This window comes from Amphiura filiformis, chromosome 5, assembly GCF_039555335.1.
Source record: "Amphiura filiformis chromosome 5, Afil_fr2py, whole genome shotgun sequence".
NCBI lineage: Eukaryota > Metazoa > Echinodermata > Ophiuroidea > Amphilepidida > Amphiuridae > Amphiura > Amphiura filiformis.
In genome coordinates, this window is record NC_092632.1 from 10,566,034 (window position 1) to 10,802,887 (window position 236,854).

At 36.9% G+C, this 236,854-nt stretch overlaps 4 protein-coding genes and 1 long non-coding RNA gene across 5 annotated transcripts; 4 read left to right on the plus strand and 1 right to left on the minus strand.

Annotated features, from left to right (window-relative positions):
- The first annotated feature begins 18,001 nt into the window (after positions 1-18,001).
- On the plus strand, positions 18,002-101,243 carry LOC140152607 (cyclin-dependent kinase-like 1). Its single transcript, XM_072175021.1, is given in 13 exon segments — positions 18,002-18,197; positions 20,478-20,920; positions 31,528-31,649; positions 32,152-32,224; positions 38,357-38,447; positions 87,546-87,655; positions 87,657-87,696; positions 87,699-87,746; positions 90,221-90,303; positions 91,913-91,969; positions 92,737-92,883; positions 93,834-93,899; positions 95,799-101,243. Coding segments are annotated over 12 exon segments (1,209 nt in total). The 5' UTR covers positions 18,002-18,197; positions 20,478-20,752; the 3' UTR covers positions 96,003-101,243.
- A 9,391-nt stretch (positions 101,244-110,634) lies between these two features.
- LOC140152609 (uncharacterized) lies at positions 110,635-111,941 on the plus strand. The gene is made up of 2 exons (XR_011859035.1): positions 110,635-110,746; positions 111,821-111,941. It is a non-coding gene; the product is annotated as an uncharacterized lncRNA (long non-coding RNA).
- A 2,915-nt stretch (positions 111,942-114,856) lies between these two features.
- On the minus strand, positions 114,857-172,884 carry LOC140152608 (ciliated left-right organizer metallopeptidase-like). Its single transcript, XM_072175022.1, has 17 exons — positions 172,478-172,884; positions 171,664-171,742; positions 170,432-170,486; positions 169,637-169,795; positions 168,276-168,398; positions 165,089-165,167; positions 164,335-164,474; positions 163,813-163,890; positions 160,911-161,083; positions 159,843-159,939; positions 157,430-157,528; positions 156,863-156,988; positions 154,033-154,171; positions 153,270-153,408; positions 140,113-140,207; positions 129,015-129,120; positions 114,857-118,234 (listed from the first exon to the last, which is right to left on the minus strand). The coding sequence occupies exons 1-17, from the start codon at positions 172,800-172,802 to the stop codon at positions 117,985-117,987; spliced, it is 2,262 nt and encodes a 753-aa protein (XP_072031123.1). The 5' UTR covers positions 172,803-172,884; the 3' UTR covers positions 114,857-117,984.
- Positions 172,885-185,798: 12,914 nt separating this feature from the next.
- Positions 185,799-199,440, plus strand: LOC140152610 (uncharacterized). Its single transcript, XM_072175023.1, has 3 exons — positions 185,799-185,860; positions 193,011-193,104; positions 198,320-199,440. Exon 3 carries the CDS (start codon positions 198,333-198,335, stop codon positions 199,218-199,220), a length of 888 nt encoding a protein of 295 aa, XP_072031124.1. The 5' UTR covers positions 185,799-185,860; positions 193,011-193,104; positions 198,320-198,332; the 3' UTR covers positions 199,221-199,440.
- A 10,112-nt stretch (positions 199,441-209,552) lies between these two features.
- Positions 209,553-226,731, plus strand: LOC140152611 (actin-related protein 10-like). The gene is made up of 9 exons (XM_072175024.1): positions 209,553-209,714; positions 214,058-214,319; positions 217,032-217,139; positions 217,453-217,520; positions 217,986-218,101; positions 220,584-220,660; positions 221,493-221,648; positions 222,661-222,862; positions 224,415-226,731. The coding sequence occupies exons 1-9, from the start codon at positions 209,656-209,658 to the stop codon at positions 224,615-224,617; spliced, it is 1,251 nt and encodes a 416-aa protein (XP_072031125.1). The 5' UTR covers positions 209,553-209,655; the 3' UTR covers positions 224,618-226,731.
- The last annotated feature ends 10,123 nt before the right edge of the window (positions 226,732-236,854 follow it).

Genomic DNA, 236,854 nt, shown 5'->3' on the forward strand with positions numbered 1-236,854 from the left:
AACGTTAATATAAAACCTTAAAAGAAGTTTGTGCTTTTATGTTTGCATTTCTCAACTTACGGTATTTTTACATAAATTATACCCCTGTAAGTCGCGCAGGGGTGAACAGAGCAAAGAAAAACCGCTAGAAGTAGGCAATGCCTACTCGTGGTGTCGTGTATCGTTAGGCCCCGTAAAGGCAGTGTTTAAGGGGAGGAGAGAGAAAGAGAAAGAAACGTTATAACATCAAATCAAATACATTCAAAGAAATCTTGAACAATATAACCATTTCATACATTAAGCAATTTACAAGATCAAATATACTTCAGCTTAAGGCTGCATTACATACCAAACTATTTTCAAGAAACTAAGTACTCAACGACATATATGCTACATTTAGTGAAACATAAAAAGTTATCATCATATCCATACAAAGAATTGAAATACATGAAAAATGAAAGATATTGACGAGGTTTTTAACTTAAATTTATAAACCTACTTTCGACCAATTTAATACCACTAAACATATCTTAAATTAAGTGAAATATACAAAGTCAATAATCATTAAAACTACTGATATGAGATCATATTCGTTGAAATTGAATAACATTGCATTAACAATTTGAAAACACCATTCTTAACAGATATACAAAGAATTTGCATGACATAAAATATGAAGTATATACTAATGATTATCATATTTACATTGATCATGGATATTATACATTTTTACTTTCTAAATGAAAGAGAAATATCACACAGTTGCGCAAAGTCTAATGTTTTTCTAGAGAGGTCTTCATTTAACCTCAGAGCCAACATACTGGGTGCAAACTCGTCCTAAAGCGGACTTTAGACTACACCCAAAAGTTAGCACCCTAAAATGGATTTCTCCTGGAAACATTACATTTCGCTCATATTACTGATTTAAAAACAACAATTATCTTGTAACAAATTGATACAAAGTGTCATTTTACATAACAAATTACGAAAATATCTTGAGCTGAGATTAACGTGGTTCTTAATAAGCACAGTGGTGTTTATTTGATTAAATCAATTGTACTAAGTGCTTTCAAATGTACAAGAACTCAATTGATGTAACACAAAATTTCGGATCTTTTACTTTTAGTAGCGTTATAATTTTCTCCTTCTGGTACCAGTAATGTTTGCTACTTGTATTTTTAGCCAATTTTGAACGTTAATATAAAAAATTAAAAGAAGTTTGTGCTTTTGTGTTTGCATTTCTCAACTCACGGTATTTTTACATAATTATACCCCTGCAATTCGCGCAGGGGTGAACAGAACAAAGAAAAACTGCTAGAAGTAGGCAATGCCTACTCGTGGTGTCGTGTATCATTAGGCCCCGTAAAGGCAGTGTTTAAGGGAGGAGAGAAAAGAGAAAGAAACGTTATAACATCAAATCAAATACATTCAAAGAAATCTTGAACGATATAACTATTTCATACAATAAGCAATTTACAAGATCAAATATACTTCAGCTTAAGGCTGCATTACATACCAAACTATTTTCAAGAAACTAAGTACTCAACGACATGTATGCTACATTTAGTGAAACATAAAAATTGATCATCATATTCATACAAAGAATTGAAATACATGAAAAATGAAAGATACTGACGAGGTTTTTAACTTCAATTTATAAAACTACTTTCGACCAATTTAATACCACTAAACATATCTTAAATTAAGTGAAATATACAAAGTCAATAATCATTAAAACTACTGATATGAGATCATATTCGTTGAAATTGAATAACATTGCATTAACAATTTGAAAACACCATTCTTAACAGATATACAAAGAATTTGCATGACATAAAATATGCAGTATATACTAATGATTATTATATTTACATTTATCATGGATATTATACATTTTTTACTTTCTAAATGAAAGAGAAATATGACACAGTTGAGCAAAGTCTAATGTTTTCCTAGAGAGGTCTTCATTTAACCTCGGAGCCAACATACTGTGTGCCAACTCGTCCTAAAGCGGACTTTAGACTACACCCAAAGGTTAGCACCCTAAAATGGATTTCTCCTGGAAACATTACATTTTGCTCATATTACTGATTTAAAAACAACAATTATCTTGTAACAAATTGATACAAAGTGTCATTTTACATAACAAATTACGAAAATATCTTGAGCTGAGATTAACGTGGTTCTTAATAAGCACAGTGGTGTTTATTTGATTAAATCAATTGTACTAAGTGCTTTCAAATGTACAAGAACTCAATTGATGTAACACAAAATTTCGGATCTTTTTCGTTTAGTAGCGTTATTATTTTCTCCTTCTGGTACCAGTACTGTTTGCTACTTGTATTTTTAGCCAATTTTGAACGTTAATATAAAACCTTAAAAGAAGTTTGTGCTTTTATGTTTGCATTTCTCAACTTACGGTATTTTTACATAAATTATACCCCTGTAAGTCGCGCAGGGGTGAACAGAGCAAAGAAAAACCGCTAGAAGTAGGCAATGCCTACTCGAGGTGTCGTGTATCATTAGGCCCCGTAAAGGCAGTGTTTAAGGGAGGAGAGAAAAGAGAAAGAAACGTTATAACATCAAATCAAATACATTCAAAGAAATCTTGAACAATATAACCATTTCATACATTAAGCAATTTACAAGATCAAATATACTTCAGCTTAAGGCTGCATTACATACCAAACTATTTTCAAGAAACTAAGTACTCAACGACATATATGCTACATTTAGTGAAACATAAAAAGTTATCATCATATCCATACAAAGAATTGAAATACATGAAAAATGAAAGATATTGACGAGGGTTTTAACTTAAATTTATAAACCTACTTTCGACCAATTTAATACCACTAAACATATCTTAAATTAAGTGAAATATACAAAGTCAATAATCATTAAAACTACTGATATGAGATCATATTTGTTGAAATTGAATAACATTGCATTAACAATTTGAAAACACCATTCTTAACAGATATACAAAGAATTTGCATGACATAAAATATGAAGTATATACTAATGATTATCATATTTACATTTATCATGGATATTATACATTTTTACTTTCTAAATGAAAGAGAAATATCACACAGTTGCGCAAAGTCTAATGTTTTTTCTAGAGAGGTCTTCATTTAACCTCAGAGCCAACATACTGGGTGCCAACTCGTCCTTAAGCGGACTTTAGACTACACCCAAAAGTTAGCACCCTAAAATGGATTTCTCCTGGAAACATTACATTTCGCTCATATTACTGATTTAAAAACAACAATTATCTTGTAACAAATTGATACAAAGTGTCATTTTACATAACAAATTACGAAAATATCTTGAGCTGAGATTAACGTGGTTCTAAATAAGCACAGTGGTGTTTATTTGATTAAATCAATTGTACTAAGTGCTTTCAAATGTACAAGAACTCAATTGATGTAACACAAAATTTCGGATCTTTTTCGTTTGGTAGCGTTATTATTTTTTCCTTCTGGTACCAGTAATGTTTGCTACTTGTATTTTTAGCCAATTTAGAACGTTAATATAAAAAATTAAAAAAAGTTTGTGCTTTTATGTTTGCATTTCTCAACTCACGGTATTTTTACATAATTATACCCCTGCAACTCGCGCAGGGGTGAACAGAGCAAAGAAAAACTGCTAGAAGTAGGCAATGCCTACTCGTGGTGTCGTGTATCATTAGGCCCCGTAAAGGCAGTGTTTAAGGAGGAGAGAAAAGAGAAAGAAACGTTATAACATCAAATCAAATACATTCAAAGAAATCTTGAACAATATAACTATTTCATACAATAAGCAATTTACAAGATCAAATATACTTCAGCTTAAGGCTGCATTACATACCAAACTATTTTCAAGAAACTAAGTACTCAACGACATGTATGCTACATTTAGTGAAACATAAAAATTGATCATCATATTCATACAAAGAATTGAAATACATGAAAAATGAAAGATACTGACGAGGTTTTTAACTTAAATTTATAAAACTACTTTCGACCAATTTAATACCACTAAACATATCTTAAATTAAGTGAAATATACAAAGTCAATAATCATTAAAACTACTGATATGAGATCATATTCGTTGAAATTGAATAACATTGCATTAACAATTTGAAAACACCATTCTTAACAGATATACAAAGACTTTGCATGACATAAAATATGCAGTATATACTAATGATTATCATATTTACATTTATCATGGATATTATACATTTTTACTTTCTAAATGAAAGAGAAATATCACACAGGTGAGCAAAGTCTAATGTTTTCCTAGAGAGGTCTTCATTTAACCTCAGAGCCAACATACTGGGTGCCAACTTGTCCTAAAGCGGACTTTAGACTACACCCAAAAGTGAGCACCCTAAAATGGATTTCTCCTGGAAACATTACATTTCGCTCATATTACTGATTTAAAAACAACAATTATCTTGTAACAAATTGATACAAAGTGTCATTTTACATAACAAATTACGAAAATATCTTGAGCTGAGATTAACGTGGTTCTTAATAAGCACAGTGGTGTTTATTTGATTAAATCAATTGTACTAAGTGCTTTCAAATGTACAAGAACTCAATTGATGTAACACAAAATTTCGGATCTTTTTCGTTTAGTAGCGTTATTATTTTCTCCTTCTGGTACCAGTACTGTTTGCTACTTGTATTTTTAGCCAATTTTGAACGTTAATATAAAACCTTAAAAGAAGTTTGTGCTTTTATGTTTGCATTTCTCAACTTACGGTATTTTTACATAAATTATACCCCCTGTAAGTCGCGCAGGGGGTGAACAGAGCAAAGAAAAACCGCTAGAAGTAGGCAATGCCTACTCGTGGTGTCGTGTATCATTAGGCCCCGTAAAGGCAGTGTTTAAGGGGAGGAGAGAAAAAGAGAAAGAAACGTTATAACATCAAATCAAATACATTCAAAGAAATCTTGAACAATATAACCATTTCATACATTAAGCAATTTACAAGATCAAATATACTTCAGCTTAAGGCTGCATTACATACCAAACTATTTTCAAGAAACTAAGTACTCAACGACATATATGCTACATTTAGTGAAACATAAAAAGTTATCATCATATCCATACAAAGAATTGAAATACATGAAAAATGAAAGATATTGACGAGGTTTTTAACTTAAATTTATAAACCTACTTTCGACCAATTTAATACCACTAAACATATCTTAAATTAAGTGAAATATACAAAGTCAATAATCATTAAAACTACTGATATGAGATCATATTCGTTGAAATTGAATAACATTGCATTAACAATTTGAAAACACCATTCTTAACAGATATACAAAGAATTTGCATGACATAAAATATGAAGTATATACTAATGATTATCATATTTACATTGATCATGGATATTATACATTTTTACTTTCTAAATGAAAGAGAAATATCACACAGTTGCGCAAAGTCTAATGTTTTTTCTAGAGAGGTCTTCATTTAACCTCAGAGCCAACATACTGGGTGCAAACTCGTCCTAAAGCGGACTTTAGACTACACCCAAAAGTTAGCACCCTAAAATGGATTTCTCCTGGAAACATTACATTTCGCTCATATTACTGATTTAAAAACAACAATTATCTTGTAACAAATTGATACAAAGTGTCATTTTACATAACAAATTACGAAAATATCTTGAGCTGAGATTAACGTGGTTCTTAATAAGCACAGTGGTGTTTATTTGATTAAATCAATTGTACTAAGTGCTTTCAAATGTACAAGAACTCAATTGATGTAACACAAAATTTCGGATCTTTTACTTTTAGTAGCGTTATAATTTTCTCCTTCTGGTACCAGTAATGTTTGCTACTTGTATTTTTAGCCAATTTTGAACGTTAATATAAAAATTAAAAGAAGTTTGTGCTTTTGTGTTTGCATTTCTCAACTCACGGTATTTTTACATAAATTATACCCCCTGCAATTCGCGCAGGGGGTGAACAGAACAAAGAAAAACCGCTAGAAGTAGGCAATGCCTACTCGTGGTGTCGTGTATCATTAGGCCCCGTAAAGGCAGTGTTTAAGGGGAGGAGAGAAAAAGAGAAAGAAACGTTATAACATCAAATCAAATACATTCAAAGAAATCTTGAACGATATAACTATTTCATACAATAAGCAATTTACAAGATCAAATATACTTCAGCTTAAGGCTGCATTACATACCAAACTATTTTCAAGAAACTAAGTACTCAACGACATGTATGCTACATTTAGTGAAACATAAAAATTGATCATCATATTCATACAAAGAATTGAAATACATGAAAAATGAAAGATACTGACGAGGTTTTTAACTTAAATTTATAAAACTACTTTCGACCAATTTAATACCACTAAACATATCTTAAATTAAGTGAAATATACAAAGTCAATAATCATTAAAACTACTGATATGAGATCATATTTGTTGAAATTGAATAACATTGCATTAACAATTTGAAAACACCATTCTTAACAGATATACAAAGAATTTGCATGACATAAAATATGAAGTATATACTAATGATTATCATATTTACATTTATCATGGATATTATACATTTTTACTTTCTAAATGAAAGAGAAATATCACACAGTTGCGCAAAGTCTAATGTTTTTTCTAGAGAGGTCTTCATTTAACCTCAGAGCCAACATACTGGGTGCCAACTCGTCCTAAAGCGGACTTTAGACTACACCCAAAAGTTAGCACCCTAAAATGGATTTCTCCTGGAAACATTACATTTCGCTCATATTACTGATTTAAAAACAACAATTATCTTGTAACAAATTGATACAAAGTGTCATTTTACATAACAAATTACGAAAATATCTTGCGCTGAGATTAACGTGGTTCTAAATAAGCACAGTGGTGTTTATTTGATTAAATCAATTGTACTAAGTGCTTTCAAATGTACAAGAACTCAATTGATGTAACACAAAATTTCGGATCTTTTTCGTTTAGTAGCGTTATTATTTTTTCCTTCTGGTACCAGTAATGTTTGCTACTTGTATTTTTAGCCAATTTAGAACGTTAATATAAAAAATTAAAAGAAGTTTGTGCTTTTATGTTTGCATTTCTCAACTCACGGTATTTTTACATAAATTATACCCCCTGCAACTCGCGCAGGGGGTGAACAGAGCAAAGAAAAACCGCTAGAAGTAGGCAATGCCTACTCGTGGTGTCGTGTATCATTAGGCCCCGTAAAGGCAGTGTTTAAGAAAAAAAAAAAAAAAGAGAAAGAAACGTTATAACATCAAATCAAATACATTCAAAGAAATCTTGAACAATATAACTATTTCATACAATAAGCAATTTATAAGATCAAATATACTTCAGCTTAAGGCTGCATTACATACCAAACTATTTTCAAGAAACTAAGTACTCAACGACATGTATGCTACATTTAGTGAAACATAAAAATTGATCATCATATTCATACAAAGAATTGAAATACATGAAAATGAAAGATACTGACGAGGTTTTTAACTTAAATTTATAAAACTACTTTCGACCAATTTAATACCACTAAACATATCTTAAATTAAGTGAAATATACAAAGTCAATAATCATTAAAACTACTGATATGAGATCATATTCGTTGAAATTGAATAACATTGCATTAACAATTTGAAAACACCATTCTTAACAGATATACAAAGAATTTGCATGACATAAAATATGAAGTATATACTAATGATTATTATATTTACATTTATCATGGATATTATACATTTTTATTTTTTTATTTGAGAGAGAAATATCACACAGTTGAGCAAAGTCTAATGTTTTCCTAGAGAGGTCTTCATTTAACCTCAGAGCCAACATACTGGGTGCCAACTCGTCCTAAATCGGACTTTAGACTACACCCAAAAGTTAGCACCCTAAAATGTATTTCTCCTGGAAACATTACATTTCGCTCATATTACTGATTTAAAAACAACAATTATCTTGTAACAAATTGATACAAAGTGTCATTTTACATAACAAATTACGAACATATCTTGAGCTGAGATTAACGTGGTTCTTAATAAGCACAGTGGTGTTTATTTGATTAAATCAAATGTACAAGAACTCAATTGATGTAACACAAAATTTCGGATCTTTAATTTTAGTAGCGTTATAATTTTCTCCTTCTGGTACAAGTAATGTTTGCTACTTGTATTTTTAGCCAATTTTGAACGTTAATATAAAGAAGTTGGTGCTTTTGTGTTTGCATTTCTCACCTCACGGTATTTTTACATAAATTATACCCCCTGCAAGTCGCGCAGGGGGTGAACAGAGCAAAGAAAACCGCTAGAAGTAGGCAATGCCTACTCGTGGTGTCGTGTATCATTAGGCCCCGTAAAGGCAGTGTTTAAGGGGAGGAGAGAAAAAGAGAAAGAAACGTTATAACATCAAATCAAATACATTCAAAGAAATCTTGAACAATATAACTATTTCATACAATAAGCAATTTACAAGATCAAATATACTTCAGCTTAAGGCTGCATTACATACCAAACTATTTTCAAGAAACTAAGTACTCAACGACATGTATGCTACATTTAGTGAAACATAAAAATTGATCATCATATTCATACAAAGAATTGAAATACATGAAAAATGAAAGATACTGACGAGGTTTTTAACTTAAATTTATAAAACTACTTTCGACCAATTTAATACCACTAAACATATCTTAAATTAAGTGAAATATACAAAGTCAATAATCATTAAAACTACTGATATGAGATCATATTCGTTGAAATTGAATAACATTGCATTAACAATTTGAAAACACCATTCTTAACAGATATACAAAGACTTTGCATGACATAAAATATGCAGTATATATTAATGATTATTATATTTACATTTATCATGGATATTATACATTTTTTACTTTCTAAATGAAAGAGAAATATCACACAGTTGAGCAAAGTCTAATGTTTTCCTAGAGAGGTCTTCATTTAACCTCAGAGCCAACATACTGTGTGCCAACTCGTCCTAAAGCGGACTTTAGACTACACCCAAAAGTTAGCACCCTAAAATGGATTTCTCCTGGAAACATTACATTTTGCTCATATTACTGATTTAAAAACAACAATTATCTTGTAACAAATTGATACAAAGTGTCATTTTACATAACAAATTACGAAAATATCTTGAGCTGAGATTAACGTGGTTCTTAATAAGCACAGTGGTGTTTATGTAAGTGCTTTCAAATGTACAAGAACTCAATTGATGTAACACAAAATTGCGGATCTTTTTCGTTTAGTAGCGTTATTATTTTCTCCTTCTGGTACCAGTAATGTCTGCTACTTGTATTTTTAGCCAATTTTGAACGTTAATATCAAACCTTAAAAGACGTTTGTGCTTTTATGTTTGCATTTCTCAACTCACGGTATTTTTACATAAATTATACCCCCTGTAAGTCGCGCAGGGGGTGAACAGAGCAAAGAAAAACCGCTAGATGCAATGCCTACTCGTGGTGTCGTGTATCGTTAGGCCCCGTAAAGGCAGTGTTTAAGGGAGGAGAGAAAAAGAGAAAGAAACGTTATAACATCAAATCAAATACATTCAAAGAAATCTTGAACAATATAACTATTTCATACATTAAGCAATTTACAAGATCAAATATACTTCAGCTTAAGGCTGCATTACATACCAAACTATTTTCAAGAAACTAAGTACTCAACGACATGTATGCTACATTTAGTGAAACATAAATATTGATCATCATATTCATACAAAGAATTGAAATACATGAAAAATGAAAGATACTGTCGAGGTTTTTAACTTAAATTTATAAAACTACTTTCGACCAATTTAATACCACTAAACATATCTTAAATTAAGTGAAATATACAAAGTCAATAATCATTAAAACTACTGATATGAGATCATATTCGTTGAAATTGAATAACATTGCATTAACAATTTGAAAACACCATTTTTAACAGATATACAAAGACTTTGCATGACATAAAATATGCAGTATATACTAATGATTATTATATTTACATTTATCATGGATATTATACATTTTTTACTTTCTAAATGAAAGAGAAATATCACACAGTTGAGCAAAGTCTAATGTTTTCCTAGAGAGGTCTTCATTTAACCTCAGAGCCAACATACTGTGTGCCAACTCGTCCTAAAGCGGACTTTAGACTACACCCAAAAGTTAGCACCCTAAAATGTATTTCTCCTGGAAACATTACATTTTGCTCATATTACTGATTTAAAAACAACAATTATCTTGTAACAAATTGATACAAAGTGTCATTTTACATAACAAATTACGAAAATATCTTGAGCTGAGATTAACGTGGTTCTTAATAAGCACAGTGGTGTTTATGTGATTAAATCAATAAGTCCTTTCAAATGTACAAGAACTCAATTGATGTAACACAAAATTTCGGATCTTTTTCGTTTAGTAGCGTTATTATTTTCTCCTTCTGGTACCAGTAATGTTTGCTACTTGTATTTTAGCCAATTTTGAACGTTAATATAAAACCTTAAAAGAAGTTTGTGCTTTTATGTTTGCATTTCTCAACTCACGGTATTTTTACATAAATTATACCCCTGTAAGTCGCGCAGGGGTGAACAGAGCAAAGAAAAACCGCTAGAACCGCAATGCCTACTCGTGGTGTCGTGTATCGTTAGGCCCCGTAAAGGCAGTGTTTAAGGGGAGGAGAGAAAAAGAGAAAAAAACGTTATAACATCAAATCAAATACATTCAAAGAAATCTTGAACAATATAACTATTTCATACAATAAGCAATTTACATGATCAAATATACTTCAGCTTAAGGCTGCATTACATACCAAACTATTTTCAAGAAACTAAGTACTCAACGACATGTATGCTACATTTAGTGAAACATAAAAATTGATCATCATATTCATACAAAGAATTGAAATACATGAAAAATGAAAGATACTGACGAGGTTTTTAACTTAAATTTATAAAACTACTTTCGACCAATTTAATACCACTAAACATATCTTATATTAAGTGAAATATACAAAGTCAATAATCATTAAAACTACTGATATGAGATCATATTCGTTGAAATTGAATAACATTGCATTAACAATTTGAAAACACCATTCTTAACAGATATACAAAGACTTTGCATGACATAAAATATGCAGTATATACTAATGATTATTATATTTACATTTATCATGGATATTATACATTTTTTACTTTCTAAATGAAAGAGAAATATCACACAGTTGAGCAAAGTCTAATGTTTTCCTAGAGAGGTCTTTATTTAACCTCAGAGCCAACATACTGTGTGCCAACTCGTCCTAAAGCGGACTTTAGACTACACCCAAAAGTTAGCACCCTAAAATGGATTTCTCCTGGAAACATTACATTTCGCTCATATTACTGATTTAAAAACAACAATTATCTTGTAACAAATTGATACAAAGTGTCATTTTACATAACAAATTACGAAAATATCTTGAGCTGAGATTAACGTGGTTCTTAATAAGCACAGTGGTGTTTATTTGATTAAATCAATTGTAGCGTTATTATTTTCTCCTTCTGGTACCAGTAATGTTTGCTACTTGTATTTTTAGCCAATTTTGAACGTTAATATCAAACCTTAAAAGAAGTTTGTGCTTTTATGTTTGCATTTCTCAACTCACGGTATTTTTACATAAATTATACCCCCTGTAAGTCGCGCAGGGGGTGAACAGATCAAAGAAAAACCGCTAGAAGTAGGCAATGCCTACTCGTGGTGTCGTGTATCGTTAGGCCCCGTAAAGGCAGTGTTTAAGGAGGAGAGAAAAGAGAAAGAAACGTTATAACATCAAATCAAATACATTCAAAGAAATCTTGAACAATATAACTATTTCATACATTAAGCAATTTACAAGATCAAATATACTTCAGCTTAAGGCTGCATTACATACCAAACTATTTTCAAGAAACTAAGTACTCAACGACATATATGCTACATTTAGTGAAACATAAAAAGTTATCATCATATTCATACAAAGAATTGAAATACTAGATAAATGAAAGATACTGACGAGGTTTTTAACTTAAATTTATAAACCTACCTTCGACCAATTTAATACCACTAAACATATCTTAAATTAAGTGAAATATACAAAGTCAATAATCATTAAAACTACTGATATGAGATCATATTCGTTGAAATTGAATAACATTGCATTAACAATTTGAAAACACCATTCTTAACAGATATACAAAGAATTTGCATGACATAAAATATGAAGTATATACTAATGATTTTTATATTTTCATTTATCATGGATATTATACATTTTTACTTTCTAAATGAAAGAGAAATATCAAACAGTTGAACAAAGTCTAATGTTTTCCTAGAGAGGTCTTCATTTAACCTCAGAGCCAACATACTGGGTGCCAACTCGTCCTAAATCGGACTTTAGACTGCACCCAAAAGTTAGCACCCTAAAATGGATTTCTCCTGGAAACATTACATTTCGCTCATATTACTGATTTAAAAACAACAATTATCTTGTAACAAATTGATACAAAGTGTCATTTTACATAACAAATTACGAAAATATCTTGAGCTGAGATTAACGTGGTTCTTAATAAGCACAGTGGTGTTTATTTGATTAAATCAATTGTACTAAGTCCTTTCAAATGTACAAGAACTCAATTGATGTAACACAAATTTTCGGATCTTTTTCGTTTAGTAGCGTTATTATTTTATCCATTCTGGTACCATTAATGTTTGCTACTTGTATTTTTAGCCAATTTTGAACGTTAATATAAAACCTTAAAAGAAGTTTGTGCTTTTATGTTTGCATTTCTCAACTCACGGTATTTTTACATAAATTATACCCCCTGTAAGTCGCGCAGGGGGTGAACAGAGCAAAGAAAAACCGCTAGAAGTAGGCAATGCCTACTCGTGGTGTCGTGTATCGTTAGGCCCCGTAAAGGCAGTGTTTAAGGGAGGAGAGAAAAGAGAAAGAAACGTTATAACATCAAATCAAATACATTCAAAGAAATCTTGAACAATATAACTATTTCATACATTAAGCAATTTACAAGATCAAATATACTTCAGCTTAAGGCTGCATTACATACCAAACTATTTTCAAGAAACTAAGTACTCAACGACATATATGCTACATTTAGTGAAACATAAAAAGTTATCATCATATTCATACAAAGAATTGAAATACTAGATAAATGAAAGATACTGACGAGGTTTTTTAACTTAAATTTATAAAACTACCTTCGACCAATTTAATACCACTAAACATATCTTAAATTAAGTGAAATATACAAAGTCAATAATCATTAAAACTACAGATATGAGATCATATTCGTTGAAATTGAATAACATTGCATTAACAATTTGAAAACACCATTCTTAACAGATATACAAAGAATTTGCATGACATAAAATATGAAGTATATACTAATGATTATTATATTTACATTTATCATGGATATTATACATTTTACTTTCTAAATGAAAGAGAAATATCACACAGTTGAGCAAAGTCTAATGTTTTCCTAGAGAGGTCTTCATTTAACCTCAGAGCCAACATACTGGGTGCCAACTCGTCCTAAATCGGACTTTAGACTGCACCCAAAAGTTAGCACCCTAAAATGGATTTCTCCTGGAAACATTACATTTCGCTCATATTACTGATTTAAAAACAACAATTATCTTGTAACAAATTGATACAAAGTGTCATTTTACATAACAAATTACGAAAATATCTTGAGCTGAGATTAACGTGGTTCTTAATAAGCACAGTGGTGTTTATTTGATTAAATCAATTGTACTAAGTCCTTTCAAATGTACAAGAACTCAATTGATGTAGCACAAAATTTCGGATCTTTTTCGTTTAGTAGCGTTGTTATTTTCTCCTTCTGGTACCAGTAATGTTTGCTACTTGTATTTTTAGCCAATTTTGAATGTTAATATCAAACCTTAAAAAGAAGTTTGTGCTTTTATGTTTGCATTTCTCAACTCACGGTATTTTTACATAAATGATACCCCTGTAAGTCGCGCAGGGGGTGAACAGAGCAAAGAAAAACCGCTAGGTGTGTAAATGGGATGGAGCGTTCACTAAAACAGGAGAAATTAGGCCTACTGAACAGGTAGAATCATTGATAAGGTAAATTTTATTTTGCTGCTAAGCTTGCGATTTTCCGTTACCATGTTTTTTTTTTTTTTTTTCCCGTTCCCGTTATTTTCTAAATCTGTCCTTTCTTACATTTCCCTTTTAGCTTCTTTTTTATTTGCTGCATAGCTTGTGATTTCCCGTTTCTTGACCGTTTTCAACCAAATTAATAACAGGACATTTGGCGACCGCGACGTTTGAATCGAAACTAACGGAGCCTTTTCGTTCCCATACACACATAGTCAGTCAGTCAGTCACAACATTCCCCTATTGATAGTAAGATGTTAACCGAATTATGTCCTTCTATTAGCTTAGATCATGTCTTTTTAAAGATATTTGAAAGAAAAAACACAACAATTTTTAATCGAAGTCATCAAAGAAAAGTGTTAGCACATGATTTATACTTTTAAAATTCCAAAGTTAAATTTGAAATCCCATTTTCTGTGTATGTAATGTATGCAATCATAGATTAAATACAAAACCGCTCTTTTCGAAGACCCTAATCGTACATGTTCAAATGAAACGTAAGGTCTTGAAACTACATTGCATGCAAAGTTTACATCATGTTACAATAATTATGACTTCGTATTACACAATCTACATTACATCACACATCACATCATTATCATAAAAATTCCTCTGAAATATGATTATCAATATCAATTTATTTATTTAATGATTTGCAATAACTAGAAAAAGTTTTATATAAATTATTATATCCTGATTGCAGTGTTGATTTTATTTTCAGGAAATCGATTATGCTTGACTCTTATGCTTAGTAATTAGTAACGAAAAAGCTTGAAAATTGTATAGACCTAATGAAAAGCAAAGTGGTTTAATAGATTTTAAAGAAAGAGATATTAGTTTTCATGTTTCAAGTAGGCCTAAACCAGAGCCTAACCCATGAACTAACTGCACTGGTTGGAGCAATGAAGCGAATAATTTTCGGTACTTACCTTGGCTTGGATGGACGCACTATTCGAGAAAAAAAACCCGTTGTCAACATCCTCGCAAACAGCCCAAAAAGTTCATGAAGTACGTTTTCTTTGCATTCAAGTGGAAACATCTCTGGTAATGGCATCCAATACTGTAATGTCTGGATCCACGATTTGGGAACAGAGCAGGATTCTTCCAATCTGCTTGTACGAAAGCTCAAAACACGATTTAGTAGTAAATAAAAGGTATATCGATCCACGAAGTTGGGCAGACAACGATCATAAATGCACTGTTCTGGCGCTGTCCTACGAGAGGAATGATGAAACATCTTTGACAAATGTATTTGTTTATTTACGGTTGTTATGCCTCCTGACACCCAGACAACGATCAATGAAACGCGTAAATGCGTGCCTGCGTAATTACCGAGCTGCGTGGACTTTTTTCGCACATTTTCTACACGCCTATTTTTGCGCCTTATCTTGCTTGACTACGTCGCGTCACGTGCTTGGCGTGTGAAACTTTTTACCGGACTTTTTACCAACGGGCACACACCATGGTTTGCAAAGAAATGCGATCAAAATATTTAAATGACATTTTCTGCTTACACGCAAGCCTTTGATAATTTTATGATCCTCTATTGAATTAAAAGTTAGGACTCCGAGCCCCCTTCCATATTTGGGACCCTCCAAATGACAGCTTCCAAGCGCGACGGATCTTTCGATCCGGTCTTTGACTTGGGATGTTGGCTTTTGGCGACGGTCGGACGGACCTTCTTTTGGATGGACTTGTCTTGTCTTGTCTTGTAGTTTACTACTGCAACGCTCCAGTTGAATAAATCCAAGTTGGAGCCACACGAGTAGGTTGGTGGACATGCTTGCGAATGATGCTTTTAGTGGAGGTAGTGGTTGGTTACTGCTTGAGTTTTGGATATCTGTTAGATGCTCTGGTAACTGGTTCCAGTCACAGACTGTTAGCTACAGTTAGTGGTATGAGTGCAGATAACAGTTTTTATTGGTGATGAAACAATTTTTGTTGGAATGACGAGAGTTACGACGAACCGGGACTTACCGGGTGCAACAGTTTTTGCACCGGGACCGCCAGGAGACCCCCTTCTTGCCTTGTGGAAGTTAGTGAGTCTTGCGATTTTTCTACGATAAGGGTTCGATACCAATTCAGACATCATGTCCGAAATACTTGAAAAAACGACCGTAATCGTTCATGATGACTCTGACAGCCCTCCTCTGAACACATTCCAGTTTGTCTATATGAGATTTTGAGTAAATGGATCCCAGACAGAAGCTCGGTTATTAACTTGTTTAAGTCCTGTTGAAGATTTTCTGCATCAACAGAGTTCTTGATGGGACAATACAATACACAATCGTCAACAATGAGCCGGATTCTAGAGGAGATGTTAGCTGGGAGATCGTTTATAAAAATCAAAAACCAGAGAGGGCCGGTCACATTTGCCCAATCTGAACACTCAGCATTGATCCTGACTCTTTGCTGGCGATTTGTGAGGAATGATTTCACCCATTCAAATTACAGGCCTAACCCTAAAAAAATCCCCCAGGCCTAAGTCATAATGTACGATCTTCAAATTTTAGTTACCTATTTCTTTATGAGATCCCCGCGGGCCCCGTACATTGTAGTTTAAAACACTTCTCGTGTGGCTGATTTTACATGACCCGGTTTGTGGACATTTTCCCAGAATAATTTCATGCAAAAAGTAACTTTCACGAGCTAATTTGAACGATTAACTGTTTAACATGAACAATGCGCCAGGCACCTTGAGGAAGAGTCCAATGGACAGATAAAATGAACGTCCGTTGGAGACACCATTTGACTATTAATGTTCATTTCTTTTCAAATTAAAAAAATCCTGAAGATCTGTTCTTTTACAAACAGAGCTGGAGTAGAGAAAAGAAAAATCACAGACTGTGGGCAAATGAACGCCCTTAAAAAGTAATTGTGTACCGTAAAATGGGGGTAACTTCGGTCAGCGGGGTAACTTTGGTCGGTCAAATATATTTTTTTAAATGGTCATATTTTCGTACAGCAATATTGTTTTTAGTCATATTTGGTGTCAATTTGTTAAGAAATATATTTGGAAGAAATAATAGCCGTTCATGTCCAATTTCCTCGAAATTTACGAAAAAATCAGGATTTTTGACCAAAAGGGAGCATATTTTTACATTTTTTCAGTAAAAATAAAATCGATATTTGTGAGCAAGGATGTGTGCTTGACTAATTTTGCATGGGGTCAAATGTCACAAAAAACAACACCTTTCCCATATAGGCCTACAGCGAAGATCAATTTTTATGATTTTTTTTTTCTTCATGGAATGTAATATTCTGACCAAGTTGCCCCAAATGTGGGGTAAATTTGGTCAGGTTAATTTTAACCCCTAGGGCACCCTTACAAAATTATTAAAAATCTTGCTCAACTTCAACATGTTCAAGGTGTAGATGGGATGGGACCCCTAATGTCATAAAAAAAGAGTTAATTAGAAATATATTATTGGTTCTGTTCAGAAGCAGTGGTTTAAAAACTCTGAAAAGTGCCCAAAGTTACCCTACCCCCATTTTACGGTATTTTAGAAAGATCCTGAAAATAGATAGGCCTATCTTTGATTTTAAAGGAACCGCTGCCTGGTTCTGTCGGTTTGCAGTGCTGCTGCCACCAGAATCAGAATGCTGGATGCTGCGGTGGCGATGTTATTGTGTCAGCTGATAGAGCGGTCGCCAAGGGAACAAATTTGCATTTCAATGCAACTGGTCCTTGCATCTACTCTACATACATATGCGCACACCCAAAATAGTACCTAAGTAATTGTTTTAATTTGAGAAATGATATACATATAAATACTTAAGAGTTTCCTGACAGATGATTCAGTACAATTTTGATGAGCTATGCGTTAAATTGTGATGTTTGGCAGCATTTATTTATGCTGCGGATGAATAAATTCATCAATTTATTATGCTAATTAGGATGAGGATTCTCACGATCCGTGTGCTTCGTCCATCTACTGCGAAAAAAATGACGGATCGAATTGATCACTGACATGACTGAGTGAGAACAAGCAATACCGAGGAGTGTATGAAAAATCAATGTGACATTGTAATGCTGGATTTGAGGTAAGAAATTAAGAATATGAAGAATATAATTGTCATGATTGTACTTGTAGAAATATGTTGTTCAAATCACATTGTCAAAGTTTGAAGTAAGCTTAACTTAATTTCATTGAGATGGATGCGTACTTCATGTACTTGTGCATGTGTGTTGTGACTGTGAGTTGTGTATGTGTTTTTATATTTTACCATGCATGAAACGTCATGTACGAGAACATAGTCCGTATCAGTAAACATGGTGAATGGATCCCGGGCCACATACATGATGTACACTAAACTAGCCAATGGATGGCATGTAGCTCATAGTCATATTATTATCGTGATTATAGAAAAATTATTAAATTTGTGTACATCGTGGAACATTCAAGTCTACGGCTACGCTTGTTACTCTGCGACTAATCATGCTACACGAGTGTACAACGAGCCTACTCTACGCGTCCATATTGCGAGGTTATCTGCGTACAACAGCTTACTACGCACAGCCACACAAAGAGTATGTTCCACTTAAGTAACTTTTCTATTAAAGCCATATTATAACATTTTCAAACAAAATAGATTAGCATTTCTTTGCCATAAAATGTTAGCTTTTACTGTCAGATATATCCCCTTTTATTTTTGAGCCGAACAACTACGGCAAAGCAAAGAAAATTGGAATTTACTACCAGCGCACATGTCGCAATACGTACCACTCCTTCGGTCATGTTATAGTACGACCTTTTGTTGTGTATATCACCGTCCCGCACGCCGTGTACGTACTGTGTGGTATGAACATCGTGTATACATGCGTTCGACTAATAATTCCATCGTTTAAATAATAAAGCGCCAAATCCGGCGTTTTATTCAAAATCTCGGATTTTGACAAAACTACAGCACCTAGAGTCTTGATTTTTGCAGGCTATATTGGTTTAATAAAGTACAATTTAATCGTGTAAAAAAAATGAATTAAAAAAATTCAGTGAGGTGTCCTCCTCAGCAAATGTTATAATATGGCTTTAATATGGGCTACATGCCATCCATGCCATCAAAATCTAGTTTGGTAAAAAATGTTTAATTTCTGGAACATACTCTTTGCGTGGCTGTGCGTAGTAAGCTGTTGTACGCAGATAACCTCGCTGATATGGACGGGTAGAGTAGCGTTGTAAAGTTTGATTCAGATTTCTTTTTACAAATCAAGCGTACTGGTAGCCGTCCAGTGTGTATTTATTTAGACAAGGTTCAAATCATGCACACGCTTGACGTCTCGCATGTATACGCGATGGTTAAGCTGTCAAAGGAACCTTGGAAAATATTATACGCTTGTGTATTAGCACCATCAGTATAAATCAGTATGAATATCACAAAGTACATTTTAATTTTTTTTTATGCCTGAAATATTTTTGGTTTAAATTAAATAGTCTGAATAAAAACTTAGTTATTTGTGGTAACCGCACCAGAAGATACACATTGTTCTACACGTTTTTGCTTCATATCAAAACCACTGTGAGCAATCCCGGGGAGCAATACAACTCAAAATAATTTAGAAACATTGTTTTAATGGTTGGCCTCAATCTAAGATAGAAAACATACCATGACAAATTGGAACACGCCTCTTTAATCTACATTGTAAATGCCAAAATAGTCTTGAATAATTTGTTTTACATCATGTCTTAAAAATGCAATTAGTGAACAATCAGGGTCAGAATTTCGTTTCACAGTGCGAAAATCAATCTTGATTCTTGCGGAAACTTCTGTGTAAACTACAAACGTTTGCGGGAATCAACGCAAATCTGTTTACAAGAATCTTTGCGAGAATCGATTATCTGATTCACCCCGAAATTCTGACCCTGAACAATGCAGTACCTTGTGGTTGTTGACCTAATTTGTGTTACCCCCAGTAACATTGTAAACCTATTTTGATGACAAACATGGTGATTGGCAGTGTTCGAAATAAGCACTTATCCTCTTGTCCTCTTGTCCAAAAATCACTGGGGACAACCATATTGAGATGTACTTATCCTCTTGACAACCACTATATTTTACCTCTTAAATATGACACATCTTGGGGACAACCAAAATGTTTTGAGGACCAGCAGAATTTATGCTTTAGTTATCCTCGGGACAACCTCCATATTTTCCTTATTTCGGACACTGGTGATTGGTGACACAAAGATGCTGTTCAAAATTTGTTTAATTAGTGATTGCTTGCTTAAAAATCACTGAACTAGTTGCAAATAATACAACTTACTACTAATTATAATTACTGAATATACTCATTATACACTCACCTTTTAAATTGATTATTTTCAGATTTGTTTGCATCCAATGTGACTCATACCCATTCAAAGCAAGATGTTACCGTCATAGCAGAAAGTGAGAGGATTATTCAAAGTAAATATCTTTTCTCCGATGGAACTTCATTTATGGTGGATACACATAAGTGGACGATACATTTCCTGATGGAGCAGAGCTTTTGAATGCTCAAAGACATCACATCCTGCCTGTATTGTAATTTAAACAATTGCCAAAATTTGTGCAATTAAATCAACTTCCAACAGCTCAACAAACTCCTCACCATCACCACGATGGAGAAATATGAGAAAATAAGCAAAATAGGAGAAGGTTCATATGGAGTGGTGTTCAAATGTAAGAACAAAGACACTGGACAAATTGTAGCTATAAAAAGATTTGTGGAATCGGAGGATGATCCACTCATCAAGAAAATTGCTCTAAGAGAAATTAGAATGTTAAAGGTAAGTCTTTTGTACTTTGTGTTTGTTTGTTTGTTTTGTCTTAATTACCGTACCGTATTTGTTCCAATAAGTGCCCATACCCCAATAAGCGCCCACCCAGGGTATTTCAATTTGCTAAAGGGTACCATTAATGTTGAAGTGACAGATAGATGTCGATACAGTGAAATAGCTGGAGGACTGCAAGTCCTGTGTAAACTTGCAATAACTTGATTGGCGTAACATAAACAAATAGGGTAGATTGTGTTTGATAAAGACCTTGGAACTGTTTTTCTTTCCTTTTAAAAAAAATTAATCTTAAATTTTTTAATTAATTAATTTTTTTTGCAACAAAAAAACAACAATACTAAAGTTTGTGAGTTGGGACTTTATTGACGTGCGCAGTAAAAATAACAAAAGCCGAATAATTTCCGCCTTATATAATCCGAACAAACTTTAGGGTAGGGCCTAATTTTAGGGTCTGTCGGGTTACGCCAATCAAACAATTTTTTTTAAGCCTGCCTTAGGTATAATTACAATAAAAAACTGCAAGTTGTATCATTTGTACAATGTATGTAACTTTATAGGCTAGAGATAATACTTTTAGACAGTCTTTTCTGGATAATCAGAAATACTGAATAGGCCTACATGTACTATCATGACACACACACACACATCCCTGCCCACACACCCAATTGTATTGAGCAAGCACACCCCTGGAATCAAAGACTAAAATAAACAGAGATGCTTAAGACAAAGAAACACATCATTTTTGCTCATGTAGTGTGATTCAGTCTGACTACATCTATAGCTGCTGGCGACAGCCTGACACATAATGAAGGTATTCAAGGTAAAGCAGGTGATTAGACTGAAAAACATCGGAGAAAAACACCTCATCTCAAATTCACCTGCGATCTAGCTTTTAGGGTTCTTTTTACGCTACAGATGATCTGCTAAGTGTCATTGATAATGCTCCAATGTGAAGTTCCTTGGTTACCTACACTATTAGTCAGGTGGTGTGATTTCATGTGGGTGGGTTTGACAATAGATTAATTTCATTCAGATTGGATCACAATAATTGAACAGTCTTGAATACTTGTTTTTGAAAAACAAACAAACAGAAACAATTTAGAGTTAAAATTCAACCCCAAATGCATTATGTTTGTTTATTCATAATTGGCATTTTGGTATTTTTTTTTTTTTTTAAAGTTTAAAACCGAAAAAATAAAAAACTTAAAAAAAAAAAAATTAGGGTACCTGGGCAGGGTATTTCCTGCCCAGGTAATGTAATCTCGGGCGGGTACCGAAAATGCCAGCCTTATTCATGGTGCATGATCATGGCCAATGAAGTTACCATCATTCCTGGTTGTCATTACTGTTGTAGCTTGGTTTTTTTTCTCTCAGATAATTATAATCAAGTCAAACTTTCTCAAATTTTTGTCGGCACTGGTTGTAATTGTAGGCCTACTGTATGTATTGTAGCCTTGTAGGCCCAGGGATGGTAGGCCTAAATCTGCATTGAATGTCTGAAGTGCTTAAGGGGGTACTACACCCCTGGTCAATTTTGTGCCTATTTTGCATTTTTCTCAAAAATTATAGCACATTGGTGACAAGTAAGATATATTATAGGGGCAATGACTACAACCACTGTACTGAAAATTCAGCAACTCAAAGCAAGTAGTTATTGATTTATTGATCAAATATTGGTTTTCCCTCATTTTTGACTGTAACTCCACAACTGTTGTCTGTGCTGAAATAAATTTCCAGTGCAGTAGTTGTATAGTCCTTGCCCCTAAATATACATATTTTACTTGCCCCCAATGCGCTATAATTTTTGAGAAAAATGCAAAAAATAGGCACAAAATTGGGCAGGGGTGTAGTACCCCCTTAAAACAAAAATGTTACTCAAAGTGGGCTAAAACACTAAAAGATGGTATTGGAGTGATGTAATTAATGTATACCACATTATGTCCTTCTAAAATTTGGCTTCAGTGTATGAAATACTACGTGAAGATCTGTGTCTGGATAACAGAATCTGTGGGATATTGAGGCTGGACTTTATGTGCACCAGCAAGAGTCGCTTTATGTTCATTTAGTTTAAATTATTTTTACACAAGTATACAATGTATATTGTACAATGCACATTAATATTGTCTCACCAGGAGTGTGGAAAAGGTCTGTGAACTTGAATGCATTTGGCCCATTTCACGGTTACATGTAGGCGCCACTTTTGGTGAAAAAAACTTGAAATTTTCAAAATGGATTAAATTTCATTTAATTGGGGTTTTTTTCCACATAAGACCAGATTTTCATAAAAATATCATTTCCCAGCTTAAATCTTTCTACTTCTTGAAGAAAATTATAATTTATTATCTCATGTTATGTAATTTTTAACAAATTTGATAAATATTGAGTAGTGAATATTTATACTTTTACTGTCCAATACATATATAATAGATATTTAAAATAAACAAGTATGTCATAGGCTCTCTTCTGACCAAATTTGGGCAAATTTTGTTGTGTAATGACAAATTTATGGCCACTTACATGTAATTTTTGTGGTAAAAAAGGGAAATTGACATGAAAAGGTTTACTCAACAATTTTAATAATCAATGAATGACTCTGATATTTCACAGCTTTGATGGTCATAGTATGGGTAATGTTCACAAATAATATCAGCCAGTTTGAAAGCACAGGTCAAATTCAAGATTCTTATGTTTGTGCAATTTTGGATGTGACTGATGTCAATGTGAACGGAAACCACACATTGTAAAGCAGAGTATGTTTCAGAAAATAATGATTCAAAGAGTTTTCACACACTCAGTAAATTAAATGGGATATATTGAAACATATTAACCTGTGTTAGTGTTCATTTTAAAACATTGTTTACAATTTATAGAGGTGGATGTGACATTTTAATTGTGAACAGAATATTTCATTATTATAAACAGTTTGCTTGTCAAAATATAAGCTTTAAAGCACTTCTAACACATATATTTTGATAGATTCTATTGAATTGAGCAATGCTAAAATGTTTTTCCTGACCCTTTATATTTTTGCCAAGCAAAATGTTTACAATACTGAAATATTCCGTTCACAATTGAAAATGTCACATCCGCTTCTGTAAATTGTATACAAAACTGTCCCCTAAAAGACAACAACAAAGCCATGAAATAATCATATGTGACATGTATGAAATAATAAACGTATTTTAGAAAGTCAAATATCATGTTGTTTAAGTATTTTTGCCTAAAAACTACTAATTTTGAGGATGTGACATGTGAACGGAAATTGAAGCTTTTTGAATCTCCTGTCACAATTAAAGAAGGCATGCTGAATTAAAAACTTATTGTGCCTTTTGATCCCCACAAACTTGTAATGAAATAACTTCAAACTGGCATCCTAGTCCCATTCCTGTCTTAGTTCTTTGAAGAAACTATTTTGGATGTGACAGGTACCATGGATGTGACACATGTGAACGGAAACTTTGAAATGACATCTGCAAGCTAAGTTGATGAAGGAGTTTTCATTAAATGGTGTCATTAGATAGCTCATAACAGGAGATTTTAAAAATCAAGGAGAACAAATTCTGCCACTTATTTGTTAATAAATTATACTATTTGGAAAATTAATCGGATGTGACAAAATTGTGAACGGAATTTGTTGGCAAAATTCAAAATATCGCTGTATCTACGTATTAAGAGCAACAAGTGTAATTTGTTCAACAAATAGTAACAAGACTCTGAACTTTACTAAAACACACTAGTTTGCCATTCATGTAAAGTATTAGTCGATCTATTCCACATTGAATAAGGTACATAGATGTGAACGGAAAATGTCACATCCGAATTCAGAAATTTAAATGGTTCTCATGCTAGTTTAACTGACAACTACTACTTTGTTCATGTATGGCTGTATAGTGCAACTTGTTCATTACATAAAAACAACAAAAGCAGCTGGTAGGCTCAACATAGTTAAAAGTGGCAGCATTGGAAAATAAATGTCTGTTTTTAGGTTGCTAGTAAAATGTGGTTTTTGACCACTTCTGACCCCTGTGCGCCCTGAAAGATAAAAGCAGAAAGGCCGATTAAGCTAGTGGAGGTAGGCTATACAGAGACAATGAAAAATCACCAACAGTCAATTCTGTAACCCCATTATTTTTTACACACCAGGCCAGATACGTTGAAAATCAAAAAGTGGCGCCTAACCGTGAAATGGGCCATTTCACAAATTCATCCAACTCTGCTGATTAAATTTTGGTCAGTGTGTAGCAGGTACTTGGTATCAGTTTACAAACCAAGGGGTCAGATGCCAACCTTAACTTTCAGAAGTGACACATGAAGTTGCCCTTGTGTAGTTTGCTGCTCCTGGTTGCCATGGAAATGTAGACATTATTGTACAGCTGTAAAAATTTGGTGACAGATTTATATGACATAAAGATGGGGTGAATTATTTGTATGATGTTGCCATGTATAGGATTGGTTGTTCAACCTGAGCTGATCATGGAGCTACAAAATGTACATGAAATGTATTTTTAATGTACATGTGAGTGACTATATAATATGTGACCCATCCCTTCAAAACCTGACAGTTGTCAAAAATGAAATTAAGATTTCTTCAGTGGCATAGCCAAGGGGTGGGGGGGGCAAGGGGGCACTTTCTTCTGTAACATATTTCGCCAGTTTAGCTTGAAAAGCAGACACTTTTGGGCAGGATCGTAAATGGAGAAATGATTTTTTCACAATTTGGGTTTGTTGCGAATTTGTGATGTTATTAATGTTAAAAATATTGTCTGATACTAGTAGCTTCAGACCGGAATATAACTGGCATGTGGCATCTTGTATTTTTTGAGACATTTTTCAAGGTAATTCCTACTCTCAACATTGTCAATAATATTTTTAAAGGCCAATATCTCAATTTCCAATTTTATATTACCATAACTTACAAACTCATTATCTTCGCTTAGGAATGTCCGATTTCATTGGGGAAAATGGCATTATGGAGCAAAATATCTAAAACCTCAAAATTTATAACCTGCCCAAAAGTGTCTGATTTTGACATGGGCATCGCCAGTGTTTTCCATATCGCGTATCGTGGCCAAAAACATATCACAATATCGGCTGTATCGCGATGTTGTTTTAGTTTCCTTAAGGTTATTAATTATTTTAAACTGTTGTGATTTGGTAGTTCACAGCATCTTACGAATGGTAGTGAGCTTTGGCAAAAACTGCATTGCTCAATTCATAGCGAAGCGTGTAGAAGAATATAAATATCACAGATACACTTTTATAGGTGCTGCGGTTCTTGAGTTACGTTGTTAAGGGAGCTGAAACAACAACACGTTTGTAAAACGTACATAACTCATTAACAACAATATATTAAGCAAGTTTGCAAAGTATATGATTTGTAGAATGAACTTTTGCAAAACATCAAGGCGTTAATTTTCAATAATATATTGATATATAGATAATGAAAATCGATTTTTAATGTTGCTTCGACCAACAATACCTCGTCTACCCTTAAGTTTCAAAACAACTTGAGCACGTAAAATTTGACCTTCGAAAATCGCTCAATTTTGAGACTATCGCAATGAAATTACTTGCAGTAGGACATGAAAGTATGCTTTACACAAATATTATTTTCAAACAAATTTACTTCAGTCAAATAAAAATATTCAGTCAAGTAACATTTTTGCTTCAAAACTTGCGATCAAATGGTATTTATGTAAGTCGGCATGTTGAATTCGTCACTTCGGTGTCGCGCAATGCATTTATACTGCCATGTTGAATGCGAAATATCGTAGGCACATCATTGAAAGCTTTAAAAATATTACATTGTGATATTGAAAATTATATCCCGATATTATCGTACAGTGCGATATCGTCCATGCTTAGGAGTGGTGCAATAATTATGTGTACCCCTGCCTGGGGTGGTGAATTCTCAAAATGGTCTGCCAAAAATCGCTCCCCTCCCCACCTCTTTGGCCGTGCCAAAAATCTTTGCCCTCTTTTCGATGTGCCAAAAACCATTTCCCCTCCTTCGATGTGCCAAAAATCTTTGCCCCCTTACACATTCAAGATTTTTGGGAACCTGAATTTAAAACACTCAATTGTCTTATCATATATTTGCGAGTGCAGCGAGCAGGAAATTTCGCATATATCTGAACTGCATTTTCTCAAGATCCCCCTTCCTCCTCTGCCAAACAACTCCCAGGGCATTCTTTGCCATCGCTCTACTTGTTTTTGAAGCAGTAAGTTTTCAATAGAAACAGATTAATCAATGAGTTACTAAAGACCCAAGATCAATACGAGGGTGTGACATACACAATTGACAAATTATGGACACAACAAGTTTTTCTATTTGCCTAATGTTATACAATACATCTATCTGTAAAATGGGGGCCACATACAGTTTGTTGACATTGTTCCCTCTCTGAGCTTCTCTGGTGGTAACCCACATACCTTTTAAAATACACATTCTTGCAATTAGGCCTACATGTACACATCTGTATGAAAATGGAGAATAGATTATTCCACCAAGGATCATTCACAGTTTGCCTTTAGTTTATAATAAATTGGAATATTTCCCCCCAAATCAGAATATTTCCCTGTTTTTTGTCCATTTGACTCTATACTCCACAGGTTTCATCTGCACATGAACATTTTGGTATTTAGGAGTTCTTGAAGCTCCCTACTCCAGGGTTTCATGTGTAGGCCTAGGGTGGTGAATTATAGGGAGGGGCAAAGATTTTTGGCAGGCCAAAAGGGGACAAGCATTTTTGGCAGGTCGAAGGGGGGGTCAAGCGATTTTGGCAGGTCGAAAGGGGGGGCAAGTGATTTTTGGCACATATATTTTGGGTAACGTTTCCATATTTCGCCCTAAAAAGGTGTAGGAAAATGTTAGGAACACATTCAATGTAATCAATTTGTGATCGTGGAAGAAAGACTATTAAATGTTGGTTGGTCTTTCTTGCATGATCAGATCAGGATCAGATTGGTCTGTGACTATAAGTTAATTTGAGAAGAAAAAAGTCGAGTCCTACTCGTTGGAAAATGTGACTAACAAAAAAATGGAGGTCCTACTCGTTGGAAAATGTGACTAAGAAAAAGTCAGGTCTTACTTGTTGTAAAATGTGACTAAGAAAAACTGGAGGTCCTACTCCTTGGAAAATGTGACTAAGAAAAAGTCAGGTCCTACTTGTTGGAAAATGTGACTAAGAAAAAGTCAGGTCCTACTCGTTGGAAAATGTGACTAAGAAAAAGTCGGGTTCTACTTGTTGGAAAATGTGACTAAGAAAAAAGTTGGGTCCTACTCGTTGGAAAATGTGACTAAGAAAAAATGGAGGCCCTACTCGTTGGAAAATGTGACCAAGAAAAAATGTGGGGGAGGTCTGATTACCCTAGCCCGACACATAGCCCTATTGGCTCCTTCCTTGCCATAGGGCCATGACTTCCGTAGTATTGGAAAAAACGGGGCACACGGAGGCAGCCGAACTGTGAACTCCTGGCGCAGTTTCAAAGGTTCACCCTGCATTCATAAAAGTACTCACATGCAGGGATGTAGCTGCAGTGGGCGGTAGAGCCCACCACTCAGTTTTGGAGCCCACCACTTAGCTCCATCTGAGCACTGGGCCTACCACTCAGAGGCCAAATTTGTACCATTTTATTTAAAGATGATCCATTTTGGCAAACAATTTCCAAATAATTTTCATCAAATGCCACCCAGCACTAAAAATATCCTAGCTACAACCCTGCTTACATGTTCAGTTTTGTGATATAATCTTTACAAAGAACACTATGAAGACTTCCTGCATCTCTTTCCTTCATTAAACCTGCATTTCACAGCAAAAATATGAAATTTATTCGCCACCATGGCCACCATGTTATCTCTATGAGACATTAATTTTTGTTATGGTGACGATCGCTACGGTCACAAATTTGGTCATTTTACAGTCTTTAAATGTAGGCCTATACCCAAAATTTTCAAACATGCACTAAATATGTTTTGTTTAAGTCTTATTTTCATGTGAGGAACAGTAAGAAGTGATATTTTGTTAATGAAATTTGATACTGTGTACCCTGGACCAGATAGGCTCAGGAGCCTCAGACCTTTGTTTCAGAGTCTATGGTTACGGAGAAGGCCAGTGGAAATCGTAGTGACAGAGGTGTGAGTACCTCGGGCTATGATTACCCACCCTCCCTAATACTGTATGGTACATGTTACATGTATGCCTGCTCAAATTATTGTTATTTTGTTTCTTTGATTTTTGGAAGCCCATTTTTACTTGTTGTTTTATATAGGCCTATTTTGATATTGATTTATTTTTCAAAAACCATGATCGGTTTATTGGACTTAACCTGAATTGTGCAAGAGAAATCTATCCTTGCCACTTACGTTGAAATGAATTCAAGTACTGTCATACTCATTGGTATCTTAAGTGTGTAGATATTTGTGAACACAATTTGCTGGTCTATCACGTCAATAATATCAGTATTGATTTATTACAACTTTTGTCTTTTTGCAGTTACTACGAAGTAACGAAAGCAATGTCATAATTATAATTATATTAGCGTTAGTGTTTATGTGGAGAGCATATACTGGGCTTACCTCCTAAAAAACACAATTTTTTATTTATTTTCAATTAATATTTTTAATCAACCATACATGTAAATGACGGTAAATGACCATAATCATATGATAATGTTGTTGGTGGCATGGAGAGAAAGCCAGAAATAAGCATTTATTTATAACAAACATAATCAATGCACTACTAAGAATCAATTTTGGGAATAACACAGGTGTTGGCAACCAAATACCATCTTATACTGAGAAGAATATTTAGAATAATGGTATGTCATGAACAAATGTTAGCAAAAATGTTATTCAAGATATTTTAAATAGCTATAAGTTCAGTTTTAAGTGCTTCAAGACTGTTCCATTAATGAAAATAGTTACATATACGTCATGTGTAACTATGTAGACACTGTCACACAATTGCTTGCAAAAGTAAGCAAAATTGATCATTAGCACAAAAAATAATAAAATGAAATAATATATTTCCACATTTAGGCCTATCTGAAAAAAGAAAGAAAAAAAAACTCACCTATTTTTGTGAATTTGGGCCAAGCATGGTTAATGGGGACCCTAGGGAAGCAAATTATGTAGCAAATCTCACCAACTTCGTTGTCCATGGGTATCTACAAAATGTAATAGTAATCATGTTGTCTGCCAAAGATTTAGGAAGCAGTTCAAGTGGCTTCTTTACAACAACAAAAAAGAAGAAATCATTAAGTTTTATCCACTTTTCCAACTTATGGCTCTTCCATGATTTTAATATATTCTTTGCTGAAAGCTTTTCCAAGGTTTGCTCAGGTTGTACCAGCTTTTGGAATTGTAAGAAGTTGACAAGTTTGCTCTTTGATTTCTGTGCACATAGCAACAGATAAACAGGTTATTTTTAACTGTTGACATTCTCAGATTGTTGTCATTGTCTTCATTAGTGCTTGCTTGGTCAAGTCATTTAGCTAGAGAATAGTTCAAAACAGCTAACTTGAACCCAGGTCTATTAAGACACCTAGGTCAAATATTTGCTGTTGTGATGTAAGAGCAAGGATGTTATTACATTTTAAATTGTCACAATGACTGGCACTTGTAATATTGACACATTTATGGTCCCGACCATCCACCATCCACGACAGATATCAAGTTTGAATTGGAATGTCCTAATGAGGAGCTTGTCCTACTGTTGATGATCATACTGACAGAATTGGGTCATCCTGATTTATCAGTTTCCTAATTGCCAAACACCTTTCAGAAACCAAAGCATTGTACTTTGTTTTGAATATAGCATGATTTTTTAAAATAATTTATAGTGATCAAATATATTGCAGTTCTTTCATTGTGAACTCAATCATCCTGTTTATAATGAAAAGCTTGCACCACAGCATTTTAATATTTTCAATATTTTTGATGTTTGCCTTTGAGAATTTGAAAGTGGACCTATCATCTATACCAAAAGTCATAATTTTTGGCTAAATCCCCCCAATTTTTGGGAAATTAAAAAATTGTAACTAGTACAGTGAGCCAAAATTGGGCTATTTTCCAAAGTAAAAAAAGAGAAAAGTTTGAAAAAAGGACCCATCCATACCAAAATTGACGTAGAAAAATGGTAATTGATATACAAAAAAGCTGAAAATGTTTGCGGTACATCCTCTATGGTACCGAGTTCCCCCTGGCTCAGTAGAAAAAGCAAATAATCATCACTAGGGATGAGGTGTATAGCTATGCCCTGTTGCCAGCATAGAACATCTAGCTCCATAATGTGGGAATGATTTGCACCACAAATTTGCTCTCATTGTTAAAAAGTTCTCCTTAGAAATCTTCAGAGGATATTTTACTGCTCTCTTCCCACAAGTTTGAAAGAAAGAAAACTTGTTCAAAAGTCATGTTTTAGTTTTAAGGACTCAATAGCAACGCAACATTTGTATAGTATTGTGGGACCTGAGAGCACATCAAACATATTGAATTGCATTCTGAATGAGGAATGTCCTTCTTATACCAATTTATTTTGAAATTTGTGATAAGATAAATAATCCATAAACCTTACATTATGTTTTCTGTTTCTTTGCAGCAACTGAAACACAATAACCTAGTTAACTTATTGGAAGTATTTAGAAGAAAGCGAAAATTACATCTAGTATTTGAGTACTGCGACCACACAGTATTGACTGAACTTGAAGAGCATCCGACAGGGTAAGAAAGGAGTGACAAAATTGATATCAATATGCCTTTTGTTTGAAGTGAATCAGACATACGGATTTCATAATATATTAATTTATATTTGTATCACATATTGTTTTTATCAATAATCAATAACATTGACGAGCTAAAATGACTGGAAAGGCTCATTCTAAAGTATGTAATATTTGCCAATATTTTGCTAAAAATCCATGCATAAATGTTCAGGATACTTTTATTTTTCATACTTTGCCTTGAAACTTGATCAAAATGTTTCTAATATGTTCTAATGTATTTTATTCTCTAGCTGCCCTCTAATTTGCATATTTGCATAATTATTTGGCATTTATGTAAATTAGCTCATTAGTTATACAATTATGCAAATTAGGGCTGGCTAGACAATATAATACATTAGAACATATGAGAAACACTTTGACCATCTAATTTTTCAATGCTGTGGCATTTTTAGAGGTATTTATTATCAATTAACAGCATATCTTCCTTTCTGTTATTTCAGATGTGACAATGAAGCAATTGAGAGAATAGTCTATCAAACAATTCTAGCTGTTAATTTCTGCCATCAACATAATGTAAGTATCACCATATTCAGTAGTTTGTTCCGCTGACATTGCATTTCTCACAAGGTATCATTTGTGCTTTTCTATTCCATGCAAGTATGCAAACTGGCAAAAGGGAATGGAATAGGAAAGACAATCTATGTACAAGTAGCTTTACAGGTAATATTGTAGGGTATTCTCAGCAGGTCATTGTGTGAATGTCCTCCGATGGGCCATCTTTTCGCTTCATATTACCTCATGTAAAACAGCTGAAAATATGGATGACTGTGGAAGTGCCAGCTAAGAGGCTGATATGACATTTGTGATATAGGAAATCTCACACTGCCTCAGGAATGCATTTGATTACGGTACCCTGCTAGTACTACATAGAAAAGAAGAGGGAGAGTAGATTCCTAATTTTTTTCTTGCAAAATTTAAGGCTCTGCTACAATACCAATATCTATTTTTGCAAATAAGATTTTCAAGAGTGTAAATTCCTATACAAGCTGTTAGCACAAAGATTGATTATTGACAAGACAGCCACATCCAAATGCAACATAAGATCCACCCAATTTGCAGATTGATGTCCAAGGCATCCCGGGAGGTGTCCTAAATATTTTAAGGTGACTCAATGTTGTGTTTGGAAGAAGCTTGCTTTTCAATAAACATCAAAACTGATGGATACCATCATACAGCCTGTACATGATAAAGTATGAGGAGACAAGGTGGCTTGGTTTAGCTACATACATTTGAAGCTTTAACTGTGTTGCATCCTTGAAATGCAAACAGCAGTCAATGAATGAATGCATAATTGCATATACATGTAGATGGAAATCAATACAACTGGCTTAATTAAAGTCCTCTCCATCCAAAATGAAGATGCAAAATATTAATTTTGTTGATACATGTTTGTATGTAGATTTGGTGTCATATTTATTTGTGAACTTAGTTATAGATCCGAACCACATTTTCGGTATCATTACTAAAATTGTGTGTAGAGTGTTTCTACTGAGGGTAGCCGTGTATTGGCGAGTAACCCCGGCGAGTAACAAGCCCAGTAGAAATGGTAGTGGGTAATCATGCTGTACATTTATATTTTGGCCCAGGACCATTGGCCCGACATTGGCTGTAAATTAATTACCATAATAGCCAATTACTAGATCCACTGGTAAAGTAATGCAATTTTCGTCGATCATGGATTAAATGTTATTTACACCATGAGCTGCCAGATTAGGACATTCAAATTTAGGATATGACCGTGATACCCTGCGCAGGTGCTCTCTCGCCAAAATATTTTTGCCATACTTGCGCTTTAGCCAAAAAATGCTGTGCATCGTGCAAGACACATGTTTCTTGTCCCAGTAGAAACAAGCTTGGTAATGGTGAATCGGATCATGATCCGTATTTTGTACCCAGAAAATACCGGGTCAAAAAATCCATTCCCCTACCTAGTAAAAATATATTGTCAGAGGACACCAGGGCACTACAAAATATAGAGTAGCAGGAAGCGAATATGTAAATGGGTCACTCCATATCAAATCAAGGAGGCGCCCCACCTGACCCCCTCAGATTTGCTTTATATTTTAGTCATATGTTGTACCTGTAACAATATTAAAAACCTGCAAATTTGAGGTCTGTAGCTCTTACGGATTTTCTGTGGCAGCCATTTAAAGTTGGAGTAGGGGGGTCTAAATTTGGACCCAAAAGTTGCCCTTTAAATAAATTTCATCTTTGGGCGTTTGTGCCTTCTTTATAAAAAAGAAAGAGAGGTCTGAAACTTTGCATACACACTAACTGCATGCCCAATTTGTCAAAAAAAAAAAATAAAAAATTCTGTAATTATGCGTTGTGTCACGGGCTCATTAAATATGCAAGAAAAATGTAATGTTTTGTAAACTGGCAAGTTTAGCCCCCTAAATTCACATTTTTGTCAGATTAATTATTTTTTGTTGTCACCGATGCTATATATAGGATAAATACAATGCATACCCAAAAAATTGGAGTCACAACTCATTTACATTTCGAACAGCGCCCTCACGAAGATGGAATTTATTGCACATTCAACATTTTCAGGGGCCCAAAGTCGATGTGGTCCACCTTCAAAGTTTATAAAACTTCACTTTTATAATAACTACAAGTCTTAAATTACAACTTTGCTAAGTCCCAGTAATTGTATAGGTTGACTTCATATAAAATGACAAGCCCAAAGTTAACCATTTTCTTATGATTGCATGTAGTGCAAAAAGGGTGCAAATGTGCGAATTCGGAAGGTTGAAAGTCAAATTGACCCCAATATTGAAAATAAAATGGAAATAAAAGTAAATAGGGCCAATAACTATGCATCTAGTCATTTATTTTCAATATTGTGGCCATTTTGACTTTTAAACCTTCCGAATTCGCACATTTGCAGTACATGCAATCATAAGAAAACGGTCAACTTTAGGCTTGGAGTTTTATATGAAGTCAATCTATAAAATTAATGGGATTGAGCAAAGTTGCAATTTAAGACTAGTAGTCATATAAAAGTGTTGTTTTATAAATTTTGAAGGTTGACCACATCGACTTTGGGCCCCATGAAAATGTTGAATTTGCAATAAATTTCATCTTCGTTAGGGCGCTGTTCAAATGTAAATGAGTTGTGACCCCAATTTTTGGGTATGCATTGTATTTATCCTATATATAGCATCGGTGACAACAAAAAAATAATTAATCTGACAAAAATGTGAATTTAGGGGGCTAAACTTGCCAGTTTACAAAACATCTTTGTGAGGGCGCTGCACTCCAACTTTAAATGGCTACCATAGAAAATCTGTATATATTGAAAACGAAATGGAAATACAAGTAAATAGGGCCAATAACTACTCATCTAATCATTTATTTTTAATATTGTGGCCAATTTGACTTTCAAGCCTTCGATTCGGCACATTTGCACTACATGCAATCATAAGAAAATGGTCAACTTTGGGCTTGTCATTTTATATGAAGTCAACCTATACAATTACTGGGACTTAGCAAAGTTGTAATTTAAGACTAGTAGTTGTATAAAAGTGATGTTTTATAAATTTTGAAGGTGGACCACATCGACTTTGGGCCCCTGAAAATGTTGAATTTGCAATAAATTTCATCTTCGTGAGGGCGCTGTTCGAAATGTAAATGAGTTGTGACCCCAATTTGTTGGGTATGCATTGTATTTATCCTATATATAGCATCGGTGAAAACAAAAAATAATTAATCTGACAAAAAAAAATGTGAATTTAGGGGAGCTAAACTTGCCAGTTTACAAAACATTACATTTTTTCTTGCATATTTAATGACCCCGTGACACAACGCAGCAATTACAGAATTTTATATTTTTATTTTTTGACAAATTGGGCATGCAGTTAGTATGTACACAAAGTTTCAGACCTCTCTCTCTTTTTATAAAGAAGGCACAGCCTCCCAAAGATGAAATTTATTTAAAGGGCAACTTTTGGGTCCAAATTTAGACCCCCCTACTCTAACTTCAAATGGCTGCCACAGAAAATCCGAAGAGATACAGACCTCAAATTTGCAGGTTTTAATATTTTACAGGTACAACATATGACTTAAATATAAAGCAAATCTGAGGGGGTCAGGTGGGGCGCCTCCTTGATTTCATATGGAGTGACCCAAATGTGTACAAGGATAAATATTATGAACTAAACATTGCCATCACTAGGACACTAATATTTGTTTAGAATGATAGCAACAGATTAATTCAGTGGACCAAAAGAATGCATTCCACGAAGATGAAAGGTGTGCCATCTCATACTTGTATGCTATTAGATTGCTTTTCACAGTACAAAAGTAATTTGTGTAAAAGCTATGTCACTATAAACAGACCTAAATATTATTGGTAACTAAACAGATCTGTCACCAATGTTCGGATCAGATTGTTACTGACACAAATGATCTGATTCAGGTATTTGTAACTCTGGTGTTACAATGTACATTATGGATATGTGAACTGTGATATTTGACTGGGGCACATTCTTTTTTGACAGCTCAATAATTAGTTTTGTTAAAAGTAATACCAGGTACATGTAAACAGGATTAAATTTATTTCTGGAAAACAATTCTATTTCTACAGTCTATTGCCACCCTTGCTAATCGCCCATTAAAAAATAAGCTGCCAACTAATGCTCCTGAAGTTCTATACTCCGCCAAGAGATTAGGCAAAATTACAGACTATTTCTGATGCAACTCTCGTTTAAGTATACATTCATGTGACCTCTAGACTGTTTACTCATACGACTTTTTTCCATTTTCTATACACCCCCATCTAAAACAAACCAATTATTTTGAAACTTAAGTGAGCATTATGTAAAGCTATATGTGCAAAGTAATGTTAGCTTATCAGATGATTTAGGATTAATATAAGCATTCAAGGCAACTTACAAACAGTTTTCAAACAATGCTTTCAGAGTAAATTACTTAATATTAGTGTGCCATATGCATTCATAAGCTTGATTAAGGTTACCAGGGCTGCTCTTAACTACAGCAATCAAAACATTGGTAGCAATATCTCAATATTAGCAAATCCATCATAACAGTTGAAGATGTTGCTAGGTAATGTAGCTGTAAGCGATTACACATTCGCTGTTGGCATTAAATGAACTTGATATCTGTATGTATTCCATTCTTGCACATTTTTGTGTGTGTTAATTTTCTTGTCCTACACCAAGTTTCATGTCATATGTCCAGTTGTACCAATGAAAATGAGCTCGCATATTTTTATCTCAAGAATAAGAATAACCTGTTCTTGCAATTCATTAAATTTTTGAATTACCGTAATATTATTGAAATAATATGCTTAGTAAAATGGTAATAGTAGTGACAGTGTGAAAATATCATGTCACTAAATGCTCAGAGCATCTTGCTACCTCAGCTGCCGTTATTATTGGCTATGGTATGGATTGAGCTTCTTCATGCTCTGTTAGATATATGAGCTGAGTGATACACTGCAAAATAGCAGTGCAGTGCTTCATTCAGACTATTAATTGAAAGCCGTAAATTGAAGCATGGTTAAGTGTATTTATGAGCACAGTTGCTTGTTGCTAAGATAGGAAAACAACATAATAGCAACAACACCTCGGTCAACAACATCACATTCAATTTGATCAACAATAATGTTGTAGCGTAGACATTATTAAAAAATAATGTGGTGATGATTATTGATAGAAATTCCAATTGGAAATAGAAGGAAGGTTGCAGGGTATTGCAGTAATGGAGTATAAATAAATTTCGGTGTTTTATGTAGAAGAAGGCTGTATAAGTAATTTGAAATGTAGGAAATTTATTTTTAAAAATAAGATGCTAAAATAATTGTAACCTGATCTCAGCTACCAATCTATAATTGTTGCCAAAATGAAAATGAAAACCATGCATATGCGTAATTAAAAACAATGGAAAATGTGAGAAAATACTTAACTTTGCAATCAAAAATGTCAATGAGACTAAATGTGTTTACAACATTCAGAAGTAAATGATTATTATCAGATCTGGTCACATTCTATCTGACCAAATCTGGAGACCTAAATCTGGCTATTATGTTCAACTGAAAATAGCAATGTCTTAACAAATTGGATGAATGTTCTTGTTGTAGATGTCAGGATAATTTTATTTATTTATAAGTGAAAATATGAATTGAATGTGGTTTGTCATATTGGTTCATATTATTGTGTTTTGTACCTCACAGTACCAAATACTCTGAAGTATTGAGTTAAATCAGTTAATGCACTAGCAAGCAGTTTACATGTAGCTATTAGAATCAAAAATGTATTTGACAAGGGCCCATAGAACAGTATGGGTGGTAACCACCATGGGGATGAAGATATATCACTTTTTCATTCATAACATCTAAATGCACGAGGCTGTCAATCTGGTCACATCCCTTTATCAAATCAAATAAACAATGTAAAAGAAAATGCTGCTCAACATAATGTTTTTAAAAGGTAGTTCTATACATGTTATTGCAAAAAGAAAGTTAACATTTTGTCACTGAGAAGTGAATGGCAATGAAAGGAAATCCAGTAATATTTGTGTAATATTGTGATAGCCAATATTTTTACATGACAAATCCCAAATACATGTATGTCATTATACTGTATAATATTTGATGTCATTATTATTTGTTCTTTTATATAGTGTATACACAGAGATGTTAAGCCAGAGAACATCTTGATTACAAAGTCAGGTCAAGTCAAACTCTGTGACTTTGGGTTCGCAAGAATACTAAGTAAGTATTGATTTGACTAAATGTGTTGTGCAGTTGTAGTTCTTGTAGCATCTTTTCAACAATTGGAGAAAAGGAAAGAAGTAGATCCTACCATTTCACCTTGGTAAGTCCCATAAGCCTAATTACCCCTGATATTGTCACATCTGATATTGTCATCATGCTAATGCGCACTTCATGGCGGTGAATGTACAGTAACTACATAAGTGAACATAGTTACCATGCATTTCACTGCCGTGACGACATTAGGGTTTCAAATGCAAAGGCTTATGGGATAATGATGATGATGACGACAACGACAACAATATTTATTTGAATTACCAATAAACAAACAATATAATTAATACAAGCAAGTAAATGGTAATTTAGGAAAGAAAAATAGACTTGTAAGTCCAAACACAGATTGCTCCCCTTTCCTGTTACACAACATAATTCATAATATAAAAGAAAACACAAAAATAAATACAAAATTAAATACATACATTCATAAAAGTAGAAGAGAATTTGCAGAGCAGACAGACAGATATGGAGTTTGTTCCACAAACGAGGAAAGGATACAAAGACAGAATACAGAAATGCATTTGTGTGAGAGGTCCAATAAAGATACCTATCCTTGTTTACCACAGAGGGATGGAAGGGCCCAATTGGTTAACAAGTTTGAAACAGAATATTAAAGACATCAACTGAAACAAGTCTTTTATCAACCCAAATTCAGTCAATCTTGGGATTTAAATATAGGAAGATGATTTGCACTTTCACTATGATCCAAAATGGTGTCATTTACAATGACATAATTTAATGACCTCCATTCAATAATCATAGCTCCAAAATGACCAAAATGTTATGGAATATGAGTTTTTGTGCCAATCATATTGTACGATCATTGTATCAGTGTAGAGGTACAGTAAGAAGCAAAATCCCTTTTAGGATCCATGCTAGGTGCTTATCATTAGCATTTGCGATCTAAGAGGGACTTAGTACTGTTGATAACTATTGGCGGATCGAGTGATCAACCAGTCGGCGGCACTGGGTAATTATGCGCTGGGCACTTAAAGTACATACATTTTGTAGTAAAAGGGACTCTGCTTCGGATTTGTGCTGCTAGTACTGTTGATGACTATTGGCGGATCGAGTGATCAACCAGTCGGCGGCACTGGGTAATTATGCGCTGGGCACTTAAAGTACATACATTTTGTAGTAAAAGGGACTCTGCTTCGGATTTGTGCCTTTATCCCTTATGAGTCTTCATACTAGAAAGTTGATTTTCAACCATAATATTATTTTGAGTTGGATTGAGGTGAATAGAAGCAGCTCAAAAGAGACTCGAGCCAATCCGGTTATGTATAATCAGCAATATGAGGAAAACCACAAATTGGTTTAGGTGAAAATTATTAGGGACAGGGCATTGAGAAATATACTAGGTGCTTCGGTGTTGTGTGTGTGGAGTGAGTTAATGAAAGGAAGTAAGAAGTTTCAAGTAGTTTTTAGAGCAAATACAGGTAAGGTGGTGTTTGGTTGTTTTTGAAAGCGTGCAAACGTAAATTGCCATTCGCTCTTCTCAAGAAAAGCTTGAAGTTGATCCAAAGTACACAATGGTGAAAGCTGAACAGATTTGATAAGTGGTCATTTCACCTGAGGACACGCCTGGCAGGTTGTAAGGAGCAAACTTAACTCATAGTGCCTAAACTGAGGCATCCTCTTCAAATTTGAGCATTTATAATAGACAAGTGCCTGAACAGAAAGTGACAATATAATGTAACAGGCTTTATGCATATTTTGGTGTAAAATTGTGTATTATAGGACATGTACATTGTATAGTTATGTACTTTTCGTCTCTAGGTAAGAAAGTGAAACATAGTGTTCTAGAACAACCAGTGTCAGCAGGCCAGTGCACAGGATTTTTGTTTTGGAGTGCTGGACTTTTAAAAAGTGGACCTTTTTCTAATGAAAAGTGAGCTTGTGCAGAATGTCAGTGTAATCAAGCACACAAATTTACCCTTATTATTAATAAACACAAGTGTATGATATTGCCAAAATCAGATGTATAAAAAGTCTCCCACCTCGTAGTTTACCCATAGTCGTGACAGTATGATATTTGTGGTACATTTTGACATGAACATGATCACATAATTATATGCACACAAACGTTAATATTGTTGAACCCACAGAAAGATCAAGTGAATCTGGACCCTCTGTACAATTGTGCATTAGATTTAATGATAAATATGCAATCATGTCACCTCTTCAATGCAATTGGTCCATGAAAACGGTTCAAATTATCCCTAATCTGGGCGTGTTGTGCACAAGCAGTTCCAAATGAATTCCTGGCAAAACACATACCCAAAATTGCCCTCCATGCCTGAACAAAGATTCTCCGATATCTACTTATGTGATTGAACTACACAAAGATGTCAGTATAGTAATTTGCTGTAAATCTTTGATGAAAGCGTACTTCGCAATGTTGACAAGGCGTATGACGCGTATATGGTGTAATTTACAATACATACAATACTTAACATACTATGCATTTTTAAGTGCCTAACTGTAAAACTTGAGAAGTTTTGGAATCAATATTTCATAATTCAGTGATAAGACCACCCAACCTTCAAACTACTGATGAGCAGACTCCTTAAAACCAAATTATGCCTTGGAGAACAGCAATTCAGTCTGTGCCCCATGTTAGCAGATGATATCTGCAGGCAAAGAAAAATATTTTCAAAATTTATAAATGTTCTTGAATTATATAGGAAGAAGAGACCCAAGACGTTGTTGTTATGTGCCCTTTGCATGTATGTAATTTGTTTTGCTTTGAGCTATTGGTTGGGATTGCTAAGAAAAATATTTTCTAACTAGGACAATGTTCTTGAATTGAATTTGGGCAATGCATAGAGATAGGCAGACAAGTTGTTATCAAGCAATTTCTTCTTATGTACATTGTACCATGCATAGATCTAAAGTGGATATAAAAAAAACATTTTACAGATTGGTTAACAGAATAAGAAAACAATGTTGTGATGCCGCCTATGTGTCCTTGTACACCTACTTTGTTTCCACTGTATCTAGACAGTATTACTAGCAGAAGCAGTAAATTGACACACATTCATAAATGTTAAATCAATTTAATGTTACCAATTGGAATAACAAGTTGGTATTGATTTTATTGTGGAATGGCTATCTACTGATGTTGAGAAATAATGGTTCAACCTTGAAAGGCGGGACAGGGATAATGTACCAGTTGTTCAAAAGGCTTTTTTAGCAGACTGCTTCATGGAACTACATGTACTGCATCTGACTTATAACCTAGTTGACTATATTTTGCATTTTCCAGACTAATAAATCAAGGGTCTCTGTTAGATGATTGTAAAGTAAATCAAACAATAATTGTTTATAATGTTCACCATTGTATTAATTTTCTCTATCTAGGTTGAAAGGAAAATTGACTTATTCCTTCATTGGAAGGCTTGAAACCAGAATTGGTGACTAGTGCATGTCCAAAATTGGTGTCTTGAGTTTCAAATCTAAAAATATATGGTGGAGTAAATCCAAACACCCTTAAAGCAGGCATAAATTATGGTTCTGGCTCTAAACCCTTGATATTGGGCAAATGTAATAAATATGAAATTGGGTAAATACGCTCATCTTTTGCAAGGTTAGTTGCATCATTGGCTTTTTCATCGCTGTATTATTTTCATATCCTCATTTTGTATTACAGTATACTTTGCTTTTTGAGTTTTTAATTATTGTCCGATTATAAATTTATAGTATCTGATCTGGACCTCTTGGGAGGTCAGTACTTATGTATTGAAACTTAAGATGAGTTTACCAGAATAAAGGTAGATTCAGGGATGCTTGATTTCCTTCAATTGTAGGATTTCTTACTTATTGTTACTCCAAATTTCCGCACATATATTTTCAGTCCGTTTTGAGGTTTTACATTGTATAACCCTGCACACTTCTTCAGGCTTTACTGCAGAGTCACCTCAGGCCACTGGCATCCCTCAGTGTAGTTTGAATGAATAGAATATCTTGTTAATGGTGTCATGAAAGAGTAATACTTTTATACATTGATAAAGCAATACTAACAGGTACTGTGGGACAGCAAAAGCAGAGTTTGATTGTCAACATTGTTGTCAACACAGAAAAAAATGGCCACTATATAAGGTTTGTCTTCCGGTGGGAGAAATATTGATGCTTTACGTAAAGTCTCTGCCATATCATATCTTGTTGTTTTCACATGGTGACTTCATATGTAGCATACTTGACCCCGTATGAAAATCTGCTTGTTAAGTACTTCATTGGATGAGATAGGCTTGTACATGCAACAAGCAAATAGCAAGCAAAACAAAGACACTTTCTTGTTTACTAATTTATTGTCATTGTCAGGGAACAAGGTTGATCCGATCTTGTCCTAAGTAGAAATAATTCTTATCAGTTTTATTATGAAAGGAATTCAGATATTGATTTAGGTACGGTCAGACCAGTATGGTAGTAAATAGGATAAATGCAGGTGATGCTTGCAGGTCAGGACGATGCATCTAATGACCTCAATCTGTACAGTTCTTTGATCAATACTATAATTATGATGAACCTACCAAAAAAGGTCCATGTGTGATAGGTTGAAAAAAAACCCATTGCAATAGATTGGTCTTACAAATATATATGTTTGTACAGCCGCCTTTATCAGTAATATATATAGTTGTTCAAACTCCAAATAACGTTTTTGTTGAGAGTGTCTGCCTCTTGTGTCAAAAAAACCTCGTTTAGAGGCATATATATGCTTGTAGACGGAATTTTACGGTAGTTGGATAAAACATTGACAATTTTAATTTCATGGTGGTAAAACTACTGTATGGTATATAAAATGTAAAATTAGTGGCATAATATTCCATGGATAAGCCTTTTGAAATGAAAAGTCAAACGCTGGCCTTGAAGTTTCAATCTTGATAGCTTTATCCTGTACGAAATCATAAAAGATCAGTAGTTGTATAAAATTTAATAAAATTGTATCTGTCAGGTGGATTTGGGCAGATATTGCTTGATACAAAAATAGAAACTCTTGGCAGTTTGATTGTTTGCATCAGTTATTAATAGAACAAATGTGTTTTCATAGCATCGCATTGTGAAGATCTACACCTTTCAATGGAGAACTATCAGTGGTATTTTAAAAAGCAGTTATATATTCAATACTCAACATTTTTGGAAGGCTTACCCAGCAATGTAGCTAGCCGTTTAGTGTGAGGGGGCAAAGATCAATTTTTGTCCCCATTTGTCAAGTTTTTGTCCCGTTTTTAATTTTAATGACATTTTACTCTTTTGCCATCCCCATTTTACCTCTAAAAAATTTTCCGTGTGGGGCAGTGTCCCTGGCTATGCCAGTGGGCTTATCACTGTTTGTACACTATATTCCCAAGATATACAATAGGCCTAGGATTTTTTTTTCATGTTTGGACAGTTGTAATAAAAGGGAGTAAGATATTGGATTAATAATTAAAAATTTAAATCATTCTGAACATCAACTGTCAAACTGAGCATAGCCTCATGAACAAATGTCAAACATGCACTTCCAAGCATTAATAACCATTTCTTTCGGCTGTCATGGTTTTCGTTCTTGGTTGTCAGTTTCTCTTACACAATTAATAACTTTTAACGTGACTTGGCAACAAAGATGATTTTTCTCCTCAATTGCTATTTAGAAATGCCAAGGTTAGAAGAAATCTATCTGTTTTATTGACCTGTTATCTTCTAAAACTGAATAACTAAACTGGTAAAATAGTGCCAGTTTGGGTTTGTTCTACAGGGTGTATAGGGGCAATTCCAAGCAAAAGTGGACATGACTCAAAAAAATGAAATTGCCAATATATATTTCTTTTAACTTTTATATTATTCCAAACAGATGTAAGGTTCAAGTTATAAACTTTTTTCGCATTTTTCTAACATTTTGGGTTTTTTTTTAAAGTTTCTTTGGAGAGTGTATTTTAAGTGAAAAACTCATGTTCAACTTAGATATTTTCCAAGTGGGCCTATTTTATTAAACATGGGCACTTTTCTTTTAAATTTGATACATTTTATATCTCTGAAATATGGTCTTCAAGAAACATCCAACACATTTTAAATAATCCCCCACTAATTTGTTTCTTTCATTGCGTTTTCATAGCACTAAATATGGCGTAGCACGAGTTACCGAAAGATGCATTTTTTTATGTATTTTCAAAATGTTGGCAATGTAATTGATGCCACTTATTATTTTCCTTCTACTAGTTAGTGCCTTGAGTAAAAAATAAGAAATTAATATACAAAACACTATCCATCACATAATAATGACCCATTAAAAACTGTAGCACGAGTTACCAGTAGCACGAAGTTACCGATGTAGCACAAGTTACCATAGCCCACTTCCCCCTGTACCAGCAAAGGTAATGCAAAATCTACCACTTGGCAGCAATAGAGGATCTCCCAACTACATGAATATGCATTTATATGTGACCATGGTATTGGTAACTATTTTTTTCTTTCATTGCGTTTTCATAGCACTAAATATGGCGTAGCACGAGTTACCGAAAGATGCATTTTTTTAAATATATTTTCAAAATGTTAGCAATTTAATTGAAGCCACTTATTATTTTCCTTCTACTAGTAGTGCCTTGAGTAAAAATAAGAAATTAATATACAAAACACTATCCATCACATAATAATGACCCATTTAAAACTGTAGCACGAGTTACCAGTAGCACGAGTTACCGATGTAGCACGAGTTACCATAGCCCACTTCCCCCTGTACCAGCAAAGGTAATGCAAAATCTACCACTTGGCAGCAATAGAGGATCTCCCAACTACATGAATATGCATTTATATGTGACCATGATATTGGTAACAGCTTTCTAGCAGCAGTGTGGCCAGTGTGGGGGGGGGGGGGAAGGGGGCAGCCTGCCCCATGACAAACTAGAATTATGCAGTTCGTAATTAAGGTGCCCATACACACACACAAAGTGTGTAAATAACAAAGGTTTGTAAATAAAAGATAATATGCAATATGCAAATAAGCTCATATTCAAAATTAAAGTAAAAATATGGAAGGCAAAGATAGAGATAAGATTCAAGGAGCCAGTTTCCACCCCGATCATGTGCCAAAATAGTGTAAATTTATTTATACCAAATTTTTGCACACACCAATAAAAAGCTCAAAGACTTTACATTGTACAGTCTCTCTAAAAAAACATGCTATTTAGCATATATCCCACTATCAATACCTGGTCAAAATGATGCAACCAAAATTTTTAGCCCTCCACCCCTAGGATCTAGCCTAAGAACCAATCAATTAATATGGGCCTCATGGAAGAACAGAGGATACCTTAAAACATCCACTGAATGAGTAACCGAGGCAAAAGAAGAAATAAAACAAACAAAATAGATACTGGAAATCCTGAGATTAACAGCCACAGTGACATTGTTGATACTGAGATTTGTATAGTTCTGAGATTTGTATTGGAAATTGGTTTGTTGTTGAGTGTAATGATCGAGGCTCATTTTCCAGCTTAGTGAAGTGATTGAAATCGGGCAAACTAGAGTATTTGCACCAAGCAGGAAATGGTCTCAACCAAAAGATGACCAAACATTCTATAACTCAGAAAGCAATTTTTAAAACTTACAGAGCAAATAACCATGAACATTACAAGTTTTGTGTCAAATAACATGGAAGTAAAAGTTTTATCAATTGTTGACTGTTCAATTTAACTGTTTAAATTTAAGCCCTAGAATAAAATATCCAAACAGGATCAAGCAAGGCGTATGTAAGGCTGGGATGTTTGTATGTAATGTGTGTGGTACATTGTATGCTGGTACATACACTGAATAGTGTTATTTGTACATAGATGGGTTATTTGGGGGGGTTATTTGTACATAGATTGAGTTATTTGATCATTACACCAGTTGTTGAGGAATTGTTATCAAAAAAAAATTGACATTTAGATGAACAATACCATTTTATATATGGCCGGACAAACTGTAGCACGAGTTACCGTAGTACGAAGTTACCATGTTTTTGCCAGTCAATGTAAAACTATGAGGGGCACAACTTTTTAAGGTATACCAAAACAAACCTTATTATAGCAATTACTTATCATATAATCAATAAGGCTTTAGTGTTTTTTGTTTTAGCACACCATCAAAATAAAATGAGTGATTTTTAAGCATGTCCTCTGCTCGTAGTACGAAGTTACCGATTTTACAGCTGTCCCATACATACAAAAGTTGATATCCTGAGTTAGCAATACTATGAGGATCTAGCCTTGAATGTTGGGTATTAAAATACAAAAAATACAGATTCCAATCAAATCAATTTAAAAGCTGGAGCACAAAGTATGTAAAAGGATGCCATAAAGTGTAGCACGAGTTACCGTGGAATTGCCCATAGACGTTTACATTTAATGCAGTTTAATTCATATCATTATATGCATGTCTGAGACTTTCTGAAGGTTTTTGATGGTTTTATAAAGGATTAAGTAGTTCTGGTTCTATGTATAATGTTTGCTCCCTTTGCATTTTTTTGGCGTGATTGGGGTTATCATGGGGACTTAAGTTGAGATTGCCCGAGTACCGACTGTGAACTCAGGTAGTACAGTGGTAAAGCTCTGGACCGGTAATCCAGCGACCGGGGTTCAATCCCCGCTGAGTCCTGGTTTTTTCTCTCTCAGTATTTTCATATGCCCGTTTGCTCGAGCCCCAATCACGCCATTTAAATTATAATTTCTCGGGCTTGCATCGTTTATTTCCGATCCTCGCATATGGTCATTTTCACGGTAAAGGGTGTAACTTTGGATTTTTAACATTTTAATCCGTAGTGTTCTAATAAAGCCACAGAATTCCATAATTTTTGGCCACATAAGTCATCTAGTTAGCAGCTACCTTGGGTAGCATAATCAGCTTTGGGAGTTACTGCGCTCAGTTTTAGCAGGCTTAAATGTACTTAATATTGCCATTTTGAAAAACTATAAAAAACAGTAACATTTTTGTAAAACCCTGTGTTTTCTTCAGTTAGTTCATGGATAATTTTTCTTATCCTGAAAGTACAGTCATATGTTCAGTAAACACTGCCACATTAGATTTAATTGTGAACGGCCCTGTATTTTTGAGAACCGGACTTCGATATTTGTCGTTTCGGAGGCTACATTTTCCGTTAACAATTGTTAACAAACTTTGTGGGTGTAGCTTTGGTTCATAATTCTTGGTTATTTCTTCACTTCTTCTTGATTTATAACAGTTGTTATCTTAACTTGAAATGGGTAACAAAAATTAGCCGATTTGCAAGCTTTTAAAATTTTTATAAAATCTTGACTTCAAATAGCCATTTTTCCGTTAACTTTTTGAAGCCTCCAAACAAACTGTTCAGCAAGCTTGTGCAAATATAAATAAAAGAGCTCATCCAATCTATTTATCAAAATGTAGCAAAGTAGATCCTCAAGTCACATGTTTTTAAATCGTGGAGATATATATCACCGTTTGAAAATGGGACCCAATACAAACTTTCCGTTAACAATTGAAGCCTCCGAAACAAATGAAGTCTCCGAAACAACAGTAAACTTAATTATCATCTATGCATATCTAAATTGGTGTGTTTCATACTGATATCTGCATTGTAATTATTACTTGATATGTGCAGAATGTCATAAATTTTTAAAAAAATTGACATTATGGTTAATGTTTGAAAAATATACTGATACCTTAAAAAGCCTGTTTCGGAGGCTTCACATGCAAAAAACACCATACTTAACAAATGGGTGAAAAAATTAATGTGTGATAAATCTACAATATCTGCCGCATAGAATCATTGATTCAATACACACAAGAAAATAACAGCTTAGATGATCCCAACACTGTTGTTTTCAAAAAACTACTTCTGCAATGTTTAACAATTGTTAACATGAAGCCTCCGAAACAAAAAAAATGACTTGCTGTGATAATTTAATTTTTGTCACAACTGAAATTCAATACTTAGAAGCAAAGCATGAAAATTGGTAATTGTGATATTTTTTACCTTTTTTTATGTAAACTTATAGTACTTAGCTAAATATTTTACTTTTATGATCACCTGTGTTGTTAACTGAAGCCTCCGAAACACAAATCACTTGAATTGCCAATTCTAAAAAATAACTCCAATTTCTGTGAAACTTGGATGGGAGGTTCCTTTCATCAAGTAGTATTTGTACATGAAGTTAGACATTCAAATTATTTTAGGAACCCAATAAAAACTTAAAAATATGTTTAAGGTTTGGAAATTTCCATTGTAAATGACACTTGATGTTAAAAATTTTCAAAACTGCAATTACAAACATAGCAAAACATGGTATAAAATTTAACTTATATCTGTTGACTTACTTTGGAATGGAATTTCACATGTATTCCAGCTTTCATGTCAAAATTTTCTGAGGTTATGTAAAATACATTTTTTCTTAGATTTTAACCAAAATGTTATGCAAATGTCAACTTTTTTATTAGAAATCAAAAGGTTTAAGCCTTGAAACATTATTTTACTTGAATTTAAGTTGCTTCTATGCATGATTTCAGTAAACAGAAACATATTTAAGTGGTTTGAAATTTTGACCCTAAAAATCAAAAGTTACACCCTTTACCGTGAAAATGACCATATATTAATTTGTGTTTTGCACTCACTTTTGCATTGTCTTACGCCCTGCTAGGGTGAAGCATATAGGCCGCCTCCTTCTTCATTATTTGCATTTTTTTGTAAGAACACCCAAGAATTATGCAGAATCATATTTCTCACAAATAGTTGCTTTTTTATTGCTGCTGTTGTATTATTTGCAACCATTTGCATCTGATTTTTTTCTGTTGTGTCCTATCATATCATCCTTTGCTAGTATGCAAGGTTTCAAAAAAGTGCCCCAATTTGAATATGATTTCAGCCCCCCCCCCACTCTTAAGCATCAGCAACATGTAAGTGCTGCCAAATGCCCCCGTTTGCACACACAAATGTACCTCTCTGAATATTTTTATATTTTTTTGCAATTTTATATTAAAATATCTGGTAAATTTTAATATCTAAGATTTCTTTAATATTGCCATTCCCAAAATATCTCCTCACACAGCTGGTTGCTGGGTGCCAACCCTGTGTCATTGCTCCTGATGTCTTCATTCATTTTCATATGCATGGTAGCTACCATGTTTATTGCTCTCTGGCCTGCTGCTGATGTTTGTACCTGGGTGTTTTGGTGTTGTCATGGTTACACCAGGGCATTTTCATATCAAGGCATATGGCCTTGCTCAAGTATAGTCACACTGGGAGCTACAAGCAATCACCTGGATCTGAAAATTATTTTAGTCAAATTATTTTGTGGGTTTGAAATATTTACTATAATCATTTTCATTAAAAGGTGTGACCTTTTTGTTTGAAATCATTGTAAATCCTCACTATTTAACCAAAAATGTCATGTATTTTTTATTTTAAAAAGTTGGATGGCAATTAAATGCAATGTTTTTTGAGAAATACTGATAAAAACATCTTGGATAAATTCTTAGTAAGCAACCTTTAAAAATAAAAAGATGTTTATGATTGACGTCATTGATAGTAAATTGCACCTGTAATCCATCTCTAAATTGAAAAAGAAATTTCTAAAATGGTCTTTGAAACAAGTGCCTGTGTGTGATATTATATTTTGTCATCTACTGAAGATGGCAGATTTAACACATGTAGAAATTGGCATTGGCAACTTGATCATAATGCACAAAATATAAGGTGGTTATTTGTAAAAAACAAATTAATAAAAAAAATTGCTGGAATAATTTAATATGTGGAATTTGATCTTTAACATTTGGGTCAATCAATGCAGACATAGTGGTCAATGACGCTGATCAGCATGTGTTCATTTGCAATGTTATTTCTAGTGTGACATGCCGCAAGCTTTGTCAACATGGTCAACAGTCGCCATCGCAAACAATGTTGGGCTGAACCAAAATGTCCGACCTGGTAAATGAGATGAATAGTATCCCTTGCTAATCACACTCTTGATTAGTGTATTCAGGACAAATAATGGTACAACAACCAAGTAGAAATAATTGCCTTGCTTGTTCTATGCTGAACAAAATTAGAAACCTTATGTTTACAAGAATCAGGTTTCATCCTATATTTGGCGACAGCTTAACTAGCTATGTGTAAAATTAAAGAATACAAATCCAAGGTGTTTGGCTTAATGTTGAATATATTATGCCTGCTGACTAAATTTTTCTGCACTTTTGTGTGAGATAGAGAAGACTTATATGCACTGATAGTCGACAAACTTTTAGAACAGGAATTTCATTAACCTTAGCTCACCATGCCTATTTTGACAAGAGGAAAGGAAAGAATAATAATGAATAATAATAATGTACACTTACTAAAGCGCCGGTATCCGTCGAGAGAGACGCTCATGGTGCTTTGCAAAAACAACCAATGTACAATGATACAAACATAACAATTAATGGCAAAAAACAGTTCATCAGTGTTGTACAGTTCATGATATATGCATAGAGTCAATTAAAAGCATTTTGGAACAAATGTGTTTTCAAGTTTGTTTTGAAACTACACAAGCTCTTGGCAGAGCGAACTTAAAGTGGCAGATTGTGCCAAATGTTTGCAGCTGAAACATGAAATGATCTGCTGCCCCACTGGTTTCTGGCAACTGTTTTTTTGTAGCAGAACGAAGGTTACGAGCTGGTGAATACAGTTCTACAAGTTAATTTAAATATGCTGGAGCTGATATATACAAGATCTTGTAGACAAACAAGGCTATTTTAAATGTGATTCTTTGTTCAACTGGTAGCCAATGCAGTAACAAAGAAGAACAAAACTTTTTTTCTTGAGTGCTACCGCTCTGGTCCAAGCTATCCAAACAAAATTGTAATTGTCATTTGGAGAAAAAGACACAATAAGTATTTTTCTGTGAATTTTGAAATGATAAAATCAACACATGGAGACTGCACCAGTTGACACAATTCAGGATTACTCAAGTTTACACAAGAAAAATCCTAATTTATTTCAATTTTATTTATTGAGAATCTAAATGAGAGTAAACGTCCACAATAGATACCAACCCAATGTTAGCATTGTGTCTGTGTAAGCTTAGTCTACTCTGTCCAAAACCATAAATTGGTATCCAGGAATATGTAACTTATAAGAAGCTCTATGTAAACTCACTTTTCTTTCATTGTCCAAAGCATTATAATTTCAAATTGTTTTTATCTTAATATTTAGTTTAATTTAGAAAAATCAATGTTCTGGAATCAGAAATTATGGTAAATGCTAAAATGCACCTAAACCTGCCAAGGTTATGTACGTCAGAAGTGTAGATACAATAGGAATGAGCACTACAATGTAGGTCATGGTAATTATGAATGCAGTATTCATCAGGCAAATATTCACTGCAAATTGAAAAGACAGTTTATTTTTGTGTGGAGTTATGAAGTGATGTTGAGATGTGCATTTCTGAGAAATGCATACATTTACTGTGCAAACACTTGATGGTTGACTGTTAGCACAGATCATTATTCATTAATCATGTATCATGTTTCTTGCTATGAATGTTGATATGGCTTGGTTTAAAGTTCCTGTTTTCCAAAAATGTCCATCATCATAATTGTTTTTCTAAAATCTATGACTGAAATCATATCAATAAAATGTGAAGCAGTAGGAATTGGTTAGTATTTTATTGATAGAAGTAAGTTGTTCATGCTTTCAAATGTCTATTTAAAAGGTTAAATTTATTGAAAAATGAAAACAACAGCAGTAATATTATATATAATTACACAGGGTTATTTCCCGGTTAGGGACGCACCATTTGATTCTCAGGGGGGTAGGAAGTTGGGGTCAGCCAAGTTTTTTTTTTTTTTTTTTCCTCTTTGAGTCAAGTTTTTTTTTTTTTCATCCCAATGAGTCAAGTTTTTTTTTTTTTTTATAAACCTATTGAGTCAAGTTTTTTTTTTTTAATAAACCTATTGAGTCAAGTTTTTTTTTTTAATAAACCTATTGAGTCAAGTTTTTTTTTTAATAAACCTTGTTTTTTTTCTTGCCTTGAAAATAAACTACTTTAAATAAAACACACTTTTAACACAAGGTTGAAATTGAACCCTTTATTCTGATGATTTATGGTAATTTATAAGTAAACAAGCTTGCACTTCATATTTGGCCTTAAAAATTGAATACCTGAGTGGAAGAAGGGCCCAACTCCAATTTTTACAAAAGTGAGTCCAGCAATTCATTAGTGGTTGTCTTTCTCGTGTGTGAAAGATGAGCCAAAATCCACTTTCTAAATAGTCTTCCACATACACTTAATCATGGTTTTCATGGAAGAAAGGCTCAGCTCCATGGAGTTAGGTCCCCTGAAGATGAAAACATTCTGTCTATAAAACTTTTCCCAATATTAGGTTTTATATCTCAAAAACACTCAGGTATTCAATTGGTTAACATGGTTACATCAAAGGTAAATCCAACAACTGACTGTATTTTAAGATCTCAGCACAAGATTTCAAAATGGCTATACACTTTTGAAAAAATAAAATATGATGACAATGTGATTAAATGTTGTAATGATTGTGGTAGAAGTAGAAGCACTGGAACTCACATGATTTTTAGAGCTTCATCAGCACAACTTTTATAAGCCCTAATGCAAAACAACTATAAATGATTACAATATGTCACAGATAACAGATTTGATATTTAGAGTTTACTTTTCTTTGCAGTTCTTGGGTGGGATAATTACACAGACATAATTATTCCAAATCCACACTATATTTGAGAAAGGCTTCCAACTTCAATACAATTACCTACAATTTATTTATTTAGTATTGAAAACATTAAAATTTAATGTTTTCAATACTAAATAAATATTTAATAAATACAGCAACAATGGTAAAGTTGCTATTTTCTAGTGAATAAAGAAGTGTATTAAGCAAATGAAACAAGTTCATATTAACAGTTGCAGATCTCTGATGTTATTTATGACATCTTTATATTGTTTTAAATTTATCAAATAAACTTCATATAATATTAAATTAGTTGTTATATAATGTACAAGGCGTCTCGGAATCACCTATACTTTGCTTGAATTACATATTCTTTTTGGAAGCAAGAAAAATTACCTTTTAATAGAATAAAAAATATTGTTTGAGGGTAGCATGTTTCCTACTATAAATATGCCATGTTATTATGTGACATGACACAGTAAATAAAAGTCATTTGGCTAGTGCTTAATGTTATAAGTCATCCTGAGACACCCTGCATCTCTTAATTCTCGATTTATCATCAACTTCAAGAATACAATAATTATACTCGGGAAAAACTCTACATAATCCATATCATATGGCATAGGCAACTGATTGAGAGTGGTTGCCACAAAATAATGTAGTTGAGGCATTTTTACACATGTTTGAACAAAGCTTTCCTTTAGCTTTAGTTTAAGGCCTCTACATAAAAGTGCAAAAACTAAATGTAAAATATATAAATCTTAAAAGTTCAGTATACAAGTGATAACATTAATGTTTTATGAGTATAACATAACATAATTTAGTTTATTTCCACATACTGTGTTAAAATAGTTATACTCATTTAACAAGGTAATGTCACATTCAACTGAAAAAAACCCAACATTTTGGAGGAGAACCAGGAAATAAGCCAATGGCCACTGGCCAGTCAAGTCCTGGTCTCTGTTTCAGAGAAAACAATTTATAGCAAGGAAAAAATAAGGCTTTAATACCTTCCTCCCTGACAACAATTCGATAGCCAAAGAGTGGAGAGAAAGGAAGGCATGTTACTGAATAAAATATTTCTTCATGTTATCACAAGCATTATAAGCCAAGAGCCTGTCAGTTCACTCCATAAAATATATACAAATTATCAAGCAAAAACCCTAATAAAATACAGGAAGACATGTTCAACAATTATTACTTATTATTTGCTCATTCTTGTATTTCGAAATAAGAGCAGTTTTATATTGGGTGTAATGGTACATGTATACAAACAAGAGTGTAATGGCATACAAATATTTCATGTGAAATACTGATGCGCGTGGTCATTTAACAGAACACGATTGTGTACATCCATATCAAAACGATGCACTTGTTGGCTGCTACACGTGTCTCTTTTTACATGTTACATAATAAATACCAGAATCATCCCAAGTGGAGGTAACTTCAAATTATACCCCAAGTCACATGGTTTAGGAATACATAGAACATTTATTTAACCATTTGACTGGGGGATGATTTGAAGTGAAGTTGAGATGAGTCTGGTATTTATTCCTAGCTACATTGTATAGATGTGAAATGAAACACATGTAGCAGCCGACAATTGTACATACAATATCATTATCTTTGAATTCAAAACAAATCAGAACTTGACATGCTGGAAATATTCTTTTTGAGAAACCCAAATGACAGGGGTTGCAGGTTTCTTCAGCACGTCGGCCTATAGGTTTCTTGCCGTTTCTTCCACCAAAAGCAACTCAAAATACTTGCTTTTACAGAATTTTAATAGGCCTACATATTTCTTTGCCAAAGTTATCCCCAGGGTGGGGTGGGGTGTAATTACATAATAAGGTATACTGGGGTGTGCCGCTTTAAAATGGGTTAGTTTTCCTCAAAAAATCCATAAACATGGGATTCATTTTTTGCCCTCAATGTCCCTATAAAGCATGGGTCACATTTTCAAAAAATGTTCAAAATAATGGTCAAAATTTCTGGGCTCTGAAAATTTAGAAAACTAGGACTGCATTTTGCAAAAATCCCATTTTCGGAAAACCGCCCCTATTAAAGATGGGGTTCTGAAGCTCAAGCCGCACACCCCGTCCAAACCAAGTCAAGTACACCACCCCCACCCAGTTTCATGGGGGAGATTTCATAACTCTGAAATCTCAAAGCTACTCACATAAAAAGAGTTCTGGTTTATACATCAGTGTCCACATAATTTGAACCAAAATGTCAACCTCCATGATTTGAACATTAATCACAATGTAAGTTTGCACTTGTCAGTATGACCATAATATTGCCTGCCATATTGTTGGTTTGGACTTTGGAGAGTTTCCTCCTCTGAATAGGAGCACTCAAATTCTTGTATGAAAATCTACAAATGCAGCAATAATTAAAAAGTCATAAATTGGCATGCATAATTATTACAATTGGTATAAGATAATTTGGTGTGTCATAATTTAGTTGGTAAGAGTCCATATCTAAACAGGGTGAATGACACATAGTTGGCATATTAAATCTAAACATCTTGGTGTGGAAATCAACACCTTTTAATAAAGATACCATCAATATGAGAGCTACTTATGCACTTCACTTAAAGGAGCTGGTCTTCATGGTCTAAAAATGGGCTAAACCATATAGACTATATAATCGTTAGTACCTCAAGACTAGATTGAATTATGACATTTGATTTAATACTGTAAACTTCTTATACACATCAAATATTTGAGTTTTAATCAACACTAGAATCATCCCTTGTATTGATACACGACAAGACAATGTGAACTCATGATGCTGCTTAATACTAACTATTATACCTAATAGCATTATCAATAATACATGTACAATGTTGCAAAATATCAACAACATATACAAACAAATTCTACTTATATAGTACAGCCTTTAATACAGGTATTTTGTCTTGATGTACGTGCACAAAAAAAGTACACGTCATGTTCAAGGAACAAGTTTTACACAAATTATTTTGATGGATAACATGATTCATTGCATTGACTAACTGACACATCCTCCAGTGACATCACGCAACGGCAACATCATGTTTCTTTATACAAAAATGCACGGCTATGTCAAGCATAAATATATACCAATTACCATATTTGTAATTTGCGCTATCCAAATGCAGTGTCAACCAACCAAATCACAAGAATATTTTCATGTGTTGTATAAAATCTACCATGCACTCAGTCATGGAATATCAATATAAACACATGTATTGCAACATGCTAAAATAAAATACATGTTTCTGAATTAATTGTTGATAATTCCAAGTAAAAATTAAACCTGTTTGATTCACTATACACTTTGAACATAAAACATTTACAGGTTTGGTACACATTTATCGGCTATATATAATTATATAATTTCACTGTCCTATCAGCCAACAACATGTATTGTATCTCCAACATCATGATCAACATTTATAGGCACAATAAAATTGCAGCACCTTCAGAACTACTTCAGTTCTACTTAATTTAACATGTAACATTTGTACAGCTACATGACTTCAATATCAAATTAAAAATTCCAAAATGTTGAAATCATCCAAAGAATCCAGAGAATCTTTAAAAAGAAACAGGTCATGGACTTTCTAACTTTTTGGACCATGTGACTCTTGTTGAGCAATAGATATAATAATAGTCCATACACATAAAAACTAGCAGCAATTAATGCTAGCTGACCTTTTACTTGAATCTTTATAAATAAAAACGAGCAATTACTTTAGTACTTCTTTTCCAAGCAAATGCTAATTATCCTAGTATTAAGAGCTCTAAAATGCTAGACGAATTAGCAATTGCTCAAGTTGTTAGCAATTGCTTGTTTTTATGTATACAGACTATTACTGAAGTGCTCAGTATATGTATAACCGTAAATATGGTATGATATTTGCTTGTAACAATGATGTACCACAATCGGTAGTTTGAACGTTGGTTCTTCAAAAACGTAATGATATCAATTATCATGCAGTGGCTGCCTTCCACTAAAATACCTCTACAATTCAAATGATCCAGTACGATTACCAGTCATATGGAATATCACTATTACACTTGTATTTATGCTCATGTACATATCCATTTAAATAATCATGTACATAGTTTTACTTTCTTTTAAAAAGAATATCCTTTATTTGGTAAATTATTATTGGACACTTTTACCATTATAGACATGTAGGCCTATAATACTGATTAATGGTATGCACTTAGCTATACATGCAAATACCCAAATTGTCACCCTCATAACAAAAAAGTCATTTTTACATGTTTCTCATGTAAAATTGCCAAAGTCATTCTTACAATTGAGTAACATACCCATAATTTATCAAATTTCTAGCCGCATTCTTCGTTAACTTGTGGAATACATCTCTTTTGATGTTATACTTCATTGTATTAAGAAACACATGCAAGGTGAACTATTTATTGGTTTATTACTCAACAGAGTCAAAATTGCAAACAAGTAACATGGAAAATGACTTCGGCAATTTTGTTATGAGGCTGACAAAATGATGTTTCAGATCGTTTAGTTGAATTTAACGACTGCAAATCAGGTGTAGTAATCATGTGTAAATATCATTCACAATTACGATAAGTTTGAGCAATAATTATTGTAAACTTGGCCATTTTGTTTTCCAGGCCATAAATCCACAGTGGAATACTTTGATGTACATTGTAATATTTGCATATTTTCTATAGCACTTGAATACAGTGGTTGATTTGTTTTCATAAAATGCAGGCGTGCCCTGCTTGCTCTCTGCATTTGTGATTTTATTTCCAAGTCTCACAATCGCCATCGTCATCTTTTATTTCCTTGCTGACCACCCAGTGTATACCAGCTGCTGTCCTATATATCTGGATTTTTGTAATTTTTCTCATATTTTGAGGCTGTTTTCCATCTTGACTGCCAGCACAGTGTGGACTAGTGAACTGGTAGCTGAATTCGGAAGACATCCAAGTTACTTTAAACAGGAGCCACGCAAGTAGAATTTTGAAGTTTGATTTACCCATCCATCTTCAATCCTGTCACAGTTCAATTACATTATTGCTGATCAACCTATGTACTCATATATCCCAAGAAAATATTGGTCCTGTCGATCGTAAACCGGAGCTGTTTATTCCATCAATATCTAGTGATGACACAGGCGGCCATCTTGAAACCTTTGTTTTGATCATGGCTCCCATGACAACCAACAGTGATAGAACCATTGTTTACTCATCTTTAGTCAAGTTGTATTATTATCCTCATTATGCCATATAAACCCAAGTACCCTTGTGGTGAATGCAGCCATGCTGTTCGTTGGAGAACCCCTGCTGTAGCCTGTGATGATTGTGATACATGGTTTCACAAAGACTGCCTCCAAATTTGCACTCCAGTATTCCATTACCTTAGTGAACTGGATTTGTCTTGGCACTGTCCCTCATGTGGTATCCGGCACTTCACATCAAGCCTCTTTGAATCTACTGTAAACTCAGATTCACTTCAATCAGATAGTGAATTAAATTTTGCCAATGAACGGGCAACAATGAAACTGGCAACAACCAGCATGTCTCAAGCCCTATTGGCAGTCCATTTGCATGTTCCTCTCCAAACGAGGCCACTACTCCAAGTGTAAATATACCCAGCCTAGCCAATAGGCGTCTTAGTCATAAACTGTCAGAGCATCGGTAACAAACTTGCTGAGTTCTGGACCATCCTTGAGTCTGTTAAAGCAGGCATTGTCATCCTCACCGAACCCTGGTTTACATCCTGAAATTTCAAACCATGAAATTTTTACCCCTGAATTTGACTATGAAGTCTACAAAAGAGACCGTCCAGATGGTTGGGGTGGTGTGGCAATTGGCCTAGGCCCTGGCCTTGACGGTTAACTTCTCAAGACGGCAACAGATTGTGAAGCTATCTTTGTTCAAATAGAGCTCGCAAATAAACGTGAGTCGCTCATTATAGGCGCAGCATACAGGCCGACAAATAATAATGAGAAATACATGGAAAGTCTATGTAACGTCATCAGAGACATCTCAAATAAGCACAAGAAATCTATCATGTGGCTAGGAGACTTCAACCTTCCTGATATTGAATGGAAGAGTTAAACTGATATTGGTCATCAATACATGTACCTGCAAGCTAAAGTAACAGCTTTCTTAATGTCATGATGGATACAGGCCTCGATTAAGTGGTGACATTTCCAACAAGACTTGATTACACCTTCAACCTTTTCCTGACCAACCGTCCATCATGCATCAACAAGTGTCAACTTATGCCAGGTATTGGCGACCATGAGATTGTCTTCATCGATACAGGTTGGCAAGCAGATCCACTGTGAAGCTACCCAGATGATGAATGAATTCATATTGGAGTATGAAACTTCCTCCCCTGTCAATGAGATGTGGGCAACTATCGAGTTCAAGCTGGGTCAAATCCTTGACCTTGTTCCATCAAAGATGACCACTTCTCCGATCAGCCAGCCATGGGTGAATAGAAAGGTCAAGCAGGTTGGCAAGAAGAAGCAGCGTGCATACAACAAAGCCCACTCTTGCCGCCCTCAACACAATGTCCTTAAGAAACGCATGTAGAAAACCTGTAAAGAAGCATGTATACGACAGTTATGTCAACTCCATCATATGTGCTGACTTCCAGCATGGATTCCAGAGGGCCCACTCCTGCGGATCCCAGCTGATCACCACCATCGACGACATTGCTCGCAACCTTGACGCTGGGCTCCAAACAGATCTCATCCTGTTAGATTTCTCTAAGACTTTTGACAAAGTCCCTCATCAACGCCTCTTACACAAACTCCCATCATTATGGAATTCGAGGCAGTCTCCTTGACTGGATTGGAAACTTCTTGAAAGGAAGAGATCAGAAAGTCATCCTTGAAGGATCAACATCTGTCCAAACTGCTGTATCATCTGGAGTACCACAAGGAACGGTGTTAGGACCACTCTTATTTCTGGCATTCATCAATGACCTCCCTGAATGCATCTGCAACAAGTCATCAGTTAGGTTGTTTGCAGATGACAGTGTGATTACTGGGTCATCAGGAATGCTGACGATGCCATTCAACTACAGCAAGATTTTGACAAACTCCAAGAGTGGGAAAAGACCTGGTTGATGGAGTTTCACCCAGACAAGTGCCAGGTTCTGCATATAACCAAACGTCACAATCCTGTGAAGCATACATACAACATCCGTGGCCATCCTCTCCAAGCTATTACCTGCTATTATAAAGTACCTTGGTGTTGAAGTATCCGATAACCTGTCCTGGAATAAGCAAGTAGACAATATCAACAAGAAAGCCTTGTGTGCCATTGGATTCCTGCGTCGTAACCAGCGTAACTGCCCTGTGAGATTAAAGGGAAGTGATACAACGCTTTCGTCAGACCAATAGCATACTATACCAGCTGTGTTTGGGATCCACACACTCAGCGCAACATCAAGGTTGAATCCATCCAACGTCAAGCAGCTCGCTTCGTCATGAATGACTACAGTATAGAGAGCAGTGTCTCCGCCATGCTGGATGAGCTCAACTGGGATTCCCTCCAACATCGACATGCTGTGTCTTAAGTCACCATGATGCACAGAATCACAAATGGGCTGATCGGCATCTCTCAAACCCAGCTGAAACCGTTAGACACACCTACTAGAGGCAACAGCAGATGCTTCCACATCCCAAACTGCTATGATGAAGGGCTCATTCTTTCCAGACACATTCCGTCTATGGAACTTACTCCCTCAACAAGAAGTGGACTCTCCATCTACAGACGTCTTCAAGGCCAGAGCTGGAGACGTCTCCTTCCGTTAGATCATCCACAACATTGTTTTTAATCCTGTATATAATTGTCACTGCACCTACCAGCTCCATGCTCTTCCACATAAAATCTTTTTATCCTGTATGCTGCTCGAGTGGAGCATGTTGTGCATCTGTATGTCTACAAATCAACCAATGTCCATCTATACTCTTTTGAGGTTCTGCACAGTACCGGAAGAAGAAGAGTGTACTTTGTGATGAGTATATGACATACTTTTCCAATCATGCATCTGCGTGATAGTTATATTTTGGTGTTTGCAATAACCTATCAAGCTTATATTAAAGTGACCTACAGCAGACTCTTTACCCAAAAGTTAAATTCAATGTGTTATCAACTTCTTTTGTGAAAATATTTCCTTTGCAAGTGTAAAAGTGTGCAGTTACATCCATGACTTTGTCCTTTTTCAAGTATCCAGCTTTTCGAACTTGTGCAGCTGATTTCCCTACTATATCCATCAGATATAGGTCTAGTTGAGCCACTCTCAATGAGTTCAATGATCCACTTGTTATCAATTTCTCCCAGTCTATATCTTCCACTACCTTTGCATCCTCTTCTTGTCGTAACTGCAGATTTTCTTTCTTTCTGATGGCCATTTTTACTTTCTTCACATACTCATTCTCCATATAGTCATACACCTCATCTTTTAGATCTTCACCAACGTACTTTTGAATAAAATCCGGTAGCTGCTCCTTTATCTTTGCCACTGTATTGTTTTCATCAACTGTACGATAGGAAATACTTCCATCAGCATTAACATGTTCTGTAACCTCTAACTTTGGATCACCACATTCCTTTATCAACAAATTGAGTTGGCTTCTTGGGCAAAAGTCATTTGGTTGCCTGTTATTGCCAGTAATGGTGTCCACATCTATACCAAATGCTGCTGTGATGTTCCCAGCTTTGACATCAACGGGGTTAAGATATGAGAATTTATCAATGTTGGAATAGTCTGGCACAGGAGCTGGTATTCTCTCAATTCCATTGGTGCTGAAATCACATCCTCTATCTGTATGATACTGGCAAGGGCTCTCCTTACATGCATCCCTTATCCCTTCCATTCCATTGTCATAAAGGATGTAATGAACTGAAATAAAGCTGGACACCATTCGGAAATAGTGACTGCCAGGAATGGATTCCAGAGAAGTTGGGGAGGCAGCAGAGCATTCTTTCATGTATTTCTCATCAAAGAAAAATGGCATATATGGGATGTAGCTTGGAGTTGATGCATGCAAAAATGTACCCCTACATTTTACACCTTGATACTTTTGTGCAACTTTATCTGCACACTCTTTAGAAATGCGTTCATTTCTCTCTACCTCAAACTGCTTGAAGTCATTTACAGACATCTGTAAGAGTTGCTCGTCTCCTATTTCCTGGTATAGAGTTGGTCTCTTTACATCTATTGATGTTCCATCCCCTGCAGCCTCATTTAAGGTACTCATGATCTTCTCTACTGAGTGCATTTTTGAATCACGTGGTGCATAGTGCATCCTACACTGCAAGTCCAAATCATTTATCATGAAATACTCTGCATTCCTTATCTTCACCATCCTTTCGCCTGTCCCAACTCCTGGTCCTGCATCGGACGACTGAATATCCACTGGCCTATGGCGAGGTAGGTTCTCTTCACGCAACTCCTGAAGAAAATTGTTGATGTCTATACTTATTGTTGAAAAAGTCGCATCAATATCTTCAGGTAGTTCAAGGGAAGGGAGCTCCTCAAGGAACTCTTCAAGGGATGCACACAATTCTCTCATCCTTGTAATGTAATGCAGGTATTGTTCCATTTCTTCCAGTTCTCCAATTATGGACTGAACCCTGTGGAGTACCACCTTGTGCCGTAGGAGCTCTCTCTCTAAAAACTCTCTCCCTTCAGTGATCTTCATGTAGTCATCTGCTATATCCATTAGAGTATACTGCAGTAAGGTATCTTGCAGGTATATGAGACGGCAGAGTGCAGTTCTCTCCATACTTCCCACTGGTGGTTCTTTCCCTGTATTTATCTCATGTTGATCGGGGAATCTCATTCGGTTAGCATAAAGATCATTCATCCAGTTTGTGGCTGAGCTGGGGTATACAAGTTTTGGCTTGGTAGTAATTGATATGCTGTTGGATGCTATGGAGTATTTATCATCTGTCTCGATCATGTCCTCTATCATTTGTATAACTCCTGGAGCTACATAACCAGCTTCAGTGGGAAAGTCATATGCTGGCAGATGTTTCTGGAGGTCTGGATTTGTTAGCGTCACCGGTTTATGTAATGGTCTGCTAAAACCTTCGGAAGTGCCACAACGAAGGTAGGCTTTGTCGTCAATGGCTCTTCTTATTACTTTGTTCTTAAAATCTTCTCCATTTGACTTTGAAAAGCAGATCCTGGTGTAATTCTTCACAGCTGCTCTGTTATAGTGAATATTAATATGTCTATCTGCATATTTCTTCTCAGACCTGCGGCTAAACTTCCACAATCCTTCACCTCTGTGGTCTTGAGCACTTCTGTATCTTTTATTGCGTGGAGCTGCCCAAGATCGTATAGTTGATGCCGATTTGATAAGTTTTTTGCCATTCTGTGCAAGCCATTGGTTGGCAATGACTTGCAGGTCTTTGCTATGTTTCCGTTGGTCAACATACTCAGTATCTCCTCTCCTCCTATCATGGGCTGCCAATTCTTCACATAAAGCATGGTATACCACCTTTTCAGCACCTCGGTCAATTCTGTGTTTGCCCTTACCCTTTCCTTTCTGACTCAACAGCGTCTCTTTCCACTTCTTTACCTCTTTCTTGGCAGCTTTTTGGGCCATTTGCTGATACTTCTTCTTGATCCTGTCTATCCGCTCTTTCTTGTTTTTCAACTGAAATTTGGCGTATTCCACTTCCTTGGCAGCTTGTGGTACATGAATTTCATCAATTCTTTCTTCTTCATCTTCAGCTTCCTTTTCTAGCTTGTCAACCAATTTAGTTAGTTTTTTCATGTTGGCGTTTGTAGCTTCCTCTGTTCTATCTTGTATTTTTTCACTTATGTCCAAAACTGTCTTCTTCATTTCCATGACAACATTTTCATTTAAACCCAGATTATTACGCAAAGAGTTTGTCGAAAATGACAATGCAAGCATGGATATTGCTGCAGCTCTTTCTCTCCTAGAATTGAATATCTCCATTACATTTTTAAAATGATCAGGAAGTTCACCTAACATGTTTGTTTCTTTACATTCTGACATTACATTATTTAGACCTTGTATAAATGAAATGTTGGACTTTGGACAGTCCATAAGTACAACATGAGGTGTTGGATTGGACACATTAAGAGTAACAATTATTACAGGTAAGCCCCTGCGCTCTTGTAGCAAAGACTCGCGAAATGACTGCCTTCTTGCATTGTCACGTTTTGCTTTTGGGTGGTACTCTTCAGGCAGCTTTGCAAGGTAGTCATCATAGCACATATCCAACGGCATTTCGTTGATATACATCAGTTCGTTCAGCAAACTCAGCATAGATGATAAAATAGTCTTCTCTCTATGTGTTGCAGCATTAGTTATTTTCTGCTGCAGCTCTTCAACACGATCTGCAGCTGAACAATTAACTTGAGAAAACTGAATGTGTTCACCTGCACTTCTGGTCTGCTGCCTAAACAAGGCTCGATTGTCATTAGTACCATCCATAATGTAAATGTATCTGTAAACATCAAAATAACATAAAAAAACAGTGTGCATTTGAGCATAACACGATAAACAGGATTGGTTTGGCACATACAAGAATTTGAATACAGTCGGTGAAATGTTCAATTCAAAACAAGCGCAACAATGGTGCTGTGATTGGTGGTGTGACTCAACATCTTTGTGTACAGATAATGATATTATTACTGTTGATAAATTTTTTGTTCTGTGGAAAATGAAGAAATTGAGGGTTGACTACCAAAAAGGCTTAACTCAAGTTTGAGTATGGGTACGTACAAGTCTTTCGGACCACAACCACCCTGTTGCTGTAATCACAATTAAATTTAACAATAACTGCCCTTAAAAAAGACAACACAGTTTATATTAAAATAAATTCTAATCTTATACTAAAATATTCAATGAAACAGGCATGAAAATATCCAGGTTACAACCTAAATTCTTGTGTTTCTTTTTGTTATTCATCATGTCAAAAGGAGACAATTTTGGGCAGAATCGTAAATGGTTGACCATGTGGACAGTTGAAAAATGAATTGAAATTTACAGCCATGAAACATACTTATGAGACCTGCCTAGAAACAAAAATTCAGCTTTAGTACTCAACTCCATCATAGTTAGATGGCTCTTGAAAATATGGAGAAAACCCTGTTATTTCTTGTCTAAGGGTGTTGAATTCGGCAGCCATGGTAACAAAATATGCCAAATTTTACTAAGTATAAGTGCATATTTTTGGGTCGTACATTACAGACCACTCTAGATGTGTTAATTAGCCACCCACCCAGCACACGATTCATATGACACTTGCGGTAACTTGTGAAAAAACTTTTTGCTGATTTTATTGTCATGGTTGCTGAATTCAACACCCTTAGTAGACAAGAAATAGCAGGTTTCCACCCTATTTTCAAGCTGCCATCTAACTATGATGGATGGAGTTGAGTTCCAAAGCAAGTTTCTACATGTAGGTAGGTCTCATAAGTATGTTTCATGGCTGTAAATTTCAATTCATGTTTCAAATGTCCACAGAAAGAGGGGGGGGTCGCCAGCATATTTTCACCCGAACCCAACTTCGGATGCTGCCCATTCCTACATTTAATGGTTTGATTTGCTCAAACTTGCTTGTGGGCTCAGATATGTACCCACAATGTATCTATGACATTTGAGTCATATGATCACATATTTTTGGCACCAGGGGACCCCAAAATTGACAAAATCACACTTGTCGTTGAATAAATGACCAACTTGAGGTGCTCATAACTTAAAAAGGAAAGCAGATATCTGAAATTTAGAGCCAGATTCTGACAATTTGACATAAGGTTAGGCAGAATGCAACCTTGCAACTTTTTATTTGTTCAGAACAAGTTATGAGCTGCCAAAGTTAGTAAAAATCACCAATGACACTTGCGAGTGCCAAAAAAAAAGGGGGGGGGTCCAGGCCAAACTTCAAACAGCCATTTCTCAAAAACGATGTGGCCTATGAGGCCAAATTTTTGTATCAATCTGAGACAGTCACCTGGGAACTTTTCAGAAAATTGGTTGATTTGACATGGACTGACCCTTTTGTCCAATACACCTCTGGATGCAATTGGAATTATTAAATCAATGCATTTTGTTGCAAAGTGCTTCTAATACACAGTAAACTGCGAAAAAAAAAAATTAAAATTAAATACCTGGAACAATCAGAGAGTATGAAACCGAACTTTCATGAAATCCATGGCAATGGCCGTCTATTGTAAGTCTGTGCATTTACATGTATGTAGGGCGGTACCATCTGACCATTGATGCTGTCAAACTATAAGGCAAGAGAAAGCAGAATCATATATATAGTAAGTTCAAGAGATATCTCGGCAGATTTTGTGCATTCAGGTGGAGCATTTAAATGAAAGACAGTGGCGTATGTAGCCAGACTGTCAATATTGGTGGTGCACATGTTTTGATTTTAACCAACAACAAATTCATGAGCCTCAAAAGGTACATGGATACCCATTTCTTAAATGAAGCTTCAAAAACAGACAAGCAAGGAAAAAGAAAAAGTCCCTGGTAGTTTTTGTGTCTTTCATATCATGATTTTTCTTTTAAATTGTAACTAAACTACATTAATTTACCTATTTTAACAAATTTTCTAAAGATATTAACACCATTTTGTGTACTTATACCAATGTAATTGGTAGGCCCCTACAACTTTACTGACAGTGGTGGCAGGGCACCGTAAACACATCGAACAACTTGCCACAAGGCTAAAAGTGATCACGGCATTCATAGGAGCTTACCAAGGACCTCCAGGTTGATTGAGCTTCTCAGAATGAAAGGTGTGACCATAAATTGTAGTAATAAAATACATGTATGAAAGCATTTGAAATACAGCAAATTATAGGCACAACTTACCTGAAATAACTAGAGAGTATGAAATAGGGCTAGATATTCCATAGGCATGTCTGTCCGCTGAATGCAGCTTGTAGTGAACCAGTTGACCAAAATGTTGACACTGTAGAGCAAAGCAGAGTTATACCGATCCGTCTCAAACAACATAATCCATGGCAATGGCCGTCTATTGTAAGTCTGTGCATTTACATGTACATGTAGGGCGGTACCATCTGACCATTGATGCTGTCAAACTATAAGGCAAGAGAAAGCAGAATCATATATATAGTAAGTTCAAGAGATATCTCGGCAGATTTTGTGCATTCAGGTGGAGCATTTAAATGAAAGACAGTGGCGTATGTAGCCAGACTGTCAATATTGGTGGTGCACATGTTTTGATTTTAACCAACAACAGATTCATGAGACTCAAAAGGTACATGGATACCCATTTCTTAAATCAAGCTTCAAGAAACAGACAAGCAAGGAAAAAGAAAAAGTCCCTGGTAGTTTTTGTGTCTTTCATATCATGATTTTTCTTTTAAATTGTAACTAAATAACTACATCAATTTACCTATTTTAATAAATTTTCTAAAGATATTAACACCATCTTGTGTACTTGTACCAATGTAATTGGTAGGCCCCTGGGCCTCAAGGAAGAACAGATGATTAATTGTGTTTCAACTGATTGAGTGTCCCAGGTTAAAGAAGAAATAAAACAAAACAAAACAAACAAAACTTTACTGACAGTGGTGGCGGGGCACCGTAAACACATCGAACAACTTGCCACAAGGCTAAAAGTGATCACGGCATTCATAGGAGCTCATCGAGGACCTCCAGGTTGATTGAGCTTCTCAGAATGAAAGGTGTGACCATAAATTGTAGTAATAAAATACATGTATGAAAGCATTTGAAATACGACAAATTATACAAATTATAGGCACAACTTACCTGAAATAACTAGAGAGTATGAAATAGGGCTAGATATTCCATAGGCATGTCTGTCCGCTGAATGCAGCTTATAGTGAACCAGTTGACCAAAATGTTGACACTGTAGAGCAAAGCAGAGTTATACCGATCCGTCTCAAACAACATAATCCATGGCAATGGCCGTCTATTGTAAGTCTGTGCATTTACATGTATGTAGGGCGGTACCATCTGACCATTGATGCTGTCAAACTATAAGGCAAGAGAAAGCAGAATCATATATATAGTAAGTTCAAGAGATATCTCGGCAGATTTTGTGCATTCAGGTGGAGCATTTAAATGAAAGACAGTGGCGTATGTAGCCAGACTGTCAATATTGGTGGTGCACATGTTTTGATTTTATTCACAACTGATTCATGAGACTCAAAAGGTACATGGATACCCATTTCTTAAATCAAGCTTCAAAAACAGACAAAAAGAAAAAGTTAATGGGAGTTTTTGTGTCTTTCATATTATGATTTTTCTTTTAAATTGTAACTAAATAACTACATTAATTTACCTATTTTAACAAATTTTCTAAAGATATTAACACCATTTTGTGTACTTGTACCAATGTAATTGGTAGGCCCCTACAACTTTACTGACAGTGGTGGCAGGGCACCGTAAACACATCAAACAACTTGCAACAAGGCTAAAAGTGATCACGGCATTCATACATGTACATGTAGGAGCTTATCGAGGACCTCCAGAGTGATTGAGCTTCTCAGAATGAAAGGTTCGACCATCAAGTGTAGTAATAAAATACATGTATGAAAGCATTTGAAATACGACAAATTATACAAATTATAGGCACAACTTACCTGAAATAACTAGAGAGTATGAAATAGGGCTAGATATTCCATAGGCATGTCTGTCCGCTGAATGCAGCTTGTAGTGAACCAGTTGACCAAAATGTTGACACTGTAGAGCAAAGCAGAGTTTCATTGTATACCGATCCGTCTCAGAGAAATAATCTACATTGTACATGTACAGTACCTATATGGTACACGTTTAGGTCATATTTAATATCAGGATAGCTTGGGTGCATATATATTTTTTAATATTCCTCAATGTAAACATTACTAAACTAAAGATAAAGGAATATTCGAGATGCAAATAGTTTTGTCTTTCAACATAAATTTTTGTAAAGAAATGATTGCAAGTCGCATACTATTCAATAATGCTTATTTCATGTGCCTACCTGTATGACTAATGATATATATTTTCGTTATATGCGTTTCATTCTATTGCATGGCTGGTGCTTTTGAATAGCACATAATAGACACACACAAGCCTCAAAATAAGCAGGCACCCAGGACGCATTTACTCATTGGTCATAACATTTTGGCTCCTGGTCCAAAAATCAAGTGAACCAGGCTCTACATTTAAACAAAAATTAGGCAAAAAAAAAAAAAGTGTTTGTTTGCCCAGACACGACCGACCCAAAAATTCAAAAAACATCATACACTTTTTTTTTAATTTTTTTTTACAATGATATAAAAATAAAGAAAATGATGTTTTTTCCCCATAAAAATGCCAAATGACACTTGAAAGTTAATATTCCTGGCAATCACAGCATTCATTTTTCCCATTTAGCCCTCCCCAACCATGCCAACAATATTTTACCATCAATCAACATCAATATAGAGAACCAAGCACAACAAGTGCAAGTACATGTACAGGTATGATAGTCTGGGATTTTGTACTCCAGCCCGATTTTGTTACCAAAGAGGTTAAACTTTATATGGTAAGGTTGAAATACATTCATATATCAAAGCAGCCAATCAGAAAAGCGGTTAGAAAAGTATGCGGAGTACATTGATTGTATATAATGTGCAATCCAGCATTACAACGCAGTGCTTTCGCATGCTTTTTGGGCAGGTTGATGCATTTATATTTGGTTCTATTTTCCAACATTTTTAGTGATAGTTTTGTTATAAAAACATCAAAAATCACATGTTTTTTTCTTCTTGTGTAGGAAATACTATTCAAATAGGTTAATGAACGCGTATTTAATACTTGTTGCACTTGCGCTACGCATCAACATCACGCGCATGCATTATTTTTGTCTAATTTCTCTCCCAACAAGTATACACGTTCATTAACCTATAATTAAAGTTTGACACAAGTACAAAATGTAAGGCTGAATGTCGTATTTTCTCTTACACCACTTGCTGCAACACATGTACACATCTAAAAAAAAAAAAAAAAAAAAAAAAAAGGAAATCGACCTACCGACCCACTCCTTTCTACCCCTTGTCTGGGCAAACAAACACTTTTTTTTTTTGGCCTTAGAGCCTGGTACAACGTAGTTAAACCGGTTTTTGTATTTAATGTGTACAATTAAAATCTAAATGACTCCTAGCTCTTTAAAAATGGCTCCTGGTTTAGTAGATAATCACAGGACCAGGAGCCGCTTTTCCAAATACATGTATGTGGCTCCCGGTCCAGATCTGCTTATTTTGAGGCTTGGACACGCGATAACTGCACAGCACCATGAGCATTTGGTTATACGTTTAAAAAAACAATAGGCCTCCTTTTTACTAAATTTTAATGATTTCAAGTGATCTACTTAGATGTTACATGTATAACAAATAATGAATGTTTTTCATTCGTGCAATGGAAAGAATTAATTAGGTGAAAGATGAAATGTGTACATTCAACTCGGCATGATGCCCCCCCCCCCAGTTTGAACATAAGTACCGGTAATGTTTTCTTTTTTTCTTTTCTCAAAAAAAGTAATAAATTTTGACCCCTACATGTATGAGTGAAATTTGTCATCAAATTCATAGAATTGTAAACATGCCCTCAGTTAAATGTTTAAAAAGTTCAGTTCATTAAGTACATGTACCTTACTTTTACACGCAAAAAATCAGTTCTTTAGACCCCACATTTTGGTGCTCTGTGCTGAATATACGGCTATACACAAATAACACAACTAGTGACAAACAGATCGATGATATTCAGTCATGTATTCCGATATACATTGTACAAATTGTAACATGCCTCTTGCATACATGGATGCAAATATAAACTACAATTTGATATAATGCTAGGCCCAAAATGTGTCTGGCTGATCATCTACATAATTCATATACAGCGTTTTTCTATTGAACGTACAGTGTAATAAAGAATCATTCCGGTTAGAGATTAAACCGGAATATTCCTGCTCACCGTGATTTTCTACTGTGCTAAATATTGGGTAAATATACCCAATGCCGCTGATGTCATTTGCATATTTCCGGTTGTCATCCCCCCCCCCAAAGCTTTGGTACTCCACTGCACTGGCGAACCGGAATACAGAGGCTGTGGTTTTCTATTGACAAAATTAAGCCTGCTCTTCTCTCCGGAAAAAAACCCTTGATTTAGAAGGATAAATGCCGGTGAAATATAGCGGAGAATTTTTAGCTGGCATTCATGGCCAAATACCGGAGAACATTTTACTGGTATTTTTTAATCCCAGATCCAAGATTGTGGATCTTGTAACTTGCGGTTCTCATTGTGTACGTATATATAGGCCTACATGCAATTTCTCATTTTTATATGAAATGTGAAACCCTATTACATGTACACTAGTGATTGAGATTTGCATTAAAAAAGTGAAATTTCAAGATAAAATAGTAACTTCCAGAGATTCATTATGATGAAACCCCATTACAGTTCTCAGGATATGGGCAGAGATGGGCATGTTTTTAGTGTTGCTCAAAACAGGAACCAGGCCTCGAAGTAAGCCAGAATTTCTGATGTCCACTTGGGCCCTCGATCTCAAAACTGAGGGCCCCTCTTATTAAGGCTGGTCTGAAGTTCTGAACCCTGGAATTATGGAAACTTTCGGGCCTCATAAAACTGCTAAATTGTTGGTGTAAAGTATGATAACATATTTAGAATGGCAAAGACTTAATGCGTTCATCTGTGAGGTCAAATTTGAAATTTGGGCCAAAATGCCATTTTTGGCCCAAAATCCCAAAAATAATGGTTTTTGGCACACTTCTTTTTCGTGCAACGTAACAAAAAAATTCTTAGGAGGCCAACATTTTTTTTTAAATTAATTTTCAAAAACTAGATAAAAATATCTAGGAGCAGTTTTTTATTTTTTTGAATTTTGACCAACTTCCCCCAAAATATTCGAAATTTGGGCGAAAATCAAGACTTTTTTATGATATTTTTTTTAATTCAGCATTTTTTGACCATTTTTAATGCAAAACGGAGCCTAGATATTTTTATCTAGTTTTTAAAATTAATTTAAAAAACCCGTTATTTTTAGATTTTGGGCCAAAAATGATATTTTGGCCCAAATTTGACCTCACAGATGAACTTATCAAGTCTTTGCCATTCTAATTTCTATAAAATATGTATACTTTTATATACTTTACACCACTGATTTAGCAGTTATGAGGCTCGAAAGTTTCCATAATTCCAGGGTTCAGATCAAGTCTTTGCCATTCTAAATATGTATTCACTCGGTCGGACATCCGGGAACATTGTCCCCTTCGTCCCCTTTGCACAAGCGCGCATAGCAACCAGCTCGAGAAAGGGGAACTGCACATGCGCACACTGGTTTTACAAGGCTATTTCCCCTTTGTGACGTCAGCCCGACCAAGAGAATACTTTTATATACTTTAGACCAACAATTTAGCGGTTATGAGGCCTGAAAGTTTCCATAATTCCCATATAGGGTATAATCTTCTTCCACGGTAAACCAAACAGCTTCCGTGGTAAACCTTATAGCGCCATCGCTTGATGAAAGTACGTTATTAATAGGCGTGAGTTAAAAGCTATCTGGGCTAGAACTATTTCGACTGTAGGGGTGAGCTTGCCTACAGGTAAATACTGTGGCGGTTACATTATACACGTATAGTTTAGGGCAACGGAGGGGGGGGGGGTGGAAAGGAGGGTATGCCTACTACGGGGATGTGCGACAGAATCGGGGTGCATTTTGGTTTCTTGATGGCCCTCAATTTCATGAAAATTTGGTTTTTTTCAGCCCTCAAATGAACAAAATCTCAAAAATTTTACAGATTAAAAAGTGACCACCTAAATAACATATTTGAACTCCCATGGCCACCAAACACAACCCTCTCCTGTATAGTTTAAATAGGCCTATTAATATAATTTTAAATGCTATTTTATTATTTTGTTACTAATTGAAAATCTAGAATAGTATAACATTGTAGGCCCCTATATGATGCCTTAAATTAAAGTTTAAAACGTTCTTCCAATATTAAAAACTATTATTAAATAATCCCTAACATCTCAGACAACACCCCCCTCCCCAACACACACACCTACACACCCCTACACCAACAACCACATGCCAAGTACATCGTGCAACCGCGCGTGCACCCAGCACTGCCCTGCTAAATACACTACCCTATTACGAGCAATGGAATAGCCCATCAATCATACACAGTGGTTGCTCCTGGAAGGAAGATTATACCCGATATGACGCGGTTGCTCATGGAAGACAAGAAGGATTATACCCCTTTTCATAATTCCAGGGTTCAGAGCAACCTTAAATTTGGGCCATTGCAATTTGGTTTTAAACTTTAGGTAGAATAAGTAATTCTTGGCCAAGCTGGAACACTCGGAACACTAGTGGCTCCGCGAAAAAACCGCGATAAACACACACGCACATATTGCGATATAGTAGAAAGCATGCACTCGCCTTACATTGCATACACGCTTATTATGCTACATTGTCGCAACAGTCCGATACATGTATGTTCGAGCTTGGCCAAGAATTGCTTATTTTACCTATAGCTATATGAACCAGGGGTCGAAATACAAAATAAAACTTATGCCAACTCTGATTTTTCCTAAAAATTGGCCATTGGCTGATTTTAACAAAATTTTACATGCACAGGCAAAATTCTACATGCAGGTGGTGGCGGATGCGATATCGCCATTTTTGACGTCGCCATTGGATTAACGCAATCATGAAATCTTCACAAACAATTCTAAATTTGTTCTGTGGTGTCAAAGCAAAATAATCTTACTCTATTAAAAACCGTCGGGGTTTGACAAAGTACCCCAATTAAAGTACCGTACCCGGTATGTTGTTTTTCAATAACTGCTAAGGTCATACACACAGCCTTGTAGTTTCGCCAGCCTCGAACGTCACGTGTCGCGTGACCTGTCTACATGCACAGAGTCAAAGTTATATGCATGCATCTGATCTGTGCATGTATGTTGGTATTTCGAGCACTGCTATGAACCCCAAGAAAAAGTGAGAAAAATGGTTATGTATCTTTTGCGGGCCCTCACTGATTTTCCGGGGCAGAGGGCCCTTGGGCCCTCATTATTTCGAGGCCTGCAAGAAGTTAAGAGCTACATGTATGTTGGCTATACTCAAAATCAAAATTCCTGACAATCACAAATTTACACTACGACATGTTAAAAATTAAAGTTATACATGTATTCATTGTATTTACCTGCTTACCTTGACTTGCACTGCTAGTTACATGGCATGGCGACATCATGATAGGTATAGATAGTACTAGTAGTATTAATAGTGCTATATGACTGAATGATATAATTGACGAAAACCATGAAACGCGATGGCACCTCTCCAGTCATCATGGTCATTGCCAAGCCTCGACCAATATTAAAATCCACTCCAGTCTCCAGTATCAAGACATACCGTACAGAAGCACTCTCCAATTAAAGACACTGTTCTGCAATCATTTTTGTTGGTGATCATCATAGGTTTTTAGTGTGTAGGCACGGCTCGAATCGCAAATGTAATGCAGGCTAGTTCATGATTGATATGAATGATAAATAAAATGCTTACAGGTTTTACAAATCAAACTAGTCTTTACTGTCCGCATGGATAAACATGTTGATGATGCAGATGAGTTACTCCATCGATCAAGCAGGTAGTAAATTAGATTATATTTTGCCTAATATGATTATGAAATTACAATATTTTTGAAGATCATGCTAGGGCAATAAAAATTCCTCCTCCCTCCATGTGCTACAGCTCCATGACCCATGTGCTATGCTGGTTCACACACAAAGCAATGACTAAATACAGCTGGTTGACCAAAGAGAGGGACTATATACAGCTGGTTGACAATAGGGTTGGGCAAACCAATACTATGAAATGTGCACACTGCAACACAGCTCAGCAGTACAGGATGAGTAAAAGTACACACTTGAATGCATTAGTTCACCCAGCACTATAAATATGTGACCACATGAGCACACACAACTTTGTTTTGATTTTGGTGGCTGTCAGGCTGTAGTTGATATCGGATGAGCATCTAGCATCTCCAATCTTTGGACTTAAATTTGTAGAAACCTTTACAGTACATGACCACAGGTGACTGAGGTGAGTACCAGGTATTATATTTTTGTATCATATTTTAAATTTAATAGATCTCTGAATGAGAAATTAAACAGTCAGACTGATCAGGCATGCAGGAGCAATACGAAAGCATGCATGTATAACATATAGGTACCGGTATGCTAGGTGAATTCAAATTTGCCATCAAACTGCATCATTTTATATATCAAATTAAAGCCCTTGAGTAAACAAAGCCAAAACTGAAAACCTTTTTTTTTTTTTTTTTTACGTAGGCGTAGCAAAGTTATATCTTGTTAAAGATTGACTTTCATAAAAAAGGTTCAGCTAGCAAAATTGCCCAAAACGGCATTTCGGGGGTGTTTCTAGATCTTAGTCTCATTATGACAGCAGCTTTTTTTAATGGAACTGCTATCATAATCCCTCTAAAATTCCATGTGCGATTGTCTTATCACCATAAAAATCATATATTTGGGTCAAGTGAAGTATAGAAAACATATTTATGTAGGTTTCTTCTTCTTGCCAGTTGTTTTAAATTTCTATGTAAATATGCATTGACATTTTCGGCGAATTTGGCTGACTAGCAAATGTGTTAACTAAGGTTTGCCTGGGATACCTATATAACATGTAATAAACTGATGCAGTAAATGACATAGTTAAGCTTAACTGTCACAGTCTACTACTGACACTGTGTAGTCTGACTCAGTGGTATATGCTACGTACAGTCATGACAGTACAGATCCTCTGGGTACAGACTGACTATCATGGCATGCTATGCATGGTACCGTCATGATGCCTTTTTATGATACAAGGCTATGAGAATTGAGCTATTAACATATTATAAACACATACAGTGATGATCACATGTGCATTCACTCAGTCTGTGCAGTATTATAAATTATGCTGCCATTTTCTTCGGAGTAGGAGGTCCTATACTACATGTAGTACGTCCGTGATCGGTATTAATTTTTTGTGTTGAATTTTTTTTGTCTCCCTCTGGCCGGGTCCAACCGTGGGTTGAACAAATTATGACCCCCCCCCCCTCCTGGTACCATACATTGCAGATTCATGTAGGGCTGTCAACTCTCACGCATTGGCTGTGAGTCTCACGCATTTGGTCATTTTCTCACGGTCTCACACCAAGGTAGTATCTCACACCTAGGTAGTAAATATCATGCAAAGAGCTGTCAACTGAGTAAAATCTCACGCATCATAAAAAATAATTTGTTGTCCATACCCCCTCCCCCCACCCCACACACACTTCTCAAGTGCTGTGGCTCAAATAATATTGGGTCAAAATGAACAATGTTGTAGTCAGCCACTGCAACAGTCCTTCACGCCGCTAGTCCGAATCTGAAAACAGTTTTCAGTCCGACACGCCGCTAGTCCGAATCCAAAATACGCTGCGCTAGTCCAAATTTGGTAAACACTTCTTCAGTCGGACACTGTGCTAGTCTGAATCTGAAAAACACTGCGCTAGTCCAAATATCAGACTAGCACAGTGTTTCCCCAATTCAGATTCGGACTAGCGCAGTGTTTTTCAAATTCGGACTAGCGCAACGGTTTTCAGTTTCGATCTAGCTCGGTGTTTTTTAGAGTCCGACTAGCAGTGGTTTTCAATTTCGGACTAGCGCAGTGGTTTTCATTTTTGGACTAGCGGCCGCGTGTCGGACTGGTAGAGTGTATTTTTAATTCGGACTAACAGCGTGTCGGACTGGTGCAGTGCATTTCAGATTTGGATTAGTGGCGTGTCGGACTAGCTGCGTGTCGGACTAACACCCTGTACCCGATAAAGCATCAAGACTTGTATCTCCTTTTAAATTTGATTTACTAGTATTATTAAATCCATGAATATGTTTTGTTTCAGCTTTGTCTATGCGTCAAAATGGATCCAGGAAATGTGTGTGATGAGTGTGTCATTGAATCTGCTTCTATTTGGTGTGGAGAATGTCAGCTGAAGTATTGTCAGCCTTGTGACGAACATAGACACAGAAAGGTAGAACATGATTTTGTTTTCTTCTTTTTTCCCAACTTCATATGCTTAAGATGTACTAGATGTCCTTAATCAAAAAGCAGTCATAAATACAATGTACATTTTTATATAATGTTTTGTTATAATTGTCAATGTGCATGGTAGTAAATAAAGTTATTGAAAATTTGAAATGATTTTTTTTTGGCCTTTGTCAATGTACATTGTTTTGTTGTTGTTTCCCTTTAGGCCAAACAGCCAAATATCTTTTGCCAGTGAAACATGAAATGAAATTTAACCCATGAGAAATATTCTGCCTGATTCTACTCAAAGATGACAGGCATTGCTCATTTTGGGCCAGTTGTTTCACAGCAACATTCACCCAGGATAGGGCAAAGACAAGGCTGGATCACTTTCTTGTGTGTCTGCATATCTTTGGAAAATGAACATTCTGAGACCGCAAAAACAATAATGTACTAAAGACAAATTCTTGGAACCTTATGGCTCCTATAGAAACTTAATTTCTATATACATGTAGGCCTACTTATGAATTTAGCAATTTAAGTAAAACAACGAGGCGAAGCGAAACAACGAGGCGAAGGCGAGTGGTTTTTTTCGCCTCCTTGTTTTACGCCAAAAATAATGATGTCACCCGTGTTATATGAGACGATAGATGCACGACAGCGGCTGAAAACAATACCGTTATTCTCATTCTTAAAATATCATACAAATTTTAATCAAATTAAACCTACATTTTGCAAGGAATTACCTAGGGCTTAAAATCGATCAGTCTCGTTGTTGCTGTGTGCTTCCGATTGGTCCAAATAGCAAGTACGCATATGGCGTTGACGCACACCCGCTGACCCGTGTGATATTGTGTCATATCACACAGGTAAAGCTGGGTAAGAACCAATAAGATTGCAAGAACGTTCTCAAGTGTTTATGAATGACCCTTTATATCAACTGCTGTTATTTTGGTGTACATTATACTTTGGCATCATCAACTGAAAGAGTTATATCATTGTCATTTTCTATGATTTACCATAGGGGTCTCTGCAAAGGCACAAACGAGAAGCAACTGGAACAAAATGTGGAGACTGTGAAGATAAATTTGCGTGCTTCAAGTGTTCTGAATGTGATCTTGGTGGGTATTTTGTTCAAGAGAATGTTCTTTTATAATTTACATGTAATCATGTGCTTCAATATGTTTCACTTTGTTACCCAAAAATTTACATTTCAACACAGTTTTACCAATTCACGATTGTTGCGTTCATATGGAAAAGATGGAATTGGAATGTACTGGTATTAAATTTTCTGTATGTCCGGATATGCATTTCGCCGCTCTTTGATACATCAATGCGATATTTCGGATATAGATAGTTACCAGGAAAATCTTGTTGATGGGGTGGTTTTAAAGGTCATCAGAGGTCAAGGTCAAAGGTCATAGATTTCAAACTTTGTCGGATCAGGCTCAAACTTGGTGGGTGGAATCCTTGATACAAGGGGATTATATATGGGCAAAACAAAAGGTCATTAATAAGGGCTTAATTTAAACTTCTCATGTTTGGGCTTAAAGTTGTGGGTGGAATCATTCATATGAGGGGAACACATAACAAATATAATCAAGGTCATCCAAGGTCAAAGGTCATCCAGTGGTAAATTTACAACTGCCTGATAAGCTGATAAAACTTGGTAAAAGTAATTAAACCATATTATGGGAGCATGAACAAAATCAAACCAAGGTTAAAGGGGTAAAAATAAGTCAATAGGTCATCAAGGGTCAAACAGAATCACTATCATGCTGCCAGTGCACTCACAGCTACAGGGCTCTCACAGCTACAGATGCACTAGTTATTGAAATGTTTACACCAGGCTACAAATATTCAACATGTTTGTTTTATTTTACTCTGAACAGTTTATTGTGAGGCCTGTGACGCCGATACACACAAAAAGGGTGCCCTGAAGAACCATGTGGTGAGTACATTACTTTCTGTTGATTTTAACTTTATCTGAACAGTCCACATTATTTGGTGGGGTTCTATTTTTTTAAGAAGGGGAACATTTGTACTGAAAGGGACATAATATGACCATCTACTCAAACTACTATTCACTCAAACTGGACTTTTAACAAAACAATTTAAAGTGGTGGTCCAAGTGTAGCACATGATGTTCTCTACCTCAGATCCACACCTGATAAAATATGTTATGTCTTATACAGGAGTATTAATTATTTTAAGGTCAGTGTGAATTTTAATTAGTCGGTTTCAATGTTTTGTTTGACATTGTGTTTTTATCATAGTACACAACAATCTTGATCCCAATTAATAATTTGAATCTTGTCTCCCTTTTGATAGCGAACTGAACTTGGTGCCCTTCACGTAGAAGCACCAAACGCACCATCCACAACTCCAGCCAAAAAGCACATTACCATCAACATGCCCACACCAGTCTTTGGGCAAGCAGTGCGACAGGAGAATACAGAACAACTGAAGAAGCTATATTCTTTTTCATTTTATGAGTCGCCACGTAACCTTAAACACAAGTTCGTAAATGAGTGGGGTCTGAGTATGGCATCTTCAAGCCGCAATCGTTTCACAAGAAAAAAGGAACATGCAGAGTGGTGCATGAGTGAGCGACAGGACAGGCTTGACATTCAGATGGCGACTGCCGACAAGACCGCTGTAAAAGGAGAAAGTGACTATTACAAGAAGAAAAGCATTGCCTACAATATTGATGCCCTCAATACCAAGTATTTCGACATCCAGCAACTGAAGGCTTCCACCATAAAAGAGTACCAATGTGAAAGGTATATAGAACATATGATTGTCAGATCATTTTTCACTTGGCAAGGCAGTGGCATCATATCAGTGTAGGCCTACATATCATTGGTGCAGCTTCAAATCATGAGTGTTCGTGCAAATCGCTGGTGTACACATGCACATGTCAGAATAGATGCTCATGCGAAACAGCTGCCTCATAATGTTGATGTCTCTGCCTCACCAAGATGAAAAATGGTATACAGTATTCGTTCCATAAACAGCCCATGCCCTATAAGCGCCCACCCAGTGACTTTACAATTAAAAGCAAACTGATATACAAATACTATATGGTTTGAAGGGAAATAAGGGAAACTATTTTTCCCTCAGTACTGCCTACAGGCCCACCACCCTGAACTTGAAGGGTGAGAGGTGGTAGGCCTGTAGCGAGAACCGAGGGAAAATAGTGACACTATTTCCCTGAAAATACCATGCAGTATTTGTTTTGTTACACCTTATTCATATTTAAGAGAGAGTGACACCAATTCATGACATTTAAAAAGTTTGTGCTTTCCTATTGTTAACTTGATGTTAAGCTTTAAGTTGGATTAATCCGATTTGAGAGCTCCTCTAGGGTCTGCACACACTATTCCCTTCTCCTTGCAATACGTCTTGAACAGTTTCACAGCTTTATGAATTTCGAGTATCAGTGCAAAACTAGTTCTGCAATATCTGCTTTTATAGACAGTGAAGTACTTCTTTCCATGGATGCTGACATTTTTGTTGTTATAATAAATTGGTTAATTCATGTTTTTTCATAAGGAAAATCATGATACAATATAAAATGCAAAGTCCTACCTTCGCGGATCGAAAAACACGCTTACAAAAGGGAGTACGAACTTTTGTCTCTACTAAAGGATGAAGATATCGTAAATATAGGGAGAAAAACTATCGTCTGGTAAGGTCTTACTGGGGATAGGTCAGTCTACTTGGCCTGTGTCATGTTGCGATTGACCAATGAATTGATGTCATTCTCTCATGAATATATGAGGTGTAATAAAACATTTCTATCACAATCTTCCCTGTGACCATGATGGATGGGGATCTAGTGGTTCGAGATGTAGCCTGATAGAAAAGAGTGGCAGTGAAAATATAAATAAATTGTTATATAGTCCATGCAAAATACAAGTGAGCTAATGGTGATTGATTTCTTTGCAGATTTTATGTATATATTGGCCAGCTTCGGACCATAGCAGACACTGCGAAGGATGTGTCAAATCGTATAGATGTTAAGCTAGAACTTGTAGGTGAGTCATTTTCTCGGAGAGAAGAAAAGACATTCTACAAAGTACAGAGAAAGTTGGCTGCAAAGCTGGTCGAACAGAGCCAAGTGCAATTGGAAAAGATGGAGGAGATAGAGGAGGCATTAGAGAAACGATTTCCAAATAGGAAGAATCTGTGCCTGAGTAGAGGCAAACGCCTTAGCAGGAAATATAAGAACAGAAGTAGGCGTGGCAAAGCAGCCAAGGATTTAAATGCTCTGAAGGATAAGCATGCATATGACAAGTTTTGGAAAAGAGTAGAGTTAAGTGAGGGTGGATGTAGTTCATACAGAGAAGAGATGGATGACATGAATATGGATTATGAAATAGAGAGTGAAAATGAAGAACAGTCAGATGAGAGGTATGCAAGTGGAAGCGAGTTTGATGTAATGGCGGATGCGATTGAGAGTGAAATGAATGAGAGTGAAGAAGGGACAGTAAATGAAGAAGCTGGTGGTGAAGAGAGTCAGAGTACACTGGAAAAAGAGTTAGAACTATCTGAATCTAGCTCTGGATCAGGATCTGACTCTGGATCTGACTCTGGATCTGAATCAGGATCAGTATCTGGATTTAGATCAGTACTTGAATCTGGAACCTTATCTGGATCTAACTCTGATTCCGACTCAGATTCAAATTCAGGATCGGATCAAGATTCAGATCTTTAAAGTGAGACAATACCTTGAACATGAAAATGGTTTAATAACATAACATTTTCATACAGTGGTACAGGTGGCAAACAATTTGGTTTATAAAATAAGATTAATTGGAGTCAAAACTTGGCAGCCTACTAATATCACTATGGGTCACAATGGTATCATCCTAATGGCACAGTTCAATAACTTCAATTAAACAATCATAGTGTAAAATTTGACCTCAAATTGCAGAGTATGAGTTTTTTTATCCAAATTTTCAAAGGTCATTCAATGAATGTACAAGCATATTGGGATTAAAGAAATGTGCCTTGAAAGATGAGCATGTTGTGGATCCTAGTTTATACTGTGTAATTTGCACAAGGTCTGGAATGGGTGGTTGTGTTATTATTTTGCACGTTTGAACAACTTGTTTGCTGTAAACATAGTAAATAATAGTACATTCCAGAAAGGTACATTGAGAGTGCTGTTAATGTGAAAATGCTTTCCCAGAACAGTGGCGTAGCATGGGTCGCCATATTGGGGGGGCACCGACCATGATTGGGGGCACCGGGTCTGATTGGGGGTACAAGCCGGTCTTGGGCAACTTTCCTATGGGATTGTCTAAATTTTGCAACCGAGAGGGGTAGGGGGCATGTTTTTTGGCACTTTCTTATGGGATTGTCTCAATTTTGCAACCTAAACATGCCCCCTGCCCCCCCCCCCCTCATCAAGCTACGCCACTGTGTCAGAAAAAAGTCAGCTTGTAAAATTTCTGTCGGGCGTGTAACTTTTTACAGTTAATACATGCCTGATTGGCTCATGCCTCAAAATATTTGACAAACAAGTTAAGAATTTGATTCATTTTTAATATGAAAGCATATTTTCATATTTCAGAAATGAATATATACCGGTTTTGCATCTGACCTTGTCAAAATGTAACACCACTGTACATTGTACATACTTGACAAAACTTATGCATGTCATGATTTTTTCACATCTTTTCCCGTCCTTTATAACATCTGATGTAAAAAAAGTCTTTTATAATATACTTTTTTAAATGTAGCTATAATTTTATATAAAGTTATTATATTGTGTTTACGTCAGTTTTAGTTTACATATTAGTTTTATTGATGGCATTTAGAAATTGTCCAAAAACAAACAAACATTGTTTTTGAAGGACTTCTGTGACTGATCTCGTACCTTCCAAGGTAATATTATAAAGAAAACCACAACATGTTCAAATATATATTTGGAACTTCACAAAATTGTATAGTGACAATTTATGAAATAGTTATGTAGTTTTCAAATCTCATATAAAATGTAGAGTATGCCATTTCCCATATTAAACTTTGTCTTTCATGTAAAAAGGGACCCAGTTTATGATTTAGACAAATATGGTATTTTGTAGTAGGTTTGTTATATTAATTTAGTTAACAATAGGTTATGATAGTAGTATATGTAGTACTCTATTAAAAATGTAATCTTTATTTATTTTACATATGTAGTTTATAGACATAGGTGTCGACTGTCGAGTCTGGTAAAATGATTGTAAAAGTACAATCCAACCTCTTATCAAGCTATGATGGGACCAATCATAGGCCGGATACATGAAAAATCCAGAAAAGTGAATAATGTGTAATTCTCTGCATGCCAAAGAGCTAGAATTGGAACACCAAAGATTACTCAACATGAGATAAAACATTGAAAGATGGTAGTTGAGTGACATATAATATATATGTAGATGTTATTTTGAATGCTTAGAGCATGAAATTTTAAGGTATCAAAAATATTCACACATCAGGATAACTTGAGAGGTCCAGACAAAAGAGGTTGGACTGTACTATGATCTAAGTATAGTGTGTGCTATTTTAAACCAAAAATGCAAAACAAAAGCAGCTCTTATAGGGATTTTTAATTCAGCTATTGTTGTTAACTATATACTCAATATTTGTTTGCAAACTCAGAATATAATAAGCTATTATTTATCAGATGATACAAAAGTCTTGTTTTATATACCAGTATGAATATTGTATTAATGTTTTTACTAGTTTGTATAAAATGTATTTTATGTTATGCAAGAGTTAGGCAGGGATAGAAAACTTGAAATAGTATGCCCCAGCTTGCCAATTTAATTATTGTTTTTCTCCATCCAGTTCTTCTGCCCTATTTGTATAATTTTATGAGCAAGAGGTTAAATGTGAACTAATGGCAGTATAAATTTATACACATTTTTATAGATCAGGCAAGTTGAACTTTTTTTATCATGTTAACACATTAACCCTTGTAGAAAACACTGATTTTTGAGGAAAAGAACAGTTTTTCTTAACTTTAGTTCTAAAATTCTCTGTGTGGAGATATTTTGCAAGAGAGGTGAATTTTTATAGGGGATGTTTTGAAGAGAAAAAAAAAGTACAAATTACATTTAACATGTAGTTTAATAATCTATGTATATAGATTTATAGATGAAATGTCAGTTTGGGCCTAGATATACATAGACTATATGTTTACAAGATAGATGACATAGTGATATTTATTGTAGTACAATCTTGTTGTGTGCTACTCCAGGGTGCAACTTTTAACCAAAGATGCAAAGCAGAAACAGCTAATTTTGATCAATCAAGTTCTTGTTTTACACATTTCACGGGTTTTAAAAGCCTTCATGTATGATAAAAAGATGTAAAGAGTTTGATTTTTTTTTCAAACAAGATCTTTTGGCATACCGTAAACCAGGGCTCCGCAAATAGCGGCGCGCGCGCCACATGTGGCGCGCTGTGGCTTCCCGAGTGGCGCGCGGCGCCGTTTAGATATAAAAAAAATAAATAAACAATGCGATTCCCATGTTATCCTTGTAAAGACAGGTTAAAATAGTACAAAATGTTGCACCAAATGACATCATTTGCACCTCAAATTTAAAAAAAATCAATAGCAGCCATTGAGTGGCGCTTTGCAGTTTTTTTTATTATTTCATGTGGCGCTTCAACAAATCTATTTGAGGAAGCCTGCCGTAAACATTCGCCTAAATGGCGCACTTGGGATCATTTGACTTTTGGTAAATTTCATGTGCAATTACTGGTGGGAATTTTACAGGAGGGCACTTTTACGTTTGCCTAAAATTCCACTAATAATGTCAAGGGAGCCAATAGCGTCATTTAATAGGCAAATCTTTACGGTATTTGTAATGTCAATAATTGGATTCAGCCAAATTAATTGTGTTTTTAGGACAACAAGGGAAGTTTGAATTGGAGTCATAATTATTCAATCTACACAAGAATACCAGAGTTAAGCGGCTAAGAAACGAGTTTTCTTTTATTGTACTTAATGTGGCTTAAAATGACCGGTAAACTCTCCCAACAGATTATAATAATGATATTCTATAATATTTGGAAAATAAAAACCAAATTGAAATTTGACCAAAGTCTTATACTAGGGCTTTATTGTTGATATAAGGGTGTTTTTTTTTACAGTATTTAAATAAAAATACTCAGGACTATTGTGTGTGCTTGTATAATCATACTACACTAACTATTTCAAGTTTAATACTGTATATATTAAAGGTTACTTTAAGACTATTTATTTTGATATACTCATGTTCTTTCTTTTGTTAAATTTATATTAAAATGGTTATTCAACTAACCGTATCTTTTTGTTTTTTGCCTCCTTCTTTTTATTGGCTCCAGTGCTTCCGACTTAATTTGAGCAGTGAGAGCTTAAAGAAATATATATATACCGGTACTGTGAAAGTGGGCCATTGTCTTACAAGTTTGGCATAGTGTATAGTACACAACAATTTACCACATCATCCAGTCATTCTCAAGTTGAATTTAGAAACAAAACATATTCTTTTGATTGGAATTATATTTGGTCATGCCCCCAAACACACTCACACCATGCTCACACGCATATTACTGCTGAATAAACTTCTATATTCGGGTTTTCACAAGCTGAAACAAAAAATGATGCAGGTATATACCTTGTGCTGCTTCAAGTTTGTTTAGTTACAACTAAAACATGGAAACACTCCTGCCGTTCTCAGAATCACTTGCGTGTAAAGGCACAATTGTCACAATTGTATACAAGAAATACAAGACAGCACTCTGTCAAGCATTTTGATGTCACTAGCAAGTATTACACAAGGTTTATACCCATCCAGAAACACAACGTCACAGGAACCTGTATACGTAGTGTTATATAATGATATCAATTGGTCTTTATAACATCAGTTCAAAAACATATTTGAAAACTTGATGCAAAACATAACATTTTAATGTTATTATTAGTGTTGACACAATAGTTTGCAAAAATGTTTGGCAATAAATATTTTGTCATTTAACACAAAACCCAAAACATTTCTAGAATGTATTAAAAAATTATTTAAGTTCGCTGGGTATGTTCACGTACCAGTTTTTGCGAGTGAAGCGAGCTGGAAAATTTAGTGAATGTGCTAAAATATTCGCTTTAAATTTCCCTGCTTGGTTTAGGCCCTTGGTGATATTTGTGTGTGTGTTTTGATTGCTTTGGACCATTTTCCCCCTCATATATTGGCCCGGTGTATTGCGTGTGTAATTAAAGTGGGGAAAGTTTTTTTTTTTTTTTTTTTAGTAAGGTAAAGTTTTTTTTTTTTTTTTTTTTGATAGTGGGCAAGGGAAAGTTTTTTTTTTTTTTTGATAGTGGGGAAGGGAAAGTTTTTTTTTTTTTTTTGATAGTGGGAAGGAAAGTTTTTTTTTTTTTTTAATGGTAGTGGGGAAGTTTTTTTTTTGGCTCATGTAGTGGGGGAAGTTTTTTTTTTTCCAAAAACTTCCTACCCCCCCCCCTGAGAATCTAATGGTGCGTCCCTTATTGCCGGGGACTGGAAACTGATCGTTTTGGTTACTAGAAGTACATAAATGACTGGAGGACAATTGCATTCAAACTACAACTTAAAAAGATGATTCAATGTGATGTTTGCTAAAGCATTTTCCATTCTGATGTGGCAGTGACATGAAAGCGTTGAGGCAGCTGTTTCGCGAGCGCATCTTTGCAGCGTCTTTAATTAAGCGCATGCATGTATATGCCAGCACTTTGAGCGAACACTAGCGATTTGTAGCTGCTCCCAATGAAATGCGCACTGACGTCACTGCCACATCAGAGTGGAAAATGCTTTAGGGGCTGTGGCAAAGGTGTTAAATCTAGTGCTTTTTGGTATAACCATTGATGTCCAATTATATTTCAATGGACCACTTCCATGATTGGACCCAGCTTCAAATCGCCAATGTTCATGTAATGTGCTGGTGTACAAACAGAGCATATATGCGTGTAAACAATGCATTAATGTCACTTGGCTAAAAGCACTATAGCAATATTTGGGGTGGTTATTCAACATAGGTGTCTTAATGAGCAATGCATATGTAAATGAAATGCCTGATGTGAAGAAAAGAGGAAGCCTTGCCACGTCACAGGCAAATATATGGACCATATCACACATAAACACACAGACTGCTACACCCCCATCAACCAGCTAAGAAGAATGCAAGTGCCAAGGATCATAGAAAAAAGTACATCAACTCAAAACTAACACTTTTGATTATCTTTTTCTTTCTTCATTGACAGCGGGTCCAGGTGATGATTACACAGACTATGTAGCAACAAGATGGTATAGGGCCCCTGAGCTGCTGGTAGGAGATACAAAATATGGCCCTCCAGTAGATGTGTGGGCTATAGGGGTGTGTGCTAGCAGAGCTAATCTGTGGGCAGGCTCTATGGCGGGAAGGTCTGATGTGGACCAGCTCTACCTCATTCGCAAAACGTTAGGTAAGTAGGAGATACGATCTGGCTACAAAAAGTTGGATTATATAACTGAAAGATATCAACATGTTATGGGGAAATAGGTATCCAGATTGAGATATATTTTCCCCTGCATTTTGGCATCTATTTGAATGACAAAAAGGTAAACTTTGTGACAAAGTTGGCAATTACTTACTTTCTAATACTGTCACACTGTTAATTTGCCAGTTTATAAGCTTGCCTTTTGTCAAATCCAAATCATGATTACACACCATTGCTGGATGCATCTTGCTTCCCGGCATGCAGTTGATCTCCATCAATGTTTGTTTATGATAAACACAATAGGTGTTAGGATTATCAAGCCCAGGCTATCATGTTATCAGTTCTCTCAGTATGCTGTATAAACCTCACCCGATTTAGGATTGCTGCCTCCGTTATGACATTAAGTGGACCTTTCCACCTCTCTATCTCATGTTTTCCTTCATTTATTTATTATCTTTACCCAGGGTATGCCCGAATCAGCTTATAGCTGTTCTAACCGGGGCCCTGCAATATACAATTAAGTTACAACAATATTAAAAGACACTCATATAAATTATAGTAATTATACATAAAATCACATTTAGATATACAAACAATTATGGCACGTAATTTCATATAATCATAGGTATATACAACTTTTAAAAACATCAAATCATGTGAATATGCAATCTACTTCAGATGGCTACTTTTATACATTGTCTTAAACGACTGAACATTAATAGCATTTCTAGTAGGCGGGTCAATATTATTCCACAACTTAACGCCACTATAGCTAAACGAAAATTTAAAAGACTCAATGTCAGTACCATGAACAATGGGTGGAAGAGCTAGCAAATCAGCTGCAGCTTGCCTCGTAACACGATCGTGATTGTCACGCACATAATTGAACATATTATTTAAATACTGAGGAGCAAGACCATTAAGACATTTATAAATCATTAGAGCTTTGAAATAATCATTACGATCTGATAGCCGTGACCACCTTAGCTCTTGAAACATATAATTAGATGGAGTGTAGTAATTAACACCCAAGATCACTCGCAAGCACATCGCTTTTGAATTACATCAAGTCTATGACAATCTTCTTTAAAACGACCATACCATGCTAAGCTACAATAATCAAAGTGAGGTTGAACCATACTTTTATAAAGAACATTTAAAGTATCAACATTAAGATATGTACACATTTCTAAGGCTAGGAACAGTTGCCAAGGGGTTACATACACCAACCTGCTAAGTCCATACCCTTTACCTCTAGAGTCTCTTGGGATAGAGTCCATAGGGTAGAGCATGCAAACTGGAACCCTTTGAAGAAAATGCAACCTTCATTCAAGGCCTGGCTGGTCACAGGATCCTAGCCTTATATTTCATTTGGTTGTACTGTAGAAATTTCCTCCTGGGAATTAATGGTCTTGCAACTAATTCCAACTATGGAATGTCTTGATGTTTCTTAAATAGCACAGGAAAAATGCTGAATTAACAGAACGCTGTTTCATGAATATATATTGCTTAGCATTATTGCCCTTTTGGAAGTCAAACAATACTTTTGAGGAAGCTGTAAATGTATATTTTTAACAATAGCAATAAATTCAAACAGAGATTAAGCTTACAAAACACATGGGCGATTCCATGGCAACTTCCATTACACTGATGTGCATGTTTTATTTTTAGCAGTCATTATTTTCTTTCCATGATGTACCAAATCTGCACTGAGTGTTTGGTCTTGATCACAAATAGAATTGCATTTTACTTATAGTGATTTTCTTAATTTTATTTTGAATTATTTAAAAACAAAGCTCTAAAGCTATTGTTAAAGGGAATTCCATTAGGGATTCAATCATGTTTCACCATTGTTTATCACCGTTTAACAATGATGTGTGGGCATCCTCTGCATGGTTTACTTTGTGAGGGCAGCTTTAGCTCCCAGAGAAAAGTAAACCATGCAGATGCATAGGACACAAGTTATTAAATGGTGATGAACAGTGGTGATTAAATTCCTTTCAACAAAAAAACCCACCAAAAACCAAAAAAACAAAAAACAAAACAAAAAAAAACAAACCCCAAAAACAAGCTAAAGATTGTCTAATTCACATGATTATTTCATGAGCAATGTCAGTTAGTTATTTGCCACTCAACAATATAACAACATTGATGATTTCTCTATTGATATCAGCAATAAAACTACAGAAAAAGGTAATAATGTTAAGTTGTTTCCTCCAAAAAAATGAATTCAACACGAAGTTCCAGGTATGATGAATTTTATGTGTTCATATGTAAGGTGGATGCATGCTTCCATTCACTTGCGTTTGCATATACGCTACTTTAAAAGTGCGGATTCATCATGAATAACAATGGTTGGCTCCTGTACAAATTTATACAGTACAACCTAACAGTGTTACCTTACATTTGAGACTCTTATCCTCTATATTCTTATTGCAATTCCCATTGTTATTTTTCAGGCGATTTAATTCCTAGGCACATAGAGATCTTCAGTAATAATCAGTTCTTCAAGGGACTTACAATACCAGAGCCAGACTTCCTGGTAAGTATTGCTTTTAAATTTAACATGAGTCGGCATGCTCAATTTCATCCCCAGCTTACAGCAGATTTTCTGGTAATTCAATATCAAGTCTTCAATATCCTATTCTGTTATCCTGCACTACTCATAATGCTATAATGCGAGACTTTTAAAAGGGCAACTGGATGGAATGAAATGTGCTGCAACTGAAAATACTTTCATTTATTTTGGGGCTATTTAAAAAAAAATGCCCTGTAATTTAACTTTTGGGGTGACTTTCAGGATTTCAGAGGCTAAATACCTATAATCCCCATTTACTTTAAGCCGCAAGCCTCAAAACAGTTTCCTTTCAGGGGTTATGCTCTGTTAAAATCGCCCCTGTAATCTATTTTGGTTTTCAAAGGCTGTTTTGGCATTTTGAGGGATAAATCACCCTCTATTTTGAGCCCTGGCAAGAAATGTTCATGAAATTTAGCTGTGTACCATAAACCTCTATTGAAAAGCTTTTTCTAATACTGGTATAATTATGCAACCTTGGAAATCCACTAATTTATCCTTTTCTCATTTTGCTATTTGGCTAACAATACATTACCCCATGTCATCTTTTCTTGTGAGCTATTTAAAGAAGTACCCTTATATATCTATTTGTGATTGAAGTACAATTTGTTTAGCAAATGAAGATGATTTGTGCAAGGATAAACATCCAAACTTGTTTTCCTCATTTTACCAGTCGGATTTCTGGCATTGGAACCATTGATTGGTACAGATACGATGTAGATAGATGACAGGGTCACGGTTGTCATGTATCATCAGTTATTGCCTATCATCATCAGTTAAAGTCAAATCAATATTATTGTTTCTATTCACTGATATCTAAAAATAGCAGCGGCTGAATATAGCTACGACATTCTTTTGACTAAAAATAGCCGTACTACCTTAAGATTACTGCAAGTGATCAGGATGAATTATTATTATTTTATCTCTTGCTGTTGTCTGTATTCAGGTGCCTTTTCTGTTTATTTGATTTTCTTAATGGATGCCAAAAAAGTAGTATTTGTGTGAGGCTGTAGCTTGTTGATTAATTTTTTGATGATAGCTGATGATTGCCACCATTTGATGATAGCTGAAATTTATTGGAATAATTGCATTGGAATTACTACAACACAATTTTCTTATGTATTTTTCTTATGCATTATGAAAATGTTAGATGAAATGGCATATTATTTTAATATAGTTGTTTACTGTGTATCCTACCTTAACTTCTTTTTCTTAAAAATAATCTTGATTGTGCCAACACATCTTATATTAATTTATTGGAACCTAAACCGTATCTAATCCTTGTTCTCTAATATATTTTCACATTACTGCATATAGGGTCGTATTCCATTTATTAAGATTCAACAAAGAAAGTAAAGTGAACAATAAACTACCGCAATAGATAATTTTACTTTTGATTCAAACTTTCAGAAAAAAAAACTTAATTTGAAAGGATGGACAATATTATCACAGAAATATGTGAAATGTGTTATGATGTGAATTTGCCTATGTGATAGTGCATTGAATGAATGGTTTTGTTGTAATTTTCTGTTTCTATAATGCCATATTTTGAATTGCTTTTGATTTCACTTTACAGGAACCACTGGAAATCAAGTACCCTAATATTAAACCAAACCAACTCAATGTACTTAAGGTGAGTAATACCTATTTATACAATGTAGGTTAAAATAAATGTGTAGCACTTGTTGAGAGGGAAATAGATTTAAAAAAATTGGAGTCAATAGTACATGTGTGTTGAGATGTTGATGCCTTTAATGCACAAACCTCGCAGGGAGGACTGTTTTGGACTCGGCAACATTCAGCATAATGCATTATTGTATCCAATTTCTCAAGCAACAAGAAATATGCATTTATTAACCTATTTCATACACGACAGAAGTTCTGCTATTTTTTATAACAAACAAATACTAAAAATGTTGGAAAATTTAAACAATATCAATGCATCTGTTGTCAAGAATCTTAAAGAAATATAATCAATCTTGCAAAATGCAAACGCACTACGCGTAGTATGCAGAAATGTGTGTGATTGCAATTATACAATATTTACGCACTAATGGCTTTTCTGATTGGCTATGTGGTTCTAAGAGTGTATGAAAATGATGTTGGTTGATAATAAAAATAGAGGGTATACAATATTAGAATTTCCCATAATAATGCAAAAAACCAAAAAAAACAACAACATTGGTAGGTACATATGTATGAATGGTTGTGGAATCAATCTAGAGACCTATCTCTCTGTCATCTTTGACCTGTGCCCCATCATGGCATCCATTTCAATTGTTAAACCGTTCTGGTTGGTTTATTGCATGGGCTCTATATTGAAATGTAATCAACCCATTAACTGTAGAATTTATATGTATGAGTAACTAAATCTTAATTGACTATTTGTTGCTTCTACAGGGGTGCCTAATGATGGATCCTGAGAAGCGACTAACATGCAAAGAACTCCTTGAACATCCATATTTTGATGACTACAAGGAGAAGAACGAGAAAGAAGTGAAACCAGAGAAGATGGTCAAAAGGCCTCGAGCCAAGGACAAAACAAGAGTGAGTATCAAATTAACATACATGTAGCACGTTTTGCAACATTCATTCAAAACACATAATTATGTAAATAGTTCACAGAGATCACTAAGCAAGAGATAGGAACAGGTTATCGAACCTGGGAATCAAGCCTTTGCGTTTGCTGCAGAAGATTGATGAGTAGGCTGATTAAGGTGATCACTTAGCATGGCTGTTCTCCTTGCAACCTGACTAAACAAAACATGACAAGAAGCAGGACCAATGCTGTCCAATGTGAAATTTTCAAGTTATGCTGTAGTCAAGACATTCTTGTTCTGTTCTTTCATACATTCTTTGAGCTATTCTATATTCCACACTGTCCATTACTCTCAGTTAATTACTAGTGCCGATCATTAGGGAATATAATTGCTCATACCATTTTCATGAATGTGTGCTCATTGTCATTGATCTACATTTCTACCAGCTTTGTCTTCTGTTTTAAGGTAGATTTCAATTCTGTTCCCATTCCAACTATGTATTACATGAGAAGTCAGTTTGTATCACTATCTCACATTTGTGTTTAAATTTTACCATTGGTATTTGTGCTCGAGATTTAATATTAAATTCTGTCATACTAACAAGTGCTTCAATCATGTTTAATCAAAACTATTGACATGTTTACAATAAAGCAGCACAGCATATTGCTACCAGCTGAGCCTCCTGCAAAGCCAACCCAAAGCCAGCCCAGTAGTATTGCACTATTGCAACTGACAGAAAATGTTGTCTTCATGTTTTGTTAATGTTGACCCATATTGTATTCTCCTATCATTATACCCCATGTCATATCATGCTATGATTGCAAAACTCCTCAAATATTGTGCTTTTCACAGGTTCTTATCTATTACTAACTTTTGTCATTTTTCAAAATGCTTCTCTCCTTCCTTTCTTTTTGTCATCATCATGCTGCCTTTGAAACTTATATTCAATTAAAACAGCAGCACCTACCCCACTTTATGCAGTGGGATAATGCATCAACTTATCAGTACAGAACACATGTAAAGGTAAAGTGTTTCAAACATGTCATCAATGCTGCCTTTCTTAATTTCTGCATCATGGTCTCTTTAATTGGTTAGATGATAGTTAGTAGTTGATGTTGTATATGCATTATTATTACAAGGATGTGATAGTACAGGTATGATTACTCTGCATGTTTAGTTAGGGAACAAACCCAACAGATTTATGAAGCACTATAAATGTAACTAATTTCCTTACTAAGCTGACACCCCTCCCTCATCTGCAACAAAACTGGAAGTAGATATTTTAATATGTTTTACACTCTTTCGCACAGGTTTTGTTTATAGGATTCAATGATCTTTGGGTTTTTTCGCCTGAATAAGATTAAGAAACAGCATGCTGCAATAGTAAAAGGATAATATTTGTAATGCTTCTGTTATCAGGGTTATCTTGGTAATATGCACCTCACATTTTTACATAAAACACCTTTTGAAATAATTCCAAATTTATTGAACAACTGAATCTGGTAATACTTGTGTGTGGGTGCATGCTTATTCGTGAGTGGGGGATATGTGATTGCATTTTTGTCTGCATTTGTTTACGCTGCCAAACGAGGACACAGACACCGATTCTTATCTATTAAATGAGGATGCACCTGCAATTCGGATGGAGGGGGGGGGGGACCATTCTCACTTTTTTATTTAGAGCTGCAATGGATTGTTGATAGCATAAAAATGCATTTCATGCAATGTACTCCATAGACAGCTATTAAGAAAGGTCTATGGTTCTTTGCAGTTTGACCAGGTGTGTTCATGGTTAGATAGTGACATTTTTTACCCAACTTGCATGTTTTAAAAGGAACATGCAAGGGTGTGGTGGTGTGTGCATGCATATTCACATGTGCGGTTATATGGATTTGCAGTTCCCAACAAGAAATTTAATTTTAATTTATGCCTCTTGATTTTGGATGAGAATATGCGTTGTGTGTTTTGTTTTCTTTTTATCAGCATTGTTATTGTTACATGACCGTTTGTCAAATACAAAACAATAACTCAACTGCTTGTTTATGTGGGTGTATATGTGTGTCATGCTTACATAAGGGTACAAGGCTATACTTTAATCAGTTGTAGAATTTAATTATAGTAAAACTCTTGTTATTTTATTTTATTAATTAACAAAGACGTGCCTAGGCTTGTTCTTGAATGTCAGCATGTCTAGATATTGGTAATTACAATAGATATGATAGACATGGTCATGTCTATCCTTGGGGCCTATGAGATACTTACTGTCTAAACCAGATATAATAACCTGATGCATGGGTTTTATGTAAATATTGCTAAATGCATGTGCTGAAGTTCTTGCTTAATGCTTGATGTACAATATAGTAGTAGATGTTACAATTTAGTAGTATTGCCTTTTATAATTTCCTGATATTTATTAGCTTATTAGCCTCAGATGTGCATGCTCAGCTTTGAATACTGATGGATCTTGTCACTGACAGATGATGGACCATCATTTTCATCTATGTTGCTTAATGTACACAAATGAATAGGTGTAACCTTGCTGAACTGTGATTCAAATAATGCATGTTTTTCTCCTGGGTATTTGATGGGATGCAATTAAGCCAAGTGAATTTTGTATAATTTGACCATTGTGTTTTTTTGAAAACTGAATTTTGTAGTTCACGATTTACGATGATTTTTGCGGCGGTGTAAACAATAAAATACAATAGAATGATTGAACTTTTTTTTGGGGGGAAGTAAATTGCAAAAAGTGGACATTTTAGTAATTTTGGGTTTTAACTGGGGCAAGAGTTCTGACTGGTGGAAAACTTGATGTTGTGTAGCATCACATTGTTATTATCGGATTTGTAAATGCTAACCCTGATATTCTTTTTGTGTGTTAGTATGTGTTAATAACAATTCCATATCTTTATTACATTACAGCAAAATCACTTTTCATTTGGTGGATTACCTCACCTTGCTCCCATGGCTGGCTCAACAGATTCTCCAGCGCCAGAATCTAAACAAGCAGGTGGTGGCAAAGGAGACCATAAACACAAACACAAAGCTGGCTATGAGAAGGCCGACTCGAAACACTTCTCTGATCATCATCTTCCAGACATCTCCAAATTCCCAGATCGCTTCTGAGAGCTGACAGGCCAGGGGGTGTGGACTCCGGTCATCAGGACTCCAGCGGTATCGGACTGGGGTGGTGGACCTCGCATTGGGGCACGTGCTGCAGCCATAGCTGCAACAACGACAGGGGCAGTAAGCCCTGGGGCCGAATCTCACATGACCTGGCCGCAGAAGCAACTGAAAATAAAACTGGACGCTATAAAGACTGATAAGTCTGTTGCGGCAGGGAATAATTTTACCAAACCCAGGAAGTTTAGTGTTGATACAACACCACTGCCAAAGTTGGATTCAAGTTCCTCCTTTGTCTTCAAGTGGCTTCACAAGAAGTAGTGCTTTTTTTTTTACTTTTGTTATTATTATGCATTTGTACCAGGTCTGGTATAATATTATATTTCCACACTGAAATTCATATGCACACTAATGTGCTTTGTATCAAAGAATAAAGGATCATGTTATGGACCACAAAATCAGTGTTTGATTGGATATATAGGTATGTTGTAAAGTGACTATGGGAACCACTATGTGGTTACTTCAACAAGTACTTGATTGAAAATATAAATTGGATGTGCATAAATGTTAACCAGTACAGCAATGAGCAGGTACTAGGTATGTCTCTGTCATTTACTTCTTTCTGCAAGTGAAACGGGTCTGATATGTAAAGTGAAGCAAGCAATCATAGTATCAAGCCCAACATTGTGTATTATTCAAAGAGCACTTACTCAAAATTGCCTTGTGAGTAACACAAGGTGTGTAACACTGTGGGAAATCCGCCATTTTGGTTTGTCGCTCATGTAGAGAAAATAGTCACAAAGGTTTGCGCCAAGTGCTTAGTGTGCATTGTGGCACAATGTATAAGTTTGCTGGCGCATAGTAAAATTATGTGGAGGTACTCAATTTGCCCTCCATGAGGGACACAGAAACATGTAGGAGTCACTACTCTTTGGTTCTACCTCCATAAGGCTGCGATCACATAGAGGTATACTCTATACCCTGGTCGAATGAGTGTATATCGTATAGCGAATACCTCTATGTGATTGCAGCCTAAGGGACACAGAAACATGGAGGAGTCGGTACTCTTTGGTTCTACCTCATTGGTATTAGATTTGGATCTGATTTCACGAAACTCCAGTGAGCTGCAGTTACCTCTTACTAACTTGCTCAAACTCTTTTTATTAAGCATAATTAACAGCAAGAACTTTATTTTGTAAATAAGACATAAAGAAAGAAATTAAAACACACATTGTTAATACACAATGCAGGGTTTGATACTCTTGATTATTGCTGATATCTGTGTAAGATGTTTATGTCATTGAAGTGCTATAGAAAGCTTGGTAAAGTATTGAATGTTTTGTTCATAGCAAAGGATAGGAAATGCAGACAAGGATACAAATGCCACAGAAAAAAGATAACCCATCAAGAATAATTGCTCTGGAATAGTTGCAATGTTATATTTTTGTGAATGACAAATCTGTAAATTGATCCTTACAATTTTTGTTGATCTATTTTGTAAGACAATGTTTAAAAAAAAAATGAAAAAAAATGTATGCAAAATGTTCTTCTCCCTTAAGATGTAGCAATGACTTAATGCAACCACCCACCATTTATTACAATAACAATATGAGTGTGCTTGATCATGAACATAGTCATTTTCCTATGTTTACTTTCATGTGGCACAAAATATGCAGTAGTACGCCATAGACACCAGTGTGAAGTAGGTAGAGGTAGGGGCATCAAAAAAGGCAAGAGTGCTAAAAGGCTGATACCACCTGCTATCTTCTGCTTATATAGCACACAAACTTATGGTAATTCCAAGTATATATCTTGATTGGATTGCAAATCTTTAATAAACCATTTCAAGAACAAAAGCCTTTGCAATTGAAACCCTGATGATCAATGCAGACATCTTCACTGCACAATTCAATGTGCACAGTGAAGATGTCTGCATCCACTAAACATCATGGGTTTCAATGGCAGCAAATCCGAAATAATCTATTGTGTATGATGGGATACATGTGTGGATCCCCAAGGTATTATGGGGCAGAGCATCAATTTTGAACCTGTATTACCGATTACTACCCATGCTAGAAATTTATGTGACTTAATTCTGATATAAAATTGGATCGGTTGAGCCCATATTTATTGGTCGAGCTATGAGTTTTAAAATATTGGACGAGACGTAGTCGAGTCCAATATTTTACAACTCATAGCGAGACCAATAAATATTGGGTGGAAAGCATCCAATTTTATCATTATTATGTTTTGGATCCAATATTATCACAACTTGGATCCATCAAAACATAATAATGAACAAAGTTGGTTTGGTGGTAATCTTACTCACTAGTATATACAAATAAAATATATAGCAGAAAGTAAAAAATTAAAAGGGATGATGTGTTTATACTTTTGATGTAGGTAGTCCTTATTGCTTTAATGACCAAGTAATGTTAAAGTAGACAGATGGTATCTAATAGCTGATGTTCATGGGCTACTGCATAGGTACCAGGGGTTATGTAAAACATGGTTCAAACACCTAGGAAGAATACACATGTAGTACTTCAGTAATTGGACACCCAAAAGAGATCTAGTCCAGTATACACTATTGAGAATGTAGACAGATCACAGATGAATACAAATATTAACTGTCCATGAGTGTGATGGTTGAAATATAATCACTTGGTAAAAGATGATTGTTCCATTCCACAAGCCAGAACAGCTAGTGGAATGGAACAATACATCTTTTACCAAGTGATTATATTTCAACCATTTTTTCATCAACATAACATGTTTTGCTATGACACACTTGACATTTTGGGGTCCCTGATGTTCATGGGCTACTACTGCATAGGTACCAGGGGTTATGTGCAGCATTGTTCAAAACCTAGGAAGAATATGGCTATGTATGTTCTAGTCCAGTGTACAATATAGGTTTAATAGTGAGAATGTTCAAAGTCCTTGTATGAGCAGCTGACACTCTGTCAATGGAACTAATATGTGTGTATATATGACAATCTAAGAATGTAGGGCTATACGTTGTATGTGTGTTTGTGAAACAGGTGATGTCAATGTGGATCGTTTTTGTATCATTTGGACCATTATTCTGTCTACTTTGTAATTACTACACTCTGCATGACTACATTGATCATTTTATTTCATAAAAAATTATTCAATTATGTTACAATGTTTACAAGATATTTGTTTTGGAAATAATAATCGTCTTAGTATTGTCATGGAAAACGAGGACAAAAGTGGTTAACATGAACTGCTGCATGAAGAACTGTGTTGTATTGATATGTCCAAATTCATTGTGTTACGTACCACTTAACATTATTTCAAATAGTAAACACCTTGGCTGTATTGTGGTAAATATGGCAGTGTTATTAATTTACGGGCCTTGATTTCAATTTGGAATGCAAACACCCTCGCACATACACATAAGAACTGCTAAATTGATATTCATGAATAAATAAATCTGTGCACTCGTACAGGATCAGAAGAACATGGATCCTTATTTTTATTCTTATCTATAATGATTGTGAACAAAATATCTTCATTTTGGAGCACTAAAAGGCTATCCCTGCGTACATATACCCCCACAAACACACATTCCTTTTGCACTTAAGTTGGATAAGTGAAATACATTGTTCACCTTGAAATAAACCAATATTCTTACAACTTATACCACCTGCACAAAGTTTCATGGTTACCACACTGCATAGAGGTGGCTATTTATTTATTCCCTAATTCTGGTTTATTCACATTTAATTTGAAGATTTTATTTATTTTTGTAAACATTCATCCAAATTGGTAGCATGCTGTTACAAGTAACATTCAAGGTGTCAAGATTCTGACAGCATTCTGTAGGCTGCCTATTGAGAACCGCTGGCATATCACAATGATTTGGTACCTGTCAATATTTGTGTTTTGTTTGTATCAACCCAAAAGAAAATGTTACAATACATTGAATGAAGTGAGTGTTCAATTTTGCCCATACAAAATGTTATTTGTTTCTTAACTACCCCTTAATTGACTTAACACAGAGTTAGACTATAATAGATAATTACTTGTGAAGAGCTAAAAACTAATGTGTATATTTTTAGATTCACATGATCAAGAGGCTATTACATGTAGTGACAGCCAATGAGAATACTTGTTGGATCAATTGTGTGATCTATATTATTGTAGTCTTTTCCAAGTCTTTGGATAAATACACTTATCTCATGGATATTGAATTCATACCTACATAGTGGTCTTGATTTTAATTTATATTATTATAGACTAATAATAAATCTTGTCATATTATAGTTAGGTGCCTTTATACATGTTGTTATATAAAGAAAAACCTATGAAATGTAACTATGTATGTTTATACAAACTTTATGATTACTAGCAGTGTTGTTTTCTTTTGTTTTATCAAAACTTGTAGAATAACCATTTTGTTTACATACATTGGCTTCAAATGATCAACAGACACTTTGTCATTGAGTCACTATGTGATTTCTATATTATGCTCACACTTCAGATGTATGATGTTATGGAAGACAAATTATCCAATGATCAATCAGACCATCTTAGCCCTGCTATTAATATATTTTGTCAGACTTCTGTTTATTACTGTGGTGCTTGAGTTGCTAAGATCAACAGTCAGTAGAATATGGGTATTACCTTCATGTGGTAGCATCACAGGGGGCATCCCCCACCATTTTTTCCTTTCCCCGCCTAATCAGGACAAAAATAATTTTAAAATAATTTAAAGAAATTGTCACTATTTTGGGTCACAATCGGCCAATTTTTGGAGAATTGTCGGATTTGTCAAAATTGTTTACTTTGCCCCCTATGCCCCATCCTGAAAAATATTCCTGGCACTGCCATTGCTCAGAATTAGAAATGATAAACTAAGTCAGTTTTTGGAATTTAGACACATAAACAATAAAATAGTGTATCTGAAGTAAAATTAACCATAACCCTCTGCCGCATGCCGGAAAATTTATTTACACATTTTGTCAGAATTTAGAACGGGTGCATTGAAAAAATAATTTTTAGAATGCTTTTACAGTTGTCACAAAAACTTACTGTATGGGTGCTTGCTTAATAATATCCCTTGGAAAACAAAATGGTTATTATCTTCTTACATAGCTCATTAGGCCTATACTTTTATTAACATTTTGAACTGATTGTGTCTATTGTCTTTTACTTTGTAGTGATGTTGCTATAGAGAACTTGAGAAAAGTGGAAATAAAATTTCATTCTTTAATACACCGTTCTGTTTATTCATTCTTTGTTATTGAGTGGAAATACTTGTCCACGGTAATTGGTCATAAAGGATGGCCAATGTTGAATTAAGAGAAGTAAAAACAAAAAGAACTTTACAAGATGAAAGTGTGTGACATATTTATGCATGCACAAGTGTCAAGTTTTAGGCATGCGAGATGATAAACACAGCGCACACACCGCAAATGTTTAATGATCATAATTCTGAGCATTAAGAACATTGCAATTAATATGAACAAACAGGATAAATATTGTTAGCTACAGTTTGATCCTTCACTTGTGCTTTCCGATGCTCGCACTGTACTCCGCGCACACTCCTGTTGATACTCCGCGATAGCGCACTGCGAGCACAGCGCACAGACAGACGGACACGCCGTGATTAGTATTATGATGTCAAATTTTTCATAATCGTACTCTTAAGGGCTGGGGTATGAATGTTTGGACAGTATTTATTTTGGGACATTGGAGCACATCAGACATATCGAATTGCATTCTGAATACGAAGAATGTCATTCTGATATCAAATAATTTTGATTTTTGAAATTGCAATTTAATACACATTTTATGGCAAATCATTAAAATTGATATTTTTGATATTTAACAGTACTTGAAGTAAACTTTATAAATCTGATGATTTATACTTAAAGTGTATGTAGGTGGGATGAAAAGCCGACGATCAATTGAAAATTTTGACCTTTCAGTATAGAAGATAGATTTTTTCCCAAAACACCCAAAAAAATGAGGTCTTTTTGGGAAAAAAATCCATATCTTCAATATGAAAGGTAAAAATTTTCAATTGACCGTCGGGTTTTCCTCCCTGCTACATACACTTTAAGAATATATCATTAGATTTATATAATTTACTTCGAGGACTGTTATATATATCAAAAATTTGAAAAATATCAAATTTTTATAATTTGTCATAAAATTTGTATTATATTATGATTTTCAAAAAATGAAAATTATTTGATATCAGAAAGACATGCTTCGTATTCAGAATGCAATTCGATAGGTCTGAGGTGCTCTCATGTCCCACAAAAAATACTGTCGAAACGCAATAAACGCTCATTTTAGATCCCTTAAGCATTTGATATTTTTATACTATCAAATGAAATGTCAGAGGCTGAAAAAAAGGTTTTTCCCCTGCAAGCAATCCAGAATTTTCCTCCAGTTTTACCAAATTTCCCTCCAGTATGACATATTTCCCTTATTATTGTATTTTATCATTTTTTGGTCAAAAACCAAAAAAATTTCCCAGCAATGAGCTTCTCGTATTGCCCACTTTTTCCCGCCTGGTGAAATTTATTGTTAGCCCATGCATGTAATTGCCACCCTCAGTGGCAGATCTAGGGGAAACAGAAAATTTTCAGGGATAAAATGGGGACAGCAAAGAGTAGTGTCCTTAAATTGCTAACAATAGGACACAAAATTAACAAATGCGGACGAAAATATGGCTTTGGCTCTCACACTAAAATCCTGGCTACGCTACTAGCCACCATTTTAAACTTGCCTAGTTTACTCAAACTATTGGCAATTTGGCATGTGTGCAAAACTCATCTGATGAGTGGAAAAGTTGATTATTGGCAGCTTTGGCATGCTCTAAAAATGTGTCGTCAAATGTGGATCATTATGACGCAGGCTATAATCAGTGGCGTAAATGTCTTTAATGATAATTGGGGGATGGAGGTTGGTGTACAATCTGTGAAGCAAAAGTATCATCTTTAACTCCTATGATTTCTTCGAACAAATTGCATACAAATTGTGAAATCTGCCATTTTAAAGCTAATATGGTCAAATTTGATGTCAAATTGGATACATGCAATGGTCAAATATGAGCTTAAATTTTGTCAGAAATGTAATGCATGGATCTTCATGACATTGGGAAGGGGGATGTTTGCACGGACCCCCCTGTCAAATATTGTGTGAGATTTATCCATGTGGCTTAACCGTATTCACAAATCAGATATATGGTTTATTATGAATATTATGCACACTGAAACATGCATCTGTAGCATTTGGTTCATTGGCTCTTGCATAAAACTTGCAGAACTACTTGAAGAGATGAAAATAAACCTGTTCAGTGATGAATTTATAGATAGACTCCTACATTACACAGAAGCTGAACAGATTTGCAGAGTTTGGTAGCCACAGACACAGCGGAAACCCAGCAGCAAGAAACTATGTTAGCACTTGGCAAGTTTCTTTTTCCCAGGAATGCCATGTCCTTGGCCTTGGCCACCAAGTCCTTGGCCTTGGACATGAGGTCCTCCATGAACACTGAATATAATTGACAGCCAGATTACTGATGCATGACCAAGTTCATTAGCAATAGCAACATGGTCGGTCAGAATCGAATTGGTCTTGCATGCATTTTACTAAATTGCTAGAATGACAGTTGTTTTCATTTTGCTACTGTAAAAAGTGCACAAGGTTCAAATTTGCTTTGATGGGAAGCCTGTATTCAAGTCATTGTGGAAAAAAAATTACTACACAAATTGGGAGTTGCCTCACAATATGCAAAATGGTTTAATTAAATGTGTGCGTAGGATCTCAAAAGATAGGAGGACCAGACTGTTTGAGTTCCAGACTGCTCAAAAATTGGTACAGACTCATTTCCATCAACTTGGTACATTTCCCCAGCTGAATGACAAAAGTGGCCCCCAGCCTGGCATTGCGCACACTACTATACTGCATTGCCTTATGCCAAAAGAGACACCTTTTACTTGCTTTTGCTCACATGTATGTTTATTTTGATGCACAATAAACCCCAGCTTCCACTGTCAGATTTAAGATGACACTGCATGATAAGGCCTAAAAAAAAGGGATTGCCCTTTCCAACTGACCCAACAATCTGAAAAATAGGTTTTTTTTTTTTCACATTTGAATTTTCATAATTTTTTATATTTAGCAGAAAATTTGCAAAAAATTTGTTTTGCCTGTTTGTAGTTCATATCGCACAACTCCAATATATTAAAAAACAAGCTGGGCAAACCTTATAAATTATAATCGCTTACCATCGTACTTTGTGGTAAACTTGCGTTTTTTAATCTGCCCCTGACTTTTAAAGGAGTATTTTGAGATCCTAGCATGTTCTTTTTATGACATTTTCCAGTAGATATCCACGAAAAAAAATTATTTCCAAAATTTCACTTGATTCCGATTTAAATCTTATGCATGATTATGTGTATTACACTGCTCCATAGGCCACTGTGTGTAATTTCGATCTGGTACACCAGAACATCTATAATAAATTACTGAGTTTGGCGCCTTTGTAAGGCTAAAAACTTCTACGTTTTACATTATTTCGGAAAACGGATTTTTGCGTTGCGTAGAGTAAAGTTGTCCGCACCCCAATAAAACGCCCAATTTTGTTTTTGTTTACGTTAAGGGGTCAAATTATGTTAATTAGTTTCAAAGGCACTAGCAAGCAACCTGCGAGCTAAGCACTGAGTAAAGGCCCGGTCACACTATGACGGACGATAAGCAACTAAAGGTGACGAACGTAAAAATCACAAAATGTTGACGGCAAAGCGGCGACAAAAAGAGGAAAACAAGATGCGGTGACGAGTGGGAACGACCTTTAGCGACAACACGACGGCAAGGGACGAAAGGCTGCGGCAGGAAACGGAGACTAGCGACCAAATCCGGACGTTGTCTGGGCTAATCTAAACTATTAATATCTATATCAATAATAATCACAAATATTAATATCGATATCAATAATAATCAAAAATATTACACATATCAATAATATTCAAAAATATTACACATATCAATAATAATCAAAACTATTAATATCTTTATCAATAATAATCAAAAATATTATCATCAATATCAATAATAATCAAAAATTACACATATCAATAATAATATAAAAAAAACAATATAAATAGGCCTATCAATAATAATCAAAAATAGTAAAATTAATATAAATAATAATCTAAACTTTTAATATCTATATCAATAATAATCAAAAATATTAACATCAATATCAATAATAATAAATTCAAAATTGCACCGCAGCTTAACGTCGCTGTCGTTCACCCCTATTCGTCATAGTGTGACCGGCCTTAAACACTGAGTAAACAGTCACAATACACTACAATACAGTCATGCTGTTTAACATGAACACCCGCAAATCCTATGTCTGATCTGATTAATGCTGAGATTGGGTCACTCATACCATTACACAGGATAATCTGACTTGAGTAATTAACATGCATTGTTTATTCAACTAATTTGTCAACATTATCATGCCAGTGTTCAGACTAGAACATATTGTCAACAGTTAAATGTTTGTTTATTGAATTAGGAGTCTCCAAATCACCCAAATTAAACAGGGTTGCCAAACTGTGATTTAGTAGCCCAAATGGGTGACTTTTTAAGATCCCCAACTTTTGACAATTTCCTGTCCCATAGAGACAGATGGTTAAGAAAAATGGGTGACTTTTTAGCAATGCAGGTACAAAAGTCTGGTTAGGCTCACCGTAACTCACAGGTTAGCGGCATAATCAGTGAATTAGGTCAAAGTCTCCAAATCACCCAAATTAAACAGGGTTGCCAAACTGTGATTTAGTAGCCCAAATGGGTGACTTTTGAAGATCTTTTGACAATTTCCTGTCCCATAGAGACAGATGGTTAAGACAAATGGGTGACTTTTTTTAATAGCAACGCAGGTACAAGTCTGGTAAGCATGGTAAGGCTCACCGTAACTCACAGGTTAGCAGCATAATCAGTGTCTGTGCAAAATACTTTGCCAATGTTGAAAGTAAGTGTTCTACAAAATTGTACATTTATTTTGATTATTCGGAGACTGCACCTCAAATTGCCTTGCACCAGGTGAAACTAAATTAACATCTATTGTTTATTCAACCAATTTGTCAACATGGTCACTGAACTTACCAATTCGAAAAACTCAGTAATTTATTATAGATACCTTAAAGGAGTATTTCGTGATCCTCCTAGCATCCTCTATTTATGTCATTTTTCATTAGATATCCACGAAAAAAACCTATTCCCAAAATTTCAGTTGATTCCGATTTTGCGTTCGCGAGTTATGCATGATTATGTGTATTAGGGCCTACACTGCTCCATAGACAATGCGTTGTAATTTCGTTCTGGTGCACCAGAACGAAATTCAAATTTCACGATATCTTTGCTAAACGAATTAATCTGCAAGAAATAGTTTGTACATAAACATTATGTAGCAAGAGGTTTCCAGTGATGTATAAAAATCTCAACTTTTTTAGAAAAGTGGGGGGATGAGGCTGTGGATCACGAAATGCCCTTTTAAGCAATCACACAATATTATATAATACCAGGGACTGTGTATGAACACCTAATTAGTCACACATCAATAATGTTTTTACTGAGGTCAAGATTGCCAACATGAACATCTCATAGGGGTTGTTGGTGTATCCAGGGTATTGTAGTTATAAATTGTGCTAATTATAATATGATCCAATTGCCTATTTGCATGCCTTATCAAACCACTGAATTTTACCATGCTATGTTATATGAAACAGAGTGTAAGGATATGTGAATAAAATGGTTTCATCTGCACAGTGGTGTAGCCAGGACTTTTTCAGAGAGAGAAGCTGAGAGAGAGGGGGAGAAGGCAAATTTCATGGGGGGGGGGGGGCAAATTGTCACAAATGGGCTAAAAAGTAAAAGGTACAACAAAATTTATCCAAAATGGGCTAACAAATAAAAAGTACAACAAAATGCATACAAATGCATACAAATCTTAAATATCCGTAGTATAGCCAGCATACCATAGGGGCCCAAGAGGGAAGTAAATAAAATTGTGTTCATCTGCTCAGTGATGTAGCCAGGACTTTTGCAGGGGGCAGCAAGGTACATTTCAAGGTTGGGGATGGACAAACTTGGACGAAAATGGTAACAAATGGGCTAAAAGGTACAACAAATTTGTCCAAAATGGGCGAAAAATTAATGTATAAACAAATGCATAAAAAATTTAAATATCAGGGGCCGGGGGCCCAGCATCCCACAGGGGCAAGACTTCTCACGGTGGATATGATATGGTGGCAAGAAGACTTCGATCATGATCTAATTGCAATTTCAAGCCATTGATTTATATGGAAAAGATACTAAATATTATATTTCTAAATGATAATCTCCTCTCATACCATTAATCACATTAAATAAAACATTTACATGTACAAAAAATATACAAAATTTACCAACCGCGAAAGACTCTGACCGCGAAAGACGGGTGACCGCTAGTTATTTAAATTTTACAATATTTTTGCTAACCGAATTAATCTGCAAGAAATTTTTTGTACATAAACATTATGTAGCCAGATCTTTTTTGTGGATCACAAAATGCGCCTTTAAACTTCCTTTTAGCCCTAACATAAAATATATACTATGATCTGATGAATAAAGAAAAAATTCAGCAGAAAATTAATCACATTTCCAGTACTTTCAGTCATATCCAAATAAAAAACAAAATGATTGCAGAAATCAATCCATTGTCATATGATTCGTAATTAGGTTGATACTTAAACTACAATTGACTTCTTTTAGTTGCCTTGGTTACTTGGATTTATTATCCATTATTGTGTCTAGAGTCAGTAAGCCAAAAGTAAAACTACATGTTTTAATCAAAATTGCTTCATCTATAATAGGAAACCGAAGAACCATCATAATGGGTTCATCAAAATGTATTTAAGGTAGTACCTACCTATCCATCAGGTTGGTCATTTAAATTTGAGTTTGTTTTGATATTTTCGAATTTCCCACTGAAAATCCTGTTTAAAGCCATATGGACCACAATTGATTATGAGATATAGCAAGGCTAAGCTGATTGAGAGGTTTCAGGCATTTATCAGCAATTTTCAATAAAAGTAAAAGTGTAGGAGTTGAACCTGAATTTTTTACAGGACAGAGTGCCCATCTCTCTTTCGTTTATAGCGATTAGGCCAGATTCCACAGTGAAATGTTGATGTGGGGGGATCGCCACAGCTGCTCCATAGTGAGTCTGATACCTTCCCAGCATTTAAGAATGTTGGTACCCATTTATACACCTGGGTGGAGAGGAGTAATCAAGATAAAGTGCTTTACTCAAGGGCACAACATGATGGCATTGCCAGGGCTTGAACCCGCAACCTTCCAATTATGAGTCCGAGTCCATTCAGCTCGGCCACCATTGCTTCTATCAATTTTCACAAAATAGTCCAATTTCTGAAACATTTATTTTGAGAACATTTCTTCAATTTGTGGAAAAAACAGAACTTAGCATTTTAAAGTACTCTTGATACAATGCAAGCAACATAGGCAGCAAAACAAAAGAATAATAAACACAGTCACAGAAAAGTGAAAAGCTTTTATCTGCATCAATGTTCAACATCTTAAGAGCTTTTAGCAAACAATCCAAACCATTAAGAGAAAAATAACAGAATTGAGAGCTCCACTGCCAGTCAAATGCTGTGAGATTTTACTCCCAGGGTCCAAAGATTTATTGAAATCCACTTTAGGTTTACATTATTGTTATGTTCTGTCAATTAATGTCATCTCGGTAAACCACTTTTCATAATTCCTGCTACAAATATTCACTTTTAATGTAACCATGGAATTATCATGATTATACAGGCATGAACAAACTTAAGGCAAGCAGGCAAATTTGCAGACATGGAGACTTAATTGATGTAACAGGGATGCAATAAAACAAATCAATTACACTATATTGGTCTTGCTGCTTAATTGCTTCAATTAGTCCTGGTCCAACTGTTGCTCTGAGCCATTTAAATTCACTTCTAACAGGCAGCAGGTACCTACAAAACCTGTTAAAGTCTCATTCAGTAATCCCAGTGAAAGTGTAACAAAAATGACAATTGTGTATAAATTACTTATTGTCATTAGGTGTTTCTGAAATGAAAAACTTGGCAAAAAAAAAGAAAAAAGAAAAGGAAACAGCATTGACAGTTGAAGCCCCATTGAGATACATGTAGCTAATTTTTCTAGTTAAGTAAAGAAATTACAGCTTCATGCAGAATGTCCTTTTGTCTTTAATACACAGCTTACGGGTTAACCAGTAGCAACACATCTGTGACAAAAACAAAGCTGCCAAAATCTGAATTTTGATGATTTTTCTGATGCTCCGGATGAGCAAATCACTGAATGGACTTTAAAGCAATAATACAAAATGGGCTATTCCAGTTGAAATCCATACACCCTTATGGTAGATAATTGAATACATGAATACAAAACCCACCCAAGTCCAAGGAAAGTGATTTTGAGAAAACTAAAAAAACTCTATCATTTTAATTCCTTCAGTTAGATTTACCTGGTAAATAGGGCAAGTTTTATGCAAATGAGTGGTATTAGGTATAACGATTAGCATTGCAGGGACGTCATGGGGGTCATTTGGTATGCTGGACTTGGGTTGTTTTTGTTAATCACATAGCAAGTGTGTTTTTTCCCTTTGCCCATTCAACTTCAGTTCTACTTTTTTTTACCACTTATTCCGTCATCACTGTCTTTTACATTATCAACGTGTCCATTGTTTTGTTGTCATAGATTTTGTTGCTATGGATCATAACATTACATAATTTAGGCAAAAAAGGAGAACAGTTCTGAGTTGCATAATTTTCTTGTATATAGGCATGGCAATGCCCATCGTGATATAAGCAATACTTTTGCCAAGTCAAGTCGTAGTATCTCAAAAACATATCGGCATAACTAATGAAAATGACAATTAGTTATATGTCATTTATACTGGCCACTGCTGCCAATTCATCTATTAATCATTAACTACGAATAAACAACACACTGGACAACTGACCATCCATCCATATGTAAAAAGCACGTACACTTCACCTACTAATTATCTGAATCTTGATCACTACTGACCATTGCTACAAAAAAACCCCAAATCAAACAAAACCCTTTTGTGAGTGCAGTTGCATTCCTTTCTATACTAGCAATTTCGGAGAACAAATGGATCATTTTTTTATATGTAAATATTGACTTGTTTTCAATGCCCAGTTTTATGTAATGACTGCAAAGTGCTGTTGCCATGGAAACGGAAGTAAATATTTTGCACTTTCTATAGAAGCCTCATTTCTTGTTGTTGATTCATTTGACCATTTCTGTTTGTGTGGGCATAGCATCCAACCAACTAATGAGGTTTTTGTTATTTTTCCTCTTGTTACAAATTAAATTTATTACACTACACACTGACTGGCCTGGATGACACATTATGTAATGCACCTTCCTTTCATTTATGTGTCTGTTGTGCATTTTTGTGTCCCTGGATATTTAGGTGGAGGTGGGTGTGTAAGTGTGCATATTGGAATCCGTATATGACCAGCAATCAAGGCGAGTATAAAAGAAAAAAAAATAGACAAACAAGTTGTTTTTCAAAGCATAATGAAAAAAATTATTTATTCATCTACAAAACCCAAACAATTTACAATTTTGTTATAAATTATTTGGCAATGTCCACTCATATAGGTTGGTAAACAGTAGGCGTGTTTCTATTGGGACCGTTTACCGGTAAAAAGACGGTAAAGGGATTATTTCTGCTCAATAGAAACTGACCTTCCCGCTATTACCGGTAAACAGGGGCGAGTTTTTACTGGTAACGTTTTCCTTCTTGAGGAAGGAAAATAGCGGGGACGCTTACCGGTAAACGTCAATAGAAACTCACTCCGTTCCGATTGAATGCGCATACAGGGAAGAAAACGGAAGTTGAGTCGCGAAATTGACCTCTGCATCATCAATGAGCTAGCTTGTTTATGTATTATACCATGATTATACCATTCCATTCGCAAAAATTCTTAGGCCTATATCACATACAAATATTTGACTCACTTGCTATAAATAACGTAAATGGAAGAAATATTCATAATGCATTATCCCTGCATTATACATATTATGCTAAATATTTAACATGAGTTATGATTTATGACCCTAGTAAAGCCATGAAATAAAACAACAACAACAACATCAGCGGATGAATCCAGCTGTGCATGCGGAAAAAAATAGAAATCAACTCGGATCCGCGGCGGTGTGTGCTTCAGAAAATTAGAAAGATTTCATGAATTTAATATTATGTTGTTGATGTTAAATTACTATGTGCTAAAAAGAATTAACTGAAATTAAACTGTGAAAGATTAAATTCTAAGACCTATTTGTTTTTGCGCGCAACAATACTGAGTACTCACCTCGATATCACTGAGGGGGATTTCCCAAGCAATGGCGTAATTTCATGTACGAGAACGAATGAAAACGCTATAATAAAAAACCATTATTCTTCAGTCTTCTTTTCTCATGTTTGCTACCTCATTTTTAGCCAAACAATTAAGAAAATACTACAATATTAAAATCCACAATGCTTTGCGATTGACCCGGGGATTGACCCCAGTGCACGACCTTTCGCCGGCAAACTTTAAAGGTGTGTCAATTGACGCTGTTCATCGAGTGTTTACCGGTAAACAACGTGCAATGGAAACTGACCGTTATCCGCCTTTCGCCGCTATTTGATGGCGAACAGTTTTACCGGTAAAATGCAGGGGACTCAATAGAAACACGCTAAGTGATGGCAATGGCATAAAGCGTGTTTATTCTGCAGTTTACCAACTTGTGTGAGGATATTGCCAATAATTCAAGTGCAATAAGTATTATATATGTGATATATAATTTCTCTCCACCCCTGATCAAAGATATAAATAATATAAAACTATTATAAAAGAAACCAACAAGACAGTTTGGTTTCAAAATTACTGTTTTGTAACTTTATACCATAATCTTACAACATCAACATGATCAACTTGCCATTGGTCCTAGATTTGAAAATAAAACATTGACCAGAAAATGTATCGCATGCAAAAGTGAGCTATTCAAGTTTCATTAATACTTTGACAAAGCAGTATGACGTACTTGATGTATGTAGACCTGATTACATTCTTTTTTATAGGTCACAAGCTTATTTTTAGATCATGTCACATTAATTTGGCAATCTCCTCATATAGGTCAGTGGACAAGATAGCAATAGAATATAGCATGTGCAATCTGTACAGGTGGTCATGTTACTGATCAACATGAGGATGTTGCAAATAATTTGAAGTTGCTCTAGTCAAAAGGTATTTAATAAATAATAATTATTGCTCTCCACTCCTGATCAAAAATATTAATACAAGACAAGACAGCAAGACAGTATGGTTTCAAAATAACTGTTTTTTAACTTCATTACCAGTGTAGTCTTACTCTGACAAAATCAAGATTTAAATATTATATAATTAACTTGCTGCTGGAAAACAATAAAACATAATTTTGACAAGAAAATGTATCACATGGAAAGAGGTGATCAATTTACCTTAACAAAACCACACAGAGTAGTTGATGCATGGAGACGTCATTTTCTTTGATAAATTATTTTCAATTTAGATCATGTCACATAAAACTGGGTCACATCTTTCAAAATAAATAATTAATTCTCTGCCTTTTATCATAATTTCTTGATGAGGTTAAGAGGCATGGTTAATATGAACCGATTTGTACTATGTGGTAATTTTTGTGTGTGTAATGTTTTGCTACTTTGCTCATTTTAACAGTAGCTGCATTGAGAACAAAAAGCCCATAAATTTGTTCCATTAATGTTTCAACTTCTACAGTAAATGTTTTGTTATCAGGCAATTAATCAGTTTTGAATTATTTGGCTAAAAAAACAAAACCTGATGTATTTTATTGTATTCAGCAACTTGAAAATTAGATTATCTCATAAACCTTAAGGGGAGAGTAATGGAAGAAAACATGGACCTTTTTTGACTTTCAGAAGTTTAAATTCAAATTTTGCAAAAACTATGCACTTTTGGCATGGAAATGAGCCAAAGAATCATATGGCAAAGTCAAAAAAACAAAAATGTTCAGAAAAACAAGAAGACATTTTTCGTGACTAAACCAAGTGAATTTTACTCACTACAATATTTTGTCCTTCACTTCGGAGGACTTCATCAGGTATGACTGATATGGTCATCTGATCCACTTTCCCGGGAGATGGGTTTCCGTTGATGCTTAGACTCATTTGCAGTCTTTAAAAGTGGATCGATACGTGGCTTTGAAAAAATTACAAAATGCACTTTTTGCCCCAAATAGTTTGTGACAACATACCAAAAAATCAATCTGGAGTAAAATAAAAGTTAGCTTTTCTTACAGTAGAGACATGAAGTTTCTTTTGTTTTTTTGAAATTTGCCTTGTTTTTCGAAATATTGAAAAAAAAGAAATTTTGTCACTACAGCTCAACTTACCATACTTTGCCTAACCAGACAGTCCATTCCAAAATTGTTACTACACCTTTACATTTCATCGAATCTCTTTTTGATGTCTGTCATTTTGAACATCATACTTGAAAGATGTATGCTATGTAGAAACTTTATTTTGCAATTTCATAATTTGCATATTATTAGCATATTTGCAAGAAAAAACATAAAAATCAATAAATACCTATATTTTTCACAATTTCAATATTTTATTAGAAATTAAGCATGTAGGCCGTTTGTTATGACTTGATGAATGAAACTGTTAGACAGATTTTGATATTTTTGCTTATTTTTCCTTTTTTGCCCCAAAATGTGTAAAAATCACAATTTTTTGGATGACCTATATTTTCTTTGAATATTTATCAAATTTCTTAATTTAGGTTTAATACAGTGCAGAAAAATATGTCAAAAAAATCTGTTAAAACAGATTTCCAATAAATTGTTCCATTTTCATTTTTGGGTTAAATACTCAATTTTCATAAAATGAAAACATGTCCATTGCACTTTTTCCTCGAGATGTACTATAATATCAAGGTTACGGATATATTATAATCCCTTCTTATCTTCACTGATCCATCAGATACCTATTGTTATGAATGATCAATGAAAAGGTTCAGAACTGGGCTACTAATGGTCTTGTCAAGTATCTATAGTTATTTTCATGAATGTGTCAACTCAAAAATCATTCAAGGTCGAATGTAGGCAAAGTACGGTAAGTTGAGCTGTATGATCAGCAAAATGTTGCACATAATGGTGTACATTTTTGTTTATAACTTTTAATTTCAAAAAGTGAGAAAACCTTCCCTAGACTTTGATGTGCTCTAAACGATAGTACAAAAAATTTACATTCTGCTTGCATATTTTACGAATTATCTTGTCACAAAAATCGAGATGTTGTCAAAAGTGAACTCCAAGAAAAGATGTTTTAGTAAAAAATGTCCATATTATGCACAAAACGCCCTTACATTTTAAAATGGTAAGACTAAGGAATAAGGCCAATAAAAGTCGATTTTGAGTTTCCCGTCACCCGCTCTCACTTCATTTTCTGACCCTCACTTGAATTCATTATTGTGATTTTCCAAAAAATAACGATAAAAACTAGTTATATTTGCAAAAAAGAAAAATCAAAATCAAAACATACATTTTGCTGTCAACCTTGCAGACTCTTTTTAATATACTTTTGAATCTCATTTAGGCTAAACATCCATCTTCAAGTGAGTGAGCGGTACATTTTTCAGGTTTTTTTTTGCCATTTCAAGATTTTTGACAACACTGACTGGCATCTCTGAACACATTTTACATGCGTGTTGGTCATATAATGAATAATGAAAAAGTTACCTCACTTGTTTTCAGAAATTATGTGACGGGAAACTCAAAATTGACTGTTAGTGGCCTAATAAAGCCAATGGTCGTGTATCTCCAAGATGCCTAGTCAATGAGGTATAGGTCAAAATAGGTCAAAGGGTATTAATACATTTAACAATGTACAGGGTTTAAATTTTCAAAATGCTGCAAATTGAATAAACATAGAATCAAATATTCGCCATCACAAATTAATACAAAAAGGTATAGTTTGCTTATATCTAAGAAGTCATCTTATTCTGGAATCAGAATGTACACTCATATATTCTATACAGTATATGTTACCTTGACAGATCAGAGGTCATAGCGTAAAATCTAGACTTTGTAGATAAGGCAAACTATTTATTTTGTGTTTCATTTTATCAAGACAGATAATTTGAGACCATTTGCATTGCAATTGGAGCATTATGAAAATTTTACCCATGTACAATTTTATTTTTACCCTCTGACCTATTTTGACATATACCATTAATTAGGCATTATATATGATCATTGACCTTTTTACTCCTTAAAGGACCCAAAGAAAAATGTGTGTTATTTTGTAACTTAATTTAACTATTTTAAAATTTTAACCCCTTGTGTGACCCTTGACCTTGAACTCAATTTGTTCCCGGGGGATTCTGAATCTACACATCCCTGTTTTACTTAAAAATTACATTATTATGCAACTGCACACCCATACCGCAATTTTCCTTGACTAATATGTTTAAATGTGGGGTTATATAAAGGCTGAGAAACGTGTAACATCCATAAATATGTTTGAAAACTTGCTGCAGAATATTCTAACATAATTAGACAATAATCTGTTTTGAGGTCATTGGGTGAAATTGGAGGGGTTTGTTTTGGGCCGAGGTAATTTTCCGAAATACTGAGGCCCAACACAAACCCTGATAATTTCACACAATTTTGAAAATGGATAGCACATCTTCCATTCACTGTTTTAATGCGCATTTAATATGTGATCAACATGTATGCAGCTTATTCACAGTGATTACGTGTCCTTGTTTGCGCCTTAAGAAACGATACGCAAACGCAGGTTATTTATTTGCAAGATTGGAACAATTACGTAAGTTGCGGTCAATTGTGAGATATTAACGACCTCCATTTATGCGTCAGCATGTTTACAAATAATAAAATACGATTGGATCTCAAGCATTGCGTATATTCATGAGATTATGAATGTAAAGTATTAACAAAATATTTTGCCAAAACGTTTGCAAAAAAAATATTTTACAATAACATTTTTAAAACATTTTGAAATGTTGTTGTAGTGTTTTTCATATAAAACATTTAAAAAACGTTTTCATGACCGTTATATAACCTGACATTTCATTATTAAAACATTTTTAACAAAAATAAAACACATTTAGAACACCTTTATAACGTTTTAAAACATTTCGTGTTTGCTGGGATAATGGTATGGTATTACATCATTTTTCAAGTAGCATAAAACATTACAATACATTATCTGTATAAAATGTAGCAAAACATGAATAAATATATTTACACCAAACAATCTATTAAAATTAGATTTCTTTCATAAATATACAAAATAGATATAAAAATACATATCTAATAGTCAGTCATATGTACAGGTTTAAAGAAGTATATAAAAATGAAGCAAAGGCACACCAATAGTTAGTTCTGAGTTTCAAAAATGACCTGTCACATGATAAAGTTAGGCCTACTGCTTACTTTGTCTTGCAAAAATATTTACAAATGGTTAATAAAATATTTCATTTTTGCTACAAAAAGTGAATGAACATATTAGTAATAAAACACTTCACATAATACTACAAACATTAAGTACACATACACTACACATTTTATATATTCTCAAGGTAGACCAATGCAGATCAAAATATTCTCCATTCCGTTTCTGTATAACTTGCCAACAGATTGCAGCTCATCAAAAGTTCTTCCCTTCGGCTGTAGTTTTATAGAACAAATTGACAAAATAATGGTCCTGTTGAAGTGGCTATCCCAAATTTAAGACCCGAGTGATTCTCTAAACCTGCTTTGGAGAGAAAAATACATATATGAGAACACACCCACACACATGCTTTTAAGCATTTAAAAATGTTCATGTGTTCCAATATAGCTGTGCCCAAATCTGCATTCAAATTAAATGCACTAGAAAGACATGTTATTGAACAGCAATAAAACAATACATTTACAATTACCTCCTTATATCTTATTACCTTCAAATCAACTCACTTACATATTTTATATGAGCTGAACATTTGACAAACTGCCCCAGGGGCAAACATGTACCTGTCAATTAGGGCTGTTGTCGACAATATTGTTGACAAAGCAATTTTTAGATCGTCAACAAGCATGGACCATTTGTCGACAAAACACTAGTCACTAAAATTATCAGAGATAAGCTTAATATCGCCATTATTTACAATGAAATAACTGCATCAGTTTTCTATTTTCGTTCGCAAGTGGTGCAGATTATCTATTCATTTCAATCCCAATATTGCTGCGTATATGGGATAGTAATATTTTAATGTAAATAAACGACATATAACATGGTCTCTGAACTTAATATTTTGACGACGTCGGATATTGAGATTTGACGATTGGATTGCCGACAATGAAAGTACTACTCTGCAACAGCCCTACTGTCAATATTCACCCATTTCAGGAGAAATCTCACACCCAATAACCACCCCCCCTTTTTTATATATATTTTTAACCAAATGACCCTGGTTTACCATCATATACCACTTACGTATTCTTTTGCTACAAATTTTTCTTCATCCTAAAATTTGCAGCAGAGTTGTCACAGTTTTCTACAACATCTATGATGTCATCCAATTACGGTACTCACTCATTTTGCAGATCTACACAAAATGACCCTCTCACTTTCTCAAGAAATATGTCACTGCGATAACCTACTTTCCTGTCCAGTAGCCACAGGTACAAACATTTATATTTGAGTGCCTCCCACCCACCCCAGGACAAAAAGCAGATGATTTGTTATGCACCTCCTATAACGCCCGCACCTCCTATAACGCCCTCCTATAACGAGTCACATATTTGCCTAGAAAGCAAGAAATGATGAGATCTTGCATCATATTTGCCCATTATTACTTCCATCACCTACAATATACATCCTATGTGGGGTCATCTCCTCATCATCTGGTGCAGGTCCCACTGCATTGTTAGTATTCTTCTTGCAACATATATAGATAGCCACAATTAGGAGCATGGTTATACCAACTGCAACTCCAATGATCACGCTTACAGTGGAATTGCGGGAGTTACCATCCATATTGTTGGTAGTGTAAGGCATGGTTACTGGTGAAGACGGGCTTAAAATCCTGTTGTGGGAAAAAAGGGAGAAAAGACAAACATGTTTATCTTATTTGAAGTAAAATAGAAAGGTTGTTTGATCTGTCAAGTGCATTGGTAAGCAACACAGGGTGGTCTTGGATGTTGGTCTGTGCCCTTGCTTCTACAAAAACATGTGGGATTAAGGAAATTATGATTTTTTCCAGATTTCCTTTTTACAAAGTAAGCGTACTGCCAGGCGTCCAACGCATATTATTTTCCACAAGGTCCTATGCACATGCTTGACGTCGCATGCGTATACATGTACACGATGGTTAACGCATAAAAGGATCCCTGAATAATTGTATGGAGTTAAAAATTGTGGTGAAAACTAGGGAAAGGGTATATCAAAATTAAAAGTTTCCCCATTTTTGACTCCATAAAGGGCGACTTATTGAAATATGTGTGTGCACATTGAATAATTTTGCACACTGCAGTCTACAAGTCACTCCAATCCACTCTCTACAAGCCATGTTACCCACTGCTGGTTACCATCTTTTGAAATTAAAAATGGACAGGAAATGAACATCAACAAATAAGGGGAGAGGGGATTGGCAATTGCAAAGTGACATATAACTGTGTGTCTTTATTATCCCTGTCTTTCACAGATTTGTCCAAAAACAATCATAATATAAATTGAATCTTTTCATCAAGTAGCCATATTTTTCCAGTTTTAGACTTTTAACTAAAAATTTACAGAGTACTTCTTAATATTACTACAATGTGATACAAGGAAGCCAATAATTGCATTTACATTTCCATAGGGCCACACAGTTCTTGAGTCAGGGCCAATTATTATAATATCAAAACTCAATGTTTTGACCATTTTCCTCCTAAGAAAATTCATTCACATGGGGCAGAAATGACCACTTTATATCAAGCCTTGATCTCCTTTATAGAACCTATACCAGTATTCTTGTGTGTCTGCTTTATTTGTCTCAATATTTGAGTACAAACACCACCAGGTCATTTTCTTTCCTGCCTTAAAACAATATGATGGTCTTTTAATAGTGTCAAGATCTTTAGTAAAATTTTTTTTTTCACAATGGTAACTTTGGGTGACTGTATCAAAACATGGCATGTACAAGTTGGAACCCAGCACACTGCATAATTTATGAGAGATTTATCCCAGCAGATTCATATCGATCTATAGTAAATTACCCTTTCAGTAAAATGATAATAAGCCATCAATTACCAAATTTTGTTAGATCATAGTCCCATACATGTGCTCACTGTGGCTCTGTATTTCTATTTTCAATATCCCAGGGTAATATTTAATAGTGTCTGCTCATGTATTCACTTCATTTCTCAACATTTTATTGACAAAAATGCATTCCAAATTCTTGATGTGTTCAAACTTCATTATTATATGTAAACACCAGTATCCTACATTTTGCAAATTAATTGGGTTGTATTCATATGTGTGTAATGTGTATATCAAATTATGTTGCTCTGTCATGACTACAAGTCTTTTCAAGGCATGACTTGTTAGACAATTTATTCAGCTCAGAAGAGACAAAAGGTTTGATGGTCTGATTATGTTAGTATAGGCCCAAGATTCAATATTCCATATTGCTGCCGGGTCACAGCCTGTAACGCTCAGCCTGGGGGTCACAAAGTAGGGGCCAAAAATGCATTTATTCAGCTCAAGAGAGACATGGACAAAACTTGTTGGATATCACTCCCAGGAGGATACTTTTCATGCCTATAGCAATGACAGCAATTTTGGCCTGTACGGGGCCCCAGACAGTAGCCCCAAAGGGGCCCGCCCATATGGTGTTATTCAGCTGAAGAGAGACAAGGATGAATCTTTTTGCATTGGAACTATTACACATTGGGTAGCACAAAAATACCAATGACAGCAACTTTTTCCTGTACGGGGGCCCAGACAGTAGCCTCAAAGGGCCCAATGTCCCATAGCTGATTTATTCAGCTAAAGAGAGACATGGATGAATCTTTTTGCATTGGAACTATTACCCATTGGGGTTTACAAAAATACCAATGACAGCAACTTTTTCCTGTACGGGGGCCCAGACAGTAGCCTCAAAGGGCCAGATGCCCCATAACAGGTTATTCAGCTGAAGGAAGACATGGATAAATCTTTTTGCATTGGAACTATTACACATTGGGGTGCACAAAAATACCAATGACAGCAGCTTTTCCCTGTACGGGGCCCAGACAGTAGCCTCAAAGGGCCCAATGCCCCATAACAGGTTATTCAGCTGAAGGAAGACATGGATAAATCTTTTTGCATTGGAACTATTACACATTGTGGTGCACAAAATACCAATGACAGCAACTTTTTTCTGTTAGGAGGCCCAGACAGTAGCCTCAAAGGGCCCAATGTCCAATAACTGATTTATTCAGCTAAAGAGAGACATGGTTGAATCTTTTTCAATTGGAACTATTACACATTGGGGTGCACACAAATACAATGACAACATTTTGTTCCTGTACAGGGGCCCAGACAGTAGCCTCAAAGGGCCCAATGTCCCATAACTGATTTGTCTAATTTTCCAAAGGGCCCAATGTCCTATAACTGATTTTTCAAATTTTGTCATCTTCCAAGAGACAACTACACCAGGAGTGCTTATCTTAAGAAGGATGAAATTAGACTCCGCGCTGGTGATCTACCAATGAACTACCCATTCAGCTGAAGAGACACACGGATGAATCTTTTGAATTACCCATTGGGTATACAAAAATACCAATGACACCAACTTTTTCCTGTACGGGGGCCCAGACGGTAGCCTCAATGGGCCCGATATCCCATAACTGGTTATTCAGCTGAAAAGACACTTGGATGGTACATTGGGGTCTACAAAAATACCAAGGATAGCAACTTTTTTCCTGTACGGGGGCCCAGACAGTAGCCTCAAAGGGTTTGATGTCCCAAACTGGTTATTCAGCCAAATAGACACATGAATGGATCTTTTTGATTTGGAACTATTGCATATTGACAATATGGGACATCGGGTCCTTTGAGGCTACTGTTTGGGCCCCCGAATAGGAAAATGTTACTGTCATTGGTATTTTTGTAAACCCCAATATACAATAGTTCCAATTCAAAAAGATCTGTGTGTCTCTTTGGCTGAAAAACGTTTTTAATGGTTTATAAATACTAAAGTGAACAATAGCCCACGAAGAATGACACATTTCAAGGCACTCGATTATATAGGCAGTATATAAAAGAAAACCACATTTCCCTACCAGTGGTTCACCGTAGCTTAGGAACAACAAGTGTAAAGGGTAAAGCATCAGACATGTGAAATAAGATCCTTATGCACGCTGCTCTTGAAGGATGGTGCTCCATAGTCAGATATGTCTCCGACTACCCCATCTCGTAGGCTATTCCAATGGTGAACTGAATTGTGGGTGAAGGTCCTGCCAGTAGGTATGGTTCTAGAAACTGGTACTTTGAGAGCATGGTAAGGTATGGACTGGCTTGAGCAGGTAGCCCTTCTGTCTTCAAATGACTTTGGTAGCTGATCTGGTGGGAACAAGCTGGTGTGCATTTTATAAAGGACTGTTGTTGCAGCCACTTGACGCTTTTTGATGGAGAGATGTGATGTTCAGCTCTGTACTTGCTTCCTCTTCGCTCACGCTTATGATTCAAGGTCCTTCCTCTGGATAGAGTCTAGTAATCCTAGAGTGGGTGTGCTGGCACTCATCTTAGACAGTGAGGCGTCTTTCATCACACTGCAAACTTTAGCCTTGTAAACAGTTGCTCTGCCTCTGAAGCCTCTCTGACATCAAGTTTATTTGCAACTCTCCTCAGAGCGCCCACCTTCTGTCCTGCTCTGTATAAGACGTTAGAATTGTACTTTTCTGTCGACTGTGACTCCCCGGATCCCCAGCTCCTCCTTCTCACACAGTGTGGTGGTACCAAACAGAATATTTATCTTGGTTGGATTCCTCTTTTTGATACCGTATTGCCATTGCCTTACGCTTCGATGTCTCGAAGGTCACCATCCGTCTGTCATGCCTATCTGCCCAGATCCTCATTTTCTCCAGGTCTCTGTTTAGGCTAGCCAGACTGTCTCTAGATGTAACCTCACAAAACAAGGTGGAATCATCTGCATTGATGTAGAATTGGGTTTCACACTCATCACCCAGGTCATCAATGAAGACAGAGAATAAAAGTGGGTTCAATATTGACCCGTAATGGAGGATGGCCAGATACAGACAACTTTGATGGAATGATCTGTCAGGTAGCTACTAATCCAGATGAGCAGCTTGTCAGTATATTCCTTTTGCCATGATCATATTCCATTATGACAGACATTATTGAATGCTCCTTTGATATCCAGGGCAGTCAGGACGCAGGTCGTTGCCTCTGTCCAGGAAGTTGGACCACTCTTGGGTTAGTTATATTGTGGTATGGCCTAAATCCAAACTGTCTATCTGATATCAGTTGGTTTTCAAGGAGGTAATTCTGAAGTTGGTTCTGTACAACAGCCTCCTTGCTCTTGCTGGTGATGCAGAGCAGAGGTACATAGATGATTTAGACTTCGATCTCTTATAAATAGGGATGAAAATGCAGTATTCCACTGGCTTGGAAAAGCTCCCTTGGAGAAGCAAAGCTCAAACAGCAGACTGAGTGGTCTTGCCAGTTCTGCGCTGTATTCCTTCAGGACGCTTGCAATGATTTCATCAGGACCTTTGAGCATGTTGCTGAAGCTGAACTTCAGGAGCAGATTTTTTGTGCGGGGAAGCTAACATTTTATAGCGTCAAAGGTCTGGCAAAATGTTTCAGCTCTGACTTTTGATGTAGTGTAGACTTGGCGCCCATTCTGCAACACTGGTATATCAACTCTGATGGACTTACCAGACAGGGTGTTAGAATTTATGGGCTATCGGGCCCTTTGAGGCTACTGTCTGGGTTCCCGTACAGGAAATAAGTTGCTGGCATTGGTATTTTTGCAAACCCCAATGAGTAATAGTTCCATTGCAAAAAGATTCATCCATGTGTTTCTTCAGCTGAATAAACCAGTTATGGGACATCGGGCCCTTTGAGGCTACTGTCTGAGCTCCCGTACAGGAAGAAGTTGCTGGCATTGGTATTTTTACAAACCCCAATGGGTAATACTTCCATTACAAAAAGATTCATCCATGTGTTTCTTCAGCTGAATAACCAGTTATGGGACATCGGGCCCTTTCAGGCTACTGTCTGGGTCCATGTACAGGAAAAGTGTGTTAACCCTAATCATGCTAATTATGGGTAATAGTTCTAATGCAAAAAGATTCATCCATGTGTCTCTTCAGCTGAATAAATCGATCACTTATGTGACATCGGGCCTTTAAGGCAACTGTCTGGGCCCCCAGTACAGGAAAAAAGTTGCTGTCATTGGTATGTTTTAGACCTCAATGTGCAATAATTCCAATTCAAAAAGATCCACTCACATGTCTATGTTTCTTCAGTTGAATATAAAGTTATGGGATATTGGGCCCTTTGAGGCTATTGTCTGGGCCCATGTACAGGAAAAGGTTGCTGTCATTGGTATTTTGTTGACCCCCATGTGCAAAAGTTCCAATTCAAAAATATCCACCCATGTGTCTCTTCACCTGAATAACAAGTTTTGGGATATTGGGCCCCTTGAGGCTACTGTATAGGGCCCGTACAAGAAAAAGCTGCTGTCCTTTGTATTTTTGTAATCCCCAATGGGTAATAGTAAAAAGATCCACCCATGTGTCTCTTCAGCTGAATAACCAGTAATGGGGCATCGGGCCCTTTCCTTTGAAGCTACTGTCTGGGCCCCTGTACAGGAAAAAGTTGCTGTCATGTAGTGTCATTAGGTTTATTGTAAACCCCAAAGGGTAATAGTTGCAATGCAAAAAAATTCACCCATTTCTTCCTTCAGCTGAATAACCTGTTATGGGGCATCGGCCCTTTGAGGCTACTGTCTGGGCCCCCGTACAGGCAAAAGTTGCTGTCATTGGTATTTTTGTGTACCCCAATGTGTAATAGTTCCAATGCAAAAAGATTTATCCATGTCTTCCTTCAGCTGAATAACAGTTTATGGGGCATCGGGCCTTTTGAGGCTACTGTCTGGGCCCCCGTACAGGCAAAAGTTGCTGTCATTGGTATTTTTGTAAGCCCCAATGGGTAATAGTTCCCATGCAAAAAGATTCAGCCATGTCTCTCTTCAGCTGAATAAATCAGCTATGGGACATTGGGCCCTTTGAGGCTACTGTCTGGGCCCCCGTACAGGAAAAAGTTGCTGTCATTGGTATTTTTGTGCGCCCAAATGTGTAATAGTTCCAATGCAAAAAGATTCATCCTTGTCTCTCTTCAGCTGAATAACACCATATGGGCGGGCCCCTTTGGGGCTACTGTCTGGGGCCCCGTACAGGCCAAAATTGCTGTCATTGCTATAGGCATGAAAAGTATCCTCCTGGGAGTGATATCCAACAAGTTTTGTCCATGTCTCTCTTGAGCTGAATAAATGCATTTTTTGGCCCCCTACTTTGTGACCCCCAGGCTGAACGTACAGGCTGTGACCCGGCAGCAATATGGAATATTGAATCTTGGGCCTATACTAACATAATCAGACCATCAAACCTTTTGTCTCTTCTGAGCTGAATAAATTGTCTGGGCTCCTAGTCTATAAGCTCTTGTATGAGAGTCATGCAATACATTCTTTGTCTGTTTGTAATCGCAAATTCAAGCTCCATTGTGAAAAACCACAATACTGAAAAGAAATGATTTATCTTGTTTGTGCAGATTAAACACCGTTGCTATGGTAAATGACAATTGCATACAAACTATAATTATGTGATCCAGTCAAACAAAATGAGATGTTTGTTGTTAAAATTGATGTTGAAATACAGGCAAAAGAAGTGTTGAACTTCTTGCATATTTAATTTTTGTCTGCGACATAAAATATTCATATCTATTGAATAAGAGCCAAATTGTGCTGGCGTTCTCAGCATATCACAGATAAGAATATTGAACTGATTGATGTTGTATGGATCCATTAACTTGATGGCTTCACAAAAGTGCATTAGGTAAAATGGTTTATGGATTTGCATTTTACATTAAATGTTTTTTTAATTATTGCGTTCATTACAAAAATGGTTTCCTGGCGGCAAAATATCATGCAATTTGTCAAATGAATGTATATCCAATTAATTATCCAATTAAAAATTTATTTAATTTTGATTAATTAGTGCTGCAGAATGGTGAATCTATTGTGCATTTGACAAAAGTACAGAAATTGGCAGAGATGTAGCTGTTGATATAAGTAACAAATTTGGAATAAGGGCCAACAAAAATTTATTTCCAAGATGGATGTCAAAGTTATACAGGGGTCACATTCAAAAATTGCTCATATCTCTAGTCATAGCACCATCTGGGATGTTTCATTACATAGGTAACATCGCAAAATAGGTCACGGTCATTAAAGATCAATGGGGAATTGGGAATTGATCCTGTTACCTTGGTAACAAAACATTTGAGCTATTCTTTATTTGAATTATTTTTGCAAGAGGAACAATTTGAGACCATTTTGATTTAAATTCCAGCATTTTACAGGATTTGATCCCTGTGGAGGTCAAAACATGACCTTTGACATTTTTACAATGAGTATTTGGATTATATTTTAAGTAAATCATGGATAAGCACTCGAAAACACATCATTCTTGTAGGGTGCAGTTATCACAAATCTTACCAGAATTTCAAATCTTTAGGACAGTTTCTTGTAAATTTAAATTTGAAAGTACAGGAAGGATCAGACTTATTTATTAACATTTTTAAACATTGTAAATCAGATGAATGACATTTCATTCCATATTGTTTAGGCAACAGAACACCTGCAATACCAAGTATTGAAGTCCCATGACACTGATAAACACTCTGGTCAGCACCACGAAAGACACCAAAGAATGAATGAAAATCACCATTGACAGTCTGATCCTTTACATTTTTTAGTAGTGTAGATTAAACTTGTAACAAATAATTTTGTTTTGGTGCTGGTCTGGAAATTGTTGGGAAATTTAGGGTTGAAAATGGATACTGCTAGTTTGGTTTGGATCAAGGACTATTTTATCAGGTTATTTTGTACTTGTGGTGAACAAAATACAAAATGACTAGGATTTGCTCGGGATCTAGTCGGGAAGTGAAAAAAGCTTGCACAGTGAAAGGATAGTTTCATGCATGAAAATGGCTGTGTAATGCCATATTAGGCACTCCATTGAGGAATCTGATTGTGCAGTCAGATAGTGGTACTTTTCAGCTGACACATCTACTTCAACAACATCAAGATATTCTGATATGTCCACATAGTATCTGTTTGGATTATCTCTAAGTGTGTACTCATGTAAAAACACATCAGAAACTAACTCTCATGTGAATTGATATGTTTGCATTACAATCTCTCATCATGTTTCTTACAAAAATGACATAAAACAAGGAGAGCTCAAATAAAATGGTTTTGTGTGTGTGGGTGGGTTGTTAAGTGGGAAATGTATGTTAAAGCCATATTGTAACATTTCCATATAAAATAGATTAGCATTTCTTTTCCATAAAATGTGCGGGGGTGCGTATGTGTTTGCTGTCAAACACTGACGTTTTTTATGAAACTTGACATTTCAACAATGGATGTTACTACATCCGGGACCATCCCCATTTAGCTCAAATGTGCAAGTGCATGCAAACAGCCTAAAAAATGCATTTGAGAGTATGTGTCCTATTGTGGATATAAAAATCAGTCCCAGTTGATCCGGGGTTGTGGGTTAACATTGGGGTTAACGTCCCTGGTTAGGTGCAGAAATCAGAAACATGACCCTGTTTGCCGGTCCTGTACATGTAGGGGGTGTGTGTGTGTCGTGGGTGAGGCCAGAGATTTTCAAAAAATACCCTATTAAACTCAGGATTTGCCCTTTTGAGCAAAACATAAGCTACCACTAAACAGGAATTAAGAGCACTTGCACAACAAATTTTACTTCATAATCAGGATTGTATCTGAAAGGTACCCAAAGCAGGATTTTATCTGAAAAGTACAACCTTTGCAGGTAGTTGACAAAATACACCCCTAATATTACACATTTTCTTATCATTCGCTCAAAGTTGTCAACTCATTTCAAACAACATACAGCTCTGTGCTTCAGGAAGCATCTCAACATGATCAAATAAACAGCAGCCAATAGGATTCTTTCCTGTAAATTCTACCCACTTGATGTAAGACACTCCTAACAAACTAACTTTCCATCTTATCCAGGCTTGTTATCTAATACTGCGTGGGCTGATTTATAATTTACACATCAGGGATATATATGAAAAGGCTGGATTAAAGCTTTCAATACAGCTACAGGCTTAACCCTTTAAAGTTGGAATGAGTTTGCGATGTATGGAAAAAAGAACAAATAACCACAACACCTCAAGTAACTGAACTGATACTTGGCATATTGGTAAACACTTGAATGTACTGCTATATGTGACATGATCAAGGGGAATGAGTTACATGTCGACCCTGGTCGAAAATGAGTTTTACATAAGTTTCTTAAGAGGACATTTAGAGCTTTCAGAAACTGAAAACCCCATGTTGATACGACTTTTCTTTGCGAAGTTACATCAATTTATCAACCGTAGAAAACAATATAAAACAAAAGAATTTAAACACTTTCTTTGCCAATATCTCAAAATCAATATTAGCGACATCCGACTCATTTCCCTTCATCGTGTCACATATATTCTCATGGTAAACACAACTTCCCAATTCAAAAGTTTTTGTCCCACAATAATTTTATATTGATCAATTTAACTTAGTGTTCTCAATTTTTCAGATCACCACTCTTAATTTGATCTTTTGAGATACACACACACATACTCAATCTTCATCCTATTTTCTTCTGCCGTTGATCTATTTCTCTCTATTCCTCTGTCCGTATCTCAATCTCTTCCCAATTTCATCTCTCTTATTTCTATAGTCCATTTCCCCTTGTATATTTTACCATAACAGTTCATTAAATTCATCATAACTTTCCATATATCTTTTATTTTGTCTGTGGAGTCCTGAATATCTTTTATTATTCATGTGGACTGAATGACTTTGCAAAATCGGGATAGAGAGAATGAATCTTCATCTTAAATTAACTTCTGGGGATCTGATTTCCATCCCAACTGGGACAAAATTCTGAACATTTGGGATTAAGCCTGATTTAAGTATATAAATAGAGTTAGGATAAATTGTGATCAATAGACAGGCACATGTTTGTCAGTAAGGAGTAATATACTACTTGTTTGCAGTCCTGACACACAGCACAAAATACTCCTATCAAATGGACATGAAGTAAGCATACTGGGTTTCAAATATCATCTCTTATAATGATGATGTTAAGGGCATATATTTCAATATAAACTTGTATGTTATAAGATGAAAAGTATTTGATAACAAATGCTGTACCTAACCTGTTGTATTGCTTCCTTAATTTACATCCCTGTGGGCTTACCAACTTGTTTAGATGCCCACTTTATTGCACATTAAGTTTCAATAACTGTGATATGTCTGCAGTTCTTATTTCTAGTATTGTGAAATATAACATTGTTTTGCGTAAAAAAATATCAACTTTGACTTTCAGGACGTATTATAGTAAATAATAAGCAACCCCCTTGCATGAATAGTTGTCAGGGGTTGAATAGTGTGAGGGGAGTACAATATTTAAACATTACATATTTTTAAGTATTAGGCTTTCTTGCTTTCAATCAAACTTACTTATATGGGGTCTTCACACTTTTCAAAATCAGTTGAATAGTTGCCTCTTTAAGCTTACCTGATACCAGTAGCCGTGTAATTTTCACCCATGTGTGGTACTTTAAACATCGAGTTAGATACAGCCATCTCCAGGTCCTGGTATGCTTCTTGCACGCTTACCATATCTAATCAAAGAAAATTGTATTTATTTTACACTGCATTAGTACTGAATGACACAATTAAACTATGTGAGTTCACAGCTATCAAGAGTTTTTATCTTGGTATTGGGTGAGGTGATAAAAATGAAAAAGTTTTCTCATGTACCTTCCCATATTCTTTATATACTTCCATGCACATGCAATGACTACGCTTAAAAAAAAATTGGCAAAACATTTTATACAATACACCTTTACTTTACAGATCTATTATTTTATTGAAGGTGATCACATTACTACTTCCATCCTTTGCTGTTGTATTGGCAGTAAAGTGTAACTGTATTGCTACAGAATACCAATATTTCCTAACTTATGTGTATGTTTCAGATCAATTTATAAGATTGTATTGAATATTTTATTTCTAGCTGCAATATTGTAGCTATATTGAACCACATTGGCCCTTAATATATGTGATTTGTCTTCTGCCTACCCGTGTGGTAAAACCAAACATTAATAACGCTGACAAGATGGATTATCCTGATTCTACAGGAAGCTACTAGGAACATTAGGGAAATTGTTGTCACATGTGTGTGGCGTGTGCTTCATAGTGGCATACAACACACCATTTTCATATAGAACAACTTCTTTTTTTTTGTCTAGATAGTGGATACTTGAGATCCAGTGATGTGTCGTAAAATTAATGTATGGTTTCGGGAGTAATATGCTCAAATTTTTCACCATTTATTTATTATTTCATTAAGGTTATTTGTTAAATTTGGTGCCAAAATAATTGTATGAGTTTCCTAAATTTATACTTCTATTTTTGCCATCAGTTGCGGAATACTAGGTTTATGAGCATTGAAAATGGTAGTGCAATTTTTGGGATACCCTGAATATGAATACCAAACTAATCATTTAATTGACATACTTTCTATATTCACATGTCCTAGCAAAAGTAAACATCTCATGACCATAGTTTAGTATTTTTAATCTCTTATCTTGTTTATTTAGATATCCCTCAAAGTCACAATTTCTACCCATGAATGTTCATTCATTCTAATCTTAATAAACATGATCAAATTATTTTCTTTTCAGGTTTTAAATGGGTGAATGCAAAATAAAATTCGCAAATAACTAGTAAAGCATAATACAGTAAGCCAAAGAATTAAGGTACCAGTTCACCCCTGTATATCCTAAATAAAGACAAATATGTCACAATTAAAACAAGCATTCAATACCTGCACTCTTTAGCTCTGATTTAAGACCTTATTTGTTGAAATTGGTTGAGAATTAAAGACACAGTGATCTAAAAACCTAATGAAGAAACGAAATCAAAAGTTGCACTTTTGTGTTCTAATCAATGAAAGCAGGCGCTAGTTTTAAGGTGCTAATCAATGGAAGCGCAGCGCTAGTTCTCTTGTTCACGAATGCTTGTGTACAAATCAATAGGGCATTTAATGCAGCAAACTGCAACTTTTAAATTGTTATCTACCTTGGGTTTTGGGATCGCCGTGTCTTTATTTCTTGAACAATTTCAACGAATGAGGTCTTAAATTCGAGCTAAAGGATGCAGCTATTGGCTGCTGGTTCCAATTATGATATAGCTGTCTTTGTTTGGGATATACAGGAGGTGAACATAACTGGTACCTTAATTTTTTTGGCTTACTGTATTTCAATATGGAACATTTAATGCACAGGTTTCATTTTACATTAATAAACATGATAGAAGAACATGAGTGGATGTTTGAGTGACTGAAACATTGTACACCAGAATCAATCATTGCTATTGAGCAGGTGCAGATGACAAACACCTAGCAATGCCTTATTTGTTTACAGGGTAAGCAAACATACATAGGGTTGCCACAATGCATTTCAACAACACAACTGGGCTGACTTTTGAAGGTGAAAAATGACAAAATCAAGCTGTACCTTGGCATACCTACATTGGTTTATTACTAAATTGTTACTTAATTGTAAAAGGAAGATTAATTCATCTGGTGCCTTCACCAGAAAAAGGAACTGCAAAAAAATTATGGTACTTGTACAAGGCAGAAAGCTATTTTTTAAAGCATAAAATTTACATAAATAGATGTAGTTTTTCTATCTCTCCATCTCATTTCTCTTCCTTTTTTACTCCCTTTCCCTCATTTTGCAAATCATGGGGGAAATCATCTCCCTCTCCCTCAGTAACACAGCACTTGGATTTTACCTAGTTAATGTTTGTCTCAGAAATCAATGACTCCGGTTAAGATTGGGCTCCTTTTAAACCTGTTGCCATGCCTCGACACAAAACAAGTGGCAATACTGCATAGGGTAAATACGCCTATTCTCGGTCACTTAAGAAACAACCCGCTCTATTTCTTGTGTAAATAATTATAAAAGTTAGCTATATGGGAACGTGTATTACCCACAACATCCGGTTTAACATACCCTGCATGACATCTTCCATTGAACTTGTATTGGAAGTACAAGGTCAAAAGGTCAAAGTTGACGACAACGCCTATTCTCGGTCACTAAACTCCTATTCTCGGTCACCGTATAGTTTTTCTATACCTATTCTCGGTCATTCTCTTTGGAAGCCTTGTTGATCGGTATGATGCGGTTTTGATAACTTAAACGCATAATAAAAAATACGTGTGCAGTGTTCTCAGATATATTGACAAGGACCGATCCTTTCAAAACGGTTTATTGGCAAAAATTTTCGTACCATCCGATCGGGGTCCGATGCGGTCATATTTTGTGGGAGCGCACAGCGGAATGCGGTGGCACGCCCGACGCGTCGTGACTTTCTTGTCGGCAGCTACCGCTGGCCGGCGCACCTGTATGCTAACTTGACGCGTATGATGGTTAAATTAATGAAAGAGAATAATGACAGAACAAGTCCGGGGAACCAGGTAATATGATGTAGGCCTAGCTTTAAAAAGATTGAAGGACTAACCTAGATATATTATTCAATCTAAATGTCCTTTCTAAAAAAAGAGCGGTATCGTGGTAGTCGGGTGATCGATTCGCAGCGCTTTATTAATTATTATTAGGCACAATCATGGTGACCCAAGTCTGCATGCGCGCAGGGCTGTCAACTTCTCGGCCGACTAAAAAAATTGTTTAAGTAGGTGGTTGTGGGCCTATAATAACCTAGAAACATTTTTTTTAACCAAATGTATCTTTTCTCCCCCTTAAGGGATCTAAAATGGGCGTTTATTGTGTTTCGACAGTATTTTTTTTTTTTTTTTAGAGCACCTCAGACCTATCGAATTGCATTCTGAATACGAAGCATGTCTTTCTGATATCAAATAATTTTCATTTTTTGAAAATTACAATATAATACAAATTTTATGACAAATTATAAAAATTTGATATTTTTCAAATTTTTGATATATAACAGTCCTCGAAGTAAATTATATAAATCTAATGATATATTCTTAAAGTGTATGTAGCAGGAAGGAAAAGCCGACGGTCAATTGAAAATTTGGACCTTTCATATTGAAGATATGGATTTTTTCCCAAAAAGACCTAATTTTTTTGGTGTTTTGGGAAAAAAATCCATATCTTCAATACTGAAAAAGGTCAAAATTTTCAATTGATCGTAAACTTTTCATCCCACCTACATACACTTTAAGTATAAATCATCAGATTTATAAAGTTTACTTCAAGTACTGTTAAATATCAAAATATCAATTTTAATGATTTGCCATAAAATGTGTATTAAATTGCTAATTTCAAAAATTCAAAATTATTTGATATCAGAATGACATTCTTCGTATTCAGAATGCAATTCGATATGTCTGATGTGCTCTAATGTCCCAAAATAAATACTGTCCAAACGCTCATACCCCAGCCCTTAAACTACTTTTTAAAACAAAATTGTTATTGCAATACCGGATACCGCGCCGTCCAATGCCACATGTTAATATTCAGTTTTTTTCTTTTTCACTTTATTCTTTGGACGATCCGTATGATTTTACCTTGGCGTGATGCGTGAGAGTTGACATTGCTTAGGGGTTGTGCATAATTATGAGCCTTGTGGGAGGGTAAGGGGGGTGGTAAGTCAGAAATAATTAATTCAAGACAAGCGACTCCCGATCAGGGGTGATTTGTATGTCCCCTACCCCTTAATATTGTCACATTTTACGATGTTAATGAATATTAACATTTTTGTACAATTTATGTCTATCTATTACCTGACAACTAATGGTTTAATTGCTTTTAAACTAATACCAGAAAATTAGAACTATCAATTAGCTATACTGATACCAAAATGAATTCATTTTCATCATTAAAACTTGAGTTTTGGAGATTTGTAGGTTCCCTACACCCCTTAATATTGTCATATTTTACGCTGTTAGACATGGAATAATAACATTTTCGTACTTTTTATGTCTATCTACCTGACAACTAACGGTTTAATTGCTTTTAAAATATTACTAGAAAGTTAGAACTATCAATTAGCTACATATTGTTACCAAAATGAATTAATTTTCATCAATAAAACTTGAGTTTTGGTGATTTGAATGTCCCCTATACCTTAATATTGTCATATTTTACGCTGCTACACATGAAAAATTTATATTGTTTAACATTTTATGTCTATCCAGCAAAGAATTAATGGTTATTTTGCTTCAAAAGATTACAACAACCAAATAGCTATAAATTGATGCCAAAATGAATAAATTATAATGAATAAACGTCGAGTTATATTGGTTTGTACGTCCCCTACCCCTTAATATTGTCATATTTTACGCTGTTACACATTGGAAAATTAACATTTCTCACATTTTATGTCTATCTGATGGTTTTTCTGTTAAAAATAATACTGGAAAGTTAGAACAATAAATTAGCTACATGTTGATACCAAAATGAATTCATTATTATGAGTAAAGGTTGAGTTATGGTGGTTTTTATTTCCCCTAACCCTTAATAATACATATTTGACATGGTTATACATGGAAAATTAACCTTTTCTTACATTTTATGTCTATCTACCTGACAATTAATGTTTGCTTTGCTTTAAAATAATACTAAACCGTTTGAACAACCAATTAGCTACATTTTAATTCCAAAATGAATTGGTTGAAGTTGAGTTATGATGGTTTACATTTCCCCTACCCCTTAATATTGTTACACACGCTGCTATATGTGGAAAAGTAACTATTTTTTACATTTTCAGACTATTTTCCTGACAAGCAGTGGTTGATCTCACCCCGCACCTATAAATATTCAAAATATTACATGAATGGAAACTTACGAAACAAATTTTGTTAATAGAACTTATATAGTTCAGCCGAGTGACATATCAAGACACGTGAAACACCCCAACCCCGAACCCTATACACACCCCACACCTACCCCACATACCCACACACCCCTACCCAAAACCCACACAACACAAACCAACATGCAAACAAACATGCACATATATAAATCTTTGAACCAGAACATCAATGTTTGCCTAGATATGCTTGCTATTAAAAACAAAATTAAAACTTAATATTGAAAATAGAAATTGGCACAATAGTAAAATTTGAAGCCTGTGTCACAAAAACACCCACCCTACACATTGTTGTGAAAAATCTGATTTTCTATTAGTGTATGGACTGGCTACTTCCAATCATGATCTAATGAATCCTATGTTTGTTTTCAAATAATACTAGGAAGTTAGAACAATCAATTAGCTACATATTCATACCAAAATAAATTCATTATTATGAGTAAAAGTTGAGATATGGGAATTTATATCTCCCCTACCCCCTTAATTTTGTCCTAATTTCGTGATTTTATGTGATTATACGTCCATATATAAAATGACCTGTAAAAAAATGAGATACCACAATTTGAAACCACTACCTACCTAGCCGTAGGGGTGAACGAACTCCTTATTTAGGCCCCTGTGTGATCTTGCTCCTGGACTAAATCATTTTAAGAATATCACAATAGCGTTAATATAATCCCTCTAGGAGAATTCAAAAATAGCATAATTGCGCTAATAATGCGCTATAGAGCCTAAACCATTTACAGAATAGTACAATAGCAGCTAAAAGCGCTAATAGCACGCTGCCTAAACCATTTTAAGAATAGCACAATGTCGCTAATAACACACTATAAGGCCTAAACCATTTTAAGAATAGCACAATGCCGCTATCAGCATCCCTCCAAGTGTACTAGAATTCAAAAATAACATAATTGCGATAATAATGCGCTATAGGTCTCCAAGACCCTCAAACCATTTCCAGAGCACAATAGCACTAATAGCACGCTATAAGGCCTAAACCATAGAACTAATAGCACGCTATAAGGCCTAAACCATTTTAAGAATAGCACAACAGTGCTAATAGCATCATCCCTTAAAGTGTAGACCTAATAGGAGAACTCAAAAATAGCATAGGCCAATTGTGCTAATAACATTTAAAGCCATTTTTAATGTCCCTAATCATGCTAATGGTTTTAAGTCCTCAAAAATAACACTGTCGAGGCACAAATAGCATACCCATGAAAATAGTGGTGCCATTTGTGCTAATAATATGTGTATAATGTAATTAACAAAATTGCACGTGTAGGCCCAAGGAGAGTGTATGCTATCTGCGCAATTGTCAGTTATAGCGCCTTTCTCGGTCCAGGGCAGGAGCCATTTTTGCAGACAAAATAATGACATTGTTGACCCAATTTTTCCGAACGAGAATACGACAGGATAGAGGGGGGTAAGGATGGAGTAGGGGGGGGTGTTGGGCGCGCGCCGGCGGTCAACTTTCTCATCGCTCATTTGTATTCGACAAATGGCTATAATCAAGCCTTTTACAGAAAAATGCAACACTCTCATGTGCGCATGCATGATCATTTCTAGGACGCATGGCAACAACGATGTCAACATAGGCCTAGCTCAAACTGTTGAACACTGACCGAGAATAGGAATGCCAACGGAATTCGTATGCCTATTCTCGGACACCCCTGTTTCTATGGGAATTTACATAAATACAACACCAATCATTTGCTATGGTGTTATTTACAATGCAGATGGATCAACTTGTTAAAATTACATGCTTTAAAACATGGTAAAATGCATGTACAATTTCGCATCACTGACTTTATTACAATATCACCATTTTAAACCTCTTAAATGACGTTATTATATTTTTTTAATGCCGATATTCCAGGTCACCATACAATCTAAAAATCTATTATTTGAGGTGAACTGTGCTGCCGTGACCTTGAAAAGTCACCAAAACCTGCAGCACCGGTACGGCTAAATGGTTTATAGTCGCAAAGTTCGGAAGACACGGCTAAAATTAAAGCAACGATCGTCAGCGGTAAAACTGACCGAGAATAGGCATGTGACCGAGAATAGGCGTATTGACCCTACACTGGGTTAATGAGTTTGAAATGTAATACCCAATGTGGTTGAATACATTGTATAAGCCTATGTATTTTATATACAAAAAACTAAGCTCTCCTATCATATGCCAAATCTTTTAAGCAATACATGGCTTAGTTTGATCTGTACTTATTTCAATTAATTTTCAGATTTAAATTATCTGATGTGATCAAGAAGAGTAAGTCATTCGATACCAAAATTAATTTGGAGATATTGAAAAAAGTTAGTATTCTTATTTCCTGCTTACCGTATCATGAAAATGACAGTTTCTCTTAAATAAGCAAGAATGATATATAAATCCCCATCCTGTTCTACAGGCCTGACCAAACCAGATTTATGTTTTGGGATTTTTTTAGCTGCATGCAAGTGTAAAAAGTAATATTTTTGGCTGAAGTGGATTGATTTTTGACTGATATTCTTTAGAAAATTTAAAAAATATGTTTGAAAAATCAGATTTTATAAACTGTGTAATTTTGTGGGTCATTCAATTTTAATGAATGCTTTGCTTTTACTCTGTACATTGACATGTAATTTGACCTTCGGGTCACAATATGTTGGTTTTAATAAATATACTTATTATTATTTAATTCCTTCCAGGAAAAACCCCCTAGACCGACTGACCCTACTTGGTAAGTCCAACAGCCCGTAGCTAGAACAGGTTTTTTTCATAGCTTTATCTCAACAAATGACTCATTTTGCTTTATCATGTCACAATAAAGGTGGGCTAAAGGCTAATTAAAGGTGGGTGGTCAGATTGTTACATATTCTCTTTTCTATCTTACCAATAAAACAATGTTACCAAATTTTGAGTGCATTTTCTTCAGCAGTTTTGATGAGAAGCAAAACATGTATAAAATTGACACATAGGATAGTATATGCATACTTTGTTCACAATATATAAACAAAACATACCTCGGGCATTAACTATTACGTTTTGATGTTGTCCATCTGGACACATTTTTAAAATGTTTAAAATTGATGCAGCAACTATGTATAACTGCTGCTCCCTGAAGTGCAAAATCTCAAGGACCTGACCCTCTTACATACATGCACTAAAGACCAGCATGCAGAGGTTTTATCATCTGATAGCAATACAACTCATCAATCACCAGAGTAAGAGATGCAGTCCATATATTACAAGCAATAACTTCAATCCTATTTAAACAGCTTCTGAAGTGTATTATTAACAAGTTTTCTTAAAGGGGCATTTTGTGATTCTAGCATCCACTTTTTATGGTATGTTTGAGTAGAAAAAATTTATTCCCTAAAATTTCAGTTGATTCCAATTTTGCATTTGCAAGTTATGCATGATTATGTTTATTACATTGCTCTATATGCTACAATTTTGTTCTGTTAACAGAACATAAATACAAATAATTTTATGATAATTTTTTGGACACAAACATTATGTAGCCAGAGGTTTCCGATGTTATACAAATCTTAACTTTTTTTGAGAAAAGTGGGGGATGATGCTATGGATCACAAAATGCTCTTTAATTTATGAAATCTTTTCATAAAAATGTTGTTTTATGATTATGGCAGTTTGGGGATATGGTCTGAGAATTACATATATGGTACATGTAACTGATGGTTATGTTTGTGTTGTGTGTGTACCCTCCACACATCCCACCCATATAATGTACTGACAGGTGTTTGTATAAATAATGAGAGGGTCCAAACAGGTTGTGTGAGACTTGAATGTAAGTTCATATGTGCTGGTGATAAACAATTTATAAAAGTTTAAACCGGCTTTCAGCACAACAAATTAAATTAACCTTGACCAAAAGTTGCCAATGGTCAACAAAAGGGGTAAGCCCAACACAATATCATTGGCCTTCTTCTGATGATATGTATCACATAAAAAAATAAAGGTTAGTTAAATTTGTTGTGTTGAAGGTTGTGTGAAGAAAGTTTTACATGCATGTTTGGTCCAGAATTCACTGGGAAAAAAATCAGGGTAGATGTTTGCCTTTTCTTAACTCCTGTAGCTATCTGTGAATCTAGCTCAAAAACCAAGGAAAGAGATACAGGCACTTGACCTGTGAGCATTTCTTCTCTTTGATCTCTACTTTTTACAGATGGTCAACTCTTTCTAGCTCTCCTCCACCTCTTCCCCACTCAACCTTAGTCAAAATCAGCTTGAGATGCTCCAAACTTAACATTCTTACACACACAATGAAATATTTTCATTCAGTTAAAGAGTTTATCCACACAATATTCTTCTAACAAATGCTAACATGCGCAACAGTTCTGCGACTTTTTTTACCTAATATTACTACTCCAGATATGTCAACACATACCAGGGGCCTTGGGCCCAGGGTCTTACGGGGCACCTTGGTCTGGGGCAGACATTTTAAAAATGAATTTAGAAGAGCAGCAACGACATCACTTGCATTACATTCCAGATGTTAAATCTACATCATATGCGAAATTTGAGGAAATTTGCACGAGTCCGTTTTATTTTAGGGCCATTTGTCTATAACTGGTCTTTACATGTAGCCCTATGGGAAGAGTGCCCATTGAGGGCGCTATAACCCCCATTTTAGGAACAAAAATGTGATTTAAAAAAAACGGACTCGTGAGAATTTTCTAAAATTGTCAGAGTATGTAGTATGAACATGTAGAAATATAATCAAGTAGTTGCCCTACCTGCTCTTCTCCGAAAAAATAAAAAGTCCTATACCTCAATGATAATGAAACCTAGGTGGGGCTCTGGCCTAATATTTTAGGGGGCATAAAAAAGTAAAGAAAGATACATCAAGCAAAAAAGCACAGGTGTAATAGCAATACAGTTAAACTAGTTAGTAATTAAAATACAAACAATTCCAAGTATTTTTTACTCATATCACCAACTTTTTAGAATCTTGAGCAGCACCCTTGCTAAAACAATTGGGGGTTCAACAATTAACAATTTTAATCCCCCAAAACAGGCATGTGTATTCATTATACACCTGTGCCCGTAACGGCTCTCTACAGCACTGAGCATACATACAGCTTCACTCCATACTTGACAAGCCATATAAACCCTGATGTGTGTCATGTTCAATTTACAATTGCTTATTTTGTATTCATATACAAGACATGCAAGTCAATTGCTTGCTCCATTTGCAAAATGAACCCAAAAAATTAGAGCAGAAGAATCAGACTCCATAGAGCTAATGAGGAAATTGGATTACCACTCATGATGACCAAACAGTGTAGCTCCACCATTTTTGGCGGCTCTCATTTTGTCTCAAAATATCAGGAGCTATCTCAAGAACCACTTAACTAATACAAGGCTTGCTTGTACTCATTTTAATGCATTTTACATGCTGATTCCAAATATGGTCATTAAAATTAAATTTTTAAAGACAATTTAAAACTTGTCATCTGCAGTTGACACCCACATGGAGAAGGTTAAGGAATCAGTAGTCAATAATTGGCATTGTAAAGCTTGAGTGTTGCAAAGGTCTGAGTATATAGAACTTGGTATGTGTCATCAGTCACACTGTTTGCAAACAAATCCACACTTACAAATCAAAGATTTTGCTGGGTGCATGGTGAAACAATCCATATTACCCGTCCAAACAGGCAAACATGGCAAATTCTGAGTTCCAATTAATGAAATAAACACAGATGAATATCATTTATCTTGACATATCTGATGTACAACTTACTTGTATTCTGCATCCCATCATCCTCTTCTTTAATGTCAAAGGTCACCACCACAACTGTCTGCTCTTCACCAACTTCAAGTTTCACCACTCTATTTCTAGAAAGTGACAAACAGACATAAGAATTTGTTAATGCAAACAGACGGAAGTAGTAATTTATTAAACGTTTCGGTTTCTTTCATTTTGTGCAAACTAACATTGACACCCAAAAGAAACCACTTTCACATAATTTGATTCACTATCCCTACAAAACGAACAAAACATTTAATCCAAGTCTCACGTTGAATCTTCATTTTCCACAGAATTGAATTTAGAAATTAATGTCCATAATTATTATTGATGTGAACATAGTATTTTATTCTTGTATCTTCCCTCCATCTCCATATAAATAAAACAGTATGTCTCAGAGCTTGCAGATTTAAGGGGGTACTACACCCCTCGATAAATTTGTGTCTATTTTTGCATTTTTCTCAAAAACTAATAACACACTGGTAAGCAAGGAATCCAATTACTACACTGGAATTTTAGTGACCCAGGACAAGCAGTTCGTTTTTTTATGATAAGAAATAAGGTACCGCGAGGATGTACCTCGTTTTCTATCATATATACTGAACCGCTTGTCTTGAGTCACTGAAATTTCAGTGTAGTAATTGGATACCTTGCCCCAATAATATACAAAACTTTTTGTTACCAGTGTGTTATTATTTTTGAGAAAAATGCAAAATAGACACAATTTATCAAAGTGTAGTACCCTTAAGATGAATATGAATAGTCCCAAACAGAAATGTTTGGTAGACTCATAACCGGTGCGATCTTACCTTTCCGATGTTGATTAAGATACTTCTTGCATCGATCCCGAGATGCGGAAAAACCAATAGTCATTTTGTCCCACATAAATGAATAAATAACAAAACCCCGATCCCCGGTGGACTCACCCAAAAGGTGACGTCACACCATATGATAAATCCCTTATCCGACTTGGGATCCCCTACCGGACCAAACTTGTAGGGGGTGGCGGGGTCCGGGATAATCAACATCGAAAGGTAAGATCGCACCGGTTATGAGTCTACCAAACATTTCTGTTTGGGACTAGACTCAGTACACGGTCGATCTTACCGCTTCCGATGTTGATTAAGATACTTCTTGCATCAACATCTGAAAGATCGATCTAGCAAGTAACCGACGGATGGAGGTACAAGATTGGTCAGCATCTGATCAGGGATCGGGAGCGGGTAGCGATGGTTTTCAGCGAGGTCAGAAAATATTTTCCCCAACGGTCGGGAAACAAAAAGACCACGCGATCACAGACATAAACCTCCTTACTTAATAAGTTTGGTGGTTAAGAATAGCGACACTGGTTCTTACCATGCTGAGTATTCTGTATAGTCTGAAAACCTGGTACCCGTACACCACCGTATTATGATCGCCCGAACAATGTCCCGGTAAACCTCCGCCCGTCTCTGATTACTAACGTAAGCGGAAGTATCGTAGAGAAGGGCGAAGGTGGCTTCCGGGACACCGCCTGCTAGATCTCCTCAAGGGACAACCGAACGGTATACCCAAGATGATGAGATAGCTCGTGTCGAGTGGGTCGTGGGGACGCGAAACCTTCGCGATCCCGGACCCCACCAACACCTGGACCAGCCATTGCGACAGCGGCTGGACCGAAAGGCTCTGTAAGGGTGATGAATGCGGTCGTGAGTCCCTCGCAAGGCTTGTGTTCGGAAGAAATAGTGCTGCAGCGCCTTATCGGACACCCCAGCCTATCTTTGGCTTCAGCCGAACCTTGCCCAACCCTGGGGATTGGAGAGGGACGAATGTCGGTATGCACCGCGCCCGTTCGTAGTCACGAGAACAGAGCGCCGAAACAGTGTCGCTCCAGTGTTTGTGAACACGGAAGCTAACCTCGAGACCGTGTGCAACTCAGCACCGCCGCCCCGAAGCCAACGCCAAACCGGAAAGCCATCTTGAGAGTTACGTATTTAAGCGCCGCTTTTGACGGAAGGTCAAAAGGGTGACCCTTAAAGTAATCTAAGACTGTGTTGGGATCCCTTAGGAGGATCACTTTCCTTTTTGGTAGACACTCGTTGAACATACCGTCGAGGCGTAGACTAATAAGGTAACCATCGGCTATGATAGTCGACCCGTCTCGAAACCTCGGTGAATGGAGAGGACGGCTGACTTATAGCTGGCCCCAGTGGCCCGCTGAAGTCTTGCTTGGAACTTTTCTGTCAGAAACTCCGGAACTAGCAGCACAGAGGCTCTAGCGGAGAGCTATTTGTCTCATTGCACCAAGCGTAGTATGGAGCCAGACTCTGGCTATCGCACGGAGGGTAGACTTCCGTCTAGCCCGGCGATGAGAAAAACAGCTTCTGATGAAAAGTATCCCTCCGCTGCGTGTTATCTGGTACCTGGAGTGCGGCGGCCTTGCCGCTAGCAGAATGACAATGCAGTCTTCCCACCCGATCTTGGCCACCACCCTCATGAGTAGTGAGATCGGAGGGACTGCATAAGCTGTCATCCCTCCCCAGTCTATGGACAGAGCGTCCACGGTGAATGCTTGGGGGTCCGCGACCCTCGAGCAGTACACCGGCAGTGGATGATTGCGATGAGATGCGAACAGATCTTTCGAGGGGTGGTACATCCCCTTGAAGATCGTCTGAGCGACCTGCGGAGCAAGGGACCATTCTGCTGGTCCCGACACCCTTCCTTGTGACATATTGTGCGCGAGGATGCTGGTGACGCCCGCGATGTGTATCGCTCTCATCGTAATCTGCCTGAACTTGCACCACCCTATCAGGTGCCGTGCATGCAGGCTCAATCGTGGTGGCCCGGAGTCCCCTTGTCTGTTGGGGTAGGCTACCACGGTTGTGTTATCCGTCAGGACAACGGTATGTGATTCCACGATCACCTCCTCGTAAGCGAGGGAGGTTGATGTGAAACTCTGTCTCTATGGCCCCATAGGCCCGAGGCGGAGTCTCCGTGGATGTGGACCCCCCAGGCCCGTTTGACGCGATGGTCGTCACTACGTGACATACCGTGGGTGCAGGAAACCTGACACCCTGGGTCAAATTGGGCTGATGGGTCCACCACCAGAGTTCCTCTCGCGCGATCTCCGACAACGGAACCGCGAGGGATATTGGGTGACGACTGGGCCTGCAAGCAGGCTAGAAGGTGTAGTTGGGTAAGCCCTAACGTAGAAAGCGGCAGTACAGTACGAGGTCTACCATACTGGCCATTAGGCCTACCACCTTCATCCATGCCACAGCGGGTTTTGCCCGAGACTCGGCCAAGAGTCAGGCACACCGCACCATGTTCGTCCCCCGCTCGGGTGAGAGCACCGCGAACCCCTCCGTGAGGGTGATCTGGGCCCCTACAAATAGTGGTGTCTGCGTCGGGACCACGCTGGACTTTTTGAGCTGATCAAAAATCCAGGGTCCGCACCCTACGGACTATCAACCCCATGAGACCCGTAGTCTTCAGTGGAGTGCGTCCGTATATGAGCCAAACGTCCAGGTAGCAACTGATGTTGACACCCATGTGCTTCAGGTACGCTGCCACCGCTCTGACCAAGAGTGTTAAACACCCTGGGAGAGATGGACAGGCGGATGGCGGTATCAAAACTGGTAATTTTGATCCTGTACCTAGAAGCGCAGATACCTCCGATCTTGAGGCGATTGGCATATGCAGATAGGCGTCCGAGAGATCTAGCGATGCTGTTCCCATGCCCCTGATGGGGCAGGCTAGCACCGAGGCGAGAGTCCCCATCCTGAACCTCTTGGGCCTGAAGAACGTGTTCAACAGCCTGCGGTTCGGATGGGGCTCCCGTCGCTGGTCTTCCTTGGAGCCAATGGCTCCAAGATCACCCGTAGAACGGGGGTAGACCGGGACAATCGCCCGCCGTGAGAAGCTGTGTGATCCCCGTCAGTAGTGCCCGACGCTGGGGGCCGTCTGACGGCACTACTGTGGACCTCTGAAATGTGCAGGCGAATGTGGGGAGGCTGGGTTGCCAGTCTGTAACCCCCACTCACCACTGACCATACCCAGGCGCTCAAAGAGATGGTTTCCCACCTCTGGGTGAAAGCCATAAGCGGTCGTCCACTGGGAGATCCCCTGTGGAAAAACGCTGAGCCCCCAGGAATGCTCTGCCTAGCTTCCCTTGGAAGAGCGCTTGCTCTTCTTCGGGGCTTGCCAGCTGTTCCTGTGCTACCCTTGCGCCTCCCAGAAATGGGTGCTGCAGAGGTAGTGGGCTCGGGTACTGTTGGTGGTGCACGGCCTGCTGAAGTCGGAGCTCCTACCCATGGTAAGGGCAGTTTCCGACCTCTTCAGAGTGCTCCGTTGGTAGCTTCTTTGCACGGTCCTCCACCGTGGCGCAGAAGCATCCAAAGAGAAAAGGACCCTGCCTTTCCATCGCGTTGAGCGATTGGAGTGGCAGGCCCCTCCCCGGGCGCTGAGTGGACACCCTATGGGCTAGGCCCATGGAGCTCTCGTTGAGGCTAGCTGTTAGCACCGCTAATAGGCTCACCTGCTGGAAGAGCTCAGATGTTGTCTGAGCGTGATACGCTTGACGACATCTGGGTCCCTCTCGGATCCCCTCAGGTAGGTCCCATAAGAATTTGTTAATGCAAACAGACGGAAGTAGTAATTTATTAAACGTTTCGGTTTCTTTCATTTTGTGCAAACTAACATTGACACCCAAAAGAAACCACTTTCACATAATTTGATTCACTATCCCTACAAAACGAACAAAACATTTAATCCAAGTCTCACGTTGAATCTTCATTTTCCACAGAATTGAATTTAGAAATTAATGTCCATAATTATTATTGATGTGAACATAGTATTTTATTCTTGTATCTTCCCTCCATCTCCATATAAATAAAACAGTATGTCTCAGAGCTTATGAGATTTGAGGGTACTACACCCCTCGATAAATTTGTGTCTATTTTTTTTTTTTTCTCAAAAACTAATAACACACTGGTAAGCAAGGAATCCAATTACTACACTGGAATTTTAGTGACCCAGGACAAGCAGTTCGTTTTTTTATGATAAGAAATAAGGTACCGCGAGGATGTACCTCGTTTTCTATCATATATACTGAACCGCTTGTCTTGAGTCACTGAAATTTCAGTGTAGTAATTGGATACCTTGCCCCAATAATATACAAAACTTTTGTTACCAGTGTGTTATTATTTTTTGAGAAAAATGCAAAAATAGACACAAATTTATCAAGGGGTGTAGTACCCCCTTAAGATGAATATGAATAGTCCCAAACAGAAATGTTTGGTAGACTCATAACCGGTGCGATCTTACCTTTCCGATGTTGATTAAGATACTTCTTGCATCGATCCCGAGATGCGGAAAAACCAATAGTCATTTTGTCCCACATAAATGAATAAATAACAAAACCCCCGATCCCCGGTGGACTCACCCAAAAGGTGACGTCACACCATATGATCGTCCCTTATCCGACTTGGGATCCCCTACTCGGACCAAACTTGTAGGGGTGGCGGGGTCGGGATAATCAACATCGGAAAGGTAAGATCGCACGGTTATGAGTCTACCAAACATTTCTGTTTGGGACTAGACTCAGTACACCGGTCGATCTTACCGCTTCCGATGTTGATTAAGATACTTCTTGCATCAACATCTGAAAGATCGATCTAGCAAGTAACCGACGGATGGAGGTACAAGATTGGTCAGCATCTGATCAGGGATCGGGAGCGGTAACGATGGTTTTCGCGAGGTCAGAAAATATTTTCCCCAACGGTCGGGAAACAAAAAGACCACGCGATCACAGACATAAACCTCCTTACTTAATAAGTTTTGCGGTTAAGAATAGCGACACTGGTTCTTACCATGCTGAGTATTCTGTATAGTCTGAAAACCAGGTACCCGTACACCACCGTATTATGATCGCCGAACAATGTCGGTAAACCTCCGCCCGTCTCTGATTACTAACGTAAAGCGGAAGTATCGTAGAGAAGGGCGAAGGTGGCTTCGGGACACCGCCTGCTAGATCTCCTCAAGGGACAACCGAACGGTATACCCAAGATGATGAGATAGCTCAGTGTCGAGTGGGTCGTGGGACGCGAAACCTTCGCGATCCCCGGACCCCACCAACACCTGGACCAGCCATTGCGACAGCGGCTGGACCGAAAAGGCTCTGTAAGGGTGATGAATGCGGTCGTGAGTCCTCGCAAGGCTTGTGTTGGAAGAAATAGTGCTGCAGCGCCTATCGGACACCCCAGCCTATCTTTGGCTTCAGCCGAACCTTGCCCAACCCTGGGGATTGGAGAGGGACGAATGTCGGTATGCACCGCGCCCGTGCAGTAGTCACGAGAACAGAGCGCCGAAACAGTGTCGCTCCAGTGTTTGTGAACACGGAAGCTAACCTCGAGACCGTGTGCAACTCAGCACCGCCGTCCGAAGCCAACGCCAAACCGGAAAGCCATCTTGAGAGTTACGTATTTAAGCGCCGCTTTTGACGGAAGGTCAAAAGGGTGACCCTTAAAGTAATCTAAGACTGTGTTGGGATCCCTTAGGAGGATCACATTCCTTGTTGGTAGACACTCGTTGAACATACCGTCGAGGCGTAGACTAATAAGGTAACCATCGGCTATGATAGTCGACCCGTCTCGAAACCTCGGTGAATGGAGAGGACAGCTGACTTATAGCTGGCCCCAGTGGCCCGCTGAAGTCTTGCTTGGAACTTTTCTGTCAGAAACTCCGGAACTAGCAGCACAGAGGCTCTAGCGGGAGAGCTATTTGTCTCATTGCACCAAGCGTAGTATGGAGCCAGACTCTGGCTATACGTACGGAGGGTAGACTTCCGTCTAGCCCCGGCGATGAGAAAAACAGCTTCTGATGAAAAGTATCCCTCCGCTGCGTGTTATCTGGTACCTCGGGGAGTGCCGGCGGCCTTGCCGCTAGCAGAATGACAATGCAGTCTTCCCACCCGATCTTGGCCACCACCCTCATGAGTAGTGAGATCGGAGGGACTGCATAAGCTGTCATCCTCCCCAGTCTATGGACAGAGCGCCCACGGTGAATGCTTGGGGTCCGCGACCCTTGAGCAGTACACGGCAGTGGATGATTGCGATGAGATGCGAACAGATCTTTCGAGGGGTGGTACATCACCTTGCAGGTTGTCTGAGCGACCTGCGGAGCAAGGGACCATTCTGCTGGTCCCGACACCCTTCCTCGTGACAGATTGTGCGCGAGGATGCTGGTGACGCCCGCGATGTGTATCGCTCTCATCGTAATCTGCCTGAACTTGCACCACCCTATCAGGTGCCGTGCATGCAGGCTCAATCGTGGTGGCCCGGAGTCCCCTTGTCTGTTGGGGTAGGCTACCACGGTTGTGTTATCCGTCAGGACAACGGTATGTGATTCCACGATCACCTCCTCGTAAGCGAGGGAGGTTGATGTGAAACTCTGTCTCTATGGCCCCAGAGGCCCGAGACGGAGTCGCCGTGGATGTGGACCACCCAGCCCCGTTTTGACGCTATGGTCGTCACTACGTGACATACCGGGGGTGCAGGAAACCTCACACCCTGGGTGAAATTGGGCTGATGGGTCCACCACCAGAGTTCCTCTCGCGCGATCTCCGACAACGGAACCGCGAGGGATATTGGTGACGACTGGGCCTGCAAGCAGGCTAGAAGGTGTAGTTGGGTAAGCCTCACGTAGAAACGGCAGTACAGTACGAGGTCTACCATACTGGCCATTAGGCCTACCACCTTCATCCATCCCACAGCGGGTTGTGCCCGAGACTCGGCCAAGAGTCAGGCACACCGCACCATGTTAAATCACCCGCCGGGTGAGAGCACCGCGAACCCCTCCGTGAGGGTGATCTGGGCCCCTACAAATAGTGGTGTCTGCGTCGGGACCACGCTGGACTTTTTGAGCTGATCAAAAAATCCAGGGTCCCGCCCCCTACGGACTACCAACCCCATGAGACCCGTAGTCTTCAGTGGAGTGCGTCCGTATATGAGCCAAACGTCCAGGTAGCAACTGATGTTGACACCCCTGTGCTCAGGTGCGCTGCCACCGCTCTGACCAAGAGTGTTAAACACCCTGGGAGCGATGGGCAGGCCGGATGGCCGGTATCAACACTGGTAATTTTGATCCTGTACCTAGAAGCGCAGATGCCTCCGATCTTGAGAGGCGATTGGCATATGCAGATAGGCGTCCGAGAGATCTAGCGATGCTGTTCCCATGCCCCTGATGGGGCAGGCTAGCACCGAGGCGAGAGTCACCATTCTGAACCTCTTGGGCCTGAAGAACGTGTTCAACAGCCTGCGGTTCCGGATGGGGGCCCGTCGCCTGTCTTCCTTGGAGCCAATGGCTCCAAGATCACCCGTAGAACGGGGGTAGACCGGGACAATCGCCCGCTTCGTGAGAAGCTGTGTGATCCCTGTCAGTAGTGCCCGACGCTGGGGGCCGTCTGACGGCACTACTGTGGACCTCTGAAATGTGCAGGCGAATGTGGGGAGACTGGGTTGCCAGTCTGTAACCCCCACTCACCACTGACCATACCCAGGCGCTCAAAGAGATGGTTTCCCACCTCTGGGTGAAAGCCATAAGCGGTGGAATCCACTGGGAGATCCCCTGTGGAAAAACCGCTGAGCCCCCCAGGAATGCTCTGCCTAGCTTCCCTTGGAAGAGCGCTTGCTCTCCTTCGGGGCTTGCCAGCTGTTCCTGTGCTACCCTTGCGCCTCCCAGAAATGGGTGCTGCAGAGGTAGTGGGCTCGGGTACTGTTGGTGGTGCACGGCCTGCTGAAGTCGGAGCTCCTACCCATGGTAAGGGCAGTTTCCGACCTCTTCAGAGTGCTCCCGTTGGTAGCTTCTTTGCACGGTCCTCCACCGTGGCGCAGAAGCATCCAAAGAGAAAAGGACCCTGCCTTTCCATCGCGTTGAGCGATTGGAGGGGCAGGCCCCTCCCCCGGCGCTGGGTGGGCACCCTATGGGCTAGGCCCATGGAGCTCTCGTTGAGGCTAGCTGTTAGCACCGCTAATAGGCTCACCTCGCGGAAGAGCGCAGACGTTGTCTGAGCGTGTTACGCTTGTCGACATCTGGGTCCCTCTCGGATCCCCGCAGGTAGGTCCCGTGGGCCTCCCGCGTTACACGCAGAGGAAGCGTGCAAGCACGCGGCGTCATAGCTCTACTGAGCTCGACAGCCCCACGATATCTACCCGTGAGGTTTGCGGGAATGAGAGTGCAGGCGTCCCCTGTGAGGAAGCAGCAGCTGAGCATCCTACTGAAAGGATCCCTGGTCCTCCTCCATGGACTCCCCTTAGGGGGTGTCCGGAGGAAGATCAGTGCTGTTGCTCCCCTCGCGGGGCAGCGGGGAAGGAGATTGTAGTGATGTCACTACCGGACTCAGCTTCCGACTCCTTTCCCTCGCCCACAGTATCCGTATCATGCTCCGATGATGACGGTAACTGAGGACGGGCATCTGAAAGCGGGTAAGAAGGCATAACCACTGTGTGGCTCGCCGACTACCTGCCAGCAGAAGAGGGAGTACTCCCGCAAGACCCTGAGGTATCCGCCATGGCACCACTGGGTCCGCATGCTCTCGCAGCCGTCGTCCTAGCGCTAGCAGCGCGGGGCCTACCCTGATCAAGATCTGGGTTAGCCCCATGCCGGCTGGCCTGGTCAACAGCTGATGTTGGTACTGCGTGGTCATCGCTAGGGCGACACTTGCCACGGTGCTGGGCCGTGGAAGAAACACCCTGCGGCGGGTACCACGGGCATACCCAGCCGGCAGCTGACCCTGAAAGGATCCGCCACCAGGGTAACCCCATGGTACTGCAGTACCAGCACCGCCTCCCCTTGTTGCCACAGAGACTGTGGCGACTAAAGCGGTGCTGCGGTACCGGTGCGGTATCAGCGTGGGTACCCGTGAGGTTCCCAACTGTGGACCGCTGTACCCTCGCCACACTGCGTTCCCTGTTGGGGGGATCAAGCTGTGTGCTGGCGTGGTACCGGCGCGGTACTAGCATGGGTACCCGTGAGGGTTCCCGGTTGTGTACCGCTGTATGCGTGGTTCCAGCGTAGGTGCCCGTGAGGGCTCCCGGCTGTGTACCACTGTACCCATGCCTCACTGCGTTCCCCGCAAGGGGGATCAAGCCGTGTGTATGGGTACCCCGCTATACCGGCTGTCCCTTGGCTAGAGGGAGCTTGCCTAGTACCACGGGTAGCTGAGCGTGCATGCCCCCGATCAATCACCTCGCCACCTGAATAGGCAGCGTCAATCAATGGAGCTATGCCCTGTTGATTTGACAGTGATCGATCAAGAGAGGGTAATTGACCCATTGACGGTAATGGATCACCCACGCTCCGCTGGCTCTCGAGGACATAAGTGGGTTGTTGATCAGCTAGGCTGTTCAAGCTACTTACTGTACCCTCTAGAGCTTCGCCCAAGGTCGCTGTGTGTGGCGGACCACTCACGGCAGCTATGGGCGGGTGCATAGCGGCTACCACTGAAGTCAAGCCGTAGCTCGTCTTTGTAGCTGCCACCGAATGCACCTGGGTCGCTGTCCCGTGAGAGACTGCGAGCCCAACCCCTGAATAATCGCCAGCCAGTCCCTGTGGACAGCCAGCAGCTATTCTAGGGCCCAGGGTATCACTCGGCGGTCCCGCCATGGAACGCTGCCGTGTGACAACCCCAGTTGGTTCTGCTAAGACTACACCCACAGCGTTAGCAGCGGTATCGTCTCTGCTGAACCCATGCATGCTAGGGTTCAACCCAGGCAAGCCCGGGGTCCCCTTGCATGCTGCCCGTCGCTGGCTACTACTGTGGCTGTTTGAGCCCGTAGATATGCCTGCAACAGACGGGTGTCCTCCTGCTAAAACCCGTGAGGATTTTCGCTAGAGGACTGGTATCCTCCTGCTACAAAACCCGCTAGGGTTTTCGCTGGTGGTTACCGCTCTGCTGCCTGCTACTTTGCTCCGACGTATAGTCAGTGCTTTCGCTGGCTGCTGAGCCTTTGGACGCGCTTAGCAGTCCCGAAGGAACCGCCTGCTTGTCCGGGGACCGGAGCCCCTTAAGCAGACCTGCCATGACCCATAGGGGCTGTCACAGCAGAATCTACCGTATCGACTTGTATCCTGCTGCTGCAAAACCCGCTAGGGTTTTAAGCTGGTGGTTACCGCTCTGCTGCCTGCTACTTTGCTCCGACGTATAGTCAGTGCTTTCGCTGGCTGCTGAGCCTTTGGACGCTTAGCAGTCCTCGAAGGAACCGCCTGCTTGTCCGGGGACGGAGCCCCTTAAGCAGACCTGCATGACCCATAGGGGCTGTCACAGCAGAATCCACCGTATCGACCTTACCAGTGCCCTTGGTAGATTTCTTCTTCGTCTTATGGCGATGACGGAGCCTATCCCAATCGTCAAGCTGGAACTCGGAGAGTCCTAAGCAAAAGAAAGACATCTAGAAGATCGTGAGCACTCCCTGTGGGTGAAACAGAGCGGGTGTGGGTCCCGCTCCGTCACCAGGGAAGGGCAAGCCCGACAGGGCCGAGGCGAGCGAGAAAAGGGAGGGGGCACTACCCCCCAACACGCGACTCAAGCCCAGTAAGCAAACCTGAGCACGGAGGCTGGTCGCTAAAGTTAGTGGTAAAGTAAGGACTGGCTAACTTTATTACTAAAATGTCAGACAGGTCCCTACCAATCCCCACCGTATGAATATCTGATTAACTCGTCTTTATTGGACGGTAATGAAGACATAACGATAGAGTAATCACCCTAACATAGCAACAATAACCTACCGTACATGAAATACAATGTGTATGTACAAACATCTATTGTAACTTACAGGCTGCAATGGTTGTTTTACGTGGGAAACAAAATGAATGGCGCCAATGAGCGGCCATTTTGAATTGCTCGTGTGTCCCGTATACAAACGGAGGCACGATATGTAGCTAAGTTTTGGATCGCTTTTTTTGTCACTTTTTCGCCAGAAAATGCCGTCAAAACTATCCTCAGCCGAACAATACCGGTTTGGTTTTACCTAAGGTGTGAAACTACAACCAGTATATCTCGCTTTGGTCGAGAAATTGATACACAGTGCTATGAACAATCGATAGGCACGTCTGTGTCAGTCGGAGACCAAGGAGGATAAAGGCGATCATATGGTGTGACGTCACCTTTTGGGTGAGTCCACCGGGGATCGGGGTTTTGTTATTTATTCATTTATGTGGGACAAAATGACTATTGGTTTTTCCGCATCTCGGGATCGATGCAAGAAGTATCTTAATCAACATCGGAAACGGTAAGATCGACCGGTGTACTGAGTCTGCGTTTTTTCCCTCTCCCCCAACTCAAAGCTTGAAAAAAGTTGACATGCATGGAACTTTCCAAACTTATATTCTTAAACCCCATAATGAAATGTTTTCACCAATTTGAAGTGTTCATCACACAATTCTTCTAAAAATGATTTTAAAACATATTTTTACCAACATTTTTAGAATTAAAACAAAATTTTCTCCAACACAAATGTGCACCACAAAACAAATGTACATAGCAGCTTTCTTTTTATTTCCCTATCTAGTACTCATTGTTTTATATCATTGAATGTTCATACTTAATTGAATATATCTAATATAGATCTGATATGTTCTATCCAATTCTAGACATGGAAATGAATGATTATTTTGGTCTTGTTCATTAACCTTGGTGATTAGACTAGCTCAATAAATTTGCCAATACAGTCAAAACAAGCATGCTGTCGTTAGGGTGGCAAATAGGGACCTTGTATCTCACTTTTTTGGCCAAAATTAGATATTTTACTGATTTTGTAGCTAGCAAGCCAGATTTAGTACTGCCAAAACCTAATATTATGTCTATCTGCAAAAATAAACCCACAATCACACCCACAGTGAAAATAAACCCACAGTTGTACCTGACAAAACCTTGTATCTTATATGAAGTTACGAAGTTTGATTTGTGCACATATCAGTTACTAGTGTAAGGAATGTTATTATAAGTATTGTGTAAAAATCTCCAAAAATTGAAACCACGTAACTCTGTGTCTTTCTTTGTACAGTCATGAATGTAGTAAAGTACATACAAAACACTGTTTGTTGACAAATAGTGTGTTTCTTTTACCGGTAAAAAGACGAATAAGAGATTATTTCTGCTTTATATATGTTCTTACTTCATAAGCCTAGTGGTATCACAGACTGTATCTCTGACATTCTTCACAAAGATGTCCTGCTGTTCCATGTTATCTACTTGTTGATACTCCAACTCGCCAAATGCCATGCTTACACATAGACTGTGGATTATTGTGATTGCTAGCATTGGCACAGTAAAAAACAAATAGAAAATTAGTTATCTTTGGAAGAAAAATGGCTTCAACTGAAAGTAATAAGCAATTTATATTTTACCAATAAAAGGAAGAAAGTAATGCTCTGTAGATATCAAAATCAATTATTGCTATTTAAAGATGAGTTTATTTTCATCCATTTGACATATTTTTGTGCCCAATATCTTTTTATCGTATTCTTTATAACTAAACATAACATAACTATAACATATATATACTAGCTGGATTTAATTATAAAGTAATGTCACCCTATCAGTGCCAGGACTTTATCACAAATCATGAACATTTCATTTCAGAAAGTACTTCTATGATGTTCCATGATCAGACAGCATGGGTGTTCTTTGTGCATCTTACACTTTTCCATCACATCACATCACTGTTTTCTGTGTACTCTTCATGATTTTACTCCTTAATGATGTTGATCCTTTGCATGTTTTTTATTCGTTTTCATTGACTGTATGCATGATCTCTTATCTCACAGTAAGCTTCTTGTATGTCTTGGCTATGGCTTTTAATTAGTGTTTAAAAATATATCTAGTAGTTGTAAAATATAATTGTATAAATAGCTGTAAAATATAAGTGAAGAACTTACCTGTATGCATGACAGTAGAGGGCATTGGTGCTGGGGTTGTTGATGGACAACAAGGATCCACTAAATCTAAGATGGATGACCAATTACTACAGATTGTCTCATATGAGGGACATGTTACTACTCCATTGTATCCTGGGATCTGAAGATGGAAAGATGCAAACACATTTCAGGGTAAGTCCATCTAATGATATGGCAGTAAGTGTTGAGTTTTCAATGTTATAGACTACAGTAGAAACTTCATCACAGGATATGTGAAAATGGAAGATTTAATTTGAATAGTCAGACAACAAGGCAGCCATTTGTTTCCTTAGCAATTGGATTGTGATCTGGTCTATTCAGGCCAAAGATGGGAATTGTGAAATAGAGAAATAGACCATTAGACATTATAAAAGGTTGAAACTTTACAATGTAATGATTTCAATTCAACAATCACTTTGAATAGGCTTTGTTACTGGGCAAGTTGATAGCAAATTACTCAAATGTCAAAGTTCAATCAATCAATCAATTCAATCAATCAATCAATCAATCAATCAATCAATCAATCAATCAATCAATCAATCAATCAATCAATCAATCAATCAATCAATCAATCAATCAATCAATCAATTTTATTTCATCCATTCATTATACAACAATATAATTATGATACAATGAGATACAATAATGATGTATTTTATATACAATAATATAATGGAAAAAGCAACTATTTTTATGAAAAACGTCAATGAGATGGATGAGGACACTGCTAAACTCAGAGCGTGAGGTGCAGTGCCCTCAGCCTAAAGTTACAACATACAACATTTAACCAAAAAATAAAATACGCTCGGTACAATTTTCACTCAAAATCGTGCACTGAGTGCCTATGGACGAGATAGCGAAAGCATGCAGTTATGGCCACAAGGCTGTCCATGCACTGGGCACACAATTTGGAGTGAAATGATACATAATTGGAAAATATAAAACTGATGGTAAACTAAATAATGTACCAAAAAATTAGGGTGCCGACATAAAGCTGACCTGATAGCAAGAAATGAGAGACCGTTTTAAAGTAGTAATGAAACATGAATGTAATTACGATTCACTTGGCAAATATTTTCCAAGGAGATGTTTTTTCATGTGTTGTTTAAAAACAGCTACCGAAGGTGCGCTTTTCAGGATTTGGTGGTAAATTATTCCAAAGTAATGCACCTTGGATTCTGATGGTGTTATATGCAAGGCACGTGTTGGTTTGCTCAATATGGATATCACCTGCATGACGAGTGTTGTAGTTATGCACATCACTGTTGATAGTAAAATAATTTTGATCAAGTAGGTCGTTGGGAAGGAGACAATGATAAAATTGATACATAACAATTAAAATTTGAAGAATGTACAAATCATGAATTTTTAATGGTTTAAGTGTTGAAAAAAGTGGGTCAGAATGTGCTAACCAGAGTGAGTTAATGCAGGTTCTGACGAGCTTCTTGTGCAACAGGAGAACAGCGTCACGGTGTGAATTATTATTATCAGCCCAGATAATTGCACAATAGTTTAAGTAAGGATAAACCAATGAGTTGTATAAGGTTGGCAAGGACTCAATTGGAAGAAATTGCTTAACTTTTCTGATGATGCCATTATATTTAGAGATGATATTACAGACGTGAGTGGTGTGGGACTTCCAACTTAAATTATCATCAATTAGGATCCCTAAGAATTTAGTAGTATTAACTTGACCTAATTGTTTATTATCAATCTTAACTTTAATGTCAATGTTGGGATTCGACTATATTTACTTTTAAATATCATGTAATTAGTTTTATTTACATTTAATGACAGCTTGTTTAATTTAAACCAGTTAGAAATTATTTCAAGATCTTTATTTAGCAGGGTTTCAAGGGTATTAGGATCTTTATTGGTACAAATTATATTAGTATCATCTGCGAATAAAATAAATTTAAGCTTAGAGGAGCAGTTGGGCAAATCATTTATGTAAAGGAGGAAAAGTAAGGGACCGAGGATCGAACCCTGTGGAACTCCACAATGGATGGTATTAGTGGTGGAATGTTTCCCGTTGAAGACAACAAATTGTTGTCTATCCTTTAAATAGTTTTTGATCCACAAATTGGAAGATCCTCTAATGCCACAGTGGTAAAGTTTTTGAAGGAGAATGGAATGGTCAAGGGTGTCAAAAGCCTTGCTTAAATCAAGGAAGATACCTACTGTGCATAGTTTATTGTCAATTGCAGTGGCTATGGTGTCATACAGGTTATTAATAGCCATATAAGTGGAATGATTTTTGCGAAAGCCAAATTGGTTCGGACTGAGAATTTTGTGATCAGTAATGAAGTCAAGGATCCGGTTATAAATGATCTTCTCGAGCAGTTTTGAGATAGATGGTAAAATAGAAATGGGACGATAATTGGTAAATTTATGTTTGTCACCAGATTTAAAAACCAGATTTAAAAACCGGATTCACTTTGGCCGTTTTCAATTTTGATGGAACAATACCTGATGATAAGGAGCTATTAAAAATATGTATGATGACATCAAGTTAGCTCCTTTGGCCTGAGATAGTAAGATTGTATAAGATATATTGCTGATAGCAATTGATAGGCAAAAGTGATGCATGCTGGTAATGAAAAGGGCTCAAATTGGCCATCGGGGATGATGAATTCGATAACTTTGAGCCCTTTTCATTCCCAGCATGCATCTTGTTTGCCAAATGATTGCTATCAGCAATATACCTTATTGATATTCTTGTCAAGTTATATATTATCTACAGTCTGTATATTTAATTCTTGGCCAGAACATGTACATATAGATGCAACCTGTGTGTATCAACAGTACTTACTGTGATATCAGTTCTCTCTGGGCATGATATCCATGACCCATTGCCTACTTTGAGTTGATATTCTTGAGATGTTTGATTACATTTTGTAAGATAGCATTTTCCTTCAGGATGACATGGTTCCAAACCCTGTAAGATCAAGAAGAATGCAAAGAAAGTTAGTAACATAATATATATAGATCTCAAAAATTGCTTGTTTTTAGAGTTTCTTGTGTGTAACTCTGATCTTTACGGATGCTCCTATAAAATGTGTATCCCTGTGACTATCCAAAACTTCCTCTTTACACTTGTTATAAAGATTGATATCTTTTTACATCTTATGACAGGTTCAAATTTATTTTAGTGATCAGTTTTGTTTCAATGAACAATATTAACACATTTTTACTTTCTTGCCACTAGGATAATTCATTTCATACTTCAGCATGGTATGAAATCTTCTTGGCACTGTAATTGTCATGATCTTTTTGCAGTCCCATGAAGCGACGGGATGAGGTATGTAAGAGATTGGGCTTTGTCCATCTGCATGGCTCATGAACTACCTTGAATTACTTTAGTCTCACACTAACTAACCTGAGGTGACAGTGTGCTCACATAGCATCTGCTGCTGGGATCATACATTTCTCCATCTACTGATGACAAACTTGGTGCTGCCTCCACAGAACACTGGCCCTGTTAAGATAATACAAGTTACAGCATTACTACATCACTGATATACATTATATAGAAGAACCACACACAGGCAGCTGTACCCCTACATATGTACACTCCTACACATTTTCACCAACAACTGTGGACCTGTATTGTGTGTGTGGTTGTTAACAGTGAAACCGTGGACCCACACACACGGAAATATCATACTCAAACTGTGGACTTCTGTGATATTTCACCACTAACCATGCACCTGGTATTACACCTACGATAGAGGACCCTACTCCATGTGCAAAGTTATGCTGTATAGCACCCTTGCCGCTGCCTTACTACCGTGGATGTCCACGGTTCGCTATGTGTGATTTTTCAGTACATAAGTGTGGACTCAAAGTCCATGTTTGAAGGCGAAAACAAACGCACCCCAACATGTGCACCCCACACACCCCAACACACACAAGCTAGAGTACTTCAACAATGACAGCTGTTCAAGCCCTTAAACTTCTTTTATTTCAAAACTACTGGCTAGCTAATGATCTTAAAGGTCAGATAAACATGACCACAAAATATTAAGATTAAGATTACAATGATTTTCACTGATTAACAACATTAAAGACAACTGGACATGTAGCAGATGAGAAGAGATATTTACAATCTCAGAGACATCATGTGCATAACATTGAGATGGTGAGTAGCTTGCAACTTAAATATGTCAAGTTGTATGACTCACAAAGGTGATTAATCATAACAAAGTGTTCACATGTAAATAGTCATTTGCTGCAAGATATCAACTTGTTGGGCTAGAAATTCTAAAGGAGTCACAAATTCTATGTTCACTGACACGAATTGACAATGCCACACATTGATGTGTGAAATTGCAGATTGGACTAGGTGTGTAAAACAAAATGGGCTACTAATAATTTTGTAGAAATTTTGTTGAGTTATCAAAAACTTCTCAGAGGGGAACTTAGAACTTGTGAACCTTTTATTATACCTTTGATATACCCACTTATATCCATCAATAGACTGTTAACAATGCATTGAAAAGATACATGAAAGTCATGTGACTTGATAATGTAATATAATATTAGCACATTCTGCACATTAGGAATAAGAACCTCCAAAAAGTGGGTCATAAACCATCTAACTGATGTGTCATATGTCAGGTGCAGGGATGCCAGTTGCCTCCTGAAGTTGGGAAGGAAAATAATATTTCATAAAATACTAAAGGCGAAGCGGAGCGAGCGTAGCGAGTGGAGCTCTCGCCCCTCACGGCGTGGGGGCCAGACAGTTTCTGCACATTTTACACCACAGGGGAGGCTATTTTAGGGGGAAGTTACATGTCAACAGATTAAAAATTAAAGCAAATGATTTACAAATATACAGCTAAAATTACAAGTTACCTATGGTTTCCTGGTATCTTGGGTCTTGTGCTTGTGTTTTTTGTGATTATTCTTTATCTTCTGTGCAATTACTTGAACATATGGTAATGTACATTCGCTAGTACTAGGCCCTGCTTCCTCTCTATCTGTATCTCCTCTCACAATAGCTTGCGATACACGAAACATGGTTGGCAAAGTTTGGTTTGACTTTGAGTTTAAAAGCTCATGTTTTTCTTTATGATCACCTGAGTTAGCATGTTTTAAAATCGCCTTATTTCCACTGCTAGCGTACGAATATATACCCTGACAGTAAGTACATTTATACTTCCCTGCAGCATCTACTTTCCGTATGTAATCCGACAAAAACCGTCCTGCATCATCCTTCTGTTCCAGCCATTGCCATTTAAACCGATTTTTAACTCCAGCATCGATCGTCTTTATATCTGCTTTCCTATCCACTTCCATTGTGATGATTGATCGCAAGATAAACAGCAAATCCGATCGTAATTCGGCCCGTAATTCAATACCACACACGCATGTTTAAAGTTTAAAGTTTATTAATATTTTATTGTCAAAACAAAGCGCACGTTCATACGATCAAGGTTTCCGAATTTGCAGCCAACAAGTCACATTTTCGTGTTTCCGTCTCATCCCTAGAGGTGTACAGCTACAACAAAAACACTGCGTATTGTACCATGCATACGGGCACGTGCTCTTGAGCATGAGAGTGATTAGTTGACAAATAGTTGACAAAAGAGGGCAGTATATTTTATTTTATTTCTTTCAGAGCCGGGCGGACGCTGACGGTATTTTTTTTTTTTTCCTTCCAACCGGAGATTTTTTTTGCGACCGGAAATTTTGTAAAAAAATACGCGCGGTCCGGATTTCCGGAAATATCCGGAAGACTGGCATCCCTGCAGGTGGTTTAAGATACCAAGAAACCTGTGGATACGTACCATATCTTCTGCACGATACACTGGGCATTCCTCTAAGTAGCTATTTGTGTTACAGGTAGCTTTATCTTGATGTAAATAATGACACCCAGATGACCCACTATGGAATTGAAATCAATGAAATGAAGACTTTATATTAATCATAGCTACCAACATGTGGAGAACAAAATAAATATGTACACATAAAAACCATATTCACAAACCCCCACTTAAGTGTTCTTCAAAATGCTGTTTTATCAGATGTTATTTCATTTGAAAATCACAAAATATCACCTTTTTTTGTTTTTCCATTTTTATTCACCTGTACTTGGGCCTGGTGGAAGGGAAAAAGAACATACAGACATGGTCCACCAGACCCCAACTTAATTACGGTAACCAAGATAGATGCAAAGATACAATCAGATTATGACAATGAGATCACCTGATCTGCTTATCATCAGTTGTAATATTGTTTGACAAGGAAACTGAAGGATCTTCATTCCACTAACTGGAGAAATTGATTAACTTTGTAATTTCAGTAGTAATAAAGGAAGGAAGGAAGGAAGGAAGGAAGGAAGGAAGGAAGGAAGGAAGGAAGGAAGAGAGCAAGCAAGCAAATAACTCCGTAGTTGACTTGCTTGGTCACTCACCCCCTCCCCCGCACTCAACTCACTCACCCTGAGGCTAAATCCAACATCTGAAATAACAACAAATGGGGGGGAAGGGGGAGTATCCAATGTTATATCTTAGATAGTATGTTTAACTGTGTATCACCCACCATGTAAATGTACTGTGTGGCAATGTTACCATTGTGTGGCACTATATACGATATACCTGTGATCAAGACCACTTGGCAGATTAAAACAGTTACCAAGGTTTCGCAGATTCAAGGATTTAAGATCAGCTCCTACCTCCATGGCCAGTGTAACTAACTTAGTGGTCATGGTTATAGCCTTATGGTTTTACAGAATGGCAAAGCAGCCATGTAGTACAGGGTGTTTGATTGAAGATATATCTTGGGATATTGTTACAAGAATGTGGCCTTTGAAATAAAAACCACTTGCCAAAAAAACACACAAACAAATTACCTACCTGATATTACAAAAGAAGTCAGACTCTTCTACTTGACAAGTATCTTTGAGTCCAAAGGTACAGCCTTGGTTGTCACCCCATGGTAGAACTTCTGCTAACTCATAGTTGACTTTGTACCACCCTGAATCTTCAAATACGGCAAGTGTCATCTTGTCCAAGAATGTATGATGCGGCTGGGGAGTGGATGGCAAGTAGAGTTTATGAAAGGAATTGTGTCTAGTTATAATATAACCAGGGACAGACTTAGGTTTCAGTTTTCTACTGGCCCTCCGGGCCAGCGAAATGGCAAATCTAGTGGCCCTGTAATAAATTTACTGGCCCAGCTTTTTCAATATGTTCTACTGCAAAAAAAAAATAAAAAAAAAAAAACCCTTTTTTTTTGGTGTGTTTTTGGGAAAAATCTATATGAATTTTTAATCATTTGTCATGAAATGTGTATATCGAAATCGAAAATCAAAATTTTAGGATATCAGAAGGACATCCTCGTTTTCAAAATGCAATTCGATATGTCTGATGTGCTCTCCCACAAAAAAATATGTGGAAACTTTGCTATCCCAGCCCTTTAGTCAAGCAAACCTTAACATTTTAATTTGTTTTGTACTGAATGTACTCAATGTAGAGAGTGTAGTCACTCACTAACACACATTCAGTCAGTAGTCCTGCCTTTTTTAGTTCCAAAAGTTCACAAAGGTTCAAATAAATATGTGTTTTTTGCGGTATCGCTATCATCATAAGTTACAGCACGCAAGAGATCGGAAGTAGTATGTAGGTCTACTATCGACGTAAAAAGCAGCCGTATATTTCCAACTTGCTAGCAACACAAGAATAAGAATATAAATATACGAAAAATCATTAAATAAAGATATAAATTACAGATGACAGATGGAGCAGAAACTGTGTAAATATGGCCATCACTGATTATATCTTGTCTCAAATGTGTTATATCAGGATCAAAAATCTAGTGGCCCGCTGGGCCAGTATTGTTGGAAGTGTACTGGCCCGACGCAAAATCCACTGGCCCCGGGCCACCACTTAAATCCAGTGCTGTACGGTGCAAAAACTGATTGAGGAGCCAATGGCGCCTAACTTTATAAATTTAGGCGCCCATCAATTTTGCTCACAAGTAGTAAAAAAAAATGTTTTCCAGAATGCATATATTCATAGGCATACATTCATACTATTGGATGGTACGGTATGTACACATTTTGCATTTGCTGGCGATTAAAAGCTTCAACAGTTGATCGCCATTGAGCTCATAATCAATCTTAAATAAAAAAAATAAAATAATGTAGATCCTGACACCAAATCACTTCTGCCTGCTAATTTGGGATACGCCCGGCAGTATTTACAACCCATCGTGTCCTTGGCTTCATCATACTCCAACCGATCAAAGTCATCGGCCCATGGTTGGAATTTACGTCGTTTAGGTTGAGCGGGTTGGGTAGAAGAATCTGCATTTCCCCCACTGCTTCCATCATCAGTTTCAACACAAACTTCCAGAGCAACAGTATTTCCCGATTTGCCTCCAAAAAATCCAACAATGTCCGCCGTTGCCATTATTAATCTCCTACTCCTGATAAACTTTCAGCCTATCACACAACATAAATACACCAGCACACCCTCGATGTATTCACATGCAAAGCACTCGACCGTACACTCTGCATTGGCTCACTGTGTAGCACATGTACACTTCACGATGTCAGCCTGTATAGCCACGTGCGTTGAATATTCATTGTGCATGTGAGTGACACAGCACGACATGCAGAGGTCACAGTGGTACAGTAGTGAGGCAAAGCGCCGTTGTGCAGTGTACGTGCTGAACAGTACATGCTCGCGGGTCACTGGGAATCCCGGGAATGATTACCCCTACCTGGAAGTGTTGAACACTCGTGTTAACGAAAAATATGTGCCAATTCACCCGAATGCCAGTCGATTTTTGTGTACAAAATGAGCATTAAATGGATACTTTATGGATCACTCATCATCACTGTATATTTTTTGTTTAGTCTGTGAGGTAAATATTGATTAGACCTGGCGACTAACATGTGAAATGTTTAGTCGCCATTGGCGGTAAGAATTTGACTTTTGGTCGCATGGGCAAAATGTTAGTCGCCAATGCGACCAATTTAGTCGCACCGTACAGCACTGCTTAAATCTGTCCCTGAATATAACAGATGCTATCACAGAATGAAAGGTAGTGACATGATATTTTCAAGTGAGTTTTGATGTTGTTTATATTTCATGTTACATTACTGGCACTAATACTGGTTGGTTTTTAAAATTAAATACATTATATATTCCATGGATGAGCAGGATTTAACAAAACAAGGAGTAACAAAAAAAAATATATAAATTCTGTAATTGTTGGTAATATCAGTACTTCCTCAGGTGTCTGGTGGAAATGCCCCTGGAAGCATCAGGGTTTTAGCAATTGTTATGCAATTTTTATGAGAAATGCAAAATGAATGAATAAAATCATTGAACGTTTTATCAATTACTGGCAGTGTGCCACTTTGGGATCTACCACACACCATAAATGGTTTGCATAACGTCATTTGTAGACACTTGCACTAAATTATTCCTGTTATCATAACTATAATCATAACCCTACACATTAACTTTAAAACAAATAATCATCTTGAGTACTGAGCTTTCAATACCCTAGCAAACATCACATCCTGATGATTCCTTGCATATTAGTGTTTAGAGCAAGTGCTCCCGTCCAATTGCTCATGCCCAACAAAATGTGTGGTTAAGACTGTCTAGGAATAGGGGACATGTGAAGGGATTAAAAGTGGTCTGATTTATGAGATTTGAGGTTCCAAAGACTACAGCATTGAAAACCCAGTTGTCTAGCATGGCTATCCCAATGCAATTTTGTCACATATCTTGGCTACTTTACCTTGCTAATTGTAGGTGCCATAATGGAGCCACTCATAAACCTAGATTCCCAGTGAGATGAATACGTATCACCTGCAACCTATAGGGATACAACATCAGTAAATGATTATGGAGTAATACAATATTTGGTGTAAAACAAGAGATGCTGACATGGTGTAATAGTCTCTCTGTGGCTCTAGTGAAATGTACTTTGACAATTTTTTTAATCCATAATGGGACAGGCTGACAGAGGAATTAATAAGAGACTTTGACAATGTCCTGGGGATATGTGGCAGTTACCTGACCAGGCTCAGTACAGTCCTTAAACCAATTAGAGAGTGCTTTTCCAAAACTCTCTCAGTCCCAAAGGATACTTGCTGGTTACCTGACCATGTGCACTCCATAAACCAATTATTCTTATCTGATATCATTATTCAATCAAAGTTGCCGTACCATTGCTAAAGCCACCAAAATTCCACTGAGTAAGTGAAATTCAATGTGTTTGTGAGAAATAGTTCAGTCCACTAATTAGTATATGCCTTACCTGGTTTTCCAGTGGCCCTCCTGTATATTCCACATCTGAGCATCCAAATTGCTGCCTAGTTTTCTCTCTCACAGCTGGTGTTATCAATCGATACTGACCTTGTGCATCAAATGTGGTCAATAAAGTCCTTACAGGGCAATCTGGAATTTAATGAGTAAATACCATTTATGTATATACCTTACGGCTTGAACAGTAATCAGGTGCCTGTCGGGGATTGAGCGCTAGGGCCCCCATGGCTTTTATGCAAAAACACATGAAAAATCCGCCTTCTTGGCCCCCGGGTTTTCATGAGGTTAGGATCCTAACACTATATCAAGAGCTACAAGTTTCAATTTTAGTGTTTTCAATGCACACCAGGATGTTAGTTAGTAAACCCATCATTTTGCTTCTGGGACAGGCAAAATGAATGCTTGTGACAATTCTAAAAATAGTGCTTGAATAAGATATGAACTTAAAACAAGACCAGACAAGTAAATCAAGGCTATAGCAATAACTTTCTGTACTGACTGAACCCCAGAAGGGCAGAGGTCTGGTTTATGTTTCAGGGTCAAATTTTGGACAGGCATTTTGGTGAAAATGATGGGCACTTGTCAAATCCTGCACATTGGGTAGCTATGGGTGTGTGTGCATGTGTAAAAACATTCAACTGAAGGTTGGAGGATGACTGAACTGGTTTTCATGAGATGAAGATACCTAGTACTACAAATATTATATATTGAAGTAACTATTGATTCAACATAGTCAGCTAAATTACCTGTAGATGCACACTCCCTGAATTGATCAAATAGACTACGTGAGAATCCCAACACATGAAAGATTTCATGAACAGTGAGCTGTAAAAGAAACAAATACAAAGACATCATGTCAATCTGCCCAACCATGTTTTTAAACTTACTGTGGATAGAGACAAATTATTTCTTGTTATATAAACATTTACAAATGAAGAGTTTAGATGCAAAATCGATGATTCAATTTGAGATATTGGCAAATAAAACGGATAAATAAACACAAATTAATATGAAAATACATGAAGTAGGGTGTCAATTAAAAGACAGCACAATAAAAAGGTAAATGTTGGTGGCCGTAACTAAAAAAAGTTTGCAAATTGCATTTATTGGTTTTTGCATTGGACTTCTTCACATGTAAATTGGGGATAGGAATTAAGCAGTGCATATGGAGGCAATCTTTGTCATCTGCAAAATGTGGCTAAGAAAGTAATAATGCACTTCATTGTCTCATGGTAATGTTTTATGTGAGTGAGTGAGTGTAGATCAGCATCAACAAATGTTATTACAAATAGCTTAGTGTGGTCAAAACACTGTTCCATAGAGCGGACAATATCGTCACCGAGAAGGAGGAACATCTTAAGAACACAGGTCACAAACTGGACTCACCCAATATCAAGATTGTTAAGAAGGAAAGCAAGTTCCTAAATCGCAAGATAAAGGAGTCCATAGCCATCAGACAGGAAAAACAAGTCAAGCTCAACAGAGACGGAGGCCGGGATCTTCCTAGAATTACGACTGTCTTCTAGAAACACCAAAATCATTCAAGTGTGAAGAAGACAGTCAGCCAGTCATTACTGCCTGAGGATGGTAACAGTTAGTTACCGAAAATATTAGCAGGTAAATATTTATTTATTTGCCTTCAGTTTCCGTTGAAAGTTTTAAAATTTGCTTGGTTATTATTACAAATACTTAATCTAGTTCCTTGGATTTGTTTCTAGCAACAAATGAGGCAATACATGAGCTACTTATTACCAAAGCCTGATAGAGAGTATCAAAGTTAACTTAGTGGTGCACAGGTCCTGACAGTGAGTATCAAAGTTAACTAAGTGGTGCACAGGTCCTGACAGTGAGTATCAAAGTTAATGTAGTGGTGTACAGGTCCTGACAGTGAGTATCAAAGTTAACTAAGTGGTGCACAGGTCCTGACAGTGAGTATCAAAGTTAATGTAGTGGTGTACAGGTCCTGACAGTGAGTATCAAAGTTAACTAAGTGGTGTACAGGGCCTGATAGAGAGTATCAAAGTTAACTTAGTGGTGCACAGGTCCTGACAGTGAGTATCAAAGTTAACTAAGTGGTGTACTGGGCCTGATAGTGAGTATCAAAGTTAATGTAGTGGTGCACAGGTCCTGACAGTGAGTATCAAAGTTAACTTGGTGGTGCACAGGTCCTGACAGTGAGTATCAAAGTTAACTTAGTTGTGCACAGGTCCTGACAGTGAGTATCAAAGTTAACTTAGTGGTGCACAGGGCCTGATAGTGAGTATCAAAGTTAACTTAGTGGTGCACAGGGCCTGATAGTGAGTATCAAAGTTAACTTAGTGGTGTACAGGGCCTGATAGTTAGTATCAAAGTTAACTTAGTGGTGTACAGGGCCTGATAGTGAGTATCAAAGTTAATGTAGTGGTGCACAGGGCCTGATAGTGAGTATCAAAGTTAACTAAGTGGTGTACAGGGCCTGATAGTGAGTATCAAAGTTAACTTAGTGGTGCACAGGGCCTGATAGTGAGTATCAAAGTTAACTAAGTGGTGTACAGGGCCTGATAGTGAGTATCAAAGTTAACTTAGTGGTGTACAGGGCCTGATAGTGAGTATCAAAGTTAACTTAGTGGTGTACAGGGCCTGATAGTGAGTATCAAAGTTAACTTAGTGGTGCACAGGGCCTGATAGTGAGTATCAAAGTTAACCTAGTGGTGCACAGGGCCTGATAGTGAGTATCAAAGTTAACTTAGTGGTGTACAGGGCCTGATAGTTAGTATCAAAGTTAACTTAGTGGTGTACAGGGCCTGATAGTGAGTATCAAAGTTAACTTAGTGGTGCACAGGGCCTGATAGTGAGTATCAAAGTTAACTAAGTGGTGTACAGGGCCTGATAGTGAGTATCAAAGTTAACTTAGTGGTGTACAGGGCCTGATAGTGAGTATCAAAGTTAACTAAGTGGTGTACAGGGCCTGATAGTGAGTATCAAAGTCAACTAAGTGGTGCACAGGGCCTGATAGTGAGTATCAAAGTTAACTTAGTGGTGTACAGGGCCTGATAGTGAGTATCGAAGTTAACTTAGTGGTGCACAGGTCCTGATAGTGAGTATCAAAGTTAACTTAGTGGTGCACAGGTCCTGACAGTGAGTATCAAAGTCAACTAAGTGGTGCACAGGGCCTGATAGTGAGTATCAAAGTTAACTTAGTGGTGCACAGGTCCTGTGGTGCACAGGGCCTGATAGTGAGTATCAAAGTTAACTTTAGTGATGCACAGGACCTGATAGTGAGTATCGAAGTTAACTTTAGTGATGCACAGGACCTGATAGTGAGTATCGAAGTTAACTCAGTGGTGCACCGCTTTATGCGGATTACTTTTCAGATGTAAAGTATAGTAAGATGCATACTAGATGATGAAGTTATGGCACCGTGAACTGCTTCTCTTATTGAAGCACGCTATCTCTCTAGTTTACATCGAGGGCACGGTGGCTCAGTGGTTACGGCCTTGGACTCATAATCTGAGAGCTTGCTTGACGTGCGTGGGTTCGAGTCCCTGTCCCGCCACCGTGTTGCGCCCTTGGGCAAGGCGCTTTGTCACGCTTGCCTCACCCCACTCAGGTGCAATGGGAAGCTGTTAGGGGTAGTCACAGTCATTGTACTGATGAACCCTGCGCCATTTGTAGGCAGCAAACGTGGTTCCGACATATTCTAATAACGGCGGAATAAATGTAAAGCGCTTTGAGGCTGTTTACGGCATAAAGTGCTATATAAATCTACATTTATTTATTATTTTTTATTTATACATCAAGAACCACCTGAATAGCACTCAGTGATTGACTGGAATCAATTTGATTGGAGTGTGTGTGAATACTGATTGTTTCAATGAAGCACTATATCTAGCAATCCAATCAATATTACTTTTATTAGTTGACCATTATAATTAGCCTTATGTAGACACTTACCACAATAAATCTGTCCTCATCGTATGTCTGGTCTTTAAGGTAATTAGGACAGAAGTTGACAACACCTGCAATAGGACGACCCATTACATCTTGTTTGCAATAAAGAGCATAGGCAACTATGTCCTGTAAATTGAGAAAACAAAATTCAGAATTGTTCAACAGTTTTGATTGTTTACAGTGCAATTTTCTCTGCAGCATAATGAAGTTACTAACTGGAATCCGAGAGATTCGAGAGATGCCACTCCGATCGCAAAACTGAGGGCAGTGTGAGAATGGGACATTATGCAAGGGCTGGAGAGTGTAGACAAAAGGTGATTATGTATAGGTTATGAGCTCAACCTTAAACATGTGCAGATATGTGCTGACAAAAGGTGATCCTCGTACAAATAATGCAAACAATGTCACAATAAAAATAACTTTTTTTATCTTTTCTGGAAGGTCCAAGTAAGTATCTATTTCATAGATTATTTAATTAACTTATTGAAACAAAATAGGTTAACAGTTTGGTTTAGATTTTTTAAATATTTTATTGCTGATTTAACCCAGTAATTCTGATTTGTGCTTGTACATGGTGATTGACAGCTGCCGGGGACTTCCAGGGCTCATTAACCTGATGGCACTCTACAATGTATATAATACACATACAGTTCACTGTTCGTCACATAAACAGATGTGACTGGTGGTAGAGAGCAGGGTCATCCTATTTCATATGTTGATACTATGGTGCTGTCCTCCGAATCGGTATATTGGCAGTTTGTACAGAGTGCCGTGGGCCTGCTGGGCTGCTTATAGGTATCCAATAGGATAGGATGTGGGAAAAGCATATTATGTGGTATATCATTTGCAGAAGTATTGACTTCTAATTGGGCCATGTAATTCAGCCTTTGTGATATGAATAAATATACCTGAAAGAGTAAAGCGGTTCTCTAATCACAAGCGTCACCTGCTTTCGCAACAAGTTGACCTCAAATAACATTATGTGACCCAGAACTCAACCACTACATAAGAGTTCCCATATTGCAGATCAAGTTTGGCATAAATATGTCCCACATTGCATTCAACATAAAATATGGGTACTTGCAACTTTGTCCTTTAAAACAGATACTTCCTTTTATTTTGAAGGCAGGTGTTGTTTCAATCAATTTCTTCATTAAGCCATAACTACATTTTACCTGAAATCCATTTTTAAATTAAACAAAAACAAAAAATCTCAAAAACTGAAAATCTGGATTGGTCAAGCCTGTAGAACAGGTTTTTTTGCTGCCTTATAATAAAATTCCTTGTTCATAAAAAGGCTTGTTGTAAGTCACATTTATGAAAATGTGCTCCTGTCAATAGGTATCATGGGCCCATCAACTTACAGGTCTGTCTGCACAACGCTGTGTGTGTTGCTTCTTCATATATATTACTGTATCTGTATTGGGTAGCCCTGACCCATTACTGTATCTCATAGTTGGTTGTCCAGACATCACAGCCATGTCATCCCATAGCCACAAACCTTCTAAATGATCATCTGGTATCTATAGAAGTAACAAAACAGGTATGAGACTAAATAAAATAAGGTCAGGGGAGTACATTGTTATTGGCCATGTTTTAAACAAATTTCAATCAAAACATGTTTGAAACGGATTTTAATCAAAACAATGACTAAGTTTCTATTTGACTTCAATTCACTCATTTGATTCCAAAAAATTAGAATTAAAAAATATTATCTTGTTTTGCCAAATGTAACATAGCTAAATCCTAATTCTTTAGTGAGTTCTAACTGGCAATAAAAATCAATTTTACATGGTTATGAAATTTTGCATGGTTTTCTTACAACTGTAGTTTTAAAAAAATCCAAGCCTTGGCACAAGTCTTAGCATTCAAAATCATTTTATGTTATTTTTGATAATTGGTCATGAAAAAGATTAGACAATGTGTTTTCCAAAAATTAGAATGCATAACTGTAAGTTAGTTTTTGTACAAGTCTTTGGGCTTGATTGTCACAGCATTTGAAAAATGCCCTAAAATGCATGTTTCCAAAAATTTACCAAATATTAAAATTTGACTTTCATTGCCAGTAAGGATTAGGATTTAGCTATGATTCATAAATTTGGCAACACAGGCTAATATTATTTTAATCCAAAAATTTTTCTGATGAAGGGAATACTCACCGTAAAATCATCTAGACATTCTTCTCCCTCATATGAAACTGCGACGTCCTTACACCTACAAATATATATATCAAATAAAGAATTACTAGTAGGCATGTCCACTAAAAATTGAAGTACTTTTAAATTGATTCAGACCTAACTTATTGGCTGGGAATTGATGAAAGAAACATTTTGCCGTTTAAATAATCTTAATCGGACATTTTATTCCTTTCGAGTGTCACAGTTTTATATAGGGCTGCTAGAACATGTTAAAAAGTTCAAAAAGTCCAAAAAGGAATACTAACAGAAAGTGCAATTTTAAGGTACTTTTTCTTAATATATTTATCAACTAGCGTTATCTGGAACATTATATTTGCTTATAACAACATGAAATAAGATCATCCAGAAAATTTAAGCGATCTTGTTGACATACAACAAACAATATAAGGCCTCAAAACCCATGGTTTGTTTGTGCGCAACCTCAAGCATGATCATAGACGGCTGCCATGGAAAATAACTCCATAGAGGAGATGAACAATAAGTGCATTATTTCAAATAAATAGCGGTAGTCTTAAACATTGTTCAATCTTTTAAGGTCTGCACATTTTATCTTCAAAAATGATTATATTTCATCATGGCATAAGTTTGGTAACATTAATCACTACCAAAAGTGGGTTGGTCTTCAAACATGTTGGAAAACTTCTGATGAACCCAGCCAATTCATTCTACATAATGTATCCACTCACTAGACACACCAATAGGGATGACTCTAGTAACAAAAGACTCTGCCTAAACTTCCACCCACCCATCAGTGGCAGGTAATTTCATTGTTGGACTGGGTTTGATTTTCAAATTAAGTACCAACCTACCTGCAAGTTCAACATTTTACATGTACATCAGTTTGAGAGATGCAATTGAAATCTGGGTACAATTTGCTTGCTTTAGATGATCTGCAGTTAGCCATACCAGTACCACCAACACCGACCACAGGGGAGGGTGGATAACAGGTCCATGCCACAGGGTCTGGACATCACAGGGCTTTTGACGAGAAGCTCAAAGACAAAAGTGAGCCCATTTGCCTATTGGAGAATCACTTTGGTGAAAATAAAAGTTGTTCTTAACAAGGAAAGCCCTGAATTTTCATGTAATCCCCATACCAGGCCTGGGCCAGCTCTCGCCTAACCCTGCCATATATACAGCTAAATGACCCTTCTTGGTTCATGATACATCTGTTTCTAATAATTGTAACTTACTCTCCCTGATATGGACCACTAAAGTGTTTGTAACCACAAGCGTCTCTGCTTATCAAAAGTGGATCAGACACTGGAATTACTGTGAACGAAAAACAAAATAAGAGCAAGCTAAGTTAGTTTCATGTTGGTAAAATACAGTGTTAACTAAAGGGTGCATTCCTACATGATTTAATTCAATCTCCTTTTAGTAATCAATTAGTTATTGATCGAGCACCATTACAAATGGTACATCAATCAAAACATGATCTCTTTGCAACAATGTTTGTTAAAAATGTGTTCTTGGTCAGGCTGGCATGAATTGTCACAAACTCTTTTTTCTGATTATAATTAAAACAGGTGAATGTCCTAATGGAATCCAAATTATAACATCGCAATTAGTAACTACACTAGCTTCAAGAGAAGTACGGCAATCTTTTGCTCTGATTGATGTGAGCGCCCTGTTAATGAGCGACATACACAGGGCTTTGTGTTCCCTTTGTCGACCAAGGCTTTGACACGTAAACGGCCAATCAGATTATTGGTTTGTTGCTACGATTGTTAGATGATTGAATTAGCCAATCAGAACCCCACTTCTGTGTTTATGCTGTGCACACTCTCAAAATGTGAACAAGTGCCTTTCTTCTCTGCCAGAGACTGTATAGTGTATAACACAACATCTATACACAGTCTATATTAGTCCCAGGTGATATAGTGTGGATGGACTAACTGGACTTACATTGTACTGCCCCCATCCATCAATTGCTAAAACGACACCAACAAATTAAATTTGCAGCAGGCTACTCAACAAATTGAGTGGAATATTTAAGCAACTCACCTGATAGAAGTTTCTGAATAATAGACACAGCACCTCTGGTAACCTTGGTCAATCTATTTACCTCCTCTGTGTCCACATAATCATCCAAATCATGAATAAACCAACTGATTCTGATTGGTTCATACAGTTCATCCATTGCACGTTTAGTTCTCAACCCATTTTTATGCTGCACATATTTGACATCTGTCTTCTTTCCGACATCCTTGGGCTGGATTTCATCAAATATGCATGGAACAGTTTGCACCGGGGAACTGTTACCAAACTTGTTGTAGATCAGTACAATTGATAATACAACAATTAAACTGTGAGCAATGTTTTGATGCATATCGACTGTTGTTGCTAATAACTAGTGTTCAATATTTAGTGTTTTCTTATGTCTATAATTTTATTCAAATTCTCATTGAAATCAATCACTGTTTATAGTTTTTTATCATTGCATAGTTAGTTAGTTACTATACTTTTGTTACAGTTGTCATCACTTATGTTAATCCAGGGTCCCATTGTAGTCTTGTAGACATCATGATTCAATCTCACTGGAGCTGATGATGAAGTTAAGGTACACCCTGCAGATCCAAAGCTCAGTCTTCATGGCAAGATAGAACCCATCATGGGAATCCAAGTCCCTGCTGTAATGTTTTCATCTGCTGTGTCTGAAATACAAGAAATCAATTTTAAGCTATTACTCATTGTTGGTAACCCACACTTTGGAAAGGGTGGGTTTGAAGGGTCCACAAAATGCTTAAAAGGGTGGGTTTGAAAAATTTCTGGTTAAAATGTGTGTCCAAATATAAAGTGTGGTCACTGATAAAAAGGGGTGGGTTTAGAAGTCAACAATTGCAATCTCAAAACTTACTGTAATTTCCAACACTAAATGAAACACACAAAACAATAAAAAATTGAAATCCCATGCTGTTTGGTCATCTAAAACTTCAATACCGGTATGTAATTCTCTTTCTTTGAATGCAAATCTGCATCTAATGCACAAGCCCCGAAAGGGGGGGGGGGGGGTGCATCAGACGCATCAACATCTCAGTACAAGTGCATTATTTTGTACAATTTCTCGAGCAACAAGTGACACGCATTTAGTAACCTATTTCATACACGAGTAAAAAATCCAGTGATTTTTGCACTTTTATAACAAAATTGTCACTAAAAATTTGGGAAATGCAGGCAAATATAAATACAACAACCCGCAAGTAAAATGAACGCGTCCGGAAAGCACTGCGCGTACTACGCGGAGTGTGCGCCCGTGCAATTGTACAACATGCACGGCTAGTAATTTACTAACGTTTGCTCTGATTGGTTCTCACTTATCTAGGAGTGTATGAAACATGCATAACCACTGATAAGTAACCAAGCTTAGAAGAAGCTGGGGTTTCGGAGTTTTGGTATAAAGGGTATAAAATAAAAGGGTGGGTTTGAAATAAAAAGGGTGGGTTTATATCACCACTGCCAACTATGATTACAAGAATTAAAAAAGAAAACAGTTTCCGTTGCAAAGGCCATTTACATTTTTGTATGTATTTTTGTATGTATACTGCTTGAAGCAGTCTGCTTCACAATCAGGAAAATTAACTCTGATAAACTAACCTCACAGTAATTGTACATAGTTGCAGGATTCCTGACTTTCCAGGAACATTTTGGGATAGGTAAATGAATTTGTACCAAAGGCCTAAGCATGTGGTCTTTGCGTAGTACACTCGACACAAATATCTGTATGTACCCCCCGGTACCCAAGTTAATTCTCATGATCAAGAACAGGGTTGTCACTACACTGGTCAGTGCCGGTCGGTAGTAACCAGCACTCAGGCTTACCAACCGGCACTCAAAGCAATATGCGGACTTGCCAGCTGGCACTAAAATAGAGAAATTGTACTTTTTACCCTTAAAAACAGCTATATAATGATCCATGAGAGTATTTTGGACAAATAACATGGAAATATAGCTGGCACTAAATTCAGTCTAGTGACAACACTGATCAGAATTGGATATTTTGCCTAGATAGTTGTGTCAATTTACGCGAGACTTAGTTGACATGTGCAGATAATAATTTTCGTCTATTAGTTTGCTCAACAAGTCTAGCCACAAATTTGCTCACCGATGAGCTTCACATTTGAGGTTAGAGACAATTGCATTTGAAATCTAGTCAGGTTCACTGAAGCATGACACCGTGTAAAGCAATGGAAGTTCAGAAGTACCGTACTGACGCGAGTATAGTCCCACCCCGCTTTTTGGGTGAACATTTTTCAAAATTGGGGGTGGGACTATACCCAATTAAAAAAAAAAAAAAATATATATATATATTTTTTGTAAGTTATTATTTTTTTCGGCTTTGGAGTGTCCCAGGACCTAGAAATTTGTTGTTGTTGCAATTTCGGGTACCCGGTTACCCGCCCGAAAAATGCGCCTGGTACCCGGGCACAAAATGACCCGAAAATCACACCCCTAATTGCTTCTTTGGAGGGCATTGTGAAAAATCTAAACATTTTGCTTTTGGACCTGAGGAATATCCCGTTATTCCTCGGGTCCAAAGCAAAATGTTTAGATTTTTCACAATACCCGACATAATATACCGATGCAATTTATTAACCTCAATCATAACCGTCACTTTGATCTCTTCACTTTACAAAATAACACAACATTTTGCTCAAAAGTTTGTAAAAATATATGATAATATATACATCTTCCCTTTCCAAAAATCGATCAGCCAAAACAGGACGACCAATAACAAAAGTGTGTACGGTATCACAATCTGTGCAAATATGGTAGCCCGCAATCCAAATACGGCACAAGCGGCAGCCAGCACTCTTGCAGTTTGTTCGATGCCAGTTCCAATAATTGAAACTCCTGGCTCCGACCGGGAGTTCCAACAGGTGAGCCGTGATGTGTTTATATACATGTGTAAGGCCAAGTAAAATAAATAACATGTATATCGTCCCGCCCTCACCAATTTTTGGAGATTTCAAATATTTTTGTTATTTTTCCTATTTGCTTCCTTATTTTATTTCTAAAATTGTTGTGATGAAAAGACATTGCAAACTCTTTCTTGAAGCTAGGGGTAGGGCTTTGGGGAAATAACAAAAATATTAGGGGCCTCCCCGATTTTATGATGTGTTGACAAACACTTTGCAATTGCAATTCTACACAGAAATGATGGTAAAATAATAACATAATAACAAATAATAAGGATCTCCCAACCGATTTTTGAAAAATTTCGGACGATATACATGTTTTTTTTTTTACTTGGCCTTGTGCATTCCCATACACACTGAGCCATCGGTACGAAGAAATCGTTGCTCCAAATTACACATTTGTAATCATTTTTCACCACAGAATATGATATGAAAACACAGGTGAGCAATGTACAATGTAAGAGGTCAAACAGAATGTTTATTATTGTCAATATTAAAATTTTGTGACATAATAAAAATGAAAACAATTAAAAATGAAGACACCATATATAGGTATGCCAGGCAAACACATTTGCTAGTCAGCCAAATTCGCCGACAATGTCAATGCATTTTTACATAGAAATTTAAAACAACTGGCCAAGAAAGAAACCTACATAAAAATGTTTTCTATACTTCACTTGACCCAAATATATGATTTTTTATGGTGATAAGTCACTCGCACATGGAATTTGGAGGGATTTTGATAGCAGTTCCATTAAAAAAGCTGCTATCATAATGAGACTAAGATCTACATACATGTAGAAACACCCCGAAATGCCGCTTTGGGGAATTTTGCTAGCTGAATCTTTTGACATTGTTTGATGAAAGTCAATCTTTGACAAGATGTAACTTTGCTACGGAAAGTGCTATGAAAAAAAGGTTTTCAGTTATGGCTTTGTTTACTCAAGGGCTTTAATTTGATATATAAAATGATGCAGTTTGATGGTAAATTTGAATTCACCTAGCATACCTACACCATAAGGCACCTGCTACAACTTGAGAACAAGTCCTCAAATGTTTGAAATTTGTAGCTACTACAATTAATACAATGCGACGCACAATACAGCACTCGCAGAGATTACTAATATTTACTTTCAAACAATTTAATAAGCATTTTGCGGTCAATTATGAGATATTAATGACCGATTTGTGTTCACATTTTCACAAATAGCCAAATGTAATTGGATCGCACGCATTGCATAATTGAGGTTATGAATCTGAAATAATTAGGGTGATTACATAACTGATGCATGCTTGAACCACATTTTTGTTCTTTGTTCTCAAAATTAAAAAAAATATAGGCGATTAGCGTAGCAGGCTGGTGATCTACATCATGTGACATCTGTGTTTACAATGTGTAATTTGCAATCATTTGTAGAGCAAAGATTTCTTCGTTCAGACGGCTAACATGGATAAGAAAGTACAGTATGAATGCAGACTGAACTGTGGCGACACATACACAGCACAGAACTACCGGTCGGAGCAGTGAGCTTCAATAATTGGAACTGATGGCAACATAAAGGCTAGCATTTTCTACCCCGATGTGACGTCAGCAGTGCGCATGGCGCAGCGCAGGCGGGCAGCTACATTAAATCTCTAGTGTTTAACTTGAAGCGCTGGAGTACACACGCACATGCTTAAGATGCCGCATAGATGAGCGCACAAAACTATCTGCCTTATCATGTTAACGCTTTCTTTGACATTATACCTGGTCTCATGTACCCATACCTAGTGTATGGGTACATGGTATTACCAGGCATTCAAACAGGCACGGAGAGAGCTGTCAAAGAGTGTATATTTCAAAACATGATAACTACACCAGTTATAAAAATTCCTGTATACCTACCACTTTCAACTTGCATTAAAAGTCCTTATTCCATGTCTGAAAAATATGATCCCCAATTTGTACTCACTTTGTTCAAGAAAGTTTAAATATCCACAGTCAAATTTCAGCTGTATATGTTCAATGTATATACTCCAAAACATAACCCCAAATCATGATTTCCAATTATTACACCTCAATACAGCCCAAGGCAGTGCAAGCAATAAAAAAGTCACTGTGTCCACAGAGCATTTAATCCATAGCACCCCAATGTGTGCAGAAAGGCATGAAATGGCAACCCTTTCTAAATTGCCAACATGTTAACTCCTCATTGGTTAATGCTTGCATGCTTGAGTGGAGGGTATTTCAAGACATAGCATGCCATGCATGTGCAATGATGTGTGCAATATTGCATCAGTATCTGGAACATGTGTGCATATTATCATCATATTGAGGCATAGTTCTTATTCTCTGCACTAGATGGTATTGAAGAATAGGTCAGCCAGTGCAAGGAATGAGATGGAAAAAACATCCTATCCTGCATTTGGGAAGAAGCCATCTCCCAATGAGTGTGGTTGGGAGTTGATATGGCAATTGGGAGGCTTGGCCAAGCACATTGTCATAAAGGTCAGAACATGCTATGATAACATCTCTGATCAATTCATGAAAGTTAGACATTTAGGAAGCTGCTGCTGGGAATATTGACATGAAATTGTCATTTTGAAGGAACATACATGTTGAAAATGGATTCTATAAATTCTTCACCATGTGCTGGTCAAGCTTGAGCAAACATGAAATGGTAAGTGAAACATATTTGGGAGAAAATTACAGCTGTACATCGAAGGTGGCATGTTTTGGTAGTCCATTGGGAAAGTGAATTAGTATGATGTTCTGAACATACTTTGACATCACTGCCACATCAGGAGGAAAATGCTTAAGCATCAAATGCGTAACTATCGTGTGCAAATTTAGTTGTAGTGACTACAAATTTCGAGGACTTTTGAGGACTTGTTCGGAGCCATGAGTTCCAATTATTGGAACTAGTGCAAATTCGAAGCTAGAGTTCTCGAGTACCCCGGTATTAAAAAAGTCACTCTGCTCTCTGGGTAAGCTTACCGCTCAGATGCACAGTATGATGAGCATAGTCTATAGAGTATGATGTCATGGATGTAACTAGTCCTATCTACAATTTAGGAAGAAGTTGATCAGCTATACGCTGTTACTCTTGATAAATGAATTATGAAATAAATTAAAAAAGATGTAAAGTTTATTTAACGAATGGAAGTCACTCACTCATGCACTGCACTGAATCGGCAAAAATCACAGCAACAACAAACTTTCACTTCCGATATATGTAATCGATAACAGTCGATAATCGATAATTATCATGGTCTGTTGCCTAATTCGTTGACTAAAAATTGAATAGTAGATTTAGTGATTGCTCGGGTAGCTCAAAACCAGGCCTGCTAAAAAACCATGATTTCATATCCATAGGCCTACTACCCCCCACCGCCCAAAACCCAGGTCCACTGTAATATTAATTATCTTGACGCAATATTTATGAGATTTTTGTTTTGTATATTATTAGTAGATCAAACAAAACGAATTTGGTCGAAAACCGGTGTTGAAAATGCTTGCCTTTAGCCTTGACAGCTCTTGACCCTATAAGGCAGTTGTTGAGTTGAATTTGTTAAAATTCACGAGAGAACTTAGGCCTACCACTCATTGATGAAGTTGCTTCATGTTGTGTGAATTAAAATTTTTATGTAAGCATAAAACAATTCAGCTGCATGTAATAACCCGATTTAATGAAGTAGGCCCACTTCTAACCAAATGATCTTGAATTGCTTGAAACTATCCACCCTTTTCGTAGGGCCTAATTGGCTTTGCTAAGTCAAATTATGCAGGATTTCTATATAGCTGAGACTTGGTAGGGGCCTACATATACATGTACTGAGTAGTACAATAGAAGTAGGCCTATATTATGTGTAACATTTTGCTAATTATCAGCGGCATAGTTAATTAGAGGCTATTAGATTTTAATTTTTCAAGAAATTAAGCTGCACCATTTTGGGAATTGTCATCTGTGCGAGAATTATTTTACACGCAAAGAATATAGACATATAAGTGTATAATGGACTTCGCTGAGTAATGGACAATGAATCAGGACTATACATCAGTTGTCCGGAACATTGAGTGCATGAGATCGAGAACTTTGTAATCAACAAGAACACTGCCGTTTAAGTAACATCCTCAATCTATGTATTAGTGTGATTATAATATTATTGTATGTGCATTTATTGTGTGTCAATCATATTTTTCTTTTCATTAAAGATTCAGATATTGTTAACTTAATCATACAGTGTGTTTTGTTGTGCATTCTGAAGTGAATTCGGTAAAAGGTGTTTTTGGCCTTGAATCAAAATAGGGCATGATACACGCTGAGGCAAGTTATTTGTCAGTATTAATAAAACTACCACGAGGCCAAAAGAATCGAAAAACTGGCAATCCTGCTATTCAAATAGGAAATGAAAATATCTGTTACGATTTTTAGATTTAGGCCTACATAAATTCTAGTACTACAACAATAGCTACGGTAACACCTATTTCTTTTAATACAAATCTATTGTTGCCTAAGATGGTGTTAAATATCGGGATGAAGTAATATTATAAACGCCTCTGTGGTTTCCCGAGTATAAAAAGCGCAAATATTTTCTGCAACACTGTGAGTGAAAAGTATAGGCCAAAAGCCATCTCAAGAGAGCGAGCTCGCTGTGGCGTGCTCGCCCAAAAAGAGGATGATAAAAATGACAAAATGTCCCTTTAAAGATCAGGTATATTGTTCGGACCAACGCACTACATGGTCTATTGTTCTATTGTGTCCGATTTGAGCTCTGACATATTGGAAAATGTTGCCAATCAATATTCATGAGAGTGTACATTCAACGTCCAATTTTCGAAATTGGGTGACTTGTGCTTGGCAGGTGTAAAATACATCTGACTGGGCGTTTTAAATACGTAACGCATAAAGGCATTGCCATCATCGAATGGCTGCCTATAGTGCTGTTAGCGTTAGGCCTATGTGGGGGGCTGTGTTTAGTTTAATGGCGGAAGACCTTTGTCCCAAACAAAAGGTACCTTTCGATGAATAGCTTGTCAGATTTCAAATCGGCACAAGGTTTCAATGCGTTACGTAATATATTTCCTCTCCATCTTTAATAGCTCCATGGTTCGGACAACATTATTCATCGACAAGGTAATATTATGAGGACAATAAAATGACTCTTTTTTAAGAAAATAAAACGTTTAAAATTGATATTCCGCAAAAACCAACTTAAGCGACGAGACAGATTTGACCTAGAAAAAATTTGACGTCATGAAATGACTGTGCCTGCTCTAGGGACTATAAACATTCTCAATGCACAGAACGTATACTGTTGTTGTTCACAGAAAAACTCTGAATTAAGTATTACAAATTTAATGTTTTTTAAACATATGGATAAAATCAGCCGCTTTTTTTTAAATATATATATATTAGTAAATTGTGATATTACAATTCATATGTATATCAATATCATGAGAAATATTTGGGCTAATAAATAAAAAAATAATTTGAGCGTAGAATTTCAGCGTGATCAATCTGAGACTAGCATATAACCCGTGTTAAGTCCACAAACTCATGTATCTGATTTCCCTGTGTGATATTGCAATGCTATAGTTATTATAGTTTCAGTTGGATGAAATATTACAAAGCAAACGCATGGTAACAATACTGTATGCCGCTTTGTTCCCCAAATGAGAACAATAGTCTGCATATTGTTATGCAGCATTGTTATGGTAAATAATAGTACAACTCATTGTTGCTAATGTCAAACTGATAATGTAAAAGTGATTGTGATTGTATGATGAGAGCATGATATAGTGTCCGCTTCATTTACTTACGTCATCAGCCAAACGGAAATACGCATAAAAAATTGCAACGAGTGTCAACTTGTAATGTAATAATTATTCTTTTCGAATAAAGATAAACTTGTTTTTGCAATAGACCTGCCCTTTAAAATTGATCTAAGGTAACATGTTTTAACATGTTTAATATGCTATCTAACAAGATATGCCTATTATTGTACTTATGTACTTGACATTTTATAGACAGTGATTAGATTATAGATTTAAAACATTAATTGATTGTTAATGATAATTGCCTAACCCTCAATGCATCACTACCAACTATTCCCTCTCACGCAATTCGGCTGATGTTGCTCCGCGCGCTACACTACATGTATATGTTAGAACACTGGGTCAACTATCGAATATCGGGGGGGGGGGGGATGTGATTGGATAAAAGTTGCCCAACATTGGGTGAATATCTGCAGGTTGGGTAAAAGTGACGTTACCCAGTGGTTGGGTAAACAGTTTGTCTCTGTCTGTTACCGTTTGGTAAAATGATACCGTATTACCCACTGAACAAATTGATAAGTTTTACTATATTTCTGGGTAAAAAAATACTCAACTGGGGTTCACGTTTACCCAGAAAAGGGTTGTTCAGATGCGCCCAGCGGTTGGGTAAAAATTTACCCAAGTGTCATTCCAGTTAACCTTCTTTATCTTCTTGGATCTCAGATGAGATAACATCCTAAATACTCCTGCGGAGTTTAAACTGGAGGTGTGGTGAGAGTGGACTAATTTGTAAGGCTTGGTCGAGCACAGTCATCTGTCAGGGAATTCTTGAAGGTAGCTATGGATGGTTGGATGATTGTATATAGTAGGTGGGAGAAAGTTCCAATCCTTGACAGTTCTTTGGAAAATTGAGTTTGCGTATGCGTCAGTCCTGGTCTGGTGAATTTGGAATTGGTTGTTGTGACCTCTTCTGGAACGGCTTCTTTTAGGGGTGATGTAGTTATTGTGGTTGATGTCCATCTGTACGTTGAGGATCTTGTAGAAACAAGTCAGCCTCTCTTTACGGCGTCTGTCTTGAAGGAGCGACCAGTTCAAGGAATTTTTTAAAGCTGTGACACTGGTGTCCTTGCCATAGGTGTTAGTAACATATCTCGCCCCTGCGTTTTGAACCTTTTCGAGATTTTTGATATCCTTGGATGTATAAGGATCCCAGGCGGCGGTGGCATAGTCGACATGTGGACGGACAAGAGTACTGAACAGTCTTTCTTTGATGGAGGATGAAGAGTCGTAGAAGTTCCTTCTCAGGAAGTTTAGAACCCGGAAGGCCTTTGTTTTGGCATGGTCAGTCTGTTTATTCCATCGGAGGTCGTTCTGGATGGTGATTCCAAGGTATTGGCTACTGCTGGTTTCTTCCAGGTCGACGCCCATCATTTCATATGAGGTAGGGTCAGGATTTCTCCTCCTAGTAATGCGCATGGTCTTACATTTGCTGGGATTGAATCTCATGCAGACTTCATGCCCCACTTGGTGGACCAGGAAACCATTTTGTTCAGGTCGGTCTGGAAATCACGCTCGTCTTCGGGAGATCTGATGGTCTTGTAGATAAGGCAGTCATCCGCGAAGAGTCTTGTTGTGCTATTCACTCCGTCTTGGATGTCATTAATATGAAGGAGGAAGAGGTGAGGTCCCAGGACCGTACCTTGTGGAGTTCCGCTGAGAACAGATACCCACTCGGAGGATTTTCCGTTTACGACAACCCTTTGGAATCTTTTTGTGAGGAAGGAGGAAACCCAGTTCTTGGTCGCAGAGCGGATACCGTAGAAGTCTAATTTGATGAGCAGTCTATAATGGGGAATGACGTCAAAAGCTTTTGAAAAGTCTAGGATGCCCATGTCTGTAGTAAGTCCGTCGTCAAGGTGCTTGGTGAGGTCGTTGGTTGTCAAAATCAGTTGAGACTCACACGATCTGGCCTTGCGAAATGCGTGCTAGTTGTCGGATAAGATGTTCCACCTGGAAAGATGTCTCATCAGGTTACTGTCGACAATGTGTTCCAGTAGTTTACAGCAGGTACATGTGAGCAAAACTGGTCTGTAGTGTGCCGGGTCTGTGGTGGCGCCTTTCTTGTAAATTGGTGTAACATTTGCTTTCCTCCAGTCTAGCGGTAAATCCCCTGTATCCAGAGATTGCTGAAACAAGTGCTGAAGGATTGGTGCCAGTTCAACTGCTGCCATTTTCAGCGCTTGGTTTGGGATTATATCTGGTCCGATGGCTTTGAACACATCAATATTCAGGAGGAGCTTTGTGACACCCTCTAGATCAACAGCAATGGGAGGCATCTCAGGGTAACTTTCGCCAGACATTGAAGGCATGGAGTGTGGGTCCAAGTTTTCCTTGGTGAAGACGCTCTCGAACTGATCAGCTAACGCTTGAGCCTTATCCTGGTCATCTGTAAGGAGTTTGTTATCAACTTTCAGCGGCTGGATACCAGTGTTGTCTTTCCTGCGGGCTCGGATGTAACGCCAAAACGTTTGTGAGTTGTCCGACTCCATAATGTCATTCACATAGTCTCTATGGGCTTTTCTAAAAGCCCTGTCAACTTGTTTCATGGTGGTGTTAAACTTGGCCCAGTCACCGTTTTTTACCAGAGTTCTTTGCCTTGTTGTAATGCTTTTCTTTCTTGCTGCAGATTCTTTTTAACTTTGAAGAAAACCACGATGGCCTTGAATTTCCCTTGACCAATTTGTGGGGAACAATCTCAGAAACTATACTGAGAATACTTAATCACGGAACCAACTCCAGTTCTCCTCCACAGTCTTAGATTCAGGTGTGCGTTCAAAGTAGTCATTCTGCATCTCATTCACCTTTGATTTAAAGTCCTCCGGCTCAACATTCCTCCACAGAAGAATATTACGGGGTGGTTTTTGTGAGAGTCTCGTCTTAGTGGCAACTCTTGCCTGGACGATGCTGTGTTCGCTGATTCCTGCCAATGGTTTAACATCAGAGATCAGAGAAGGATGTGTCGTTATCAGCAGATCCAGGATATTTTCAGTACCGTTCGCATCACGTCGAGTGGGGAAGGTTATATTTGCGTCAGGTGGTTGTCATTTATGAAGTGCATTTATAGCGATATCTGGGATAAGTAATGCTGTTTCCAAGTAAGCCCTAAAACAGGCCTATAATAACCGTACATTACAAATAATATTCATTTTTTAAATTATATTATTTTATGATTGTAATTTAAATCTGACGTCCTGTTTATTAAAGACGACTCGCGATCCCGGGGGAGCACCATGCTAACCATCTTGGATTTCAAAATGTCGCCATAGTTAATGCAATATAATTATTTTGGTACTGCAATATGTTTATGAGGCGTGGCAGCAAATGACTAAGCGGCTAATCATGCTAATGTCGCTGCAATGATAAGAATAAAATTAATTAATAAAATGATAAAATTACAACAAACACAAGACTGGCCTACGCAATAAATGATAGGCAGGAATACAAAGTACAGTACTAATTGTATCATACAATATAATTATTTGCATATTCAGGGTGTCTCTGAATCAACCGTATACCGTATTTTGATAATGCCGCAACAAAACCACAGTTATGCCTAATGTATAAATCTGAGAAGAAAATCGTCTCATGTATGATTAGTATTTTTGATTGATTGCCCTCCGTTCTTGAATTATAACCAATTGAAAATCACACCTCATTTTTAATCCATTCCGCGAGTAAATTTCCATGGCGATTTCTGCCATGAAGATATCGGGGCGATGACACTGTGTGAGGCGCCGATCGTCTGATATCGCCTTTCATGTACGCGACTTGCAACGCGTACTCACGTACATTGTGTGGATTTATCGTGGGATTTATGTAACCGCACAGCTGTCCATCATCCGCTGCATGCGCTGAAGTCCAGCGTTGATTGACAGCAAAATTTAATGCCAGTATTTATGGCGTTGATGTTCAGCCAATCAGAAAAGACGTATTATGAGGTTGTCGCCAGACGGTTTGTTTAGTGACGAAGGAGCACAAATCGGCTGGGACCGAGACTATGCAATAATATGACAAAGAAATCAACATGACGTCATATGCTTTAGTGCTAGATGATTAAAACAACGAAGAAATACCTTCATAAATGAGTATGATATTCTATCATAATAAGTAAGGTTTTTTGACAGTTTAAATTTGTCCGCCAAAAACTTATTAAAAAAAATTGTTATGAACTCCCGTCGTAAAAACCTATCGCACATGATATTCTATCATCAAGTTTATTTCAAGAATGAAGAAGTTCATTTCCAAAATTCAAAAGGCATAATTATGGAAGCTGTCTTATTATGCAATTGCATAAATTCTTCACTCTTGTTTGGTTCAGGAATTAATTTTTTTTAAAGTACAATTTCCGATGATGGTACACCCTGTATATTATAAAAGACAGCACCTCAGCATTTTCATTTCACGACATGTTTGAGGTTAATGATTATACAATAGTTGGGCCTATTCCACGTTAAATACAAACTTTGGTTTAGGCTCTAGTTGCGTCATCATTTTTATTAATATTGACCAATAACGACGAAGGCACAGTTAGGTCATATTATCTATTCGTCATTTTCCTTAAATTAGTAAAGGCTTTCACGGAGGGCAGTTCTTCAATTTGTACTCAGCTTTCTCAAACCATAATCAATATTTTCTTGAACTTCAGGAGGAAAGGTAGGCAATCAGAACCATTTTGCTCTCAATGTCTTTGTAGTGCATGCAAGTTAACGTATATTTGTTCTCATTATAAGGGACTGTTCAATATTTACGCCAGGAGGGAATTTTAAGGTGGAATCCGATTTTTGTTTTGGGTGTTGACTGGGAACTCGAATTTTTTACTTCAACCATAAGCGGGAATGTTAAGCTTTAAATGGAGAAAATGGGGGAAACAACGGGGACTCCTAAAAGTTTGAGCGTACGCAAGGGGGGAGCGCAAAATATTTTGTTGTCCAAACTTCTATTTCTCCCTGGCGTAAATATTGAATGGTCCCTAAATGCACTGGCAGGAAAGAATACTGACTGGTCGTATGGGCGTACACGTTTTAGGATGTGGCGACTAGGGCAAGGGTAATTCGGAATGGCACACCTGCTCCAAAATTTGATGCTTCTTGAACAAATTGCGCGCTTTCGGAAATTTGCACAAAATTTAGTCATAAATTAAGGTGAATTTTGGCCGTATCCCTAGAACTATCAGGACTTCAAAGCGGGGGTGGGGGGGGGGGAAAACAAACCCGCTTCAATTATAAACGTCATATACCTTTATATTTGGTATCATATAACTCATACAAAGATTCGTATCATTTGATTGGTCAATTACTATTGAATGGTTTTGCTATTAAGTCTATTGCACTCCGCGCTAGTGCAATAGTCCATTTTCCATTGCACTGGTGCGCAGCTACCATGGACGCGGGCGTATATCGCCAACGGTGACCATCTCGACTCGCCAATGATCGATGTGGGTGTCGCTTCTGAAATAAATACAGTTCGTAATATTTTTGTAATTTATTTTGTTTTCCTGATGATTAAAAAAATTAAGTGGAAGATAAAGAATTTTATATGAGTTATGTAAAACAAATATTGAATGTTTTTATTCGTTCAATGAAATGAATATTTTCATTCGGTGAAACATGAACTGTTCCATTCAACCCGGCTTCCATATTGAAAATATTCTTACCATTGTACTCATAAACATTCAATATTTGTATACTAACGTATAGCTATGGGTCTCATCTATCCAGTGATATCAAAATAAGTACAAACATTCCCCACATAATATCGTTATGATTTCATAATGTGAGCTAATTGGGAAATTCTGGCTATATGTACAGAAGTGTAGGCAAAATTGATTTTTGACTAAAAATTTACGAAGATGCGATTTTCACCAAATGTTCTCCTAAAAACCTTCGGAAACAGCCCTCTCCTAAATACTATTTCAAAATAATAAACAAGAAGTCCATATCTCTTGAAATAATATTGAAAAGAAAATCATCGATTTTATTGTAGAAACTTATGGTGTGCCTCACCAACCCCCCGTCTATGGCCATCTTTGATGGTCAGTCCTACCCCCGGGTAAGGTGCTGGGGTAACAATGTTATCACTAAATGAGCGCAAAGGCTAGATCTACCAATTAGCTTAAGTCGTTTGGGCGTAAAGACACGCATTTTGTTTTTATGACGGATGGAAAACCTTCGGAAACAGCCCCCTCATAGTTCTAGGGTTAAACTGTCTCTCATAATGACTATTTTTTATTGAAATGGTGAAAATGAGTCTGATTTACATAACATCATGAGAGCCACACCCAATATAACAAGTTAGTGTTCATCTGGTTTCTCATGACCTATTTGCTTTTAAATTCTGGTTTCGTTTATGCATTTGAATTCCCCAGTCCCGATTATAGGTAAAATAAATTTGTGAAATTAATAATGAGCAATGCCAATAATTTATCATTGTAATGTGCAATAGGGGAAACTACATGATATTAGATCACGCACTGAGAGTTTAGTTTGTGACATTGAATTGACCCCACCTCTCCCCGAGTATCGGAGTTAAAATCTAGGCAAAGGAGGGGGGGGGGGTAGCTTACCTGCTCCTCTTGAACAAATTGCTCGCTCTCAAAAATGTGCACAATTATTCACCCTGTACATTCCTGTATCATGCAATAGGGAACTACCTGATAATCATGGAATTGCGCAAGAATGTGTGTATAATGCAATTCCTGGGAAAACCCGTTTGGTTGCAATAATACAAAGAATACTTTTAGTATGTCACATTATTTATTTGTCATTTTCCTTACATTAATAAAGGCTTTCACGGTGGCCAGTTTGCATTACATTTTTGGGAATTAACCCTTTGATTGCAATATTAACCCTAGAACAACGAAGGGGTGTTGTATCTATTGTACCAACCAAGATTTTTTTATCTGTCATTAAAAAAACGCACGCATTTTATGCCTAATCGTAGATCCATCCTTTGCGCTCATTTTAGTGATAAAAGTTTTACCACAGCACCATACCCGGGGGCAGTGCCGGATTTACCATTGGACCAGATGGGCCCGGGCCCAGAGCCCCCAAAAATTGCCATGTGCATCTTCCATTTTAACCATGTTTTGGACCAAAATAGGGTACAAAATTACAAATTTATGCACATTTCGCGCGCACTGGCCTGTTCTATAGCAAAATTCAGCTTCAATTTGGGCTAAATAGTCTTAAATTGAAATTTTTTCGTGCGCTTCGCGCGCAAATGTCCCAGTAAAAGCTATACTTGTCTCTCTCTAAATTGTAATGCTCCCGCCGACACCGTCGATCTCATATCTAAACCAAAAATTGACCACTTGAGCATGTTGAGTGCACATGCGTTCTTCACGGTGCGTTTGGGCCCTCCAAATTTTGGCCTGGCCCAGGGCCCCCCAAAAGGTAAATCCGGCCCTGCCCGGGGGAAGGAGCGACCGTCAAAAATGACCATAGACGGGGGTTGGTGAGCCCCACCATTGATTTCCACAGTAAAATCAAGGTTGAAATAAACCATATTTCTCTCAATACCATCCTGAAAGTTGAAGTTTCAAATCGGATGTATTTCCGGAGAAATCTTGAAAAAAAAGCGTCCGGGTGGTTACCACTTTATCGACATTTCACACTGTACGACGGGTAATTCTGGGCAGTCAAAGAAAGAAATCAGGATGAATTTTAAACGTTTCACCCAAATACCCAGGCCAACACCACTTCGCCGGCAAAACTGTATCAAGATATATCAAACTATAGTGGCTCTATTATGATATAAACCTCTACAAATAGCGTAATGTTAGAAGTATGGGTAATTGCCTAGTTAACGTCGGCCAATATTAAAAGTACTCTTCTAAAATTCTAGAAAATATAGTTTTGTAACATGTCCTAAATTTTTAGCTAATTTAGATGTTTGGAAATATTCGCACTTTGGTGCTTTAGTGTATGTTATAGGTAATAGTACATTGCCTAGTTAACGTCGCTGTGTGAAAAATAACCGGCCAATATTAAAAGTGCTCTTCTGAAATTCTTGAAAATATAGTTTTGTAACATGTCCTAAATTTTTAGCTAATTTAGGTATTTGGAAATATTCGCACTTTGGTGTTTTAGGAAGGATATGTAAACGACTGATAACACCAAAAATATGAAGAAATTATTTCCAAACCGTGTTACGGCCCACACCCATTATGTTTCTCATTTTCAAGAATGTGGTTAACAATATGCACAGTATTGTCTCATTTCGTGAACAAAGGCCACACAGTAATTGTTACCTTGCGTGCTTTATAATCGTTCACCCAACTGAAACTATAATACCAGCTCATTGCTCATAACAGACACATGTGTGTGTGGATTTAACCAGAGAAGATCTGATGCAACATAGTTGAGCTGTTTTCAATGAGTGTTATCTTGGTTTAATAGCTTTTAATGGGGTTTAAGTCCTGCAAATGTCGTGGTGAATTCTACTGTAGACATGACTGCATCATGATATTGTCAAGCATGAAACGAGATACATGAAAAAAATATAAGAGCACCCCCATTAAAAAATCGTTTAAAATAAAACAAATAAAAATCATAAAAATGTGAAAATGTTCACGATATACCCAAAAATAAAGATATAATTAAAGATGGGTGACCTGGTCAACAGTCTCATCAACCACCCTTTTCCTATCAAATTGGTGATTTTGATATGAGGAGAAAGCTTATAAATTTGTTTATTTGTTTCCACTGATATACGATTTTATGTGAGTTTAGACCAGCCCCAGATTGAGACTGTTTTATTAATCATTGTGATGTACGCTATATATTCTTGTATCGTGCAATAGTGGAAACTTTTACTTTACCTAGTAACTAGTAATCATGCAAGCAGACTGAGTTCATGTGTAATTACATTTCTGGGAATTGCGATATTAACCCTAGAACTACGAGGGGTGGGGGGGGGGCGGTTGTACCAACCCGTCATAAACAAAAACGCACGCATTTATGCCCAAACGACCTAAGCTAATCGTAGATCCATCATTTGCGCTAATGTTAGTGAGAAATGTTTTACCACAGCACCTTACCCGGTGTTAGGGCCGGCTGTCAAAGATGACCATAGAGGGGGATTGGTGAGCCCCACCATTGGTTTCTACAGTAAAAATAATTGGCCACTTGAGTACACATGCCTTCCTCACGGTGCGTTTGGGGCCTCCAAATTTTGGCCTGGCCCAGGGCCCCCAAAAAGGTAAATCCGGCCCTGACCGGGGGTAGAAGCGGCCGTCAAAAATGACCATAGACGGGGGTTGGTGAGCATTGGTTTCCACAGTAAAATCAAGTTTGAAATGGACCATATTTCTCTCATTACCATCCTGAAAGTTGATGTTTCAAATCGATGTATGTCCGGAGAAATCTTGAAAAAACAGCTTCCGGTTACCACTTTATCGAAATTTCACACTGCACGGGTAATTCTCGGCAGTCAAAGAGTAGTGGCGGCGCCAGGAAATTTTTTCAGGGGGGGGGCATTAGGGGGCAAAGTGAATTTCAGGGGGCAAAATCAACAAAGTTTGCGCAAAATTACCGTAAAAAGTGGTAATTTTCGTAATTTTGGGTTTTTCTGGGGGCAACAGGGGGGCAAGAGTTCTGACTGGGGGGGCATTTCCCCCATGTTCCCCCGTGGCGCCGCCACTGTCAAAGAGTGAAATCGGGATGGATTTGAAACGTTTCACCCAAATACCCAGGCCAACACCACTTCGGCCGCAAAACGGTATCAAGATATATCAAACTATAGATGGCGCTATAATGATATAAACATAAAACGAAACATAAAGAAATACATAAAGGGCGAAATAAATAACAAATCATAAACTATATTGTCAAGCATGAAACGAGATAAATGAAAAAAAATATAAGAGCACCCCATTAAGAAATTGTTAAAAATAAATCAAAGAAAAATCATAAAAATGTAAAAATGTTCACGATATACCCAAAAATAAGTATATAATTAAAGATGGGTGACCTGATCAACAGTCTCATCCAATCAATCATGGTGATTTTGATATGAGGAGAAAGCTTATAAATTTGTTTCCACTGATATACTATTTTATGTGAGTCTAGGCAGGCCCTGCATTGAGACTTATGTCTGTTTTATTTATCATTGTGATGTACGCTATATATTCCTGTATCATGCAATAGTGGAAACTTTTACTTTACCTAGTAATCATGCAAGCAGACTGAGTTCGTGGGTAATTACATTTCTGGGAATTGCGATATTAACCCTAGAACTACGAGGGGGGGGGGGCAGTTGTACCAACCCGTCATAAAAAAAAACCGCACGCATTTACGCCCAAACGACCTAAGCTAATCGTAGATCCATCCTTTACGCTCATTTTAGTGAGAAATGTTTTACCACAGCACCTTACCCGGGGGTAGGGCAGGCTGTCAAAGATGACCATAGAGGGGAATTGGTGAGCCTCACCATTGGTTTCTACAGTAGAATTAGACACTAGGGTTAACATTAACAAAAACGAAGAAGACTCAGTAGGTCATATTATTTAATTGTCATTTTTATGAAATTGATAAATAGGCCAATCAAATTAAGGAAAATCAGGGCTTAACCCACCACTAATCGTAACAGAAACCATTTAATCACCATTCATTTCAGAAAAGTATATTATAGAAAATATTAAAAGTCCCCAAAAGTCTAAGCAGTGGAACAGTGCCTAATTTGCATAAATCCAAAATGGTCGCTTATGCAGGGGTGAAATTTGAAAGTAGGTTACATCATGCCAATGTCTTGCTCTCAGCATAAGGATACAGAAAAAGTATAGTTTGACCAGTCTCCGACATACAGTTCTTGAGTTATAGGCAAAAAGGTCAAAGGTCAAATTTTGGGCCCACAGCCGTTTACATTGGAAATATGTTCCAATTTAAATCCAACTGGTCTCAAATTGGTCATTTGGCAAAAATAAATCAAAATGAGAAAAGTTGCATTGTTTTGGATGTTTTGTTACATTGGTAATATCACAAAATAGGTCAAGGTCAATACGGTTCTGTGGAATTTGATCTTCTTTGCCGTGTAACAAACCACCTGAGTTATGGCAAACTATTCTTTTTATTAAATGCTGCAAGCGGAACAATATGAGACCATTTTTATCCAAATCGGAGAATATTTCATTTTTTGCCCCCTGTAGAGTCCAAATTTTGACATTTGACCTTTCCCCCTATAATTCAAGAAATGTACATCGGAGATGGTCAAACTATACTTTTTCTGAATCCTTATGACGAGAGGAATACATTGATCATTTTGGTATGGTTTTGTTTTTACCAAGATTTGACCAAATTTGAAATTTCACCCCCGCATAAGCGGCATGCAAATTAGGCACTGTTCCACTACTTGGATTTGTGTGGACTTAAGATATGTTTTTGTATTCACGTGACATGGATTCTGTTACTGTTAGTGGTGGGTAATTTCTTAATTTGATTGGCCGCGCCTAAAAGTCTTGCATGGAGGGCAGTTCTTCAGTTTGTAGTTATGTATGTAATTATGTATGCGTTCTTATTATAAATGCAGGAATGAATAGCGACCGTATGGGCATAGCTAGGGGTTGTGGCATATATCGGAATGACACCCTGAGGGGAGCGGGGAGTTCATCTGCTCCTCTTGAACAAATTACGCGCACTCAAAAATTTGCACTATTGTTCACCCTGTAATATTCCTGTATCATGCAATAGGAAAACTACCTGGTAATAATCATGCAAGAGTTGTGTATAATGTCATTTTTGGGGTAAAAACCATTTGGTTGCAACGAAGGTCATATTATTTAATCGTCATTATCCTTAAATTAATAAAGGCTTTCACGGAAGGCAGTTCTCCAGTTCGAGCCAGCAAAAGCTTACTCAAACCACATACCGGTATCAATATTTCCTTGAACTTTCGGAGGAAAGGTAGGCATTCATATAATTTTACCCACTGTCAAGTTTACATGTATTATTTTGTCTCACTATAAATGCAGGAATGAATATCGAACGTATGGGCGTAGCTATGATGATTTGTGGTGCTCAGATATGGGCACAAAATGTGGTTATAAACCAAGGTGGATTACGGTGGAAGCGCGCGAAAATTTCGACTTTCACTGTTTGGACCCAGTGTTTGGAAGCCAAAACATAAATGTTAATTTTCCAATTAAGTGAAATAAGCCTGAATTCTTTGGCACAGCATGGGATTGAACCCCAAGGAAGCCAAGGCCTAAGGGGTCGCTGAATCGGTCGATCTGAAACGGTCAATCGGCTTTTCGGCGCGCTCCCCATTCAACACGGCGGATGGGGCACGTACCGCATCCCAGCTACGCCCTAAACCGGACTGTCTGGTTAAGGGAAGCGGTCATTATTTACGGCAGGGGGATTTTAGGTGGAGATGCGAATTTTGTTTATGAGCAAGAGAGGGAAATCCGATTTTTTTTTCATATCAATTTGTAAGCGCTCTTTAGCAAAGTCATAGTTCATTGAATTTACAACCGTATGACAAAACAGGCGAAAATACTTTTTGCACAAGATTTGCAATTTAAAGAGAATTGGCCATTGCTCATTAAAATGAGGCTAGTATATGGACAATATAAGTGTGCTCTTTCATTTAATGACATAAAATTTGAAAAATATTGTAAAGAACACTTGAGGTTTTGACTTTTAAAACCTACATGTTGGTCAAAAATGTGTTTGGATAGGTAGTTTTCAACAGATTTACAACATTCTCCTTGCTATAACATTGATTTCCGTTATCTGTTGACCTAATGAGAAACGGTGTTTTTAGGGGGGGGGGGAAGTGTTAGCTTTCGTTCGATATAAAAAATTCTGATTGGATGAAGGGAACACTTGAGATTTTGAGAAAAAACAATCACAGATGCCTATTTTCCACTAGATCTCACACAGTTCTTATGACGCTATGTACTCAACCGTGTAGTATAACACATACTGCGTACTAGGATAGACTCGTTGTGCTGGAAATATATGTGTGCGCGGGTGTATCGAGGTGGAAACTGTACGTTAATGCATTTATAAGAGAATCGTTTTTGTAGTCAATCCTTTTCATATGTTGCCAGAGTGAGGGAAGAGAGGGGCCCGTGACATTTTAGAGGGGAACGCGGAATTTTTGAACGGAAGCGAAGTGGGGAACCTGAAACTTTCGTCAAAGAAATATGTGAAATCCCCATTCCCCCTGTGTAAATAGTGACCGATCCCTAATAACAGATGACCAGTGGTTTAGGTGGTATACCTTATTTTTGTTTCGACTATATGCAGTAACATTGAGATTTATAGTCAACACGAAATTTTAGCGCGCTCATAAAATTATGAGAGCCACTTTATGGCCGAACTTCATTTCGATCAAAACCAAAATTAGCAAGAAAAATGTAAATTTTTCTCGTGGAGCACTTTCTTTTTCAAAGAGTAATCATGGTAATGGTAATAAGTAGTGCCCTATTATAGGGAGAGGTCAGTTGGATAACTCAGTTTGCCATTTCCCATCTTGGACCACTGCATTACTAGCCTGTACGTCACAAATGCAAAACTTAATTTGACTTCTTTTTTTATAATATTTGTAGAATATCCACAAAATAGAAAAAATGGCACATTTTACAGCAAAGATGGGCAATTCCGAACTTCCCTTTCCATGCAAAATTAAATGACTCCACCGCTCCCCGAGTATCGGAGTTAAAATCTAAGCAAAGGGCGGTGGAACCTCACCTGCTCCTCTTGAACAAATTGCTCATTCTCGCAAATTTGCACAATTATTCACCCTGTATATTCCTGTATTATGCAATAGGGAAAACTACCTGATAATCACGCAATTGCGCAAGAATTTGTGTATAATGCAATTTCTGGGAAAACCCCTTTGGTTGCAATAATATAACAATGACAAAGAAGACTCAGTAGGTCACATATAAAGGCTTTCACGGAGGGCAGTTTGCACCAGCTAGCTTTCTCACACCCACTGACACCGCATATTCAATATTTTCTTGAACTTTAGGAGGAAAGGTAGGCATTCATATACTTTTACTTTCAATTTCTTTGTCAAGGTTACATGTATTTGTTCTCACTATAACTGCAGGAATGAATAGCGACCGTAGTAGCGTAGGTAGGGGTTGTAGGCAACTTGAAATGGCACCCCTTCTCGAAGGAAGGGGGAGACAGCTCACCTCCTCCTATAATGACTATTCCTGAATAAATTGGCAGCTCCGAAAATTTACACAAAATGTGATCATAAATAAAAGTGAATTTCAGTCTTAAACTGTCTGTAATAATGACTATTTGTGTCTCGTCTGATAAGGCAGGAGACTATGTAATCACTTTTCCCTATGGTTGCATGTATGTGGTGGTGTCTGTGTGTGTGTGCCAATGTATATTTTTGGTTCAAGTTTTTGTTAGAGTTTCGGTCTCATGAACAGTTTAAATCCTATTGCAACCAAACGTGGGTCATAGTGGTACTATGGGTACATTGATGTATAAATGGTATTAAGATCACATACGGAGGTCAAAGGTCATTTGAGGTCAACTTGTAAAATATGGTGAAAATGAAACAGTTCAAATCCAATTACATAGATGCACTGTGGAACCTCTCATGTAATGATGTTGTTCAAGGTCACTCACTGAAGTCAAAGATCATAGAATAATGGTCAATTTGGTACATTCTGTTTAAGACCCCACTACATTTACGAAACGTGTACTCAGCTGTGAAAAAGGTAATGGTGTCATAAAGGGAACGACATGAGACAAAAAAATATCAAGGTCATTTTTGTGATCATCCAGGGTCACATTTTTTTGCATAAATTTTCGAAGGTTCATGAAATTTGATGGGAACCACCACCGAAGCGAGACAAAAAAGGCAAGGTCAATGGGTCATTCAGTGTCATCCGGGGTCAAATCTTACAGTTTGGGGTCATCCTGGGTCAAATTGCCATACATTGTGTAACGTTCATGAAATTTGGTGGGAATGACCACCGAAGCGAGACAAAAATCTCACGGTCAGTTTGTGGTCATTCGGGGTCAAATCGCCATAGATTGTCGCATGTTCATGAAATTCGGTGGGAACGCTCTTTTAGCAAAATCATAGTTCATTGAATTTACAACCGTATGATAAAACGGGCGAAAATAGTAACTTTTTGCAAATGGTTTGCAATTTAAAGAGAATTGGCCATTGCTCATTCAAATGAGGCTAGTATATGGACAATATAAGTGTGCTCTTTCATTTAGTGACATAAAATTTGAAAAATATTGTAGGAACACTTGAGGTTTTGACTTTTAAAACCTACATTCTGGTCCAAAAATGTGCTTGGATAGGTAGTTTTCAACAGATTTAATACATTCGCCTTGCTATAACATTGAATTGAGTTATCTGTTGACCTAACGAGAAAAATATTTTTAGGGGGAAGTGTTAGCTTTCGTTTGATATAAAAAAAAATCTGATTGGATGAAGGGAACACTTGAGCATTTGAGAAAAACCAATCACAGGTGACTATTTTCCACTAGATCTTATGATGCTATGCACTCAATCGTGTAGTATAGCACAGACTGTGTACTAGGCTAGACTCGCTGTGCTGGAAATATCTGTGCGCGCGGGTGTATCGAGGTGGAAACCGTACGTAGATGCATTTATAAGAGAATAGGTTTTGTAGTCAATCCTTTTCAAATGTTTCCAGGGTGTGAGGGAAGAGAGGGGATGTGAAATTTTATAAAATAAGAGGGGAACGCGGATTTTTGAACGGAAGCGAAGTGGGGAACCTGAAACTTTTCGTCAATGAAAAACGCGAAATTCCCATTCCGCTTTGTAAATAGTGACCGGTCCCTAATGTCAGATGACAAGTGGTTATACCTTATTTTTGTTTCGACACTATACAGCTATATGCAGTTAACATTGAGATTTATCGTCAACACGAAGTTTTGATCAAGACCAAAATTAGCAAGAAAAGTGCAAATTTTTCTCGTGGAGCACTTTCTTTTTGAAAGATTAATCATGGTAATGGTAATAAGTAGTGCCCTATTATACGGAGAGGTCAGTTGGATGACTCAGTTTGCAATTTCCCATCTTGGACCACTGCATTACTACCCTGTTATCACAAATGCAAAACTTAATTTGTCTTTTTTTTTTATAATATTGATAGAACATCCAAGAAATAGAAAAAATGGCACATTTTACAGCAAAGATGGACAATTCCTAACCTCCTTTTCAATGCAATATATATTGAATGACTCCACCGCTCCCGAGTAACGGAGTTAAAATCTAGGCTCCTCTAGGCTCCTCTTGAACAAATTGCTCGTTCTCGCGAATTTGCACAATTATTCAACCTGTACATTCCTATGTCATGCAATAGGGAAAACTACCTGATAATCACGCAATTGCGCAAGAATTTGTGTATAATGAAATTCCTGGGAAAACCCCTTTGGTTGCATATAACAATGACAAAGAAGACTCAGTAGGTCACATATAAAGGCTTTCACGGAGGGCAGTTTGCACCAGCTAGGTTTCTCACACCCACTGCACTGACACTGAACTGTAAGTTCGACGCTGCGGAAATGTACTAACGTAAGATATAGGGTCTACTTCTACCTAAAATAGGCTGCTTTAGTGCAAATATACATTTCTGTAAGAGAGAAACACTGAAACATACAGTGGATAAAGTGCTCTCAAAAATAGAAATGCTATAATACTACTGAGCGAAGATAGTGTGCAAAATGCCCCCAAAGAGATCTGTGATGGATCTACATGATCTGAAGTTGAAGTTTTCAAGTGAAAACACACCAGTTCTGTCAAAATGAAAGTGGTACAGAGTAGACGGAAAGAAGTGAGTAATGCAAAGGATATAGGCCAACTGTCTCCATGTCTACAGTGAAATTCATTGGGCATAAGCTTTTAAAATACTTCAACGAAATTTATCAGCAACAAGCAGTGATAAGAAGATGACCTGCACTGGCGGATATTAGTAAACATTGTAAATCATTGTAATTCATTGATTGCATGCATTCACCTTTATGCAAGAACATTCTCCAATTGTGCTATATTTTTCATTAAGATATATATAAATTTTATTGATTCGTGCGTGAACTTGAAAAAGGTGATTTCTTCCTTTATGGATCGTAACATAATTTTTCGATATTTTCTCGTTTACAGTTTCTTTCTCAATATGGCAAAAGCAACACAGGAAGATATCATTACACAGGCTTGTGATGGGGCTCTGGAGCTAATTCGTAAGAAAAGCCCAGAAAGATACGCTGATCTGGAAGCAGATCCAGCCAAGAAGGAAAAGTTGAGTCAAGCAGCGAGAGCTACGGCTACCGAATGCGTGCAACTGGCAGCAGAGTTCGCGGACAAGCCGGGGACGGACATTGCTCAGCGGCTAGCAAAACACTTATCTGCTGATAGGATTAAGTTGATCCGGGCTGGACTCAGCATCCCCACTTTCAGGATGGACGTGACCCAGAAAGATAACGGGAGATACTGCGTGGAACTGACTAGGGATGATAAGTCTTTCATGTCTGGCACTCGTGTTTTTTTCGGGACCAATGATGTCGACTGGGCGATCCAGAATCAGTACGCGAGCATACTAGTGGAGGCCGTCCTCCTGGTCATGTCTGCCGTAGGAATCGCCCCAGATGTTAGTGAAGGCGTAATGGAACAGACGGTGAAAGATGTCGCCGAAGCAATCGAATCCTCTTCGACTCTGAAACGTGCGGTGGATGATTTCATCAAAGCTTGGAACACAGCTGGTGAAGATGCTTACGAGAAAGCCAAAGCAATCTTTGAGCTCATAGATGGTGCCTTTGACGCCAACATCTTCTGGACCATTGTAAAGAGCCTCTGCCAAGATATGGCGTGGTATGATTGGTTGGAGACCGCAGCTAAAGTTGCCGCCATGATTGTTGCCGCGCTTGCCACCGACGGCGCTGCCTTGATTGCAGAAATCGCTGAAATAGTTCTCGATGCCGTCGATTTCGCAAGGAAGATGGCTAATGTTGCTAAACTTAAAAAAATAAGGGAAATCGTGCGCAAGCAAAATTCAGGTTTTCACTAATTCTGGCTACATAATGCAAAATGATTTTTCCTTGAGAATGTTGATGAAAACATTCTTTTACCATTTTAAGCCATTTTTTAGCAATTTGGCCATTATGATTAATGTGAATTTTGGTCAAAAATTAATCGGTCTTGTAAAGCTTTTAAAAGAACAGGTCAACTGCAAATTTTCGTCAATTTTGTCGTCCAAATATTATTAAGTTCCCAGCAAACACAAAAACGTTTTAAAAACGTTTTTAAGAAGTTATATTTGGGCTTTTGGTTTACATAAAAACGTTTTAATAACATTAAAATGTCGGGTTATATAAAGGTAATGAAACGTTTTAAAACGTTTTGTATGAAAACACACTACAACAACATTTTAAAAATGTTTTCAAAAATGTTATTGTAAACTATTTTTGCAAACAATTTTTTGCCAAATATTTTGTCGACACTTAAATTACATTATGTTAAAATATTTGCACCCAGCAAACACAGAAATGTTCTTAAAATGTTTTTTTCAAAACGTTTTAATAACATTTAAATGTCGGGTTATATAAAGGTCATGAAAACGTTTTCAAAACGTTATTGCAAATATTTTGGGCAAACATTTTTCGCAAAATATTTTTTCAACCCCAAAATAATATTCTGTTTAGAATGTTTAATATCAAGTTTTCAAAAATGTTTTTGAAATGTTATTAAAACGTTTTTATACCCTTTATATAACCCGACATTTAAACGTTTTCTGTAAAACATTTTTTGTTTGCTGAGCAGTAAATTATCAAGAAATGATTTTTAATGTTATGAAAACGTTTTATACCCTTAATATACCCTTTATATAACCCGACATTTAAACGTTTTCTGACAACCTTTTGCGAATGATGTCGAAAACGTTTTGTGTTTGCTGGGTTGGTCAATTATCAGGCCTGTAATATAGACTGCATCCTTGCCTTTGGACTTGGACTCTCGTCCAGAGGTCAGGGAGATATAATTTACTGGGTGCATGGGCAATTTCAATTATTTTTACCCTCAAATCATGGGAAAATATTTTACTGAGTAGATAGCAGTAATTACTGGCACCCAGAGTTTGGATTTTTCAAAATGCAGTTCTGTTTGCGAATGTAAAAATCGGCTTTGATGTAAAAAGTGGATTTTACCTCCAAATGGACCTTTGATGTTTCTTTTTATTTATCTATTCAAGAAAATGAACCTTTTCCCAAATTTGTTGTAATAAGAAAAATAACAGTTTGGACGTTTATGGCTCACGTAATGAGTCTGAAAGATTCTATAAGTGAAGTGATATACAAAAGTCATGATTAAGTATTCATATACTCAGAAGAACATTTTACGATTCATGTAGCAAGTAAGCACTCATAATACTCAGAAGAACATATTACAACAAGCGTTCATGTAGCAACTTTCATATTTAGCTCATATTTACACAGCCGTTGACGTTAGTCACGGCTGTGTCTTTTTTCTTACAGGTTCTTTCTTCTTCTTCTTCTTTCTTCTGTCGACCATTACATTTGCTCTAGCACTCACATGCTTACACCGATTTTGACCTAACTTGGTAACAATGATCATTGACCGTGCCCCTACATGTCACATGAAACTTGTGGGGTCAAAGGTCACGCAGGGGTCACAGGGGTCAAAAACATGATTTCAACTCAAAATGCTACTTCTCCCACAAATTTCGTAGGACAGTAACACCACTTGCACACATGCATTGTTATCACCCAGTGTCTATAAATCATACACAGATTTAGGGTCAAAGGTCATTAAGGGGTCACTTCCGGTATAAAACCAAATTCCTTCAAAAATTTTTATTAGCTAAGAAAAACATAGGAGAGTGACGGTATGTGCACAGATGAATTATGTTAACCTAATGTATATGTGGTATTTTTTTTGTTTGAGGTCAAAGGTCATTAAGGGGTCACTTCCGGTATAAAACGAAATACCTTCAAAATGCTACTTCTCCCACAAATTACATAGGACGGTGACGCAACTTGCACACATGCATTGCTATTACCCAGTGTCTATGAATCATACACAGATTTGAGGTCAAAGGTCATTAAGGGGTCACTTCCGGTATAAAACCAAATTCCTTCAAAAAATTTTATTAGCTAAGAAAAACATAGGAGAGTGACGGTATGTGCACAGATGAATTATGTTAACCTAATGTATATGTGGTATTTTTTTGTTTGAGGTCAAAGGTCATTAAGGGGTCACTTCCGGTATAAAACGAAATACCTTCAAAATGCTACTTCTCCCACAAATTACATAGGACGGTGACGCAACTTGCACACATGCATTGCTATTACCCAGTGTCTATGAATCATACACAGATTTGAGGTCAAAGGTCATTAAGGGGTTACTTCCGGTATAAAACCAAATTCCTTCAAAAAATTTTATAAGCTAAGAAAAACATAGGAGAGTGACGGTATGTGCACACATAAATTATGTTTACCTGATGTATATGTGGTATTTTTTTGTTTGTGGTCAAAGGTCATTAAAGGGTCACTTCCGGTATAAAACGAAAAACCTTCAAAATTTTTTATTTGATAAGAAAAACCTAGGACAGTAACGGTATGTTCACACATGAATTGTGGTTGCCCAATTCATATGTGGTATTTTTTTATTTGGGGTCAAATGTCATTAAGGGGTCACTTCCGGTCTGAGACGAAAACCCTTCAAAATGCCCATTCTGCCACAAGTAACATAACAAAGTGGTGCCACGTGCACCCATGCATTGACATTAGCCAATGTCTATGGGCGTTTTAATATATTTTGGGGTCAAAGGTCATTAGGGGTCACAACACGGCTGTGTTCGTGGGTTAGACCACAGCTAAGTCTAGTTCAACTTAATTCTGAACAAGTACCTTATGGGGACGTGTAGATTACTACGTGTAGTTTTACTCCAGTTCCTGGACATTTGTCCCAGCTCTTGTTTATAACTAACGGAGAAGTTTAATACAGAGTTTAAACTTATGTGGCAACTGCTGCCTGTACGTCCATTGTAATACCCAGGTATACGGGGATGTGCCCCTCCTACGGGTACCTTTTTTGCAAGAAATCCCTATAAATACGGGTTCCGATTTGAGAAAAAGTCCCAAAACATGGGTCCTGATTTGAGAAAAATTGGTAAAAAAAATTACTTTAGACTGATTGGTCGTAGGTAGGTCACAATACATATATTCAGAATCCTTGTGACCTTGGCTTAATATTTTTGTTTAGCTTTTGACGGAATTTGACCCCTGTATAACCGTTAACATCATATTTCTTGTATTACGCAAGGGTGCCTATAATTGAAGACCGAATTAAAATAAGACTAGTTTGCGTCTGACGTCAGGGCAAAGGCGCGACGTGATTGGTTACTGACTTGCGTAGTAGGCCTACGGCATTTTTGGTCTGGTTGACAGGACGTCATACGCAAACTAATCTTTTTTAATTCGGTTTTCAATAACGGGCACCTGTCATTTTTGACATGGCAGGCATGAAAATGTTAGTCATACGCAACTTAGCAATAAAGGGTAAATGTGTCAAACGACCCCTAAACCTAACCCATAACCCTGACCCTAACCCCTAACCTCCAACCCCTGACCCCTAACCCTAATTAACACTATGGTGATGTTTCTGTCTTAAATGCCACATCTTACCCAATAAAGGGGAAAGAACAAAAGGCGTCTACTCGACTAAATTGAAATGTTAGAATTATTTTGGATTGTACTACATAAATGTGCATTTACAAAAAACTCCAAAGATCATGTTTGACATTATGTGATATAGGCCTAAATGTAAAATAATATTTATTGTAAATTAAGAAATATATCCGTACGTCCGTGTAAGCTAGCTTGGGATCAAATATATTGTTACTAGATTTATTTGTAAATTGTCTATAAGTGTGCATTCCCTATTAAGCAGAATTCCAAAGATCATGTGTGATTTTATTTGATATAAATGTAAAATAATATTTATTTTAGATAAAAAAATATGTCACTCCATGTAAGGTAGCTTTGACTTCAATAGACAAAATACATTAATTTACCTTAAAATGTGTAATTATATCGATTATTGTCTTACTGGTAAGCATCTCTTTTAACAGAGATGTCACTTTTCAGGTTTTTGGTGAGTCCAAATTCCCACGTTTTTATCTATTGCCTTTTGGCATGCTTTCACATGCTTTTTCAGGTTTTTCTCACCAGTTTCATGTTTTTTTTTTGCTGAGTGGCATTTTTGCTTTAAGGTTATTACAATGTACAAATTCTTGGTAGGCCTATAGTTGTTGACTAGGTTTTGATAGGCTGGTTTTTGTCTTTGTTTTTGTGTGTTGTTGTTTAGTTGTTTGTGTGTGTCCTTGTTGTTTTGGTTGCCGGGTTTGGTTGGTACTTTGTTTGTAAAAAGTCAGCCATTTTTATTGGTATATTTGAAACTTTGAATAAAACACAGTCAGTAACACCATGACTGTCGAAAAGAAGAAAAAATTATATCGATTATTGAAGGGACATTTCGTGATTCTTGCGTCCTCTTTTTATGGTATGGATCAACGACCGAAACTGCCAGAAGGTTTAATATGTTCAGAAACATTATAGTTTTCGATCCGGGGTTCCGATGGATTCACCACTGAATTTTGGCAAATCTTTTTTTAAGACTAGGATAATTTCTGTTACGTCCTCGTCTTATTCTTTCGAATCAGGGGAGCTGTCAGTGAAAAGATTTTGCAATAATAATATTTGGCAATATTATTAAAGGCTGGGGTATGAACGTTTGGACAGTATTTATTTTGGGACATTAGAGCACATCAGACATATCGAATTTGCATTCTGAATACGAAGAATGTCATTCTGATATCAAATAATTTTGATTTTTTGAAATTCGCAATTTAATACATATTTTATGGCAAATCATTAAACATTGATATTTTTGATATTTAACAGCACTTGAAGTAAATTTTATAAATCTGATGATATATTCTTAAAGTGTATGTAGCTGGGAGGAAAAGCCGACGATCAATTGAAAATTTTGACCTTTCATATTGAAGATATGGATTTTTTTTTTTTTCCAAAAGACCTAATTTTTTTGGGGAAAAATCCATATCTTCAATATGAAAGGTCAAAATTTTCAATTGACCGTCGGCTTTTCCTCCCTGCTACATACGCTTTCAGAATATACTATTAGATTTATATAATTTACTTCGAGGACTGAACATTAAATTCTTTCAAATTGGACTTTATTTTGTCCACTATATATTTCAAACTTCAAATAATTTTACTTTGTGTAGCAAATATGATTTTGAATTTCCAATTCATTATCCAAATAAATACAATGTTTTAGGACAGACTTGTTGCAGTCTAAAAAGTTTTTTTATTGAATTATCAGTATTGTAACATGGTAGACTTGGAACAAATCTTAATTTATTTTTATTCTAAGAAAAAAACATAGATTCTAAAAGTAAGCATTAAAATTTGCATAATTTTGGCTAAATTTGGATTGGTAATGATTAGTAATATTAAATCCTACAAGTGTATCACAGATGGCAGATATCAAAAATTGTTTAAATGATTTTAATTAGCATTTTTATAGAGAAAAACTGGCATCATTTTCAGTGATGTGCGCCCTTATGTTAATTTCCTCATACGATATCTGGCGATTTGCACGATGGTCGAATTCAGCACCTTTGAAGAGCTAGCGTTTGAACTTGAAAATCAGTGTACTGTGAAAGCCGAATAGATTTCATGATGGAATTTGAATGTCTGTGATACTAGTGATGTGAGTAATTATGATTGTGTGTTTGTGGGGGGGTATAGACCTGTATGTTAAGCTTATAGATTTCATGCACGTGAAAATGCAATGCTGTTGATAATGCACTTGTCAATAGAAACCCTGACCCTGTGATACTAGTGATGTGAGTAATTATGATTGTGTGTGTGTGCTGAGGGGGGGGTACATAGGCCTGTATATTCAGTATTTAAGCTTATAGATTTCATGCACGTGAAAATGCAAGGCTGTTGATAATGCACTTGTCAATTGAAAGCCTGACCCTGTGATACTAGTGATGTGAGTAATTATGATTGTGGGGGGGGGGGGGTGCATAGGCCCGTATGTTTAGTAGTTAAGCTTATAGATTTCATGCACGTGAAAATGAAGACTGTTGATAATGCACTTGTCAATTGAAACCCTGAGTCCCTGACCCACTCCAACCCCTGGCTGCAGTGCAGAGTACCCGGAAAAAATAGCCGGGGCAGTTTATTATAACAGACGGGCATTGACACAAAATTTGTCCATGTAGGGCCGGCCATGTGTTGTTTCCCGTCGGTCCGGGACTTGGCCGGGAGTTTTAACATTTTTGAAATTTAGCCCTGGTATAAGTCCCAGCCACCCATCCCCGTGGTACCCTGGCCATAAGGGGGGGGGCTGGAAATTCACAGCTGCATATAGCCATATCTTTGATAACATGGACAAGTATAGTGATGATGTACATTATACAAATGATGAGATATCCTCTAAATAGGCACAATTTCACGGCTTTACCAGACGCGTAATGTTTGCTAGTAAATTAAACGCCATTTTGTGTGTAGGAAGTTGCAATTAAAAAAACTGCGATAATTTAAAATGACTGCAATTTGCAATGAAAAGCAAACCACCAAAAATTTCTCATTTGTAGATGTACACACATTGGTATGCATATAGCCTCTGGCATTGGCCAATTTGTCCTTGTACTATAAAAAGACCATGCACATTCTTCATATGAATCACAGGCCTATATTCACATAGCCATACATGTACCTGTACAGATGTACACACACCCACACAAACAACTGTATTTTATCCAAGGTAATTGCATACCCCTCCTACATACGGTACCCTATAACCCTAAACCCTAAACATGGGCCATAACACTAACCGTAATTCTAATCCTAACCCTAATCCTAACCCTAATCCTAATCCTAACCCTAACCTAACCCTAATCCCAACCTTAACCCTAACATACCCTTAACAGGCAAACCCTAATCCTATATCAATTCCTAACCTTAGTCCAAATCCTAATCATATAGCCTTGGAAGGGGGGGCTCCTTTTGGAATGGATAATAAATTGGACATTCAAAATCATACTTGTTACACAAAGTGAATTTAATTTCAAGTTTAAAATAAATCTGGACTTAGTAAAGTCCAAAATGAAAATCATCTCTGTTACTGTTATATGTCAAAATTTGACAAATATCAAATTTTATAATTTGTCATAAAATTTGTATTATATTGTGATTTTCAAAAATGAAAATTATTTGATATCAGAAAGACATGCTTCGTATTCAGAATGCAATTCGATAGGTCTGAGGTGCTCTCATGTCCCACAAAAAATACTGTCGAAACGCAATAAACGCTCATTTTAGATCCCTTAATATTATACAATATTATTGTTTTTTTTTTTCATTTAAAAAGTTTTACAAATATTGTCATGACCTTATAGGGCCTATTATAATAGCCCAACATTTAAATGTTAAAGGTCAGGTCTATTGCAAAAACAAGTTTATCTCTATTCGAAGAGAATAATTATTACATTACAAGTTGACACTTGTTGCAATTTTTTGTGCGTATTTCTCCTGAAAAAGGAGAAATTGTGTGGATAAAGTTCAGCCTCGTACGTGTTCTTCCCCCGTTTGAAGCGTACGCGTTCTCCCCCCGTTTGGCTGATGACGTATAGTAAATGAAGCGGGCACTTTTTCATGCTCTCATCATACAATCACAATCACTTTGACAAGTTTGACATTAGCAACAGTGAGTTGTACTATCACTTACCATAACTGCATAACAATATGCACATTATTGTTCTCATTTCGGGAACAAAACTCACACAGTATTGTTACTATGCGTTTGCTTTGTAATATTTCATCCAACTGAAACTATAGCATTGCAATATACAGGGAAATTTGTGGACTTAACACGGTTTATATGCTAGTCTCAGATGAAATTCTAAGCTCAAATTATGTATTTATTTTTTAGGCCTAATATTTTTCATGATATTGATATACATTGTAATATCACAATTTTTTGTCTAATATAAAAAAGAAGCGGCTGATTTTATCCATATGTTTAAAAACCATTAAATTTGTAATACTTAATTTGGAATTTTTTCTGTGAACAAGAACAGTATACGTTCTGTCCATTGAGCATTGAGAGCGTTCATAGTCCCTTTTCTCAAAGCGGGCACATCTTATTTCATTGACGTCATCGTTTTTCTAGGCCAAATCTGTCTCGTTCGAAGGAACTCACCGCTTAAGTTGGTTTTTGCGGAATATCAATTTAAACGTCTTATTTTCTCAAAAAGGAGTCATTTTCATTGTCCTCATAATATTAGCTTGCCAATGATATGATGTTGTTTTTGCAATAGACCTGCCCTTTAACAAAACGTTTTGACTAAAACCAAAACGCGTTTATAACACGTTTTAAAAACATTTTTGTGTTTCCCGAGATGCTGATGACCGTGACTGATGACTCAACAGTTATTTTAGATGGAAGTGATTTGAAACATTTGGAGTTTTCTGGGATGCTGCAACCAACCGACTCACTTGCTGGGAGTGAAATTGTACAAAATAATGCGCGCGTACGGTATGCTGAGATGTCAGTACTATCACTGATTTTATTAGGTCTCAAATTTCTGAGGGAAAATTAGTAGGGATGCTATTGCTGGACGTACAAAAAGCGTTCGATAACGTTAATCATCATATCCAGTATATTAAACTTCAGGCTATGGGAATTGACCCCACATGGTTCATTTCTTATTTATCAAACAGGCATCAGCTTGTGTGCATCGATGGTATTAATTCCAGCCTTAGGCAGCGCTCCTGTGGTGTTCCACAGGGGAGTTTGCTGGGACCATTGATTTAGCAACGACATGGAAACATCGGTGCACAATAAGCTTCTTTTGTACGCCGATGATAGTGTGATTATTTCATCCCATAGACCTAAGGATCCTGAGGTCATTTCTCATAGCCTGAGTTCTGATTTATCTTCTTGCAATAACTTGTTGATCAATAACAAGTTGTCTCTTCATGTGGGAAAAACTGAGTGTATTCTATTCGGGACCAGATCAAAATTAGGCAAGGTCGGTAATTTTCAGATTTCCTACAATAATCAAACTATCAAAGCTCAAACGTCCCGATCAAATACTTGGGAGTGACACTTGACCAATGCCTCTCTGGAGACATTATGGTTAGCTCTATAATTAACAAAGTTACTGGCAAACTCAAATTTCTTTACAGACATATGTATCTCAATCAGAATTTACGGAAAAATCTCTGCTCTGCTCTTTTACAATGCCATATAGACTATTGTTGCACACCATGGTATGCAGGCCTTAACAAACACTACCAACGCAAATTACAGATTATCCAAAATAAAATGACTCGTTTCATTCTCAGCTTGTCTCCCAGAGAGCATATTGGTCATCAGGTACACTTGGATTCCATTAAGCTTTTGAAAATCCATGATAGAGTCAAACAACTTCGACTCAATCACATGTTCAATGTTTTCTATGCAATGGGTCCCACTTACTTTGATCAGTTTTTCACTAAAATCACTGTCACTCACACTCACCGTACCAGATCTATAGCTCACATAATTTCCATGTCCCCAGAGTCAGTGGCCTTGCTTCCAACTCCTTTTTTTTTATCAGGGTACCCTTGACTGGAATTCTTTACCTATTCACATCAGGTCTATCACCAACAAGAATTCCTTCAAATCCCATGTCAAAACCCATTTATCTTCAACTTCAATGAACCAGGAAATGGCTGAATATGTTTAACTTAATATTTCTCTTTTGTCCCCTCTTTTGTGGCTCTGTTTTCATCTCCCTTTTGCAGGCACCTTTTCATTTTGGACCCCATTGGAAATAAGTTGGCATATTTGGCCAACTTTATGGGTTACCCTGGCTCATTGACTTGGTTGTGTGTTTCTTGTGATGATGATTGATTGCATATTTGTTATTTTCTGTATTGTTGTCAATTTTGCCAAATAATTTATAAATAAATAAATAAATAAATCACTAGGCCCCTAGGCCTACTGAGATGTTGAATGCGTCTGTGAAAGTGACCTAGGCTACAAACACATCACATTTGGCTGATTCCATGTAGGTATTTAGGTGCAAGTTGGGACATGTGTAAGCATTACAAATATGCCAAAAAATCAGGTTTGAAAAAAAAATTAACCAATTTCATATTATCAGATCGTAAATGTAATTTTGTGATTTTTCTATGCTTAATTGGGAGAAATGTTGTGCGATATTCAAACAGCAACACTGCCCATGAAGTTACAGAGTATCGATTATCGATTATGAAAATTGATTGATTGACGAAAACATTGAATCTGAATCGGCGACGATTATTGCTGTGATTGTGTTTAATTTTTTCTCTTTTTATTATATTATTTATATATTTACATGTAATAATTTAAGCGAAACAGCCATGCCGTTATTTGAAGAGAAAGCAGCTGTTGTTCTTGACATCGGTGCGGCCTACACAAAGTAAGTATTGAGATTTCTCGGAAGTTGGAGCAAAATTCTGCATTCTGCACCTAGCGCAGTTACTCACTCACTGCACTGACAGAGTGCACTGGTACAGCCACAGGCCTTTAAAGTCATAATGTACGATCTTATAATATGAATTTGGTTAATTTTTTTCAAACCTGATTTTTTGGCATATTTGTAATGTTTACACATGTCACAACTTGCACCTAAATGGAATCAGCCAAATTTCTTGTCCAGCAGAGCAAAGTTCGACATAAAGTCACTTTATGTCCTCCATTAGAACTGCATGTGTTAAACGGCCAAAATAACAAGCAGTGTTTATTTCACTTTACCTCGTTATTTCAGCTCAAAGTTAACAGAAACCATTCCCGATAATTATTACTAGTATTATTTCAGCATTTTGAGTATACAATTACAAATTTAAAATTTGAAGGAAATCGTACATTAAGCCTTTAAAGCAGTGTTCAAATAAGCACTTATCCTCTTGTCCTCTTGTCCAAAAATCACTGGGGATAACCATATTGAGCTATGTACTTATCCCCTGCAACACTTTGGATTCTTCAAAACATGACATATATTTTGTGGACAAGTAGAATTTATATTGTAGGTATCCCAGGCAAACCTTAGTTAAGGCCCTTCACAATTAATTCTTAGTTTCCTGTTTCATGGTTGAAAACCAGGGATGAGGCGACTTTTAATTATTAATTATCTTTTATTTTCTTTATTTTAAAATAAGTGGTCGCAACCTACATCAAGCCATTTTGACAAGGAGCATGCATTTAATTATTTTACTACTAATGTTTGATTTATGAGTAATGGGCCGTGTGTTTTGAACTCGCCACCCTTAGCGTTACATCACAAATATTATGAATGTTTACACCAATCAAGTTTCAAATTAGAATATCTCCACAACTATCAACCCTAAACTAGCAAAAGTATACATTTTTGGAAAGCTGAAGGCAAAAGCAATTTAAATATACACATTTCAACTCATTGTACAGGGTGACCTTGAAGTTATACAGGGTGGAATAAAAAAAATCCAAATAAAAATGGGTCACTTAATGCATTGCTTATTACTAACTTGCAGTTATAAACTGAAAGTAAAAACAACATTGATTTGGTTAGAGGATAGGGCAAACCTACTTCGGAAGAAAAAAAATCACAGCTGTTTGGTAATCTCGCAATACAGGGTGTCCCAAAATATGTTCAAATTTTTTACAATTCAACATATTTTGAACTGAAACATTTTACCCCTAACCCATACAAAAAAGTAAGTCCATATTAAGATTCCTCATCAAATTTCCTCTCAGAAAATGTAAACTTTGACTATGATAGGATAAGTAATTAAAAATTTAGGGCAACTTTTAGATTTTGAAGACATCCGCATTGCTTACTACAGTGTTTAATATGAAAACAGGTAGTTTTGCACATAAAAGTTTGCATTTCATAGACTAAACCAATCATAAAGAGTTCAAAATGATTAAAAACAATTAGCAGAATAAATAATCTTTCAAAAGAGCTCTTAACCATGTCTGTAGCCCATATGGATGCAAAGATATGATCAGTTGATTCAACGCGCACACACAAAATCTTTATTTCCCATAGACTTTACACATACCGCCACCGCCTCATCCGCCACCGCCTCATCCCCCACCTCGGTCATTCTGAACTCAAACAACTTGAACTCCACTATCTTAGCTGATAAACAATTCTCCTTTGGAGGTCTGTTAGGGCACACATTTAGCTACAACATGACACCATACACACTTCAATACCTTTTGTTTAAGCAGAGATATAACAATTTGAACAAGTCTCGATTTGGAAAAGCGTAACAACACCACCATTTTTGGGTGGCGAGTTCAAAACGCGTGGCCAATGGTACAATTAGGTAAAATGTCCATGTCACCCAATACACACTGAACAGTACCGGCTTTGGCTGGTTACCAGTTGTACTCGTCTATAATCGGCAATCGAAGCCTACAAAACGTGGCTCATATATATATCATGACATCGGGAATTGACGCAAATTTTCCGGTACAATCAGTCATACCTAGAAAGGATAAAATTGAAATTGAGAAACTATTTTAGGTATGACTTGTTGAACTACATCGAATGTGTGTCATTGGCCCTCAGACACAGGCATACTGTAGGAACCCATGGATTAGATTCATGTAGCTGATTGCGATTATGCATCAAACCGTTCATGCAAAATGTTGTTGGTCAGTGCAGGTATCGGTGCCCTGGCTTCATTTTAAAACAGAGCCTTCGCATCAATCTGAGCCAGAGACTGCCGTTCTTCTCTGAAACTTATGCTGGTTTCATACTACCCTGCCGCTTGCTGCTGAGCGGCGTGCGTGGCGCACACGTATTGCAGACAAACGGACACAATCAAGGCTTGTCATTGGTTGAAACGCCCTGCCGCTTGCCGCAGCGGCAAGCGGCAGGAAAGTATGCTGGAGGCTTTAGTGTAGTGTTACATCCTGAGTCTCCAAAGCTGCTGCGTGTGTTAGTAAAATTGTGTGTGTAGTAAGTTTAGTCCTCTTTGAACATCAAGAAATTCATTTTTTTTTACAAAAATAAAATTCCTATTTGATTTCACGTTTTCAACAAGTTGAATACAGGGACTGCCTTTTAAGTTGCATTTGCAAGAGCTATTTATAGCTCCTCTTGATGACTCGTTCAATTCTTGAAATGCTTTAATAGCCACAGGTACAAGCTCTCTTCTAAAGCTCATCTTGAGGAGACCAGAAGAGCATTCTACAGCTCTTAAACATCATTTTCAAAAGACAGTCCCTGGGAAGTTTTGAAGTTTTCAACACAAAGAAGAATTATTTTGCTGAGTGATTTATTTGTCTACTAATACTATTCCAACATGCAACAGACATTGGATACTTTCTACAGAATCTACAGAAAATGCTTGTCCCAAAGCATAAAAAGAATAATAAAAACAACACACATTCTGCATCTAGGTTTTTAATTTCTCATGTAAGCTTTGAGACTCGGAATAATTAAGGTGGCCTTACTCGCATGCTCGAGAAATACTAGCAATGAATTTGCTCACAGATTGCCCTCACATTCATTTCTATTGTTCGTTCGTACTCAATTTCTGGGGATAAACATATTTGGTAAGAACACATACAAATGTAATACTTAAAGTTACCCCTTGAATCCCCCTAACTTAACCTTCCAATTTGTTACTGCGTGTTGGTGACATAACTCTTACATGTAGTAATCATGTAACACGTCTCATTTCAGGTGCACTTACGTCGGTACGGGTGCACAGTCTTTTTGCCAGACTTCCTTACATTAGAGGATGTTTTGCAGAAAAACAAACATTATTAAATTTTCGTAACTATTCACCGTACCCTCAATAGTGCATGGCGCTATGGGTTTGAGATTTTTTCCTACATAATTAGTGGAACAAATGTTTTTTGGCATCCTTAAGGGATCTGGAATGAGCGTTTTGAGTGTTTCGACAGTATTTTAAGTGTGTCTTTCTGATATCAAATAATTTTATTTTTTGAAATTCACGGTATAATACAAATTTTATGACAAATTATTAAAAGTTGATATTTTTCATATTTTTTGATATATAACAGTCCTCGAAGTAAATTTTATCAATTTAATGATATATTCTTAAAGTGTATGTAGCTGGGAGGAAAAGCCGACGATCAATCGAAAATTTTGACCTTTGATATTGAAGATATGGATTTTTTTCCCAAAAAGACCTAATTTTTTTTTTTTTTTTTTTGGGAAAAAAAATCCATATCTTCAATATGAAAGGTCAAAATTTTCAATTGATCGTCGGCTTTTCATCCCACCTACATACATTTTAAGTATAAATCATCAGATTTATAAAGTTTACTTGAGTACTGTTAAATATCAAAATATCAATTTTAATGATTTGCCATAAAATGTGTATTACATTGCTAATTTCAAAAATCAAAATTATTTGATATCAGAAGGACATTCTTCAATATTCAGAATGTGATTCGATATGTCTGATGTGCTCTAATGTCCCACAATAAATACTGTCCAAACGTTCATACCCCTTCCCTTAAACCTGAAATGATAAAAATATGATTGGTTCCATTATTTTTTATAGATGCCAGTTCCCATGAGGGGTTGAAGGTCACAGTGGGGCCAAAACTTAAAAATAGTCCTATCATGTTGTAAGGTATCTTTAATTGTTCATTTCATCACAGGGAATAAAAAAAGTCTAATTCCAAACATGTATGCAGTAGGGTGCACTGTGCTGTAAATGTATTTAGTTGATTCAATGTTATTAGTTTGAAACCTTCTGTTTTTGATATTGACATTTTATCTGATTTCTATTTCAGAATTGGTTATGCTAGTGAAACTGGACCAAGAGCTATTATTCGTAGTACTTTCAAGCAATCCAAGACTGGCAAACTCCTCAACCTGAGTAATTATTCCACCTTGGAGGAGCTATATGACACGCTGGTGGATTACTTGCATGTTATCTACTTTAGACATCTACTCGTAAACCCTCGAGATAGAAGAGTTGTTATATGTGAATCAGTACTGTGTCCATCACAATTCAGAGAAACTCTGGCCAAAGTTATGTTTAAACATTATGAGGTAAGCTACTAAATTTAATTGTAAATATTTTTGACAGAATGAGACAATTCCCAACTTCCATAGTAAAAAAAATTCAATGAGCTTTTCATAAAGAAGAGACGTGAAATTAGGGATGATTGTTTTTTACATTCTAAAATTAGCCTTGTTTTTTTTCAAAATATTGAAAAAAAAAGAACATGTGAAAAATGCAATTTTGTCACTCTGATCAGCAAAACAATATACGGTATTTGAAAATGTTTTTGAAAAAGTAAGAAAACCTCTCCTGGACTTATGTGCTTTTTATGATAGTGCAAAAAATTTCCTTTTTTGCTTGCATGATATACTTATCTTGTCACAAAAATTGTGCAGTGTTATCAGAAGTGAACTCTGAGAAATCAATGTTTTAGTAAAAAAATGTCAAAATTATGCACAAAACATCCCTATATTTAACATGGGGCATGGTCTTAGTTTGCATCTTTTTGCACCAACGATACCAAAATATATGCTTTTAATGTGCCAAAATCCAAAATAATTTGAAAATCTGGATGGCATTTTGACTGCAGATCTTACACACATTTGCTAGCATTAAGGTTACACGAAGAAACGCATTATAAAAAAGCGTATAAAAGACGTATAAAGTTGTTCTCTAAAACCGCGTTTTCTCAGCAATCAAATATCACAGTGAGTCAAATGTTGGTGCATGGATGTATCTTAACATTATTTTTGTGTGTTTATACAAATTTTTAGAATCCGTTTGAAAATCCTTCGTTTAAATCATTTTTACGCACCATGTTCACAAGATCAAAAACACGTTCCATGCAGTTTTTTCAAATATTCGCTCCGTATAAAACCACGCCGAGTGATTGTTTTCTCCTTTTTTGTATTGTACTACAAATCGACCAAAGAAATAATGTTGCCATGGGGAAGAACCAAATACAGTACCGATTAAATTTTAAAAGCCCGTTTTGGGGAAAAATTTTGGAGAATTTGCTTGAGAAAAAGCTGGTTTGTGAAATTATCGATATCTTGATTACGGGACGTTAATTTAGACATCTGAATACCTACATTATTTCTCAACATTCTGCCAATTGCTATCCCATTTGATTTTCACTCCAACTTGAAGCTAGTTTTGCAAAAAACGAGGTTTTCTCCATCGGGTTCGTCCAAAATTTCAGCGCCGACATGCGTGTTTATTCTAAGAGCCATTATGCGGACGCAATTGTAATCATCACGTCATTGCGTCAAATTATGATTATATATCCCCTTCGAGGACAATCAATTGCGTAAGCTGATGTGTGGCCGAGCGGATAGAGCATTGGACTGGGAATCTAATATGATAAATTTTGGGGGTTCGAGTCCCTGTGGGTGAAATTTCGTTTTTCCTCATTTCTCATTTTTACTTCTGTTCTTCCCTCTTTTCTTTCTCCTTTTCTTTTTTCATTTCTTTTCTTTCTTTCTTTCTTTCTTTCTTTCTTTTTTATTCACTATTTCTTTATTCTTTCTTGCTCCTTTCTCTTATAGTTTTTGTATATTTGATTGATTCGCTGACTACAGTGATTGATTGTTTTTCACTTTTGTTTTCACAATTTGTAGGCCTGCTAAGTCTGTCTTGTTGAATATTCCCAAATTCGATTTACAAATATTTGTGATGTTGCTGTTGATGTTATTTATTTATTTCATCAAATATATCAAGGCTCTATAAATTTAATATCAACACATTTTCTAGACGGTGGGCATAGGGGCCAGAGGAACCGGGCAGAGGAAGTGCCCCAATCGATTTTAAAATGTATAAAACCTCATGAAAATTGCGAAAAACGGCTTGTGCCCCCCCAGCATCACGAGCTCCGGGCACGAGCTGAGCCAAGTTTCATGTCTTGACCGTGGATCGATATTCTATTATAATTATTAAAGTAGGCTTATACCTCCCGGTACGCTTGTTCATTTTCTGCATGGCTGTTTCTGTTATGAACTTGCGCCCCTCTGAAATCAAGCGCATGAAAAACCTTTCGGCTAACCTTAAGGGTACTACACCCCTGGCCAAATTTGTGCATATTTTTGCATTTTTCACAAAAAGTATAGCACATTGGTGACAGGTAAGATATATATATATATATATATATATATATATTATAGGGGCAAGGACTACAACCACTGTACTGAAAATTCAGCAACTCAAAGCAAGTAGTTATTGATTTATTGATCAAATACTGGTTTTCCCTCATTTTTGACTGTAACTCCACAACTGTTGTCTGTGCTGAAATAAAATTGCCAGTACAGTAGTTGTAGTCCTTGCCCCTATAATATACATATCTTACTTGTCCCCAATGCGCTATAATTTTTGAAAAAAATGCAAAAATAGTCACAAAATTGGGCAGGGGTGTAGTACCCCCTTAATGACATACTGAATGCAACTTGACTGTGTTGGACATACATGCATGTTTGCGCCGCATCACATGACAGAAATTGAGCCCGTAATCACAGTGTTTCGCATCCGCGCATTCCTGACTCATATTTCCCACCAATTTACTTCAGGTGTCTTGAACCATGTGATTTTTTTAGATTTAGAAAGAGTGAAATAATGATTTTTAAATCAAGAAAAATGGGAGGAAATATTCATCAGTTTCAAGTGATTTCATTTTAGTAAAGAAATCTTAAATTTTGGCATGGACAACTTTCTCCTCTTTTTCTGCCCTTAACCATACAATACCTTGAATGATTGTTGTTTACTTGTAGGTACCATCAATATTGTTTGCACCATCTCATCTGTTGGCTGTCTTCACATTAGGAATCAACTCAGGCTTAGTACTAGATTGTGGATACACAGAATCACTTGTACTACCAATATCCTTTGAATTGTGATAAGAAAATTAAAAGATGAATTTGAGAAGGTATATTTACTGATTTAGTATGCATCCCCTTTTGTTTGAGTAATAGGGGTCAACCGTTTGTTAACACTCTTAACAGCAATGTTTCATGCACCATATTTTCCTTTATTTTACTCATTTCATTGAAACCACTAACTATGCAACTTTAATATAAACCAGACAGATTAGGTGGCTATCGTGTAAAAATTATTAAACTGAACTTTTATTAGTTCGTTTTTGTTTTTGTTTATGAATAATAAGTTTGATTTTCCTTAACTCAAATTATATACGTTTATGAAGACTATCCAATATTAAAAGGTGTGCAGTCACTGCCACTGGGAGCCAAGGCTATACACAAGTAAGTCACATAAAGGTATGTAGTCATTGCCACTGGGAGTCAAGGCTGTACATATGTAAGTCATCTAAAGGTATGCAGTCATTGTTTCAAAGAAAAAAGTATTTGAAGGATATGCTATTATATTCTGTTTTGTCTCAAGTTGTGAGTAACTTCATGTTGGATTTCACTGTGGCAGAGCGAAATACGTTTTTACTTCTAATATCAAAATGGCTAGTGCAATTTACCTCAATAAAATCTGACCACCCACCTTTAATCAAGTATTGTTGAACTTTCTTACTTGGTTTACTTGATATTTAAAGCAGTTTGGCAAAATTTCATTATAAAGTTGATAGGCATGTGTGTGCCAAAAGAAATCCAGGGCCATCACATATTTTTAAGAGCAATTTTGGCATGAAAACCGCCTTATTTTAAGGCCTGTCTATTACCGTTACCAGTAGTAATTTTTCCAATATGATTGATTTTCAGTAATTTAGAGGCACAGATTCTTGAACATGGCACAGTCAAAGGAGTAGGAGATGAAGAGAAACCTGTACGCTCAGTTCTTGGCACAATTCCTGAAGAGACACTAGAAGATATCAAAGGTTTGTATTCAATATTATAGAATGGTGTGTGTTTTAAATGTTGCAACATAATGCATAGATAATTACAGGAATCAGTTTCAGTGAATGCACACAATTGAAATAATTCCTGCCTCGGGGTACTTATTTATCAATGCTGTAGACTTAATGTCATTATTTAACCATTAAATAGGTGCCAGAATTATACACGCTCTGCATTCTTGTGGCATCCACATTTCCACACATCATTTTCTTTATTTATAATAATTAATGTACTTTGTAATATGACATGTATCTCATACTGTCCACTTTGTGTAATAATACTGCTAAATATACAAATATGTGTCCTTTTGTACTAGATTTTACTTGTAGCAATGTGTGTTGTGATGAAAATAAATCTGAAATTGAAACTGAATCTGTGGGTAGTGCTGGGAAACTCAAACCCAATGTGTTACCGTCCTGGAGCAGACATTTGCGGGAAGGGTATTGCAACATCATTTTAGGGTCCTAATTTCAGGCTCTTTTGCTGAAAAGAAAAAGGGTAGGATGATGGCACAATTGACTTGTAAATCACTATTTAGGATAGGCATTTAAATGATTGGGCTATTAGACTATATTTTTCATGGCCATTAGATCCCAAATTTCACACAACAAAATCTTTATCCCAAACTGGTCAGTGAAAAGGGTTACCTTTTCAAGAAGATTTCAAGGAAGATCAGTGCAAGAGCTTTAGGTAAACCTGTATTATCCGTCAATTTCTCCGAATTATGTTGAACAAAACTCATTAAAATTCTAATAAAAATAAAAATAATGGTGTCAAAATGTGTATTTTAATGTATAAATTACTGTTATACCCCCACTGTCATTAAAAATGGCCTATTTCCCCCCTCTATCGATCGCTAAAATGATAAACAGAGGGCAGTATCATTCTATTAATAATAATTAAATACTGCCCTCTGTTGGCGATTTCGGCGACAAAGCAGGGCATCTGCCGACCCTGGCTGAGATCACTTAATTTGAATGTATGACACTCTTCCATGCCAAATTTGCTGAGCGATTTTTCATGACTAAGAGTTACACAAGAGTTACAGTGACGTCAGCAGCATCTTACTTACCATACTAAAATACGTATTTAGCAGTAAACCTCGATAGAAATTGATGACGTCATCGTAATTATTCCTTGATTTCATCGGCATCAAGATTCTGGTCTCAAAACTCCGAGGCTGGAATTTGGCGATTAGCCTACAATCAACAGAGGCGCTATGTAGAGTAATTAACGACAGGGGTGAAAGATCAGCTTCACGATATAAATCAAAGAAATACGATTTATTGAGTCATTGGCGATGACTGTATTTAAAATCATTGGTGTTTTTTTAATCATGATTGTTTCAACGTCATGCATACGTATTGTAACACACATTTGACACCATAATTAATCAGATATTATAATTATTAGTATTTGGTTCTTCAAACTGGAGAAAAATTAACGGACAATACAAGTTTTCCTAATGCTCATGATCAGTGATCAGGGTTAGTAGTTTTATATTAAAGTAGGTCAGTGTTTTAGGTTGGGAATACAGCTGACCATCCTCTCTGGGTGCACCTACAAATATATGGGGCAAGTCCCTGCCAAACACAAGCCCTCCACCCTTATGGAAATATGGTGTAATCACAAGAGAACCAAAAGTGTGACAGTGCTATATATTTTAATGGTTCAAATATTGAAATGCATCATGAAAACACAATTGAATTATACTCAAGTCAATACTGGTAATTGGAAAATAGAAGCGATTTTGTTTTCGATTGGGACACTTTGGTGCAAAATAAATCCCTTGCAAAGTTCCAGACAGAATCAGTGCCATTTTTCTGGACATTTTGTTAGAAGTATATCCATCCATGGCCTTAGCAAATCAGGTTTGTAGGGATGTATGCATACCTCTAGTCTAATCACCTACTACATCTGGGTAGAGTCCCTGAGGCATTCTAGTATATATATATAGGTAGTTATGGAATGTGACCCTATTCGTCAAACATAATGGGCTGGCTGGATGTTGTAAATGCTGTTTTTGATTAATATGAACATTTTTCAACATTCATCAATCATGTCATGAGTGTTAACTGGCAAACTTGATAGTACTAGTGTTTCATCATTGGCTCTATTTTCAAAACCAGTGAACTGAATCCAATGAAAATTTCACACAGAGTAGAACAATTTAATAATGGGCTCACCATTTCTGTAAGTTAATTTCATAATTTTCTTAAGATTGAGAATTATGGTACAAGCCCCCCCCCCCATCCAACAGACATTATTGGGACTCCCTGTATGCTTTTGATTGATGTTGAATACCTGAAATAATGAAAACATTACAAAAATTAGATCTATTCAAATTTACCAAAAAATTGAAATGACCTTCTGAATATGCATATTATTTGTATTCATTTTTTATAAATTCATTATTTATTTATTTTACTTACTTCATTTATTTCATTTTTTATTTCATTTAAGTGCGAACGTGTTTTGTTACCAACATAGAGAGAGCTACACAAATCCAACAAAGTAGACTAGCTGGGGATGAAAGCAAGGTAAGTCTTCTTGATTCCTCCACTATTATAGGCCACAAGTTTAATTTAGGATACACTAACTAGCAGGTCAAAATTCTGATTTTGTTGTGTACCATCTGTGAAGAGATGTGACGGGGTACATAATGTGGGCACAGTAAGTACAGGAGTTCTCACATGGCTATTTGAGATGCCTATGGGAGATTTGATGTCACATATCGCTCATAATTTTGTAACTTTATCATGTGTATAATGCTGCACTGGGATTTTGAAGGGTTGGGTGAACTAAAAGTGTGTTGTATATAATCATAATATCAATGGTGCATATATCAACCTGTATGAATGATTTGTCATGGTCATTTTCAGGAAATAATATAATGGCTCCAGTCATAATGGTTTATATTAGGTATATCACTCAATAGGCAAGTTTGATGAAAGCTTCAAAATACAGTTGAAATCGGCAAATGCATTGTAATGTAATGATAATTTAAACATGTTCTGAAATCATCCAAAATCTGGCACACATACAATGTAACTTACAATGGCAAGAGTAGTTTTAGGATTTTGAATGTTTGTTAGCTACTTTCCCAAACCAGCAACAAGTATTAACTGCTGCTCAATCAGGTCAATATCAATTTTTTGGAATTAATTAAAGACAAGGAATTAAAACGATATGTCACTCAATAAAATAACAACACAATATGTAAAATATGCTATAAATTTTACCCAATCTGTTGACAAAAACACATAAAACTGAAAGAAAAAAAAATCACAAAATGTCAAATCACAAATTATGCGCAGGTACATATTCCCCAGGAAATGGTAATATAATTTGAACATTCCTTTATCTTTGTAGTGGCCTACACCTCCACCTGCAGTAGAGTACCCAATTGATGGTGGCAGAATATTATGTATAAATGGGAAGATAAGAGAAACAGCATGTGAGGCTCTCTTTGAACAGGATAATGAGGAGAAATCAGTAGCAACTCTAATATTGGATTCTATCTTGAAGGTAAGCAGTCATTGGGGTACCAGGGGGTAAAATTGCTTAATTGTCCAGATAACCCACAAGCAAAATCATTTTACCAGGATGAATGTGTGAAAAGCCTGTTTTTGAGGGGGGGAGTGTAATGGGTGCATTGCGCATGATACGTGCAGAGAAGATATCTTACACTTCCCATGATGCATTTCATTTCTCCCAATTCCGATTTCTGTAAACATGGGTCGATAGTGATGAAATGTACCTCAATTAACAGAGCACATCCGGATCTTGAACCTATGTTTATTTCTTGAATATCGACCCATGTGTAGACAGTCTAATCTCAAAATGAAAATGAAGGGAACTTTTACAATTGGGAGTGACATTGAAATGAGGTGATATGTCATGTGGCAAAGGACTCTGGGATGGGTAAGATATCTTCTCTGATGCTTGTGTCCATAGATGTGCATGTTGAGAGGGACACTCCGATATACAAAAGCCTCAAAATTTCCGCTAATTTTAAGCCGATCAATGTATACCCAATTTTCCCTTTTTTCTGATATCTGTGACTCCATTGTAATTAATCTATACATGGATACACAGTCTTGAACTATTGAAGCCTTAATGTACGATTTCCTTTAAATTTTTAATTTGTTATCATAAACTCAAAATGATGAAATAATGCAAGTAATAATTACATGATTATCAGGAAGGGTTTCTGTCCATTTTTAGCTGAAATAACAAGATAAAGTGAAATAAACCCTGCTGGTTATTTTGGCCTTTTAACATGCAGTTCTATAGGAGGACATAATGTCATAATTCTTTGAATTATGACATTTATGTCTAATTTTGCTCTGTTGACCTACAAACACAACAAATTTGGCTAATTCCATCTAGGTGCAAGTTGGGACATTGGTAAACTTTACAAATATGCCAAAAATCAGGTTTGAAAAAAAAAAACAATTTCATATTATAAGATGTACATTATAGCTTTAAACTAGCAGATAAAATATATTTGTATCTTGTTTTTTTTTTCATGGAGCAGTGTCCAATTGACATGCGTAAATTGATGGCAGAAAACATAGTAGTAATGGGTGGTACCAGCATGTTACAGGGTTTCCAACATCGTCTGCTCGCAGAATTGAAGATGCTATTAGAACAACCTCGGTATAAGGAAGAGCTTTCTTTGACAATCTTCCAGATTCATCAGTCACCATCACAGCCAAATTTCACTGCATGGCTAGGAGGTTAGTGCATTTGTATATGTATTCGTATCAAATAACTGAATTTGGAAAATGTTGATAAAAAGTTTCATCAATCTGACTACGATACCTCTATTTTGCAACTAACTCGGTCACTGCAATGTATGTTGTGTCCCGTGTTTGAAATAAGCCCTATCGCAGTGCAATTTGCACCCCAACATTGGCATGTTGTGATACAATTATTTAAGAATGGTACAAAATTGTGATACCACTTTGTACTGATTTTATGTGTTGATTGTGTGAGACTGTACTTTAAATTGAAGTGCACCCCAAGGTAAAAACAATAATTTGTAGACTGGTTATGTCATACTAATACTAAAATATTTGTAGTCGCATTCCTCTACTTTCTACTACCTTGACGAGTCGGTGACATTAGGTGCTGCCCAAGAGGTCTGCGGATATAGTAGGCAATAGTAAGAGGTCCTGTCTAGTTGGAAACCATTGATAGCGTAGACATGATGGTTCCATTTTAAATTGTAAAGAGTGAAGTGTTTAGGGATATGTTTGTTGTTCAGGTTCATTGAATATCTTAATTCAGTTCTCTTCCCATTCCAAGAAAACCTTGGATCAGCTGAAGTGTGATCAAAAGCAATTGATTCATTTTGAAGAAGCTGTAACCAAAGTAATTAAACATTATCATGCTTAACCCACTCCACATGGGTTTTGATTGCAGACAACAAGTTGCAGATTTTCTTTTGGCAAAAATCGTTGGCCGTATCACATACTGACGTATTTGCAAAATACGCATTTCGAGAAATTCAAATTTGAAAATTTAGTGATTTTCATTTACTGCATAATCTTAATTAAAACATTATTGTTGATTAAAACCTGTTTAAATTAATGCAAATATACCATATTTTCAATGTACTTCATTTATAAGTATCAGAGCATGACTATCTCTGCAAAAAATCAAAATTGAATAAAATATGTTATGCATATATGTTACTATGTGAAACAGTTGCGCAAATACGCCACCATGTGAAAAGGACAGCAATTTTAATGTGCAATGACAAAGTCGCGCAAATATGTCGCTATGTGAAACGGCAAATTCTTCAAATTGCAGATAGACATACTGGGCTTGCGCAGTATAGGTGATAGGTGATCAGCAAATATGTCGTTATGTGATACAGACATTTCAAGCTTTTGCAAATACGACATAATTAAATTAATTAAACTAATTAAGCCACTTTGAGGCATGGTTTTTGGTAAATGTATAGAGTAGCACATAACAAACTACCATACCAATTTTCTCAAAACTGTTTAAAATGTCGAATACGTCACTATGTGATACGGCCGACGAAATGTTGCAAAAAGGTCAAACAATTTCAGAATCATATATTTTGATTACCATATTTTGCATAAAAATGCCTTAAAATGAGCACAATCAGGCCCAATTGTGGTTCATGAGATAGCTCTTGATATTTTGAAATTATATCAGAATTTGACCTCTTTATGTAGAAGCATAGAGTCAGTATGCAGAGCATTAATTATAACTCAATGTCATATATTCATATTCTTATATCGTAATTTCTTACAGGTGCAATATTTGGTGCCCTGGAGATCCTAAGCTTCCGTTCCCTGACAAAAGAAGCTTTCCTGCAGACTGGCAAGGTACCAGACTGGTGTACAATGGAGGAGATACCATTAGACATTGATGTTGCTAAGAAAGACACACCACTGAGGAATATCTCGGCTGTTACAAAAGCTTTACTGTCAGCCAAAGGGAGCCCTGAGAAATAAATCCTGAGAAATGAACAACATTGATCAAATGCTTAAAATTAAGAACCAGTGCTTTTCTCTCCCTTGCATGTGGACATTAATAAGGGATTGGTTTAATTTGTGGCAGGATATTGCATATCTTACAACTATAACTAGACAGAATAGATAGAAACACCTATGAGAAAAGGGTTGGAGAGGTGATTGCGACTAGGTATTGATGATGGATAGATTGCTGTGGGTGCAAGTGTTAGCAAATGTGTTTTGCTCATTGCAGCATTCTATGTGAGAAGTTGCTACAACCTATTGTGTTGAAATGGTCATAATTGCATTCATGTAGTAGGAGGTTATAAAAGCATCCTCCCAATTATTGCAGCTAATGAGCTAAGCAGTATTGGCTGAAAGACAGAATTAAGGGAGCGAATGACACAGTGACTAGGGCTCTCCCCATGGTGCATGAGTTCCATGTTCAATGAGCTAATCCAGTTGAAATCCATACACCCCCTTTGGAAGATATGACCTTAATCTCCCACACAGGGGTGTAGATTTTAAATGGAATCAACTATTCAGATAACCCCATTTGAAACTTGCACTCCCTGTGTGGAAGATTAAGGTCATGTTTCCATAGGTGGTGTTTGGATTTCTGTTGGCTTGCTCTCAATATCGATCGGTTATGAATAATTCACATCAGCTCTTATTCGGCTCATGTGATTGAGGTCACCACATAAAGGTGTCATAAGTTCAGTGAATCGTACCTGTTAAAGAGAGTAAAAACGCCCTCTTTACCGGTCACGACGGACAGAAATGGGGTAAACTACTACTATGATCCCATCAGGCACCAGTGATAGTTTTTCCAAGAAAGTCTTCTAATTTGATAAGGGGATGTCTTTTTGCTATAGTAATGTCGAATTTGGGACTTCCTGTCAATAGGAAATGCATGACATGTACAAGATATGAAATACAGTAAGTATTTGAAGTCACAAAAACATGTGATACCTCACGTGACATTGCATTATTCATGTCCTCCTCATTGGCCTGTGAATAAAAATATCAATCTTCACTGACCAGATATAATGGTATCTGGCTCCCGGCCAGGGGCGTAGCAAGCGGGGGTGACATGGGCCAGAGGGTTCAGGGGCCCAGAGCACAAAAGCGAAAATTAAATAAGGGCTGATAATGGAGAGCAGGGCCGGATTTACCATTGGGCCAGATGGGGCCCCAAAAGTACCCTATGCATCTTTCTTTTAACCCCAATAACAGAATGTTTTTGGCCAAAATGGGGCAAAATTGTAACATTTTCCGCGCTTCGCGCGCATTCAAATAGTGGAATTCATCTTAGGGTAGGAGTAGTCTGAAATTGAATTTTTTCATGTGCTTTAGGCGCAAATGTCCTAGTAACATCGGAACAACATATTAGTCCCCCTCTATATTATGCGTAAACCAAAACTTGGTCACTGACTGGAGTGCACAGGCTTTCCTCGGCACTTGAGTTCGGGGCCTCCAAATTTTGGGCTGGCCCAGGGCCTCATAAGGTTAAATCCCGCCCTGGTTAAAAGGGCCTGTACTGCTCCTTGTCCATGGGCCCCTGATGCTCTTGCTACGCCCCTGCTCCCAGCATGAATTATTGATTTTATAAGTTGGTTAAGAAAATCACACAATAGTGATTACAGTGTTAAGAGTAAAGCACAAATGAACCAAAAAAATATTGTTAGAATTCAATGTTTTTTTACATATAATTCTATCATCCAGACAGGGTATTGCAACAGAATTTGGCACTACTACTAGATTGAGCTACATTTCAACTGAGCTTGGTACTTAATATGCTAAAGATTCACATATAATTTCGAGTTCAACTTAATGCGTTCATCATGATTGATAACATATTTCTTATTGATCAACAATCGACTATGGCATAGTCTGGTGCTCCAGGAGCACTGTGTTACGGTTCCATAAGGCTCCTGATGCACTAACCCTAACCATTGTGCTCTGTGTTGCTGTTGACCAGGAGCACTGTGTGTTCATGACTTAATTTGGCAAACTCCTTTTATCATATTTTGTTTATTTATTTATTTACTTATGTATTTATCTAATGCAAAAGAAAACAAAGTGCAATAAAATGTCAAGCTTGCAGAAGGTGTTATTGTGTCCTGTGTCTATTTGTAATAATTGTGAATTGTAATAATGTATTTGTAATAATTGGAAAGGACCTGCAACTTGCTGAAGGGGATGGAAAGGACAAGGAAGTTCACAAGAAGTAAAGAAATTTGTTTTAAAAGGGTAGAAACTTAAAACCTGATTGATTGATGGTAATATAAAGACAACGTTCGTGTTTTCAGAAAAGCTAAACAAATCGGAATAAAACGACCTGTAAAGATCTTTAAAGCATATGGCTATGATGGTTGATTTAAGGTATTTGGTTACGTACCGGAAGTGACCCCTAAATGACCTTTGACCCCTATTCTGTGTACAACTGTTAGACACTGGCTATAGACGATGCATTTGTGCAAGTGACGTCACACTGCTATGTAATATGGGGAAGGATTAGCATTTTTGGCCATAATGACCTTGACATGATCTTTGCGCCAGATATTTTCACGTGGCATTTGTGGCACCCCCAATGGTCCTGGTAACCAAATTTGGTCAAAATTGACAAACGCATATGGTTACGATGGCTCATTATAAGATTGGTAGAAGAAAGGAAATTATATAGCAAGTATTGTTTACTCCCTATTAGAAGTTTACATCAGTATATTTAAATTTAAATTTTAGGCGACGAAAAAAAGAAATCCTGTTCTTCGGGCGGACGGACCTTTCAAGTTGGGTCGGTCGGTCGGCCTTTTTTTTTTTTTTTTTTTTTTTTTTTGAAATGACAAAAAAAATCACTAAAATCTGTAAATAATTTGCAATTTGAGAAGATACAAAAAAAATTTGTTTCTGAAATTTGGGTCGGCATTCATTTGTACAGGAATTTTTTTCCGTCCAATTTGTTCAAAATCTGGGTCGGTCGGGCCCGTAGAACAGGGTTTTCTTTTTTCGTCGCCTAATGGACATTTTCTATAGCGGGTGTCCACCGCTTTCTACTCAAAAATATGTTAAACTGTTAAAAATAAATATATAAGTATTCTTTTCTCACTATTGAACAGGATAACATCAGCAATGACATAAGTAAATAAATGGACATTTTCTATAGCGGGTGTTCACCGCTTTCAACTCACAAATATGTAAACCTGTTAAAAATAAATATACAACAAGTATTCTCTTTTCTCTATTGAACATGACATAAATAAATAAATGGACATCGGGTGTCCACCTTTCCACCTAAGTAATAGTATTTGCTCATCTTTCTAGCATTTTAACAGTCATTGTCAAGAGTCTTCCATATCTCAGAAGTCAGATTCCATGTAGAAAGTGTCATCTTATTCTGCATCAACATCTTCCTCTGTGATATCTTACAGACATCTACCTCAATGATAGTTAATGCTGGTAAAACCAAAGTTTTAATTTTAGAAAAAAAATAGAAACAGTCCTACCTTCACATATGGTGAAAATAATGTTGATGTTGTTTTTGAATATAATATCATCTTTAATTATAATGGTTCTTTTAACGAAGCTAGAAAGAAACTTGGTGGCCATGTTCGCAATCTTTACAAATGCTAGAAAACTAAATTTGCCTATTGATATCCAGCTCCATCTGTTTGACTCCCTAGTGATGCCAATTCTCCTTTATGGTTGTGAAGTTATTGGTGTAGATGATAACTATGTAAATAAGAAAAAGAATAACACAGATCTGAGAGAAAATGATATTCTTGAAAAAGTCCACTTGTAAAATGATCCTTCACATAAACTCCGTCTTCTATGGTTTTAGGCGAACTAGGACGTTTTCCAATGTAGACATTAACTGTAGAATTGTTAACTTTTGGAGTAGACTAGCAACTAGTGATTTACGTAGAATTTCCAGTATTATGTATAAGCTATTATATTCACTTGATCAAAAGAATGAATTCTAATTGGGTTGTTAAAGTTAAAGATATGTGGATTCTCTTACATTTGGAATTCACAAGATCCTAAATGTAAATATCCACATAGTTTCATCCTCCAAAGACTAAAAGACCAATTCAAACAATCCTGGCTCTCTGATACCTAGCATTCAAACACTTGTATTAACTATCGCATATTCAAAACTGCTCTTGATTTTGAAGATTACCTAGTCAACCTACCACGTAACGATGCTATCGCACTATGCAAATTTCGAAAAGGCTCAAACAAAATTCCAATTGTTTCAAAATTGATAGAGTAAATAGAATTATGTAATTTATGCCATTCAGACATCGGTGATGAATATTAAATTTTCATCTGCCCCACATTTAGTAAGGCGAATGTTGTGCCTATTTACAAAAAGGGTTCCAAGGATGATTTTAGAAACTACCGGCCCATTATCTCTGTACTCTAAAGTTATGGAGAGGACTGTAGCTGACTGTTGCCAATAGACTGCAGTCACACCCGACACTGTATGGTCTTGTCGCAGAAGGTCAACACGGTTTCTGTCCAGGAAGATTGTGTGCTACTCAGCTTGTCACCATGTACCATGACTGGGCGTCCATTCTGGACGAACGCTCTCTTCCGAGAATTGATGCTGTGTTCCTTGATTGGTCTAAAGCCTTTGACAAGGTCAGCCATATTCTTCTTCTGTCGAAGCTTCATGGATATGGTATATGTGGTCAAATGCTTAAATGGTTCACCTCGTACCTCTATAATAGAATACAAAGGGTGCAACACCTTGGTAAATTCTCCGATTGGATTCGTGTTAGTTCTGAAGTCCCACAGGGCTCCATTCTTGGCCCACTACTTTTCAATGTCCATGTTCTTGATCTTCTCTGTTTTTGTTTCATCATCTCTTCCACAGTATGCCGACGACACGGTCCTTTATAGACCCATTACATCTCCCCAGGATGAAGCTATTCTTCAGGACGACTTAGATGCAATCAGGACATGGAGTACCATCAATAGACTTCCCATCAACGCTGCAAAATGTGTGATAATGCACATTACCAGATCCCGTCGTCCTATTTCCGTTAGATATCACATGGGTGATATCCCTCTTGAAACCGTTTCTACGCACAAGCACCTCGGCGTTGTCTTGTCTTCAAACCTTGAGTGGAGTCCCCAAGTTGACACTATCACTAGTAAGGCCCAACGTTTGCTTGGCCTCATCCAAAGAACGGTTGGATCTAATGATTCGGATACCATTAAGAAGCTTTTCTTTGCTCTGGTGAGATCTATCCTGAAGTACTGTGCTCCAGTTTGGGCTCCTAACAGAGAGTCACAAACATAAGCTGGAAGGGGTCCAGAGAAGGTTCACCATATACTGTTTTCCTGATCCCTGGCAGTCCAGGCCTTCTTACAGCACAACGCTCCAAACCCTTGAGATTCCCACAATTCTTTCTCGTTTTGATTATCTTCGCATTATGTTTCCTATTGGATATCTGTGGAATAAAACACAATATTAGCTGGGCTGACTATATCAAGCTTAATACTCTTTCCTCCAGACAAGCATTCAACATAGATTTCCGGCATTTCCATCGCAGCCGAACTGATGCTTTCCATAATTCCCTCTTTCGCTTTCCCTGGGTTATGGCCCACCTTACCAAATGATGTCTCCAGTGAAATTGTCTTTAGTTTGTTTTCTTTTTCGCGCATATTGCGTAGTTGTATGTACCTTTATCAGTAATATGTTGTGTGTGGGTTTTATATTTTAAATCGTTTTTTATAAAATATATTTTTCTTTTTCGTCAACGGGGTTATCGGAGACCCACTTTAAGGTTATACTAAACTTTGTAATGATCGATCCAGAATGAGACTGCATGTAGCCCCCTTTAAAATTATCTATTTCTGGAAATAAATATCGTAGAGAAAAAACGCAAACTACGTCTAAAAGCTGAAAGTGTAAGGGTTATTATTATGCTTGAATTTTCCACTTGGCTCAAAAAGAAATGTACTTTTCAAACATTTCAATTTTTTTTCAATATCCGGAGCATCAAGATTTTTGGGAACAAGGCCATAATTTCTCAGTGGAAGTGGCGATTTTGTTGGGAACTACGACGCACATTACAAACAAGTCAATAAAAGAATGTGCATATTCATTCTTGATATTGCTTGTCTCGATTTGTTTTAGTAAGCTTACATGTTGGCCGAATTTGAAGTAAAATGGCCTCCACTTGTATGTCGTTTTGTAACCAGTAATAATAATTCCGTGCACGATTTCATAGACAAAATTCTGACCTACATTATTTCTATAAACCCTCTTCTATATGCAGGTGCTATTTAAATTTTTATTTCGATAGCAGAAAATTGAGATATTTGCTATTTTTCCGACTCGCTGCTGTCAAATTGTCTAGTTTCGCGATAAAAGATACAGCGAAATCAATATTTTTTAGAACCATTTCACCTCGTTTCGGCTTGTGCTTTGAAGTACAAACTTCAAAATTGATATAGTGATTCTATATTTCAAGCTGCGTCATACTGTGTTTTTCTTACCTCTGATTGTCGCTGCTCAAGGCCAAAATTCGAAATTTTTTGGACAAAAGTGGCACTCTCATTTTTTTTTTTACACACGCTGTTTTCGTACGACATGTACGACGGGCTCTATTTGTGGTGTTGCCGCCGGGTGTTGCCGAGTTTGGATTTTAAAATATTTAGGTATTTTCTAGCTTAAAATCTAGCGCCAATGAACCTGGTGCATGGGAGGGAAAATGTGGGGGGTAGTTAGGGCGCGAAAAAATGTGCACATTTTCATGCTTGCTGCGCTTGCAACAGGTAGATATTTAGAAATCCATTTAAGGTATGGGTATGGAAATTGGGGATCCCAAAAATTGGCATATAGGCCTAGGCATATGCAAAGGGGTGGGGGCATTTTTTTTTTTTTTTGGGGGAGGGGCCACAAAAATTTGGCAGTCCAGGGGGTGCGGACAAGCGATTTTTGGCTGGCCGAGACGGGAGGCAAGCGATTTTTAGCGAGTCGCTTGGAAATTTTGGCTTATAGGCCTAATTAGTAGGCTAATACCGGTACTGATTGCACAGCCTTTCGAGAAAGCAATTTTGGCAAGCCGGGCCGGGGAGGGAATAAATTTTGGCAAGTCGAAAGGGAGGAAGAATGACTTTACCTAGCACACATTAAAGGGGCATTTCGTGATCCACAGCCTCATACAACCCCATAGGCCTACGTCCTTTCTCACAAGTTAAGATTTTTATACCACTCATCCCGCTCTGGCCACATGTTTAGGCATTTTCACGCAGATCAATTCGTTAAGCAATGGAAAATATTGCCAAATTTGAATTTCGTTTTAAAAGCCTACTCCCCATTAAAAAACCCACTAATTTTGGGGGATTAAAAAAGTTCTGTAAAATGAAACAAAAGGCTGCCTCAATCCTAATTATTCATTTAATAGGCCAGGCCTTCATTTCTGAAAATAGCGGGAGCTCAGTTAGTCACTCTCCTATGTGTACTGAGGAGCTTGACAAGGAGCTCAATTGTATAATATCAATATTAAACCATATAATTTTCAAGAAGTGAGCAGCTCAATAAATGCCAGTGGTAAAATTATTAGGCCTACGATATTTTATTTGACTGTGATCCGTTTTAATAGGCTAGTGACACTGTATATACCTTTAAAATTTCTAAAATTGGTGGAATTGAACAAGCTCTAAATTTCTCATACGTCCAGCATAACCAAGGGCAACTGGGGTGGGGTGGGAAAGCCCCTAGCTATGGCCATACCCGTAGTGGCGGAACCAGATTTTTTCGCGGGGCGTGGGGCCCGGGGGGGGAGTGAATTTGAGACGGGGGGCACTTGGAAATCATTGCACTAAATTGCCGCAAAAAGTGGAAAATTACATAATTGTGGGGATTTTGCCTAAAAACTGAGTGGGAAAGAAAAAATATTGGGGGAAATACTGACCCCCCCCCCCCTAGCGGCGCCACTGCATATCCATCCATGATGCTAGAATGACGGAAGTTCTGGCGCTGAAATTCAATTTCAATATCACGAGTTTTTATCAGGGATTTTACCAAGGGAAGGCGATAGGTGTAGGATTTTGCTGATATATACCAGGCAACCCGAGAAAGGAACAGAGGTGTGGCTAAATAAGGGAGTGTTCATTATAAATATTTTCCATTTTCATACTTTCGACGCCGAGAGCATAATTATTTGAAGCGTAGGCCTACATCGTGTCAGTCACATGGTCACATATTTTCTGTTGAAAGAGAAACGCACATGTCTCTGATTAGCTCGGGGATTAGCTACTGCGCGCTGCGTGCTGGCCTGTTGTTGTCGAGTGGAAATGGGAAATTTATGAATGAACTTCCGCAACTTTGCAACCGATGATCATCACGCAGCGGCGTAGCTGGGATTTTTTCCAGGAGGGGCAAGACTGTAGGCCCTATGGGGCGGGGCCCAAATCCACCAAATTTTCCCACTGGGGGCGGGGGCCCAAATAGACAATTTTTGCCAGGCTTATTGATAAATAATATATGGTAGGCCTATTGAGCTGTATTGCATATCGTTTGGATTCCCCATCTCTCTGCCCCTCCTCTCACCCTCTCTTTTTCCTCTTCCCCCCCCCTCTTTCCCCTTTTTTTCCTTGCACTAGGGGGGGGCCCAAATAGGCAATTTTGCAATTGCCCCCCGGCAGCAGCTACGCTACTGTCATCACGGTAGACATACGCGGTAGCCTACAACTACAAGAAAGGTTTACAGACAAATATAGGCCTAGTAGGCCTATCAAAATGTTATATTTTATATTTTCTGGTGGACTCGCGGAGAATATCATGTCATGGAGGTCCCGGCGCTGGGTTGGGGGGGGGGGGGGGGTCTCAAGGCATTTTGGTATGCCTACCCATGCTTGATTCCGGGAGGTTTTTTAGCAGGCCCGACCATTTTTTTTATAAAAACACCTCGGGCGGGTCTCTTCAAAACATTTGTACCGCGGGGATCAAAGTCACCCACATTTGGCCTAATTTGACGCTTTTTAAGGGCACTTTTGCCAAAATGCGCCCAAAAGTTGGTCTTCGCTGTAAACCCACCCATCATAGTCGTTGAAAAGGTAGGCCTACCCCAAAACTGTGGCACATCCACGAACCCGAGGGAGAGACCTCCGCGGGTAAAAACACACCTCTAGCGGGACCAGATTTATAATTTAAAATAGGCCTACATTTTGGAAGCCAGTCATCACGACAAAACGGGCCATGGTAGTGTTAATGGTATTAACACTTTGATTTTAGGCTTACTAATGATGAGTGTAGGCCTATAAATTGCAAATTTGCACACACCCCGGGGGAACCTTCTCAAGTTGGGTAAGGATGCGATTTTAAACCAAATTTGAATAAAACAGACCCAAAATTGTATCAACTTTTGGAAAAAAAAAAGTCGCAAATTTTTACTTTTTCGAGAAAATTATTGAAAAATACCCTTCTTAAACCTAATTTTCATGACACTGAGGGTCAATAAAATCATGGCTAAAAATACAACAGAGTCTAAACTAAATGGCTGAAAATGCACCCCAAATCTGCCGCACATCCCCACGACACATTTTCATAGATTTTGAAAATTGTCGCAATAAAATAGGCCCGAACTTATCCCAAATTATCCGGCCCCCGAAAAAATATTTTTTTGCAGGTGAGGTTGGAGTCTTATTATTTTTATTCTCAGAGAGGATAGGGGTTGATATTTTTAGCAGGGTACAGTTTGTCTTGTTTTTGTTTTGTTTTTGACGTTGAAGTTCCAGATTCTTTTTTTCATATATTATTATTCACTAGCGGGACACCCGCGCTTCGCGCGGGTCCCCGCTAGATGAGTAAATGGAAGCGTTCACTCAAACAGGAGGAATTACTGTACAGGTAGACTCATTGAAAATTCCTCATTATATTCCTTCCGAATCATCTTGGTAATCTAGTAACCCCATCCCGTACCCTAAACCACAACCCCGTACCCGTAGGACCTATAATCCATCCAAAGTAGGCCTACCATTTGTGTCCTTCTTTCTTTTCTTTTTCCCCTCCCGTACCCTTACGATATTTATGTCTTCGTAGGCCCGTAATCCCATTATCCCATTATCCCGTATCACCATAACCCCGTGCATAAGTTGGCTAAGCGCACGCGCGGCACCCGTGCGTGCAAGTCAAGCGGCGCGCGTCGTGTACGCCGACGCGCTAACGGCGCGGTTTATGCTAGACATGTGGACGCGTTGGTTGGCATAGGCCGTAAACAAACAATCACTTTATTATTGCCCGGAAAACTCACTTTTTACTGATTTTGAGGCCAATTCTTGACCGTTTTCAACCAAATAAAGTTTAAACACATTCCCGTATATTCCTTAGTCTCCCGTATGAATTTGGCGACATTTGGATCGAAACTGACGGAGCTTTTGCGTGGACACACATACAACATTCCCCTATTTATAGTAAGACTAGCGGGATACCCGCGCTTCGCGCGGGTCCCCGCTAGATGGGAGCGTTCACTTTAACAAGAATAATTACTGAACAGGTAGAATCATTGAAAAGGTACATTTTATTTATCTAAATCTGTCTCTTCTTACATTTTCTTTTTTAGTTTCTTCTGCTTAGCTTGTGATTTTACGTTTCCATGTTATTTATTTACTTAACCCCGTTCCCATTATTTTCTAAATGTGTTCTTTCTTACATTTCCCTTTAGCTTCTTTGTTTATTTGCTGCTTGTGATTTCCCGTTTCCATGTTTTTTTATTTAAGTCTGTTCTCATTATTTCAGCTTCTTTTTTTCTTACATTTCCTGATTAGTTTCTTTCCTTCTTTGTTTCGTTCCCGTTTCGTTTAGTTACTTTAACCCGTTGGCCTATTACTCGTACTTTTTTGTCCTCATTTTAATTTTATTTTTCTTTATAGTACCGCTTCATGTTGTTATAAACAACAAACATCTTTTTCCCGTATTTATTACGTTGTCTCATAGCGTGTCTGCGGACGTGTTCACCCGTTATCATAATCCCGTGACCCGTCCATGTATATACCTTTCTGTCCTTTAGTTTTCCTTCTTTCCGTATTATCATGTCCACCGTGGTCTCTGGCTCGCAAGTCGCGTGACTCTGCGCCGTCAAGTACGCGCGCATTGGCGTAGTGCGCATTACGCACGCGGCGCCGACGCGCTGCCGGCCAGCTGCAGTGACGCGTAGCTGGCAACTTATTTTCATAACAAAACCTCGTGTTTACCCATATTTTCACTGTTTTTGCAGCCAATTCTTGACCGTTTTCAACCAAATAAAGTTTAAACACGTTCCCGTATATTCATCGATCTCCCGTATTAATTTGGCGACATTTGGATCGAAACTGACGGAGCTTTTCCGTTCACACACCCACATACAACATTCCCCTATTTATAGTAAGATTATAGTAAGATTTATTATTTATACCCTGTACGTGGGGAAAAAGACACACGACAGCTACAGAGAAGCCACGAAAAAACTCCTGTGAAGTGCATGAAAATGCCCCGAAAATGTGCCAACCGAAACACCCGAACAGGAAGATAAAATAAAATAAAAAAACCAAAAACCCAGGACATTTCCCGAAATAAGTTCTAAATTCTTTGTCCCCCACTAAAATATATTATGAACACTCCCTTATGAAGTCTGCCCTCTTCCGGCTATTCTGGTAGTAGGCGTTGACAATTACCTATATTTTTGAAGCATGTTTGAACCCGATTTGTTCTCTATTCACATTTTTAACGTTGCAAGTAACATTTCAAGACCTCTATTTGTGACAGGTATTTAATTATCTTGCTAGAGATGTGCCTAAGGCCGTGTAAAATTAATATTTTGGTTCTCGTCCCCTCCCTCCTCAATTTCTGGGATTTGTCAGATTATTTTTTTTTTTTTTTTTTATAGATTTTTCAATGTTTTTAGACTTTGGAATGATTTATGTAATCTTCATACATATAAATAAGTTTATTAGAGAACAAGCATCACTTCCAAGTCTTTTTGTGGTACTCTAGGGGGTTTATCCCTCAGAATCTCACATTTGAAAAAAAAAAAAAAAAAAAAAAAGGGCCTCATCAATATTCCTCGAGCACTGATGGAAAAAAAAAAAGAAGACCGAAAACTACTGACAATGCTAATTTTACATTGAAAAAAAAAAACAAAAAAAAAAAAAAAAAATCTGACAAATCCCAGAAATTGACGAGGGAGGGGACGAGAACCAAAACATTAATTTTATACGGCCTAAAGTTGAAATTCAATATTT

Bases quoted from the DNA above. Each gene is read 5' to 3' on its own strand.
- LOC140152608 (XM_072175022.1), bottom strand. From the start codon at position 172,802: ATGCATCAAAACATTGCTCACAGTTTAATTGTTGTATTATCAATTGTA. The intron at 171,743-172,477 runs GTGAGTTGCTTA...TTTCGTTCACAG, and splicing joins TATTCAGAAACTTCTATCAG to TAATTCCAGTGTCTGATCCA. The intron at 129,121-140,112 runs GTAAGTTGTACA...TTCTTTGATTAG, and splicing joins TGATGGGATGCAGAATACAA to ATATGGTAAGCGTGCAAGAA.
- LOC140152611 (XM_072175024.1), top strand. From the start codon at position 209,656: ATGCCGTTATTTGAAGAGAAAGCAGCTGTTGTTCTTGACATCGGTGCG. The intron at 218,102-220,583 runs GTTTGTATTCAA...ATTTCATTTAAG, and splicing joins GACACTAGAAGATATCAAAG to TGCGAACGTGTTTTGTTACC. The intron at 222,863-224,414 runs GTTAGTGCATTT...AATTTCTTACAG, and splicing joins TTTCACTGCATGGCTAGGAG to GTGCAATATTTGGTGCCCTG.
- LOC140152610 (XM_072175023.1), top strand. From the start codon at position 198,333: ATGGCAAAAGCAACACAGGAAGATATCATTACACAGGCTTGTGATGGG.